Source organism: Ovis aries, chromosome 12 (genome assembly GCF_016772045.2).
Source record: "Ovis aries strain OAR_USU_Benz2616 breed Rambouillet chromosome 12, ARS-UI_Ramb_v3.0, whole genome shotgun sequence".
Classification (NCBI taxonomy): Eukaryota; Metazoa; Chordata; class Mammalia; order Artiodactyla; family Bovidae; genus Ovis; species Ovis aries.
In genome coordinates, this window is record NC_056065.1 from 38213200 (window position 1) to 38501557 (window position 288358).

The window sequence follows — 288358 nt, forward strand, 5'->3', positions numbered from 1 at the left end:
GCTCAGTTGTGTCTGACTCTTTGCGACCCCATAGACTATACAGTCCATGGAATTCTCCAGGCCAGAATACTGGAGTGAGTAGCCTTTCCCTTCTACAGGGGATCTTCCCAACCCAGGGATAGACAACATTGCAGGCGGATTCTTTACCAGCTGAGCCACAGGGAAGCCCATAAATATATATACACACATCTATTTTTAAACTTGCTTGATATTGGCATATTCTTTGAATGACATAGTGATCAAGAGTATTTATAATCTTTGGACCCTGGGCAAGTTATAAAACCTACCTGTGCCTCCATTTCTTTATCTATAAAATAGGGCAATAATAGTGCCTAAATGAGATTAAGTGCCTGAAATAGTGAAGATCATGAGATAAGGAGTACATATGTGTGTTAGCTTTCATTGTTATTGCTGAGCTTACCCGGAGGAGTCATTACTAAGATAGAGAAACATCTCCAAAAAAATAAAAAACTTCTCCCAACTACCTGTGAGCAAAATTCCCACTTTTGTCTCCACTGAAAAAGCAACAGAGTTCCAGAAAAACATCCACTTCTGCTTTATTGACTATGCCAAAGCCTTTGACTGTGTGGATCACAATAAACTGTGGAAAATTCTGAAAGAGATGTGAATACCAGACCACCTGACCTGCCTCTTGAGAAACCTATATGCAGGTCAGGAAGCAACAGTTAGAACTGGACATGGAACAACAGACTGGTTCCAAATAGGAAAAGGAGTACGTCAAGGCTGTATATTGTCACCCTGCTTATTTAACTTTTATAGAGTACATCATGAGAAACGCTGGCCTGGAAGAAACAGAAGCTGGAATCAAGATTGCCGGGAGAAATATCAATAACCTCAGATATGCAGATGACACCACCCTTATGGCAGAAAGTGAAGAGGAACTGAAAAGCCTCTTGATGAAAGTGAAAGAGGAGAGCGAAAAAGTTGGCTTAAAGCTCAACATTCAGAGAATGAAGATCATGGCATCCGGTCCCATCACTTCATGGGAAATAGATGGGGAAACAGTGGAAACAGGGTCAGACTTTATTTGGGGGGGCTCCAAAATCACTGCAGATGGTGACTGTAGCCATGAAATTAAAAGACGCTTACTGCTTGGAAGAAAAGTTATGACCAACCTGGATAGCATATTCAAAAGCAGAGACATTACTTTGCTGACTAAGGTCCATTTAGTCAAGGCTATAGTTTTTCCAGTAGTCATGTATGGATGTGAGAGTTGGACTGTGAAGAAAGCTGAGCACCGAAGAATTGATGCTTTTGAACTGTGGTGTTGGAGAAGACTCTTGAGAGTCCCTTAGACTGCAAGGAGATCCAACCAGTCCATTCTGAAGGAGATCAACCCTGGGATTTCTTTGGAAGGAATGATGCTGAAGCTGAAGCTCCAGTACTTGGGCCACCTCATGTGAAGAGTTGACTCATTGGAAAAGACTCTGATGCTGGGAGTGATTGGGGGCAGGAGGAGAAGGGGACGACAGAGGGTGAGATGGCTGCATGGCATCACAGACTTGATGGACATGAGTTTGAGTGAACTCCAGGAGTTGGTGATGGACAGGGAGGCCTGGCGTGCTGTGATTCATGGGGTCGCAAAGAGTCGGACACGACTGAGCGACTGAACTGAACTGTAGCACTTTGCACCACTTCCAGTGCACCTGTGCCCTTATTAGAATTACTGATACAGGATATTACTCAGTGATACATCATTACAAAGGCATGACTTTTCTTTGCAGGCTTCCCAGGTGGTGCTAGAGATAAAGAATCTGTGTGCCAATGCAGATGGGGGTTCAATCCCTAGGTCAGAAAGATCCCCTGGAGGAGGAAATGGCTACCCACTCCAGTATTCTTCCCTGGAGAATCTCAAGGATGGAGGAGCCTGGCAGGCTACAGGCCATGGGTCACAGACAGTCAGACATGACCGAAATGACTTAAAACACATGTACAACTTTTCTTTGCACTGATGTTTCTGGTAAGGTCCAAAGGGCCCTGATGAGGCATAGTGAAGGTAATTTGACTTGCATTCCAGGATGGGTCAGGTTAAGTTGCTGAAGTGAGCAAAAAGAGAAGCTTTCTGGGAAATCTTGGAACTTTAATGAAGGGTTGGTGGAAGGGAAGAGGTGGCGAACTCTTTCTTCCTCTCCCTCCTTACCCCTGGGTCACAGAGGATTGGAAAGCAGTTCATTACAAGAAATGTTGAGGTGCTTCTCTCTCAGCCTGCCAGAGTAATTGCTTTTAAATGTAAAAATTTAAACTCCTGCTTAAAATCCTTCAATGCCTTCCCATTTCACATAATGCCATGGACCAATATCTTGGAATGTGTATATGGGGGAAAGAATCTGACATGATGAAGGTAGAGGGTCCCTAGAGATAAATGGGTTTATAGGAACACTATTTGCAGGGAGGACAAAACACCCTTCACCAAATTACAACCTGGGGTTTTCTCATGTCCTCTCAAAATCCTCACATTTCTTCCTCCCGGCTCATTTGCCATGCCCAAGGGGACTTGGTCTTCTCAGGGCAAAGCTAACTAGAACTTGTGTTGAGTCAGTCTCAGCTCCTCTTCTTTCCCAACTCAACAAAAACTTGTGTCCCTAGCCAGAGTGCCTTCTATGAGAGCTCACCTGAGGCAGGATGTATACAGAAGCCCTTGATGTACAAGCGATAAGGAAGCCAGAGAGCCTAGTGGTTAGGAGCATGGTCTTTGGAAACCCATAGGTCAATGTTGGAGTGTTGACTTAACCACTTCCAAGCTGTTAATATTTTACTAAACCTCAGATTCTCATCTCTAAAAGGATACAGAAGTACCTATTTGAGTTCTGTAATATTAATAATTAAATGTGGCACCTGACAATAGTGATGGCTCAATAAATGTTGGATATTATTATTTTTACCTATTGCAGGTTGTCAATTATAAAGTTCAAGAACAAGCAAAGCTAATCAACAATCTGGAAATCAGAATAATGATTGCTTTTTAGATAAACTAAATGAAAAGTGCAGACAAGAATCTTTCCCAGTACAATGTTCCATACCTTAACCAGGTTATGGGTACACTGATGCATGCATTTAGCAAAATGAATTAAGATGTTCAATTATGACTACACATAACATTTTAAGTAAACTGCTTCATAAACCACTGTGTTTAAAAAATACTATGGCAGAAAAGTTCAGCCTTCTCAATATTCTAATTTTAGCATCTATGAGTAAAATAATCAACATTTTCAACTTCTTTTTTCCTCATATTTATCCTATTGCATTTCAGTAATAGTCCCTTTATACTTCTCATGAAGAAAAAGGACAAGTTGTTTGTAATGACTTGTAAGCGAATTCCTTCACTTACATAAAATTTGCAGAAAGTCTCCAGAATTATAAAAGTTTGAAGAAGAGAGCATTTTGGTCTAATGTGTGCAATCCAATATTGTACAATACCTTATGTCTAGGGAATATAGTAGCAAAAAAATTACTTTTTATCACAAAGCACTAGGCCTTCGATAAATTCTTTATGATTCACTAAAATGTTGGCTATTATTAGTATTATTAATTCTAAAAGCTAGAAGTAAACCTCCTTTCTACCCTCTCCCATACGAGAGAGCACAAACCTCATATTTTTCTATTAGCCATGATAGAATTTTAGATACAAATTAGATATAAATATAACAATAATCATAATTCTCTACTGTTCTAGTTTGTGACTGTGTAAAAATGTATTTTCCTCTGGGCCACAACAACTTGTTAATACAGTGGGGAGGACAGGGTTTCTGCTATCACTGCCACTCCTGTTCCCTACCCTTCATTTATTCACTGAATCCTCCCTCCCACACTGGGAACTTCCAACCTAGTCCAAGCCCCTTGCTCTCTCTCAGAACCTTTAGGGAATAGTGATAGCACCTACCTTGTGTTCTCCCAAGACAATCCTGCGGCTTCCTAGTCACTATAGAATGGTCTCAACCTCCTGACTCGTCTTCATACACTTGGATCACCTCCCTCCCTCAACAGTTACTGCTCCACAAAAACCTGGCACCCCTTGTTGTTCGGATGCTAAGTCATGGCCAACTCTTTGTGACCCCATGGGCTGCAGCATGCCAGGCTCCCCTGTCCTGCACCATCTCCTGGAGCTCACGTCCATTAAATCAGTGATGCCATTCAACCACCTCATCTTCTGTCGTCCCCTTCTCCTCCTGCCTTCAATCTTTCCCAGCATCACGGTCTTTTCCATGAGTCAGCTGTTCACATCAGGTGGCCAAAGTACAGCAGTTTCAGCTTCAGCATCAGTCCTTCCAATGAATATTTAGGACTGATTTCCTTTAGGATGGACTGGTTTGATCTCATTGCAGTCCAAGGGATTCTTAAGAGTCTTCTCTAGCACCACAGTTTGAAAGCATAAATCCTTCAGCTCTCAACCTTCTTTATGGTCCAACTCTCACATCTGTACATGACTACTGTAAAAACCATAGCTTTGACTACATGGGCCCTTGGCAGCAAAGTAATGTCTCAGCGTTTTAATATGCTAGGTTTGTCATAGCTTTTCTTCCAAGGAGCAAGCATCTTTTAATTTCATGGATGCAGTCACTGTCTGTAGTGATTTTGGAGCCCAAGAAAATAAAAGTCTGTCACTGTTTCCATTTTTTTCCTTATCTATTTGCCCTAAAGTGATACTCATGTAATTTATCATATGCACAATTCTTTCATGAAACCATTAATTTCAAGGCACACATCTTTACACTCTGGATTATCTTCTGTGTCTATGATTATCTTCTCTGCTACTAATATATTGGGACAATAGGCAAAATTGGATAGAATGATACACAATATATGAGTGGACCACTAAAAATTAATGATCTTCATTCTCAGCTGGGTCTCATGTGATTTTTATTATTTCCCCTTAAATGTTATTCTAAACCTTAACAAATTTTATCAATTCTCCTTCCCCCTCACTTCCAGTAATTGATGTTTATCAAACTCAACCAATTGGCACATCTACAGTTTTACTGAAATTCACTCTAATCCTCACTTCCTTCCAGTTTCAGATGAGACATCCTTCTTTCTTAACTGCATTCCCTCTTGCCTCAAGCAGGATGCTGCCCCTTCAATCAGCTACCTCTTTCCTTTATTACTAATCTCTTCATCACAATGGACTCCTGGCCAGGATGGGAGAACAAACTTTTTCTATAAAGGACTAGATAGTAAATATTCTGTTTTGCAGGCTATATGGTCTCTGTCACAACTATTCAGCTCTGCTCTTTTAGCATGAAAGGAGCCTTCAACAATTCAAAATGCATAAGCAGAGCTGTGTTTCAATAAAACTTTATTTATGGACAATGAAATCTGAATTTCGTATTTCACATGCAATATTATTCCTTGGATTTTTTTCAACCATTTATAAATGTAAAAACCACTGTTAGCTCATGAGTGATACAAAAACAGGTGATGGGCCATATTTTGCCAACCTCTGCCTTAACCTACATAGGAGTGGTTCTTGGAGTATGGGCCCAACAGAAAGAGCATCACATGGGAATTTGTTGAAAATGCAAATTTTCCTGCTCCATCCTAGACCTACTGAATCAGAAGCTGTGAGTATAATCAGCAATCTGTTTTAACAAGCCCTCCAGGTGACTCTGATACACACTCAAGAGAAACAAGCTCTCTCTGTTTATATAAACAAGTCTCTACTTTCAAAAAAAAAAAAAGTTCCCTGACTTTGCACCTCAAACTCTTCTGCTCTTTTCATTCAAAATTCCAAAGTGATCAGTCAATCCTTACTGTCTCCAGTTTCTCACAGGTTTATAAACGGATGGTAAGAATACTGCCAAGTAGTTGTAAGAACGATTTAAGATGATTGTTAGAAGGCATTCCATATTTCCATAGTGGAGGAAGGTGAAAAGGACTTCAACTTCACATCCCAGGAGAGAGAAGTGTGGAAGAAACACTCCCCTCACTCACTCCTCCCTGTGGAAGAAGAGGGCACATTGCTGGATGAGACTGAGCAGAGTCCACTCTGCTCAACGGCCAGCTGGAACCTATACATCTCCTGTCTGAAAAGTCCAAAGAGGCATCTTCAGAGGTGAACACAGCCCTGGGGAGCAAAGCATGGTGACTGGAAGGTGACCTGTGGGAATTAGAATAAGACACTTTCTCCAAGTGGATGGAGCCCAGGACGAGGTCCCCAGGCACACCCACAAGCCCTGTCTGCTCAGCTCTTGATGGATTCACTCTTTTTAAGTCTCAAGTTATCAAGATCTGTTGCTTCCCTCAAATCTCTATAAATATCTCCTCAGACTCAGTGACATCAGACAATTTTTTTGATAGAAATTTTTAAATAAAAATAGTCACAGGTGGCCTGTTGCTAATGAGGTCCTATACTTGCCCAAGATTACCAGCACAATTTTCCCTCCTCTTCCTATCTGCTGACCAACATCACAAGGGAAAAAAATGTTATGGAGTTGTTGTTCTAAAACACAGCTGCTTAAATTTCCATCTTTCCTGGCCCCTAAGACCAGAAATATAGTACTTAATGCAAACAACAATCTTGCCTCTATCTTTGCTTTTGGAAAAACTTTTGCTTTGGACTTTGATATGGAGAAGGAAATGGTAACCCACTCCAGTATTCTTGCCTGGAGAATCCCATGGACGGAGAAGCCTGGTAGGCTACAGTCCATGGGGTCGCAAAGAGTCAGACACAACTGAGCGACTTCACTTGCACTTCGATGGTGGCCCAGTGGTTAAGAATCCTCCTGCCAATGCAGGGCACATGGGTTTGATTCCTGGTCCAGGAAGATCCCACATGCCATGGGGCAACTAAGCCCGTGCACCAGAACTACTGAGCCCCTGAGCCCTAGAGCCTGTGCTCTGCAACAAGACAAGACACCGCAGTGAGAAGCCCGTGCACCACAATTAGAGGGTAGCCCCCACTCATTGCAACGAGAGAAAGCCCACATGCAGCAACAAAGACACAGTGCAGCCAAAAATAAACATATAATTTTTTAAACTTTTGCTTTAAAAAACACACAAAGAGTGTGCCAAGTCTGTGCTTTATTAAAGTGCTGGTGGAATGTTAGAGGAAGTAAGAGGATCATGGAAGTCCTTTCAGATCAGTGAGAAATTAAGTAGCATTTTTATAGGTGGACAAGGAGAGGAAAGCATCCTAAGTCAGGGAACAGTAGGAGAAAAGTGAAAAGAGTCTGGGATGCCTGGAGCAAAAAATTATGAGTTAACACAAAAGGTAGACCTGAAACTCTGGCAAATTCTTGATCTTTATATGCCATGCTAAGTCCCTTCAGGGCTAAAGCAATTTAATGCATCCCTTTTCTTCAATGGTTCTAATGGAGTGCTCTGCACATAGCAGCAGATTATTAAATATTTGCTACATGAAAAAGCAAATGTGTGAAATTACATTTACTCACACATAGCTGAGTCAGGTGGTCTGACAAAGTATGAGAAGTCCCAGCAGATGGAGCAAGCTGACAGTCGAGCTAGGAAGTTTGCATATGAGTTATCCTTTCTTACTTGATGAGCTCATCAGATGAGTCAGAAGCCATTTTCCAATGTTCCTGTATAGTCAGATGGCAAATGCAAACCTTATTTGCTTTCAACAACTTTTCAAAAGGAAAAAAAGAAAACAGTGCAAAAATAAAGCCTGTTCATTTTAGAAAATTTGGGACATACTCAGAAACACATAATAAAGACAATTTAAATCCCTATACTGTCACTTACTAATGATGTAGTATTTAGCAAGAACATTTTCTCATGTCATTAAAGATTCTTTGAAAGTATGTTTTCTTGTTTTTGCAACACAATATTTTTATTCAATTGTCAACCAGTAGTAGTTTTTAATTAATTTATTTTTATTGAAGGATAACTGCATTACAGAAAACAGCAAAATTCTGTAAAGTATGGTTTTTATTGATGTAATTTTCTATGAATGAACACATTAAACTATTTTCAATTTATTTAACCATTCCTCTATTATTGAACATGTAGTTCCCCCCCGCCACCCACTCCGCCTTGGGGCATTATTTATTTATTTATTTATTTTTAAAATTTTTATTTTTATTTTATTTTACTTTACAATACTGTATTGGTTTTGCCATACATTGACATGAATCCGCCACGAGTGTACATGAGTTCCCAAACATGAACCCCCCTCCCACCTTCCACCCCATATCATCTCTCTGGATCATCCCCATGCACCAGCCCCAAGCATCCTGTATCTTGCATCAAACATAGATTGGCAATTCGTTACTTACATGATAGTACACATGTTTCAATGCTATTCTCCCAAATCATCCCACCCTCTTCCTCTCCCTCAGAGTCCAAAAGTCCGCTCTACACATCTGTGTCTCTTTTGCTGTCTTGCATACAGGGTCATCATTACCATCTTTCTGAAGTCCATATGTATGTGTTAGTATACTGTATTGGTGTTTTTCTTTCTTGCTTACTTCACTCTGTATAATCGGCTCCAGTTTCATCCATCTCATTAGAACTGATTCAAATGTATTCTTTTTCATGGTTGAATAAATGGGCCAAAGAACTAAACAGACATTTCTCCAAAGAAGACATATGGATGGCTAACAAACACATGAAAAGATGCTCAACATCACTCATTATTAGAGAAATGCAAATCAAGACCACAATGAGGTACCACTTCACACCAGTCAGAATGGCTGTAATCCACAAGTCTGCAAGCAATAAATGCTGGAGAGGGTGTGGAGAAAAGGGAACCCTCTTACACTGTTGGTGGGAATGCAAACTAGTACAGCCACTATGGAGAACAGTGTGGAGATTCCTTAAAAAATTGCAAATAGAATATGTAGTTTTTAAATACTCAGTTCAGTTCAGTCTCTCAGTTGTGGCCAACTCTATGTGACCGCATGAATCACAGCACGCCAGGCCTCCCTGTCCATCACCAGCTCCTGGAGTTCACTCAAACTCATGTCCATTGAGTCGGTGATGCCATCCAGCCATCCCATCCTCTGTCGTCCCCTTTTCCTCCTGCCCCAAATCCCTCCCAGCATCAGAGTCTTTTCCAATGAGTCAACTCTTCGCATGAGGTGGCCAAAGTACTGGAGTTTCAGCTTTAGCATCATTCCTTCCAAAGAACATCCAGGGCTGATCTCCTTTAGAATGGACTGGTTGGATCTCCATGCAGTCCAAGGGACTCTCAAGAGTCTTCTCCAACACCACAGTTCAGAAGCATCAATTCTTCGGTGCTCAGCTTTCTTCACAGTCCAACTCTCACATCCATACATGACCATTGGAAAAACCACAGCCACACTTGTGTAAGTATCTTTAAATACATCTCTAATGAATTCCATACTCAAGAGTTCTAAAAATGTCTTACAAATCCTGTTAAAGCATAAAAGGCCAGAAAAGAAAGAATACAACGTTCATAAAGAACAGTTCACCAGTAAAAATGTGTAAGTTCTTCTAAAAATAACATACATTTCATATATTTTCAGTCAAAATTTCCAGCCCAGTTTTGAGGGGAATGTGACAAATTGATTCAAAAAAAGTACAATGAACAGCTAAGGCGCAAGTAGCTATGGCAATTTTGAAAAAGAACAAAGATGGAGGACCTCTCTTACCAGATACTGACATATTACAAAGCCACAGCAACAAAAATAATACTGGCATAAGACTAGACAAATGGATCAATGGAATAATACAGAAATACAGAAATAGACCCACATGTATATGAAATCTTTCTATATGATAGCAGTGATATCTCTAACCAACAAAGAAAAGATAAGATTATTTAGAACATCATTCTAGGAGAGCTGACTCACTATGTGGATAAAAATACAGTTGGATTCATACCTCACACCATATAGAAATGCTAACTGTAGTAGATGAGATACTTTAATCTGAAATAGAAAACAATAAAGATAGAAAATTATAGAATAATGTTTTTCTGACCTTGAAATGAGGGAGTTAGTAAGAAAAACCTAAAAACTACAAATCATCAAGGATGGGGGAGACTCTGTGGATTTCAGTATATAAAAATAGAAATTCTTTTCAAAGAAGGGCGCATTATTGACAAAGTTAACAGAAAAATGGCAACCTAGAAGAATATATTTGCCACCTCTAAAACCCAAGTAATTAGTATGTAGGAAGGCAGAGAATTTCTGTATATCAACAAGTAAGAAGCAGGAAATTCAATAGCAAATTGGACGAAGAATTAGAATAGGCAAATGGCAAAAAGAGGAATCGCAATGTCTAAAAAAAAAAAATCTATGAAAAGATGCTCAAACTCTCTATTAATTAAAAATGCAAGTTAAAATAAAAATGAGATAGCACTTTTTAATAAATTTTAAACTTAATATCATGAACTGATAGGAATTTCCTGACAGCCCAGTGGTTAGGACTCCACACTCTCTCTGCCGAGGGCTTGGGTTCAATCTTTGGTCGGGAACTGAAATCCCACAAGCAGCGCATGGTGTGGCCAAAAAAAGAAAAAGCTGGTAAGAATGCAGGGGAAGGTTACTCTCAAATGGTGTGTGTTGTGCTGTGCTAAATCACTTCAGTCGTGTCTGACTCTTTGTGACCCTATGGACTCTAGCCTGCCAGGCTCCTCTGTCCATGGGATTCTCCAGGGAAGAATACTGGAGTGGGTTGCCATGCCCTCCTCCAGGGGATCTTCCTGACCCAGGAATCAAACTTGCGTCTCCTGCATTGGCAGGCAGTTTTTTTAACCACTAGCACTACCTGGGAAGCCCCACTCTCAAAAGCTATTGCAACTATTGCTGATGCAGCCACACTGGAGAGTTTATTACCAGTAGTTACACAACGAAATACATCCCAGCAACACACTCCTGGGAATATACCTGGCAGAACATGCAAGCCGGTCTTTATGTAGGAATCTGTAAGAAGGTGTGCATCTCAGCATTGTTTGCAACAGCACAGAGCTGGAAGCCACCTGGGGGCTAGTAGACAAGGAGCTAACTCTATCAGGTGTGGTGTATTCATTCAGCAGAAAACTAGGCAGCAGTCAGAATTAATAAATCAGATATATTCAGCTGTATGGTAAGCTCTTAAGACATAGCATCTATCAAGAAACAGGTAAAAAACAGAGTAAAACTGATAGTACTGTAACCATGTAAATTTAAAACACTCTAAATAATATTTAAGTCTCAAGCCTACTGGCGGATGCCAATGAGAGACATAAAAGTAATGAGAATGGAGATCAGGAATAAAGAGGAAAAAATGAAGTCCCAGTGTAGACCTAAAATGACTGTGATTGATGCCATTCTTTCAGTTGCTTAGGGGACAAACAAACAAAGCAAACTTGGAAATGTTAAAAATAACCAAACAATAAGTCTGAGGTGAATCTAAGGCCTGGATAGCCTCTGTAAGCAAACCTAATCAAGAGTCAATCTTGTAAATGCCTCAGGGCTAAGAAGAACAACCAATCACAAACTGCCAACTAGCTGTTTCCCAAACAATACATCCCTTAAGTTAAAGTCATTCAAACCATTCCCTTGCTTTGCTTCCTTGTTTCCTCTATAAAAAACCTTGCCCCTAACCACTCCCAGTTTGGCACTGCCTGATTACAATCAGTGCTTGCTCAGATAAACATAAATATTTTAATATGTCATAGTTTTATCTTTTAACAGAAAGTGAAGTCGTTCAGTCGTGCCTGACTCTTTGTGACCCCAAGGACCGTAGCCTTGACCAAGCTCCTCCGTCCATGGGATTTTCTAGGCAAGAGTACTGGAGTGGGTTGCCGTTTATCCCTGATTTCCTTCATTCTCTCACACATCCAATCCTTTAATAAATCCCTTATTTTCCAAATTTATACAGAATCCAATAATCTGTCATTCTTTCCATCAACAGCACCCTGGGCTTAGTCACCATCACCTCCCAGCTAATTTTGGCAACAGTCTCTTAACTAGTCTCTTTGCTTTTGCATCTGATGGCCTTTGGTCTGTTTTCACCATGGCAACCAGAATGACCCAATTAAACAAGTCAGATCACATCAGTCTCTGCTCAAGATCCTCTGATTTTCCATTTCACTCAGAATGAAAAAGCAAAGTCCTAACGATGCACAAGACCACATGAGCTGGATGCCCCCCCTACACACCACTCATACATCTCTGCTTCTTTCGCCATATCTCCTAACCTCTCCCCTTGGCCACTCTCTAATGCCACACTGGCCTCCAGCTATTCTAGTACATACCAAGCACACCCTTTATTTAGGGCCCTTGTAGGTAGGTGTTTATCCTGCTTCCTGGAATGATCTTTCTTTAGAGTTACAAACAACTCATGCCCTCACCTCTTTCAGATCTTTATTTAGAAGTCTTAGTGAAACCTTCTCCAACCACACTATTTAAAACTTCAGCCCTCAAGTGAACAAAATATTTGAACAAAGTGGGCAAAAGATCTGAACAGACAACTTTCCAAAGAAGAAACACAAATGGCACACAAGAAAATGAAAAGATGCTCAACATCATATGTCAAAAAGGAAATGCAGATTAAAACAGTGAGATACTATGAGACACCTGCTAAAATCCTAAAAAACTACCACCACCAAATGCTGGTGAGGAATAAGAACTCTCATTCATTGCTGGTGGAAATGTAAGATGGTACAGCCATTTCTAAGTGAAATAAGCTAGTTTGAAAAGACTACATATGGCATGATTCTAACTGTACATCATTCTGGAAAGAGCAAATAATCTGTAGTTGTCGGAGGTTAAAGGGTATCTGACACAGCACCCCACCTCACCCACCCACTTACACACAAAGGTAAGTTCCACTAGACCAGGAAATTTAAGTTCTGTGCTGTGCTTAGTCACTTTGTTGTGTCTGACTCCTTGTGACCCCATGGACTGCAGCCCGCCAGGTTCCCTTGTCCATGGGAATTCTCTAGGCAAGAATACTAGAGTGGGCTGCCATGCCCTCCTCCAGGGGCTCTTCCCAACCCAGGGATCGAACTCAGGTCTCCCACATTGCAGGTGGGCTCTTTACTGTCTGAGCCACGAGGGAAGCCCATTATTTTGATACAACTTAAATTTATAGAAAAGTTTCAAGAATAGAATGAGAAATTCCAGTTTATTATTTAGCTAATTTCACCAGTTATTTACATTTATCCCTTTGATCCCATTGTCTTCACCTTTCTCTTGCTCTCGCTCGCATATGTGCATCTATATAAATATTTATATGCATATATACATTTAAATAATACACTCTATATGATATATAGGAAATACATGATAAATATATATTTAGCTATATATCATGTGTTCGTTATATATATTTTATATACATATATAGAACTATAATATATAGAAGTACCCAAACCTCAAAACTAAACATTTATATAATACTATTATCTAATTCTGTCTTTTCATACAGTTCATGAGGTTCTGCTGCTGCTGTAGTCGCTTCAGTGGTGTCCAACTCTGTGTGACCCCATAGACGGCAGCCCACCAGGCTCCTCCGTCCCAGGGATTCTCTAGGCAAGAACACTGGAGGGTTCAATACTGGGTTGCCATTTCCTTCTCCAATGCATGAAAGTGAAAAGTGAAAGTGAAGTTGCTCAGTCCTGTCGGACTCTTTGAGACACCATGGACTGTAGCCTACCAGGCTCCTCCATCCATGGGATTTTCCAGGCACGAGTACTGGAGTGGGTTGCCATTTCCTTCTCCATCATGAGGTTCTCGTGGCAAATATACTGGGGTGGTTTGCCATTCCCCCTCCAGCAGATCACAATTTGTCAGAACTCTCCGCTATGACCTGTCCATCTTGGGAGGCCCTACCCAGCACAGTTCATAGCTTCATTGAGTTACCCAAGTCCCTTTGTCACAATAAGGTAGTGATCCATGAAGGGGTTTATGGATCATAACAAACTGTGGAAAGCTCCTACAGAGATAGGAATACCAGACCATCTTACCTGCCTTCTGAGAAACCTGTATGTGGGTCAAGAAGCAGCAGTTAGAACCCTTTATGGAACAACTGATTGGTTCAGGATTGAGAAAGGAGAACAACAAGGCTGTCTGCCGTCACCCTGCTTGTTTAACCTATACACTGAGCAAATCATGAGAAACGCTGGGCTGGATGAGTTACAAGATGGAATCAAGATAGGCGGAACAAACATCAACCACCTCAGATATGCAGATGATAACACTCTAATGGCAGAAAACAAAGAGAAATTAAAAGAGCCTCTTGATGAGGGTGAAGGAGGAGAGTGAAAGAGCAGACTTAAAACTAAATATTAAAAAAACTAAGATCATGGCATCTGGCCCCATTACACCCACAGCAAATAGAGGGGGTAAAAGGTGGAAGTAGTGACAGATTTCCTTTTCTTGGGCTCTAAAATCACTGCAGATGGTGAATGCAGCCATGAAATCAGAAGACAACTGCTTCTTGGCAGGAAAGCTATGATAAACCTAGACAGTGTGTTGAAAAGCAGACATTACTCTGCTGACAAAGGTCCATATAGTCAAGGTTATGGTATTCCCAGTGGTCACATATGGCTGTGAGAGATGGACTGTAAACAGGCAGAGAGCCAAAGAACGGATGTCTTCAAACTGTGGTGCTGGAAAAGACTCCTGAGAGTCCCCTGGACAGGATGATCAAACCAGTCAATCCTAAGGGAAATCAATTCTGAATATTCATTGGAAGGACTGATGCTGAAGCCAAAGCTCCACTATTTTGATCACCTGAGATGAACATCAACTCATGGGGAAAAGTCCCTGATGCTGGGAAAGATTGAGGGCAGAAGGAGAATAGGGTGCCAGAGGATGAGATAGCTGAATGGCATCACCGATGCAATGGACATGAACTTGGGCAAACTCCGGGAGATGGTGAGGGACAGGGAAGACTGGCATGCTGCAGCCCATGGGACTGCAGAGAGTCAGACATGACTGGGCGACTGAACAACAATTGTCTAATTCACAGTCCATATTCAAGTAGCATCAATTATTCCAATACTGTTTTCTATAATTATTTTTTCCTAATCCAGGACTCAATCCAGGTTTATGCATTGCATTTAGTAGTCATGTAGCTTTAGTCCCCTTTAATCTGGAACTTAAAAAAAAGCTCCTCAGTCTTTTTTTTTTTTCTGCCTTTCTTTCCCTCGACATCTCCTAACAGCTCAGGCCACTTATTTTGTAGTTGTCCTGCATCTAGTTCCTCATGATCAGACTCAGATTGTGGGATTTTGGTGGGAATACTGCAGAAGCAATGTGTCCTCAGAGACAAAAGATGTTGGTCTGTCCCAAAGTTACCAATGTTATCTCCTGCTTTGTAGATTCCATTCACAGCTGTATTTCCAAAGCCTAGGATGGTGCCTGACACAGAGAGACTCAAAAAGAACATGCTGAACAAATGACTAAATGATTTCAATGCTGTGGAGTTGAGAAGACAAAGCAGGAAGCAGAAGAGAGAAGAAGGGAGGAAAAGAAGAAGGAGGTGGGAGGGAAGCTGTACACTTACGGAGTAGATCATCAGTCTGCACATTTTAGGTTCATAATTATTCCAATGATTTCCAGGACATTTGTATTAACAATCATACCACCAAAATGATGAGATTTCCATACTCATTATACTCTTCCTAGTACACCAAACATATTTTCTAATTATTTCATAATGATTGTTATAATAAGCAATCTATCTCTTATATAAATATAATTTACTATTTACCTCAAGACATCTCTAATTTGATTTGTCTTGCAATTATAAAACCAACAGTGAAAAAGCAAAGATTACATGTTCAAGCCATGTGCTAATGGTATTGAAGGACATGACACAATTTCAAAAAAGTTAATTTTATTAATTTTTATTGACTAAAGAAGCAGCAGTCAGTTTTGATCAGTTCAATGTCCACCAGCACTTACAAATAAGTGAAAAAAAAAAACTGTACGAACCATTTTTTAAAAAATCATATTTTAAAAGCTATGTTGAAAGTGAAATTTTTAAGCTTGATTTTTAACTATCAACATAATTAATAGGTTTTAGTCTGTGTAAAGGATTCTTTTACTCTTCTGATTTCTAAAAAAAATTGACTGAAAAACTTTAATCATCTCCGCTGTCAACAGCTTTTCCTAGGTCCCCTCAATGGGGGAAGAAAAAAAAAAAAAAAGTCCTTATAAACAAGTCTGTGAAGTAGTCCTAAAATAGTTTTCAGGCTAATTGCTTCAGTCCATCAAGGACAGAAATTTGTGTACAGTTATTTCCCTTATGCCTTTGGGACTTTATGATATAAACAGATAATGACACACTCACCAGACAATACTTAGCTGAATAATAGGTATGCTTTCTCTTATTTCTAAATTCTTTCATAAGAAAAATGAAATTCTTTGTTTGACATAAAATTGAACACCATAAAAGTGAAGTCTACTGGCTAATCTGGATTAAAAATTTGGATATAGTTTCCTATTTTCTAAATGTTTCTTCAGAAAGGGAGCCAACTTGGAAGTTACACTTCTATTTTTTAAAAAATTGAAATTCCAAATATTAGACATGGACATAATTTAAAAAGGAATTTCATTCATGTTCAAAAGTCATCTAGAGAAAAAAAAATCACCTATACATGAACAGTCTAGACTCAGTGGTGACATCTCACCTGATTTAATGATTTTACGCTTTGATACACACCAGTTTAATCTCTTATGCTTCTAATCTGTCGTGATGAGTCCCTTTCTAATCTTTCAGGCAGTGTTCCTGAACATTAATCATTCTTTCAACTTAAATATTTCAGAAAAGTAATTTGTGCAGAATTATCAAAAAGAAGTAAAACACATTCAGAGTCAGAATGACCAATGTTTCACTTCTGAAGGGGTTTGTCAAATCCCAGAGTAGCATTACAGTTTTCCACTAAAGGGTATAGACATCAAGGCACCCAATATCCAGGGATCTTTCCTTCTACATTTTCCTCAAAAAAAAAAAAAAAAAAATTCAACCACTGCCATCCCCAGTTAGACACAACAAGCACTACCCTAACAATTTCAGTATGCCATTTTTATATACATGCAGCCCACAGGGAGCAGTACATAATAACATCATCCACCTCCTCGCACCTCCCACTCCCTTCTGAGGAATGAAATGCTGAAGAAAGTGAACGAGTGGATAAGCCAATTTAAGAAATTGTGGGTGAAGTTAGAAACCTGCTTGAGGACGCAAAAGCTTCCAAACTGTGAGACTTCAAAACCAATTAAAACCTTGGTGCTTATATGAAATGTCATGGCACTTAGAATCTGTACTAGCCAGTTTGCACTTAACCCTATTATTAACTGATATGGTTAGTTCTCTTTACATATAAATCTTCATGTTTTCTCAGTCATTAAGAAAAAGGAAGATCTTACTTTGCAAAGTATTTTTTTTCAGGAACATTTGTTTTTAAATTAGATTCTTCCCTGGTGGCTCCGACAGTTAAGAGTCTGCCTGGAATGCGGGAGACCTGGGTTCAATCCATGGGTCTGAAAGATCCCCTGGAGAAGGAAATGGCACCCCACTGCAGTATTCTTGCCTGGAAAATCCCATGGACGGAGGAGCCTGGCAGGCTAGTCCATGGGGTCGCAAAGAGTCGGACACGACTGAGTGACTTCACTTTCTCTTTTTGTTTGTAAATTATATACATAAAACATAACTGAAATAAACTATTGAACCTACACTTTAAGGATTTTTGCAATATCTTTAATCAATCCCTATTGAGTATTTAATTAGGTCCACTGGGTGCTTTGTACTCACTGTCTGAAAACCTCTTTATATTTGTTCACTTGTTTATTATGTTTCTCACACCAGAATAAAAGCTCAGGAACATTTTTTTTTATCTTTTCCTCTGCTTTATCTACTGTACCTAGAATATAACAGGAGCTCAATAAATATTTGCTGAGTAAATACAAATGTGTCAGCAACTAGTGAAATGTTTTTTCTCCCTCTAGAAAGCCACCTGAATGTCTCCCTCCTGGCCATAAAATCCCAAATTGCTTTTACCTGAGTTGCTATCACACTGATTTATGGAGTTTGAACAGCAGTTCAGTAACAACTGCTTCAGAGATACTCCCAAGACTAGAAATTGGTTACGTCATCAAGGTTTTCCCTTGGGGGACTCATAATATTCTTTTGGTGCAAATCCGAAAGATACATAAGAGTGAGTTCAGGCTAGATGCTAACTCTTGGAAAACTTCATAAGTTTTTAAATTATGATGTTAAAACTAAGAACCAACAGTTACTCTGACATAGACTGGATTACCTCCAGTCCAAAATATAAGCGTCAGCAGATGTACAGAGGAAGTGCTGAGCTAAGCTTGGCATTCTTGAAAGCAGAGCCAAATAGGGATTTTCCGTAGGTACAGTCAGCCCGGAAATGGACTTGGGCAATTTTAATCCATCTATCTCACCCTCTCTCTGCCTGCTTAGAGACTCAGAAGCAGTAGCTGCCCTGGCAGACACTGCTTAATAGGAACAATTGGTTTCTCTGCATGTAGCCTGCTCATAAGCACCAGTCCTCTCTCTTGCCATCAATGCTTCTCCTGTTCCAAACTCACCCAAATTTCTGAGTGTTCCTTCTCTTCTCAGATTATCCCTGATACTATTTTTGTTTCATTTCATTCAGATGGAAATAGTAAAAACTTGCCTGATCATAAGAATATCTGAAATATTTTTTTTAGATTTATTTATTTTAATTGGAGGCTAATTACTTTACAATATTGTATTGGTTTTGCCATACATCAACATGAATCCACAAAAGTGTACATGGGGAGGGAGGTGGGAGAGGGGTTCAGGATTGAAATATTTATTTTTAAATGTAGCTTCCAAGTGAAATTAAAGTCACTCAGTTGTGTCTGACTCTTTGTGACCCCATGGACTATAAGTCCATGGAATTCTCCAGGCCAGAATACTGGGTGGGTAGCCTCTCCTTCTCCAGGGGATCTTCCCAATCCAGGGATCAAACCTCATTCCTCATTGCAGGCAGATTCTTTAGCAGCTGAGCCACAAGAGAAGCCCAATAGTAGCTTCCAAGAGACTGCCAGAATAATTAAAGCTGTGTAAATTAGCATCCTAAACCTCCTGGAAAGCACACCCCCAAAAAAGAAAACAATAAAAAAACATAAAAACAAATATATAATTTGTATACATAGATGTTCATAGCAGCATTATCCACAGTAGCCCCAAATTGGAAATAACCCAAATATCTGTCAAAGAATGAATGGATTAACAGAATGTGGCATAGATACACAATGAAATATTCAGCCTTAAAAAGGAATGAACTTGATATGTGCTGGATGGCTGAAACAAGCCAGACACAGAAGAACAAATACTGTATGATTTCACTTATTACCCAGGGTATTCAAATTTAGAGAGACAGGAAGTAGAACAGTAGAACATCTTCCTTTGGGGCAAGAGGAAGATGGAGAGTTAGTGTTTAATAGGTTAACAGAGATGAAGCCTAGGAGGATGAAAAAGTCCTGCAGTGGATAGCTGCACAGATCCTTATAACAGAGTTCAGAAAACAGCAGGAAAAAAAATTCACTCTCTGGACTTCCCTGGTGGTAGAGTGGGTAACAATCTGCCTGCAAATGCAGGGAACACAGGTTCTATCCCCGGTCTGGAAAAGAGTCCACAAGCTGAGAAGAAACTAAAGCCCCTGCACCGCAATTACTAAGCCCAAGTGCCAAGAGCCTGTGCTCCATAACAAAAGAAGCCACTGGAGTGAGAAGCCAGTGCAATTCAACTAGAGAATAGCCTCCTTGAGCTGCAACTAGAGAAAGCCCATGTGAGGCAACCAACAAGTAAAAAAAAAAAAAAAAAAATTCACTTTCTGAAGTTGAGGAACTCACTTTGCAGCTGAGAGGTAGTATCACTTCTTTGCAAAAAGTGTTGTGGAAATCTGGATGATCAAGGCTCTAATAGAAGCCTTCCTGGACACCGTATGGTCCAGAGAAGTAGAGGTGGAGGGACTACCCAAAATCACACAGCTAATTCAAATCTTTGGGAGCAGTATGTTTTTATACCAACAGAGGAGGAGAGAACCTTTGGTTATAAAGCATGAAAGGCCACCCTGACCTGCTTCTCTTGCTGTGCAATAGTATGCAAAAAGATGGTTTAAGAAAACCTAACTCATTCATTATTAGGCAATAAAAATTTTCTGGCCCAACACTGATACATATTTTTTAAATGTAAAACCATTACAAAGTTATCAATGGGCAAATCATACCAACTAGGAGAAAAATAGCTATCAACAAACATGAAACTGTAACCAAAATTTTCACCATTAATTTAAGAAATCTTAATGAAATAATTGCATATCTGGAAGACACTCACGAAGCAAAAAAAAAAAAAGAATTCTGGAAAGAGATGATGAAACTATAATAGGAGATAAAATATGAACTGAAAGAAGTACAGGAAAAAAGTAAACCCAAAAGAGATTAGGACAATATAGAGCAACCAAAAAGAGAGTAGACACAGAAGGAAAACTAAGGATCACAGAGTATAACAATAAGAAAAGTGAAATAAGGCGACGTCCCTGGTGGTCCAGTGGATAGGACTCTGCTCCCAATGCGGGGGACCTAGGTTTAATCCCTGGTCAGGAAACTAGATCCCACATGTCACAACTAAGACCTGGCACAGCCAAATAAATACTGAATTATTTTTTTAAAAAGTAAAATAAAGATTTTAAAGGAAGCCAAATTATATAGGAAACAAGTAAAGAAGCATCAACATACACATAATTTAAAACCTTGAAGAAGAAAATCAAAATAATGTTATAAAAAATAAAGATATCCAAGAAAACTTTATACATGGGGACATGAGTGTACATTTTGGAAGAACATACTAAATACCAGAGAAAATCAATCCAAAAAAGATGGTGACAAAAAATAAATCAGTCAATCTAAAAAATATTATTTGAGTCAAAGTTGAGGAGTGTAACCTAGGAAGAACATCTCAGAAACCTCTGAGAACTCTGCCCATTAGAAATCATGGTATAGTTATGTAAGTTTTTTTGAGATGGGGGCTGTACATCAAATGATGTATTATTGACAGTTTGCATAATCCAGATTTAAGCACCATGTAAGTAATGTTATCTTTAAGGAGATGCCTTATTTTTTACAGAAAATCTTTTATTTTGTATTGGAGTATAGCCACAATGTTTTGATAGTTTCAGGGGACAGTAAAGGGACTCAGCCATACATATACACACATATCCATTCTCCCCCAAATTCCCTCCTATCCAGTCTCCACATAACACAGAGTTCCCTGTGCTATACAGTAGGACCTTGCTGGTTAGCCATTTCAAATATAAGTCTGTTTACCTGTCTATCTCAAACCCCCTCACTATCCCTTCCCCATATTCCTCCCCTCCTCCCCCCGGCAACTGTAAGTTTGTTCTCTGAGTTTGCTTCTGTTTTGTAAGTAGCTCATTTATATCATGTCTTTTTAGATTCCACATCATACAATGTTTCTGCTTCTCTGTCTGACGTACTTCATCCAGTATGACAATTTCTGGGTCCATTCATGTTGCTGAAAATGACATTTCTTTAACAGCTGTGTAATATTCTTCTTTATTCATTTTTCAGTTGGTGGGCAATTAGGTTGCTTTCATGTATTAGCTACTGTGAACAGTGCTGCAGTCAACACTCGGATGCATATATCCTTTCAGGCCATGTTTTTCTCCATATACATGCCCAGTGGGACTGCCAGGCCCTATTGCGGCTTTATTTTTAGTTTTCTTTAAGGAAACTCCATACTATTCTTCATAATGGCTGAACCAATTCACATTCCCACCAACAATGTAGGACAGTTCCCTTCAAGGAGATGCCTTACTGATGCTAGAAGAATACTGTTCTTTATAGTTGAGCAGGTATTCCTGCCGATGGGGAAGTGAGGTTGATGTTGCTTAATACAGACATGCAGTGCACAGTGAGGGACGAGAGAAGGCCAGAGGGCAGATAAATTTTTTTTCTTGACATTTTTCTTATCTTGCTACAAAATACAGATTTTATTTCACAAGTATATCCTAGTAAAGTTATTGGGCTGAAAATATAAATTAAAAAACTCTTTGTACAGTGAGGCAAAAGATTAAACCATTTATAAAGGAGGAAAAAAGTCAGGGTAGCCCCAGATTACCCCACAGCAATATTCAATTCCAGAAGACATTAGAGGTTTGATTGGATACAGATTTCTTTTCTCAAGGTTGTGGCTGGATTTGATAACTCACTGATTACTTAATTCAACAAACATTTAGAAACTTTTCAATAAATGGTTGTATATTTGGACAACAGAAGTATCATCTGACAACCTGTAATTTTCCTGAGGATTAAAATCACATTCTATTAATTTATATGCCCTTGGGATCTTTAGAAGCTCACAGACTAACAGGAAAGACAAACATGTAAACAAATTACCATAACAGAATTTGATAAGGGTCAAATATCAAGAAATATCAATAACTTCAGATATGCAGATGACACCACCCTTATGGCAGAAAGCAAAGAACTAAAGAGCCCCTTGATGAAAGTGAAAGAGGAGACTAAAAAAGTTGGCTTAAAACTCAACATTCAGAGAATTAAGATCATGGCATCCAGTCCCATCACTTCATGGCAAATAGATGGCGAAACAGTGGAAACAGTGGCTGACTTTATTTTGGGGGGCTCCAAAATCACTATAGATGCAGCAATGAAATTAAAAGACGCTTGCTCCTTGGAAGAAAAGCTATGACCAACCTAGACAGCACATTAAAAAGCAGAGACATTACTTTGCCAACAAAGGTCCCTCTAGTCAAAACTAAGGTTTTTCCAGTAGTCATATATGGATATGAGAGTTGGACTATAAGGAAAGCCGAATGCCGAAGAAATTATGCTTTTGAACTGTGGTGTTAGAGAAGACTATTGAGAGTCCCTTGGACTGTAAGGCGATCCAATCAGTCAGTCCTAAAAAAATCAATCCTGAATATTCATTAGAAGGACTTATGCTGAAGCTGAAACTCCAATACTTCAGCCACCTGATGCAAAGAACTGACTCACTGGAAAAGACCCTGATGCTGGAAAAGACTGAAGGTAGGAGGAGAAGGGGACGACAGAGGATGAGTTTGAGTAAGCTCCGGGAGTTGGTGATGGACAGGGAAGCCTGGAGTGCTGCAGTCCATGGGGTCGCAAGGAGTCTGAGACACAACTGAGTGACTGAACTGAACTATCAAGATAGAAACAATAGGAAAGGTGTATTTAGGAATGGCAAGAATTTCAGGGAGAGGTGGAAGAGGCGGACCTTAAGACCAGATCATTATGAAATTTGACTTTCAATTATAGGTGACAGAAATTTTCAATGAAGGGTTTTGACTTTGGGAGTGATAAGGACAGTGTGTCTCTCTGTTCTATGGGTTCACATGTGTAGGGATATTAGTCTTACTAGAACTCAGACGTGCAGGGAGTTAATCATACTTGATAGGTCATGGCTTATTATCATTTTTTTTATCCTGACAAAACTCCTTTTGTTTATTCTCTTTTTATCCTAATACTCTTTCTCATTGTCCTTAATGCCTACCATATGCAATCATATTAGGTTTAATGATACACACTGCTGTTCACTGTTCAGTTGCTCAGTTGTGTCCAACTCTTTGTGACCCCATGACTGCAGCATGCCAGGCTTCCCTGTCCTTCACCAGCTCCCAGAATTTGCTCAAACTCATGTCCATCGAGTCAGTGATGCCATCCAACCATCTCATTCTCTGTCGTCTTCTTCTCCTGCCTTCAATCTTTCCCAACATCAGAGTCTTTTTCTTTTATTTAATTTTTTTAGTTTATTTTTTAAGTTTTAAAATCTTTAATTCTTACATGCGTTCCCAAACATGAACCCCCCCCCCCACCTCCCTTCTAATGAGTCAGTTCTTCGCATCATGAGGCCCAAGTATCAGAGTTTCAGCTTCAGCATCAGTCCTTCCAATGAATATCAGGGTTGATTCCCTTTAGAACTGACTGGTTTAATCTCCTTGCTTGCCAAGGAACTCTCAAGAGTCTTCAACACCAGTTCAAAAGCATCCATTCTTTGGCATTCAGCCTTCTTTATGGTGCAACTCTCATATCCATACATGACTACTGGAAAAACCATAGCTTTAACTATCCGGACCTTTGTCGCCAAAGTGACATCTCTGCTTTTTAATATGCTGTCTAGGTTTGTCACAGCTTTTCTTCCAAGGAGCAAGTGACTTTTAATTTCATGGGTGTAGTCACTGTCCACAGTGATTTTGAAGCCCAAGAAAACAGTCTGTCACTGTTTCCATTGTTTCCTCATCTATCTGCCATGAAGTGATGGGACTGGATACTATGATCTTAGTTTTTTGAATGTTGACTTTTAAGCCAGCTTTTTCACTCTCCTTTTTCACCTTCATTAAGAAGCTCTTTAGTTCCTCTTCTCTTTCTGCCATTAGAGTAGTATCATCTGCATATCTGAGGTTATTGATATTTCTCCCAGCAGTCTTGAGTTCAGCTTGAGCTTCATCCAGCCTGGCATTTCACATGATGTATTCTGCATATAAGTTAAATAAGCAGTTATATATACGTAAGATTTATGTATAACGATACATATATATTTTTAAGATTTTATTTTTGGCTGCACTGGGTCTTTTTTGCTCTGTGAGAGCTCTCTCCAGTTGTGGTGAGCAGGGTCTACTCTTCATTTTGGTGCACAGGCTTCTCATTTTAGAGGCTTCTCTTGTTGCCTAGCATGGCCGTTAGGTGTGGGAGCTTCAGTAGCTGTGGAGCACAGGCCCAGCTGCCAGGTGGCACTTCAAATCTTCCCAACCAGGGATTGAACCCAACTCCTCTGCACTGGCATTGACTTCTTAACCCGTGGACCACCAAGGAAGCTCTAACAATATTTTTTTTTGTTTTATGTGTTCTTACAAAATGTGTACACTTTTAATTTATGTAAATGATAGTTTGTCACATAGTTCATTCTTAGTGGGCTTTTTTTTTTGCTGCCATTTTTTAGCATTTTTAATTAAACATTACGGTTTTAAAATGTATCCATATGGCTCTGTGTATATCTAATCTGTTTACTGTAATTGCTATACAGTACATAAGGGTGTGCAGTCATTACATTTTACTACCCACTCTTCAGATGATAAACATCCAACTTCTTACTATCATACCAAAAAAAAGCTACAGTGAAAGTCCCCTTATGTGTCCTTCATACATCTGTATGAGAATTCCTTTGGCATATATATAGTTAAGAGCTGGGACTTCTCTGGTAGTCCAGGGGTTAAGACTCCATGCTTGCAATGCAGTGGGAAACAGTTCTATCCCTGGTTGGGGAAGATCCCACATGCTGCACACCCACCCCCCCAAAAAACCCCAAAAACATACTCAAGAGCAGAATTACTGGTCACAGGGTATGTATATACTTTTCCCCCTGAAATTAATATTTTAAAAACTTCTTTAATTGGAGTATAGCTTTTTTACAATGTTGTGTTAGTTTCTGCTGTACAACATGCATATACTTAATTTGACTATATCATGCCAGGCTGCTCTCCAAAGTAGCTACACTAGGTTACACTTTCACCAGTAATGAATGAGGGTAAATTCCCTCCCCTTGCCTACGCTTTCTAGTATTTACCAGTTTATTTGGTATAAACTGACATTTCATTCCTGTTTTTATTTGCATTTCTCTGATTACCAACCAGCTTCTCTTCATAAACTGATTGGTTTTTCAAGTTTCCTCTTCTGTAAACATCTTTGCCCCCCACCCTTTTAATTCTTAGCCATTTTTTCCCATTGGGGCTGCTGTCTTTTGTAAGAATACTTTCAAAATAGTCTACATTCTACTGTCCTCAGGTAGGTTTAGACATTACAAATACTTCTTCCTATTCTTTCCTTTGTTAACATCATTTATAGAACTACTCAGTTTTGATATAATCACATTTGTTAATTTTTTTTTCTTACAGTTGAAGCTTTTATTTAAAAAGTCCTTTCTGACCTGAAATCACAAATATATTCACCTACAAGTTCTTCTATTAACTTTGTCATTTAACCTTTCACTTTTAGATCTTTCATCCATCCATAGTCCATTCTTTTATATGGTGTTAGGTGAAAGTCGGTCTTAATTTTCCCCATATAATGGGCCAATTTCCCCCAAATTATCTTTTTAACAATCCATTCTTTCTCTTATTGACTTGGAAGCAAAACAGGTTTGGTTTTTTTTGGGTTTTTTTGGGAAATTAACTGGCAGTTCTGCAGGGAATAGAGATGAGAAGCAGGGATGTCCAGGTAAGAAATACTGCCACGGTCCAGACAGAAATTAGGATGCGACCAAGGGTTTGGGGTGAGGGTAGAGAGGAGAATCAAATCTGAGAGATGTATCGGAGATTGGAAATGTGGAGTGAAGGAGGAAAAGGAGCCAGAAACAACTTCAGTTTTGAATCTAGCACATTCTATGGCAAGAGGTGCAATTACTGAGATAAGGACAGGAGTGTGAACAGGTTTTGAAGAGATGCATACAGCTGTAGAAATGTTGAGGCTTTGGTGCCTGTAGACATATTTTGACCCTCACATTATTTTAAAATGTGTGTGTAATTAAATAACATTATTTGATAGCTGGGAGGTCTTTTTTTTTTTTTTTTTTAAAGATCTACATTCAGCTTCTTTCAAAAGATCAGGATGACTGTAACAACAAAACTACATTTTTGTCTGGCCTCAGTTGCACAGAACCCATCAACAGTTCCTACCACTTAATGTAGCAGGAGTTCCCCAACTCTGCACAGTCTGAACTGGACCCTGATTCTCACAGACATTTGGGATTGGGATCCTGGTAAAAGCAGAGTGATGATGGCAGAAAGGCATGGATGCTTGCCATCAGACTTAATTTGAATCCAAGGTTCAGCCATTTACTTTACTGTTCTAAACCTTTATTTTCTTATCACAAAGCATGGAGTACTCATCTTAATGGTTTCTTAGGAGAATTTAAAGAGAAAATGCACATAAAGCTCAATATTAATTGTTAGCAATCACTAGCTAGAAAAATATCCAAATAAAAATTGGAAATATAATTACAGAGCTGAGGAGAGAAACAGAACTATGAGCTGCTGATTGGAAAGCAGTGATACACAGCTCTGTCTTAAATTCACGGCTTTTTTTCCCCCTCTGGGCATGTAGAATCTTAGTTCCCTGATTAGAGATCAAACCTGTGCCCCCTACAGTGGAAGGGCCGAGTCTTAACCACTGGCCCACCAGGGAAGTCCTGTAATTTTCTTTATGACTGGAATGTCAGAACCTCCTCTCTACCACAACCGCATCTTCACTTCTTTAAATCCCTAAAACTTGACACACAGAAAGAATTTCATAAATGTTTGCGGGGAAAAAAAAAGAACAATGGGTAAAGGATCTATAAAAATAAACAAACAGACATTTTCTTTCATTTGTAGAACAGAAGAAAAATGACGTTACCAACTTACCTAAGTTTATTCCTGTCAGCCCAGCTGCACATTTCCTGCAAATAAAAATGTTAACCAAGGCATACAGTTGCATTCTGTACTCCTAGTTCCCAGGAAAAGGTCGCAAAAGGACACACACTTAGTCATGTAGGTTGCAAAATATATCTCTAATCCTCCCCAGTAAAATATTATTTAGACAGCATTTAGAAGAAGTATTTGTTGTATGTAATAATACCAACAAAACCCAACCAAAGAATACAAACAATTCTGATTTAGTGTGGAAAACTTCAAAGAAAAGATGGTTTGTGGGAATTGGTTTATCTTTTACTATGGTGACATATATATAGTTAACCTCTGAATTCTCCACAGAAACTTTTAACTCTTTAGAGAGCTAATTCTTAGGAAGGTTGATAATAAGTCCAGGGTCCCCGAAGATGAGAAAGGGGTCTGGGGTTCTTGAGGAGACAGGGGTCTGGAATTTGCAATGAGAAGTTAAGGACAAAGGTTGTTGGTTTTTTTTTTTTCCTCTACATTCCTAGTCACATAAAACGTTTTTTTTTGTTGTTGTTGTTTTTTAAGCCTGGAACTGATGATTACACAACAACTCACCTTAAACTCTGTCAGTTCAGTTCAGTCGCTCAGTCGTGTCTGACTCTTTGCGACCCCATGAATCGCAGCACGCCAGGCCTCCCTGTCCATCACCATCTCCCGGAGTTGATCCAAACTCATGTCCATCGAGTCCATGATGCCATGATATACTAAGGATTATATAACAACAATGTAACCTGCTTGAGGACAGTTTCTCCTTCCTGAAAACCTTCTGGCTAATCCTGCTATCTTAAAATGTAAGTTATGGGAGTGGGTCTAGTAAGAGCTTTACAACCTTGAGACAGTCTTTTGATTTATTGTAATAACTAATTTAAAAAGTATATAACTCCCTTGCTATCACTAGCAAGGGGGGCACTCTCCGTCCCCCTTCTGATGTCTATGTCAGAAGCTTTCTCTGTCCCTTTTTATACTTTAGTAAAACTCTGCTACACAAAAGCTCTTGAGTGATCAAGCCCGGTCCCTGGTCCCGAAGCTAAATCTTCCTCAAAGATCACGAATCACACATTGTCCACCGTAAGCTATCACCCTGTAAACCTCATGCTTCTGCTAAACACGTTTTCCACATTTACTTCGAATTCATTTCTTCAGGATACCCTGGTTATTTGTTCTTTTCATAGTATGTAAAATTGAAGTTGTCCCAATGTCCTAATACCAGGATGTTACTGCATCCTGATCTCACTCTTTGCAGGTAAGGAAAATAATCATATTATTTTGAGAAAGTATTCAGTTCAGTTCAGTCGCTCAGTTGTGTCTGACTCTTTGCGACCCCATGAATTGCAGCACACTAAGGCCTCCCTGTCCATCACCAACTCCCAGAGTTCACTCAAACTCACGTCCATCGAGTCGGTGATGCCATCCAGCCATCTCATCCTCTGTCGTCCCCTTCTCCTCCTGCCCCCAATCCCTCCCATCATCAGAGTCTTTTCGAATGAGTCAACTCCCCGCATGAGGTGGCCAAAGTACTGGAGTTTCAGCTTCAGCATCATTCCTTCCAATGAACACTCAGGACTGATCTCCTTTAGGATGGACTGGTTGGATCTCCTTGCAGTCCAAGGGATTCTCAAGAGTCTTCTCCAACACCACAGTTCAAAAGCATCAATTCTTCAGCGCTCAGCCTTCTTCACAGTCCAACTCTCACATCCATACATGACCACTGGAAAAACCATAGCCTTCACTAGACGGACCTTAGTCGGCAAAGTAATGTCTCTGCTTTTTAATATGCTGTCTAGGTTGCATTAGCGTAAATTAAGTGACACACCCACCACTGCCAAGACATTCCAAGTATAACCATCAGAGATCAAAAAACGGGTGATAAAAATAAAAAATGCATGGCAGCCCAATTTCTGGAAATCTCTGCCCCTTCCCCACAACAGTTGGAATAATCCTCCCATCATTAACCTATGAAATTACCCAGTCCATAAAAACTAACAAAGCCATATTTCAAGACCTCTCATTTTCTGAGATGGCCCACTCTATGGAGTGTGTTTCTCTCTAAATAAATCCATCTCTTACCTATCAGTCTCTCACTGAATTCTTTCTGCAATGAGACATCAACTGAGCTTTATTAAGTCTTGAAACCAGGTGTGTGATCTCAGTTAAAAAACCGTGGGTTCAGGTCCCAATTTGAATTGCATGGCTTCACCGTAATATTATCATACCCCTTAAAATTAACAATAAAAAAAAGGCTAACATCTAGTTCAGGAGAAATTTAGCTGTATGGAAGTTTTCAAGAATGAATCAAGATTACAAGTCTTTCAATAAGGCTTGATAAGCTTTCAATAAGGCTAAGAATTCAGAAGAAAAGAACTTCAAAACTAAAGACTGCAATCTCATTTTTTTCTTGTGCTGCTCTGCAAATATAAATCTGGACACTCAGATTCCAAAAGAAGATAAAAATAGTCTATGAATCAAAACCATTAATCATATCCTGTTATTTTTAGTTATGTTTCTTCCTGATATTTTAACTCAAAATCAGTTTAATATGTCTAATCACACTTTTTTTTTTTCAGGGAAAAAATATTTTAGGTTGAGGTGGAAAATTCTGACCAAAAGATACACTGAAAGCTAAATCAGGGTGGTTGTCAGAGTCTGTATCCATGACCTTGGATGAAGTGTTACTTAGTCACTTGGAAAGTCTTATATTAATAATCTGTCCTATGACTCAACTATCTGCCTCATAACACCCTCACAAAACACCCTCAAAAAATTCACACCTAGAAATGTAAAAAGTCACAAAAAATTAATGATAATTGGGTGACAGGTCACATTACCTTCCATACTAAAAGCAGACGCTAATAACAGAAATTTTGAGATAGCTTGTAAAAAAAAAAAAAAAAAATCTCTGAGTAAACTTTGGAGTCAAAGTACCAGCGTTTTGCTTCTGTTGGAAGACCCCGCCATACACAGAAGGTGCTCAAGAACACCTGCTGACTGGGTTTAACACTGGAACTAAACTTTTTTGACATAGTAGCTATTCAATTCCTGATTATGTAAAATGCAACGGATATGTGTTACTTCACATTCTGGAACCGAGGAGGAGAAAAGTTTTTTTCTCATACATGTTTTGCTCTGCACTCAGTGTTTTATCTGCTGTCCCCAATTTATACATTTATATTCAGGGTTCATGCTGAATTTGCATCTGTGTGAATGGAGACTGCAGCATCTCTACTTCAACCCCACTCCCAAATTTCAGGAAAGCCAGAGGACTGTCCATGGAGTAGGTGATAATGGGGGCATTTTCTGGACACTGATAGGAAGGTACTGGTCAACATTTTATTTTTACACTAATTCTTCTGGAATTACTCTACTAATTCCAGAAAGTCTACTCAGTAAGAACATCAGACCTCTGCAGACAATTCTGCTTCATCTTTTCCTGACCTAGAATTCACTAGACCTAAGTACACTTTACATTATCATGTATGCTTCTAATCACATACCAGCTTGTATATAAACACATTCCATCAGCTCACATACCAGTTTGGCAGCACAGCTTTACTCCCAACAGTAATATGAATAAAACAATAGCACTTGGCCTCTCTCTGAAGCTGTAGACTGAACTTTGCAGGAGGGATGATATGGGCAAAAAAATTTATATCCAGCTCAGTTCAGTCACCCAGTCAAGTCCAATTCTTTGCAATCCCATGAACTGCAGCATGCCAGGCCTCCCTGTCCATCACCAACTCCCAGAGTTCACTCAAACTCATGTCCATCGAGTCGGTGATGCCATCCAGCCATCTCATCCTCGGTCGTCCCCTTCTCCTCCTGCCCCCAATCCCTCCCAGCATCAGGATCTTTTCCAATGAGTCAACTTTTCACATGAGGTGGCCAAAGTATTGGAGTTTCAGCTTTACCATCAGTCTTTCCAATGAATACCCAGGACTGATCTCCTTTAGGATGGACTAGTTGGATCTCCTTGCAGTCCAAGGGACTCTCAAGCATCTTCTCCAACACCACAGTTCAAAAACATCAATTCTTCAGCGCTCAGCTTTCTTCACAGTCCAATTCTCACATCCATACATGACCACAGGAAAAACCATAGCCTTGACTAGATGGACCTTTGTTAGCAAAGTAATGTCTCTGCTTTTTAATGTGCTGTCTAGGTTGGTCATAACTTTCCTTCCAAGGAGTAAGCTTCTTTTTTTAATTTCATGGCTGCAGTCACCATCTACAGTGATTTTGGAGCCCCCCAAAATAAAGTCTGACACTGTTTCCACTCTTTCCCCATCTATTTCCCATGAAGTGATGGGACCAGATGCCATGATTTTCGTTTTCTGAATGTTGAGCTTTAAGCCAACTTTTTCACTCCCCTTTCACTTTCACCAAGAGGCTCTTTAGTTCTTCACTTTCTGCCATAAGGGTAATGTCATCTGCATATCTGAGGTTATTGATACTTCTCCTGGCAATCTTGATTCCAGCTTGTGCTTCTTCCAGCCCAGCGTTTCTCATGATGTACTCTGCATAGAAGTTAAATCAGCAGGGTGACAATATACAGCCTTGACATACTCCTTTTCCTATTTGGAACCAGTCTGTTGTTCCATGTGCAGTTCTAACTGTTGCTTCCTGACCTGCATATAGGTTTCTCCAGAGGCAGGTCAGGTGGTCTGTATTCCCATCTCTTTCAGAGTTTTCCACAGTTGATTGTGATCCACCGAGTCAAAGGCTTTGGCATAGTCAATAAAGCAGAAATAGATGTTTTTCTGGAACTCTCTTGCTTTTTCGATGATCCAGCGGATATTGGCAATTTGATCTCTGGTTCCATTTATACTACCTAGAGCCAAAATCAAACCAACCAACCAACAAAAACTGATGTGGCTTGGGCTTCCCTGGTGATCCAGTGGTTAAGAGTCAAGCCCTAGTTTGGGGAGATCTTACGCTGCAGAGCAACTAAGCCCGTGTGCCACAACTACTGAGCCTGTGCTCTAGTCCGGGAGCTGCAACTACTGAAGCCCAGGAACTCTAGAGCCTGTGTTCTGCAATAAGAGAAACCACCACAATGAAGACTAGTCCCCGCTCACTGCAACTAGAAAAAGCCTGCACACAGCAAAGAAGGTCTAGCACAGCCAAAAACAACTAACTGAATTTTTTTAAGAAATTGACGTGGCTTGACCAAGTTTTTCTTATTAGCTATACTCCTTTCTCAATCGTCTTTGTGAACAGGAATAATGCCTTCAGTATATTTGCTTTCTTAGAAAACTACATCAGAATCATAGAAAGAATTTTTTAAAAACATGAATCCCCAGGAACCCCCAACCCTTTATCACAAATACCGAAGTATGAGACTCAAGAATCTGTGATCTTAAGTTCCTCAGGTGCTTTTTCTATGGCCAGCACCAACAGTGTGTGAGAATCACTGCCCAGAATACCTAGAACATCACTCTATATAGTTACTTTATATAAATTTTTAAATGTTTATTTATTAGGCTACACTGGCATCTGGCATGTGGTATCTAGTTCCCTGACCAGGAATCAAACCCAGGTCCCAGGTCCCCTGCATTGGGAGGCTGGAGTCTTAGCCACTGGATCACCAGGGCTATAAAAACCCTACAAATGTTTTATACACACACACACAGAGACATATATTTGATGAATGAATGAATAAGTCAAGACTGGAAATCAGCAACTCTCTGAGTTCTAACCACACCCAAGATCTACTGGTCTAGTCTCTTCTTTCTTTTGTTTTTATATGTATGACTTCATTGAATTTTCCTAAAGAACCTTTGATCTCAGCCCTCTTGTACAGATAAGGTCTAGTCTCTTCTGTTTTGCAGCTTGCATTGTCTGACCTAGACAGATGCTGACTGAATTCTGATCTGTGTGACCTCACCCCATTCCACCCCAAGCAGCCACCAACAATCCTACTCAGCCAAAAAACAGTGATAAGAAAACTGCTTTATTTTTACCCCTCGACCAGTAAAGTAAATAGACTGAAATCATAAACCCTGGCCTCACAGAAATACCTCCTGATATTCAACATAACAACTTATTGGTTGTCTACTACAGACTGTATATGTGGCAGGCACAGTAGACGATACAGAATGATTACAAGACTTGATACTTAACCTTGAATATTCAAGTTGATAAGACAGAAGGACGTGTCACATCCTGTGCTGGGAGCCTTTTGATACCATCTTATTCATTCCTCAGAGCAGTTCTCCAGGGGAGAAAAGTATCATCTCTAGGTTACAGGTGAAGAAGTTGAGGCTTAAAGAGGTTAAATACCATCTCACAATTATATACTGACAGAGTTTGTATTTGAACTTCTCTTCTTTCTGACTCTAGAATTGAAGCTATAAACCCTAAACTACTATATATTGTTCAATGGAGATTATTATCCATTCAATGTTATCCACTCCAGAAGTATGTAATAAGCATTTACTATATACTAGGTCCTGGCATAGACGCAGATACACAGGGTCTCTGTCTTCATACAGTTTCAAGTTTAACTGGAAAAGGAGGTATTTAACAGTAAATGCAATGACGATTATAAGGGAAAACTACAGGATGCTATTTAGGAGCGGTAACCAGGAACTTATTTTGGTCTAAGGATTCAGGAAGTAGCCAAATCCTTCTAAAGTCAGGAACTTCACTTCCCAGCTGCAGGATCTGGGGAGAATTACACTTCCTTATTTGCAAAATAATGACAATAACACCAGTTACAGATTTTGTGAAGGTTAAGAGATACAGTGTATGTAAAGCACAGAAACTGACAAAAAGTAACCACTCAATAATCATTAATTAACAGCTATTTAAAATTTTCATTCATATTTGGAGAAGGCAATAAGAATACACAAAAGCAGGGGTAAAACAGAGAAAAGAGCAGTAGGAGAAGGAAAATGCAGGGCAAAGCCCCTAAGCCAAGAGAGGCAAAGTATCACATAACTTGCTATAAGATCCAGTCCTGGAGAAGGTCCTCAACCTTACTGACAGCAGGGACCAGTTTCATAGAAGACAATTCTTCCACAGGCCTGGGGAAGGGGGATGGTTTCAGGATGATTCAAGTGCATTACACTTATTATGCACTTTATTTCTATTATTATTACATCAGCTCTACCTCAGATCATCAGGCCTTAGATCTCAGAAGCTGGGGTCCCCTGCTGTAGAGAGCTCTGCCAGAGAAAGCTGGACAGGTAGGTGGGGACCACATCAAGCCTTCAAGTAAAGATTTGCCTTTGTACAAAGGCAAATGAACCATCTAAAGGAATTTAAGACAAGAAGAGACTTGTTGAGATTCAAATTTTAAAAGACAACCCCAAGGGAGGGTGGAGACAATTTCTGTTTCATTTTATATACATATATATATACGGTGCCATTGCCTTCTCAGATATATATATATATATGTGATTTCCCTGGTGACTCAGACGGTAAAGCGTCTGCCTACAATGCTGGAGACCTAGGTTCGATCCTTGGGTCAGGAAGATCCTCTGGAGAAGGAAATGGCAACCCACTCCAGTACTCTTGCCTGGAAAACCCCATGGACGGAAAAGTCTGGTAGGCTACAGTCCGTGGGGTCACAAAGAGTCAGACACAACTGAGAATTCACCTTCACCTTCACTATACATATATAGGCAAATTGCCAACATCCGATGGATGATTGAAAAAGCAAGGGAGTTCCAGAAAACATCTATTTCTGTTTCATTGACTATGCCAAAGCCTTTGACTCTGTGGATCACAATCAACTGTGGAAAATTCTGAAAGAGATGGGAATACAGACCACCTGACCTGCCTCTGGAGAAACCTATATGCAGGTCAGGAAGCAACAGTTAGAACTGCACATGGAACAACAGACTGGTTCCAAATAGGAAAAGGAGTATGTCAAGGCTGTATATTGTCACCCTGCTGATTTAACTTCTATGCAGAGTACATCATGAGAAACGCTGGGCTGGAAGAAGCACAAGCTGGAATCAAGATTGCCGGGAGAAATATCAATAACCTCAGATATGCAGACAACACCACCCTTATGGCAGAAAGTGAAGAAGAGCTAAAGAGCCTCTTGATGAAAGTGAAAGAGGAGAGTGAAAAAGTTGGCTTAAAGCTCAACATTCAGAAAACGAAGATCATGGCATGCGGTCCCATCACTTCATGGCAGATAGATGGGGAAGGAGTGGAAACAGTTTCAGACTTTATTTTTGGGGGCTCCAAAAGCACTGCGGATGGTGATTGCAGCAATGAAATTAAAAGATGCTTACTCCTTGGAAGGAGTTAGGACCAACCTAGACAGCATATTAAAAAGCAGAGACATTACTTTGCCAACAAAGGTCTGTCTAGTCAAGGCTATGGTTTTTCCTGTGGTCATGTATGGATGTGAGAATTGGACTATAAAGGCCGAGCGCCGAAAAATTGATGCTTTTGAACTGCGGTGTTGGAGAAGACGCTTGAGAGTCCCTTGGACTGCAAGGAGATCCAACCAGTCCATCCTAAAGGAGATCAGTCCTGGGTGTTCATTGGAAAGACTGATGCTAAAGCTGAAACTCCAATACTTCGGCCACCTGATGTGAAGAGCTGACTCATTGGAAAAGACACTGATGCTGGGAAAGATTGAGGGCCGGAGAAGGGGACGACCGAGGATGAGATGGCTGGATGGCATCACCAACTCGATGAACATGGGTTTGGTTGGACTCCGGGAATTGGTGATGGACAGGGAGGCCTGGCGTGCTGCGGTTCATGGGGTTGCAAAGAGTCGGACACAACTGAGCGGACACGACTGAGCGACTGAACTGAACTGAATTGACATGATTCCCTGGTGGCTCAGTGGTAAAGAATCTGCCTGCCAATGCAGGAGACTCAGATTCTATCCCTGGTCCAGAAAGATTCCCCTGGAGAAGGAAATGGCAACCCACTGAAGTATTCTTGCCTGGGAAATCCCATGGACAGAGGAGGCTGTCAGGTGGGCTACAGTCTGTGGGGTCACAAAGAGTGAGACAAGACCTTAGCAACTGAACAACTATATATGCATGTATGTGTGTGTAATAATTTCCAATTAGTTTGCACATGCAGCTTTAGTAATTTCAGTGATGAATGTGTTACCTTGATTGTGGTAATAGTTTCACAGATATAAGTCAGATTTGATCAACTTTTACACTTTAAATGTATGCAGTATGTGCATGCGTGCTAAGCCACTCAGCCATATCTGACTCTTTGTGACCCTATGGACTGCAGCTTGCCAGCCTCCTCTGTCCATGGGATTCTCCAGGCAAGAATACTGGAGTGGGTTGCCATGACCTTCTCCAGGGGATCTTCCCTACCCAGGAATCGAATGCATGTCTCTTATGTCTCCTGCATTGACATGTGTGTTCTTTACCACTGGCACCACCTGGGAAGCGTATGCAGTATATTTTATGTCAAATATACCTTTCACTTTGACCCAGCTTTCTGGAGCTATTAGTAATTGCCCTCCACTCCTCCTAGTAGCATATTGGACACCTTCTGACCTGGGGGGTTCATCTTCCAGTGTCATGATCTTTTTGCCCTTTCATACTGTTCATGGGGTTCTCGTGGCAAGAATACTGGAGTGGGTTGCCATGAACTTCAGCGGACCATGTTTTATCTGAACTCTCCTCTACAATCCGTCCGTTTTGGGTGGCCCTGCACATAGCTTTATTGAGTTACACAAGCCCCTTCGCCATGACAAGGTTGTGATCAATGACAGGGATTAAAAATAATAAATTATTTTCTTAAAAAATAAGCAATTTTTATCAAAGATAGGAAGACAAATCAGCAGTGGCCAAAATACTCTACTTAGATGATGGATGGTGAGGGCTTAGATCATGATGGTGGCAACTGGAATGGAGAAAAAACTTGAAGCTTCATTGGATATGGAGGGTATGAAGGATAAAGTCTAAAAGAGAAGAATCTGGGGATTTTCCAGATTACTAGTTTGAGCAAGCTAGGTAGATGGTGGTACTGCAAGTTAAGTTCCCCAGACAAGAAACAAAAACTAGCATGCAGAACTTTAATTAGATTGCTCTTGAGATCAACACCAATGAAAGGGGGAGAAGAAAGCAGAATTAGACCGAGAATTAGCTAGCCATTTGTGGAGCTCTAGAACAGAGATGGCCCTTCAAATAGCCCGCAGAGGAGGTGGAAAGGCCAGACCTTTACACCATCACACCAATGGGACAAGAGGACGGAGGAACAGCCTTGGGCAAAGCAGCTCTCTTCAGATGAGGCAATCCCCAAAGAGGACTCATATCTGCAGGCCACTGCCAGCTAGCCATCTCTCAGGAACCGCAAAAATAAGTCATTAATTTGGGCTGCAGATATCAGGGTCCTCCACTGTTGGGGACCCTCTCACTGAGAGACACAGGACACTTAGTTCTTAGACTGATAACAACTTTACATATAATGAAGGCACAAACAGCACTCAAGGAGGAGTCTATAAATAGTTTGATAACAAAGTCTAAATCTGATGGTTACAGAAGGGTTTTAGAAGCCTCACTTTCTGAAATCACACCACTGCAGGAAAAACTCTCCAATTTCTTAAGATGATAATGATGAAGTTTCTTTGGAAATAAAAATAATCTGAGGAGACTGACTCTGTCTACTCTCTGTTTCTCTCCATCCACACTGTAGGATTCAAACCCACCTCCCCACCCCAAGCCCTGACTACTCCTTTGATTATCATTCTAGCCTCCTAAAGCAGTTGCTCCTATGCTCAGCCAACCTGTTCTCTACATTTCAAATGCTAACCATTTATACTAACTACTAACCAGCAGCTAGCACAGTGCCTGGTGCATAGTACCTGCTCAATTAATACTTGTTGAAAGAAAAAAAATGACTAAGGAATAAGATACATTACACTGTATTCAATGTGTAATGCCACGAAAATTCATGAATTTCACCTAGACTAAATAATATCCCAGTGTAAATTCATCCAAAGACTCCTCTTGCCCCTGGGGCAGAATCTGACCCAATCTATAAGGTCTTGGCAGTGTAGTCTCTGATCACCTCTGCACCTTTGCTTTTCACTCCTACCTCTCCTCTCTCTCCTTAAGTCCTCAGATATGCCATGTTCCCTTTGGTTTAGGGGTGTGTTTCCACATGATGTTTCCTCTGCCTGGGCCATTCTTCACCCTTCTCCATATACAAGCCAACTGCCTCTCTTTCCCTAAACACTGTCCCACCAAATATTGCCATACCTCCCCCATCACAGACACACACTCATCTTAACATACATCCACATATGTAGCTAATTCCTATACAGTGTTAGGATTCATGCTCCCTGACCAGCCCTCTCTGCAAATCTGGTTTAGGTGCCCATTCTTTCGGCTCACATGCTACCTTTTGATTCCCTGATCAGACCATTTATCACCATTAATTAAAACTGCTTATAATTTTTTTAACCTCACCCCTTTCTCACCCCACTTGATTATACTCTCCCTGAGAGCAGGAGTTTGGACTGTCTTATTCATTTTTATCTCCTTTGTGGCTGGCACTGTGCCTAGAATATCATGCATGCTCAGTCATGTCCAACTCTTTTTGACCCCATGGACTGTAGCCCATCAGTCTCCTCTGTCCCTGGGATCTCCCAGGCAAGAATCCTGGAGGGGGTTTCCATTTCCTTCTCCAGAGTATCTTCCCAACTCAGTGATTAAACCTGCATCTCCTGCATTGGCAAGTGGATTCTGTATCACTGTGCCACCTGGTAAGTTCTTAATAAATATTTGTTGAAGGAAAAAGAAAGCATAACAAATATTAAATGTTATGTATTAAAATCAAAGCAAAAAATACAGATTCATGATACACATCATGACATTTACAAATAGACAAATAGCAAATATGCCATTTAAGTAATGTATTAAGAATTCCCATTCCATTTATTTTCTGCTATCCACTTCAAAAAGGTGAATTATCCCCATGACAGGAGGTCATCTCATTGACCTCATGAAGTTCTATGCAACACTTACTTGCAAGATTGATGTTAATTCTTTAAAGCAAAATTCCCTCAAGGCTGATTTAGGAAAACTTTCTTCTAATACAAGGTGACAATAGTTAGTTATGATTTGTTAACAATCCACTTCATCTTAATAAGCCCTTAGACCCTCAACTATTACCAGGGGTTTGCTGGCCAGCCCAGAAGTCACATTTTTTGCTAGAGAACAGGCAACAAGTTGTTGCTCCTTGTTTTTTTGCTCCACGGTACCTGGAAAAAACTTACCTTATGCAAATTTGAGTGAGCAAAAAGTAATGATAATCTTGAGCCCAAATTTTCTTTCATATTTTGACCTAAGATAAAGGTCAAGAAGCTTTCCTGGTGGCCCACTTCCCCTGCACTCCCAGAGCACTTCCACCGCAGGGGCACAGGTTCACTCCCTGGTCAGGGAATGAAGATCCTGCATGTTATGTAGTCTGGCAAAAAAAAAAAAGTCAAAATGTCAAGCAAATAACTAGAACTTATATTTGCATGGTACCAAATAAACATAAATACTTTCTCATTACCTCCTCGTTTCATAACACTGGTAAAGCTGGACAATTAATTCATTGCTGAATTGTTGATTCAACTTGAATTTTAAGGAGAATGACTGTGGATTTCACTCTCTAAATCAATAAGCTGGTTATTTCAATGTTTTTATTTGCATCAGACCAAATTACTGATGATGTATTACTTAATGATTTTAAGCAACAGTATTTCTTGCTTTTGGTGTTGACCTTATAACAATGAATAATATTTGTTCACGCTTATTCTTTCTGTGCTTTGTAAATAATCACTTTAAATCACGTCCTGTCGTTGAGTTGAGGGAGATTTCACTAGTAATGGTCATGTGGCATAATGCTCTACTGGCAAGAAAAGAGCCTAATCTAGTCAATGGCATCATCACTGTCCCTCTAGGTTAGACAGCAAGTGATGAAGAGATACAGTCCTTGAGTGAAGGGTCAGAGAAAGTATGCAAAGAGCCTTCTAGACAAGGTGGGAGAATGATATCAGCCTTGCTTGAAGCTAGACCTAAGTTCAAATACCAACTCTAGCACCAATCAGCACTGTGAGCTCAAAGTAAGCCCCAGATCCTTTTGAGCACAGTTTTATTAACTGCACTGCAATCTGCCACGTAGAATGATACATGTAAACTAGCACATAATTGCACTCATCTTACGGTAAAGCATCTGTCTACAATGCGGGAGAGCCGGGTTCAATCCCTGGGTTGGGAAGATCCCCTGGAGAAGGAAATGGCAATCCACTCCAATACTATTGCCTGGAAAATCCCATGGACAGAGGAGCCTGGTAGGCTACAGTCCATAGGGTTGCAAACAGTTGGACACGACTGAGCGACTTCACTTTCACTTTCACTTACACACTGGCAAAGTAATCCTCAGAATTCTCCAAGCCAGGCTTCAATAGTGTATGAATGGTGAACTTCCAGATATTCAAGCTGGATTTAGAAAGGGCAGAGAAACAAGAGATCAAATTGCCAACATCCATTGGATCATCAAAAAAGCAAGAGTTCCAGAAAAACATCTACTTCTGCTTTATTGACTATGCCAAAGCCTTTGACTGTGTGGATCTCAACAAACTGCGGGAAATTCTTAAAGAGATGGGAATACCAAACCACCTGACCTGCCTCCTGAGAAATCGGTATGCAGGTCAAGAAGCAACAGTTAGAACTGGACATGCAACAGACTGGTTCCAAATCAGGAAAGCAGTATGTCAAGGCTGTATATTGTCACCCTGCTTTTTAACTTATATGCAGAGTACATCATGAGAAATGCTGGACTGAATGAAGCACAAGCTGGAATCAAGATTGCCAGAAGAATATCAATAACCTCAGACATGCAGATGATACCACACTTATGGCAGAAAGCAAAGGAGAAATAAAAAGCCTCTTAATGAAAGTCAAAGAGGAAAGTGAAAAGGTTCGCTTAGAACTCAACATTCAGAAAACTAAGATTATGGCATTGGTCCCATCACTTCATGGCAAATAGATGGGGAAACAATGGAAACAGTGACAGATTTTATTTTGGGCTCCAAAATCACTGCAGATGATGACTGCAGCCATGAAATTAAAAGACACTTGCTCCTTGGAAGAAAAGCTATGACCAACCTAGACAGCACATTAAAAAGCAGAGACATTACTTTGCCAACAAAGGTCTGTCTAGTCAAAGCTATGGTTTTTCCAATAGTCATGTATGGATATGAGAGTTGGACTATAACAAAAGCTATGCCCAAGAATTGATGCTTTTGAATGGTGGTGTTGGAGAAGACTCTTGAGAGTCCCTAGGACTGCAAGGAGATCCAACCAGGCAATCCTAAAGGAAATCAGTCCTGAATATTCATTGGAGGGACTGGTGCTGAAGCTGAAACTCCAATACTTTGGCCACCTGATGCAAAGAACTGACTCACTGGAAAAGACCCTGATGCTGGTAAAGACCGAAGGCAGAAGGAGAAGAGGACAACAGAGGATGAGATGATTGGATGGCATTATTGACTTAATGGACATGAGTTTGAGTAAGCCTCAGGAGTTGATGATGGACAGGGAAGCCTGGCATGCTGCAGTCCATGGGGTTGCAAAGAGTCAGACATGACTGTGTGACTGAACTGAACTGTATTAAAAGGATTTAGAATAGTGCTGGCCCCCATTAAGCATGTGATAATTTTTTTTAAGTTTTTATTGAATTTGTTACAATATTGCTTGTATTTTATGTTTTGCTTTTTGGTCATGAGGCATGTGGGATCCTGACTAAGGATTAAATCCATACGCCCTGCATTGGAAGATGAAGTCTTAACCACTGGACCACCAGGGAAGTCCCAGCATGTAATAATCTGCAGCTATACCAGGGTTATACGCAGTAGTTAATGCAGCACCAACAGCCAAGTGAGAAACACAGCACTGATGTGTTCAGTTGCTGCCAGGGGCTCCTCAGGCCAAACTTCTTGGTTTTCTGCAATCTGGCTAACTCCTCAAGATTAAAAGAACCTTCTGTTTATCAGACAAAGCTCCCTTCCTCTTGCGTGCACACATGCTAAGTCGCTTAAGTCATGTTCGACTTTTTGAGACCCAGGGGGCTGTAGCCCGCCAGGCTCCTCTGTCCACAGGATTCTCCAAGCAAGAATACTGGAGTGGGTTGCTATGCCCCCCTCCAGGGGATCTTCCAGGCCCAGGGATCAAACCCGTGTCTCTTATGTCTTGGCAGGTGAGTTAGCGGTCTCCAGAAAGCACATCTTCTCAGCAGATCATAGAGATCAAAAAGAGACCTTAATGTGGAAGAACTTTAGAACTAAGCTCTATGTCTCTGCTTCACTGTGGCCAGCATAGGGTAACTAACTGCCCCATTCTGCCCTGGACTGTTTCCTGGATCATGGGACCTTCAGTACTAACATCATGACAATCTCAGGCAAACTGAGATGACTTATCATCCTAGCATTTTCCAAGGTTGGGCAGGTAGCCTGATAATATGTAGCCTAACAAGTGGAGGGATGGTTAGCATTACTGACTAAATGAACAGTAATTTGAGCAAACTCCAGGAGATAGTGGAGGACAGAGGAGCCTGGCATCCATGAGGTTGCAAAGAGTCAGACATGACTTAAGTGATGGAACAACAATAAATTTTATTAATCCTATAATGATTAACACTTTTCAATTAAAACTCTCATGTAGGTAATAATGAACATTGAAATGAAGAGTTTCATTTCATTGCAATTTACCCAAGCTGTTGAAAACTTTTGAGAAGCTTTTTCTCAATTCTCTTTGAATCACTATTCCTCTTTTCTTAACAAAGTTAACAATGGTCCAATCCTTCGAGTATTGTGCTATTAATTCCCATTTGAAGCAATTAACTCACTGATACTCTCAGCAACACAAAGAACTATTTCTGAAATAACTGTTTAATTAAGCCCAGCAGAAATAAGAATGGAGAATACAAAGAAACAGACTCTGAACTGGGCATGAAATTTTGTACCACATGGAATTCTCTTCTTCTATAGAAGCCTAAAGGTTATTCAAAATATCTAGTTCTACTATCATGAAACAATGCCATCTGCAGGAACTGTGGTTGGATTAGAGATTATCATACCGAGAGAAATTAAGTCAGAGAAATACAAATATCATATGCTATCACTTACATGTGGAATCTTAAAAAAGAAGCAAGTTAACTCATTTTCAAAGCAGAAATAGACTTAGACAAAACAAACATGATTACCACAGTGGAAGGGGTGGGGGAGGGATAAACTTGGAGTTTGGGATTAACAGATACATACTACTTTATATAAAATAGATAAAGGAACTATATCTTGTAATGGAACTATATCTTATAATGGAAAAGAATCTGAGAACACAGGTGTATATATATATATATATGACAATTTAAAAAGAGAAATGTATTATCAACCTTACTTCTTTTCATTACTATGTGGCAATAAATGATTTGAATTTGTGGCTTCATTTACACATTTTATATACAATTGGTTGGGCAACAAAAAAGTTAAAAGTGACTTATACTTTCAGAAATGCTACAGGTAGCAACCAAAGTTACAATTTTAGACGTAATAACTGAGTACTGTATTTATGTTTATCAGCAACATCTCAAGTTTCTCTTATCTGGCCTAAAACATTTAGAAATCACCTTTTCTGTATTTTCAATTACCACCTGCATAGCTTCTTTTGCATTCCCTAGATCTCTCCCTTTCCTTTTGGCCTCTGGATCCTTGCCCTATAACATTACTCACTTCCTGACTTCAGTGAGTAACTTCCAACCTGAGGCAAAACTGTAAACCAGTAAGTCTCTTTCCCCCATCTCCTTCCTCTTCCCCTCCTTTCTTCTCCATGATACTCTCAGTTCATTAATGACATTATACCCTCTTGACTTAAATCCACTGCTCCAAGAACTTAGTTTCTCTTCTCAGCTAAGAAAATTCTGGGGGGTGGATAGTAAATCCCAATTATTCAAATTTCTTTGACATACAACTTGCAATGAATGAACAATGCTTTTAGCCAAAAAGTACCTTTTTTTCTATTATTTAAAAAAAGGGTCTGCTAAGCAAATTAATAACAGTCTGATAAATAATGAAAATCTTTAAAGTAATATTCCATTATTTTATACATAATGGAATATTTTTATATAACATACAATATATTTAGTATATAACTTCTTAGAAGTTCACAAAAGTAATTTTTTAAAGCACTGGCAATACATTTTCTTTATTGGAAAAATTACAATATCTGTTGAGGTTTATAAAATGAGCTTACAATTTCATTCAGTATTTGGGAATTATGGTTTTCATTACATCAGACTCATACTATTTCACAATTTACTAAATATGATTTGCTGGACTATTGGTGAAAAGAAACTAAAATTGTCAGGTGCACACAAACATTTAAGAAACACCATTACTAATGAAGAATGAAACCTTCATTGGTTCTTTTTCATCTCATACCTCATAAATTTTCAGTATCTACAGGTTTACTGAGTCAATTCCAATGAGAAGGGTAGAAACTCAATGAAACCACTAGCAAATAAAGCTGGACAATCACAAACAAAGTAGGTCATATTGTTTGGAGAATCAATTTGTTTTCAGTAAAAAAACTAGACTGTCCTTATTTCATATATCAGTTGGCAATTTGATAATGTTATCTTAATGTTTAAAAAGTAGAACAGGAAATTAAATGCATGTTTTAATTCAAACTGTCATGAAAACATTTTTGTTATGACAAATTTATCTACACCAAAAGGGTGTTAGGGGAGATTTGCAAATAATCCAAAACAAAATAAAACTTTTTAAAGAGTACTATTTGGCTTTGGACATTGTACCAAAATCTAGTGATGGCAGTCAGATTTTTTCCAAGATATTTGAAATAGGGTTGGTAAGACCACTTCCTGAAAGTTAAACTTTAAGATTATACACAATGGACACGAGCAGAAGTAGGCAAAGTCACCTTTAAAATGCAAACTTGGCTGACTTGATTGTGACTTGATTTTTATCGAAGAATATTGCTAAAAGGTTTGGGTAGCCATGGAAACAGAGAAAAAAGCATACAGAGGCACTTGAGGGCTAGTGTCCATCCAAATGCTGTCAGGAGAGAAGAAGCCCAAATCAACAGACTAGCAAGATGTCCCTACTGTACTGGAGATCAATATATAAAGCTGCAACTATTGGAAACTGAGTATTTCTATCTTTGGGATGAAACTGTCCTGTCATGGAGATAGATGAATCAAGAACAGTCTATACACACAACTCAGCTTGTTCTGAATTTGTGCTCATCGAGCAACCTTCTGATAATGTCTTTGGTTTCCCGAATAAGTTTGTCTACATAGAAAATGCATTGGCTTTCCATCGTGAGTATTCAGGTATACAAATTACAGCTCTTGGAAATTAATAACTATTCTGGTTGCACGTGCCAGTCTTGTGACCTTGGTTAAGGTAAGTTCATCTGATTGCTGGAGCTGTTCCATGCTGCTAATGAAAAATATTTTTGTTCTAACAAACTCCAGACAACATTCTAGAGTATTCTGGAAAATTCACCAAAGTAATGCTTCCTGTCTCCTTGAGGGCAGCCAGCAGGCCTTTCCCTGGCTATACCAGCCAAGCACTTCCATTTCGAAAGATCATTGACATCAACGGTGTGGGGACTGAATGCCTGTGATTTACCTCTCTTTATTTCATTTGTTCCAACACTTCTACAGTGACAATTTCATAATCATAATGGTGTAGAAGACAACTAACCTGTTTGAGCTTCATTTAAAACCTAAAAAAATGCCATCTGTTAAAATCTGAAACACAATGCTCTATAGTTGCACATGCATGCACACTACATATACATACACTGTATATATGTACATACACATTTATCACTTGTTTCTCATAACAATTTTATGAGTCATGAATTTTTTTCATTACACATTAAAACTCTTCCTGGGACTTCTGTGGTTCAGAGGTTAAGACTATGCCTTCCAACGTTGGGGTAAGGGTTCAATCCCTGGTGTGGAAACTGCACGCCCGTGGGTGCAGCCAAAAATTTAAAAAAAAAAACAAAAACCATTTTTCTGACTGTAAAATCTGGGTATTATAGAAAGGTGAACATAACATTTTTTAAAAAAAATCTGATGGCTCTAAACACTATTAATGTGTTTGCCATTACAAATAGTTCAAAATACATTTTAAAGTTTTCCTATAAACATGCATATATGTGTGTTTTTAATGTGTGTTTTTATAGCATATTTATGGCATAAGCATATTATGGCTTAAGCATTTCCCTTATCTTTAGACATTACTCAAAATTTAATGGCTTCCAAATATTCCATAATATAAATATATCACAATGCATTTATCTCTATATCTTTATCAACACACAAGTATTGGTGTTATGAGTACTGAGTGTTGTGTTTGCACCTTTCTAGAAAATACCAACATATTGCCAAATATCAAGGTTAAATTTTATGCACAGCTTAATTTTAATTAAACTGTCAAACTGCTGTTTGAACCAAGTCACACAACTATCCAGCACCTACCAAGAGCGCTCACTTGTCTGAAGCATAACAACCTGTAACTGAGGTCTCTCCAAGTTTCTGGAAAGACCTCAGACAAAATCTTTACCCTGCAGCGCGAGCTCTAATCTTAGGAACTCCCCCCGTCCAGCAAGAGGCGCCGTAGCCTTCCGCCAGGGTTGGGCCGCCACGGAGTCCTCACGTGAGCAGGCCGTCTCCGCGCCGTAGGGGCGGTCTTGCGGGGATTCGCCTTACGCACGCCGCCGCATGACGTCGTACGTAGGGGCTGGCTAGCCGCCATCTTGTTTCTTTTTCTCGCTCGCTATCTCCCTCTCGGGCGGCAGCGAAAGTGCTTTGGCGGTTTATCCACCCTGTAGCTTAGGCTTTCCGGATCCCGTGGTCCTTCCAGCCGCCCCCTACCCCTGTTTCCCCCTTCCCTTTCCCCGTATCAGAACTCGGCGGAACCCCTCGAAGTGCGCAAACACACTCAGCTTGACACTCACCCTGGCGGGTAAGGAAAGCGAGGGCGTAGGAGCTGCGATCAAAGCGGGCCCCATCGGGGAGGGCTGGCGTGGGGCGGCCCGGGGCATGGGAGCGCAGCCCGACCCTGGTGCCCAGCGTCGGGGGAGCCGCGTGCAGTGGGGCCTTCGGGTCGGGCATCCCCTTTTTTCCTCGTTTACTACCGTCATCTCTGCTCCTGGGGGAGCCTCGGCCTCCTGCTCGGGGAGCGGGAAACCGGAGTCGGATCCGCCCCATGTGGTCTGCAGCGGGAGTTCCGGACCCGTCGGTCTCCTCCCACCCAGGCCTTAGCTCAGGCCCTGCAGGGGGATTACGCGTGTTGCCGGTTGAGGGAAGGGAGTTTTCCTTCCCGCAGGATAGACGGGTGCGCGTTTCCCAGACTGAAGGGCTCATGTAGGCCTTTTAATGCCTGCCTCTTCTTCGCGTTCAGTGGAGGGTGAAATTTGCAATGAGTCGTGTGCGGGAGAGACCGGGTTAAAGATCGGCTCGGTCAGGGGCTCTTGAGGGAATCAGCCTACTTCCGCTAGGGACGTGCTGCCCCCACTCCAGAGGCGGGTTCAGATAGCCTTTTCTCCCCTTAGGCCTCCATCCCCTAACCTGCAGGGTGAATCCCACCCTGCAGCTTCCTGGCTTTGAGAGAGAGCGTTAGTATTGGTTTTACGGTAAAGGCCCCACTTCAGGACTTGAAGAAAAAGGCATGGTGGGTGGGAGCGGGCAATAGGAATCCTGTTAAATTCTTCCTTTCCTCGAGGGGAATGTGTCTAATTCCTTTAAAGGGATGTATATTTGTTTTGACCCGATCTGAGATTCTTCTGAGGTTTCTGACATGCCTGATGTTTGCTGGCTTCTAAGGCTACCCGGATTTCCGCATTGACCGATCTTCAACCTAGGTCCATAGATTCATACCTCGCCAGGGTACTTTGAATTGTACAGTAGGCGGCTGTGCGGTAGGATTTTCATTTGTAATGCCCTCAGAAGAATCAGGATTCTTGATTTGAAGGCTTGATAGCTTACTCCTGCAGATAGAAATGATAGGATGATAACTTAAGCGCCCACCAAGTCCAACTCCAGCATTTGTTAAAAGTAGATTTAACCGCCCCTGTTGGTAATTAAGATGCTGCTCTGACTGGAGCCATTTTTAGGTGTGTGCCATCAGATGCACTGCAGCATCTTTTCTGGCCCCCCTCAGATGCATTGATCTCCTAAAAAGAGGAGGAATAGATTGAATTTGAGTTTCTACCATATAGTCAACTAATAATTCTCTCCTTTTCCGTAGTGGAATTTTCAGAATATAGACTTTTAATTTTACGTTTATATTTTGGTCGAGTGAGTTCTATATATGGTGGTTTTCCCACCTCCACTAGTTGACCTTTACTGAGCACAGAAATATGCTCTTTACAGACATTCTCTTTGTTAATCTTACAACAAGCCTTTGAGGAAGGTACTGTCATCATCCCCATTTTACAGATGAGGAAATGAAATTTGAGAAATTAAAGTGGTTTGACCAAGGTCACAGGGCAGTATTTGATGGTGCTGCATAGATTCAAACCCAGATTGTCTAAACAGAAAGGGGATGCTCTGAGCTATCAAGCTGTCTCCCTGTTCTTTGTAATTTTGTAAACTATAGTAACTAAATTAAGATACAGTATTATTAGCCTATTTTTTGTTTTGCTTGAGTCAGTATAGAAACATTGTTGCATGTTAAGGTTAAAGTGTTGCAAGATGTAGAAAATAGATTACAGCTATTCTGGGGATGGGGTAGAAGCTAATTTTTGTACTTTTTATGATTTAAAGGCCAATTGAGTAAAACTCTATGGTACAACATGAGTTTTAAATTCTGCTATCTGGCCTGTATTGATAAAATATTTTCTCATCTGTAAACTGGAGATGATTATAATAACTCCTTCAAAGTCTTGTTATAGGATTATCATAGATAATGTATGGAAAGGGCTTATTGCTGTGCTCATACAAAGACATCAACTAGCAGTGGAAGGAAAATGGCAGGATAATGGTAGAAGAAAACACTCTCAGCAGAAGGTAACCTGTATATTTTCAGAATAGGGTATACCTTCTTTGAGAACTTAATAAATAGTCCCCCCCTTTTTTTAAAGATATTTTTAGACCTAAATATCTTTTTTACAAAACACTTGTGTGTTAGGTTTTGTTTCTTAAAGATTTCTTCATGTTCTAGAGTCAGTACACCTGGTATCAATATATTGGGCATGACTGAAAATACAGAAGTTCTGGTTCATCCCAATTCCTGTCTCTCCTCTACACTTACCCCTCTGTCTTTACTGGTAATATATCTTTGAAGACTAAATTATGTCCTCCAAGACTATATTAAGCCTCCAAGTGGTTTCCTCCCTCTGTCATCCCCCAAACACCACTTTAGTACGTAAGTCACTTGAGTAACTTGTGTTTCAGATTCTATTTATGCCGTATTTGTGTAAGGCAAGGATTGATCACTGATAAAATGTTAACATAAATTGGTATAGAACCCTATTCTTACTATGAAGGAGAGCCAAAAGTTGTGTCTGCTTGAATTATGACTGATATACCTTCAGTAGAGCAAAACTTGTCACTTTATGAACTGGCTAACCCCATGAAAACTTCTCAGTCTGTGTTAACTGTTGTTTAGAAGTCTTGAGAATTGATATGTTAGTTTTGAGTCATAACATTTAAAAATTCTCAGTAATGCCCTTGTTGCATCAGTCAGTACATCTTTTGGGGTAAAAGTGTTCTCTGGGGAGGCTAACTTACAGTAAACTTTTTATTGTGTATCTATCCACCACACCACCCTCCCCCCAGGCTAAATATAGTCTGACCTTTTTGCCAGTTATATTTCTAGTCATTATTTTGCTCTTGATTGACAGAATGCCTATCACATTTTGGGGCCTGTGTGTGAACATATTTGCTGGTAAATCAGAAGAAAGGCTGTTACTGAGTTTCAACAGTTGTCTGGTTGGCAGACACAAACGTTTATGTGGTTAGTCTGTACCTAGAGTTGAACACAAGATAGCAATGAAATTATTTCTGTCAGTGTAATATACTGATCCATATGTGGTAGTGCCAGGTGTTCTACATTAAAGAAGAGTAGGACATCATCAGCATTTGTGGAGCACTTCAAAACATTATTGGGTATTATTTACATAACATTATCTAGTAGTAGTCTGTTTACTTGTCTGTTCTGATACTAGTCTGTTTTCCCTTACTAGACAGTTTCTGTGTTCTTATCACTTTGTACAATAGTTGGCATATGCCTAGAGTTTATTATATGCTAATGAATGAGATTAGGAAACATAAAGATTAGACCCACAACTAAGGTTCAGCTGACAAATAGTGGGGCAAAAGAATACCCCATCATCCCCCCCCCCACCTTTATTTACCTATTGGAATCAAATGCTCTCAGGTAGTTTGTGTTTCTGTACTGTACATTGTGAGATTTACTTGCATCAGATTATCCTTCCTAATTTTTAGATTTATTCAACAAACATTACAGATTCTTTTAATTTTGTAAGGCACAGTGCATCAGAGGAAAATGGCTTTTGGTTCCTACCTCCAAGATGCTCACAGTCTTTAATATTAAAAGTTACTGCGTGATCTTTGGATTCATACTGGAAAATTAAAAATATACAGGCAGACAATGAAAATTTGGGCAGGAAATTCATATATGGAAAACTATCTCTAGTACAGGTCATGTCCAGCTGATGACAGGTAAAGGCGTGATGGCCGGAAGAGACGAACTGTAGTTATTACTATTCGGTGACCACTCACCATGCCAGGTACTGAACCAAGAGCACTTTGAGGTTTCTCTCAGTCCATACAGGAAGCCTACAATGTGGACTACTTTATTAACATGACCCAAGTAGAAAACTGGGATTTAAAGAGATCTAGTAATTTGTTCAAAGTTACTTAGCTAGTAAGTGAGGTTTGAATCATTGACCCAGGGCCTCAGTGCTTAACTTGTATACTACATGAATTTCCAAATGGCCATTGTTTCCCAAACTTTGGTCATTTACAGATTTTGCTTTATCTTCAAACCATCTGTCAACATTTTTCTTTAATTTGGCTCACTGTCTTTTAATCAAATGATTTTGGAAGAAAAATTTACATGATTATTTGGTGTTAGAGTTTTCCCTCAACATTAATTGAAGTAAACATGTAATTTTAAATATCCCTCTATGGACCACTTAAAACCATATAACATACCATCAGTAGTCATTTGTATTCCACCCTTTGGAACAGAACTGCTGTAAGAAATGAATACTGCATAGAATGAGGCAGCAGTTAGAATTAATGAAAGCCAGAAGTGATGAAAGTCTAGGAATAGATTCATCAAACAGGAAATAGTAGCACTGCAGGAGTAGGGATATAAATTAGAACCTTAACTACATACTTGGGTCAGCCATGACCAGGATAAACTGCAAGGTAGAATGGGTTTATTTAGACAGAGAAATGTAATAAGATGTCTAAGACAATCTATGGCAAGAGAAGGAGAACACTGATGAGTAACTTGTCACTACAGAAATCAGAGTGGAAGAGAAAAGTCTGAAAATTAGGTTTTGTTAGAGCCAAATGTAGCCAAGTTCAGAAAAATATGTGAAAACTGGCTCTTGACTTTGGCTTGAGTGATTGGTGGTGGACCCTAAGAGAATGTAGGTCAGGTAATGAGGTTGAAAGGTTAAGCATGGAGGAATTAGTAGTGAGACTTCTTAATTTTTAGGTAGGTTGAATATTCAAATAAGCTCTGGACTAGGAGTTTTAAAACCTAGGGTTAATCCTTTTGTCACTGTGTGCCAAAAGCTGTTAAACTTTTGGGGCAAGTGAGTTGGCTTCTTCAAATTGTAGATACACTGTATTCATCTGGAAAATAAGATAATACCTGTTTTCCCTATCATAGAGGATTGTTACAAAGATCACATTAAATGTGTTTCCTATGCTTTTTGAATGTAATCTTTGATATCACATGAGTCTTCCCTGATTGCTCAGACAGTAAAGAATCCACCTACAAGGTTGGAGACCCAGGTTTGATCCAGGTTGGAAAGATTCCCTGGAGAAGGGAACGGCTACCCACTCCAGTATTCTTGCCTGGAGAATTCCATGGACAGAAGAGCTTGGTGGGCTACAGTCCATGGGATCGCAGAGTCAGACACAACTGAGTGACTAACATGAGTCTTAATGACATTTAAAACAGAAAAACATGAAAAATAGAAATTGGAAGGCTTCCATTGAGGATATTCTCAATGAGACTGGAAGATCACCCCATAGGTGTATATGTAGTTAGAGAATGGGTGTTTACAGAAGTTAAAATTGATTTTCCTTCCTCATTCTTTCCTAATGTATAATCTGAAAGTGCAGGGCTGCTGGCTATGGTTGTACCATTTGTGTACTGCACAGAGATGCCAGGCTAAGGGAGGTAGCAAGGACTGAAATCCATCCATAATCTGCTTGCAGAGTCCTGTGCCCTGGGTAGGCCTCCTAGGGGAAGTTGTGCTTCCTCTTCTCCCTCCCAAGGCATCAACCCCCTCACCAAGAGGAGTACCTGTTTGTTCCCAGAGTTTTGTTTTCCTGTTTGCACAAAGGCCCTGTGAAGGCCAGTGCTCTGAAAGGCTCCTTAAGGAGAGATGTTAAAGATGCGTTTAGAACGTCAAAAACAATTGGGAGACTGGAGAAATGGTCTCTAGGAACAGAAAGCCTAGAACTTACTACCAAGATGGGTTAAGTAGTTGCACAACAGCAAGTACAGAATTTCAGTTTATCTAGTATATTTTAAAGATGGGCACTGTCGAGTATTAAATATTTCTAGTAATTTGGGAACAGTATATTAAAATATACATAGATTATCACCTTTCAGAGAGGCAAGAGCATACGAGTAAAACTATACTTACTATTTAATCTTTTAAAAAAAACTAAATATTTTGGCTTTTCTTGACCTGTACTTTTAAGTAACTTAATGTTTGGTTCAAATTTTGTAGATCTTAACTGAAGAATATTACATGAAAAATTGCTTCTGAAATGGGACAGATAGAGGAATTTTGTTTCAAAAGCAGGGAAAGGATGTTATTGAAACAAAGCTTTTGACAGAGATATGGAAGGTTGGTTATACTGCTGTATAAGTGTTAAAATTTAGATTAAGAAAAATTGGATTTTTCAGTGTACAGTTCTGTAAGCCTAGTGGGCTGCCGTCTATGGGGTCGCACAGAGTCAGACACAACTGAAGCGACTTAGCAGCAGCAGCAGTTACATGTAGCTGCACAATACAGAATGTAGAAAGGTGAAATATCTCCCAGCTGTAGAATCAGAGTCTTCTGACATTTTGGAGACAAATTATCTCTCTTGAAGAAAGAACTGTTGACTATGGATTGAAAAGTCAAGAACAGCTTACATGTGCCGATTGCTTGAAATTCTGACCTCACCATAACCACCACCAACCCCGCCTCCACCCCCCCAATTTTTTTTCTTTGGTTGTATTTGTCACAAACCTGAAAACAGTATAAAAATGGAAATAGAAAGAGCTGGGTAAGTTAACATGTCTCAAGACAGATCATTTTAATGGTGGAGGAATAGAGCCAGTGCTTGATGGGGAGGGATGCTAACCAATTTTCTAGACTTAAAAATTTAAACTTTAAATTCCAACCCATAAAGACAGCTTTTTAGTCATGAAAAGTTTTGAATGATTAATGATGTTGGATGACTATCTTATGAGAGTGGTTCTCTTTTTCTTCCATAATACCCAATATACTTATTCTTGCAAAAAAACAAAGTTGACTAAGAAATTATTTATGTTACTTTTTATTTATTACATGTGAGTTTGAAAGTGTTAAATTATCATTTATTAAACTCATTATTAAGTACTAGACACCATTTAACAGCTCTGTACACACTTAAGACTCACAACAGGCCAGAAGATGTAGCCCACAGATGGGGAAAGAAAAATTCAGAATTACATTTAATGACAGAAAATGCTTATGCCATAATATGTGTATGCCACAATTATGCTATAAAAATATCACCCAACTACTAAATGTTAGAGCTGAGATTTTAACTGAATCAGTTTTTAAGAGAAGTAATTGTGTAAATAGGAACAATTTTAAAATATTTCAGGTTGTCCAAAGAGTGCCCTGACAATCACCTTCCAGAGGAAGTGATAGGCACACACCTTCACTTTGCTGGCTTATAGTAGTTTATAGTACAGAAGATTTGATAGCTACATTTCTTTTCTGATTATTATTAGGGCTTTCTTGGCCCCAGAGTCTTAATTTTACGTTTCAGTTACTAAGAACAGCCTGAGTGCGTCTACCATTTTGATTAGAATGCCAACAGATATTTATATTACACTTTGTTTTTTAAAACGACAATTTTTAATGCTTTTGCTGTAGTGATATTGTAGTAGAGGCATTCAACATATGGCGATATTCTTAGCTTTACTATTATAGAAGCAGATGATCTTAAGAAATATTGGCTGTCACTCTTTGCTTTATTTTTTTAAATTTATTTTCTATCGAAATGTGGTTGGTTTACAATATTAATTTCAGGTGTACAGCACAGTGACTCAGTTATACATATATATTTTATGTATCTGTTAATCCCAAACTCCTAATTTTTGCCCCACCCCACCCCCAAACCCTTTTCTCATTGGGAATCCTGTTTGTTTTCTTTGTGAATCTACTTCTGTTGGGTAAGTCAGTTCATTTGTTATTTCCGTAGATTACACATATATGCAGTATCATATCCTTGTCTTTCTTGTCAGAGTTACTTAATATGATAATCTCTAGGCCCATCCATGTTGCTGCAAATAACGTTATGTCATTCTGACTTTAGAATTACTGGTTAAGAGCCTCCCTGGTTGGCTCAGTGGTAAAGAATCTGTCCGCAGTTCAGGAGATGTGAGTTCTATCCCTGGGTCAGGAAGATCCCCTGGAGATGAAAATGGCAACCCACTCCAGTTTCTTGCCTGAGAAATCCTATGAACAGAAAGAGCCTGGTGGGCTACAGTTCATGGGGTCACAAAAGAGTTGGATACAATTTAGCGACTAAACAACAACAAAGTGATTATAACAATTAAAAATGAAAGTGACCATAGAACTTGACCAGTGCAGCTTCTCATTCAAAGCAGAAGTTACCTTTTAAAATATTTTTGATAAAGGCTTATGTTGCTTCTGCTTGAATGTATTTGGTGCCCAGGAAGATGCTGTAATTGACCTTTAACATTCATATTTTAAGATCTAAGTTTCCAAATCCCTGAACACCATAATAGTATTCAGACCTCTTCACTTTCTCTCAGCTTCCGTCATCTGCACCAGGATTTGGCTTTCCTTTCAGAGCTCTTCTTCCTCTCCCCGCCCGCGTCCCCCCCCCACCCCCCCCACAGAAACAGTTATGTATCTCTTCACAAGAGTTACTGTTTCTCTAAAAACCAAAACAAGCCATGGGCATGGAACAACAGGAGAGAGAGAGAATATCTTAGGTTTATTTCCTAGAAGCACCCTTCTCTCACATACCTCATGCTATTGGACGCACATTTTGTGCCTCAGCAAAAATACGTATCACTTCATTTCACAGCTCTTTGGGTTGCTTGGCTAATGGTGAAAGTAGAGAATGAGTTTAAGATATAACTTGTTCCACCTGTGGATAAACTGAACAGAAAATTTTTCTTTTGTATCCAGTTTAGTTTGTTTTTATTGGTTATCTTAATGAAGACAAAAATTGAGCATAATACTCTATAAACAGTGTGATAAGCATAAGATTCAGTAGAACTGTCACAGTTCCAGAGTTGTACATTAGATTTCTGTTAAAGTAGCAGTGTTTATAAAACAGTAGTATCACACTGCTCGCTGTTCACTAACTGTCCTTTTTGATATGAACAGACTAAATCTGTATTCTATATTTATGAAAGTCAGTTCTTGAAGTATGACTATATAGCTATTTATTAGATCCAGTTTAGTTCTACTCAACATTTGAAGATCTTTTTAAAATCTTAAGAGAGTCATTTTAATGCATTGTTACTTTTTCAGATGTATGTGTCGTATGTGGTGTCTACTTTCCAGGTCTTTATTGAGGTTTTTGACAAATAAGAAAGGACAGGGTCCAATATATTCATATTTCTGGTCCCATTAATTCATATTGACTGTTCAAATGTAAAATAATTTTCAGCCTCAAATATTCTGTGATTCTCATTTGTCTTGTATTTAAGGAGTACATAAAGATGAGTACTTTGATTAGTGTGTTTAAAGTCAAGCAACGAGGAGAGATTAATCAAAAGTAAGGTTTTTAGAAAGATAATATTTACAACATTGTAAATCAACTATATTCCAATGAAAGTTAATTTTAAAAAGAAAGGTAGGATTTTGTGATGGCTAGTTGACCTGGAACTCAAGAGTGGTGAATGTCTTGACTTCTTTACTTTAAATGGAAGATCAAGTTAAAATTTGAGTGATGAATGCTGTTTTCTGAAGTTATATATCAATCTTCTCTATCTTTGTTAGCTCCAGCTACCATGAGAAAAATACCATAAGGAAGGTGGCTTAAACAACAGAAATGTGTTTACCACAGTTCCGGAGGCTGGAGGTCCAAGACCAGGATGCCAGCATACCTAGGTTCTGGTGAAGTCTCCCTGGCTTGCACATGGCTGAATGCCTTCTAGCTGAGTCCTCACATGACTGAGAGAGAGCTCTAATAGTTCTTCCTCTTAGAAGAGTTCAGCTCAATCACTCAGTCGTGTCTGACTCATTTTGACCCCATGGACTGCAGCATGCCAGGCTTCCCTGTCTGTCACCCACTCCTGGAGCTTGCTGAAAGTCATGTCCATCGAGTTGATGATGCCATCCAATCATCTCATCCTCTCTCATCCCTTTCTCCTCCTGCCTTCAATTTTTCCCAGCATCAGGGTCTTTTCCAGTGAATCAGTTCTTTGCATCAGGTGGCCAGAGTATTGGAGCTTCAGCTTCAATCCTTCCAATAAATATTCAGGGTTGATTTCCTTTAGGATTGACTGGTTTGATCTCCTTGCAGTCCAAGGACTCTCAAGAGTCTCCTCCAATACCAGAGCTCAAAAACATGAATTCTTCAGTGTTCAGCCTTGTTTGTGGTCCAACTCTCACATCCATACATGACTACTGGAAAAACTATAGCTTTGACTAGACAGACCTTTGTTGGTAAAGTAACATCTCTTTATTTATGTTGTGTAGGTTTGTCATAGCTTTTCTTCCAAGAAGCAAGCATCATTTAATTTCATGGCTGCAGTGATTTTTGGAGCCCAAGAAAATAAAGTCTATCACTCTTTCCTTTGTTTCCCCATCTATAGGCCATGAAGTGATGGGACTCAATGTCAGATCTTTGTTTTTTGAATGTTGAGTTTTAAGCCAGCTTTTTCACTCTCCTCTTTCACTTTCATCAAGAGGCTCTTTAGTTCCTCTTTGCTTTCTGTCATAAGGATGGTGTCATCTGCATCCCTGAGGTTATTGATATTTCTCCAGGCAATCTTGATTCCAGCTTGTACTTCATCCAGCCCGGCATTTCGCATGATGTACTCTGCATATAAGTTAAATAAGCACGGTGACAATATACAGCCTTGATGTACTCCTTTCCCAGTTGGAAACCAGTCCATTGTTCCATGTCTGGTTCTGTCACTTCTCGACCTGCATACAGATTTCTCAGGAGGCAGGTAAGGTGGTCTGGGATTCCCTTCTCTTTAAGAATTTTCCAGTTTCTTGAGATCCACACAGTCAAAGGCTTTAGGGTAGTAGATGTTTTTCTGGAGTTCTTTTACTTTTTGTATGTTCCAACAGATGTTGGCAATTTGCTCTCTGGTTCCTCTACCTTTTCTAAATCCAGCTTGAACATCTGGAAGTTCTTGGTTCACATACTGTTGAAGCCTGGCTTGGAGAATTTTGAGCATTACTTTCTTCGCATGTGAGATGAGTGCAGTTGTGGGGTAGTTTGAACATTTGGCATTGCCTTTCTTTGGGATTGGAATGAAAACTGCCCTTTCCAGTCCTGTGGCCACTGCTGAGTTTTCCAAATTTGCTGGCATATTGAGTACAGCACTTACAGCACCATATTTCAGGATTTGAAATAGCTCTGCTGAAATTCCATCACCTTTACTAGTTTTGTTCGTAGTGATGCTTCCTAAGGTCCGCTTGACTTCACATTCCAGGATGTCTGGCTCAGGTGAGTGATCACACCTTTGTGATTATCTGGGTCATGAAGATCTTTCTTGTACAATTCTTCTGTGTATTCTTGCCACCTCTTAGTATCTTTTGCTTCTGTTAGGTCCATACCATTTCTGTCCTTAATTGTGCCCATCTTTGCATGAAATGTTCCCTTGGTATCTAATTTTCTTGAAGAGATCTCTAGTCTTTCCCATTCTACGTTTGTCCCATTCTAACCCACATATATGTATGTTCCCATTCTATAGTACTTACAAGAGTACTAATCCCATATGAGGCCCACTCTCATCACCTCAGTTAACCCTAGTTAACTCCCAAAGGTACCAGCTCCAAATACCTTATGTTAATTGGTGTTTAGGGCTTCACCATGTGAATTTTGGGGAGACACAATTCAATTAGTCACCTCTCCTTTTACAGTCTATAGTGCATTGATTCTTATGCTTTTTGCATTAATATACTTCAAAATGATGTTTCTGCAACAGTTGAAATACATTTGTTGATTGAGATATCACTGTCTTGTTGCTTTAACTTTTTATCCTTTATATTCAACTCTATTATAATACAGTGTTTTGATAATAAAAACTTGAATCTTTTAAAATCTCTTAACCTCAAATGATATTTATTATTACATGTTTGATGTTTATTTCTTCTGTAATGAAAATTGAGTTCTGATTTTCATATGGTGAGTTTCCCTTGGTTACTGGCTTTGACATCAAGTCATCACTTCCTACATTATGAGTTTTATTAAAGTTGTTTCTTTATTGATAAGTTTTGGTGACTTAGGCTTTGAGCTCTTATATCCAACCTGATATTTTTACATTCTCCATCTCTATAGCTCAGATTTAAGTAACAGCTTGGCTTCAAGAGACATTACCAAGTTAGAATGTATAGAACTTGGATCCCTCTTTATGTTGGAAATGGGAGACATAAATATCAAAGATTACTCAGGGTTTTAAACCAGAGGTTATCGGAAAAGGTTATGGTAAAATCAGGGAGAACATATTTTGGAAAGCAGATAAACATTTTTTGAAAACTTCTTTTAGGGGAGGGAGAATAATCTTAATCTCCCAAAAATGTTGTAAAAATAGTTCCAAGAGGGACTTCCCTGGCTAAGACTCCATGTTCCCAATTCAGGAGATCTGGGTTTGATTCCTGGTCAGAGAACTGGATCCTCCATGCCTCAGTTAGGAGTCTACATGCGACCTAAAGATCCTCAGTGCCACAGTGAAAATCTCAAAGGTCCCACATGCTGCAGCTAGGACCTGGCGCAGTAAAATAAATATTTTTAAAAAACAGTACAAAGGATGTCCATATCTGTTCATCCCTAGTCCCTGTTAATGGTTCATTACTGGATCTGTTTTACCGTTTTCTGTGTTGCACATGTGTATGCACTCAGTGCATATTACGTGTGCTTAACTTTTAATGTCTTGATCTAAACCCTGTCATTACCTGTAAACTTAAATTCAAATGACAAGCTCCTATGCCTCCACTTTTCTCACACAAATAGTACACTTTCTCCTGGGCTTTTGTTGTTGTTAAACGATCAAAGCAATCAGTAATAAACTTGATTCAGCAAGCATTAAATAATCACTATTGTTAAAGAGTTTTTAATTCAGTCTTGTTGAAATTTCCAGTCCCTTCTACCCTCCTTGTTTTTTCCCAACTTCTCTTCATTCTTGTGAAGTTTAGACTTTCTTGAAATGTTACTCTAATCATTCTGGCAGTATCCTTACCTCCCTTTTCTTTACACTTACCTGACACAACTCTAATTTCACATTCAGTCCAGCTGCTTACAAAGCCTCCCATTACTCCCCACTCCTAGACGTGCTGCTGAACGTTGTTGCTCAGTCGTGTCCAACTCATTGTGACCCTGTGGACTGCAGCAGCATGCCAGGCTTCCCTAGTCTTCACCATCTCCCAGAGTATCCTCAAACTCATGTCCATTGAGTTGGTGATGCCATCCAACTATCTCATTCTCTGTCGCGTCCCCTTCTCCTGCCTTCAATCTTTCCCAGTATCAGGGTCTTTTACAGCGAGTCAGCATCAGCTGGCCAAAGTATTGGAGCTTCAGCTTTAGAATCAGTCCTTCCAGTGAATATTCAAGGTTGATTTCCTTTAGGATTGACTAGTTTGATCTCCTTGTAGTCCAGGAGTCTCTCAGGACTCTTCACCGCCATTCCAAGGCATCAGTTCTTCAGCGCTCAGTCTTTTTTATTGTCCAGCTCTCACATCCATACGTGACTATTGAAAAAAACATACTTTGACTGTATGGTCCTTTATTGGCAAAGTAATGTCTCTGCTTTTAAATATGCTGTCTAGGTTTGTCATTGCTTTTCTTCCAAGGAGCAAGAGTCTTTAATTTCATGGCTGCAGTCAGTCCACAGTGATTTTGGAGCCCAAGAAAATACAGTCTCTCACTGTTTCCATTGTTTCTCCATCTGTTTGCCATGAAGTGATGCCATGATTGCAGTTTTTTGAATTTTGAGTTTTAAGCCAGGTTTTTTCATTGCTGCTAAGTCACTTCAGTCATGTCCGACTCTGTGCGACCCCATAGGTGGCAGCCCACCAGGCTCCCCCATCCCTGGGATTCTCTAAGCAAGAATACTGGAGTGGGTTGCCATTTTCTTCTCCATTTTTTCATTGTTAACAGTCTTCAAACCACAGTCTTGGGAATACTTGTGTCCCTGGTTTCCAGCTGCTTCTGCGTTTCAATGCCTCATTTTAATTGTTGATTTTCTTTCCTCCCAGTTCTTTGAACATCTTTTCCAGCCTTCTCAAACCTATACTCAGTTGGTGGAGATCAGCATGTCTCTTTCATTTGTTCCTAGTACTAATGGTAGATAATATAGTACACAAGTAAATGTTTTTGTGCTTGAGTGGGGAAATCAAACATTTTTAGTTTGTAATTCTGTCAATAAATTTAAGTGAGGATGTTTTGTTTTATACACAATTAAAAAGCTTGATGGAAGGGTTTGGTTGGGAATTATGCTTACTGAAGTAGTGAACAGTAGATAGATGGCCAAAGAGGAAAACACATAGAGAAGAGAAAGCTGACAAAACCAACTCTCCTGTATAGAGATAGGAAAAAAAATGATACAGGTGTCAGTTACAGGAACCAGTGAAAGTGGTTTACACATAAGGTCTTTATATTTGTATGTGATACATGACTATTATTAGTATATATTCTGCTTTTATTTGTTCAATAAAACATTTGTTAAATGCGTCCAGTGCGCTTCTCTGGAAATGTTTGCAGTTTCTTTTTAATGTTAAGCAAGTTAAATGAGTGGGACGTTGTGCTGTGTTTCCTAGAGAAACTAAACAATCACCATAAGAACAACGAGAGAAGAGAGGTAAACAGGTCTTGGATACCTAGGCGCTCATGGAGGCCAGAAAGATTATAATTCCGTCCTTTAATTGAATTTTGCAGGTTGGTGATTTACAAAAGTATGGTGTTTGCCCCCCTAATATACTAGATTTTAAATATTACTTAATATTTTTGGTATGGAATACTTACAAATACTTTTGTAATTACAAATCAGTCACCTGAAGAAATTTTAGAAATGGTACCTAATCTCTTGATGTGTGGATATCCCTTAAGATTTTTTTCCCACAAATATTCAGCCTGCAATACCTATTCTTTCATGAAAACCATATTCGTGTTACTATTGTTTCATTCTTTTCATTTCAAAAGGTTGATCATTATATTATGGTAAACTGCTGCCTTTCAAATTTCCCTTAAGACCCTTTGAAAACAGACTGTTTGCTTTGAAAGCACTGACCTCCTTTTTTTTCCCGCTCTCCTCCATTTCTTCCTTTCATTTTAACTTTTTTTGGTTTTTGCTCAAAAAAGGTAACATATTCACTGTTCAAAATTTAGAAAATGTAGGTGCATGTTTTGCTACATCTAATTTCAGTGGGAAAAACAACTAGTTTCTTACCAGCTTTGCTCAGAGTCATAGAACTTTGAATTTAGATGTTCACTTTTTCTTTTGTTAAACAGAGAAAGAGGATATATTATTCACACAGCTTTGTTTTTGCAGACTGACCCTCAAATCATGATGATTTAGACTTTTAAGTACATAGTAGACAGGATAGTAACATATATATATAAATTTTTAAAATCAGTTTTATGTCCAGAAAATGCAAATATTTGTGGTTTATTATGTATAAGCCATATAAGATATGTATATATTTAATATAAATATGTATGTATATTTCTATTTTGGCCTCACTGTGCAGCTTATGGGAATCTTAGTTCCCTGACCAGGGATTGAACCCTGGCCACCACGGAACTAAAAACTATTCCTTATAGTATACAAATGATAAAAAGCTTTCAAAGGGATACAAAAGGGATACAAGTAGAGGATATAGTTCTTTGGTTTCTCATAACTGTCCATGTGTTTTTTTGAAATCTGAAGATAGCAAGTTTGAAGAGAGCATTCCTCTTGAGCAGACAGCTTCAAAAGTTTTTTTTTTCTTTAATTAGTAATTTATGTAAATTGTACCTTTTTGTTACTTAAGATGTGGATCTGCTGAATGCAGCCATGCATTTACTCAGAAATTGAGATTTTTTTTAAAATTATTATTTTCTCCTCGATTGGAGAAGGAAATGGCAACCCACTCCAGTATTTTTGCCTGGAGAATCCCCATGGACAGAGGAGCCTGGTGGGCTACAGTCCATAGGGTCGCAAAGAGTTGGACATGACTGAGCGACTTCATTTTCTTTCTTTCTTTTTTCTCCTCCATTGGCTCTTCATGGCATTTAGAACAAACACATGGGCGATATTCTTTATCTTAGCCTAAAATATTCTGCAAAATTTGACCTCTGTCTACCTGACTTCCTCTCCTGCCTTGTTTTCAAGATCAGAATTGCTTTGTTTTTCTGGTGGTGGTTCTCAACCATAGCTATCCTTTAGAGCCAAAGCCTTTGACTGTGTGGATCACAATAAACTGTGGAAAATTCTGAAAGAGATGGGAATACAGACCACCTGACCTGCCTCTGGAGAAACCTATATGCAGGTCAGGAAGCAACAGTTAGAACTGGACATGAAACAACAGAGTGGTTTCAAATAGGAAAAGGAGTATGTCAAGGCTGTATATTGTCACCCTGCTTATGTAACTTCTATGCAGAGTACATCATGAGAAACGGTGGGCTGGAAGAAGCACAAGCTGGAATCAAGATTGCCGGGAGAAATATCAATAACCTCAGATATGCAGATGACACCACCCTTATGGCAGAAAGTGAAGAGGAACTAAAAGCCTCTTGATGAAAGTGAAAGAGGAGAGGGAAAAAGTTGGCTTAAAGCTCAACATTCAGAAAACTTAAGATCATGGCATCTGGTCCCATCACTTCATGGGAAATAGGTGGGGAAACACTGTCAGGCTTTATTTTTTTGGGCTCCAAAATCACTGCAGATGGTGATTGCAGCCATGAAATTAAAAGACGCTTACTCGTTGGAAGGAAAGTTATGACCAACCTAGATAGCATATTCAAAAGCAGAGATAATACTTTGCCAACAAAGGTCCGTCCTGTCAAGTCTACGGTTTTTCCAGTGGTCATGAATGGATGTGAGAGTTGGACTGTGAAGAAGGCTGAGCGCCGAAGAATTGATGCTTTTGAACTGTGGTGTTTTGAACTTTTGGGAGTCCCTTGGACTGCAAGGAGATTCAACCAGTTCATTCTAAAGGAGAACCATCCTGGGTGTTCTTTGGAAAGAATGAAGCTAAAGCTGAAACTCCAGTACTTTGGCCACCTCATGCGAAGAATTGACTCATTGGAAAAGACTCTGATGCTGGGAGGGATTGGGGGCAGGAGGAGAAAGGGACGACAGAGGATGAGATGGCTGGATGGCATCACCGACTCGATGGACGTGAGTTTGAGTGAACTCTGGGAGTTGGTAATGGACAGGGAAGCCTGGCGTGCTGGGATTCATGGGGTCACAAAGAGTCAGACAAGACTGAGCGACTGAACTGAACTGAGAGACACTTGGGGAGCTTTTTGAAGAATGCCATTGTCAGACCTAGCCCCAGAAATCCTGATTTAACTGGTCTAGCACTGAGACCTGGACATATATTACCTTTCAAAATCTTCCCGAATAAGTCTGTGCAACCTACATTGAGAACCACAGATGGATTTTCTTAACTCATATCCCCTTGTGCATAGAGGTCTTTCAAACCTTCATCATCCTGTCTAAAGTCTCTTTCCTCTCTGCTGTCTCTTTACCCAGTTTTTTCACTTCCATGTTTTCATGTGCTTATTTATTACAAGTTCCATGAACACAGGGGCATCATGAGGAGTTGCTAATGGACGGGGAAACTTGGCATACTGCAGTCTGTGGGGTTGCAAATAGTTGGACACAACTGAGCAACTGAGCATTTTAAACATTTGGCAGTTTATTAGTTCTCAGCACATTTGTTATATAAGTGTTGAATGGATATTGTCACTGCAGCAATAGGGAGGTATTTCAGAAGACTTGTTTCTGTGTAACCTGTAGAGGGTTGCTTTGCTAAATTATATTTCAAGACTATACTAATTACTACATTAGGCTTTAAGAGAACGTAGGTTTCATTATTTTAGGTTTTAGTATCCAAGGGCAAGAGCACACAAGAGAGAAGATATGTTGTCCCTTGGATTCAGTGTTGTTGATGTGGGTTAGGTTCCCATGCCAGTGCTCAGAAGGAAGAGGCATTTCTCATTACCACACTTGGAAGCACCTTTTACGATATAGGGAGAAATAATGACAGTAGTGTTGTACCTAATGAACACAAAGTATTTTCATACATGTATTTCGATACTACTACTTTCTGAGTTTTATTTGTTGTGTAAACTACAAGGCAGATCAGAAGTCAAATGAACTCACCAGCTTCTTTTGCTTTCTTCCCCTGTGCATGCATGGTAAGTCGCTTCAGTCGTGTCCACCTCTCCACCAGAGTCCTTTGTCTATGATTTCTCCAGGCAGGAATACTGGAGTGGATTGCCATGTCCTCCTCCATGGGATCTTCCCAACCCAGGGATTGAACTCTCATCTCTTAGGCAGGTTCTTTACCATTAACATCACCTGGGAAGCTTCTTTCTTCCCCCATCTTCTCTAAATCTAGGCTTTCCACCTTACTTAATGTCTAGTTTTTCACGCTCATCTTTTTCCTTCTTGTTAGTGTTAACATAAAATTTGACTCCTTGACTCCTTGTCCTTCACTCCTCTTTCCTACACTCCTGTGTCCAGTCTCCATTTTTCAGCCATGGCCTACCTCTTGTCCTAGGTTGTGACAGTCTGGTATCCTCATATTCCACATATGAGTCCCTGCAATCCATTCTCCACGTTCTTGCCAGAATGATACATATATTTTTGGCCATGCCAAGAGGCTTGTGGGGATCTCAGTTCCCCCACCAGGGATTGAACCTGGGCCACAGCAGTGACAGTGCCGAATCCTAACCCCAGGACCACCAGGGAACTCCCAGAATATCTTTAAAACAAAAAGCCTCTACTCAGAGTTCATTTGCTTCAAAGATAAAATTTTAAATCCTAATGGTCATCCAGCCAATCCTCCCTTTCTTAATAGCTTCCACTTCACGACTTTTTTTGTTTTTGAACATGATTAGCATATCAGTGTGGGAGGGCCTTTGCATTTGTGTTTTCTTAAGCCTTGAAGCTGCCTGCTTCTCTGTTAGATTCAAGTCAGAAGCTCTCTCTCTAGAGAGGCTGATAATGATCCACTCATTAAAGTACTTTCAGTTCAGTTCAGTTCAGTCACTCAGTCGACTCTTTGCGACCCCATGAATTGCAGCACGCCAGGCCTCCCTGTCCGTCACCTGCCCTTTTGTACTTTCTCCTGTTGTCCTGTTTGGTTTTATTTACAGTATTTGTCATCATGTGAAATGACTTTGATTACCTGTTATTTGAGTTATCAAACTGAAAAGATCTGTGAGAGCAGATTCTTAGCTCTTATATCTCCAGTTCAGTAATGTTTCAAAATATGGATCACTTAATGACTGACCTTACCACATACCATATCATAGTGAATATCCTTATGTGTATGTATTTTACACGTTAGACTTCAGTTTAGAACGCAGCAGCACGGCTTAAAACATTCTTAGTTCCCAAGCCTTGCAAAACAGGCCACAGACTGGATTTAGCCATAGGCCTTAGTTTGCCAAAGCCTGCATTTAGTTCACTGTAAATAGCATGTGAATTGTCTCTGTTTAATGTCAGAATTCTCTTGTGAAATCACCTGGGCCAGACACTGTTTGAGGATGGGCAGTTTTTGAACAAAGTTGTTTTTTTTTTTTTTCTCCTTTATTGTTTTTGCCTGTTTATCTTCAGCCAAATCTGGTAATTTCTGTTTTCCTAGAAAATACTTATTTCAGAGCATTCTCTTCGTGTGTGTATTTTATTGTATTTATCTCATTCTTCTTAGTGTTTAACTTAAAATTAGAGTGATTCAGCTAATTTCTATATTATTTTTTCCAAAAGAGTCAGCTCTTGAATTTATCAGTTATTATTATTCTGTTTTTTAATTTGATTTTTCTTTTCTGCTCTTTTTGAGGTAACTTAAAATGATTTGTCTGGTAACGAAAGTACTTAAGAGCATTCCTTTCAGTTATATGATGTTTGACAAGAGATGTGTTTATTTTTCATTTCCAGTTGATTTTCTTGTATGTTTCTAGTTTTGTCCTTTGGTTAACTTTATAGCCACAAGAATCTTAAACTGCTTTCTTACCAATTCCAGGAACAAAAACAGTTTGTTGATTTCTTGTTTATTATGTTCTGACATTTTCTTTTGCTCCAGTATTAGCCCTATTTTTACATTGTTCTTCATTATTCCTTATCAGGCCTACCGATTCCAATTTCATATCTTGCCTCCCTGCTGTCCCCATCTTCTTCACTTGTACAAATTAAAAACTCTATTTTATGTCTCCTATACTTGTAATACTCTGCTTCTGACATTTCTGTTTGCCTTGTGGGATGGGGGGAGATTCCCCACACCAAGCAATTAGATTCTCCAGCCGTTTTCCAGGTGTCTTAAAATCTAACACATTTCTGACCTAGGTACCTGGAGATGGCATCACATCCCAAAGATTAGTATAGATAGGCTCAGTCGCACAAGACTGTCCCTTATCCCAACACTTCAGATGCCCGTCGAAAGTCCAGATTGTTACCCATGCTTCTGACTGGCAGGCTGGCTATAAATCGGGTTTGATTAATTTGCTAGAGCAGTTCACAGAGTCCAGGAAAACAATTTACTTATTAGATCACCAGTTTATTACAAAGTATTAAAGACTCTTTGTGACCCCATGGACTGTAGCCCACCAGGCTCCTCTGTCTATGGAATGCTCCAGGCAAGAATACTGGAGTGGGTTGCCATGCCCTCCTCTAGCAGATCTCCCCAACCCAGGAATCAAACCCAGGTCTCCTACTTGCAGGTGGATTCTTTACTGTCCAAGGCACCAGGGAAGCCCTCTCTTTCTTAATTTGCCCTGGTAGATTTGCATGGTAATACTCTTGTTTGCTTTCAATCTAGAGGGCCTTGATCTTTTTAAAAATATTTTTATTGACAAGTAATAAACTGTACATACTTAAAGTGAAGTATTTGATATTTTGCATATACACATCATGAAACTTACCACAGTCAAGATAAGGAACATATCAATAAAAATTCCTTCTGTTCCTACCCATTCCCTGTACCATAGATATGTTTGCATTTTGTAGAGTCGACTACAATGTAAAAATTGAGAATTACATTTTATTTGGTGAACAAAACTGAAGACTTAAGTCTGGAAGTTAGCTTCTCAGGTGGCTCTTAGAAACCAAAGAGGTAAGGGAGGAACCAGGATAAATAGAAATTTTACAAAGAAACCCAGGTAGTTGGAACATCGAAAAATTACTTTTAATTAAAGGAAACCAGACATCTCAAGTTAATGAACTTAATGTTTTTCTATGTATGATTCAAGGGTCTGGGCCCATTGAAATCATTCCTTTTATATGCACCTTAACTCTCTTGGGCCAGTGTCCTCCTTTTCTTCATCCTGAATCCCCTCAGGGTGCACAGTTGGCGTTGGCAGCTGTAGCTGCTGGCTTGATGGCAGTAACATCCTTTGTTTACTGATAATGGAAGGCAATATTTTTCATCCAGAGTTGAATTCTGTATATAGTGCATATGTTGGAAATCTAGCTTCTCTCTGCATAATCACTTTGAGATTTATCCATGTAGTTACATTTACCAGTAATACATTCTTTTTTACTGCTTGGATATTCATTTCTTTTATGTATATACAACAATATGGTTTTCCAGTCACCTGTTGGTAAACAGTTGGGTTGTTTTCAGTGTTTGCCTGTTACAAATAAAACTATGAACCAGAGTCCAAGTCTGAGTCTTCATATGGACATATGGACAATCACATATGGAATTGTGATTGTGTGGTTGTTGGATGTTTTTTCTTCTCTAAGGACCTCCAAACTGTTTTCCCAAATGGTTATAACATTTTACACCCCCGTGAGCAGACTTTGCGAGTTCCATTTCTTCCACATCCTTATCAACAGTTGCTTTAATCTGTAGTTTTTGCCAATACAGTAGAAGTATAGAGGTATCTTACTGTGGTTTAAATTTGAATTTCCCAGATACTGAAATGCTGAGCATCTTTCCATGTGTTTATTTGCCACTTATGTATCTCTGGTGTCAAATCCTGTGCCCTTTAAAAAACAACTGGATTAGGTCTGAGAGTTCTGTACATGTTCTAGATAAAAGTCTTTCGTCAGATACATGATTTGCGGATGTTTTTTTCCCAGAGAGTAGCTTGCATTTTCATTCTCAACAGTGAGAACTTTCGAAAGGCAAAAGTCCAATTCAGAAATTCCTCCTTTTATGGATTGTGTTCCCCACCCACCATGTGGCTTGTTCCCAGACCATGGATGGAATGCATGCCCTCAGCAGTGAAAGTTTAGAGTCCTAACTACTGGACTGCCAGGGAATTCCCTATAGATTGTGCTTTTAGAGTACTAAGCAGTCTTTATATAATGTAATCCAGAGTCGCAAAGATTTTCGCCTATGTTTTTTCTAAAAGTTTTATAGTTTCAGGTTTTACATTTTGTCTGTGTCTGTAGTTCTTTTTTTTTTTAATAGTTATTCACATATGATACTGTGTAAGTTTAAGGTGAATGGTGATTATGGCTGTAGCATTAGCTAAACCCTCCACAAATCACATGCATAATTATCATTACTTTGAGTGTGGTGACAGCATTTAACATCTTAGCAGCTTTGCGATACATATACAATATTGTTGACTGTAATCATAACGCTGTACATTAGCTCTCCAGAACTTAACCCATCTTTTTTTTTTTTTTTTTTTTTAATTTTATTTGATTTTTTGCTACTCTGGGTCTTTGTTGCTGCCCATGGACTTTCTCTAGTTACGGTGAGCAGGTTCTTATTGTGATGCTTTCTCTTGTTGCGGAGCACAGGCTCTAGGGCACGAGGGCTTCAGTAGTTATGGCACGTGGTGCCCTATGGCATGTGAAATCTTCCTGGACCAGGGATCAAGCTCATGTCCCCTGCATTGACAGTTCGATTCTTGACCACTGGACCACCTGGAAAGTTCACAATTCTATATATAAGTGACATCATATAGTATATGTCTTTTTCTTTCTGACTTCACTTAGTATGACAGTCTCCAGGTCCACCCACCCATGTTTCTGCAAGTGGCATTGTTTCATTGCTTTTTATGCCTGAGTAGTGTTTCATTGTGTATATGTATATCTTATCCATTCATCTGTTGGTGGACATTTAGGTTGCTGCCGTTTCTTGGCTATTGTAAATAGGGCTGGTATGAAGTAGCGGGGGTTGGGGAGCATGTGTGTTTTCACACTAGACTTTTCTTGGCATATATGCCTAGGAATGGGATTGCTAAAAGTGCCCACACGTAACTGGCAAACCATGATGGTGCAGTTGGCTTTTCTCATGAATCCAGCATTGTTTATGGCTACAAATTCTTTGTCTTTAGAAATGCATACTCTCTTATAGAAATGGATACATTGTGATAGTTTCATCTTTGAATTATCTTTTGATAATTATCATTTGTACTAGCTTCAGTCATGTGTATTGATGATTTACTTTTTGGGAGAGTTAGTTGGTACTGTAAAGCTTTCTTGGGTTTTATATTAGAGAGACTCATATGCATATGAAAGAATAAATTCTCTGTTCTGTTGGCCCGAGAATTTGACCCTGTCCATCTTTCTTACCTCAGAATACATCCAGTATGTATTTGGTTTATCTGTTTGGTGAAAGAGCATGCACTGAAGGGAGTACCATAGAGGCAGTAGTTGGTTAATAGTGGAAGAAGAAACTCTGTACAGAAGTTTGATCTTTAAAAAAAGAACTACTTAGTATATTTTCTGGAATTTTTCTTTTTCTTTGTATTTGGAAATTCCTTATAATTTATAAGACATTTTTTATTTCATTTTACTTTTAAGTAGGAAAATTAAAGTTCATTTTGTGATTTTTTTTTTCCCCCAAGCTCTAAATGTTTTGTGATGACTGAATTGAATTAGATATTCTATTACCCTATGGTTAAATTGTGTTAATGTTACTTTGTTTTCCTTGTGTAAACATATGGACAGGCTGAACTGCCCTAACTTGTTAGTTTTGTTTATTTATAAAATTGAGCATTTCAATACATTTGCTTAGTGGTATTATTTCTCTAGTGAATTGTCTGTTAACATAGCATTAATAATTAAAATTGGGTTTCTTCAAGTTTTTTCTTCAGTTTGTGAGCTCTTGTATAACATTTGCATTTTGTCAAATGTTGAGATATTTTTCCTGTTGACTCAGCTTTGTGGGGGTTTAATTATGCTGGGTCTTCTATGTAGTACATGGGCAGTGAGTGGACTTAATTGTCCTTTGGCACGTGGGATCTTAGTTCTGCGACCAGAGATTGAACACTTGTCCCTTTCATTGGAAGGTGGATTCTTAACTACTGGACCATTAGGGAAGCCCCCCAACTTAATTTTTATTTATTTATTTATTTTTAATTGGAGGATAATTGCTTTACAATATTGTGGTTTCTGCCATGTGTTAACATGAATCAGCATATGAATCAACATACGAATAGGTATATGTTCCCTCCCTCTTAAACCTCTCCTCCACCTCCCACCCCACCCTATCCAACCCCTCTAGGTTGTCACAGAGCACCCATTTTGAGCTCCCTGCGAATTTGTGGTAATTGTACATGTTTCAGTACTACTCTCTCAATTCATATCCTCTCCTCCCCGCCTCTCCAGTTCCTCACATGCTTTGTAAACATTTGGTTGGTCTGCATCTGAAACGCTTAATGTGAAGTAGATGCCTGTGTTCCAGGTAAAGTTGAAACACTGTTCAAAACGAAGTGAAGTGAAATCGCTCAGTCGTGTCCGACTCTTTGTGACCCCATAGACTGTAGCCTACCAGGCTCCTCTGTCCATGGGATTTTCCAGGCAATAGAACTGGAGTGGATTGCCATTTCCTTCTCCAGGGGATCTTCCCAGCCCAGGGCTCGAACCTGGGTCTCCTGCATTCTAGACAGACGCTTTACCGTCTGAGCCACCAGGGAAGTCAAAACAAAGGAGAAATGTAAACAGGCAGTGGGATTCTTTAGGAACACAGAATTCTGTGCTGGAGATACAAATTTGACATACACAGTTGGTAGTTGAAGCCTTAGAAGTGGGTGGGATTTCCTGCAGACAAATTTAGAAGGAGAAAGAAAGTGGTGAGAGGATGGGTAACACAGAAGGAAGGATTGGTCTTTGATGGAATGTAAGGAAAGGTACACTTCCTTTATTGCAGTGATTCTGAAGACTGCTTAAATGTTTAGAATTGCCTGAGGAGCATTTTCAAAATAAGAATGGATAATCAGACCCCACCTCACAACTCTAGAAACTGGTATGTTTTAAAATCCCCAAGTGATTTTAATTTGCAGCAAGGATTAAGGACCACTGCTTAGCATATATATGAAGATGAAAGTCGCTCAGTCATGTCACCTGAGCCACTAGGGAAGCCCAGGAATACTGGAGTGGGTAGCCTATCCCTTCTCAAGCGGATCTTTCCGGCCCAGGAATCAAACAGGGGTCTCCTGCCTTGAAGGCAGAATCTTTTACCAGCTGAGCTACCAGGGATGCCCTAGCATATATACATGGTTATAGTAAATCATTATATCTTGAACTTTTGTGGGTTTTTGTTTTTTTTTTTCACAATCACTGGGAGGGCTTTTTAAAGCACAGTGGTCTTATCCTCAGTTTGATTCAGTAGGTATGACTTTGATCCTGAGAATTTGCATATCTAACAAGTTTCTAGATGATCCTGAGAACCACTTTCAACAACAGGTGAAGGAAAGGCAACCCTTCGGAAAGATGGATGTAGATGCAGGTGGGCTTGTAGGTTTGCCCTAAGGAAATTTAAGTTTCTTAATGTTATTGCTTTTTTTATGATGTAGGCAGGTGAGGGTCTCCATTAGTAGTTGTGGTATTAAGAGAAGTTTGGAGATTGTTAGGTGTTAAATTGCCATCAAATGAGGGTGAAAGAAGTTGACAGTTTTTATTTTACACAAGTTACCTTATTTTCACCTGAAGAAAGATACCCTTGAATCTTAATTTTGTCATCTAGTGAATATGCAGTCTCCTTTTTTGTCACTGGAGAGGAATATTCTTCCTGTATATCTTTGTCCATGTTATTGGTAAAAATATGTCAACAACAGAGATTCTCGTGAGTATAGCTGTCTTCACACTGTCATCATTAGCACCCTTGGGATAAAATTAATTATATACATGTTAAATCCCTGGTGGCTCAGATGGTAAAGCGTCCGTCTACAATGCGGGAGACCTGGGTTCGATCCCTGGGTCGGGAAGAATCCCTGGAGAAGGAAATGGCAACCCACTCCAGTACTCTTGCCTAGAAAACCCCACGGATGGAGGAGCCTGGTGTCCATGGGGTCGCAAAGAGTCAGACACGACTGAGCAACTTCACTTCACTTCCACCTATGATTGCAAGCGATCTGTATGTTAATGTAGTTCTTTTGGTTGCAGGTGAGTGGTTTACACAGTTTATTTCAAATTGTAAATGTATACTTGGAGAAGCTAAGTAATTAGTTATAGGAGACAGCATGGTATAAACCGACTGACCAGTAGCCTTGATTTCAAAGCCAGTCTCGTTTATCTATGAACATCAGTTTCGTCATCTGTAAAACCAGAATACTAACTGTATCATAACATTTTTAGTCTAAAATGAGATAATAGATGTGAAGATTACAGATAAACTTTATGGCACTACGTGAATACTGTATGTTAGTTGATATGAATGTAAAATCATCCCTCTGGATGTGATGCTTATTCTGTAATTGACAAATGTAAAACCAGTGCATGAAAGGATCTTTATGATGATAGGATCTACTCAGGCATTCCTTGACTTTGAATGCTTTTTGCATTATATCCTGTTCTGTAATCTTCAGCTCCCATGCTTATAGCTATTGTTGGTTTCTTGTTAGATTCACTACCTCCTGCCCTACTTCTACTCTCAAAACAAATAAAGCAAACATGCACAGAAAAAGAAACAATTCCTAAGATTGAAATGTATACCTTAATAAATTGAAGAGAAATAGTATGAGAGCTAATCAGTATCTCCTCCCCTGTGTATTACTAGGCTAGTTTTTAATTAGGGTATATTAATTCCAAAGATGAACATTCTCTTTGTATATGAATGTTCATTAAAGTACTCTTTACTTCTCGTATACAGAGACTTTTGACAAGTGTACACTATTTCTTTTTCTTTTTTACACTATTTCTTGAACACTTACTCTAGTGAAATAGAATACTGTGTCTTAGATTTATGAGGGAGTGTTCTACCCTTTGCAGAATGCAGAGAAAATAGAATGTTCTTTCTATTCTAGACTGTTAAACAAATAAAAGATTCTTGTTAGACACATATTGCCTGAAAACACAGGCATGCAGTTTATAAGAAGAGGATGTTATCCTTCTGTCACATTTGGATTCCATATGTGTAAGCTGATCATGCCAGTCATCTCAGTCCTATTAGGTTGAATATTTGTTTATTAGATAGAAAGACATTCTCCATCGATTAACTGTAGTTCAACTGTTCATCTCAGTATGGCTTAAAACCCTTATTCTCTGTAGAATAGTTAAGTGGTTACAAACCATAAATAATATACTCACCAAGCACACGGCAGTTTATTTTGATTAACTTTGTCACATGTTGGTTGTTGGAATTTTACAGTATTAAACAGGCTCATGAAATTATTATTAATGTGAGTTATTAAAGAATGATTTAACATCTCGTTTTTATTTTTCAGAATTTCTGTGATCATTTGAATTTACTAAGTTTTTAGTAAACTAATTCTAAAATGTTCCTCCTTATTTCTCTTTCTTCTGTTAATCTTACAGACTGATTTTAAAGGGTGTGGCAGAAGGTTCTAGACTCGATGAGTTTCCACCGAAATGTCGGAGAAGTCAGGCCAGAGCACGAAAGCAAAGGATGGGAAAAAGTATGCGACACTCAGTTTATTTAATACTTACAAGGGTAAATCATTAGAAACTCAGAAAACCACAGGTGAGTAAAATCAAGTGGCTTTTATGTTTTTTGTAATTTTCATGGTTTCATTTTATTACTCTAAGTGATAAACTAGAGCTATTGCTGTTAGGATCTAGGCAAACCTGTGTTAAAGCAGCCCTGTTTGTATTGGGCTTTTTATGTACATACATATTTTTGAGGGGATATGAAGTTTTTAAAGTTAAAAGTTTATAAATGTTTTAAAATATGTTTGTTTTTTTCCAGTTTGTTGTCAGCAGAAAATAAGTTAAACTATATGGTTCCAAAGGGGAGACTTGGTTAATGAGATTAATAGGTATAAAGCTAAAATTATTTTAATCAAGTGTAGTTGATTTACAGTGTTTGTTAATTTGTGCTGTATAGCAAAGTGATTCAGTTATACATATATATACATTTTTTATATTATTTTCCATTACAATTTATCACAGTATATTGAATACAGAAGGACTTTGTTTCTCCATTCTATATATACTAATTTGCATTTGCTGATCCCAAACTCCCATTTCACCCACTTCCCCTGGGCAACCACATGTCAGTCCTATATGTCTGTGAGATTGTTTTATATCATATTTATTGTTTCACGTATGAAGTTTTGAGTTTAAAATCAGTTCCTTGGGGAAAAGTACAAAACAGCACTTTCAGTGTTTTCTTTTTTGTAGTTTATAGAGTTAGTTCATCTGTTAGAATTTTTCAAGCATCTGTTCAGTGACTTGATAGTTAAATTTGAATACAACTTCTACCTTGGGTTATGTTGCAGGTTTGTGGCTTAGTTTTACATTTTGTTTCTTAAAATAATAGAAAATAATAGCCCAAGATTCCCATTAATTCCTATTGTCTTTTGTGTTGTTTTAAGAATAAAATAGTTACTAAGAAAGTTGATGTTACTGATCTTTAGTTGCAGCTCGCCATGGATTACAGAGTCTTGGAAAAGTTGGTATTTCTCGGCGTATGCCTCCACCTGCTAACCTCCCAAGTCTCAAAGCAGAAAACAAAGGCAATGATCCTAATGTGAACATTGTACCTAAAGACGGCACAGGATGGGCATCAAAACAAGAGCAACACGAAGAAGAAAAGTAAGTCGAAGTCTACTAAAAAATGAAATCATTCCCCATTCTTTATGTTTGAGTCCCTTCTATGTGCTAGGTGTTATGCTATGTGTATTACATATATCATGCCCTTTAAAATGTTTTATATATGGTCAGCTCTTGTGTAATTTTTACTAGGAGTGGGTTTAGTGGCAGTATTTTCAGGTGTCAGAATAGGACAGATGACAGGAATACTGATCATAAGTTTCCTTTTATCGTACACTGTGTTAGGCTCCCTCCTATTCCTTACCAAATCAGGCATTCTCTTTCTATGATTTAAGAGCTGATTCTGTTAAATAATTTCCACAAAGCTTAGAGTTCCTGTCTGCCTCATTGAAACTACCTGATGTACATCATAGGTAATCAAGTAATACTATTTGAATGAATAAAGAATTAACAAGAAAACTGGCATGGAATTAGTAATGTCCCTCTTAATCATAATTCATTCAATAAGTATACAGTATTCTGTGTCAAGAATGATGCAGGGTTCTTGGTTTATTGAACGACCAAGCCAAGTAGTGGTAATTTTTAAAAATAAGACAAGAAAATGAGTACTTGATACTTTTTGTCTATAACTGTTACTAAAGCTCTGTATTCTGGAGAGCTTTATATGATAAATGCTACTACTTGGGTGAAGCTTATCAAAGGCTTATTGTTCTCTACTTCTTAGTTAATAGAATTATTTTGTAGTAGCAAGTCAGTTTTAGGTCTGAGTATACGAGAAATATATTGCATTTCTTAAGTCTGTTAACTGTTTTATTTTTAAGCCTTAACTCATTGCAAGGATTGAATGAAACTGTGAAAGTTAAGTCGCTTAGTCATGTCCAACTCTGAGACCCCATGGATTGTAGTCTACCACACTCCTCTGTCCATGGGATTTTCCAGGCAAGGGTACTAGAGTGGGTTACCATTTCCTTCTCCAGAGGATCTTCCCGACCCAGGGGTTGAACCCAGGTCTCCCACACTGTAGGCAGATGCTTTACCATCTGAGCCACCGGGGATGTCAGTTGAAACTGTAGACCCTTGTAAAACACGTTATACTCATGGGGACACATCAGTCAGGTTGCTATGACTTCTTTTGATTAACAGTAATATGTAGCGGTGAACCTATTGACTGCTGAATGGAGAGCTTGCTTATTAGCCTTAGCTCCTGGCTAATCCCACCAATCCAGACTGTATGTATGCCTGTAATGTTATTTCTAATTATAAATGTTTACTTCTTCAAAAGTAATTTTTGGTAGCTATGTTCAATAATGAGTGCTTCTATTTTTTTCTCTCTCTCTTCCTTCCTTCTTCCCTTCCTTTCCTTCCAAAATTAAAAACAAAGCTGTCATCTCCTTGGGTTATTCAAGGGTAGAAATAAAAGGACAAAAATAGCTGTACTTCTTTTAAAGGAATGTTGCAGAGAGAATGCATGGGGGGTGCATCTGAGTAAATATGTAGCCAAAATCATTTGTATACAGAGTTAGCTTAAGTGAAATAATTATTTTGTTTAAACATACAATATCTGAAATAATGGATTCATATTTTTTTAAGAGCACCAGAAGTTCCACCAGCACAACCAAAACCTGGGGTTGCAGCTCCCCCAGAAGTAGCACCTGCTCCCAAATCATGGGCCAGTAACAAGCAAGGTGGGCAAGGAGATGGTAAGTAGACATTAGCTGGGGAAACTGGTTAGGCTTGATAGTTACTGAACAGCCATACAGAAGATAAGGGGCAAATTACACTGTTTTGGCAGGGGCAGAGAACACTGTCAAAAGAAATTATTAGACCCTTAAAAAAAAAGATCTTTAAAAAAAATCTTTTGGTCTAGTTAAGTTTCAGTATTAAGACCTATGTATGAGCCAGTAATAGGAATCAAAGAAGTAGTCTTTAAGATACCCCAAGCCCCACATTACTCTGTCTTTACCCTCTGTAACCAGACAAAATCTTGTGCCTTCAGTTCTGAGACAGAAAATACCCAGACATTAATGTTGATTGCTGTAAACCATATTAATCTCCATGCGTGCCCTTCAGCCTTTCTTGTTTCAAGCATGCTACTCCCAGTTTCCACGGTAGAGAAGATCTAGGAGAATAGCCATCAAGGACAGTAGCTGTGATACTTCCCTCCCTGCTAGGAATGATGGACTCCCCAACAAAATATGATTTCCCCACTTGCAAATATGTCTGTAAAACATATAGAGAAACCCATCTAGGCCCTCAAGCTAATAAAGTCAGTTCTTTTAGTTTATGGAAGTGTAAAATAAATAGGCAGGCAGGTAGATAGGCAAATGAGTGAATAGTGAGGTGCCATCAGTATCTCAGCAGTTAAACAAAAACATCATAGCCTCACCATATTTATAGTGTTGACTCATAAATTCTGTTTTAGTAATGTTGTTTGAACTGGTTCTTAGTGTTATTTATTAGCAAAATAATTTAACTTGTGTTGAAAATGAAAGGAGTCATAATAAAAGAGAAACAGAAGTGAAACTCTACTTGTTTGCTGCACCAATTTTAATGAGTCTGCCAGAACGATGTCTGGCAGATGCCTTTCTCAGATTTTTTTTTTCTCCTCATGGCTGTTCATTAACTTTCCAAGGGATTCTAATTCTAGATAAATTGAAAATTTTATGGATATGAACAGTTACCATTGCAGTGTGGAATAAATTACCAAAAAAAGGAGAGAGCTCTGTCCTGGGAGAGTTTTTGTATTATCTTCAGTATTGTATGTATTTTTTTTTTAATGCGTAGGAATCCAGGTGAATAGTCATTTTCAACAAGAATTTCCTAGCCTACAGGCAGCTGGGGATCAGGAAAAAAAAGAAAAAGAAGCAAATGATGACAATTATGGACCTGGACCCAGTTTACGCCCACCAAGTAAGAATATTTTCTCTTAGTAAAAGTATAGAGTGAGATTATATTTGTGTTCTGTTTTGATATAACCTCCTGCCTGCTGCTGTTGTATGTAGTTTGAAAAGGCAGACAGTAACTATAGTTGATTGCCACTCAAGTTTGGTTTTTACATGAATAGCATCAGTTTAACTTGAGAACTTGTTGGAAGTATGTGTGTTGGGCCTCACACCCAACCTACTAAATCAAAAGTTAGCTTTTTAACAAAATGACTAGGGAACTTACATCAGTATTTGGTTATTTTTACAATAGTCAAAATTTTTATCAAACCTCCCCAATATGCAATGTTCATATATAAATTATGTCCATTCACTTGCTAATATTCAAGGATCCCTTGCTTTCTGAATTAAAACTGAGGAGCTAATTAATTTGAATAGTAAGAGATACTTGTATTATGTGCATTATAAAGCATAAACTAAAAATAGAAATGTAAAATCTTTGAGAGATTTTAAAATGTCTAATTAATTTTTTTTATTTTTTGTTATTGTTATGTGGTTGATGAGTTTATATTAGGAATAATAGTGTCAGCTCCACTATTTTCTTGTTTAATTTCTTTTCACCAGTTATCTGTTGCTGTGTAATGTATTTGGCAGCTTAAGATAACAAACTGAACTGGACATTTCAGTCTCTGACGGTTAGGAATCTGGCAGCCACTTAGCTGGGGGTTCTCTCTCTTCAAAATTACAGTGAAGCCCTCATCTGATGCTGGCCTGACTGGGGCTGCTGTGTCAAGCTCTCTCGTGGCTCGTTTGTGTGTGGGCAGCTTACAACATGACTTCCTCAGAAAAAATAAGGAGGGACAGACAGACATCTCTCACTCAAGATGGAAACCCCCAGGCTTTCATAGCCTGTTTTCAGAGAAGACCGCCAACACATCTATCTTACTGTACAGGTTGCACAGGCCAATCCTGGTACACAGTTGAGTGGACTACATCAGGTGTGAATAGAAGGAGTAGAGACCACTTGAACCAAACAGGGTTTCCTTGTAAAACCAATTATCTGTTTTATCTGGTTACGTGTAGTTGAATCGGGTTACACAGACACTGAATCTGTGCACTTGGGCACATGTAATAGGCAGTGATAGACGAAAAATGAATGAGAGCATGCATCACTATCAATCCTTTTGGGGTACAGAACTCCCTTCCCTCAGGACTGCTCTGGTATAACTGATTTTAATCTCTGTATCAAAAACTGGTGAAGCTTGATTGGGAATTCTTAATATTTTCTTTCCCAACCTCAGTGTTTGCTTCTGGAGGTAGCCTCTGAGGTATATCCTCTCTACTTTGGAAGTCACTGCTCTGACTCCCTAAACACCTTCAAAGCCTAGATATCTAGTACAAACTAGATTAGACTTTTACTGTTTCTTCACTATGCTTACTTGATTTCTAGTACAGAGTAGATTAGACTTTACTGTTCCTTCACTGTGCTTACTTGCTAAAATATTCTTGAAGTATGCCTCACTTGGTTGCACTCTGTTGCATTTTGAGATTTTCTTTGTCTTCTTATTTTCCTATCTCTTTTCACACCAGATGTTGCTTGTTGGAGAGATGGTGGTAAATCTGCTAGTTCATCTTTAACATCTGACCAAGATGAAAAGCCTGGCCAGGATGAAAGCACAGCTGGAGCATCAGAGCAAAGTGATATCCTCAAAGTGGTAGAAAAGAGGATAGCTTGTGGTCCTCCACAGGCTAAACTGAATGGACAGCAGCCTGCCCTTGCTTCGCAGTACAGAGCTATGATGCCTCCTTATGTGAGTATTGTTGAATCAGCAAGGGGCTAAATAAGAGGTTTTTGATCTGGATACCAAGGAAATATTTGGAATGGGGGAAAATTTAGGTCTTTATTTTCATTGACATCTAACTAAAAATTAACATTTCCTTCGATTATGAATTTAGGAATCAATCACAGCAGTACCTGAGTTTTACCCTTAATAGGCATCATAGGTATTTTCATATAACATTACATTAAGATACTGCAAATATTTTTTATACTCAGCATAATTCAAATTAGTGTTACTTATTGAAGCATGCATGTTACCATATCACAAATTTTGTTTTTTAAATATCGTGGTGACAGAATTTTAGTATAATTAATTTCTTAGTAATCCTGTGTTTTCAATTAGGCATTTAAAAACATTTTTATGAGATGAGGTCCATAGGATTTATCAGACTGCTAAAGGGGTTGTTCGTGGCACAAAAAAGGTTAATACCTGCTCTAGTTCTAAAGTTTTTATTAATATACCTTTAAGTTTATTAATATACCTTTAAGTGTTTTTAAAATCTTTGTATAATGAAATATTTTTAACATTCAAAAATAGAAAGCATGAACTTTCTTCCACCCATATCTGCCATACATCTTCAACAGTTACCAATTTGTGGTACATATTGCTTCACTTACATTTCTCACCATCTGGGATTACTAAGCAAATCCTAGTAGATCATCTCATCCATATATATTTTAGATTAGATTTTAAAAGAGGAAGACTAGGGGGAAATTCACAGTGCCATTATCACACATATATTAAAAAAAATTCTTGAAATACTAAATCATTGTTCCAGTTTCCCTGATTATCTCTTAATTAGGATCCAGATACCATCTGTTCTTGAGATTGGTTGGTATTTTTCTTAGCAATTTTATTATCTATGATTATCTTTTCTTCCATCTCTTATTTTCTTTGGAGCATATCTATTACAGTTTGTTATCCCGTGGAGTTTCTCATAGTCTGGATTTTGCTGATTCTGTCCTTATAGTTTCATTTAATATATATTTCTGAGGGGACTTCCCTGGCAGTTCAGTGGTTCCACACTCCCAGTGCAGGGGGCACATGTTTGATCTCTAGTCAGAGAATTAGGTTCCACATGCCACACATTGCACCCCCACCTCAAAAAAAAAAGAACCTAAGAGTGGCAGGGGAAATTTAATTTTTGAAAGTATATATTACTATATATACTTCTGACCCCCGTATTTCCTATAAATTTGTTGCCCTCTTTTTGTTTGCTCTCAGTCTACTGTGAAATTATATGGTGAGTTACATGTATTCAAGTAAATAAATTTACGTTTTATTTAACCATTCTAAGAGAGAAGGAAATAAATTATTAGTACAATTGCTTGTTGAGTATTTTCTTTAATTGTTGGGGTGTATAATAAGGTCAGTCTTAGATGCTAACCTGACCTTGAGTAATGATTTGTATCCAAATACTTGTCTCCTGGTATTTTTCAAGTTGTGCTTCCAAGGACCCCTGAATTGCCAGATGTTGGGGTGGGATAAGGGAAGTTAAGAGGGAAGATCAAGTGAGCTCTGTTACCAGTTTCATCAATGAATTTATTCAAATAAAGTGTTTCACTAAACAAACATGTTTTAAAATATTATATATTGAGAAGTTGTTTCTACAATGTTTTTGAGGCAAATTCCTAAATTTTAAACATTTAACACCACATAAATTACTATCTATGCCTGAGTAATCAGAAGGATCTAATGCAACTTAACCTATGACCATTTGCCTCCAATCATCTATTTGCTAATTTCAGTGTGGAAGTGAGATGGAACCAAAAATTCTCTGGAGTATTCCCCAGACACAAAGCTTCCCCAGTTGAGTTTCAGCTGTTGCTTATCTTAATTAACTTTTGCTCCAACTCTGCTTAGAAATTTCTTCTTTACATAGCACAATCATATAAGCATAGCTTTTCTTCAAGTATGAAGTAATTTCCTCATCTAATGGTTCTTTTGTTTTTAAAGAAAAACTAATCTATTTCAGGATATAAATTATGTATTTAAGGTAATACAATTTCATTTTTTTAAAACATAATTTAACCTGGATATGAGAAGAGTAAATAACCAAGCACTGCTTGACATTTCTTCCCTTAGAAACCATAGGATAATTCCCTTGGTATTACTAGTTGTCTTCATAAACTATCATACAAATTCTCCTAAAGTCAGATTCGCAGAGCCAAGTTCCCATGGAGAGCATCATCTTTGGGCCTTTGTATGTAACTACTATCTGTGTAATAACTTGACTCAGAATCCACTTGTGCCCTACCCATAGAAAATCCCTCAATTAGCTGCCTCCCCACTTCCTCCCTCACCTTTCTCTGGTTATGGGCTATTCTTGTGTCTGAACTGAGTTCTTTACCAACAAATCTGCTCTCAGTTAATCTACCGAGACCGCATTAGGATGAGGTTTCACATTGTATCATTTCACATCTTTAAACTTGGTTAAGAAAATTGAAGTTTTCTGAGGTGCATGCATGTTGTGTTTGTTATATTTTCAGTTCCGTGCACAGTTATTTTTATGAAACTTTGTTAATGAGATAACAGAAGTTCTTAATATGATGTGTCCTAGTTCTTATCTCTTTGTAATGACTTGGTAGAGGCAGTAGTTTTATAAAAGGCTTGTTACTGACAGTGTTATCTATACCAGTAGATAAAATTCTATATTCACAGTGCTATTTAATCATTTCTATGTATTATAATTTCAGGCTTGGGTTAACTTTTTTTTTAATAACTTAGTAGCTAAATTTACCAATTTTTGTTTCCTTAATGCAGATGTTTCAGCAGTATCCTAGGATGGCCTATCCTCCTCTACATGGTCCCATGAGGTTTCCACCTTCTTTATCTGAAACAAACAAGTAAGACTATTAAATGATTAAAGTTTGCAGGGTATATGTATATATATATATGTGTATATATATATATGCTTGTTAAAATTTTCAGGAGGTTGAGTAGATTGTGGGGATTTATTATTCTGTCTTCAAGGTACATTTGTCATCAACAAGTAATTGGTTGACTTTCATCAAGATAGAACAAAACTACTTTAATCTTCTAAAACATTAAATCATTTGACATAAAATACTGAAAACTGAAAATTGTGGCCCCCGAAATGGATGGCACTTGTTTACTCTTTCTTCCTTCCATGACGTTGATAACCCCCATTCTTTTTTTTAATTGTAAACCTTGAGCATCCTCCTGAATGATGATTTTCCTTCAAGTTCTTTATTTTCAGATGAGTAGTACTCTTAGCCATATAGACTTCTAATGTATATTTGTTGTATTTTAAATGCTTGAAAATTTTGCTGTTAAATATCTGCATAAGAAATATCATTATGTATTGTCTTAAATTTGTGTGTTAATCTTACAGTCTCTTCATACACATGTCAGTGCAGAATACTTTGTATATCATCATGTAGAAAGCATTAATGTTGAATTGAAATTAACTAAATTCCAATCTTTTACTATTTTCCTAATTTAGTATCATTAATTAGTATCCTTTTTCCCTCATAACCTGTCACTGCTTAGAGGCCTTCGAGGAAGAGGCCCACCTCCTTCATGGGCCTCTGAGCCTGAACGTCCCTCCATCCTTAGTGCGTCAGAGCTAAAGGAGCTTGATAAATTTGATAACCTAGATGCTGAAGCTGACGAAGGTTGGGCAGGTAGGAGACAAGATTAGTAAAGCATTTTTAGATTTTATACACTTTGAAACAGTCAGTCTGAATTCTCCTTAATTTAATAGGTGCTCAGATGGAAGTGGATTATACAGAACAGCTGAATTTCAGTGATGATGATGAGCAAGGAAGTAGTAGTCCTAAAGAAAACAGCAGGTAAGGTGTGATATCTGTTACTAATAACAGTGTGAATTTGTTAATGTAACGTGGGCCATTTATTTAATTTTATTTTTGTCTGCTCTGGGTCTTTGTTGCTCACAGGCTTTCTCTAGTTGTGGCGAGCAGGCGCTGTTCTCTAGTCGTGCACTGACTTCTCTTTGCAGTGGCAGCTTCTGTTACAGGGCACGGGCTCTGGAGAGTTCGGGCTTCAGTAGTTACAGCCTATGGGCTTAGTTGCCCCTTGGCATGTGAAATCTTTCTGGACCAGGGAGTCCAGGAAGTGAGTCCCTGTCCCCTGCAGTGGCAGTTGGATTCTTAAGGACTGGACCACCAGGGAAATCCTGTAAGAGCCATTTATGCAAAGAGTTTTCATTAATAGGTATTTCCTCCCTGCTTATAGAATTTCTACGTTCTACTCTGAGGATTTTTACTGAGTGGGAAGGTGATTGATGAGCCAAATTTTCAAAGTATGAATAATCAAGAAATTAACAGTCTGATGTTTCTAAAGAAAATATTTATTTTTTAAAAAGAAGCTGTTTATATGGTTGAGTCCCTAACCCATTTGCCTAAAACTGTCACAACATTGTTTGTTAATTGGCTATACGCAATACAAAATAAAAAGTTAAAAACTACATAGATGCTCGTCATCTAATGGAGATACTTTGAGAGACAGTATCGGATCATTTAAAACTTTTTACTTTCTTGACCTAATCCATATTTATAAAATTGGAGAAAACTTACTTGGGTTACAATAGCTGTTTCAAGTCTTTGATTTTTTTAAACTTAGCAAGGAGCAATAAGTTCTTGGGAAATGGGAGCTTTTCCTCTTTCTTTTTTTTTTTTTTTTTTAAACGTAAGGGTGAGGTCAGGAATATATGGGTCATAAAGCATAAAAATTGGGCTCTTAAACAGGAGCTTGCATGTACATATCAGTATAGTTTTTCAGCCATAATGTTGCAATCATTGCTGTTTGATGATCAGCTGTGAGATGCCTGTGATTTGTCATTACTTTTAAATACTACAGCTTGATTGCTCTTTTTCATTAAATCAGAACAAATTAGAGTAAATGAGAATAATTAATTATCTGGAGTATTAGTTGCATTCAGATGAGAGTTTTGGGTGAGAATAATAGATTAATAGAAAATGATGGAATCATATTGTGTGTCAAGTGTGAGTGTCTGTATTTGACAAGTATTCTATTGCAGCTTATATCTTGTGATAATCTGGCCAAGCCCAGGCCCCATCACATAGTAGATAATAGCGTATATTTCTCGAGTGAATAAATTTGCACTGCTCAATTAAAAAGCCATCTCATTCCTTAATGCATTTTCCCCCAAAACTATATGAAAGTAATGTCTTTTTTATGTTGAGAAAATGCATTTACTTAACATTTATATTTTGTCCATTCTACTTATTATTTCACTTGGGTTTTGATTCTTCAGTGAGGATCAAGGTTCAAAAGCCTCTGAAAACACTGAAAACCGAAAAGAACCAGATGAAGTTTCCAGCACCAAATCATCTTCTCAGATACCTACCCAGCCATCAGTAGCAAAAGGTCCCTATGGGAAAGGACCGCCGTTCAATCAGGTTTGTGGGAATCATGAGGTTCTTGTCACTGCAGATAAGGGACAAGGATGAATTAATCTTATAATCATAGAGTTGGAAAAAGACTTAGGAAATGGAAACTATATATTTTTTCTTAAAGAGACATAAACCATAGATTTATTGCATACCAACGGGAACTATCAGTACTATAGTAGCTAAAAATACTGAGTAGAAACTAAAGTTTCACTCTTTTCCTTCTTATAGCAGCTTGGTCAGGTCAGAGTGGAAGGATAAATTGTTTTTCCAAACAAACATACCTGAAGTGCTCCTCAGTTTATTGGATGCTTTGTAAATCCTAGTTAGTATTCATGTGTGAAATTATATATTATCCCAGTAGGGAAATCACACTAGGGCGTAAAGAAATCTATGAAGTCTGAGCTATTTTGAAAAACATTTTTTTTCAAGGAAGCATATGGACGGTAGATACACTTGATCTTGCTTCTAAAATGTAGTAAGAACTACATTACAATGTGAGAATTTAAAGGGACTGTCTTCCAAAAAGCCTACTTTAGTAATTCATGATATACTCAGCATGAGTTTGTTGAATTCGTACAAAACAAATGGAGGAATGGTGCCTTCAGGGAGGTTAAAAATAAGGAGCTAACAGTGCAGTGACAGAGTGCACATAGTTCTTAGAAACTTCTGTGTAAAAGATTTCATAAAAAACATGCTACTTAAAGCAAGAAATAGCCAGTAAAAGGAAAGGAGCAATTCCAAAGGGAAGGGACCACTTCCTACCAGAGTGGAGAAGTATGAAAGCTTCATGGAGAAACAAGGCCCTGTGAAGAAGTCCCCAGCAGTGTGATATTGGAGAGGAGTAAGAGCTGTGTAAGAACTAGTAGTTGTTGAGTAGTAGATGCTGTACCAGAAGTTTGCATTTCATAAGCCATTGGTGAGTCATTGGAAAGTAAATTTGTGAATTCTGGAAAAGCAGGTTTTTTTAAGTAATTTTTAAGTAAAACCTGTATTTTGTGTGACTTTTAACTGACATAATAGGGGATGATGAATGAACGGAGAAATATAGACTATCTTTATGTGTGTGTGTGAGATACTGATATATAAAAACAAGTGACTAATCCATTCATATCTGGTTTCAGTGTTTTAGATGTTTCTTTTCTTTATATAAACTTAAAAAGTTTAGTCTGTCATTAGGAAAAAAATTCCATAAAAAGAATTGGACCTATATAAATAAAAATTTGAAATTAAAGGCATAATTCTCCACAGCCGGATTACTTGGGCTACAATTCTAGAATTTTTACACTAAGAATCTACTTTTAACAAAGTTATTTTGTGTTTGTAACCTTATTGAAATGCCTGAGTGACTCTAGAACGTAGTTATATTATAGGGACTGATGTACTTTTATTTAAAAAGGAAAAGAGTAATGATGTTTTACGTTTTGCAGTCTTTTGGTCTCACTGAAAAACATTACAGTCAGAAATATTTGAAGTAGATATTTTTTATCTTATTTTGTAAAAATTCTTTTCTTTATAATAGGAACGTGGACCATCATCACACTTGCCACCACCTCCAAAGTTGCTTGCACAGCAGGTAAATCTTAACTAAATGCTTATTAATAGTCTGTAGGTATTATTTGCCCTATTTGTTATAGTGGAAAGGTTCTGTGTTTCTTATTGATAATTTTTATGAAATAGTTACCAACTTTACATTGTAGCTGCACCTCTTTCTTTAGCCTGTCCCTCTTCCTTCTCAGCTGATTAGCATGCTCCTGATTTTTCTAAGAAAATAAGAAGCACCTGTTCTTCCTAATCAAGTACCTTTCCTGTACTGACTTTTTTTCTACTGTCCTTGTTCCTTAGGACCACCTTTCTACTTGTTCCCTGGATCCCATCTTTGTCGGTTACCAATAATATTGTCTCTCACCTTCAAGAAAAGTTTTAAACACCAACCCTTCTTCAACTTCCACTACAGTTCACACCTCCCCATCACCACCACCCGTTTCCTCCCTATATCTCTGTTCTCCATGGCAAAATTGTTTTAGTGAGTTCTTTACACTTCCTGCCATCACTTTCTCATTAACCCTCTCCAGTTATACTTTCGTCTCCCAGTATACCTTTGAAAAAGTGTTATTATCAAGGTTAGTAATGACTATTCCATCTTGCCACAGTCAGTTCTCTTATATTCATTTACTTAATCTCAGCAGCAGTTAGCATAGGTAATCTCTTCGTCCCTCCATCCTTCTAAAATTTGCTTTTGAAATATCACAGATATTAACAGTTCACAGGCCTTCCTTCCCTGATCACTCTGTTGTGATAGGTGCACGTACCATCACCATCATCTGCACTAGTCATTTTTCTTTTAACTGTTGCATGCTCTTTGTAGCATTTCTATACACATACAAACTAAAACTAAAACATTTAGCAGAAAATGTAGAAGAAAGTCTTTATGAACTTGGGCCAACAAAAATGTCTTGGATGAGACAAAAAAGACATGAATTAGAAAGAAGAGATTGATCAGTTTGATTTTTGAAAAACATCTCTAAGGCAAAGAAAAGATATCACAGGAAAAATATTAGTATTTCATCTGACAAGGAACTTATATTGGGCAGTGGGGGGGGGGGGTGCACATACGTGTATTGAAAAACTCTTGCAACTCAACAATGAGACCAAAGAGTCCAACAGAATGATTTGAACATTCGTTTCATAAAGTAAGGTATACAGATGGCTAATAAGCACATGAAAAAATGTTCAATATTTTTAGTTCCCAGCAAAATGAAAACTAAAACCACATTGAAATTTTGTTACATGTCCAGAATTTTCAAGGCTGATGGCACCAGTGGCACCAGATGTTGGCAAGGTATAGAGCAGATGACACCCTCATACATTGCTGATGGAGCCATAAAACCTGTAATCACTTTGGAAAACAGTTTGGCAGTTTCTTATAGAGTGAAACACATAGTTGTCATATGACTTGGCAGTTCCATTCCTAGGTATTCATCTAAAGGAAATGAAAACATGCATTTACACAAATACTTAAGCAGGAATAGCTGTAGCTGTCTTATTCCTAGTTAAAAAACTAGAAGCAATCCAAAAGTGTGTCTGTCCACAGACAAAACAGTATGCTTCTGATGCTGTAGTATCCAGCAATAGAATTGAGCAAACAGTTGTTGCACGCAGTGACCCCAAAACCACTACCCTGAGTACCAGAAGCCAGATACAAAACAACAAAACTTATTGTGTCCATTTTTGTGAAATTTTAGGAAAAGCAGAACTACTCTATACTACAGAAGTAGATTACTGGTTGCATGGGGTCAGGGATTCATAAAGAAGACTGGTGAAAATGCTTTATATGTTGAATGGGGCAATAGTTACATAAGTTTATCATTTGTCCAAAGTCATCAAACTATACAGTTAAAATATATACATCACATTTTATGTAAATTATACTTCAGTAAAGTTGCTTTTCAAAAAAATGCTTACCCTGTGAGTTTAGAGTGTAAATTAGGTGTGCTTATATAATTACTTTGTTTTTGCAGCTTGTCTTTGAGGTATAGATTAAGTAACAATACCAGAGAGATGGAGCAGTTTTTCTAAGATAGCACTGTTAGTAAATGGTAGAGTCTGGATTCATGGTTTGGTTGGTTGGTTGTAGTATTCAGTCCAGTGTTTTCACCATATCATTGTTTTCTCTTTTGTAGGAATTCTGAATAGTTACATGGCTTTTAAGGTTTCTTCACCCTAGTAGCTATTAAAAATCAGTATTTTAAAAGCACATTTTTAGTTCCTTGATGTTTCAGCTCTTCATGTGCTTTTTTTCATTCTGCTTGTCTTTGCATAGTTGTTGGCATTGATTTTAGACTTTGTAGTAATATGTTTCAGAGCACATCAGTTGAAAATTAAATTAGTAAAACTCAGTCTCTAAGGTGATTCCCTCTCCACCATGGGCTCCAGATATGAATCTCTCTTTAAACACAGACTTCTCAAAAAAAAAAAGGATTCTCTACCCAGGCTGCTTTCTAGGAGTTTCTTCTCCTTTGGTGTGTCAGCAGCAGCGGTGTCTCTGTGCGCTTCACTTAGTGTCTTTGACTGTCCACTCTTTGCTTGTAACTGCACCCCGGTCTTGGCTCGTGTGGTGCCATGTTGCGTCTCTATGGGCTTCCTTTCCCCCTCTTTAGCATTCCATCCCTTGCAGTTATTGCTAAAGCACTCATATTCTAAATTTCCTTTGTCTCTAGATTTAGATTTTGAAATACTTGTTGTGGCAGCTTCTAATTTTACTCAGCAAATACTGAGTGAGCATTAATGTCTGGCACAATAGACAGGTACATGCTCAGTTAATATTAGATGGCTGGATTAACTATTCTAGAAACTTATCTAGATATACTATTTTCCCCACATTTTGCATTTAATGTGTATGTTTTTCAGGGAAATTTTCTGATATTCTATGGAGAATTTTGCTCCTGCTATTTGTCTGTGATATATCCTGTGTTGTCATACTCATCTGAGAATTTATTTTAAAATTTCAGCATCCTCCTCCAGACCGACAGGCAGTACCTGGAAGACCAGGCCCTTTTCCTCCCAAGCAGCAGGTCCCAGATGAAGATGAAATATGGAAGCAAAGAAGAAGGCAACAGTCAGAACTTTCTGCAGCAGTAGAACGTGCTCGTAAACGGCGTGAAGAGGAAGAGCGAAGAATGGAAGAACAAAGGAAAGCAGCATGTGCCGAGAAACTTAAACGACTGGATGAGAAGCTTGGCATAGTGGACAAACAACCCTCTCCAGAGGAAATCAGAGAAAGGGAGCGAGAAAAGGAACGGGAAAAGGAACGGGAACGTGAGAAAGAACTTGAAAAAGAGCAAGAGCGGGAGCGAGAGAAGGAGAGGGAAAAAGAAAGGGAAAGGCAACAGGAAAAGGAAAAAGAACTGGAGCGAGAACAGGAAAAACAGAGAGAAATGGAGAAGGAAAGGAAGCAAGAAAAAGAGAAGGAGCTAGAACGGCAGCAAGAAAAGGAAAAAGAACTGCAAAAGACGAAAGAACAGGAAAAGGAATGTGAGTTGGAGAAGAGAGAGAGAGACAAAGTGGACGAAAAAATTGAACACAAAGAACCTACTTCAGAACCTATGGTAGAAAAACCAGAAAGTGAAGACAGCTGTAACAAAGGTATGATAGTCTTGTTTGTCCTTATGTAAGCTTTGCAAAAGGCTTCCTATTAACTTATATTGTGAATGTTGAATGTTTGTGTATTTTAAAATATGTAATCCAAATAAAAGTGATTGATGTTTTTTGGTTATAGGTTGAATTTTACTGGATACTTTTTTTTTATTTGAATACTTGAAAATGTGGGTTTTGTTCTGTAATTTTTTTTATTATGATAAAATTCATGTAGCATAAAATTTAGCATCTTAACCATTTTTATTAAAATGATATTAAAAGCACTCATAATGAACCATCACTGCCATCTATCTCCAGAACTCCTCTCATCTTGTGAAATCAAAATTCTATATCTATTAAACAATAACTCCCCAGCCCCTGGGTGGTGATTCCTGTGGGTGTGATTGTAACTGTTGGCAGTGCCTCATGTGGGTGGAATCATATAGTATTTGTCTTTCTGTGACTGACACTTCTGTTTATCATAATGTCCGTAAGTTTCATCAGTTGTAGCATGAGTGAAAGAAAAAAAGAAAGGATAGAATTTCCTCCATTTTTAAGTCTACTAATCCATCACATAAATGCACACACACACCATATTTTGCTTACCCAATCTGTTGATGGACGCTTGGGTCGATTCCATGTTTTACCTATTTTGAATAATATTGATGTGACTGTGAGTGTACAGAGATATCTGTTTGAGACCCTACTTTCTTTTGAGTCAGGCATACCTCAGAGATGTTGTAGGTTTGTTCCAGATCACAGCAATAAAGCAAGTCATGTGAATTTTTTGATTTCCCAGTGCGTATAAAAGTTATGTTTATACTATTCTGTAGACTATTAAGTGTACAGTAGCATTTTCTTTAGATATATATATATGTATATATATAGTATGTGCATACCTTAATAATACTTAATTGCTAAAAATGCTAACCATCACTAACCCTTCAGTGAGTCATGATCTTTTTGCTGGTGTGGGAGAGTCTTGCGTCAGTGTTAATGCTGCTGATGATCCAAGTGGTGGTTGCTGAAGGTTGGAGTGGTTGCTGTGGCAAATGTCTGTAAGATAGCAATGAAGTTTGCTGCGTCAATTGGCTCTTATTTTACAAATGATTTCTCTATAACATCAATGCTGTTTCATAACTTTATCCACAAAAAAATCTTTCAAAATTGGAGTCAGTCCTCTCAAATCCTGCTGATGCTTTACCAAGTAAGTTTATGTAATAATAATATAAATCTTTTGTTGTCTTTTTAACAGTCTTCATAGTCATCCCCAGGAGTAGATTCCATCTCATAAAACCACTTTCTTTGTTCATCCATTAGAAAGCAGCTTACTGTCTATTCAAGTTTTGTCATAAGGTTGCAGCAATTCAGTTGTACCTTGGCTCCACTTCAGATTTCTAGCTCTCTTGCTGTTTCTGCCACATCTGCAGTTACTTCCTCCACTGCAGTCTTGAACCCCTCAAAATTGTCCAGTACTAAGTTGAATAAAAGTAGCAAAAGGAGGCACCCTTGTCGTCTTCCTGATCTTGCAGAAAAACTTCTCAGACTGTCAGCATTGAGTGTGGTATTAGCTGTGGGTTTCTGATTAAGTGGATTTTATTATATTGAAGTAGTTTCCTTCTATTCCTAGTTTGAGTATTTTTATCATAAAAATGTGTTGAATTTTGTCAAAAATCCTTTTCTGTATTAATTTTGATGATCATGTTATTTTCCTTTCATTCTGTCAATGTGTAGTATATTGATCAGTTTGTATATATTGAACCATCCTTGCATCCCAGGGATATATCCCACTTGGTAATGGTAATTAGTATACTTTCAGTATGTTGCTAAATTCTATTTTCTAGTATTTTATTGAGAATTTTTGCATCAGTGTTCATAAGAGATATTTGTATTTATCTGCAGTTTTCTTGTGTCCTTGTTTGGCTTTGGTATCATGGTGTTGCTGGTCTTGTAGATTAATTAGAAAGTGTTCCCTCTTCTGTTTTTGGAAGTTTGAGAAGAATTGATGTTAGTTTTTTAAATGTTTGGTGGAATTCATCAGTGAAGCCATCAGGTCCAGGACTTGACTTTGCTGCAAGATTTTTGATTGCCAAGTCAATCTCCTAACTAGTTAAAAAAGTCTGTTCATATTTTATGTTTCTTCGTGATTTTTAGTGTTGGTAGATATTTTCGTTTTGGAGACTGTACATTTCATCTAGGTTATCCAGTTCATTGGTCATCCAGTTCATAGTTCTCTCATAATCCTTTTTATTTCTGTATAATTGGTAGTAATTTCCCATTTTCATTTCTAATTTTAGTAATTTGAGTCTTTTTTTCCCTTAGTTTACTGTCCCAGCTAAATATTAGTCAATTTTGTAGAGCTTGTCAAAGAACCAACTTTTGTTTTCATTGATTTTTCTCTATTTTTCTGTTCTCTATTTTCTTGATCTCTGCTGTGAATTTTATTTCCTTCTGGTACCTTGGGTTTGGTTCTTATTCTCATTCCTTAAGTCATAACTCTAGGTTATTGATTTTGAGAGCTTTCCTGGTCTTTAATGTAACCATTTATAGTTATAAATTCCCCCCTTTACTTTTCCTGTATCCTGTAAGTTTTTGTATGTTGTGTTTTTGTTTACATTCATCTCTTAGGTATTTTCTAACTTCCCTTGCACTTTCTTTTTTAATTTTTTGGTTGTTTAAGAGTGTTATTTAATTTCTTGGAGAAGGAAATTATTTAATTTCCACAAATTTATGAATATTCCTTATTTCTCTAGTGGTTTTGAACTTCTTTCCATCTTGGTTAGAGAAAAAACTTTCTATATCTGTCTTTTGAGCTCTTTTGAGAGTTAATTTGGGTCCTAACATCGTCTGTTCTGAAAATGTCCTTGAAAAGAATGTGCTGTTTTTGAGTAGAGTGTTCTGTATGTGTCTGTGAATCTAGTTGGTTTGGTGGTGGTTTAGTCACTAAGTCGTGTCTGACTCTTTTGACTCCATGAACTGTAGCCTCTCAGGCTCCTCTGTCCATGGGATTCTCCAGGCAAGAATACTGGAGTGGGTTGCCATTTTCTTCTCCAGGGGATCTTCCCGACCTGGGAATCAAACCTGGGTCTCCTGCATTGTAGGCAGATTCTTTACCAACTGAGCTACGAGGGAAGTCCAGAGTTGGTCTAGTTGGTTTATTAAGTCCTTTTTCCTTACTTCTGTGTGGCTGTTCTGTTCATCATTGAGATGGGGTTGTTGAAGCCTCTGAATGTACAAGTATGTATCCCCCAGGATGTACAAGTATTTTGCATCATAGTTTTCTTTAATGGTCCTGTTACTAGGTGTGTAAATGTTTATAAATGTTGTGTCTTGCTGTATTGAACCTTTTATTAGTATTTAATGACCTTCTTTGTCTCTTGTAAAACTTTGATTTAAAGTCAGTTTTATCTCAATGTAGCCACCCTGCTCTCTTTTGGTTACTATTTCCATGAAATATGTTTTCATTTTCAGTTTATTTGGATCTAAAGTGAGTTTATTATAGATATCATATAGTTAGATGACCTTCAATTCTATTTTGTCAGCAAAATAGTATTGGCTTCATACTTAGATGCTGATTCTTTTACTCTTTTATGATTCCACAGCGTTTAACTATATGAAATCTCCTTTGTTTATACACGAGTTAATACCTCTAAAATTTAAGTTGAATAGAGCTTAATGGGAATTTTGGATTGTCATAATTAAATGACTGCTCTGTTCATAATTTCATATTTGTTTTTCTACCAGCTTGGATATATAAAAGCTTTCATAGGTTATCTATATGCTTACCAGAATGCTTCCCCCCCCCCCCCCAAAAAAAAAAAAAAAAAAAACAACTTTGCTGGACTTCCCTGGTGGTCCAGTGGTTAATACTCTGCTTCCATCACAGGAGGCATGGGTTCATACCTGTTGATGTGTGGCACCACACCCCCTAAAAAGCTATTTCTTTGCTAGCTATAATCAGCTGATGTATTCTCCCCAAAATTGGATCAAAAACTCTAATTAATAGAACTGTGCTCCAAATTTAACGTTTGGTCTTAGTAGAGTTAACAGTGATTTAAAATAGAAAGAGTTTTATTTCAGTACATTTTTGTTAACAGAAATACTGAAATTTTTTTTTACCGTAAAACCCATGCTGTTTCCATAAGACAATGCTGCTTGAAGTTATAAAGCTATTTAAAGTTTTCCTTTAAGTTTTTAATCTGTATTCTAAGTTGCCTTCAAATTTGGTCCTTAATGTCACTATAAAGAGAAGTAAGAGTGTTTTATCTCAACTTTTTAAAAAAATAAGATATAGTCCGTGCAGATTGTTGAGTTACCAAATTGCACAGATTTCTTACATTAAGCAGTCTAGAGATAATTTGATATTGGTTATAGGCTTCTATTATGTATCCTAAGCACTTAGCTCAAAACACTTAAAAAAGGTAAAGCAAAATTTCTCACCACAGAAATGAAAAATATTCTTATACTTTGATGAATTCTGAAAGAACAATCTTAGAGAATTTTATTCGCAGTTAATGAGAAAAAACCATGAATTAGAAATAAGGAAATTCATTTTAGTCATAGTTTTGCAAGCAAATACATGTATTGACCCTGATTAATTTACCGTCAACAGCGACTATATATTGTACATGAACTAATTTTGGTTTTGTTTTTAGTAATCATCATTTGGTGGCACTTATATTTTCATTCACATTTTATATGTCCTCTGATGGCAATTTAACTTTAGCTGGGTTTACCAGTAACGTGTACCCATTTCATTTTTAAATGTTGCACCTTCTTGGCTGTCTTTTCCCTCTAATATTTTATCACTTTTAAAACATTTTTAATATTGAATTTAATACAAAGTGTGACTTTTGATTCTTTACTGCATGGTTTTACATTGGCTTTACATGAGCTTTCCCCTTAAAATTCACCTCTGATTCTCTGAGAAAAGAATTTATAACATAACATGGCTTTGTAGTTGTAACAAATGTCATTTTCTAGAATGAATATAACTGGTTTTCTTTGGGATGAGAACTTTTCTTGGTTGAGGGATGTGTATGGCTCTCCTTTTCGTGCATCATAACTGATACCCTTACATAGAACAATGGTTCATATATTTGAAGATACCGGTGATCATTTGGTTGTCATGACCATTCGTTTTATGATCATTAAAACAAATGATCATAGTTTAGATTCATTAGTTTTCTCTATAGATAATCCCCTAATCAAAAAAATTTTATAAACCTACATGTTCTATTTTAAGTATTTATAGGCCATTCTTGTCTTCATCTAAATGCTAGTGAACCACAAGTAAATGTTGACAGCAGTGTTAACATTTATTGAAACAGTGAAAAATAGAGTTTGAAATGGTTTATTATCGCAAAATATCAAATACAGACTTTTGCATGATAAAGCATCTGGGCATGTGAGTTCTATCTTAAGAATCCATCTTTGAGAAAATCTGAGGTTTTGTTAAACTAAGGTTACCTCATTGCATTGATGGTTACCAATATTAAAGTACAAAATGGTGTTTTGGAGTAAGGATACTTTCTTCCTCATTAACTTTTAAAATATGTCTGATTATTTCACTCCAGTATGAACAGCATGTATTAATGTTAAGTGTCAGAGATGAGTATAATTATCTTTCACCTTTTCTTTGGACAGAGGATGACCCAGTTTTCACTAGACAAGATAGCAATCGCAGTGAAAAGGAGACCACGCAGGCAGCACATGAAACAGAACCAGAGTCAGGGTCTCAGCCTCGGCCTGCTGTATTATCTGGCTATTTTAAACAGTTTCAGAAGTCTTTACCACCACGGTTCCAGCGGCAGCAGGTAACAATAAAACCATTTTATATTGTATGTGTGATTTGAAAGGTTTATTGTTCAGTAGTATGAGAAATAATTTAACATAAAATTCAAAATACCAAAACATACAAATTTCCTCTGAAAAGTTTGCCACTTTTAAATTAGTAAAAGTTTGCTGATGGGGGCTTTATACGTTCCTTTTTTTCTTATGCCTCATCTTCCTTTCTAGGAAATGGTTTCTTGCAGTGTAATTGATGAGTGATTAGTTGCTGAAGTATAAGGCAGAATGTCATAACTGAACCTTTGTTCTCTTGTCTTGCCGTCTCTCACTGTCAAATGTGTTTTGAGTTCTTTTCCCTCAGGGTTTCAAAAAAGCCTGTTTTCCAATATGATTGGTTGTATTGATTTATCACATGGAACTAAAGGCTCAAAATGTGCGATCCTGCCTATTTTTTCAGGAACAGATGAAGCAGCAGCAGTGGCAGCAGCAGCAACAGCAGGGTGTGCTTCCACAAACGGTTCCTTCTCAGCCATCCAGCAGTGCTGTCCCTCCACCACCACATAGACCTCTTTACCAGCCCATGCAACCTCACCCCCAGCATTTGGCTTCCATGGGTTTTGATCCAAGGTGGCTCATGATGCAGTCATACATGGATCCTCGGATGATATCAGGTAGACCTGCTATGGATATTCCACCCATTCATCCTGGTAAGTTGAAATTGGCATTGTCTCCTGGCTTACTTGCAGTTGTGCAAGTTTAGAGTTTTTCATTTTCCCCACAATTTTAATCTTACTTCCTTTGAGAGTTAAAATCTAGTAAGAACTTATATAGGACTTCTTAGTCATAAAATGATGTATCTTCTTTGAGCACAGAGTAGTTAAATTCCAATTACTGTACCTACAGTGTGGTAAGACCAAAATACTGTACTTTCTGTTTTGTGAATATTATTTCAAAAATTTCAGATGGAAAGTTACTGTCTTAGTTATAACATCTGTTGTTTGCTGCATTGTTTTCATTCTTTCAGGTGTTTCAGCATTTAATTTTATCCATATGTTATATATTACAGCTATTTTTTCTGTCATTCAGCCTACCACCTGAATTTCCTAATAGGTTAGCTAAAAACAAATAGCTGTGTTTATCAGAATAAACTCAGATAATCCAGTACTAAGATGGTATAGAGGAAAATTTAGAGGTGATAAAAATACGATCAAGAATTACATCTTGATTTTAAAATTTATACTGAAAATTTTTTTAATTTATTTATTTTAGTTGGAAGCTAATTACTTAACAATATTGTAGTGGTTTTTGCCATACGTTGATATGAATCAGCCATGGGTTTACATGTGTTTCCCATCCTGAACCCTTCTCCCACCTCCCTTCCCATCCTATCCCTCTGGGTCATCCCAGTACACCAGCCCTGAGCACCCTGTCTATGCATTGAGCCTGGACTGGCGATCTGTTTCATATAGAATAGCATTGAAACGTGCATATTATCATGTATGAAAACTTCAAATTTAAGAGACATAATGTATGGCATACTGATCAACTAATTAAATTAATAGAATTTTCTATGGAAAATGTTTTTCTGAAAATTCATCACTTGGTGTAATTCTCAAAATGTTTAACATGCACAGAGTCATGGTACTTGTTATCTGATTTTTATAGGCATTACCTTTTCTTTCGTTTAAAGTAAAATAGACTGTTCTTATGGTTTTGCTTGTGTTGCTTCCTGGATTTTTAAATCTATTTATTTAACAGCAACAATAAAAATCTCATTCACAGAAAAATTCAGTTTTCACTGATGATTTTTTGAGTTAATCAGTTTTGCTTGCCAAAAGTATATCTTTAAATATAGAGATGTCCAAATAGTAATTAAGTATTAACCTGGATACTGTGTCTATAATGATTCTGTTTCCTTTGTTTTCTCCCCACACCCCCATCTTTTTCTGATCTTTTGTGTAGGAATGATTCCTCCTAAGCCATTAATGAGACGAGATCAGATGGAAGGGTCACCAAACAATTCTGAGTCATTTGAGCATTTGGCTCGCTCTGCAAGAGATCATGCGATTTCGCTCTCTGAGCCTCGAATGATGTGGGGGTCAGATCCTTATCCTCATACTGAGCCTCAGCAGGCCACCACTCCCAAAGCAACAGAAGAACCTGAGGATGTAAGGTAATTATTAAAGTCATTAGCAAGCCAATAGAATGTTGTGGGGAAATGAAAACTGTGTAGTCTCCCTGGAGATCATTCTGACTTAGGACTGAGCCACAGATCTGATTTTCTCCCATTTAATATGCCTTATTTCATTCTAGGATGTATTTTCCTTTTCCCAGCATTTAGTATTGATTGATTAGGGCATTTTGTAACATAGTTCTTTCTGTACGTTTATTTAAATACTAAAATTTAGTGGTAGCTGTCAAAATTGTCAAGGTTCTCCTGTACTTGACATATAGTCTGGCTAACGTGTTGATACAATTCTTCCACTTATTTAGAGATGTTAGACATTTAATTTTCAATATCTTATGGGAATTTTCTGAGGTCAAGTTAAGGATAAACACTAATTTACAGTTACTTTGAAGTATCAGACAATTGGTGATCTTCATTAATTTATAATGATAAGTTAGAGCTTTTGCCTTTTCAAGGAATTTGTTTTATGATGTTTTAAAATTCTGATTCATTGGGAAAGATGGACCTACTCTAGTGTATTCTGGTTATAAGTGAAAATTACCAGTTTTGATAGATATAACTTTCACATAAGCATGGTCTAAACTTCTTTTTCTTAAAGACTGAGTTTCATTTCTTTTTAATTGAGGAGAGTAGAAACATAACACACTATCTACCCTCCTGTCAAAGTTTTAAGTATATAGTACAGTGTTGATAACTGTAAGCATAACATCATATAACGGATCTCTAACTTTTTCATCTTGCACAACCAAAATTTTTTACCCATTTAATCACAACTCATTTCCTCCTAGTCCCTGGTAATTACTTCTTTATGGACTAGTTTTATTATATTAATAGTTTATATAAGTGGGATCATACAGTATTTGTTCTGTGATTGGTTTATTTCACTTAGTGTAATCTTCTCATCTATGATGTAGCAGATAGCAGGATTTTCTTTCTTTAAACAACACGCTGTTTGTATGCATATGCGTGTTCTTAACCCATTCATCTCCAGTAGACATTTAGGTTGTTTCGATCTCTTGGCTCTTATGAATAATGTTGCACTGAACTTTTTGTAGAGACATAAGGTTCTTTATGATTAGGACCCATTTTTTGTTTTTAAATTCAAGGGATTATTTTGCTGTACATGTACATGTGGAAAAGATTTTTTGCTGTGATGGCTATTATTTCTTTGAATTCTCATTATCGTAGGCCTGAAGCTCCATTGGATCAGGAACAGATAACTGCTGCTTATCCTGTAGAACATGGTCAGTTAGAGGCTCATCCAAAACCAGACTTTGTCAGAGAATCAAGTGAGACAGACGTACAAAAGTTTTTAAGTAGATCGGTGGAAGACATTAGACCTCGTCATACTGACACAAATAGTCAGTCTACTTGTTTTGATGTACCTGATCAAAAGACTATAGCCACTCCTCAAGAAGAGCGAATTTCAGCTGGAGAAAGTCAGCCTGCCCGGAAAAGAAGTGTTTGCCATGGATCTAACCATACTCAGAAATCAGAGGAGCTGAGGAATGAGCCATCTGCAAGCATTCCTAAAGTAACTAGCAGAGGTATTGATTCAAAAGAACCAGCAGAAAGGCCAGAGGAAAAAACAAAAAAAGAGGGCTTTATCCGATCTTCTGATGGACCAAAACCTGAGAAATTGTATAAATCTAAATCGGAAACTCGTTGGGGCCCAAGGCCTAGTTCCAACAGAAGAGAAGAAGGTAACGACAGGCCTGTGAGAAGATCAGGTCCTATTAAAAAACCTATACTTAGAGATATGAAAGAAGAACGGGAGCAAAGAAAGGAGAAAGAAGGAGAAAAGGGAGAAAAAGGAGAAAAGGTCACTGAAAAAGTGGTGAAACCTGAAAAGACAGAAAAGAAAGAAGCTCTTCCTCCACCACCCGTACCACCTGCAGCACCAGTTCAGCCACAGTCGGTTCCACCACAACCTCAACCAGAACCAGAGAAACTTCCTTCAGTAGAAACTTCGCCTTCAACTTTGGTACAAAAGCCACCTCAAGATACTGAGAAGCCTTTGGAATCTGTAAGTAGTGTTGAGGTAGAGCCTGCAGTCAAAACCGTAAACCAACAAACTGTCACAGCACCAACAGTCAAGGAAGAAAAGCAGCCTGAGAAAGTCATCAGCAAAGACCTTGTTACAGAGAGAACTCGACCAGATTCAAGACCAGCAGCTAAAAAAGAATCCACTGTACCCCCTAGGACCTACTGGAAAGAAGCTAGAGATAGAGATTGGTTTCCAGATCAGGGATACAGAGGTCGAGGCCGAGGTGAATATTACTCCAGAGGGCGAAGCTACAGAGGCTCTTACGGAGGACGCGGCAGGGGTGGCAGAGGGCACACTCGAGATTATCCTCAGTACAGAGACAGCAAGCCACGAGCAGAGCACGTGGCCCCAGGGCCCCTCAGGCAGCGAGAAGAAAGTGAAACACGAAGTGAGAGCTCGGACTTTGAAGTTGTTCCCAAAAGAAGACGGCAGCGAGGTTCAGAGACTGACACAGACAGTGAAATTCATGAGAGCGCGAGTGACAGGGATAGCTTGAGTAAGAGTAAGCTCCCCAAAAGAGAGGAGCGGCCTGAGAGCAGAAAGCCGGGAAAGCCACAGTCTTCTTTCAAGCCCGAAAATCATGTCCGAATAGATGGTAGACCCCTAGAAAAACCTTTTATAAGGGATGATGATAAACCTAAACCAGGCTTCCTTCCTAAAGGAGAGCCTACAAGGCGAGGCAGAGGGGGAACATTCAGACGTGGTGGAAGAGATCCTGGAGGTCGCCCATCACGCCCTTCTACCTTACGAAGACCTGCTTATCGGGATAATCAGTGGAACCCAAGGCAGACAGAAGCTCCTAAACCAGACAGTGGGGAGCCACCAAGGAGACATGAGCAGTTTATCCCTATCCCAGCAGATAAACGGCCTCCAAAATTTGAACGAAAATTTGACCCAGCTAGAGAGAGGCCCCGAAGGCAGCGTCCTACGCGACCACCAAGGCAAGATAAACCTCCCCGATTTAGACGACTAAGGGAGAGGGAGGCTGCTTCAAAAACCAATGAGGTGGCAGTGCCCACAAATGGCACAGTTAATAACGTGGTTCAGGAACCAGTTAATGCTACTGGAGATATTTCTGGGAATAAGACACCAGACTTATCTAACCAGAACTCTTCAGATCAGGCAAATGAAGAATGGGAAACAGCCTCTGAAAGCAGTGATTTCAATGAGAGGCGTGAGAGGGACGAAAAAAAAAATGCTGATTTGAATGCGCAAGTGGTGGTAAAGACGGGAGAGAATGTTGTACCTCCAAAGAGGGAAATAGCAAAGAGAAGTTTTTCTAGTCAGCGACCTGGCATAGATCGCCAGAATCGGCGTGGTAACAATGGTCCACCCAAATCCGGAAGGAATTTCTCAGGTCCTAGGAATGAAAGGAGAAGTGGCCCACCATCAAAAAGTGGAAAGCGAGGGTGAGTATTTTATGTTACGTATAATTACTTTTGCATCTTTTGACGGGGGAGGATGTGGGGCGTGCTACTCAGCTTGTGGGATCTTAATTCCCCAGCCAGGAATTGAATCTAGGCACTTGGCAGTGGAAGTGCAGGGTCCACGAATGGCTACTTTTGCACCTTTAGAGAAACTTAAACTATACTTCTTGGTTGAACTGTGCAAAGGCACCACTCTTATAGAGGATCAAGACATTCTTGTCCTATAGGTTTTTTTTTTTTTTCCTATTCTAAAAGTGTAAGAGTGCTTGAGAAAGAGGTTAGTGGATCACAGAAGTTCTTGCCTGTTGTTATGTTCAGTTCAGTCGCTCAGTCATGTCCGACTCTTTGCAACCCCATGAATCACAGCACACCAGGCCTCCCTGTCCATCACCAACTCCTGGAGTTCACTCAAAGTCATGTCCATCGAGTCAGTGATGCCATCTAGCCATCTCATCCTCTGTCCCGTTTTCTTCCTTCCCTCAATCCCTCCCAGCATCAGAGTCTTTTCCAATGAGTCTACTCTTTGCACGAGGTGGCCAAAGTACTGGAGTTTCAGCTTTAGCATCATTCCTTCCAAAGAACACCCAGGACTGATCGCCTTTGGAATGCACTGGTTGGATCTCCCTGCAGTCCAAGGGACTCTCAAGAGTCTTCTCCAGCACCGCAGTTCAAAAGCATCAATTCTTTGGTGTTCAGCTTTCTTCACAGTCCAACTCTCACATCCATACATGACCACTGGAAAAACCATAGCCTTGACTAGACGGACCTTTGTTGGCAAAGTAATGTCTCTGCTTTTGAATATGCTGTCTATGTTGGTCATAACTTTCCTTCCAAGGAGTAAGCATCTTTTAATTTCATGGCTGCAATCACCATCTGCAGTGATTTTGGAGCCCCCAAAAATAAATTCTGACACTGTTTCCCCATCTTATTTCCCATGAAGTGATGGGACCAGATGCTATGATCTTTGTTTTCTGATTGTTGAGCTTTAGGCCAACTTTTTCACTCTTCTCTTTCACTTTCATCAAGAGGCTTTTTAGTTTCTCTTCACTTTCTGCCATAAGGGTGGTGTCATCTGCATATCTGAGGTTATTGATATTTCTCCCGGCAGTCTTGATTCCAGCTTGTGCTTCTTCCAGTCCAGCGTTTCTTGTGATGTACTCTGCATAGAAGTTAAATAAACAGGGTGACAATATACAGCCTTGACGCACTCCTTTTCGTATTTGGAACCAGTCTGTTGTTCCATGTCTAGTTCTAACTGTTGCTTCCTGACTTGTATATAGGTTTCTCAAGAGGCAGGTCAGGTGGTCTGGTATTCCCATCTCTTTCAGAATTTTCCAGTTTATTGTGATCCACACAGTCAAAGACTTTGGCATAGTCAGTAAAGCAGAAATAGATGTTTTTCTGGAACTCTCTTGTTTTTTTGATGATCCACTGGATGTTGGCAATTTGATCTCTGGTTCCTCTGCCTTTTCTAAAACCAGCTTGAACGTCTTTAAGTTCATGTACATTTCCTAAAAGAGTCCTGTTAAAAATTTGTAGCTTTGGGAAAATCAACACACCCGAGGACAGGACGTATGCAATGTCTTCCATTTGGTAGATCATCTTACTGATGATGAGTAGCCTGCCTTTCTTGATTTCTCTCTGGAAAACTGTGGGGCTCACAGGTGTCCTCTGGAACTTAATCATATGCAGTACCTCTGTACTGGTTTCTAGAGAGTGAATGTTGAAACTGAAGGATACATTATATTCCCCTCTCAAGTTGCAAACCTACAGTAAACCATCTAGCTTACAGAGAGGCCTAGAAAGCAAAGTCCTGCCCCACCACCAGTAACAAATAGCATGACATTGGTGTTTTTAAAAGAATTTTTCTCAACTGTTCTAAATTTGGTCTGTTCTTTTTAAATATTAAAATGTTGTTTATAGTAAATTATTTTTTGGTACTAAATTATAAAGTAGTACTATTTCTAGTTTTAAATCTAGGCTCTGGTACTTCTATTTGTATAAATTCTCTGCTTCCTCACCTGTAAAATGAGGAGAAAGCAGTAGAACTTTAAAAATGTGTGAAGATTCAGTGACATGATATTTACGAAACAGTGTAACACCTGGTATATAGTCAGCAACTATTATTATGGTGTGCCCATTTAAAAAAAAAAAAAAAAAACAAATTCCCAGATTTGCTGCCTGAGCTGATAAGAAATTTATTCAGACAAAATATTATCTTAATCTGTACTGGTTAGATACACTTAGTATGTCAGGTTACTATATCAGTCAGTAAAAAATATTTTCACTTCCTGATAATTTAGAAAAAGTTCCAGGAAAGTAATACTACCAGTTGTGTTTATTGAGTACCAGTTTATCACAGAATTTAAACCTCTCTTTAAAAGTCAAAAGAATAGGATAATATATATAGTTACATTAACAATGTAGTTGTTGACTATAACCAAGCTGTTCGAATTTCAAGTAGTAATACTCAAGGTTTCAGCCACCTTAGCAAGTCTTTTGTACCATATAGATGGTAGCAACCTGGACCTGCAGACATAGCAGTTACAGGCTATAGATTAATGTTTTCTAAGTGTCACATTTAGAAGAAATGAATTCATAGCTCACATGTTTGAGATCATGGTTTTTTTCAGGCTCTTGATAAGCTTTTATCTTGAGTAATACTATAGATTGAGCTGAAAGTGAATTGATAAGCCCATTTTTCATGGTGTATGTTCTTGAAGTTTTTATAAAATGAACCCAAGAAAAGAATTTTTTAACAGGAAGAAACCCTATAGAAATACTTTTGGTTTGTGAAGTGGATTGGTTTCCATATTAAAACTGGTTTTTAAAATGTTTTTATATATATGTATGTATATGTATAAATCTGATTGAACTTTTAAAACAAAGACTTGTAAGCATAGAATTCTTTACACTGTTTTTTTTTCATATACCGCCCTCTTGTGGAGAAGATCCACCATTGAATACTTTGGACTAGCTTAGATCACAGAAATTTTCTGCTATGAACAATGTCGATTAGCTCATTTATAAACATAATGAACACAATAAGAATAGACACAGTAAGAACCTTCAGGGAATAATTAGAATTCTAGAATTTAATTTCTGGAAAGAACTCTGAGGAGCTAGTCTTATTTCCTTTATTGGGAAACTCCATCTTAGAAAAGTTGTACCCAACAAAAATCACTGAGGCGTTTCTATCCCACTGTTATTTCTTCTTAGACTGAACTTTAGAAACTGCCACTAAGGGCATTTTTCTTTTGATCAAGGATATGGTGACAGTGGGCTTCCCAGGTTGTTCAGTGGTAAAGAATTCACCTGCCAATGCAGGAGATGCAAGAGACACAGGTTTGATCCCTGGTTTGGGAAGTAGAAAATGGCAACCCACTCCAGTATTCTTGCCTGGAAAATTCCATGGACAGGTGAGCCTGGCGGGCTACGGTCTGTGGAGTCAAAAAAGAGTCGGTTATGACTGAGCAGCTAAGCCACACGCCACACACACATGTGGAGCTAGTAATAAAATCTCAGATGATTATTTTGTAGGCCATTTGATGACCAGTCGGCAGGCACCAGTGGTGCTGATCCTGTCAATGGCAGCTCTGCACACCATCAAGAAGGAGCACCTAATGGTACAGGACAAAAGAACTCCAAAGATTCTACTGGGAAAAAAAGAGAAGACCCCAAACCAGGCCCTAAAAAACCCAAAGAGAAAGTGGATGCGCTGTCACAGTTTGATCTCAACAACTATGCAAGTGCGTTTCAGATCACCTTTGTCTGTCTGTCGTCTGTCTGTCCATCTGTTAGATTTAAGTAGATACTATAAGTAAAGGCATCAAGAAAAGAAAGTTGGACTTCAAGGTAGAGGTAGAGACTGATGATGATGATGATGATGATAGAGCTTTAACTGAAATAACAGCAACTTTTACCGTACCTATGCGTGCTTGATAAAATTCTTGTTAAAGATAATCCACAGTTTCAGTTTTCTTAGGAAAGTAAATTAACCACTCTTCCTTGCTAAACAGATGTGGGGGGACGCACAGAAAATCAAATGAAGATGCTTTGTATATATGCTGTCTTTGAAAAGAGAGAAGTGTTAACCTCAATGAATTATGACCTTGAGAAAATTGGTATCTAGGATATGGTAAACAGAGAATAAACAACAGGATGGGAGGTAGTGTTGCTGTGGATAATATACTTTCAGAAAGCCACGGAGTGATAGGATGTCAAATGTGAAGGATGAACACAGCCAGAAGGAAATATATGATGAAGACATTAACAAGGAATCTTTAAGAGTAGACACTTACACAGACGAATATTGGTATTTCCCATTCATTCAGATGAGCCTTAAGCTCGAAATACTGAATAAGATTGAGAGATTTACTAAGTTGAGACTAGATAGTAGTATGGGAAACTGGTTAGGTACTGTTGTCATTGCATATTAGAGATGTTGATAAGAGTTTTCTTTCATCTAGTTAATGGTGGCTCATATTTCCTGGTGGCTCAGATGGTAAAGCGTCTGCCTACAATGCAGGAGACCTGGGTTTGATCCCTGGGTCGGGAAGATTCCTTCTATTCCCTGGAGAAGGAAATGGCAACCCTCTCCAGTACTCTTGCCTGGAAAACCCCATGGACAGAGGAGATTGTTGCAGGCTACTGTCCATGGGGTCATAAAGAGTCGGGTACAACTGAGAGACTTCACTTTCACTTTCTATACATATTAAATTTGATTTGGGCCCAGGACCTTGACATTATTATTTATAGACCAGCTATTTTCAAAACAGGGTCTTCAGACCATCAACATCACCTGGAAGTTTGTGAGAAAAACAAAATCTTGGGCCCTACCCTAGGTCTACTGAATCAGAAACTCCTGGCATGTAAAGCAATCTGTGTTTTAACAAGTTCTCCAGGGGATTCTAATTCCATTGCACGCAAACTTGAGAGCTAGTTCTGGACTATCATTTTAGGATTCATGTGGAAAAGAAAGAATCTTAACTGTATGTTTTAAGAATCTTTAGATTCTTTAGAACTGTGGTTCTTAATAGGGATGATTCTGTACCCCAGGGGCATGTGACAATTTCTAGAGACATTTTTGGTGTTGCAGCTGGTGGCTAGATGTTAATGACATTTATATATATATATATATGTCAGCCTCAGGCCTTAGCTACAGCACGTGGGCTTCTCTCAGGTTGTGGTGCACAGTCTCTAGAGCTCGAGGTCTCAGTAGTTGGTGCACAGGCTTAGTTGCTCCTTGACATGTGGGATATTAGTTCTGTGACCAGGGATTGAACCATGTCCCCTGCACTGGAAGGTGGATTCTTAACCACTGGGCCTCCAGAAAAGTCACCTACTGACATATTCGTGGGTTTAGGCCCATAAATGCTGCTAAATGTTTTATAGTGCACAGAACAGCTAACTCACAATGTTAGTAGTGCTGAAGTTAGAAAGCTTTGATTTAAAGTGATTAAAGTAAATCCATAGGAAATTTGGATGATTGTTTGGTCCATGAGAAGAGAGACTAGCATCCATCTAGACTTCACATTTGGAAAATGACAAAAGTCCACAGAACATGGCAGATTTGTCTTCTCAAATATTTGTTTACTAGTTTTTCCAAACAACTTCTGGAGTACGTTTGCATAGTATTATTAAGACAGTATAAAAAGGTAAGTATTGTTTCTGAATTGATAATGAAAATTGAGCCATTAGTTTTAACTTGTTGAAGTTTTGTGTTTTTGGTTTTTTTTTTTTTTACAACATTAAAAAAAATATTTTTGGCTATGCTATATCTTCATTGCTGCAAACACCAGCTTCTCATTGTGAAGGCTTCTCTTATTGTGGAGCACAGCCTCTAGGCACACAGGCTTCAGTAGCTGTGAGGCACTAGTCTAGTTGCCCTACAACATGTGGAATCTTCCTGGACCAAGGATCAAACACATGTGCCCTGCCTTGGCAGGTGACCTCTCAGCCACTGGACCACCAGGGAAGTCCTTTAATTAATTTTGAGTCATCTTTAGGTTCTTTAAAATAATCTGAATTTCCTAAAATTAGTTCCAAATCTTATGTAGCACCAGACAAGAACAGAGCGTTGATCACAAAGTATTGTTCTCATGTCCATAAAGCTTTATGCAGTTGAGTGAACTATTCAAAAGGTTTCTAAAGGAGCTTTTTGGCAAGAAAATGAAAATAATTAGTGATGGTATGACTATGAAGACAAGCTTTACACATACTTTCTAGTTTAAGTGAAAAACCAAGACAAATTCAGAATTATGAAGGGGGATCTCTTGGAGTGCATAACACCCTTTGAAATATTGAACTAAAACCTTGCATTGAGATAAGCATATGCTTTGTTTTACAGTTAATTTCTTAAAGGATTTAAAACATAAATAGAAGTGCTATAGGTAAATCAGAATCAGTGTTTTTCCTTTTAAATCAGGTTTTTACTGAACAGACCAACAGTAATAGGTTTGTAAAGAGTGAAAGCCAAACTTAGTATTTTTTTTCCCTGTCAGTATTTCTATGAATGTGAATTTTTAGCTATTTAAAAAGAACTGTTTGCAGGTAGATTCCCTTTGATCTACTCTGGGTCATATTCTCTTGGCAACACCCAAAAGTTATCACTGTTCTGAATTGTGTGTATATCATTGCCAAGCAGTTTTTAATTATGTGTTCCCCAATCACAACATAGTATAGGACTTTATGGTACAGTGGATAGGAATCTGCCTGCCAATGCAGAGAACATGGGTTCGGTCCCTGGTCTGGAAAAATCCGACATGCCCTGGAGCAACTAAGCCCGTGTACAACTACTGAAGCCCTCATAGGGCCTGTGCTCCACAAGCAAAGAATAGCCCCTGTTCTCCATAGCTAGAGAAAGCCCACACACAGCAACAAAAGACCTAGTGCAACCAAAAAATCACAATAAATTAATTATATTAAAAAAGAGTCCACCTGCTTAAAAAAACCCATATATTTATATTGTTTGCAAAATTAATTTGAATTGCCTCACCCTTTTCTTACATTCATTGTGTAAGCTTTATACCTGCAACCCAAAATCACATCACCTGAACTGTTTTTATTTTTCTTTTAAGTGTTAATGGGTCTAAATTTCTTATACTCACTATAATGTATAGGATAGTTTAACAAAGTAGAATAATTGTTAGACAATGCATTGAAAGTGTATCTTGAATTATTCTTTTGCTGGGTTATTATGATATATGTACATCTATATCACTTTATATTCCCATGGAACTTTGTAACATATATTTCATGTTTTTAAATATATGATACAGCTCACATTGTAGACAATAGTCTACATAAACTAAAGTCATTAAGAATCAAAAGAGCAGCTTAGCTTGTCAGCACCATGTTGTTAGCAAATCAGCCTCTTAGAGCTTACTGCGTCCTTTGAGAAGGGGAAACTAATAATGCCCACCTCTTAGAATGGTTAGATGCAAATAAGATTAAAGTGCTAACATAGGTCTTCATAGCACGATACACGTCTTGAGACTGGGAGAGGTAAAGTGATTTGAGTATAAGATAAAAGACTTTTTTGATTTTTCTTTAAAAAAAAAAAAGGCATTGCCACTTCATTGCTTAAGGAAAAAAAAGATATGTATCATTCACAGGTAGTTTTAGGGCTTGGTTTATCTATGAAATTTTCAAATTTTAGTAATAGCTATTTTATGTTGTGGAAAATGGGTTATTTTATGAATTATAAGTATTGGATTTTTGCCTTTTTTATTTTTAAGCACTATTGGAGTAAACAGTTGTTTTTATCTTTTCAGTTGAAAAAATTTCACTTTAAATCTTATTCTATTCCTATAGGTGTTGTTATAATTGATGACCATCCTGAAGTAACAGTAGTTGAAGACCCCCAGTCAAATTTGAATGATGATGGTTTTACTGAAGTGGTATCCAAAAAACAGCAAAAGCGTTTACAGGATGAAGAACGCCGGAAGAAGGAAGAACAAATCATACAGGTTTAGTGTTTCAATTTGTTGCTGCTTTTTTGGATTATTGCTCAAAATATACTAGGAAACGGTTGAGGTTTCTTCCCACCTATAAGGTCAGGGCCTTATTTATTACTCAAGTGCTGAGAATGACCTGATTTTTCACAACTTTAAACTGTTTTTAACTGCAGTGAGATCAGTTTTAAATAAAATGTAATTACTGTATCTTACTATCTGCCTTAGAGAAGATCATCTTTATTTCAGAGCAACTTATTTGCCCCATCTTACTTCATTGCAGTGTTAAATCTTGTTAAATCAGTGTTAAATCTTGGAAATCTAGCTAACACAACTCCCATGATCTCTAATAACTTACAGATTCTTGACCTAAGCCAGTTTCTCTTAAAATCTAAATTAGTTTATTTAAATGCACAGTATGAATCACAGTAAGTTTAATTTTTCTTTTTACCGACCCAAACACCCATTTTGCTAAATGCTGGACCAGTATAAACATAAATAGAGCACGTGGGTCACAGTGATAAAGAGCCCTAATAGATTAGAAGGTTCTAAAACAGGAAGCACTGTAAAAATCCTATGTGTGTAATAATATTGAGTTTAACTGAGCGTAGTCCTTGAACTAGATATTTTCAGAAGTCATTTATTGTTACTGTGTTTTAAGAAGGTAAATCAGTGCATACATTCTATATAGCATAACACCCACCAACACTCCCAGAATTAATGTTTTTGTGGCAAACATCAGTTGAGTGGAACCAATAATTTTTTGTCAGGTAGAATCTGATTTTGCTGCCAAATGAAATTAGTGCAAATTTACTTAATTTCTTTGATTTCAGAATTGTGGAAAAGAGCTTGTGGACCTGTGTATCAAGAATATGTTTTTTCCCCTATAGCATATTGGCTTCTCATAATTTAAAATCTCATTAGCAATCTTGATGTTTTTATTTTATTGAGTAGGTATTTTGTAAAAGAACTAAATTAGTAGTAGGTGACTTTGTTGGAAGATCTGTTCATGAACTGTTACATTTCAGCTATGTTATTGACACAAACGATTCCTGCAAATTTTTTAAGGTCTGGAATAAAAAGAATGCAAATGAAAAGGGAAGAAATCAGACTTCTAAGCTCCCACCAAGATTTGCCAAAAAACAGGCTACAGGAACCCAGCAAGTACAGCCTCCAGCTTCAGCTCTAACCTCAGCTCCGGGTCCAGGGTCAACTTCAGCTCCAGTTCCAGCCACAATCCCAGCTCCAGTTCCAGCCTCAACCCCAGCTCCCCTTCTAGCATCACCCGCAGCTTCTGTTCCAGCCCCCGCTACAGTCCCAGTCTTAACCTCCACCTCAGCTCCACTCCCAGCCTTAGCCTCAGCCTCAGCTCCAGTTCCAGCCTCCACCCCAGCTACAGCCACAGCCTCTTCTCCAGCTCCGGCTCCAACCCCAATCCTTGCCTCAGCTTCCTCTCCAGCATCTGTCCCCATCCTTACCTCAGCCTCAATTCCCATCCTTGCTTCAGCCCTAGCACCAGCTTCAGCTCCACCTCCAGCCATCTCAGCCCCAACTGTCCCTGCCTCAGCCCCGACAGCCCCAACCCCAGCCCCAGCCCCAGCCCCAACCCCCACCCTAGTCCAAGTCCCAGTCCCAGCTCCCACTGCCCCAGGTCAGACGCAGGGACAGACTCACAAACCAGTCCAGAGTCCACTACAGACTACAACACAATCTTCGAAACAGCCACCTCCTTCAATTAGACTACCTTCAGCTCAGACACCTAATGGCACAGATTATGTAGCCACAGGAAAACCCATCCAGACCTCTCAGTCACATGGCACTCTTACAGCTGAATTATGGGAGAACAAGGTGGCCCCACCAGCTGTGCTGAATGACATTTCTAAGAAATGTAAGTGTGCAACAGAGAAGTGAGGGGTGGGGAATGGTGTGGGAATTGAGAGTTTGTTTTCAATTTTATTTATAAACTCACGGTTTTTTTCTAGCCATCTCTTTTTTTCTTGATAGAAAGCAGTAATAGTAATCTGTAATGTTAGCTTCCTTTCTTAAAACCTTTATTTCTAAGACAAGTGTGTTACACTTTTAACAGCCGTATTTTATGGACACAACTTTTTGTTGATAAAACAATGTAGTTTTTTGGGGGAATCATTTATTTTGGTGTGCAAGAATCTCTTTAAATAGCATGTGAAAATTCATTCTTTTATTGTCTAGCTACCATTAAAAGAAAGGGTTAAATGGATTGTGAATTATTAACCTCTAAATTTTAATGGTCGTATTTCCCGTGACTTATTCTTTTCAGTAGGTCCCATCAGTCCACCACAGCCACCTTCTGTCAGTGCGTGGAATAAGCCCCTAACGTCATTTGGATCAGCTACTTCATCAGAGGTAGGAGCAGATTTAGTAATGGCTTTTGTGGGGTTTTGTGGCAGTTTCCTTAAAACAGTTACTCAAACTTTGGCCTGTATCAGAATCACCTGGAGAGCTTAATTCCTGATCCTTAGTCTGTAAAAAACACCTTCCACTAATCTTGTATTTTAGATTCAGTTACAGTGTGACCTCTTAAGGACCTTTTTCTAAGTGATTTAACCATATTTTAATTGTTGCACCTCTTTTATCTAAACTTGTTACTTATTTTCTTTATCCATTATAATGCAGATTCTGCAAGTTAGATTGGTAGTGTCTGCCTGAATCAGTGCCTAGCACAAACAAGGTGTTACATAAATTAGAAGTTTAATTGATAAATTCCTCGGGTATGTGCACTCCATTACCAATCACGAAGTGCTTTCATGTATATTAATTTTTATTTTCAGAGCAGAAGTGGATAACACTGGGATTCCTATCTTTTTTCTGCTCCTCCATTAATTTATTCATCTATTTGTTGTTTTACATTTGTTTTAAATGATTTTTTACATTTAAGGGTGTGATTTGCCCTACAGTTCAGGGCAATTAAAGCCAGAACGTTAAAACTTAAGTCTTGCCCTACTTTTTATTTTATCAGTTGTTTTCTAATACAGATCAGTAGTGGTTAAAGGAATACTTTCTTAAAATACGACCAATGTCAGTTATGGGACTTCTCAGGTGGTGCTATAGTAAAGAACTTGCCTGCCAGTGCAGGAGATGTAAGAGACATGAGCTCAGTCTCTGAGTTGGAAGGATCCCCTGGAGAAGGCCATGGCAACCCACTCCAGTATTCTTGCTTGGAGAATCCCATGGGCAGAGGAGCCTGGTGGGCTACAGTCCATGGGGTCACAAAGAGTCGGACATGACTGAAGCGACTAGCATGCATGCGTTATCAATTAATCTGAATTAGATGAAGACTGCTTTAAACCTCCTATTGTACTTTTAAAATTTGTAGTATTACATAAATCATTCAGTCAAATTTGAACTCTACTTTGAAGCAAGTTTTTAAATGTTCTTTTACTAGGGAACAAAGAATAGTCAAGAAAGTGGAGTTGAAATTGGAATTGACACAATTCAGTTTGGTGCTCCAGCTTCAAATGGGAATGAAAATGAAATTGTTCCTGTGCTTTCGGAAAAAACTACCGACAAAATATCTGAACCTAAAGAACAACGGCAGAAGCAACCACGGGCAGGCCCTATCAAAGCCCAGAAGGTAAAACCGTTCGTGTTCCAGCCACTAACATATAAGGAGAATAAATAAGTTTTTAAATTGGATTTAGTTTTCAATGAATTGTCTTTGATCATGATGTGTTTTTGTCATAAACGTTGAATTTAGCTTCCAGATTTGAGTCCAGTTGAAAACAAAGAACATAAACCTGGTCCTATTGGAAAGGAACGTTCATTAAAAAATAGAAAAGTAAAAGATGCCCAACAGGTGGAGCCAGAAGGACAAGAGAAACCAAGTCCTGCTACAGTCAGAAGTACAGATCCTGTGACAACAAAGGAAACCAAAGCAGTTTCAGAAATGTCTACTGAAATAGGAACAATGATCTCAGTTTCATCCACAGAATATGGCACTAATGTGAAGGTAAGCAACAGGCAGTGATTACCAAGTCAGCTGATGGAAAGCCAGGTCTAACATGAATGGGGAAAACAGCAGCAATATACTTTTTGTGTGTTTTTTTGCTTGAAGCATATAATTCTATAGCTTATATGGGTTATTATTTCTACAGAGATTTTATTTCATGGTGTGCATATGTGATCTAAAATTCCTTACAGTAAATTATTTCTTTCTTTGGAAACTAACTCTTAATTCTGAACTACTGAGTAGTTTAAAGTGAAAAAATATTTATACAAGATTAGAATGCTTTTCGGAGAAGGCAATGGCACCCCACTCCAGTACTTTTGCCTGGAAAATTCTATGGACGGAGGAGCCTGGTAGGCTTCAGTCCATGGGGTCGCTAAGAGTTGGACACGACTGAGCAACTTCGCTTTCATCTTTCACTTTCATGCACTGGAGAAGGAAATGGCAACCCACTCCAGTGTTCTTGCCTGGAGAATCCCAGGGACGGGGGAGCCTGTTGGGCTGCCATCTATGGGGTCGCACAGAGTCGGACACGACTGAAGTGACGCAGCAGCAGCAGCAGCAGCAGAATGCTTTTCAGTGAGTTTATAGACTTTGAAAGAATTGCTGCATATTTCTTTTTATTTTGTTCATGGAGTTATAATGGACCCCCTCCTTACCTTGCACACTAATGAGATTCTGAGGTCAGGAAATAACATAAACTTAGTAACTCCAGGTACTGAGAGAAGGAAAAAGAAATGGCAACCCCCTCCAGTTCTCTTGTCTGGAAAATCCCGTGGACGGAGGAGCCTGGTAGGCTACAGTCTGTGGGGTCGCAAAGAGTTGGACACAGCTGAGCGACTTCACAAGCCAGAGTAACTCCAGTATAGCCAGCTTTCTTCTAGAGTTGGAACAAGTCTTGTTTCATTGGTTGAGCACCAGAGGAATGACTGACTTGCATTTAGGGTCTACATTGAATGGAAAAATGTGTGTCTTTAAAAATACTCATTAAGGCAAGATAACACTGAGTGACTGATGGGGACTGACACTTGTGGGAGTAGCAGATTTCTGTCTGCCATTTGGTGTTCGCTCTGGAACATATGCTCACTGGAAAGAAAGGTGGATGGAACCTTTCGTGTTGCTTGAATATTTTTCTCTTTTTAATTGCCATGCAACTTAGTTCATGGAGGTGAAAAGCTCGTGTGATCTAACTCTACCATGTTTAAAGGAGAGATTCATGATGATAAACACGGAGTTTATCCTAAAATCTAATTGTGGCAACTAAGATCTTGACATTCATTATCCATGTTTTATTTTGAAGAAAACAAAAAATCAATAGTTGAAAGTAAGCTATAGATTTGAGTATAAGAACCACACAGTTATTTTAGAAATCCAGAGAAATAAATATTTGGTACTGTTGACAGCCTCCTATATTGCAGTATATATTTTAAATGTATAGGACTCTAGCAATGGTTGAAATGTGGTAGGTCCATGTTTGTTTTATCCCACTGTTGGTCTCTAAGATTTGAGTGTTAAGGTTTGGTATCCTCTCCTGCTTTCTTCCAAAATAGCTTCACAACTGTTAGGCTGTCGTTAGAAAGTGACTAACTCCATTTAAAACTTTTTTTTTTCTCTTACAACTCCACAGGAGTCTGTAACAGACTATACTACACCTTCTTCCTCTCTGCCTAACACTGTGGCTACTAATAATGCAAAGATGGAGGATACTTTGGTTAATAATGTAAGTAACCAACTGGAGATATTGCAGGTTTGGATAGGAACCTGGCTGTTGTTACCTAAGAGTTGGTAGTAAGTTTGTATTTAGGAGCACTGTAAGGTAATTAGAGGAAATAGTCAAAGCTGAGTTGTTGTTTTTCCCCTGAAAATCATCACTTTAATACCCAGGCTTGTGATGCTTAGGCTTGGTTTCATATGTACTAATCCTGTTAACCTGATTTTGGTAAAAAAATTTTATTCTTAGTTTTCACATTCTACTGATTCAGCATTTAATTTTGTTGGTAATTTTGTTCTTAAATGACACCTTTTTATAATGCTGTGAAAGGTCGTTCACTTAAAAAGACAATTAGATTATTACTAAAGATTTATGTGTTTCTTTTTTAATTTGAAAAATGATACTGGACATTAACGACTTCATTCCTCTTCTGAAGACTGAAGGGTTTATCTTCATAAACCCTTGAATACTCTCTTAAAAGATGACAGTCAGTTATATAAACCTGGCTCTCACCTCCCAAAGCAACCATATTATAATTTAAGGATCTGTTAAATATTGGTACAGTCCAGTACTTGGCATAGTTCACAGACTGACGGGTGAAAAATGGGTAAGCGGAAAAAAGAAAAGAAAAGCATTTAGGAGTTACATGTGTGGCTCTTGTTTTGTAGAGCAGATATGGTGGAAATTTGGTCATCTGCTTTCTTTTTTAAATATAGTCCTTGATAAATAAAGGCTTTTCTTTAAAAAATAATAATAATAACCTTTACAAATATGTTTAGAGAGCTCTTAAAAGGCTTCAGTTCTATAACTTTGAGAATAAAAATTCTCAATTGTGTTTTATTACAATGTCTTTGCTGTGTTTTCTGTTTTTGTCTTTAGTGTCAGGTATAGAGACTTTTAGGTGAAATGCATTAGGGATCATTTAATCCAGCTTTTGTAGTCTGGCTGAAGGAAAAGGTATAGAAAGGAAGAAGTCACACATTTTGTCTTTGTGATAGGAGAGCACTTTTGGAGCTGATGAATGTAATTTGTCCAATTTCTTCTTCCCCTGACCTTTTGAGGAAAGGTTTATTTAACTTTCTGTAGGAAGCAATGGAATACTAGGGAAGGCAAAAAGGCTTGGTCAGTTTAATTCCTAGTGTCACTATGTAGATGGTCATTTGAATTGTGGTGTCTTTTCTCATTTTAGAAAAATAGAGAATAGAATATGTTACCTTTTCCAGAGTATTATGATGCCTTCTGCCAAACTACCCTTTTCTAAAAATTTAATGTATAAAATATGAATATGGAAGGAAAGATCATTAATCTTAAAACTCATTAAATATCTGCATGAACGTTTTAATGGTTTCCGTCTGATCTGCATAGTGGCTTGTATACAGAGGACTACTGAAGGGAAGATGCCCCATCTTGAGTATAAGTAAATAGTCTGTGTTTGACTTTTAGCAATGTATTCAGAATGTATTTGAAAACAAGCTCAGTTTGGGTCAGGGAGCGTTTATAAAAAGTCATGAGTGTGAAATGATTTCACAGTGTTGCTTATTTGTGCCAAGTTTGGTGGTGATTCTGAGCTTAATATAGTGTTAGAAACAAACAAATTTCCTATACGGGGAAAATTTTAGGACTTTTTGAAATGTCCTTTGTTTATTCATTAGGCTAGGGGTTCCATTTTATGCATAGAACTGTGGTCTTTTTAAAAATTAAACTGGGGAATTCCTTGATAGTCCAGTGGTTGGGACTCTGCACTTCTAGAGTGCATGAGTTTAATCTCTGGTCAGGGAGCTAGGATTCCCACAAGCCACTTGGCGTGTCTAAAAAATAAAAACTAAACTGAAAGATGGCTTATTTCCCTTGTTGAGGCTTAACACACTTTTTTTTAAAGATCTTAACGGATTTATGGGTTGTAGTACCTAATATTACAGTTGTTTTGAATCTTCAATGATTCAAATCAATTTAAATCTTGAAGATTTAAATGCAGGTGGTCTTTTAGATCATTAAAGCGCAGCTATTTTAAAGATTTATAAAATAGTCTCCATTAGATTGCCCATAGTATCACAAAGTGATTATCTTAAACCCTTCCCCAGCATTTCATTTTATTTAAACAACTGACTGAACCATCAAAATCAGTCATGTAGTAGTACATAATAAAATCTTAAGATCCAGAGAATTAGAAAAAAAGAGATAAAGGTAGCAAGTTTCCAATATCTTCAAGTTTCTATTAAATAACAGTACTTATCACAATTATGTATTGCTACCACAGTTTCTTTAGTGTAACAAGGTGGAGGTGAGGTGATAATTATAGCCTTTCCTCCCAACATTACTTTTGTTCTTGAATCTAGTTATAAGTTGACTAGGTTGCTATAGAGAGACTTTCTTATATTTACTCTATCATGTTAAATGCTTCATATAGAACCTGTGGGTTCTGTAAATGGTAAAAATTATATTCCCTAGAGCTTTGCTTTACAATGTATGGTCCAGGGACCAGCAGTATCAGCATTACCTGGGAGCTTGTTGAAAGGCAGGATTTTGTGACTTACCCAGACTAAGCGAATTTGAATCTGCGTTTCAACAAAAACCCCAAGTGTTTTGTATATACATTAAAATATAGGAGCATGGCCTTTAAGTTTATACTTTATATCTGTGACAGATTCTTTTTCTGTCAGTGATGTATAGATAAGCAGATAGTATTTCTTTTCAGACATTTGATCTAAGATGTCCGGAGTTATCAATTAGTGTAAATGCAGTGTAACTTCAGTCAAATATTCCTGTTGGTTCTAGTGAAAATAACCTTAGAATATATTAGTGTTATATTTGATGGGGCTTTTGCAGCAGACTTAGTTAGATTGTGATATGTGTTGCCTACCTTTTCAGGTGCCCCTGCCCAACACCCTCCCCCTCCCTAAGAGGGAGACTATACAACAGAGCTCCAGCCTAACTTCAGTTCCTCCCACTACTTTCAGCCTCACCTTCAAGGTATGTACAACATCCATCTCTAAAGGTCCTTGATTGTTGCATGCAAGGGGACATCAGTTAATACTCTCGGCATTCTTACTAGTTTAGTGCAATCATCAGCAATACTAAGCTGAAGAAATGGAGTGATGTCAAATCACACCTTAAAATTTTATTAGTTTTTAACACCACATAGTAGTAGGTTGATATCTTCATATTTAAAATGAGGCCTATGCTTGTAAATTTTGTCTTAAAAATACAAGAGCGCGTGTTATGTTTGGTTTGTGTTGGGTTCCTCTTAGAGACTATAATAGTTCCTGGAAACCAAGTAACCTGCTGTTGCATGTTTGTTTGTTTTTTATCGTAAGTACCAATAATGGTTAAGAATGCTAGTTTTCCGTCTTGTGTAAGTCATGTGTGAATTGAATGGATGCAAAGTGGTAGTTCTAAAGATGTAATTGATTAAAACAAGTAATTTTTTATTTAATTTTTGTTGGATAATTATTGAATAAGAGTCCAAAAGAGATTTTACACAGCACATGCTTTTTGTTGTCAAGAAGTTTCAGCTTTTTTTTTTTTTTTTTTAATCTCCTATTACACTTAAAATTTTGAACTGTGCTACATGTTACTAATACTCTTGTACAATTGAGTTATTTGAGACTATATCAGTTGTTCACCTCAAGAGTAGTCAGTGGTTAAAAAGAACAGATGTACAGATATGGAATTAAGTGAGGGTTATTTTTAGCTGCAATTTATTTATCTCTTTGGTGCTATGTATTTATAGTTTTATAACCTGGACCAGTATTTATCCTCTAATATAGCAGGACTTTCTCATGCTGCACTGGTTGCCAGTGAATCTTTTTGATGGTCAAGAGAGGAAGTAACTAAGTTGTTTTATAATGTGGTCAATGTTTGTTTCTAGACTCTTGGTGTTTGATTCTCCAGCCTCTTGACCACTTGTCCCCTTGACCCCCACCAACATCTTTTTTTTTTTTTTAATATCCCCAACTTCTTTTTAAGAAGCTGCTTAAATACAAGTTTGAGATGATAAAATTTTTACAAGACAACCACTTCTGCTTTGTGTCATCTCCATCTTTACCCAGTCCTTACTATTTACTGCCAGTTCCTCCTACTCAAAGTCAAAGCTGTGGTTTTTCCAATAGTCATGTATGGATGTGAAAGCTGGACTATAAAGAAAGCTGAGCACCGAAGAACTGATGCTTTTGAACTGTGGTGTTGGAGAAGACTCTTGAGAGTCCCTTGGACTGCAAAGAGATCCAACCAGTCCATCCTAAAGGAAATGAGTCCTAAATATTCATTGGAAGGACTGATGATGAAGCTGAAACTCCAATACTTTGGCCAACTGATGTGAAGAACCGACTCACTGGAAAAGACCCTGATGCTGGGAAAGATTTGAAGGCAGGAGGAGTAGGGGACAATACAGGAGAGATGGTTGGATGGCATCACTGACGTGATGGACATGAATTTGAGTAGGCTCTGGGAGTTGGTGATGGATAGGGAGGCCTGGCATGCTGCAGTCCATGGAGTTGCAAAAAGCAGGACAACGACTGAGCCACTGAACTGAACTGAACCTCATACTCAGCCTTTTTTGTTTTTTTTCCCCTTGAATGACTCTCAACCTGTATTTCATACTTATATCTTACATTTGATTCCTCGAATAAGCAAATATAATATCATTAGTTATTCTTTAGGCTGGGTGTTGATTCTTCACATTGCCTTTCACTGGATGTTTTTAATACCCCCCAAAATACAGTTGAATTAAACTAAATTTAAATTGTATTAGCTTAAGACTTTTTCTAGTTTATTTTTATTTTTTTAGTGTACTTTTATTTTATACTGGAATATAGTTGATTTACAATGTTTTGTTAGTTTCAGATGTATAGTGAAGTGATTCAGTTCTACATATGCATATATACATTATTTTTCAGGTATTTTTCCCTTATAGGTTATTACAGAATAGTGAGTAAAGTTCTCTGTGCTATACAGTAGGTCCTTGTTGATTATCTGTGTTTACTTTTTTTTTAATGCCTCTCTTTATTTGAGAGATGTATAAAGTATGGAAATCTCTATTAATATTATATGGGTATTACTGACAGTATATCTGTCAAAAGGAAAAATGAATATAGTTAAGTAATTATACTTTTTAGGTTCTTTGAATTTCTAAAATTAGAATCTAAATTTTCTTGCTGCCTAAGAAATGAAACCATGTGTATGGCTTAAATATTATGTAGAATTAGTAAGCTATAATTTATTTCCAGTACAACAAAACTGGTTTTCAGTCATTGTAGTCTTTAAAACTGCTCTAAGTCATAAAATCTCAATTCTAGCAAATTGCATTTTGTTGGACTTCTTAAGTGGTAGTGTGGGATTTTTTTTGCTTTTGTTTCTTACCCTCTTAAGACTTTCGTTTTAAAATAAAACACATTAGAAATCAGCAAGGTGACTGTGAAGAAAAGGAAAGAAGCAAACCTAAAAGTGTCTTATATTTTGAATTTGTAGTAATGATATTAGCCATCAAGGTTAAATTGTATATAGTGTGTGTTTTAAGAGGAAAGTAGGGAGATATGTAATATTTCTAAAATTATTAAAATCAGGTTGAAATTTTTATAAAGTTGGTACTTCAGGGACCTACAAACTTCCCAGCAGTGATATTTTAAAATCTTATTTGTGAAAAGTATTCTCATGGGGCTTACCTGGTGGCTCAGATGGTAAAGAATCTGCCTGCAATATGGGAGACCCAGGTTCGATCCCTGATTGAGAACGATCCCCTGGAGTAGGAAATGGCAACCCACTCCAGTATTCTTGCCTGGAAAATCCCATGGACAAAGGAGCCTGGTGGGCTGCAGTCTTATTTGGTTGCAAAGAGTCAGATACAACTAACACATAGTATACATATACCCACGTAAGTCATTGCTGCTGAATTTTGTAGATTATCTTAGAGTTTTCCTTTCCACTCAGTATTTTGACTAGTAGAACAAGAAACTTCAAAATTTCTGTATCTGTTCCTTTCCTGTTCATTGAGCCTCAGGATAGTTGAGGATCTGCATCTTTGCTCTCCAATCCAGTATCTACACACCACAGGTAGTTACTGAGCACTTGAATGTGGCTAATCCAAGTTGAGGTGTGTGCTGTAAGTGTAAAAGGAAATAGACACTGGATTTGAAATGTTACTTTTTAAATTAAAACATCTCAATTTTTATATTGATTATAGCTTTTAATTATTATTGTAGATATATTGGGTTGAATGAAATATGTTACCAGAATTAGTTTTACCTCTTTATTTTTTAGAGTGTGGCTACTAGAAAATATAAAATTACATGTGGCTTGCATTTATGTCTGTTGAACAGCTCTAAATAGATTAAATAAAACCCATTTCTACTTTTTAAGAAACCAAGACTACAGGTAAAATCAGTACCCACAAATACAAATGGTGGCAGTCAGACCTGAAATGCTTAATGGGGTCTGGACATGAAACAAGAAATAATAATTCTACTGAACCCGAGCCTAAAGCCTGTCTGGTTACATTGCCTTTAAAACACTGTGAACATAAAATAGCCAAACAGAAGATACATCTCACATGCCATTCAAGTGAGATTTATCTCACTTGAAGGCTTAAAGGCTTAAAAAGAAAGATTGGAGAGAATGGATTTTAATGGAGGACCTTTAATGTCTTGCTTACTAGAATCAGAGCCTTAAATCAGTCCGAAAGGACATGGTATTTCTGTTTCCTTATTCACTGGTAGGAATAGGGACTCATATTTAGATGATTAAAGCTGTCACTATATTTCATTGACCTGCTTGCCAGAGCATTCAACAAACCCTGTAGAGACAAAATTAAAACCCATTGCAATTTGAGTAAAGGAGCGGAGATAAAGAAGAAAATGAAAGGTTTAAAAGCCTTATGGTCCTAATCTGAAAGATTGTATTTGGAATACATTTATGTATATATATTTGTTTATATATGTGTATTAGTTCTGTGTTATGATAGTGATTTTTTTTTGTTTTTTGGCTTTGAAAAATGTTCTTTTTGTTCCAGATGGAGTCTGCTCGCAAGGCGTGGGAGAATTCTCCAAATGTAAGGGAAAAGGGATCCCCAGTAACTTCCACAGCACCTCCAATTGCAAGTGGGGTCAGCAGTAGTGCCAGTGGACCAAGCACTGCTAATTACAATTCGTTCTCAAGTGCATCGATGCCTCAGATTCCTGTTGCTTCAGTCACTCCCACAACTTCACTATCAGGTAGAAATCCTCGTGTACCTTTTCTGTAATGATCTTAAATTATTTAAAATTTCTTTAAGATCTTTTCCTATTTACTCTTCCCAAAAGTATATTTATAAAAGACGTAAAATTGTACATGAGATAATTATCAGCTCTTTTATAAACTTCTTACCAGTTTGCATTTTAATTTTCATTATTTAACTCATACAGCTTATTAGCCCTATTCAGAAATAACACAGATGGGACTTCCCTGCTGGTCCAGTGGTTAAGACTTCACCTTCCGATGCAAGGGGTGCAGGTTCAATCCCTGGCCAGGGAGCTAGGATCCCATATGCCTTGCGGCCGGAAAACTAAAACATAAACAGAAACAATATAGTAACAAATTCAATAAAGACTTTAAAACTGGTCCACATCAAAAAAATACTAAAAAAGAAAAGAAAGAAAGAAAGAACACAGAATCACAAAGCTTTTAAGTTTTCTGTGATCTGTATCTAATTTGAAGGAGCTCTTGGCCTAAGTCTATTGATTTAACATATTTTCTGGGGAAGAGTTACAGGGTAGAAACTTTCCAGTCTGTTACTTGAATAAATAATATCCATTGGCTTTGGTGTTTGGGGTTTTATGTTGTTTTTAAGGAGAGTCCGTCAACACCCCAAATTAGAAGATGTTTTTCTTAAATGTTTCACTAGTGTGTAATCCTTTATCTCATATGGGGCTTTATCATTCTTAAAGAACCAGAGATGGTTCTGAAGTATTTGACTCTGTGAAGGTACATCCTTTTACAATATGCATAACCATGTTTCTTCTGAAAAGAGAAGTTCATTTTAAGCTTTCCTAATACTGTCTATATTTCCAAAACAGTAAGAAACTCCTTTTCCAATACCTGTAAAATGTATACAGCACAGAATTTACTTTCTCTGGCTAGTTTTCATTTAATGATTGCAGTAATGATTCTCAGTATTCCAGCTTTCTGTGCTAGTTTTAAGCACCAAAAGGACTAGACTTTGGGTTGTACTATAGTTATTTGATATTATCTGGAATCAGACATGTGTATTAAGACAAACCCAGAGGTTCACATCAAAGACAGTATTCCAGCTGTACTTCTTCCACCACCCGTTTGCAAGACATCTTCATTATATAAATATTAACAGCTTAGGCCCCAGACTGCTTGGGGATAGGGAGTGAGGCTGTAAAGGAACCAGGAGAGTATGGTAGGAAGATTAGGAAATAAAGAGATTGAGAAGTTTCCTGCCTTTTTCTTTGGAACCCAACTACTTCCTTTCCTTGGAGTCTAGTTTCCCTACCCTTCCCTCAACTAGGATAAGTTTTTAACAAGGACCTTCTTGCCTGGTCATCCAAATGGAAGAATAGAGATACCTCAGTGTTGGTCCTCTCTTAGAACATCATTTGATGTCTGAAAATAATAATAACTACTACATCTGACTTTTGAATCAAATACCTGTATTGTTATTTACTGTAGTATTACTAATTGTTTGTCTTGTTTTTAAAGTATTACTAAATACAAGGAGAGAAAAGAATAGTCTTAAGTTTGTGTCTCTTTCTAGGAGCAGTTTACATTAAATTTTTGTATTACATTAATAATAATTACTCTTAAGGTACAGCACTTTTTCATTTGTTTATGTTTATGCCTAGCCTTTAATAGATGTTCAAATATTCATTTGACATTGTAAAGCTCCTTAAGGTATTTTGCCACAAAGAGGAAAAAAATCTAATCTTAAGTTTCTGTGACATTTGGGGGCAGTTGTGGTCTGTCAGGGCCCATTTATGTGCTTGTATTTATGTCTCACCATAAATGAATAAAGTTGTTGATTATCCTTAGTGATGATTGAAAATTATGTATTAGTTTGACATTAAGCTATGACAGTGTTGTGGGCTCTCAGTCTCCTTGTTTTGAGTTTATATTTAAATTTTCGATTTATATTTCTTCAGATTTTATAGTCCTATTTGCATCTGATAATTATTTCTTCCTATTATAAGCCCCTTCATATCCACTTTTTGTCTGAGATGCAGTATATAAGAACATAATAAGTACTTACTTGGCGTACATATTAATTTTCCAGTTTCCAGTCGGTGCTTGAATTTACTTGAATTTGGTTGAATTTACTTAAATATACACTACACTTCTCTCATTTTATTCCTCTCCACAATGTAGGAGCTGGTACATACACTACCTCTTCTTTGAGTACAAAATCTACAACCACGTCAGACCCTCCTAATATCTGTAAAGTGAAACCCCAACAATTACAAACGAGCAGCCTGCCTTCTGCAAGTCATTTTTCACAGTTAAGCTGTATGCCTTCCCTTATTGCTCAGCAACAACAGAGTCCACAAGTCTATGTGTCTCAGTCTGCAGCAGGTAAGATTTTTAAGATCTGGATAGAAGGAATTTAGAAAATGAAGATGTTTTAATGCTTCTGTTTTTTTTTTCTCTTTCCCTTACCTTTTCAAGTTTTTGTTTTTTTATTCGCATTGCAAATTTGTTTCCTCAGAGAATTGAATGCTGTCTCTCTTTGGTAAGTATTCAGGGGCTCGTGACAGTTGTTTCTTACACATGTGTTACATAGATAGTAGACAGATTAGTGTACTTATGGATTCCAAGTCTGCAGATAATCACCTGTGGATTTAAAGTGTTCAAAAAAATTTTCACAAAGTTCGAAAAAACTAAGGTTCTATTGTCTGTGTAGGGATAACTATTTATGTAGTATTTACATATTAGGTATTATAAGTAATCTAGAGATTTAAAGTATATGAAAGGATATGCTTGGGTTATATGCAAATAATGTACCCAATTTTACATAGGAGACTTGAGCATTTACAGATTTTGATATCTGGGCCGGAGACAGTGAGGGTGGTATCCTGGAACCAAGCTTCTACGGAGAGCCAAAGTTTGTTATCTGAAACCTGACAAATTGATGATAAAGTACATGAGGGAAGGATAAAACATAAGAACGACAAAGAAAGAAATTTATATATTGGGAGGGGTAACATCCTACTAAATTCCACAACATTCAGTTCAGGCGCTCACTTGTGTCCAACTCTCTGACCCTGTGGACCGCAGCGCGCCAGGCCTCCCTGTCCATCACTAACTCCCAGACTTCACTCAGACTCATGTCCATTGAGTCAGTGATGCCATCCAACCATCTCATACTCTATTGTCCCCTTTTCCTCCTGCCCTCAATCTTTCCCAGTATCAGGGTCTTTTCCAGTGAGTCAGCTCTTCGCATCAGGTGGCCAAAGTATTGGAGTTTTGGCTTCAACATCAGTCCTTCCAATGAACACCCAGAACTGATCTCCTTTAGGATGGACTGGTTGGATATCCTTACAGTCCAAGGGACTCTCAAGAGTCTTCTCTAATACCACAGTTCAAAAGCATCAATTCTTCGGCGCTCAACTTTCTTAATAGTCTAGCTCTCACATCCATACCTGACTACTGGAGAAACCATAGCCTTGACTAGACGGACCTTTGTTGACAAAGTAATGTCTCTGCTTTTGAATATGCTGTTTAGATTGGTCATAAATTTTCTCCCAAGGAGCAAGCATCTTTTAATTTCATGGCTGCAGTCACCATCTGCAGTGATTTTGGAGCCCCAAAAAATAAACTCAGCCACTGTTTCCTGTTTCCCCATCTATTTGCCATGAAGTGATGGGACCAGATGCCATGATCTTAGTTTTCTGAATGTTGAGCTTTAAGCCAACTTTTTCACTCTCTTTCACTTTCATCGAGAAGCTCTTTACTTCCTCTTCACTTTCTGCCATATGGGTGGTGTCATCTGCATATTGAGGTTATTGATATTTCTCCTGGCAATCTTGATAGCTTGTGCTTGTAGCTTGTGCTTCATCCAGCCCAGCATTTCTCATGAGGAACTCTCCATATAAGTTAAATAAGCTGGGTGACAATATACAGCCTTGACGTACTCCTTTTCCTGTTTGGAACCAGTCTGTTGTTCCATGTCCAGTTCTAACTGTTGCTTCCTGACCTGCATACAGATTTCTCAAGGGGCAGGTCAGATGGTCTGGTATTCCCATCTCTTTCAGAATTTTCCACAGTTTATTGTGATCCACACAGTCAAGGGCTTTGGCATAGTCAGTAAAGCAGAAATAGATGTCTTTCTGGAACTCTCTTGCTTTTTCGATGATCCAGCAGATGTTGGCAATTTGATCTTTGGTTCTTCTGCCTTTTCTAAATCCAGCTTGAACATCTGGAAGTTCATGGGTCACGTATTGCTGAAGCCTGGCTTGGAGAATTTTGAGCATTGCTTTACTAGCGTGTGAGATGAGTTCAATTGTGCAATTGTTTGAGCATTCTTTGGCATTGCCTTTCTTTGAAATTGGAATGGAAACTGACCTTTTCCAGTCCTGTGGCTGCTGCTGAGATTTCCAAATTTGCTGGTATATTGAGTGCAGCACTTCCACAGCATCATCTTTTAGAATTTGAAATAGCTCAGCTGGAATTCCATCACCTCCACTAGCTTTGTTCGTAGTGATGCTTTCTAAAGCCCACTTGACTTCACATTCCAGGTTGTCTGCCTCTAGGTGAGTGATCACAACATCATGGTTATCTGGGTCATGAAGATCTTTTTTGTACAGTTCTTCTGTGTATTCTTGCCACTTATTAATATCTTCTGCTTCTGTTAGGTCTGTACCATTTCTGTCCTTTATTGAGCCCATCTTTGCATGAAATGTTCCCTTGGTATCTCTAATTTTCTTGAAGAGATCTCTAGTCTTTCCCATTCTGTTGTTTTCCTCTATTTCTTTGCCCTGATCGCGAGGAAGGCTTTCTTATCTCTCCGTGCTGTTCTTTGGAACTCTGCATTCAAATGGGTATATCTTTCCTTTTCTCCTTTGCATTTCACGTATCTTCTTTTCACAGCTATTTGTAAGGCCTCCTCAGATAGCCATTTTGCTTTTTTGCATTTTTTTTTCTTGGGGATGGTCTTGATCCCTGTCTCCTGTAGAACTGTCCATAATTCATCAGATAGTTCTGTCCATAGTTCTATCAGTTCTATTCCCTTAAATCTATTTGTCACTTCCACTGTATAATCATAAGGGATTTGATTTAGGTCATACCTGAATGGTCTAGTGGTTTTCTCCACTTTCTTCAATTTAAGTCTGAATTTGGCAACAAGGAGTTCATGATCTGAGCCACAGTTAGCTCCTGATCTTGTTTTTGCTGACTGTATAGAACTTCTCCATCTTTGGCTGCAAAGAATATAATCAACCTGATTTCGGTGTTGGCCATCTGGTGATGCCCATGTGTGGAGTCTTCTCTTGTGTTGTTGGAAGAGGGTGTTTGCTATGACCAGTGCATTCTTTTGGCAAAACTCTATTAGCCTTTGCCTTGCTTCTTCCTGTACTCCAAGGCCAAATTTGCCTGTTACTCCAGATGTTTCTTGACTTCCTGCTTTTTCATTCCAGTCCCCTATAATGAAAAGGATATCTTTTGTTTGAGTGTTAGTTCTAGAAAGTCTTATAGGCCTTCATAGAACTAACTGTTCAACTTCAGCTTCTTCAGCCTTACTGGTTGGGGCATAAACTTGCATTACCATGATGTTGAATGATTTGCCTTGAAAACTGAACACGTTAATCAGAGTTAAATTGTAAATAAACGATTGAAAAATATTCAGGCTCACTCATGATTTAAATTCAACATAAAAGGACAGTAAAGCGATTTGGAAAATATTAGGACGATTGATAATACTTAGCATATTTAATGCCCAGTATCTGTAAGGATCCATAGGTATTATTACTAGGCTCTTAAAGCACATTGCTAGTGAGCGTATAAGTTGGCATAATTCTTTTAGAAAAGTGTCTCAGAATGTTCCATGTGTTCATCATCACTGTCTGTGGTTTGAGGGCTTCTCACTGCAGTGGCTGCTTTTGTTGCATAGCGCAGGCTCTGGGCACTTGGGCTCAGTAGCTGTGGCACACAGGCTTAGCTGCTCTGCAGCATGTGCGATCTTCCCAGACCAGGGATCAGACCCGTTTCTCCTGCATTGGCAGGTGGTTTCTTTACCACTGAGCCACCAGGGGAGCCAGTTTGGAGTCTTATCATATAGATAAACCTACTTGTTAATCAGAGATATATGTATGGGCGTGTTCATTCATTGCCGTACTGTTTATAATGATAATAAAAGCAATATGGAAAGTTCTCCCAAACATACTGTTACATAAAAACAACATAACACAAAGTAGTGAATATAAACATGGAGAAGAAATCTGATAAGAATCTATACCAAATTCTTTCAGTTATTATGCTCTTAAAGAACACTGCTAGTGAGCATCTAAATTGGCATAATTCTTTTGAAATATTTTGCCAAATTCTAGTTGGTTCAGTTTAGTTCAGTTGCTCAGTCATGTCCTACTCTATGCAACCCCATGGACTGCAGCATGCCAGGCTTCCCTGTCCATCACCAACTCCCAGAGCTTGCTCAAACTCATGTCCTTTGAGTCAGTGATGCCATCCAAACATCTCATCCTCTGTCGTCCCCTTCTCCTGCCTTCAGTCTTTCCAGCATCAGGGTCTTTTCCAGTGAGTAGGTTCTTTGCATCAGGTGGCCCAAGTGTTGGAGTTTCAGCTTCAGCATGAGTCCTTCCAATGAATATTCAGGATTGACTTCCTTGAGTTGAGGATTGACTGGTTCCATCTCCTTGCAGTCCAAGAGACTCTCAAGAGTCTTCTCCAACACCACAGTTCAAAAGCATCAATGCTTCAGTGCTCAGCTTTCTTTATAGTCCAACTCTCACATCCATACATGACTACTGAAAAAAACATAGCTTTGACTAGACGGACCTTTGTCAGCAATGTCTCTGCTTTTTAATATGCATCTAGGTGGATCATGGCTTTTCTTCCAAGGAGTGTATAAATTGGCATAATTCTTTTGAAATATTTTGCTAATTTCTAATTGGTAGATTTAAAATTAGGGTGGATTTGCTGGTTCGTTTTCAATTTTTGTGGATTATATAAAATTTTGCTAGTTTATACCCCAGTGGCAGTATATGAAAGTGTTTTTTTCTTCCTCCCACAAGTACAAGAGTGTCATTGTTTTAACTTGCATAACCTGTCAGGTAGAAGTGTTACATTTTTTTCCTTTTGCATCTTTTCACATTTCTAGTTTTTCCTTAGCTATTTGAATTTTCAGAAGGCTCACTTAATATGAAGTCTGCTTTAAAGTTTGGTTTGAGGTTATTGTTTGGAAGATTCTGAAGGTGAGACACTCATTGCTTCTTGTTTTTGCTGCTAATCTGTAGCTCAGATCCCGGCTTTCTACATGGACACAAGTCATCTATTCAATACCCAACATGCACGACTGGCTCCACCATCCTTGGCTCAGCAACAAGGCTTCCAGCCAGGTCTCTCTCAGGTAAATATCACAGGCTTCTTTCACCCTATCATGTTTATGGTGTAATAGTATTTCGGGGTTCAGTTTAGGACTAGTAATGGATTGAAAAGGAATTTTAGGTGTTTGCATTTTGTTTTGTTTTCTAAAGGAACTGATACATAGCATTAATGTTTTGTTTCATGTCTCACATTTTTATTTTCCAAGTGTGTCACTGTGTATATGGTGTTCACATACTGTTTTTACATTGCATTGCAGCCAACTTCAGTGCAGCAGATCCCAATCCCTATTTATGCCCCACTGCAAGGACAGCATCAGGCCCAGCTGAGTTTGGGTGCTGGGCCTGCTGTTTCCCAGGCTCAGGAACTATTCAGTTCTTCACTTCAGCCATACAGGTAAATGCTTTATAATTATGTTTGTGATGATGTTGAAAACAATGTAATTGCTGAACCTTCCTGCCATATCCTGTCTATTCCCTCCTTCCCCCCAAAAGCAAGATGACCTTCTTATAAACTGCATTATATAATTGTGTTGCATGTATGTCATGAACTTCAGCCTCTGGTAATTTCTATCAGACTTTATTGAACAAAGTGAAGCTTCAGAACTTCTTGAAGAAGAGGCTAACGGCAGTCCCATAAAAATTAGAAATCACAGAGGAAAACTGCTTAAGGACCTAAAGGTGTAAGTGCCACCTCACTGCTAACAGCTGTAAATCAGACTTGCTCTGTGTAAGAGCTAACATACGACAGATGATAGCAGTATGTAAGGAGGCAGAGGCCAGGATGGAATGTAATAAAAGCGAGAGAAGTGGAGTGTCTAAAACAGAGAACAGAAGTAGTAGTGATGAGTATGTTGTAGTATATGAGTATAATATAGAAGAAACCATTCTTTTGAAAGATTCATCCTGTTATCTTTGCAATTAAGCAAGTAATAAAAACTGATCTTTATCTAACTTTATATATATTACTCAGCCCTTGACATACACTAACTTATTTGGTTTTCCCAAAACCAGATAAAATAGATTAAGTCATCCCTATTTGACATTTGAAGAGGTTGTGGGTTTTATTTTGTTTTTAGCCTAATGTTACAGTACAAATAAATGGCAGATCCTGGACTTAACCCAGGTGTCTCTCATCTCCAACTTAATGGGACTGGCAGGGTGTGGTAAGAGTTGAATGATAGCAGTGATCATGGCATAACTCAGTCGTCATCATGGTACATCCGTCATCAGTACTCATGGTAATGGCTATGAACCATCAAAAAGAAAAAGAAATTCCGTTCAGGATATTCAATGTAAATAAGCTTGCAAAATTAGGCATTTCCTTTTAGAAACTTGCTTTTAAGTGATTCAGGTAGAATTTCCATACTTTATAGATTAAAATTGGCATCAGTTGATATAGCTCATTTCTACAGATCATGTTTCATTCCTAAAGCATGTGTTTTCAGCTAGTCATACTTTCTCAAAGGAGCAGAATTATGGGTAACTTAATAAATGTGGCTCTCACTTTTGTTTTTTATTAAAGATTATTCAGTAGCATTGAGTACATCTGTATAATTAATACTAATTATATAATTCTGATATTACTCTTGTCATTTACTTTGGTTATTCCAAAAAATTCTCAGTACAAGTAAAATTATTTACCCTAAATATAATTATAGGCAGTCTCTTTCATGTTGTTAAATTTGAGATTATATTGAAATTTGTAGTAAAACTTAAATGTTGAGTAGAGGGACTTCCAGTGGTTAAGACTCTGCACTTAAAACAACAGCAACCAAAAAACCAAACTCCGCAAATGTAAAGATCCAGAAAATGTATATTCATTAAAAACTTCAGTAGATTTAGAAATAGCAAGTAGGTTTAATCTCAAAACCAATCTCCTTTTAATTGGCTATTTGAAACACTGTTGAAATGTTTGCTACCTTTGAGCTGTGTTAAACAGTTCAGTAATTAGTAATGTCTTCAGTAGTCATGGGGGATGGATTTGCAATGCACCGACACTCTGTATTTGTAACCCCCATTTTAACAATTGCCTTGGAAGATGAACTTTTTAAGTATATATATGTGATAAGTAATATGTGTGTGTGTGTATGTAAATATCTATGTAATTGTGACAAATTGCTACCTGGAAGGCACCAGTTTTGACTTGAAAGTAGTTGTTTGTATCCCTTCCACATCATTCTGCTGTTTCATGTTCTAAACCTAATTAGCGTAGTATTTATTAACAGGGAATCGTTGGAATTAATTTCTGCCGGGATGGGGTAGTTTTAACTGTATCCTGATGTTTTCTCATTTTATGTTTGAAGCATTATAAGTAGATGTTGTAAAAGTTAGTTGTGTCCCTAGAAAGGTGTTCCTGCTTAATGGGTTTTGTTCCTGCCTCCATCCCAGAAATAATAGGGCAGTCTAGGGTTAGATTTCAGCGTTGTGTGTTTTTAAAAACCCTTCAAATATGCAATACAGTATTATTAACTATAGTCACTATGTTGTACATTACATCCCCTTTATAAGGGAGTCATATACCCTTTGACCATAATACTGTTTAGCATATTTGAACATTGCTAAGAGAATAGATCTTAAAAAGTTTCTCATCACAAGGAAAAAAAAGGTGTAACTATGTGTAGTGACTGATGTTAACTAGACTCATTGTGGTGGTTATTTTGCATATGTATGAATACCAAATCATTACACTGTACGCCTGAGACTAGCGTAATGTTGTGAGGCCGTTATGCTTCAGTTAATGGAACAGAATTTTGTGGGTGCTTCTGTTGTTAACTACTATCTGCTTTATTCCATAGAGGTCTTGAAATATATGTACTACGTGTTTATATATGTATACTATGTATATATTACTGTAATGAAATACAGATATTAAAAATCAGAACTCTTGGTGCTATAAATTCGAATAGACTGGTAATACCAAAGAGAAAAACAACAGATTTGGTTCTGAGCTTGCTAATGAACACAGGAAAATAGAATTATTCTCATTGTTAAAGAGAAGAAAATCTTTAGCATTTTCTCAGCAAGAGTAATAATAAGCCTTTTCCCAGAAGTTTAACGTGCAGAGCTTTGCTGTATATAGGGCTCAGTAAATCTTGAAACAAGTGCTTTAGACACTGTCTGTATTCTCTACCTCTTTAGTTATGCTAAGTAGAGTATTTGGTCATTTGAGATAGTCATTCTTAAGAGTCCAGATTAAAACATGCCTTTCTCTGTAACATTTCTGTAGATCTCAGCCAGCCTTTATGCAAAGCAGTCTGTCCCAGCCATCTATGGTCCTTTCTGGTACTGCCATCCACAACTTTCCAGCTGTCCAACACCAGGAACTCGCCAAAGCACAGTCAGGTCTTGCCTTCCAACAAACTTCAAATACTCAACCTATTCCCATATTGTATGAACATCAGCTGGGTCAGGCATCAGGACTAGGAGGTTCTCAACTGATCGATACGCATCTTCTCCAGGTAAGGCAAGAGCTAGAATCACGCACTGTATTTGTATTCCTATTCAGCACATTATTTAAGAAATAATTTTGAAAGGAAAAAAATGTTAAAACACACAATGAAAAAATAAGATCTTCCTTTCTGTCTAATGCTAATAAGATTCATTGAGATTACTTTGAAGTCATAACATTTTGATATCTGAATTGGAAAGTATTTCAATCTTACTTCTTACAAAATATTTTCTAGGCTAGAGCGAATCTTACCCAGGCTTCAAATCTTTATTCTGGACAAGTACAACAGCCTGGTCAGACAAATTTTTATAACACTGCCCAATCACCAAGTGCTCTCCAGCAGGTAAACTATGGCATGGTAAATTTCCTCAATTTTCTTTATTATTGTTGTCGCTATTGCTTTTGTTGTTGTTGGGGGATTAAAATAGAACCAAGATGGGGAGATGGTCCAGTGGCCTCAGGCTTTTTTTCTGAGGAATTTAGGAATTCTCTCGGGTCCACTGGTAGTGGGACATGTTTCAGTCTTACACCACCCCTCTTCTCACCCCCATTCCCCATAAAATCAGTGATGCTCTTTACCTCTTTTTAAAGGGGACTTCTTTTTATTTATTTATTAATATTTATTTTGTATCAGTTGCGGCACACAAGGTCTTTTTTGTGGCATACACGATCTGTAGTTTGGCATGTAAGATCTAGTTCCCTGACCAGGTGTCAAACCTAGGCCCCCTGCATTGGGGATGTGGAGTCTTAGCCACTGGTTCACCAGAGAAGTCCCTAAAATGGATTTTTCTATAATCAATTATTTTAACAAAAGATTCCACAAGTCTAAAGATTTGAAAACCATTGTCCAGGACATGCAGTTACATGTAAGTGTGATAAATGTGTTACCCATCCATGCTAGAGGTGAAAGAAGACCCTGAAGACCACCCACACCAGTTAATATAATACATAGGACTGTGTAGCAGAGTATGATAGAGTAAAAATAACAAAGACATTTCTTAAGTATATGAATGTAATAATAATTTTCAGTGAAATGTGTATGTTTATGAAACTGTCTTCTGACAGTCTCATAAATCACCTTACTCTTTAAAAAGCTGGTGGAGGGCTGGAGGAGAGAGGCAGACCACTAGTCATTTTCTCAGAGCTATTTTTGGTGGTATTTTAGGGGGGAAGTTGAGAAAATAATACCGTATTGACATTCAAATTCAATACTATTTGTATGACACCAGAAGGATTTTTTTTTTGTCAAAGCTCATTTGACCACACCTTAAAGTAATATAAAAAATGTCTATTGTAAAAATGAAAGTTCTAACTACTTTCTTAAAGTGTATGTTCATGATTTTATTGTATTCTGGGGTTATTAAGATGTATTGTGGATTCAAAGACAGTCATAATTATTTCATACAGAGTTTCTCTACTGCTAATCTGTTTTATTGTTGCACATTTAATAAAAGAATGGAGGTGGTCACTAATCAAGATATTTACATGTGAAATATATTAATAGATTGAAGTATTCTGTTTAAAATCTTACTCAAAAGTATTTGAAGAGTCATGTATATAGTTAAAGGGATATACATACAACAGATAAGCAAATTGCTGCAGTTTCTGTTTGCTTATTTTCTAGGTTACAGTACCTTTACCAGCATCCCAGCTTTCTTTGCCTAATTTTGGATCTACGGGGCAGCCTTTAATTGCTCTGCCTCAGACTCTTCAGCCCCCATTACAGCATACTGCCCCACAAGCACAGGCCCAGAGCATGAGTCGTACTGCACAAGTAAGCCAGCCTTTCAGGGGATTGATCCCTGCTGGAACACAGCATAGCATGATCGCAACCACAGGAAAAGTAAGTGAAGAGAAATGTATGCAGTTTCTTTGAGAATTTAAGGCCATGAGTTTAGATTTATGTATCTGTATAGTCTATAAGAATCAAGTCCATCAGCTTCTTCCACTCCTCAAAAAATGTCAGGCTCAGTATACTTATTTTTTAATCCACTCACTATTAATGTGTTTAGGCCCTGTGATTTTACCTTATAACAAAGAAATCATAAAATCTTATTCTAAGGTTCTTTGCTCTGTGCCAGATGAAATTATAGATAAAATACTAAACACAGCACTTTAATTTATGGAATTGCAAAAATGTTAAGTTTACTTTATGCTCTTCCTCAGATGTCTGAAATGGAACTAAAAGCCTTCGGAAGTGGCATTGATATAAAGCCAGGCACTCCTCCAATCAGTGGCAGAAGCACCACACCAACATCTAGTCCTTTCCGGTAAAATGGGCATTTAAATTTGCTTATAGAATTTCCAAATAACTGAGTACCATGTTTCTGTTAGATACTTAATATGTCACTTTTCCTATAATAAGCATAAGACATTCTCATAGTTTTACCCACAGTGTTAAGCTATTATTTAAGCTTAATTATAATAAGGAATGTATTTGTTATACTCTGTTTTAAGGGGGAAAAAAATTTAACCCTGGGAAAATCAAGCTAGTATGCTTTCTCACATCTGCACTCCCATTCCCAGCATAATGTTTGATAACTCCAGTAAATTTTCATCAACTACCAAGTATGATGAATCTGCCAAAAGCAATGTTTCTAAAAATCTAACAGCATTACTTACGTGGCACTACTGTTACTGACCAGTGATGGCTTCTTTCCAAGGGCTACTTCCACAAGTCCGAACAGCCAGTCCAGCAAAATGAACAGCATTGTCTATCAGAAGCAGTTCCAGTCAGCCCCTGCCACTGTGAGAATGACACAGCCATTTCCTACACAGTTTGCACCCCAGGTGGGCAGATATAAATGAGAAATGAATATTTCTTACTTGCAAGTGATTGCTAATCTGGCTAATTCTCTGACTTTATAATCCTGCCATATTATAACCAGTTTAGAAACAGTTTTTAGTAAATTTATGACATTCAAATATATTCTGTACAGTTGTTAGCTAGACACAAGTAGTAACCATATAGTTCTAAAGCAGACAATTGAAATATAGTTAGAAGATTCCCCACACAGCTCTAAAAATTTGTTTCCGTCCCAAACCTTTTATCTTTTGAAGAAGCTGACTTTTCAGAGAAGGGTCCCAGTGCTTAACATTTTCTAGTTTTAAAGTTGGGGAGGGGGGTTTGGTTTTTGTTTTCTATAGGCAACTATATGCAATTGATACAGAAATTCTAAAAGACATTCTAATGTATGTGTAAACATGTTGGCTTCTCTTCCCTTCGCTAATCATTTGGAAGGACTAACTAAAGTTGATAAGAACTCTCATATATTTGTTGATCAGTACTATTTTCATTTATCTTCAGATTATATTTGGTATATGTGCCTTTTCTGCAGTTGTATCTTTTTTAAAAGATATCCTATTTAATAGCTTTTCTATTTCCCCTTCAGAATTTGTAGCTGAAATGCTAGAACCAGCTGAAGTGCCATAGCATGCTTTGCCTAATTTTTGTCAGATTCTCCAAGCATGGAGAATGTTTCTTCTTGGTCCTGTAATAGAATGGCACAAACCCATACACTTCCTTTCGCTGGCAGAATGGGCACAGATTTACTCTGGGATAAGCCAACCTAGCCTAGTTGGCAATTTTTTTTTTGTAACAGTTCAATGTTGTATGTTTTGTTTTTTTCACTCAGATTCTCTCTCAACCTAACCTGGTCCCTCCATTGGTAAGAGCCCCACATACTAACACCTTCCCAGCGCCTGTTCAGAGGCCACCAATGGCACTGGCCAGTCAGATGCCTCCTCCGCTGACCACAGGCCTCATGAGCCATGCTCGTTTGCCACATGTAGCCAGGGGTCCTTGTGGATCACTATCTGGAGTCAGAGGTAATCAGGCCCAGGCTGCGTTGAAGGCTGAACAAGACATGAAGGTTAGTACAGTGTTAACAGCCAACAGAGCACAAATCTGTCTCTGAACCATGTCTTAAGATGCCTCTGGACCCATAACTGCATATCCAGGCATTCATTGTCTTAGCAGACTTAACCAGACTAACTACTTTTGTTCATCCCCACCTCCTTTTTTTAATTTAATTTTTTTTCTTCCTACTCCCCCCACCCCACACACACATACACACACACACACTTTTCTTTTTATGTTTTTGTTTTTTGGTTTGTTTCTTGTTTTTTGCAACTATAGTCAGCAAGCAAGTTAACATTTTAAACTCTGTGGCCAAATGAATTGTTTATAGAATAAATGTTTGAGATCTGAGTTTAGCTGCTTTATTTTTTGGGAAGAGCAAATAATTAATATGAATTATTACAGGCTTCCCCATTTTCTTTCTTTTTGTTTATTCTTCCCTTCCCACCCCCACCCCCATCCCAAGATATAAATCATTGTTATGTGAAAACTCTGGAATGGGTAAGGCATGTTATCTTGATTTTTCTTCCTTCATGAGTCATCCAAGCATTCAAGTATAGTTTTCTTCTCAAACTGGTTTCATATCTTTTTTTTTTTTTGCCTGCCGTCTGAGGCATCTGTATTCCACAACTGATTGTGTAGTTGTAGATGAAGAATTCAAAAAGCACTTTGGGATCCTTCATGATAAAAGGCACTGATAAACATGAGGTTTGCTAAACGCAGAAGGGTGCCTTGAGGAGTCTGTGTGGGGACAGTCCTTGCAGCTTAAACTTAACCTGTCTGCCAGGACAGCTAGCTGAATAATTTGTTTCTGTTTCTATATTTACTTCGACTTGACTTTTGAAGTCTTAGTACTCCTGCCAATTTTGTCACTATATATGTATCAGGCTAGATGAGAACAAAAAAAAAGCTTACTGCTTTCAAATGGGAAATGTCCATAGTCACACTTTACTCTGAATTAGAAATATGTTTAGGACAATCCTGTTAGAAAATTCAGTTGATTCAGTAAAGTTTCTTCCTGGGTTGATGTCCCTTGTTTTGTGATCCTGAATTTAAAGATTGCCCTGCAGTGAAACACTTGTTGAATGTTATCTACTTTTATTAATGGTGCATACCTAGAATCTCCATCCATTTGTAACTATTAAAAATACTATATGTGTAGAAATCTGTGGAAACCATTTGGCCTTGGTTTCCAGTTCTATTGCCTCCTTGCCACTTGATTTTCCTACATCCGCATGTTGGAAATTACATTAGAGCTTAATAATGGGGTGGAAAAGGATACAGATGTCATAAAATTGCTTCAGATCTTTGAATAGTACAGGCTACCTGTAGAACATGAAGAGCTTTTGTTATATGCAAGAAGTGTAGAAACTTTAGTCTTAATTGTGTATATTATGGTGGTATAATTTACAGATTGACGTAAGTATATTCTTTGGGGGCACAGCGTCAATAAAACTAGGAAATTATTTTACCAGCTCAGAATGTGGTAGGAGCTATCAGAACTTAGTGATCAAGTGAAGTTGTAGTTACTAATTTCTGATGCTCTTCCCCTGCAGAAGAGAGCTGTGGGAAGAGGACTCAGCCACAAGACATTTGGTCCTAGGTGTTGGTAATGCCACAATATAAGTGCTTCCTTTTCATTTTATTGTAGACCACATATTGATAAATAGAAGTTTTAAGTATTACATTTATATGTTTTCAAATTTGCAAGCAGACTCCCTAAATAAAATTTGATATCAATAAGTTTTTTACAGAAAAGATACAAACCAACAGAAATTTATATTTTATTATTTTTTTACAAGGGCAAACTTTGGAAAGATGGTGGGAGGTGGTCCTATTCTTTTCAGTTTTTGTTTTGTTTTGTTTTGTTTTGTTTTGAATCACATGGAATGTTTTCAAAAATAGGAAGAAATCTATCCATTAAAAGCTGACAGATCAATGAGGTACTTTGGGGCCAAACCAACGTGGGGAAAACTGATTTGTGATTGGTAAAAAAATTTGAACTGAGATTGATTGACAGGCTTTGGTTATACTGCAGCATTTTCAGTTGTTGTTTCTCATTTTTTAAGGCAAAGCAGAGAGCAGAGGTTCTTCAGTCCACGCAACGGTTCTTCTCTGAACAGCAACAGAACAAACAGATAGGAGGCAAAGCCCAGAAAGTGGACAGTGACTCAAGTAAACCTCCTGAAACCCTGACCGACCCTCCTGGTGTCTGTCAGGAAAAAGTAGAAGAAAAGCCACCCCCTGCACCCACCATAGCCACCAAACCTATTAGAACTGGACCAATCAAACCTCAGGCGATCAAAACCGAAGAAACAAAATCTTAAAGTCTGTGGGTTATTGCAGAGGGTAGGGGAAGGGAGAGGGGAAAGAGGGAGAATGAAGTTAGACAATGCCGTCAGCCAAAGGGGTAAAGTGGCCTCTGACATTATCCTGTCCAGAGCTTGGAGGTGCACAAGGGACATAGGAGCAATTTACACTGACACAGAGCTGCTGCACCAGTAAAATGAGGCTTTGCCAGCTTGCACCTACTGTATAACATGCACTCTGTTGACAGCCATGCATCTTCAGCCAGAATTTGTACATGAATACGTGCACACATTCCTTGAGTGCATATAATGTAGAACTAAAACCCTTATGGTTAGATGACACACCAGAAATAGGAGGGAAATAACACCGCAGAGGGATAACTCGGCCTGAACAATGTGATGGTCCCAGCTAAGACATCAGATGTGGTTTCCCTCATGTTCTTGGAATATGGTTATAGCATTTATGGGCTTGGTGGTGAAGAACAGAAGACAACTGGTGCTGGATAGAGGAGCCTTATTTTTTATTATGGCAGCTTGCTATTTTTGTAACATGGTGATTGAGTTGAACACAATCAAAGTACAGTAACTGATCTCCCCTTCTTCCTGGATGAGTGAGCAGATGATGAAATACTGATGTCACATCCTTGAACATATCCAAGTGGGCAGTGTTTGGCTACTGCTTCTGTTTGAAATGATGCTGTGTTTTGGTTGTGGCCCAAAGCTTTGAAGTGCTACTTGGCATCTCCTTTCTTCCATGAAGTTCTTAACCATTCAGACATGATGGAGTTGGTTAAATGCTACTTAGGTTGAGTCCTGCTTGCCTCTCTTCAGTCATCTTTGTATGAATCCAATGGTTGGTTTTTGTTTATTTTTTTAAACGGTTTTTAGCTGATGTTCATGAAGAGCAGTACCTAGAACTATGCCAATAAAGAAAGGAAATCCTATCTAAGAAGGTGCATTTCTGTACCAGAGCTGTGTCATAACCATCCTTTGGGCCCTCTGCTGGAAAAGTAGAATCAAGTCTCAAATAATGCCTTTTTAATTATATCCTCTAGCATTCTAGATGTAGGACAGTACTGTATCATACCTCTGTGAATGTAAAATATCTTGTACCTGCTCTATGATATGTAGTAGTGACCGTGCTTTATCAGATCTGTTTTTAATGACGTTATTCTAGAATGTTTTCTTTCCAGATGATGATTGAGAAATGTAATTAAAAAAAAAAATGGTGCCAGGTACCACAACAGTAACAGAACTTTGCTGTTTTCTGAGGTTTTGTTTTTTTACTTTTTTTTTTTTAATGGAGTGTGCTGGATGTCTCTATAATTTTGTTCAGATGACTGCAGAACTTGGAAAAGCTGTTGCTGCTATTGATGCATAACATACTGCTATTGGTCTTTTTATATAAATAAATAAATCTATATATATATACATATATATATATAATTTGAATTTTTGGAAACTTTAGCTGTGCTGTCAACTTTGGAAAAAGTATCCCAGTTGTACCGTGTTGGGTTGGCATTGTACAGAAATTAACAGCCATATTGGTCTAGAAACGTTAAACATAATTTTTTCCATTTGTACAGGGGTAACACACTGTATTAAATATGTAAGGTCTTATCTACATGGGTTTGATTACAGAAACTAATAAAGTATTCTCTAAATAATGAGTCTTGGAGCTTCCTATCAATTCCTAAAATCTGAAGTAAGAGTACATAATGCTCTAGGGGGAAAAAATACCACCCCAGAACTCGATTTCTGACTTTGAAGAACTATAAAGCTTACTCAGTCCAAATAAGACTGTCTTTTGAGGATAGTATTTATGGCCCCTGTTCTCAAGGTAGCCATGTTCATTTGAAAACAGTCTGTCAGGGAAGAGGAGAGTTGTCTTTCTTGGTGTTGTAAACCGCTGAATGTAGACAATAGAATCACCATTCTTCTGGCTAGAAATGGAAGGACCCAAAATAAATCTTAGTAAAGCTTGGGTAAGGCTCACTAATTTACTCCATGTTCCAACATAGAATTACTCCAAAGAATTATTGTCAAAAGCACACACATTTTCCTGGACAGAGAAATATCAAAGGAGAAGGATATTTTACCTGAACTAGAGTTTAAGCAAGAGATGAGGCTTTGATATAATTTAGTCAATTGAACAAGTACATATATGTGTCAGGTGCTGGGAATGAAGAAGACAGCTCTTACCTGAGTATAATACAGTGGTGGCTCGAAGTCTTGCAGGTTGCCATCACTGATACCTGACCTCTATTTCCTGGGACCATTTTCCTTCACTCTGTCTTCCCCCTGCCTAAATATGACCCTACTGCTTAACTTGATTGTATGATTAAAACCTAAAATTATTTGGGTAATACTAATTGATTTATTGACATGCTAGCTAATAAGTGGATTTATATGTAAATTTTGGTCTTAACTGGTTGCTGAGCAAAAAAAGCAAAGTCAACAATTTATTCATCTGAAATGAAAAGGGAGCTCCCAAATGCATCAGTATTCAGTGGAGAATTAAAGGAAGGAAGTTTCATTAATCAGGCTTGAGATTCCAGATGAGAAAGTCCTAGGTTCAAGGAAGATGTAGAGGGACAGAAAAAGGATGGATCAATGTATTCTTTCTCTTTTTTGCCAAGAGATGTGCTCAGTTGTGTCCAACCTCATGGGAACTGTAGCCTACTAGGATCCCCTGTCCAGGGGATTCTCAGGGCAAGAATACTGGAGTGAGTTGCCGTTTCCTACTCCAGGGGATTTTCACAGCCCAGGAATCAAAACCACTTTCCAAGTCTCCTGCATTGGCAAGCGTGTTCTTTATACCACTTAAACCACCTGGGAAGCCCTTGCCAATAGGGGGTGTTCAATTTCAAATCTCGGGGGGGAAAACAACTATTCATAGATACTACCGACTTTTCTTCCTCAGCAGCCCAGAATGACGTGGTTCAGGTGATGCTTTTTTTTTTTTTTTTTTTTTTAACCTTCCTGCCAAAGGTACATTGAGGTAAAATTAGGGAGAATAGAATGGCTAAGTAGGCCTCCCACACAAAGCAATCACTTTCTTAACCATAGGGAAAGGCACATGGGTACTCCTGTGTATTCCAGGAATATCCCAAAAAAGCACCCAAGGCAGAAGTCACAATCTTTTTATAACTTAGTCTTGGTAGTGTTGTTCAGTCAGTCAGTCATGTCCAACTCTGTGACCATATGCACCACAGCATGCTAGACTTCACTGTCCTTGGAGTTGCTCAAACTCCTATTCATTGAGTTGATGATGCCATCCAACCGTCTCATCCTCTTGTCTCCCACATCTGTCTTCAATCTTTGTCAGCTCAGGATCTTTCCCAGTGAGTTAGCTCTTCCCATCAGGTGGTGAAAGTTATTGGAGCGTCATCATCAATCCTTTCAATGAATATTCAGGACTGATCTCCTCTAGTATTGACTAGTTTGATGTCCTTGCTGTCCAAGGGACTCAAGCACCACAGTTAGAAAGCATCAATTCGGTGCTCAGCCTTCTTTATGGTCCAACTCAAGTCCATACAAGACTGCTGGAAAAACCATAGCTTTGACTATAGGATCTTTGTTGGCAAAGTGATGTCTCTGCTTTTTAATACACTATCTAGGTTTATCATAGCTTTGCTTCCAAGAAGCAAGCGTCTTTTAATTTCATGGCTGCAGTCACCATCTGCAGTGATTTTGTGAGCCCAGGAAAATAAAGTCTGCCACTGTTGCCATTTTTCCCCCATTTATTTGCCATGAAGTGATGGGACCAGATGCCATGACCTTCATTTTTTGAATGTTGAGTTTTAAGCCAGCTTTTTCACTCTTCCTCTTTCACCTTCATCCAGAGGGTCTTGAATTCCTCTTCACTTTCTGCCATTAGGATAGTATCTGCAATATTTTGGCCACCTGACGTGAAGAACTGATTAATTGGAAAAGACCCTAATGCTGGGAAAGATTAAAGGCAGTAGGAGAAGGGGACGATAGAGGATGAGATGGTTGGATGGCATCACCGACTGGATGGACATGAGTTTGAGCAAGTTCCAAGAGTTGGTGATGGACAGGGAAGACTGGTGTGCTGCAGTCCATGGGGTCGCAAAGAGAGCCATGACTGAACTGATCTGCATATCTGAGGTTGTTGATATTTCTCCCAGCAGTCTTGATTCCAGTTTGCACTTCAGCCAGCCAGACATTTTGCATGGTGACTTCCCCGGTGGCTCAGATGGTAAAGCGTCTGTCTACAATGCAGGAGACCTGGGTTCGATCCCTGGATGGGGAAGATCCGCTGGAGAAGGAAATGGCAATCCACTCCAGTACTATTGCCTGGGAAATTCCATGGACAGAGGAGCCTGGTAGGCTACAGTCCATGGGGTCGCAAAGAGTCGGACACGACTGAGCAACTTCACTTTCACTTTCTCTGCATTTAAGTTAAATAAGCAGGGTGACAATATACAGCCTTGAAGTACTCCTTTCCCAAATTTGAACCAGTCTGTTCCATGCTCAGTTCTAACTGTTGCTTCTTGACCTGCATACAATTTTCTCAGGAGGTAAGTAACGTGATCTGATATTCCCATCTCTTTAAGAACTTTCCAGTTTGTTGTGATTCACACAAAGGCTTTAGGGTAGTCAATGAAGCAGATGTTTTTCTGGAATTTTCTTGCTTTTTGTGTGATCCAACAGGTGTTGGCAATTTGATCTCTAGTTTCTCTGCCTTTTCTAAATCCAGCGTGAACATCTGGAAGGTCTCAGTTCACATACTGTTGAAGCCTAGCTTGGAGAATTTTGAGCATTACTTTGCTAGTGTGTGAGATGAGTGCGATTGTGGGGTAGTTTGAACATTCTTTCGCATTGCCTTTCTTTGGCACTGGAATGAAAACTGACCTCAGTCTTGTGGCCATTGCTGAGTTTTCCAAATTTGCTGGCATATTGAGTGAAGAACTTTAACAACATCATCTTTTAGAATTTGAAATAGCTCAGCTGGATTTTCATCACCTCTACTAGCTTTGGTCATAGTAATGTTTCCTAGGGCCTGCTTGCCTTCACACTCCAGGAAGTGTGTGTGTGGACTTCACACTCCACACGCTCTAGGTGAGTGATCACACCATCATGCTTATCCAGGTCATTAAGACCTTTTTTGTACAATTCTGTATATTCTTTCCATCTCTTCTTACTCTCTTCTGTTAGGTCCTTGCCATTTCTGTGATTTATTGCGCCCATCTTTGCAAGAAATGTTCCCTCGGTATCTAATTTTCTTGAAAAGCTCTGTAGTCTTTCCCATTCCATTGTTTTCCTCTATTTCTCTGCATTGTTCACTTGAGGCTTTCTTATTTCTCCTTACTATTCTTTGGAACTCTGCATTCCCCTTCTTTTTCACTTCTCAGCTATTTGCAAGGCTGAGAGATACCCTTGGTCTATGTTCCACACAACTAAGGGAGCCTAAGAGAAGTTTCAGTGCCCTTGTTGTAAAGTTAGTAATAATATTGATAGTTGTACATTTTTCTATTATGTTACAGAGAATACATATTCTCGTGTTCTATTTTGTGAGTGGGAAACTGTAGTCATTAAATTTATGAGGAATTTGTGAGGGTTTGTGAGAAAAAGCTTACATTCATGGTAGTACATGAGAGGCAGTATGCATATATGTTCATATTCATCCTGGGTTTTATATATATATACACACACATACACATATATACAAATATGTTTATATAGACATGCATTTAAATACTTAAGACCAAAACAGGGTTAAATTAGGGATTTTTACAAATATTTTCTCAATCCTCACAACTCCCCTGGAAGAGAGTATTGCTTCTTTATTGTAACTTGGTTTATAGTGTTAATTTCTGCAATACAGCGAAGTGATTCAATTATACACATATATATTCTTTTCCATTATGTTTTATCAGAGGATATTGAATATAGTTTCATATGCTATACAATAGGACTTCATTGTTTATCCATTCTTTATATTATACAGTGGTTTGTGTCTGCTAACCCCAAATTCCAGACCCCTCGATCTCCATCCTCCTCACCCTTGGCAACCACAGTCTGTTCCTTATGTCTGTGAGTCTGTTTTGTAGACGGGTTCATTCGTGTCATATCTGAGATTAGAGTGATATCATATGGTATTTATCTTTGTCTTTCTGACTTAGTGTGGCCATCTCTATGTCCATCCAGGTTGCTGCAAATGGCATTATTTCATTCTCTGTGGCTAAGTAGTATTCCATTGTGTGTGTGTGCGCGCCCATCTTTATCCGTCCCCTGTCGGTGGGCCTTTAGGTTGCTTCCATGTCTTGGATATTATGAATAGCGCTGCTATGAATATTACTCCCCTCTTTTACAGGTAGAAAAACCTAGCCTCATAAAAGCTAAAATTACTTGCTCAATATCATTTGGCTCAAAATTGAGAGTCATGAAATCAATCAACCCCTTTTATTTGAAAGCCAAAGCACCTACCACCTCAAAGTGCTGAGTCATCAGGAAGGAGGGGAAATCAATCATGATGCTGCTGGGAGGAGGGGAGGACATGAATTAGTTTTTTAAATGTCAATAGGTAACAGGTCGAGATGTAATGCTTGCTGGCCTCTGTGCTTCCTCACTGCACATGTGGCTGAAGTCCCTTCCCCTGTTCTGCATTCAAAACCTGTCTCCTCCCTGCAACATCTTTGGGGATTTCTCATCAAGGTCACAGGGAACACCTGTCAGCTGTTACCTTCAAAGGGCGTGAATCAATCGACTAACACAAGCTGCCGAGAAAGATTGACTACAAGAGGTTAAAAAGGTCCAGGAGGCAGTTGGCAGCAGTGAGCTGGTTTGGGCCTTTTCCTTCACAGAGGCAGTGGAGTAACTGATGTGTGGGAACAGAGTCTGTGCAGAATAAGGGTGTTTCTTTAAAGACCATGAGCTGATGTATGGAAGGGGTCATATCCTGAGCTGATCTGACATCAAAGGTGAGTCTGTTGGGCTTCCTCCTAAGAACAGACTTTTGCAGATGGAATGTCAGGCTGGTGAGTTCAGGCCTTTGCAACTCCTCTTCTGAGAACAGCCATGTCACCTCAAGAGTGTGACCGGGTGTCCAGGAATGGAGATTCACTTCTCATTCCTTTGGAAATGGCTTGGCACCGAGGCAGAACTGGAGAGTCGCCTGGCTCTGCAGTGGTGTCTTTGAAGCCAGACTGACCTCAGGTTCAGACTGTAGCTCTGTGCCCCGGGAAGGCTGCCTTACTTCTCTGTTGCTGTTTCCCCATCAATTGCTTCAGTAGGGATCACAATAACTTATATTGCAGTTACTGTGGTTATCAAATGAGGTACTGTAAAAGGATATCCCACAGTGTCTGACTTAAGAGCTCCCGCTGCTGCTGTTTCCCTTCTCAATATCAAGCCTCCAGTGCCTTTGAACAAGTAGCCTTGTCCACCCCATGTCCCTTTTTTTCTGGCTGTGCTAGGCCTTCGTTGCTGGGTGGGCTGCTCTCTAGCTGGGTGTGGGCTTCTCGTTGCAGCGGCTTCTCTTGTTGCGGAGCACCGCCTCTAGGGGTCGACTGCTTCAGTATTTGTGCACAAACTTCGTTGCACCGCAGTATGTGGAATGTTCCCAGATCAGGGATCAAACCCATGTCTCCTGCATTGGCAGGCAGATTCTTTGCCACTGAGTCACCAGAGAAGCCCCCTCTTCCTGTTCTTTAGAAGTGTTCCAGGAAGAGGGCTCTGTGTGCCTCAGTGATGCCAAACAGCCCTGTGAGGGAAAGGCTGTTGAGGGAGTGGTGCTCGCGACAGGGGAAGCAGCCAGGACAGGGCCCAGCTGTGCAACCCCGGGAAAGACAGTTTACCTCTCTGGGACTCTGTTTCCTCAGCTGTGCCCTGGGGGGGAGCCATAGCTGCCCTCGGTTTCCATATCACCAGACTGGGGTAATAATACCGGCTGTATCTAATTGTGGGGAGACCTGGCTCTTCCCCAGGGCAGGCATTGGAATGGGAAGACATCTGCCTCAGGATAGGGGTGGGGCAGGGAGTGGAAGAGGGGTGGGCTGTGGGAGAACCCACTGAGAAAACAGGCAGGGAGAGTCCTCTGCAAACCCTGCCATGCTGGACCCAGACTGAGCTATTTCGACCCCTGAAGCAGCTTTGCTGGTGCTTTCATTTTAGATTCTCAGGTGCTGGTGAATCTCAACCCTCTGAGTGCAAAGCCATGGCTGGGAAAGGCTCAACAGGCTACAGCATTAACCTCCCCTACAAAGACCTGGCCTCCGAGGTGATGAGGCGCAGGATCACCATGACCAGGAGGTACTCCTGGGATCTGTGGTGGGGGCTGGGATGGAACACACATGCCGATGCCCACCAAGGGCCAAGGACTGCCTCTAGATTCAGGTTTATGTAAAGGCACCCATCCATTGCAGCAGGGCAGACTTTATGGATGAGAAAACACTTTGTCACCATTGGTGGGAAGCAGACCTTTGTCACGTGGTCCTTCAGTAGACAATGATAAGGGTACTGGGATGGACTTCAGATCGGTGGCTCTTGACTGAGGGGTGAGGATCACTTTGACAACAACTTTGAAGTTTTGATGTGCCCTCCCAGTATAAAAATGTATGTTGCTGCAAGATTTGGGGACAGCTTGGATTCCCGGAAGCTCTTTCTCTCTCCCAAGTAGATGGTCAGCTCCCTGTAAGGCAAGAACTATTTGTCTCCTTCACCACTCTATGCCTGATGCTCAGGACTCGGCTAGCACACCTTCAGATAGGGGAGACCTCAGCAGGTTGTCTGGCCCGCAGAAGAGAGTTGGTCTGCCTTGAAGTAGCTAGCTGCCTGAGCTGCATGTTGGAATTCTCAAAAAGTCCACCATCTGATGTCTTCCCCGGATGGTATGGTCAGTGGATAAAATACAGGATGCCTAGTTAAATTTGAATTTTAGGTGAACAACAGAAGGAGTTTTTTTGGGCTAAGTTAATCTGTGTGATTTGTGATATACTTACAGTAAAAGAGGGGAACTCTCAGGTGACTCAGTGGTAAGAATCCTCCTGCCAATGGAGGAGACACAGATTCAATTCCTGGGTTAGAAAGATCCCCTGGAGGAGGAAATGGCAACCCACTCCAGTATTCTTGCCTGGGAAATCTCGTAGACAGAGGAGCCTGCTGGGCTATATAGTCCATGGGGTCACAAAGAGTTGGATTCAACTGAGCACACACATCAAATATAGTAAAAAATATTAGTTGTTTATCTGAAATTTACCTGGTCATCCTATGTTTTACTTTGCTAAATCTGGCAAGTCTACAATGTCCACAGTAGGCTGTTCTGTCTTCTCTCTGGTCCGAAATCCCCAGATCCAGTAGGATGCCCAAGACATCTCATATATAAAGATTTATAACAAAAACATTACGACTCCAATTTCTATGAAAACTGAGCTCTTTTGAAATTGATGTTTGACTTGACTTGATGCTGTACCTTCACTGTGTGTCAGGAGACTATCCCGATGGGAGATAAAAAGCTGGAGGAAGTCCAGCTCTATTGCCCTGCTTCACGCACTGGCAGCACATGCTAACAAGTTGCAGTTTGTCTGGGTGGTTTCTGTGATTTTAAAGTTATAGCATCTAGTCTCAACGAATGTAACCCTCAGTAGAGACAAGTGGCCTAACATAAATTTCTGCCAAGAAACGTGGGTTGAAATAATTCTAATAATTCAAACCTGAGTAAACAACAATCAGCAGAGCTGACACTTTTGAGTTCTATGGATATAGTATGAGCTTTAAAATGATGATTTTATAAAACCTGAAAAATTTGGCCAAAAATAAAAAATTTGAAATAGGGACCTCCATCCAGTTTGTTCACAGTGCTTCTTGACTTCAGTGTTTATTGGAATGTAAGATTTTAGTGAATTGATTTTAAAAATCATGTGCAATTTCTTAGTTATCATAGATATGGAAGTGTTAAGGGCTTCCCAGGAGACTCAGTGGTAAAGAATCCACCTGCCAAGCAGGAGATGCAGGTTCAATCTCTGGGTTGGGAAGATCCCCTGAAGAAGGAAATGGCAACCCACTCTAGTATCCTTGCTTGGGAAATCCCACGGACAGAGGAGCCTGGTGGGCTATGGTCCCTGGGGTCACAAAGAGTCAGACACAACTTAGCAATACGCCCTATCATGGAGGTGTTACATTTTACTGATGGGGTTACATGGCAAATCAGACGTGACTAATTAGACCATGAGAGTGGGCATTGTCTCCAGGGGGTTGTGGTCACTACGCTTTAACATCCACTCACGAAGAAAGAGGTTTCACAGTTCTGCAGCCTCTCCTGGCTTCCTTCCCTGTTACCCCCTCCCCCATTACCCCACACCCCCCTCAGCAACATTAGGGATCAGCTCTGACTGGGAGATGCAGCACTGAGCTTGTGGTCAAGAGAGATCTGAGTTTGGATTCCAGTCCTTTCTTTTACTGGCCACATGACCTGGGTGAATCACCTGTCTCAGCGTCCTCAACAAAAAAAGCTAGTAGGGGTGAGCTGCCACTGAGAATCTGAATGTAGTTAGTTTCTAGTTAATTTCCAAGTCCTAGACCATAGCAGGTACTCCCGGAAATGTTAAATCTGAATCTTGAATCACTTGACTGGCTAGTCCTAAACCCCTATTCAGGGTTTGCCCAGCCCTGAGTAGAATGGATTTGTATGGTACATTCCAGCAAAAGGGGAGGAGAACCCAGCAGACTGGGTGTGGGGCAGGGAAGGGGTATATACAAGGTGGGATGGGATCTAGGCAGAAAGAAGAGCTGAAGTGAGCTAGGCTGAACTGGCCAGAGAATGCAAGTGGAAGTCATTCAGTCATGTCCGACTCTTTGAGACCTCATGGACTGTAGCCTGCCAGGCTCCTCCGTCCATGGAATTCTCCAGGAGTTGGTTGACATTTCCTCCTCCAGGGGATCTTCCCAACCCAGGGACCGAACTCAGGTGGCCAGATGCAAATAAAATCTTGAGAGAGAGAGCCTACTACCCTAGAGAAACTACAGAGAGCTGGCTGGTAGGGGTGAACCCCAGCTACGTTGGTTCCGTGGGACCAGAGGAGATGGTTCAATTCTCTCTGAGAAGAAATGACACGCAAAGTGTAAATAGAGAGTATGTCATTTTAGGTAAGGCAAGATGTCATCTAAAATGCTGAATGTTCTCTTTAAGGGCTGAGATCTGGGTGTTCTTTTTTCCTTCATTTTAAAAATCCCGGTTTTATGTAAATGACATTCGGTGTGCCTTTCCTCCCAGAGAAGAAAGATTTACCAAGCAAAGTGATGACGCTGGGGAAATACCTTCAGATGCGGAATCCAGACAAGCCCTTCCGAGTGCAGCTAGCCCCAAAGTACCCCCAGCCCCACCTCCCTCTCCAGCTGAAGACTTCCTAAGCACCTAAAACATCGGTCATTTTGAACTGCACTTTGACAGAAAACAGCTTCTGCGAAATCATTGGGGTTGGCTTTGAAGAATGTCTTGGCAAATCTTGATTCTTTCCTAGTTTTCTTCAACCACCACTGAACACTGTTTACCCTTCCTCGTGCGCTTTATCTTTGGTCTCAAGCCAAGTCTCTGATGTTCATATTCACTAGTCAATTTTTGTTGTGCTAGAGAACAGTTATGGTAGTCAGTTGTGTTTGAATTTTTTAAAAAGCGATATCAGGTCTCCAATGTTTGTTAATAAATTTGGATGAGTGAAAAGTCCAGGCCTCTGTGAATTTAAAGATCTGAGTTCCAGAGAACTCTGAGGGGTTTGGGTTTTCAAAGCTCAGCCTGGGGCACAATAGTTTTATGTTCTTTTGTAGCTGTGTCCTGTCTTCTGGGCTGGGACTGGACTATATTTCATATTTATGGACAACATTTTCTAAATTTGCTTCTCAGAGGTTTAAGTGAACTTCAAACTCTAACAGAAGACACTTACCTGGAAAAGCAGCCAAGTGCAAAGTGACCTTGTTAGGGAGGAGAAGAATACTGCTCAGATCCCATGCTCAAGACACCCCAAATCACCTCTAAGGACTCCCAAGGGCTCTTGTGAAGAGTCTGAAAGCATCAAAGAGGTGATCATCCAAGTCCACATCTGAGAAATGTCCTCAGGTGCTGTTGGGGAGGAGGAAATTTCCTCCTCTATCCCTCTTGAGTTTTGGTGACTGGATTAATAATAAAATTGATGCCAGACAGATGAACAGGAAAAAGAAAAACAAATTTTGATTCATGTGCATGAAGGTGTCATGGAAATGGGACCAAAGCAGGAAGTTTTATAGTTTTTAGACCAAGAAACAATACATTTGTGAGGAGTGGACAGGACAAATAAATTTAGGCTTTGGGTGCTCAATTAAAGAATCTAAACAGAGTTTGGGCTCCGAGTAGTAAATTTAAAAAAAAAAAAAACACCAAGATTTGTTTATATAGGCTCCTCAGCTTGAATTCTGTCTCTGACCATAAGGATGTCCTTTTATACGAGAGGTTTATTTCCTGCTTTTAGGGTCAGACAGAAAGGAGGGTCAGAGTATTCCTCTTGCACTGGCCCCTTAGATAACTTTAATTCGAGATAATCCATATGCTATTGAGGCACATTTTGGGGGAAACTGCCCTGGGTCCCAACAAGGCCATCTTTTATTGCATTTACTTCTTTATAGAGCCCCTGTGGGTGTTCTGTCTCCAAGTCCACCCTTGTAAGTGTGCCCATGTCCCCCTCCCCACCTAGTCAGAGGGCTCTGCTATTGACGTGGAAGTCAGCTTCCTCCCCTTGTGTCTGCTGCTGCTGCAGCAGCATGGGGTTGGGGGAGCGTGCCTGGAGCACTCGTCCTTGCCAGCTGGGGACTCAACACACATCACCTCATCCTCAGTAAACATGAGAGAACACACGTAGACACTCCAATAGGGTAGCCTCTAGCCACACGTGGCCACTTAAACATAAATTCATCAAAATTACATAAAATAAAAAATTCAGTTCCTTGCACTAGTCATATTTTAGGCGTTCAATAGCTTCATGTGACTGGTGGCTACCATATTGGGTGTTAAGATAGCATGACTATCATTACAGAAATTTCTATTAGCTCTGGAACAAGGATTAAGTGACTTGCCTAAGGTCACACAGCCAGTTAAGAGTAGAATCAGGGAGGGGAAAGGGTGGGAAGGGATACCCTTTGTGGTAGCTTTATTTCCAGTTTATTCTGAGCAAGTTCCAGGATATTTTTTTCTGTTTATTTCTTTGTTCAAAAAATATCAAGTACCTACTATGTGAGCTGATCCCTGCTCTCAGTTCAGTCCAGTCACTCAGTCGTGTCCAACTCTTTGTAGCCCCATGAATTGCAGCACGCCAGGCCTCCCATCACCATCTCCCGGAGTTCACTCAGACTCACGTCCATCGGATCGATGATGCCATCCAGCCATCCCATCCTCTGTCATCCCCTTCTCCTCCTGCCCCCAATCCTCCCAGCATCAGAGTATTTTCCAATGAGTCAACTCTTTGCATCAGGTGGCCAAAGTACTGGAGTTTCACCTTTAGCATCATTCCTTCCAAAGAACACCCAGGACTGATCTCCTTTAGAATGCACTGGTTGGATCTCCTTGCAGTCCAAGGGACTCTCAAGAGTCTTCTCCAACACCACAGTTCAAAAGCATCAATTCTTTAGCACTCAGCCTTCTTCACAGTCCAACTCTCACATCCATGCATGACCACTGGAAAAACCATAGCCTTGACTAGATGGACCTTTGTTGGCAAAGTAATGTCTCTGCTTTTGAATATGCTACCTAGGTTGGTCATAACTTTCCTTCCAAGGAGTAAGCATCTTTTAATTTCATGGCTGCAATCACCATCTGCAGTGATTTTGGAGCCCCCAAAAATAAAGTCTGGCACTGTTTCCCCATCTATTTTCCATGAAGTGGATGCCATGATCTTCGTTTTCTGAATGTTGAGCTTTAAGCCAACTTTTCCACTCTCCTCTTTCACTTTCATCAAGAGGCTCTTTAGTTCTTCTTCACTTTCTGCCATAAAGGTAGTGTCATCTGCATATCTGAGGTTATTGATATTTCTCCTGGAAATCTTGATTCCAGCTTGTGCTTCTTCCAGCCCAGCGTTTCTCATGATGTACTCTGCATAGAAGTTACACAAGCAGGGTGACAATATACAGCCTTGACAGACTCCTTTTCCTATTTGGAACCAGTCTGTTGTTCCATGTGCAGTTCTAACTGTTGCTTCCTGACCTGCATATAGGTTTCTCCAGAGGCAGTTCAGGTGGTCTGGTATTCCCATCTCTGTCAGAATTTTCCACAGTTTATTGTGATCCACACAGTCAAAGGCTTTGGCATAGTCAATAAAGCAGAAATAGATGTTTTTCTGGAACTCTCTTGCTTTTTCCATGATCCAGCAGATGTTGGCAATTTGATCTCTGGTTCCTCTGCCTTTTCTAAAACCAGCTTGAACATCTGGAAGTTCACGGTTCATGTATTGCTGAAGCCTGGCTTGGAGAATTTTGAGCATTACTTTACTAGCATGTGAGATGAGTGCAATTGTGCGGTAGTTTGAGCATTCTCCCTCTAGAGACATATTATTGAACAAAATAATACCTGCCTCCATGGAATTTATGTTCCAGTTGGAGAAGACAGAAAAAAGTATTTAAAAATAAATGGAATTATATGTTAGGAGATGATAAATATAATAGAAGAGACATTTAAAAATAATAAGGGCAATTACTACTGGGCATATACTCTGAGACACTCATAATTCAAAAAGATGCATGTATCCCGGTGTTGATTGCAGGACTATTTACAATCACCAGAACCTGGAAGCATTTTCGATGTTCACTGATGGATGAATGGATAACAAAGTTGTGGTACATATACTCAATGGAATGTTCCTCAGCCATAAAAAGGAAAAAATTTGAGTCGGTTCTAATGAGGTGGATGAACCAGAGCCTGTTATATAGAGTGAAGTAAGTCAGCAAGAGAAAAGCAAACATCATATATTAAAGCATATATATGGAATCTAAAAAAATAGTACTGATGAACCTTTTTGCAGGGTAGGAATAGACATGCAGACGTAGAAAACAGACTTGTGGACACAGTGGAGGAAGGAGAGGGTGGGATGAATTGAGAGAGTAGGATTGAAACATAAACACTACCATGTGTAAAACAGATAGCTAGTGGGAAGCTGCTGTATAACACAGGAAGCTAAACCCAGTTCCCTGGGACAGCCTAGAGGGGTGGGATGGGGTGGGGATGGAAGGAAGGCTCCTGGATATATGTATGCCTATGGCTGATTCACATTGTTGTATGGCAGAAACCAACACAACATTGTAAAGCAATATTTCTCCAATTATAGATTTAAAAATAATAAGAGTAATAATAGAAGTGGCAGGGGAATCACCAGGTGAGTTGCAATTTTAAATATGGTGGTTTGAGTGTGTGTTAATCACTCAGTCATGTCCTACTCTTTGTGATTCCATGCACTGTAGCCCACTAGGCTCCTCTGTCCATGGAATTTCCAGGCAAGAATACTGGAGTGAGTTGCTATTCCCTTTCCCTGGGGATCTTCCCAACCCAGGGTTCAAACCTGGGTCTCCTGCATTGCAGGTAGATACTTCAAATTTATATCCTCAGCCCAGACTGCTCCTTTTCATAGAGGTGGCATTTAAAACCATGATGCTGGGTAAGATCACCAGAGGAATGAGTAGATAAACCCTAAAGAAAGCCCTGGGGAGGTTGTGACTTTATGATGGTCAATTTCATGTAACTTGACTGGACCAGGGGGTGGCCAGATTAAACCTTTCCGAGTATGTTTGTGAGTGGGTGTTTCTGGATGAGATTAGCATTTGAATTGGTGGATTCACTAAAGTAAATCTCTTTTCCCAGGGAGGGTGAGCATCATACAATCCATTTAGGGCCTGAAAAGGACAAAAAGGTGGAGGAAGGAGGAATTCACCGGTTTTGCTCCCTGCTGGCCTCCCATCAGTCTTCTGCTCTGGGACTTATCCCATTAGTTCCCCTAATTTCCAGGTTTTTGAAAGTGAAAGTGAAGTCGCTCAGTCGTGTCCGACTCTTTGCGACCTCATGGACTGTAGCCCACCAGGCTCCTCCCTCCATGGGATTCTCCAGGCAAGAATACTGGAGTGGGTTGCCATTTCCTTCTCCAGGGGATCTTCCTGACCCAGGGATCGAACCCGGGTCTCCCACATTCCAGGCAGACGCTTTAGCCTCTGAGCCACCAGGGAAGCCCTTGGACTGAATTACACCACCAACTTTCCTGGGCAGACCAGGGGACTTCTCTACAATTGCATGAGCCAGTTCCTCATAATAAATCTCTTTTTTTATATATTTATGAGTGAGTGAGTGAGTGAAGTCGCTCAGTCATGTCCGACTCTTTGCGACCCCATGGACTGTAGCCCACCAGACTCCTCTGTCCATGGGATTCTGCAGGCAAGAATACTGGAGTGGGTTGCTATTTCCTTCTCCAGGGGATCTTCCCAACCTAGAGATCTAACCTAGGTCTCCCACATTGCAGGCAGATGCTTTGACCTCTGAGCCACCAGGAAAGACCTGGCATTACATTTATACTTATATATCTCCTATTGGTTGTATGTCTTTGGAGAACCCTGACTAATACAGACTAAAAAGAGGAACCAGCAAAACAAGCAAAACCCCAGAAGGAACAGTCCACAGCGGAGGAGTATCTAACGCCCTGGAAGCTAAGCCAAGAGTTTCCTTCTCCTTTCTGTTTCTCCTTTCTTCACTCTCCTCTTCCATCCCAAAGCTGGAAGCAGTAGCTGGTGGAAGGAAAGAAACGTGGGCAGGGCTGTGCTAGCAGGGTTTGCCTCACCTGTGTGTGTGCTGTGACCACTTACTCACCACCCAAAGGTGTCTCCTCACCTTCCACTTTTTATTCAACACCTGGCAGCTAAAGCGGCTTAGAAGTGAATGGGTTCATGCACTGACTTCTGGATTTTCTAGTCTTCAAGAGTTTGCTACCAGTGGAGTAGAGTGGTAATACACAGTTGATATGGGTTCAATTGTCTTTCCCATCTATTCATATGTTAAAGTCTTAGCCCCCAGTACCTCATATTGTGATGTCTGTGAAGACAGACCTTTAAAGAGAGAATTAAATTTAGGTAAAGAGGTCATTGAATTCCTTAGGTCTGCTCACCTGATGTCTTGGCTTTTGAAAGTTATACCCATGACAGCAAATAAAAACCAAAATACAGCTAGGGTGAAGGAGGGTAAGTTGGAGAAAAGATGGAAAGATTGTTTGAGAAGGACCAAAAGCAAAAGGAGATGGTGGTGGGAAGGAGTGAAATCCGTAGTTTGCCTGGTGTCATCATGGGCAAGACTTCAAAACCAGGCACAAATCTTTCAGTTACACACACACACACGTACACACACACACTACATAACTTTAGCGTCCTGCAGTCACCGCTCCCAACCCAAAGGAATTATCTGATGATTAGAATCTGTACTCTTCTCTTCCACAAACTATCACACAAAGTTCAAGGAGAACATTGTGTAAGATTATTTTATTTCATGGGGCAAAGATTCTGTCATACACAACTGGACCCGCCTGAAGCATTAGAAGCCGACTACAGTAAACACATCTGATGCATGTTCCTGCTGCCATAAGAACCGTCCCTTTTCCTTTAGAAGCGCTGCTTGTTATTGTAGCTCATGGTAACCAGGCAACATGAAAGGGCAGGCGCTGGCTCTGAGCTCCCTGTGGGGCAACCTGTTTTTCCCACCCTCCTCTCTAAACATATTCTTTAGCTAGTGAGGCCCATTTATCAAAAGTCTTGTGGTTTTCATGAAGAACCCCCCTACACATTATAGCTTTTGCCTCAAATCACCAGAAAACTTACACTATTTTGGTTAATATCCATTTAAGAGCAGACAGAGGAAAAGAATAACTATGATAACATGGAATCGTCTCAATCCCCAGACGACTCTTCCCGCCCAGTTGGACCTGGTGACTATGCACATTCTTCTGGGTTAATGCAAGCTTGGAGAGCAGAGGAAAGCTGTGTGGGCCTTGGCTGACTGGCTCTCCCTTCGAGAGCCCTGAACATCATCTCCTGCCTTTTCTGACAGCTTGGCAGCTTTTCACATCCGGGAGAGCTTGATGTCATAGGAGACCATGTTGAAGTTGTCCCAGGCGAAGAGCTTCCTCTCCAGGGGGTTGTAGTCGATCATGCTGCTGTACTTGTAGCGGTTCTTGAACGGGACAGTCAGGGCCTTGCTGCTCCCGGTGCCCGTGTCATAGGCAAAGTTGACAGTGGCGTCGGGCGAGGAGTAGCTGCTGACCGTGTACAAGGTGCCGCAGATGATGAAGGCGTTGGCGACGGACTGCTTACGGATGTTGGTCTCCCAGGTCTGTTCGAGCTCCAGTGTCTCGGGGTTCAGCTTGGAGAGGACGATGGCGCCTTTGGCCGCCTCGGTGCTGTAGATGACCCAGAGGCCTATCTCGTCCACGGCCAGGTCGATGTCGGTGTAGCCGCCCCAGGAATAGGGGAACTGCCCGTGGTAGCCGGCTCCGGGGATCTCCTTCTCCGCCTTCAGCGCCTCGGTGCGCAGGTCATACCGGAGCACTGTCCTGGACTCGGCTGCCTGGAAGTAGAGGCTGCCCCGGTAGACCACGGCGCCCGTGCTCTCCAGCGGCCTGGGCAGCACGTGCACCTTGGACGGGTAGCCCTGCGTGAACTGCCTGATGAGGTCGTACTCAAATACCTGGCGGATGTCGGTGCCCACGGTGTCGATTCTCCAGGTGGTCTCCTGGGTATAGGGGAAGGCGGCCTGGGGGTCTCTCATCCACACGCCGTACTTGCCGGTGATTGTTTCAGCTGTTCTCAGAGTGATGGGTTCTCCTACCCAAACGAGTTCTCCGCATCCTGGTGAATGAAAACAAAACAAAAACTGTATTCACCATTGTTCCAGGATGTGGAGCATGGCAGAGTGAGAACCCCAGAGGCAAAAGGTCCAGGTTTAAACCTAAGCTTTTTTTTTTCTTTTCCTTTGTGTTTGTGTGTGTGTCAGTGGTTCTGCTGCTGCTGCTAAGTCGCTTCAGTCGTGTCCAACTCTGTGCGACCCCATAGATGGCAGCCTACCAGGCTCCTCCGTCCCTGGGATTCTCCAGGCAAGAATACTGGAGTGGGTTGCCATTTCCTTCTCCAATGAATGAAAGTGAAAAGGGAAAGTGAAGTCACTCAGTTGTGCTCCACTCAGCGACCCCATGGACTGCAGCCCCCCAGGCTCCTCGGTCCATGGGATTTTCCAGGCAAGAGTACTGGAGTGGGGTGCCTTGCCTTTGTCAGTGGTTCAGTGGTGTCCAAATCTGTGACCCCATGGACTGTAGCCTGCCACACTCCTCTGTCCAAGGGATTCTCGAGGCAAGAGTACTGGAGAGGGTTGCCATTTCCTTCTCCAGGGGATCTTCCTGGGGATCCCCAGGGATCGAACCCACATCTGCATTGCAGATGGATTCTTTACTGTCTGAGCCACCAGGGAAGCCCCCTCAATTTTCAGATATTATAAAAATTCAGTTGTTGTTGGGGAGGAAACTAAGGCACACGACCCCCTACCCCAGGCCTCTATTTGCCAGTCCAGAGAAGCACAAATGGGTGGTTTCAGATTATGAAAAATCATTTTCCACAATACTCCCAACTGTCCTCAAAAGTTCTCCTCAAACTTTATCCTGGCTAATGAATGACATTAAAAGCTAACACTAGTAAAGTGTTAGTGAAAGTGTTAGTCGCTCAGTCTTGTCTGACTCTCTGCAACCCCATGGGCTGTAGCCCTTCAGGTTCCTCTGTCCATGGAATTCTTCAGGCAAGAATACTGGAGTGGGTTGCCATTCCCTCCTCCAGGGGATCTTCCCGACCCAGGGATCAAACCTAGGTCTCCTGCACTGCAGGCAGATTCTTTACCATCTGAGCCACTAGGGAAGCCCCAATCCTAGTAAATAAAATGCCAAAAAACAAAACAACTAAAAAAAAAAAAAAAAAAACCCTGGACTTTGCCACCTGCCGCTTGTGTGACTTTCAATAAGTTACTTTACTCTCTAAGATTCAGTATTCTCATTTGTAAAGGGAGATGAGAGTAATGTTTTGGGTAGTAAGGTTGTAAGTTTTCCATGTAATTATACATGTTAAGTGCTTGGTATGGAGTGAAAATGCCCAGGAAATATTATTTGATCACCATGTAATATGAATCCAAGTACATCTGACCTTTGAACAACACAGGTTTGAATTATATGAGTCCATTTATACGTGGATTGTTTTCAATAAATACTTCAACTTGGTATTGGTTGTAAAGATAAAGGCTGCACAGAGCACTTCACACTATATTTGTATATTTTTCTAAACCTGGCCAAGTTCTCTTTATGATTTTTATGTCTGGTTTATTTCATTATTTTAAACAGTGAGATTAAAATCAAGTCATTACAATAATCTCAATAAAAAAAGTTCTTCAAGCCCTTTCCCAATGGACCACATACTTCAACCATTATTTAATACAATAAAATCTGAATATGATTTTTAAAATGAAAAGATAGTTGAGAACTATTTGAATCACAACACATCTCTGTATTATAATGGATATCTCAATCTCCTTAGAGAAAGTGGAAGCTCTTTGTTGCCCATATCTCAAGGAATCTTATTTTGAATATTTTAAAACTCCCCATCTTCCTGCATGCCTTTCTGTGCTAGCAATAACTGTCAATATTACAAATAGTCCCTGTTTCTAAAAGACACGGTCTTCATCATCTTAAAGTCAGGCTTTCAGGGAACGCCTTGGAGAGGGGCAGTGCTACTTTTCCTTAGCACCCAAAATTAAAGAAAGATACCTTTAGTTAACAATATGCTGGGATGGTACATGGTATCTGTCTGGCCCAAGATAAAGATATGAAGGATCTACTTGAAAAATGTCATTTTTCAGATGCAATCCATTCTATATGACAACCAAGTGGGAAAAACGGATACGTCTCTCATCTTCCCCTGGGGCAGTGCAGTCTCCATGATAAGTGTAAGTGACAAAATACAGAGCTTTGCCAGGAAAGACCGACTCCCTGCCAGTGTACCCTGGAAAGGGAGCAGAAAAGGGCTTCTGCTCTTTTCCCCCTTTCCTGCCTCTGCTCCCAGGGAGGTGACTTGTCCACCTGCCTCCCTCATAGTGAACTGACCAACTCTGAGCACAGAACTAGACCATGTGGGTACAGAAGAGGAGAAACTTCACTCCATACCAGTGCCTCCCTCTTCATTCCTGGGATGACCGGATGGGCTCTCCTTCAAGATTTGGGAAGCAGGAACCTCTGTTAACTCTGACTTCAGTTCCTGGAAGTCCACGTTCTCCAAATTCCATTTAGCAACTATATTAAAAGAAAGAGGCAAGATTGTACCATGAGGAAGAAGGTCTAAGGCTAGACTATATTGAGGATGGGATTTAAATAGGGTTTCAAAGATATGACCATGTTTGAGATTTGTTTTAAGATAATAAATGGGATTGGGGAGGAGGAAGGACAATGAAACAAGACTGGGCTGTGTTGACAGCTGTCCCAGCCTAGTGATGGGTATGTAGGGTTTGTGTTACTCTACTCTTGTGAATGCTTGGAAAATTCCATAATAAAATACTTGTGCATGTGTACTCAGTCGCTAAGTCATGTCCAACTTCTTGTGACCCCATGGACTGTAGCCCGCCAGGTTCTTCTGTCCATGGGATTTTCCAAAGAGAAATACTGAAGTGGGTTGCTATTTCCTTCTCCAGGGAATCTTCCTGACTCGAGATTGAACCCTCATTCCCTGCACATCCTGGGAAGCCCATAATAAAAAGCTCACCTATAATAAATTGGATAGCAACATGCCTAGCACAGAGTATAGTATTCAAAATAAAGTAAGCTTGTACACAGTTAAAATGGTTCCCACTAGAAGGTCTGACTTATGAGTAGGTGAGGTCTGATGCTGGGATGTTGGGAAGATCCTTAGCTTCTTCTGGGATGCCTGAAATTCAACAATGAATAAATTCCCTACATGACTTATTTTTTTCCCTTGTCACAATACAGATGTGTCTGTAAGAAGTAACATGTTAAGCTTTACATGCTCAGCTGCAATATTCTGTCAGATCCCTTTCCAAAGCTAGTTGTGGACAAGGAAGGATTCCTATAGGAATTTGGTGGAGGGTTTGAACCATGGAGAAGGGGAGAGGTGTGGATGACATTGGTTAGATATTAAGTTACTGCTATTACTACTTTGATTAGCATTACGGCATAGAGCAGCCCTTGAATATAACAGGAGCAGCTGTTTTAAAATGTAAGATGGATTGCAGTTCAGGTATAGTGAGGCCACCAGGCTTCCCAGGGGGCTCAGTAGTAAAGAATCCACCTGCAATACAGGAATTGAGAGTTCGATGCTTGGGTTGGGAAGATTTCCTGGAGGAGGAAATGGCAACCCACTCCAGTATTCTTGCCTGGGAAATCCCATGGACAGAGGAGCGTGGCAAATTACAGTCCATGGGGTCAGTTACAGTCCATGACTCAGACTAAACAATAGCAGTGGTGAGGCCAACAGATCAGGAGACATTGCCATTGAAAAGATAGTTGTTATACTCACTGATCTCTAGAGGAGGGGGTACGCCACTCCACAGGGGACCACCCAGGGTAGCACCAGGATGGTCAGGAGGGAGGGGGAACATGGGCAAGCGCTTTACTGTGATTTCCAGGGGAAGGAATGAATGAGGCAGGATAAGCAGGTTTAGAATTGGTTACTTTGGATAATTTCTGCAAGGTTTTGAAGTGTAGGAGCTGTCCCTAGGTGTCTGGTACCTGGCCCCCATTGATCAGGGTGGAGGAATAGTGGCCCTGAGTGTGAGTTTGAAGGAAGAGTAGGTAGGTTGTGGACTCTGGATTGGTTGGTTTGAATATGAAAGATGTGCTTACAGTTGAGTCATTTACTATCTTTAGGAATACTACCCTGTGAGGGGCAGTCCCTTCTGTAGCAGCAAGTCTGAGATGTCAAAGTATTGGAATAAAAAAGATGCTTAAATCATCGGCCTTTTCTCTTGCTGACCATCTCAGGCAGTCTGACCTGGCTCCCAGCCCAGCGTTCCCAGGTATGCAGGACAGTGGAGGAGGGTGGTCAGTGCAATGCTTGAGGCTACAGCCCAGAAAGTCAGGAAGACATTCTCTGTCCTTCATCACTTGTAGCTTAACCCTTCTAAATTGACCTCTCAGGTAATGGAACTCAACCCTCCTGGATGTGCCCACATTTTAGTCATCTTAAGCCACACATTCTTTCACATTTTCTCATGTCTGGAATCAAGGCTCCTTCTCATGGTTGCTGGTATTTAGCTTCAATGAAGCTCTTCCCTGGTGGCTCAGATGGTAAAGAATCTGCCCACAATGCAGGAGACCCAAGTTTGACAACTGGGTTGGAAAGATCTCCTGGAAAATGAAATGGAAATCTACTCTAGTGTTCTTGCCTGGAGAATTCCATGGAGAGAAGAGCCCGGTGGGCTATAGTCCATGGAGTTTAGCTTCAGTGAACTACAGTACTCGAAATGTTTCTCCCTGGAAGGAGGCAGGGAAACCACCCAGCTAAGAAGCCATGAGGCTTGGGCTGGGCCAGGGCGCTGGGGGTGGTATTTTTGTGTGGCCCCGCAGCACAGTCAGCCCTGACCCATCCTGATCCCCGATCCCAGATCCCAACGCAGTCTCCACCCTGCCTTTAGTGCAGCTGTTCAGCTGGCCTCCTGGAGACTGTGACTGCCCTGGGGGTAGGGGTGGGGGGGCACCATCCTCACACCTGGGGATGTTCCTAGACTGGGCTGCCTGAGGGGTTAAAAGCTCTCAGTCAAAATGTGTAACCAACTGAGGTCATCCTGGTTATGCACCCAAACTCCAGGGGTAACTGGGAGTAGCCCTAGGAGTGTGGAAGGTCTTCATCGTCTGCAGCCTTGGCCAGCTGTTGATCCGTCCCGTCAGCCAGCCCCTCTGGAGCACCTATGAGGAGGAAGGCTGCTGCCTCTGCCGCTGCGTCGCTTCAGTCATGTCCGGCTCTGTGCAACCCCATAGACAGCAGCTCACCAGGCTCTGCCATCCCTGGGATTCTCCAGGCAAGAATAGTGGAGTGGGTTGCCATTTCCTTCTCCAGACATGCAAGGCTAGATATGGAGAAAAAGGGTGAAGAAGATACAATTGGTTCCCTGGTTCCCTTCAGAATTCCCAGAATTCCCACAGTCTGGCAAGTCCTCTTGGCCAAGAAGTAACATGGGTTCATTTTGGGAATCAGAAACATTCAATCCAAATGGTTCCTTGGGAGTCTTGGGACATTAATTCGGTTCCCTGAATCGCCTCCCTGTCTACAGAGCTGTGGAGGTGAGGTTTCAGGTGAGCAAGAAATATCATCGCAGTGGCATCTGTGCAAAGCTAGAGAGTTCCCTCACCCCTGCCTAGCTCCCCGTTCGTCTGCTCCATGACCTACAGTTGCCATCCATTGAGGGTCACTGTGAGCCTACCCTCCCCTGCACCCAGTTCCTTCCTCTGTGCATCTGACACAAATTATTTCACTCTCTGAATGTAACTAAGATGGTCATATAATTCAGTGAGAAATTTTACTGAAAAAAAGATGTATAGTGAGAAAAATAGAGGCATATACCTGCCAGTCTGTGAGAACAAAGTTAAGAAAAATGGGGGGCTTTGCTGGTGGTCCAGTGGTTAAAACTCTTTCAATGCAGGGGGACCCAGGTTCAATCCCTGGTTGAGGAACAAAGATCTTGCAAGCTGTGTAGTTCAGCCAAAAAAGAGAGAGATAAATAAAAAAGAAAAACCCCATCTTTAGCCACAGGGAATAAAGAAATGTGAAGGGGGAGGAACCCAAAGTTACATGCATTTCCTCAGGTAACTTCCTTGAAGACAGCTAAAGTACTGGCACCGAAATACTGAAAAACAGTTTATTTGTGAAAAGAGATGATTAAGAGGTATTTATAGCTCCTTCCACATTTCAAAGCAGTTTTATATACATTATTTATGTGATCTGTTGCCTTCACAAGTTTTAGAGAAATAGAATAAGGCTTTAGAACTGCAGTCTGCACCTAATGTAACTATGGCCACTTACTCAGTGCCTCCTATGAGTCAGGTACCATGGTAGGCTCTTCTATTCCACATAGCAGTCCTAAAAGGGAATATTATGATCCTCACATTGCAGAAGAGGAAACAGGCTCAGAGAGGTTAAGTTACTTGCCCAAGGTCACACAGCTGGTAAGAGGTAGGACTGGGACTTGAACCCACATCTCTCATGGCCATGGCAGCTGTGAACCTTTCCACCCTACGCTGGGGTTGTGTGTCAGTTACACATGTGTTGCCTGTCAGTGCTGAATGCATAGATGACGTACCCTTTCATAGATGCTCTCTAAAACACAAGGCATCTCTCTTCTAAAGTGAGCACAATGCTAAGCTTTCTCAGTAGAGGGTGCTGGAGGGACACTGCAGGGGAAGTGGGTGGGTCTCCTGCAGGGGCTGGGCTGGAGGACACCTGGTGGAGCCCTGCCCAGGCAGGAGTCCAGGACCTGGTTCCTCTGTGACCTTGCCACCTCAGATTGGCCATAACCTTTCCACAGCCCTCGCTACACAGCACCCCGAGTCCCTGCACAGACACCCCCCTACTCTCTGGACCTCTGCAAGCCCCCACGCTGGTTCTGCAGGGTTCCTGCAGCCTGGCTTAGACTCAAGAGGTGGCCAGTCCAGCTGCAGCTCAGGCTAACCGGCCAGCCTCTCTGCTGTCTCATGGGTTGAAACCTGCCTTCCTCCATGAAGCCAGGACCATTCCAAGTCTGTGCTCCCTCTGGTTCCCTTCACTCAGACCTCGGGTGCCATGCAGAGTTTACTTTATCTCATAGTTGCTCCTCTTTCATCAGTTGTTCTTTATGTGACACATCCCTGACCTAGTCTGCTGTGTGGTTTCTAACTCCAGTATGAACCCAGACTTCTACCCGAAGCTCTACAACAGCCTGGAAGATGCTGCTTAGCTCTTTGGGGTGGGGGGTGACCCACGCCTGGAGCTGACTCAGATTCCAGCGGGTGACTCACACACGCACAGCTCCCAGGCGGTACACCCAAAGAGCTATCTTGCCGTCAACTCTTCTCCCCCTACACATGCCTGACTGGTTCCCAGTTCCTTTCCTGGTCCCACCAAGGCCCTCAGGGCTCTGACAAGGGGCCATTCTCCCTGCCTCCCCCACCCCCCATCCAACCCCTTTAATCACTTTTTGCAGGAACCACGCCTCATGGCCTTCTTTGGAGTAAAGAAGAATCACAATAAAATATAATGTCAGAGGATAGCTTCCAGAATGACTGCAAGGCCAGTTCTCACTTGGCAGGTGGGATGGCTGGCTGGCAAGCCTGCTGGCTGCTGCGAGGCTGTCAGCCAGCAGCACCTGGCAACGATCCAATTCCCAGAGCAGAGCCGGGCATGAGAACTGGAGCCTGTGGGAGGGGATACAGAGCCCAAAAGGCAGGGGAGCTGTTGTGTGAAGGGGCCTGGCAAGGCCAGAAGTCATACTTTCCTAATTCAGTCCAGCCATGTACCAACTGTGTGACTTTGGACAAGTTTGAGGAACTCTCTGACCCTCAGAAGTCTTAGCTCAAACTGAAAATGAAATGGTCTTCAATAAAAAATGTAACAAAAAGCTAAAGTTTCTCTGGAATGTTTCAGAATCACTCAAATTTCATTCTGAATGTGTGGGGGGAAACAAAAAGAGGTTATGAAAAGATTAAGAACTATATTGTATCAGCCAGCTAAAAAGTTTTAGGGGGTTGTTTCTGTGAAAATCCAGTCTTTGTATGGTTGAAAAGTTCATATCAGTTACAAAATTTTGGAAATATTTTCTTCATGGTCTCTCCTGACTCCCTCACCACTGCTTTATAGACACATGCTAGAGAGCTTAACCTGAGCTGATTAACTTGCTTGCATACCATGCACACACACACACACACACACACACACACAGAGGCAACATATATATAAGGTACATAAGGTTTCATAACATATATATCTATATGCAAATGACATTATAATCATTAGTGTAGCTATTTTCTATCTGCCTAAAAAGTTAGGTCAGTATTATATACATGAAGAAGATGAGGAAAAAGAAGGGTGCTGACGAAGTCACAGGTTGTCATGAATACTCTAGGAAACTGAAGATTTGCTAGCAGACTACTATCCTGAATGCTGCTCCAACACCTATTGTCTCTGGAATCAATGCACGTTACAGAAACGATACATATGTGTTGACGTTTTGATCTATAAATGACATTTTTAAACCACAGTGGAACTCAAGCAGAAGAAGCCCTTCGTAGTTAGAGTCCATCCCCTGGCTGGTCACTGTGTGCCAAACACCTCAGTGCATGCTTTCCACTTTACCTCCAGTTGGTGGTCATTCTCTGCATCCTGCAGTGCAGGAGATCGGGGTTCGATCCCTGGATCGGGAAGATCCCCTGGAGGAGGGCATGGCAACCCACTCCAGTGTTCTTGCCTGGAGAATTCCATGGACAGAGGAGCCTGGAGGGCTCTGCAAGAGCCAGCCTGGTGCCCCCATCTGCGGATCAGGGAAATGTGATACATCCCATGGGATGGTCCTTGGCCGACAGAGCACAGGGGCCAGGGGGGAGTGCTCCCCTCCTCTGCTGCATTCTGCTCCTCAGAAGTCTTGTGGCGTCGAGCCATTGCTGCCCACCATGGGGACCCGCTGGAGAGTGCCCCTCACCGCCATCCCTTGTTGGTTCTCTTTCCTTCCCTGTCACATTCCCCCATCCCTGAATCTCCTCCCTGGGATGTGGTCATACAGACACTGCCCACATGCTGGATTCTGTTCTCTGAGATGACCAGTCCAAAGCAGAGGAGAAATAAAGGGGGAAGTGGGGCTTCTCTTGTGACTCTACAAGCAACTCTAATTTTTCTCTGGTAATCTGTGTTTTCTACTTAGGGGTTATTTAAAAGATCTCCAGACATTTTTTTTTAACTTCTGGGCTGGGCTGTGAGGCATGTGGGATCTAATTTCCCCACCAGGGATCGAACCCACGCCCCCTGAAGTAGGAAGCAGGGAGTTTCAACTACTGGACCACTTGAGAAGTCCCTCCAGACATCTCACTACAAAACTATTACTACAACATTTTATACGTGTATTTTATTTCAACTCACACACACACACACACACACAAACATGCAAAAGCAAGTGTCTTCCATAATTCTATGGAGACTTTTTCCCTATGTAACAATTACCCAATAAAGTGGTGGTGACTATTTGAATTACAGGTAGAGTAAGAAAAAGTCCCCCTTCTTAGTCCCCCCTTCTTTCCTCTGCTCACTCAGTAAGCTCTCACCCCCAGCCTCCATTCCCCAGGTATTGCCTCCCCTGCATATGTACACCCACACCTGAGGCCCAGCACCCAAGCTCTTTACCCTCAAACCTAGGACCATGAAGCACATCTTTTGTTCCAAGCATTCCTTTCCCTGTCACTTCAGTGTAACCCTTTTGTCTTTCATCTTTAGGTTCTACAATCCAGAGGTCCCATCAGGGTCCTAGGAGCCACTGAACCTCTAGGTAGGGCTGAATTCTAGTCCCAGCTCTGCCACCAGTGGGCTGGCAGCTGGGGACCACTGAGTGACCTCTGTGGGCCTCAGTTTCCACGTCTGCCCAAATGAGCCAGAGATGCCAGATGCTCTCGAGGCCCCCTTTCCAGCTCTACATTCTTGTACTAATGTAATATCCTGCTCAGGAAAATCCCACTGCTAGAAAAGAGCTTCCAAGTCTGGACTTCACTCTAATAGGCTGTTGTCTTTATTTCAAAAGTAGAGCGGCTGGAAGGACAAAAAGAAATATAAAATCAGAAAACACGTAGAATAAATTTCCAAAGATTTGTTAAATGACCACAAGACAATAAAAAAAAGTTGCCTCTATTTTCATAAACACACACTGCTTTTGTTCATTCAATAAACAGCCTGAAATACATAATGCCTCATTAACACTCATAATCATTAATAATGATTCCTTCATCAGTGCTCGAAGACTTAAGTTCAACAAATCTTAGCTCTATCACTGATCAGCTCTTCAACCTGGGGTCCCTTGGCATCTTACTTTCCTTCACTGTAAAATTTAGGGGACTTCCTTGATGGTCCAGTGGCTAAGACTCCATGCTCCCAGTGCAGGGTGTCTGGGTTCGATCCCTGGTCAGGGAACTAGATCCCATATGCCACAACTAAAGATCCCGTGCACTGCAAACAAGACCCAAGGAAGCAAAATAAATATACATTTTTAAAAAGAAAATTTAGAACTGAGTCTCTCCCAACTCTAGCAATATAAAATTTTTAAAAGTCCTTTATACCTTAGAGTCATTTCACTTGAACCCCACAAAAGTCATTATTCATCATAGGAATTTTCATTGCCATGTTATAGGTGAGAAACCAAGATGCAGAGACTAGATGACTTGCCCAAGGTCATACCCAAGCATCAGCTCTTGGGTTTTCTGATCTCACACCTGCCTCTCTTTAGAAAAGTTTCCCATCATCTTATTTTGAAGATTTTCAAACCTTTAGAAAAGTTGAAAGAATAGTATTGATACAATAAATCCCCATGTGCTGTTCACTTAGATTTACCAATTGTTCAGACTTTGTCAATTTATATTCTTTTTCTTTCTCTCTTTATATATTCATAATCTTTGTCAGACTATTTTAAACTAAACTGTAGACATTCTGACACCTCACCCCTAAGTACTTGAGTAAGTATCTCCTCAGAATAGGGCTATTCTTCATAACCACACTACCATCTCTCATCCAAGAAACTGAACATTAACCCAGTAACGTAATCTGACAAGCAGTCTATATTCAAATTTCTTCAAGGATCCCAAACCTGTTCTCTGCAGCTTTGTGCCCCTGATGCAGGAGCCATTCCAGGGTCACGCACTGCACTTGGTCACTTCATCTCTACGGTCCCCTTTAATCGAAAACAAGGTCCCCCCCCACCTCCCTTTTTTCCTTTCTCGATGTCAACATCTTTGAAGACTCTGGGGTAGTTGTCCCATAACTGGATTTGCTTGTTTATTTCCTCAGGCTGGAAAACTTATTAAACAGCAAATATTTGGGAGCACAATTTCACAAAAAGTGACAACAATACTGTCTTCCCAGCTACTGGGAAGAGTGCCCCCGCCCCCAGCCCAGACACTCAGGGACTCACCTTCTGGCATGGGCAGGATGAACAGAACAGCATCTGAGGTAGCAAAAGCCACCTCAAAGTGACTGAAAAGTAGAGGTTCTCAGACTGAATCAAGAGCAGGAAAACTTCCAGCATCAATCCTGTTAAAATGGCAATACTAACCAAAGCAATCTACAGATTTAAGTCAATCCCTATCAGATTACCCAAAGGGCAGGAAAACTTCCAAAACAACATAGTGAGGGAACACACAAAAGGGTTGCTGCCTCTTTATTTTGCTAAGGAAGGACATAAAAAAACCCCTATCACCTATAATCATTTCATAAATAGAGGGCATTTTAACAACAAAAGGCAAGAATCAATAACCTCTGAACAAAGATTCACAAAAGGATACTTTTCTAAAAGGAGAGTTGGCAACTTTCTACTGATCATGTATATAGGCATCTCATCTGGTCCTTCTATTTCTTATTTTGCTGTGAATGGTGAAAACCGTCATGGGTGAGCACAAGAACCCAGAACCACTAACCTCAACAGAATTTTCAGGAGCTAATGTACTAGGAATGTGTGCAAGTGGTTGCTTTGCCCGCCTTCATTTGTCTGCCTCATGCTACATGAGTGGTCCCTGGGAGAAAGGACAAGACAGGAAGGATAGGCCTGGGCCACCTATAACAGGCCACCATGAATCCTGTCACCTTCACCCCACATCTTTACCTTCCCTGGAGCCTGATGGCACGTCCTGAGAGCTGCTGTGGGCCTGGGGACACTGGCCCCTCCTCAGGCTTGCTACCTCCTGGCTGCTGCTTTCCAGCCTCCGGGCCAGATCCTCGTTCTCCGCCTGCAGCTGCCTCTTCTCCTCCTCCAGAGCCGACTTGTCACGGACGAGGTTGCTGTAGGCTGACTCCAGCTCCCGGGTTTGGGTTTCCAGTTGTTCTCGCTCTCTCCTCAGGGCTTCCAGCTCGCTCTGCAGCCCCTGCTGGGTCTCCAAGGGCCCAGCAGGCTGGCCTGAGGTCAGGCGGTGGAGGAGGGCCTCCAGGGAGCTGAGGCGGGCCTTGGTGGACTCCAGGGTCGCACGCTGTTCGCTGCTCTCTCTCTGCAGCTCCTGGATGGCCGACATGGCCTGGCCCTGCTCAGGGCAGCTGGACTCACTGGGGCTGGCCACGCTGAAGGTGTACTGGCATCGGCCACTCCGGTCGTTGGCCTTCTGGAACTGGGCTGTCCTGGCCCCCACACCCCCTACCAGGCAGGCCAGCAGTAGCAGCTGGACTGCTGGCATCTTGGGACTGTGGTGGCAGCGATGTGTTCGGAGGCCTTCAGTGCAGAGCCTGGGCGAGGCTCCTCAGACACTCTCCCCTCGCCGAGAGGTGTCTGGATGGGTGGCCTTGCTGGTTCCTGCCCCAGCTCCACAGAGACTCATATATGCCGGGAGCCAGCCCTGCATGGGGGGAGAATGAGGTGGCCACGTGAGGCCGGGTGGGGCCATGCACAGGCCGGCGGGGGGGTGTGTTTTCACACTGCCAGCAAAATTCTTAAAAAATGACCTTCCAGAAGTCTGTTTTGAATTTCTTTTAAAAAAGAATGCCGCACTTTCCATAGCCCACACCCCCAACACAGTCCCTGTATCCCTGGCCTGTTTTCTCACACACCCTCACACGTGCCCACCTCATCCAGCACCACTACTTGTGAATCCGTTTCAACAAGGATTTACTTCTAGTTCATATTTCCATGTACTCTGCAAACTTTCTCGAGAACCCGCTCTGTGTCAGGCCGTGTCCTAGAAAATGAGGATACATCCATAGCTAAGACAAGCCCCTCTGTCCCTGTAGCAGTCACAGAGATGAAAGCAGCTGGGCAGGGTACAAGAGCAGAATGCCACCAGGTTTTGGGGAGTAGCCATCCTCTAAAAGCAGTTAGAAGCAGAATTCTTCCCCTGTCCCTCACTATAAAACAAGAGTGGGTGTGTCTCCAGAAGGACTTTCTGACTTCAGTCTTGCATCTCAGGCACCAAAGTCAATGATCACCTCTACACTAGTTCTCTTACTATGAGTGTGCACTCGTGCGTGTGCAAGTGCCATCAGTCTCACTGATGACATCTGTGGACCCCTTTCCAGGAAGATGTTTTTAAATGCATATAGGATTGTAAAGAAAACATATGATATTGAAATACTACTACTGAAAGATTTAAAAAATTGAAATACTCATGTCCTTTTCATTAACATTTAAAATAAGATCTGGGGGGTGTGTCTAATTTCAAACTAGTTTTGAGTGTAAATGCTATTGTATGCTATCGGCAACAACTGTAATTTGAAATATAAAATGTCTGTGATCTCTACTGGTGGTGACAAAGTCATAGATACTGCTGATACTGCTGATCCAAAATTTTGGATTTATGGAAGGAAACGTTAAAGTCTAATTTTAGTTTAAAAGTGGTAAAAAGAAAAGATGTAATTTTTTTCCATTTAAATTCACAGGCTTTCTGGACCCTAGGTTAATAATCCTTGCTTTATATTAATAAACCTAAAGAGAAAAATTCCCCCCCCCCAATAAAACAAACAAAATCCATCAAATATACAAATCAGAACATATGTAACAGCCTCATCAGTAACTTTTAAAATAGTGTTTGCATTGAAGCAATTGATGTTGTTTGATACTGATAACATCTCCAGTATTCGTGAAATAAATATTTCAGATGTGCCCTGGGGCAGACTCAACTCAAGATTGAAAAAATACATTTTGCTCTAAAAAGTCTATTCTTATTTGATTGATTCTAAAGTTAGTCTTGAACTTGAGATACTTACAAGTAGGTGTCTGTTTACTGCTGACTAAAGGCTACTATTCTCAGCTCCTGAATCAGAAAATAAACATTACCAAAATGACTTTTTTTTAATACCTTTTAGTCAGCAAGAACCTATTCAAATCTGTTTGGCTTTACTCTTATGTTCGTTTTCTTTCTGTTGGAAGGACTAAGATCATTCTTGGGCTGCCAGCTTCATGGAGAATAAAGAGAAATGTAAGTAATTTTACTGCCTTCAGCTTGCTCAGTATCACTGCTTGTAAACGAAGAACACAGGACTATTGTTGATGTTCAGTTGCTAAGTCATATCCAACTTTTTGTGACCCCATGGACCGCAGCACACCAGGCTTCCCTGTCCTTCAAACATAGGACTAGAAATCAGGTTTTCTGAACTTCCCTTATATTGATTTCCTTTTTGCAATACAGCTTTGCCTTGGATAATTCAGAAACACACAATCTGTATTTCTCAGGGCTTTACCAGTCGGTTCCCACTGCCCTTTAGTGAATTTTTGTATTTTTCTACCCACACTTCATCTATCTTTATCTCCCCTAAGCTGCAGGCCAGTCACTGTTGTGCTGTGTGGGTGCCAGTCAGGGGTCAAGAGTTTAACAATCCCTGGCATTTTCACTTGGACCAACCCAGTTTTTGAATGCCAGGCGAAAGCAATCATTCTCAATATTCTTCATGGTTCCTGGCAAAAGTCACTGTGCTTAAGGAAAGAAATGTGACTGTTGGGTTGTTGACCTTTTTTAGCTCTCTGTGGTTCACTGTCCTGTCTTCCCCTGGAGCCTGATGTGGTAAGAACTGACCAGGCCCCCACATCTTGCCTCCCCTGACCTGCTACCACCACCTCCACTGGAGCTCTGCTCGCTGCTTGCTTCCAGCATCTCCCTCTCAAAGCCTTCAGGGAACACTAGAGTCACAAGGGTACTTCCAGATGAGAAATTAAGGCCCAGAGAAGGAGAGGAACTTGCCCAAGGTCACACAGCCAGTGAGTAGCAGAATCAGAATGAAAACTGAGGTCTCCAGATTCCAAGGTTTTCCATCTTCTCACATAAGCCAAGTCCACTCAAGAGCACACTAATTGCCCAGAATACAGGAAAGACTCCAGACACTTCTTCCAGGAATCAATGCTCTAGGAAAATGAGCTACCTTGCTATGTGTACTAAGTCACTTCAGTCATGTCTGATACTGAGACCCTATAGACTGTAGCCTGCCAGACTCCTCTGTTCATGGATTTTTCCAGAATACTGGAGTGGGTTGCCATTTCCTCCTCTGGGAGATCTTCCCAACCCAGGGATTGAACCCGTGTCTCCTATTTCTCCTGCATTGCAGGCAGATTATTTAGCAGTTGAGCCATAGAGGAATTAGCTTCCTATAATCCCATTAAACAAAGGCCTTCAGTGAAGGCCTCATGCATACCTTGAGTTTTCACAGCTGATTTTAGAAAACTACATCCTTTCATGAAATATTTTCCTAAAAGCAGAGAAGAGGACTCACTAGAAGGCACAGCAGATGTTTGCTGCTGTTCCAGCCCCCCGAACAACAGCAAACATCTGATCGGCTGCCTCCTTCTGCCCTTTTCACCACTCTGCCTTTCACTACCCTCTGCGACCAGCACCCTGACTCTCCGAGTCCCCACCTCCGAGAACTCTGGACGTGCAGACCCCTTTCTGTCAGGAAACCCGGTCCACTCCAGATTCACTGTTAAACTGTGTGCTCCAGCTCCTAGAACCTGGATCCAGGGTGTCTCCAGCTCAGACTCTTGTAGCCAGGAAGGTGTGTGTCCGGCAGCCAATCACAGAGCTAAGCTTGTGTCTGGAGCAGGCACGGAAGGTGCTGGCCTGGGGCCTCTCGTGCAAGATGGGGCTAGCAGGGGGCGCTAGGGAGCAGCATTCTTAAGGCGTATCCATTAATGCAATTCGATTCAAGTTTGTGTTTACTTCTGTCCTTGTAGCCTGGAGTTGGGGCTTCCCTGGTGGTTCAGATGGTAAAGAATCTGCCTGCAATGCAGGAGACCTGGGTTCTGTCCCTGGATTGGAAAGATCCCCTGGAGGATGGCATGGCAACTCACTTCAGTATTCCTGCCGGGAGAATACCATGAACAGAGGAGCCTGGTGGGCTACAGTCTGTGGGGTCGCAAAGAGCGGACACGACTGAGTGACTAAGCACAACCTGGGTTTAAGCTGACTGCCTACTGGTTTTCTTCTGCGGTTCTTCCAGGATAAACTGGAACCTTCATGAGGGTAGGGCAGCGACTGTTTGGCTCAACATTTTGTCCCCAGGGTCTGGCAAATTGTTGTTGTTCAATTGCTAAGTTCTGTCAGACTCTTTGTGACTCCATGGACTGAAGCACGCCAGGCTTCCCTGTCCTTCACTATCTCACAGAGTTTGCTCAGATTCATGTCCATTGAGTTTGTAATGCGAACTATCTCGTCCTCTGTTGTCCCCTTCTCCTCCCGCCCTCAATCTTTCCCAGCATCAGGGTCTTTTCCAATGAGTCAGCACTTTGAATCAGGTGAAGTATTGGAGCTTCAGCTTCAGCATCAGTCCTTTTAGTGAATATTCAGGACTGATTCCCTTTAGGATTGACTGGTTTGATCTTGCAGTCCAAGGGACTCTCAAGGGTCTTCTCTAGCACCAAAGTGTGAAAGCATCAATTCTTTGGAGCTCAGCTTTCTTTATAGTCCAACTTTTCATCCCTACATGACTACTGGAAAAACCATAGCTTTGACTAGACAGACCTTTGTTGGCAAAGTGACATCTCTGATTTTAATACAGTGTCTAGGTTTGTCATAGCTTTTCTTCCAAGGAGCAAGAATCTTTTAATTTCATGGCTACAGTCATCATCCACAGTGATTTTGGAGCCCAAGAAAATAAAATCTGTCACTGCTTCCACTTTTTCCCCATCTGTTCACCGTGAAGTGATGGGACCAGATGCCAAGATCTTTGGTTTTTGAATGTTAAGTTTTAAGCCACCTTTTTCACTCTCCTCTTTCACACTCATCAAGAGGCTCTTTAGTTCTTCCTCACTTTCTGCCATAAGGGTAGCATCAAGTGCTCAATAAAATTTCAATGGATTCATGGATGGGTACATCATTCAAGCAGAAATAGAAAACAAGAGAGCCCTCAGAGCAAACCCACAGGTGGTGCCATCTTCTGGGCTGCTCAGGATCCTCTGGGCACAACACTGGAGTCTGCATGCAGGGCTCTCCCAGCTGGAGAAGAAGTGTTTGCTTGGGGCACACTCCTCTCCCCTTAAACGGACACACATAGCTTTAATTGAGATTATTTTTTGTATGCCTTTATTTCGCTACAGTTAAGGAGGCTTACTACAGAACACAGTGAACTAAAACTATAACTTACTAGCATGAGAAGGAGGCCCATGGAAGGGACTGAAGAGAAGCAGTCTTGACTGGCCAGCTCAAGGCACCTTTCTCCACCCAACACTTTTCTCTGTTTCCCCGGGTGTTCATCATTCAAATGACTCATTGTTAAGCACCTATTATGTATTAAAGGCTGTGTCGCACACAGAACTGTATAAGAAACAGCGCTCACCCTCAAGGATCTCTTAGGCCGTAACACTGTATGGCTAGTGGAGTAACCTAAGTGCTGGAGAAGCCTAGGGGCCGCTCATGTCCCTCATGAATGGAAGGGCTTCACAGGGGAGATACATTTGTAATGGGACTTAATTAGATGACATGTAAACAATCGCTCAGGCACTTGTGGCTTGGTTACAGGTCAGCCTTGAGTTCTTCACGTGTACATTGTGTCTAACGATGAGGCAGGCAGAATCACTTTCAGATTAAGCATGTCTATTTTCTTTGGCACTGCCTCCCACCATCCTTTGGCCCAAAGTACAAAAGAAGGGGAGGTCTTAAGCCAGTGAACCTTGCACATTCTCTTTCATCCAGTGCTTGTCCAGGGGGGGTCTAGTCCTGTCCAGGCGGGCTGGTCCTGGGCACTGGGGATGCTCTTCCTTTTAGGGGAGAGAGAGAGACTTTCAAAGGCAGGACCCAGTAGTTGCAGCCACAAAGTATAGCCCAGGAGTTTGTCCCTCGCTGCAGAGGAAGGCTTTTATGTGGGCTGAATGTGTGTGGAGACAGCCCTATTGGCAGTTCTGAGAGCTCCAGATGTCATGCCAGCATCTAATACTGTCAAATCACAGTTAAATGATTGCAATACACTGTTGGCAATTTTCAGCCTATAGATTCTAAACCACTAGTGCCATGAACATCCCATAAAGTCTTATATGGCCTGTTATGCTGATTTTCTTCCAGCAATTAATGGGTAAGATTTCCACAGGGTATTGGGTATTGAAGTGGGGGTGGAATATGGATATTTGAAAGCAAGTACAGAAAGAGCAAAATGAGACCCTTTCAAAAGACCAAACAACAGCCCAGTTTGAAAAAAGCATCCGGCTTGTGTTACAAAGGCCATGATAGATCAGGGTGGGAGAACTAGGCTTGGGAGGACAGTGATTTCTAACCAGTCAGTAGTTGGGAGACACCATTCGTGTATGCCTGACTTTACAAAACTGTTAGCCTTGTATAAATTGATTATGTATCACATATTTATATTTAAAATTACTAAAATTAGTTCTCTTTCAAGAGTTTCTTGAGATTCTTTAAGAAAACTGGACTTTTAAAAGGACTTAGGGTCCCTGCCAGCAGACCCTCGCTGATTTGAATACATCCAGCGTTGTAGGTACTTTTGAACAGTCTATGTTTTACCCTATGCTGTTTCATCTTTCCCTTAAAACCCAGTCAATTGTTTGTGTCTCCGGATACAAGGAGATATTATGAACATATTTAACCATGTTCTGCTATTAAAATCTCCTGATCCCTATTTGCTTCCTGCATTTGGAGAATGTTGGTGTTGCTTTGATGTTTATGTCCTTCACTTGCCTTACACTCCTGAGCATGCCTCCGCACTGTGACACTGTCTGTTTTTGTTTTGTTTTTAAAATAAGGATCCACTTTGGGATCTGATCAGATCATGTTTTTTATGTTTTTCTCATTTTCCTTTAAGTTTCCATGGAAGTCTCTTCCTAAGGAACAGGTACTTAATTATCAATTTGGAAATGTCTTTTTCTGAGCTGTTTTCCTTATTCACCAACCTTTGGTTCTCATCATTTTTTCCTGAAATTAAGAACAAGGGAAAAGTTTATTTTCCATTATTATTTGCTCTCCTGGAATTTTCACATGGACAAGTGCCATAAGGCAGTCATGTTTGGTTTCTTAGCTCCTCCCTGATGGGCTTACCTTATGGTCCTCATGCTTCCTGAAGGTCAGCTTTTTTCAGGAGGAGCATCAGACACTAAAAAACAGGAGCAGACACAGCCCAAGCACTTCCCTGGGGCGGACACTCCTTGTTCAATTCTTTATCATTCAGCCAAAGACATATATCTGAATAAGGGCCAAAGAGTTCGTGGGACACTTTCACATCCTCATTTTATCTAACTTCTTAAAATAACCCTGAAGTAAGTTGGGCAAAAGCCATTATTCCTCTTTTACAAATGAAGAAACTGTAGATCGGAGTTAAACTGTGCATTAACTGTATCATTCAAGATCATAGAGCTGGCAAATGAGACTAGGACCTGGATACCAGCCTTCCTACTCCAATTCAATCTTTTACATTTAATGGTGTTGCAGGGAAGCCCTCAAGAATGAACTCAACAAATGTGCTTCAGGTATTTTCCCCTCCACCCATTCTATCGAATGGCAACTTGAAGACTAGATTTGCCCAAATGTATATGGGGATGGCTGCTCTGGGCTCACTCCGTAGAGTGGGCTCATGTGTCCTACACCGTGTGGGCCGAAGCAGAAACATGAGCAGTTGTTCTGCGGCTTGTGATGTTCCTGGGGAGTCCTGGACTAACCCTGAGGGCAATCCAAGTTTCCTCCTGAGACTGTGTGGAAGCTGCAGATGTAACTCATCCTTTGGTTGAGCACAGAAATTCTCCTATTTTAGTTTCAAGGTGCAGATTCCCATTCAAGTTCCCTCGGGGGGTGGGGGTGGGGGGGTTGAAAGAAGGAAAAGGATGTGTGCACAACCAAATTCTGTAAAGCAATTATCCTTCAATTAAAAAATAAAAGTAAAAAAGAAGAATCTGAGAAAAAGAAAGGATGTGTGCGACGGGAGCAGTGGGTAGGGAAGCGGAATAGAGTGTGTTCTAAACTGAAACTGATCTTTTGAAACGTGATCAGGTGCACTGTTCTCCCTGCTTCTCCGGACCTGCAAGATCTCATTCATGGCAGCTTTGCTTCTCTTTGCGTCAGCTCTGTTCACTGCTTCACCAGCATCTTCCTGCTGACTTCAGCTTTCATCCGGGCCCCCATGGTCAGCCCAGGCCTGAGCCCACCTCCTAACATAGGGCCTTTCAGCTCTGCTTTCTGACTCAGCCTCTGCTTCCCAGACCATGTTCTTGAGAGATTTGACTGGTTGATCTGTTTCTCTCAAGCCAACCATAGTCAGAGGTTGTCCAGTAGCCTACTGAAGTTCTGTCCTTGAGACAGAAACTCAAATTTAATCCATTTAATTATGTTTTATAGAGGGGAATGAGGGGACTATTTAGAATAGAAAAGCCTACTGGCAAAAAAGATTTCCTTAGAAGGAGATGCAAGTTAGCAAGAGATAGCTAGCAGTTCTTGTTTGGTAATACCTTTCTCACTGTGTTTAGGCGATATTTATTACCATGGAAGTAATCTTGGAGAGACGTGGGGTATGTCCCCACTTAGTATGGAGGTTTTGACCCCCAAGGAGCCTCCCTGCACATGTGCAGACAGGGAAGTTTTTCTTGACCTCGGGAGTGGTTATCCTATCTCTACTGCAGCAGAGCTTGGCTTCTGCCTCTACATGTGTCCTTAGAATGTCTGGTTGAGAACAGAGCTGCAATTTTACTCAACTTGACAAACACCAGCTGGGGCCTATCTCCCTCCTACTTCAGAAGGAAAAATGGTGGGACATTCATCTAATAAATATTCTAGGGCCTTCTGTGTGCCCAGCACTGTATTAGACATGGGACAGATATTTCAAATTTAGGAGTTAAGGGGAAGACAGAGACAACTTCCTGATGATTTTGACTTTCCTTCTCACCCACAAAGAGGGGAAAAAAATCGGGTACCCAATAGCCAATAGAAAGAGCCTTGGTAAAATAGACTTTTATGAGTTTCGGGGGACTCTACTTATTATTTACATTTAATAAGGAATAGTAGGAAAATGTTGAATTCTCCTGGCTCACATCAAAGAGAAAAACATGCTTCTTTTTTGTTTTACTTTTATTTTTTATTTTATTGAAGTATAGTTGATTTACAATGTCGTCTTAGTTTTAGGTGTAAAACAGTGATTCAGTTATATATGCTAAAAGTTTATAAAATACTAATGGTGCATAATCCACTTGTGATCTTTGGGGTAGAGTGAAGGTGGTTCTTGAGTCTATTATTAATGAAATAAATGGTCAGTACTCAGTGGAGGGGGGATGAGAGTCTCAGAGAGCCCCATGCCGCAAGAGCAACACATCAGACTCAGCTTGGTGTGTAAAAATACATGAACCAAATCTGTGGGCTTTTGAGAATATTTACAAATAAATAAAATGTTGCCTTTTCTCTCTAAATAGTACCTTTGTACATAAACATATTTTCACATGTACCAGCTCATTTTTGTCATGAACCTTATGATCATCCTGATAAGTGCCGTTAACCCCATCTTACAAAGGAGGAAACTGGAAATTGACTAGTCAACCCATGAATAGGTTACAGAGTCTAGCACCACCACCCACCACCCGACTAGGGCATCTTCCGTGCTCTCCTATGTTACTGCTCACCCCCTGTTCCACTTCATCAAAATCATATAAAAATTAAACAACTTTAGCCCTGATCTATATTAAGTTTATACTGATTTTTCCTGACAGGTAATTAATAAATATAAACTTTGTTTTCACAGAAAAGCAGAATATTTTCAATAGACAATGATAAAATGTTATTAAAATATTCCTATTGTATTACTTTTAGTCTCATAGTGGAAGACTAATCATCAACCTGAACTGGTTTTAAGTGATTGTTAAGTAACTTAACATTTAGCTTCTTCCAATCTTTTTATTATTCCTTATATTTCTGCTCTTCAGGAGTCAGTGCATGCATGCTCAGTCGTGTCTGACTCTTTGTGACCCCATGGATTGTACTCCTCCAGGCTCTTCTGTTCATGGAATTTCCCAGGCAATAATACTGGAGTGGGTTGCCATTTCCCTCCCCAGGGAATCTTCCTGACCCAGAGGTCAAATCTGCATTTCCTGCATCTCTGTCACTGGCAGGGAGATTCTTTACCACTGCACCACCAGGGAAGCCTTAGGAGTCAGTATATTATAGCAAAAGGAGGATGGGACCTAGATATCTCCACACTGTCTGTTCACTCCTGTGTGCCTGGGGCCCTGGTGAACTGACGTGCCTCAGTTTCTCTGGATTTAAAACGCTTCAGAAGTTCTTGTGAAGATCATATGCCAGATTAGACTGAAAGCCTTTAAAGCATATTATTAGGATCTTTAACGCTGGCTATTACTCAGTTGTACCTCTAGTGGAGCAGGGAGACCCCATAAGGATGGAAGTTTCTCTTGAATTCTTTTCATGAGACATTGCTGGATGATACAGGAGAAAAGAATCATTTCCTACTAAAATGGCCCTGATCACACACTAAGTACAATCATCTTTCAACCACCCTATTAGATGCTTAACTTCCCCACATAACTTTTGAATAAATTCAGTTTCTGAGTTTCAAAGAAAAACACATTTGGTGCTAAAGGGAGCTGGTGTGTGCACCCAGCTCTTCCTCAGGGTCTGGGCTTCCTGAGTGGCTGGTTTATTCCTTATTTGAGTGAAGTTAAGTAAATTTACCAGTCGATAATTCGTCAGTGTACTAAATGTACTAAAGAGGGGGATTTCATTACTGGAACATTTTCAGCCATTCGTTTCCTTTCTGAATTCTTTTAGTCCACAGAGAACAGAAAATCTCTTTCCTGCCAATCAGTTAAATCCACGGAACAGATTTCAGTAATGATTCAAAGGGTTTTTAATTAAGAAATTATTGCAATCTATTTTGTTTTTAAAGAGGGAACTATGATCTCCCACCAGCAAAACTGAGAGATGAGAGAATGCCACAGAGGCAGGCACCACATTCAGTTACAGTAGGCAGTCTGGGTTTAAGTGAGAACAGTTTGTCCTTTAAAATCTCAGTGCTGGTAGGGTATATCCAAAGTTTGAGCAGAGGGGGAGGGAGCTTGAAAGAGCTATCTTCTTTGTGGCTTTTTGTCCTCTGTGAAAGTGAACAAGCATCCAGTATGGAAAATTAGGAAATGACCTTATGTTAGTGACCCCTGAACATCCTTCTGGGAATGCTGTGCCTTGCAGATTATCTGTGGATGTATTTCATATCCAACGAGCTTCCTAAACAAACTCCCATTCTCTCAGGAGTCTTTTCCACAAAATCGAGCTAGCCCATGGTCAGGGAACTCAGAATGATTTTATTGTTAGTAGCAGCAAGACTGAATAAAAAGGTAAATCTGCTAAAACAAAACTAAACAATAAAACCAAGAACATAGTACCATCCAAGTTAAATGTAACTTTGCTTTCTTTCTTTTTTTTTTTTATAATCTTTTCTATCATTGTAGCATTTGATGTTGATTCTGCAGTCTTTCTGAAATATTGCTTCACTCTTGTTGCACTAACACTGACTTTCCCTTGGTCTCTTATGACCTTCTGATTGTTCCTCCTCTGCCTTAGCTGAGTTCTTTCCTTCCTTTTGCTCCATATCTGTGGGTATAGACTGCAAGTTATAATGCACTTTACATTTTAGGTAGTAACTATATCTCACCTGCATTGAGTTTCTGCAATGTTCCAGACATTGTGCTGTGTCCCTTATGCGCATTGTCTGTTTTAACCTGATGCTGGGAGGAACTGGGGCGAGAGAAGAAGGGGATGGCAGAGGATGAGATGGCTGGATGGAATCACCAACTTGATGGACGTGAGTTTGGGTGAACTCCGGGAGTTGGTGATGGACAGGGAGGCCTGGCGTGCTGTAATTCATGGGGTTGCAAAGAGTCGGACACAACTGAGCACTGAAATGAACTGAACTGAACTGATGCTATCCAGCGAGGCAGCTCTTCTCACCCCCAGCTTATTGATGAGGAAGCTGAGGTTCAGAGATGACAAGAAATTTGCCCACGGTAAACAAAGGATTTGAAGCTGTGGAGCCAGGATTTGAAAAGATGACCCCCTGGCTCTTAACCTCCTGCTCATCCCCTGTGTCATACGCTTGCCCTGCCCCTGGGCTGTGGTCCGGTGGGTGGGATTGACTCCATAGGCCATTGACCTAGGCTCTGTGTATGCAGCTATGGGCTTCCCAGGTGGTGTAGTGGTAAAGAATCTGCCTACCAATGCAGGAGACACAGGAGACATAGGTTCAATCCCTGAGATGGGAAGAGCCCCTGGAAGAGGAAATGGCAACCCATTCCAGTATTCTTGCCTGGAGAATCCCAGGGACAGAGGAGCCTGGTGGGCTAACGTCTGTGGGGTTGCAAAGAGACTACTGGGCAACTGAGCACTGCACCCTGTGTGTGTGGCTAGGGGCAAGGTAGAGGGCATGAGCACAGACTTAACTGAACAGGCGAAAAAATTAAGAGGCAATATCTAAGGTCTATTACTTTTTTTAAGATGGAAAAAAACTTGATGTGTTTATATGCTAACGGGAAAGCGCCAACAGAGCAGAAGGGCAAGTACTGACGATAACAACAGCTGGCACTTATTAAGCACAGCCGTGTGCCAGGGCCCAGGTTAAGCGCTTTAGCAGGATTACATCTCTAATCTTTCATAACATACTTATAAAGTAGGTACTGTTATTATGATATTTTACAGATGAGAAGAGTGAGACTTTGTCCAAGATCACCCAATGAGGGTGATTTAAACAGAGGGGATCTGATCCACGAGGCTCATGAATGCAGAGGTAGATACCTTCCCTGGTACCGGAGCCAAGCTTCTGTTTAAGAAGCGCACAGTAAATGCGTTATTTACATTACTTTGACACTTAATGATATCCCTCACGGTAGGTAGATAAATACCTCCATCCCAATCCTCATATTAAAGTGAGAAAATTGAACCTCTGTGGCCAGTGACTTTTTCCAAGTCTTCATCTCTTCTCTTTAAACACAGTGTCATGAATGATGATAAATGTAGGGCTCTACATCCTCACTTCATTATCAGTATTTGTTTCCAACAGTTCTCATCCAGGGAAAGGGAATGAGAATTCCTAGCTCAGGAACTGATGTTCTTGGAGCAATAGTTTAGGATAGTTTGGCTGCACTACCCTCTTAAGAAGGTTTGACTCAACTGTTGGAATAGAGATGCTCCTGGCAATTATATCTTTGCTTTTGACAGTGGAATTCTTTATTTGAAATTTATTTTATTGAGATAACAATGTTGTGTTAATTTTTCCTATACAGCAAAGTGATTCAGTTATATATATATATATATATATATATATATATATATATATATATATTCTTTTACTATTCTTTCTATGTGGTTTATCATAGGGTGTTGAATCTGGTTCGCTGTGCTATACAGTAGGACCTTGTTGTTTATCCATTCTGTATATAACAGTTTGCTTCTGCTAATCCCAAACTCCCACTCTACCCCTCCTCCTCTCACCTCTGGCAATCAGTCTGTTCTCTATGCATTTAACTCTGTTTCTGTTTCACAGATAAGTTCGTGTCATATTTTAGATTCCACATATGAGTGATTCTAAGACATTTGTCTTTCTCTTTCTGACTTACTTCACTTACTATGATAATCTCTACATCCATCCATCTAGGTTGCTGCAAATGACATTATTTCATTCTCTTCTATGGCTGAGTAATATTCCACTGTTTATATATACCATATCTTCTTTATCTATTCATCTGTAGATGCAATTCATAATCTACATTTAATAATACAGGTATGGTACTGTTTATAGCACTCATTTCACTCAAGGAGGCAACTGATTTTATTTATTTTCTAAAAATTGCAATACACAGTATATTTCAGTTTAATCATAAAAAGTTTCTGGGAACAATCAATAAGTACTAAATAACTGAAAAAATGTTGAAAGAGTATAAGAAATATAATATAAACTTTTGATGAATGAGAAGCTTAGAGAAAGAAAAAGGATCCCGAATAAGACAGCCTGCATGCTATTAACTTTATATTTAGTTGACCAGCAACTAATATCTGAAATGTTTATATTGGTTCCCATTTTCCAAAGCACAATCCCATATATACCTCATTTGGCCTTCACGACAACTGACCTATCAGTTAGGAATACTTTCATCTACAAATAATAGGGAACAGGGAATAGATGGAGCTTGTTTTTTTTAACAAGGATCTGGGAAGTGCATTCTGGAACTGGTGTGGAGCCCAACAGTGTCATCAAGGATCCATGTTTCTTTTACTCCCACTTTACCAGCCTGAAAAAAATGTTGGCCTCTCACCCTCACAATGTGACAGTTGTTCCAGGCATCATATAGTAGTTCAAGGCTGGAAGAAGGAGGAAGGGAAGGAGCAGGTACCAAGGGAATCTTTGCTTTCATTCAGTTCAGTTCAGTTCAGTCGCTCAGTCCTGTCCGACTCTTTGCGACCCCATGAATCACACAGCACGCCAGGCTTCCCTGTTTGTCACCAACTCCCGGAGTTCACTCAGACTCACGTCCATTGAGTCAGTGATGCCATCCAGCCATCTCATCCTCTGTCGTCCCCTTCTCCTCCTGGCCCCCAATCCCTCCCAGCATCAGAGTCTTTTCCAATGAGTCAACTCTTCGCATCAGGTGGCCAAAGTACTGGAGTTTCAGCTTTAGCATCATTCCTTCCAAAGAACACCCAGGACCCATCTCCTTTAAAATGGATTGGTTGGATCTCCTTGCAGTCCAAGGGACTCTCAAGAGTCTTCTCCAACACCACAGTTCAAAAGCATCAATTCTTTGGCGCTCAGCTTTCTTCACAGTCCAATTCTCACAACCATACTTGACCACTGGAAAAACCATAGCCTTGACTAGATGGACCTTTGTTGACAAAGTAATGTCTCTGCTTTTGAATATGCTATCTAGGTTGGTCATAACTTTCCTTCCAAGGAGTAAGCGTCTTTTAATTTCATGGCTGCAGTCACCATCTGCAGTGATTTTGGAGCCCCCCAAAATAAAGTCTGACACTTTCCACTGTTTCCCCATCCATTTCCCATGAAGTGATGGGACCAGATGCCATGATCTTCGTTTTCTGAATGTTGAGCTTTAAGCCAACTTGTTCACTCTCCTCTTTCACTTTCATCAAGAGGCTTTTTAGTTCCTCTTCACTTTCTGCCATAAGGGTGGTGTCATCTGCATATCTGAGGTTATTGATATTTCTCCTGGCAATCTTGATTCCAGCTTGTGCTTCTTCCAGCCCACCGTTTCTCACGATATACTCTGCATAGAAGTTAAATAAGCAGGGTGACAATATATAGCCTTGACGTACTCCTTTTCCTATTTGGAAAGAAAAGCATAAAACTTTCCCACTGGCCTTTATTGGCCAGAACTCTGTCACTCAGCCGTCCCAGCTGCAAAGTAAAAGTGAAAGTCGCTCAGTCGTGTCTGACTCACTGCAACCCTAGTCCATGGAATTCTTCAGGCCAGAATACTGGAGTGGGTAGCTTATCCCTTCTCCACGGGATCTTCCTGACCCAGGAATTAAACCAGGGTGTCCAGCATTGCAGGTGGATTCTTTACCAACTGAGCTACTAGGGAAGACCTAGCTGCAAAGGAGAGTGGGAAATCAATTATTTAGCTTTTTCAGCTCATCTCCAGTGAAGGTGAGCAAGAGTGAAGAATTTTGACAAGAAAGTCTCTTTAGCCAACCAATAGTGTGGGCCACATAGTATTCTGTACAGATGGGAAAGCTTAGCATGCATGCTTATCACTCAAGCTGGGGCACAAACTTAGATGACCTGGTCTCAGCACCTAAAATCCACTGTTCTCCTCAGTCTCTTTAAATTTCTCTTAGGAAGAAGACAATAGTTAAAAGTGTAGAGCAACAGGGATATATTCTAAACAGATCAAATTCAAACCAGTAACTTTATATCAATATAGTATGATACATTTATCATTGTTGCTTAATGAAGTAAAGTGAAGTGAAGCGGAGTGAAGTCACTCAGTCGTGTCCGACTCTTTGTGACCCCATGGACTGTAACCTACCAGGCTCCTCTGTCCATGGGATTTTCCAGGCAATAGTCCTGGAGTGGATTGCATTTCCTTTCCCAGGGGGTCTTCCCAATCCAGGGATCGAACCCAAGTCTCCCGCATTGTAGACAGACGCTTTACTGTCTGAGCCACCAGGGAAGTCCATCATTATTATTCTCTTTTTATAAATGTGTGTAATAACTAAGGTTTAAAGATATTGATTGAAGGATTGTTTATAATGGCAAAACACTAGGGGGAATTCCTTAATTTTCTTTTTAAAATTTTTTATTTAATTATTTTTAAAAATTTTTAATTGGAGGATAATTATGTTACAATGTTGTGTTGGTTTCTGCTGTGCAACAATGCAAATGAGCCATAAGTATATACAGCCCTTCCTTCTTGAGCCTCCTTCCCACTTCCCCCATCACCCCTCTAGGCTGTCCCAGAGCGCCAGGCTGAGCTCCCCATGTTATACAGCAGCTTCCCACTAGCTATCCACTTTACACTTGGTAGTGTATATATTGTCAATGCTGTCCTTTCAATTTGTTGCACCTTCTCCTTCCCTCACAGTGTTCACAAGTCCATTCTCTATGTCTGCATCTTAATTTTCAACAAGGAGGTTGATTGAAAAAACCATATACCAGAAAGTAGAACAGTCAGGAATAAAGTTTCAAAAGAATATTAATATTAAACAATATTTTATTATATGAAAATTGAATTATAACGTTGTATATATAATGTGATGCTAAGTTTATAAACCTATGTTTTATATATAAAAGCTAGACATATACCAAAATGTTCATGGTGATTATATTTAGGTGATGAGATTATATGATACTTTGGTTTTCACTTTTATATTATTTTGCAATATAATTTAATTTTTAAAAGCCAGGCTATTTAATGTGAATCACCATGTTGTACACCTGAAACTTATATAATATTGTAAATCAAGTATTCCTCAATTCTAAAAATATTCTAGACTTAAAAAAATAAAAGCCAGCCTATTGAAGTATAATTTACACACAGAAAAATTTACCCTTTTTATGTGTGTGAGTTTTAACAAGTCAACTGGCATGAATGCTTTTGAGATCATCCATGTTGCTTCATGTATCAGAAGTTCATTCCTTTTTATTAATGAGTAATATTCCACAGTACAGATGCATTATCCTTTTACCACCTGGTAGACACTTGGGTCGGAGAAGGCAATGGCACCCAGCTCCAGTACTCTTGCCTGGAAAATCCCATGGACGGAGGAGCCTGGTAGGCTGTAGGCCATGGGATCGCTAAGAGTCAGACACGACTGAGAGACTTCACTTTCAATTTTCACTTTTCACTTTCAGGCATTGGAGAAGGAAATGGCAACCCACTCCAACGTTCTTGCCTGGAGAATCCCAGGGACAGGGGTGCCTGGTGGGCTGCTGTCTATGGGGTCGCACAGAGTCGGATACAACTGAAGCGACTTAGCAGCAGCAGCAGCAGCAGACACTTGGGTTGTTTTCAATCTTGAACTAATAGTAATGTATTAATTTACAAAGACTGCCATAACAAAAGTACCACAGACTGTGTGGCTTAAACAACAAAAGTATATTGTTTAACACTGAAAGAATGATAAAAAAAAGAAAAAGAAATTCGCCAACTCAAGGAAATGAAAGGAAGTTTGAGTTTGTTCCCTGAGAAGTCTCCCTGAGAAGACTTCTGAGGAACTGAAACTGTCTTTCACTTTGTACAGATTTGAGGGTTGAATTGATACTATCTGAGTGGTCCAGAAACCCCACAAGGTGAGAAAAAATGCAAAAATGGATTCCTCATAATATTCTTAGAATGCTTAGCAGAAATGTATAACCAGAAAGCAATTTCTATGGGGTTCCCACAAGAAAAAATATCCCTCCTAAAGATAGTTTACCAATCAGTTCTCAGTTCAGTCGCTCAGTCGTATCCAACTCTTTGCGATCCCATAGACTGCAGCATGCCAGGCTCCCCTGTCCGTCACCAACTCCCGGAGCCCACTCAAACTCATGTAGGCAGAGCCCACTAGGTCCACTGCAGATGCCTGTCAGGTTGTGTGTTGCACACAGCAGGGGCACATGCACAATGATGAGAATGAAGCTCTTGGAGCTGTGTGTTGTGGTGGCCCTAGAAATCATCTATCATCAGCAAGAACCAGCAGGCACTGCAACGGGGGAAGAACGGCCAAGAACTTCATACTAGTGTTTTAACACAATATGACTTAACTAAAAATATGTCTTAAAAAAACAGGTATTGTAAAAATAATTGAAAACTCAAAAGACTGCAGATCTTAAGAAAATACCAAGTTATTACTTTTCAGAAAAGGAGAGGCAGATTTGAAAAATAAACATAACCTCTAAAAAATTACAAATACAGTCAAACTAAAACCTGAAATATATAGGTTAAATAGCAATCAGATATAGATGAAGAGAAAGCTGATGAGCTGGAAAGCAAATTGGAAGATATTCCAAGGTGGGCACCACAGAGAAATAAAGAGATAGAAAATGAAAGTGAAAGTCTGTCAGTTGTGTCTGACTCTTTGCGACCCCATGGACTATATAGTCCATGGAATTCTCCAGGCCAGAACATTGGAGTAGGTAGTCTTTCCCTTCTCCAGGAGATCTTCCCAACCCAGGGATCAAACCCAGGTCTCCTGCATTGCATGCAGATTCTTTACCAGGAGCCACAATGGAAACCCAAAAATACTAGAGTGGACAGCCTATCCCTTCTCTACCAGATCTTCCCAACCCGGAAATCGAACTGGGATCTCCAGATGTGGCTTCTTAGCAGTTTTTTTATGATAGAACAGAGACTATTATAAGGCAATAATTTCCTTAGTTTTCTTTATTTGGGGAACTAAAAAAGAAAATAACCTAGAGAAAATGTCTCCCAAAGAAATATGGACTAGGAACATCAGATTGCAACCCCATGAAAAGGCCTTTTATTAGAGAATTAGAATTAATAGCATGGTGATTTTTCTTTACAGGTAGTTCCTGGATCTTAATTTTTTATTTATTAAACTTTTTATTTTGTATTGGAGTATAGCTGATGAATGGGCTTCCCAGGTAACTGAGCTATAAAAATCTGCCTGAAATGCAGGAGACCCGGGTTGGGAAGATCCCCTGGAGGAGGGCATGACAACCCACTCCAGTATTCTTGCCTAGAGAATCCTCATGGACAGAGGAGCCTGGAGGGCTTAAGTCCATGAGGTCACAAAGAGTTGGACATGACTGAGCAACTAAGCACAGCACATAGCTGATGAACAATGTTGTGATGATTTCAGGTGGACAGCAAAGGAACTCAGCCATACATATACAGGTGATTAAATGAAGAATATAGTTGCTGTGAATATAGTTGCTATAATTAGGACAGACAGAATTTATGTTTAGGCATTTGATACCCAAACTCTAAATGGAAAAAGTTAAAAAAAATTATATGGGAGAATGGGAAAAATGGTAGTTAAGTGATGATCTTTAATGCTTGGGTTTAATGTGAGAAGAGAGCCTAACTTGTACCTTGGTGAATAAACTTCGTCTTACTCCAAATATTTATTTATATTAAGCAAAATGGTTACAGGGAAATGGGAAAGTTATGCTCATATTTGTACTTTTTGTTATTAAATCACCCTGATTATTACAGTCACATCTGGAGCAAGTTTACGATTACGGACCTCTGCCAAACACTGGGATCCAATGTTTACTTGGCAATATCAACTATAATCACAAGCAGAATGCCAAGAAGGAAGTCATCAATCTTTTCAGAACTGACTTGTATTTTCAGTTATTACAGTACAACAAGTATCTGGTCACAATTTCCTTCATACATAATATAAACTATTGGTGGTTGGACCAAGGCAGGAGATACTTAGGATGAAGGCTTTTAGTAAGAAACAACATATTTACAGACATCGGACTGGGCTGCTTTTGGAAGTCATCAAGCAACAATGGCCTTCAACCAAGCTTTCTTGGAAACTAAGGAAGCAAGAAATCATTCCAAATCTTAAAAGTAGATTGGTAAAAATGTTAACAACGTGCTTCTGGAAAAGCTATTTTCTCTCCCCGTCACCTCCCCTCTTAAAGTAGGGCATACTGTTCAGAATTCGAATCTGCTGGCCAAGTTTCTAGGATAAACAAAACTTTGCGGTGCTAGAATGAGCCCTGTCTCGAAAGCTGACTTAGTTTGGAAACAGGGGTTAAGGGAGAGGAGTTCTTAAATGAAAAGGGATATGGAATTTAAAATTAATAATACCTGGATTTCATTCCTGGCACCAGTATTTCTCCAGGCGATTTTGGACATGCGTTATAAAATCTGAGTCAAGTTGGCTAAGCCCAGACCTGGCTGTAGATCTGAAGAAATCTCAAGTTGAAAGCCATCAAGAAGTGAGACTAGGGCTGAGGGTATAGAGAAGAGTTTTAGACAAGAACATAAGCTTTTGGGGAAAGTAACATAATATATTCTTTGGGGAAAGCAGGAAAATATATTCTTTTGGGGAAATGTAATCTCTTTAGGAAAGGCATAGGAAAACTTACACTACTTAAGATACAGAATAAGAAAAATGTTCCATTGAATAAATCAGATAGAAGAGTAGGAGGTTAAGTCCCAGCAATGAAAGAGAAGAAAGAAAACGACTGGCATTTTTCATTGTTGCTGTTGTTGGCTAATATTTGCTTGAAATAGAGGATTTTTAAACTTTTCTTTTAATTCTGCCTTTACAATGATGAAAAGGCCCCTTGATTCAATGGAAGATAAGCAATAAGCATTTCATTGTAAAAAAAATTAACAGGTTCAGTTTAGTGCTTGTCAGTAAAATTGAAGGTTAAAAGGAAAAAGTTACAAAACTGTGACATTTTCGCCAGCTTTTTAAAATAAAAGAAGGCATTGTTCATTGAGCTACTGTTTTTTAATTAACAAAATTATATTTTTTATAATGCTGAAAAATCTACTTTTTGGCAACCTCTAGGGTTAGAACTGGACGTGGAACAACAGACTGGTTCCAAATAGGAAAAGGAGCACATCAAGGCTGTATATTGTCACCCTGCTTATTTAACTTCTATGCAGAGGACGTCATGAGAAACGCTGAGCTGGAAGAAGCACAAGCTGGAATCAAGATTGCCAGGAGAAATATCAATAACCTCAGATATGCAGATGACACCACCCTTATGGCAGAAAGTGAAGAGGAACTCAAAAGCCTCTTGATGAAAGTGAAAGTGGAGAGTGAAAAAGCTGGCTTAAAGCTCAACATTCAGAAAATGAAGATCATAGCATCTGGTCCCATCACTTCATGGGAAATAGATGGGAAACAGTGGAAACAGTGTCAGACTTTGTTTTTAGGGGCTCCAAAATCACTGCAGATGGTGACTGCAGCCATGAAATTAAAAGACGCTTACTCCTTGGAAGGAAAGTTATGACCAACCTAGATAGCATATTCAAAAGCAGAGACATTACTTTGCTGCCAGGGTCCAGCCCCGGTGGATCCAGGATGATTCGAAGGTGGGGACGGAGTCGGTGTCTTTGGAAAAATATATATTTAATCACAGATATAGAGAGATTAGAAATGGATAGTGTAGTAGGAAGGTTAGTGGAGAAAAAGAAGCTGAATAACTTGGATTACATGGAATAGCATCCATGCTCCAGATGGGAATTCAGCCAGAAAAACGGGAGCAAGAAAGAAACGACATGGGGGAATCAGTCTTTCCGGAAACTGATCCGATTTCTTTATTTTTGGGTTTGCTTATATACCTTTTGTTACACATAGGGATGAATATAGAGTCACGTGGGAGTCAGCAGTCCTGACCTTTATCAAAATCAGGTGCTTCACATAAATGTAAAAAAAAAAGGTACATCATCTTCTGGCCATGAGTGAGACCTGCTGACATTTTATGATCCTTTCTTTCTGATAACCAGAAAACTTATTTCTTCCAAGGGTGTTTTTTCTTAAACCAGGCACCACCCTCCAAATAAAGTTACATTCCTATAGGGTGAGGGTGTAGTGAGTTACAATCAAGAAAGGAATTTATTTAACCCAAAGTTAACATGATTAGTCTTAAAGGTTAATACTTATTTCTCCTATATGCTTAAAGGTTAATACTTATTTCTTCCTATATGCTAGTTATATTCATTATAAGGGTAGGGAACATGGAGATTTAGCAGCAAACATCAGCCCAACAACTGAAAATCCTTTCACCAATGCTCCCCTTAAGATCTATTTAGTCTTAAGATATGATAAAGTTACATTTTTATATAGCAAGGACACAGTGATTTATAACAAAGTACAGTGATCTATTACAAAAGAGAAAATCCATTAACTCAAAAAGTCTAGTATTGCTAACATCAAAAACTACCATATTTCCTTTTCTATATTCCAAATACATTGATTAATATATTCCCAGGTGCCTAAGGATATGGAGGCCTGGCGGCAATCATTGACTCAAGAAGAAAAAGCCCTATGCTAATTAAGACTCTCAAAATACTCCAAAACTCTCTGTGCTGTTTATGGTTAAGAGGTAGTAAACAATCATGTGGCAGGAGTATGGATAATCCTGTCACACAAGCTAGTCTGTCAGCAGAGAGGTTTGACCTGAGACACCCTTGTCCCACCCAGAGCAGGGAATTAGCAGCAATTATTGACACAACAAATGAAAAACCCTTTACCAATATAATTCCTAACCAACCCATTATACTAATAATTTCTAACTCCCCAAAAGAATTTGCCTTTAGTAAGTCTAAAACATCTCATGCCTCTCAGATTGGGAGGCTGTAAACAATCACATGTGGCTGGACGAACCTATACAGGCGGGCTAGATAACCTTCAGAGGAGTCCGTAAGCTGAAACACTCTTGTCACGCCCAGGAATTTTTATTGCCTTGGAGCTGCGGGTTTACTCCTTCTCCGAGAGAAACGGTTATGGGGGAGAGCCCCCAGTAAAGTCAGAGGTGTAGGTGCGAGCATAAAACAGACTCTGGTTTTGGGGTAGATGCTCGGGAACAGGGGCTTTCCTGAGTCTTGATCACGCCTTTGCATATGCCAAGCCTGCTTCCTCATGACTTTGCCATGGGCGGAGTTCCTCACGCTGGCCCCCGGCACTTTGCCAACAAAGGTCCGTCCTGTCAAGTCTATGGTTTTTCCAGTGGTCATGTAGGGATGTGAGAGTTGGACTGTGAAGAAAGCTGAGCACCGAAGAATTGATGCTTTTGAACTGTGGTGTTGGAGAAGACTCTTGAGAGTCCCTTGGACTGCAAGGAGATCCAACCAATCCATTTTAAAGGAGATCGGTCCTGGGTGTTCTTTGGAAGGAATGATGCTAAAGCTGAAACTCCAGTACTTTGGCCACCTGATGCGAAGAGTTGACTCATTGGAAAAGACTCTGATGCTGGGAGGGATTGGGGGCAGGAGGAGAAGGGGACGACAGAGGATGAGATGGCTGGATGGCATCACCGACTCAATGGACGTGAGTTTGGGTGAACTCTGGGAGTTGGTGATGGACGGGGAGGCTGGCGTGCTGCAATTCATGGGGTCACAAAGAGTCGGACACGACTGAGCGACTGAACTGAACTGAGGTCCATCCATGATGCTGCAAATGGCATTATTTCTTTCTTTTTAATGGCTGAATAATGTTCCATTGTATATATGTACCCCAACTTCTTTATCTATTCCTCTGTGGATGAACATTTAGTTTGCTTCCATATTTTGGTTGCTGTAAATGTGCTACAATGAACATTGGGGTGCGTGTATCCTTTTGGATCATGTTTTTCTCTGGATATATGCCCAGGAATGGGATTACAAGGTCATATGGTAGCTCTGTTTTTAGTTTCTTAAGGAATTACCTCCATACTGTTCTCCATAATGACTACAAATTTAAATTCCCACCAAGAGTGTAGGAAGGTTCCAGAAGGTGAAGTCTTAACCACTGGACCATCAGGGAGGTCTTTAAGATTTGCCTTCTAATTACAGTAGAAATACAGGTAAGTTTATTTTCTTAGTTGACCCTCTCAAGAACGGAGTGTTTGTGACAAAGTGGCGAGTATTGAGATGTTGCATATAAAGCATCTGGACTGTTCCTGGCATGGCTTGAGTACTTTAAAAACATTAGTGAAGATAACGATGGCCCCGAAGATGACAGAAAGAGAGAAGGGATGGGAGGAGGGTGAGAGGGAAGGAAGGAGAAAAGAGAGAGTGAAAGGATGATTAAGACAGAGCATATGCTGTATTTCTCATGCTCAGAAATGTGTGACACTTGAGTGGCCCTGGGTCAGAACCCGTGACCAGGAAGAAGACAGCAGAAAATAGGGCAGTCAGGTGGGCATAAAATAATTTGATGGGTATTTCTTCAAAATGTTGGTGTTCTTTGTTACAATGATCTCTAAGGTTTAATCCCCTTACACACAGGGCATTTTCTGGTCCCAATTAATATTGACTTGGCTTTGTAGGGGGAAAGAAAAATACCTATCAGATATGTTGGATTTATTTCTAGGGCAGATTGAAAGTAGATCTAATTATTCACTGATTCAGTTAATGCTTTATACTTCCTATTCATATGTTTAGATTCTCTTGATGTCCACATCCATTTTGCATATAGATTCAAAAAATATTTATTGGATGTAAGGCACTCAATAAATGTTAATTGCATGTACTTTTTAAAATCCCATTTTATTGGTGAGGACACTGAGGCCCAGAGAAGTTAAATAATTTGTAAAGATCCCAAAGTTATCAAGTAATGAAGTTGAGATTTAACCCTAAGTCAGATCTGTCTGCCTACAGAGCCAGTATATTGAACCACCATGTTACAGTTTCTGCATAGGCTATCTTTCCATGTTATTATAATATTTTAGTATTCTTTATTTGAAAATGCCAGTGATCATACAAAGTTTTTGATAACTGCAAAGTAAAACCAAACTCAGTTAGTATGACACACATGACATGAATCAAATGTGGAATATATTCAGAAAATTAACTAGAGTTTGCACTGAATAGTGTGTGTGCAGTCTAGCGGACTAAAGAATGAGATTAAAAATGACGTTTTGATAGCCTTATAAAGCTATTTGTTTTACTTTGTTGCAAAGTAATAGACTTAACTGGCAACCCAGTTGATTTCATAAATATATGGAAGACACAGGGTTTAGATGGAGAAAATGAATAACTCATAACAAATCTGTTGTTTTGACTAAAAAGGAAAGCAAAGCTTATGTCTCACTGAGGAGGTAACAGTAGTTGCAGGCAGTTTATGAACTTTACTGCAGTGAAGAGTCTTCTGACGTGAATGTTGTCCTGTGCATTTAAGGAAGAGATAGGAGACTCAGAAAATGTAACCAAGTGAGTTAAGCTGTTGGGCTTTCCTGGTGGCTCAGACAGTAAAGAATCTGCCTGGAATGCAGGATGTGAAGTGAAGTCGCTCAGTCGTTCCAACTCTTTGCGACCCCATGGACTGTAGTCTATCAGGCTCCTCCATCCATGGGATTCTCCAGGCAAGAGTACTGGAGTGGGGTGCTCAGTCGCTTAGTCGTGTCCAATTCTTTGCAACCCCATGGACTGTAGCCAGCCAGGCTCCTCTGTACATGGGATTTCCCAGGCAAGAATACTGGGATGGGTTTCCATTTCCTTCTCCAGGGGATCTTCCCAACCTAGAGATTAAACCCGGGTGGAGTTCAAAAAGGAGTGGGACAAGAACCCACTCCAGTGTTCTTGCCTGGAGAATCCCAGGGACGGGGGAGCCTGGTGGGCTGCTGTTTATGGGGTCGCACAGAGTCGGACACGACTGAAGCAACTTAGCAGCAGCATCAGCAAGCGACTGAGCATGGACGCACAAGTTCAGCTAGTTAAATGAGTAGGTGAGTCTGGGATTATCCTCACATGGGAGCACAGGTCTTCCTGCCATCCCACAGCTGCTCCTCATGAACTGTGTGCTTAAAACTCAGCACAGGTGAACCACAGCTCCTGAGAGATGGCAGACAGCAAAATTTCTCCTCACTCCTCTCTGGTCTCTCTTTCCCTCTGTCCCTCCTTTTCAGTCCCTGAAGCCTCTCAGTAGCATCCTGCTGCTCGCTTGTCAGAGATCAAGAGTTCACGTGGATTTCCACTTGAGTCTCCGAGGTTCTGAGATACAACCCTTCGGAGAGGTCTAAGCAAGGTGACTCCATCTTGGTTTTGCATCATTCAAAGAGAAGAAAAGGGACTCACAGCATGGCAGCAGGACCTTACCGTCTTGCCAAGCTGTGGATGTGACTACTACTCTATTGATTTGAAATTGTTGACATATTTTCTTCTCTTTGGTGAAGAGCTGTTGCCCTAAACCTTTGAGGGTCCTGCCCTGATCCCGGGCCCAGTCCTCTCAAATATTTTAAAACATTTTGAATTTTTTGAATATATTGCTCCGGCTAGTGTGTTTAATTATTTTAGCAAGTGACCAAGTTCTAATAAAAATAAATTCAATGAGCTTTGCAGATCACACCAAGGTGAGTGAAATATTAAGACAAACTTGCCAGTCACATAGGGTAAATGGCTAGTAACTAATGGGTATTGGTTTCAGAGGAGTGGGGTAGAAACATGGCAGTAAATTCTCCGCACTTTGACTCTGATGATGATCATTGCCACTCCTCCTCTGTGCTCCAACGGGCAAGGTGAGTGGAAAGATGAGAAAGAGGAGAGTGCCTGGCTACACAGAGTAGTGTTCAATACGTATCTGTGACTGAATACCGGACTACATGACAAGTAGAAGAACCACCTCAGGATATTTGCTTTTAGGAGGGTTAAATGAGATAATTAATTGTCATGCGACAAATGTGAAGCAATTGCTCTGTCAGAACTAAAATCAAACTGTAATTTTGGTGATTCTGACTCAAGGGAAAAGTTTTTATAATTTGCATTTAAAACTTGCAATGCACATAGAGAATAGACTTGTGGAGGTAGTGGGGGAAAGAGAGGGAGGGACGAATTGAAAGGGTAACATTGAAACATAGACATTACTAAATGTAAAATGGATAGCCAGTGGTTTGTGAGCACCACTCCACTGATTTGAAATTGTTGACATATTTTCTTGGCTGTGCCAATTTACATTCCAACCAGCACTGTACAAGGATTCTTTTTCTCCACATCCTTGCCAATAGTTCTTACTTGTGGTCATTTTAACAGCCATTCTGACAGATGCAAGGTGATGTATCATTTGCTTTTGATTTATGTATCTCTGATTAGAGACGTTGAGCATCTTTTTATGTGCCTGTTGGTCCTCTGTATGTCGTCTTTGGAAAAATGTCTGTTCAGGTCTTCTGCTTATTTTTTAGTCAGGTTGTTTGGACTGCTTTGCAAAATCTTTTAAATTTGATTAGGTCCTACTTGCTTGTTTTGCTTCTGTTTCCTTGGCCTTAGCAGACAAATCTAAAAAAAATGTTGCTATAATCTATCCAAATCATTCTGCTTATATTTTCTCCTAGAAGTTATATGGTTTCTGGTATTACATTTAGGTCTTTAATCCATATTGAGTTTAGCTTTGTATACGGTGTAAGAAAATGTTCTAATTTCACTCTTTTACATATAGCTGTCCAGTTTTCCCAGCACCACTTATTGAAGAAACAGTCTTTTCTCCATTGTAAACTCTTGCCTCCTTTGTCATAGATTAATTGACCATAAGTGTATGGATTTATTTCAGGACTTTCTATTCTGTTCCACTGTTCTGTATCTGTTTTGATTACTGTAACTTTGTACTATAATCTGAAGTCAGGGAATATGATATCCCCCTCCAGCTCTGTTCTTCTTTCTCAGAATTGCTTTGGCTATTCAGAGTCTTTTGTGTTTGTGTACATATTAAAAACTTCTGAAACCAGAATTGAAAGAGACACATGTACCCCAGTGTTCATCGCAGCACTGTTTATAATAGCCAGGACATGGAAACAACCTAGATGTCCATCAGCAGATGAATGGATAAGAATGCTGTGGTACATATACACAATGGAGTATTACTCAGCCGTAAAAAAGAATTCATTTGAATCAGTTCTGATGAGATGGATGAAACTGGAGCCGATTATACAGAGTGAAGTAAGCCAGAAAGAAAAACACCAATACAGTATACTAACACATATATATGGAATTTAGGAAGATGGCAATGACGACCCTGTATGCAAGACAGGGAAAGAGACACAGATGTGTATAATGGACTTTTGGACTCAGAGGGAGAGGGAGAGGGTGGGATGATTTCGGAGAATGACATTCTAACATGTATACTATCATCTAAGAATTGAATCGCCAGTCTATGTTTGACGCAGGATGCAGCATGCTTGGGGCTGGTGCATGGGGATGACCCAGAGAGATGTTGTGGGGAGGGAGGTGGGAGGGGGGTTCATGTTTGGGAACGCATGTAAGAATTAAAGATTTTAAAATTTAAAAATAAAAACAACAACAAAAAAACTTCTGTTCTTGTTTTGTGAAAATGCCACTGGTATTTTGATAGGGATTTCATTGAATCTGTAGATTACCTTGGAAGGTATAGTTATTTTAACAATATTAATTCTTCCAATATAAGAACACAGTACATCTTTCCATCTATTTGTGTCATCTTCAATTTCTTTCATCAGTGTATTATTGTTTTCCAAGGAGGTCTTTCACCGCCTTAGACTTATTCCTAGATATTTTACTCTCTTTGATGTGATGGTAAATGCCATTGTTTCCTTACTTTCTTCTTTCTGATAGCTTTGTTGTTAGTGTATGGAAATGTGATAGATTTCTGTGCATTAATTTTGCATCCTGCAACTCTTATCAAATTCATTGAACTCTAGTAGTTTTTTGGTGGCATCTTTGGATTTTATATGTATGCAAAAAGTGACAGTTTTCCTTCTTCCTTTTGAATTCGGATTCCTTTTATTTGTTCTCTGCTGCGACTAGAATTTCCAGGACTATGTTGAGAGAGAGAGAGAGAGAGAGAGAGAGAGAGAGAGAGAGAGAGTGTGTGTGTGTGTGTGTGTGAGTGAGTGAGTGAGTGAGTGAGTGAGTGAGTGAGTACCTTTGTCCCGTTTTGGTATCAGGGTGATTCTGGCCTCATAGGGTGAGTATGGAAACGTTCCTTCCTCTGCAACTTTTTGAAGTAGTTTGAGAACGGATATTGATGCCTCTCTAAACATTTCATAGAATTCAGCTGTGAAGCTCTCTGGCCCTACACTTTGCTTTTTGGGAGAGTTTAAATTACTAATTTAGTTTTATTAATGGTAATTAGTTTGTTCATATTATCTATTTCTTCCTGGCTCAGTCTTGGGAGATTGTACCTTTCTAAGAATGTGCCCATTTCTTTCAGGTTGCTCATTTTACTGGCATATAATTGTTCATAGTAATCTTATGATCCCTTGTATTTCTGAAGTACCTGTAACTTTTTAATTTCTGATTTTATTTTTAAATCTTTTCATTTATATTTTTTGGCAGCGCTGGGTAGTTCTTCATTACTGCACACTGCTTTCTCTAATTGTGGTGAGTGGGGGCCTACTCATTGTTGCGGTGTGCAGTCTTCTCATTGCGGCGCTTCTCTCATTTAAGATCGTGGGCCCTAGGCATGTGGGCTCAGTAGTAGCGGCTCACAGGCTCTAAGCGCAGGCTCAGTGGTTGTGGCGCACAGGCTTAGCTGTTCCGCAGCATGTGAGATCTTCCGGATCAGGGATCAAACCGGGGTTTCCTACATTTCCAGGCAGATTCTTAATCACTGGACCACCAGGGAAATCTCTAGTTTCTAGTTTTATTGATTTCGGCCCTCTCACTTTTTTTCTTAATGTGTATGGTTAAAGGTTTATCAATTTTATCTTTTCAAAGAAACAGCTCTTAGTCTCATTGATCTTTTCTATTGCTTTTAAAAATTTCTAATTTATTTCTGCTCTGCTCTTTATGATTTCTTTCCTTCTACTAATTTTGGGTTTCATTTGTCCTATTCCTAGTTCACATAGGTGTAAGATTAGGTTGTTTTCTTCAGAATTTTGTTTCCTGAAGTAGGAGTATGTTATTACAAAGTTCCCTCTTACATCTGCTTTTTGCTAAGTCCCATAGTTTTGGACCATTAATTCTTTTTGTCTCCGGTATTTTTTGATTTGGTTTCTTCAGTGATCGATTGGTTGCTTAGTAGAATATTGTTTAGCCCACGTGTGTTTATGCTTTTGGCAGTCCTTTCCTTGTAGTTGATTTCTAGTCTCATTGTGTTGTGGTTGGTAAAGATGAATGATATGATTTCTTGTTTTGTGGCCTAACATTAGATTCATCCTGCAAAATGTTCCATGTGCTTTGAAAAGAATTTTCTGCTGTATTCTGCAGCTTTTGGATGCCATATTATATATATATGTGGCATGCGGGCTGCATGGATCCTTCTCTTGTGGCAAGCTGACTACTGTGGGTAATCTGGTTGGCATGGTTGGCTCCCAGACCAGTTGATTGCAGGCCCTGCCTTGTGCAGAGGGTGCAGCTACTGACTGGCAGGGCCAGGTCACAAGGTGGCTGGCTGTGGAGTCTTGGGTGAGTGCAGGGCTAGTGCTGCCCTGCTGCTGGAGAGAACTGGGTGCTGAAGTATGTAGGTGCAAGGCCAGTGTTCCTGGATCTAGTGTCTCCTGCTAATGGTTGGGGCTGGTTCCTGACATGGCTAGCTGTGGGGTTTGGGGTGTCTCAAAGCTGGTGCTGGCCCACTGATGAATAGGGCTGGATCCTGGGGCAGCTGGCTGAGGGATCCAAGTTGTCTTAGAGCTGGGTTGACCTGATGGGTGGGGCTGCAGTCTGGGAAGCCCTCAGGTGGGTGCTGACCTGCTGGTGTGAGCTGGGTCCTGCCATGCCAGGCTGCAGGGCTATGGTGGTCTTGGGGCTGGTGTTCATTTGTTGGTGAGTGGGGCTAGGGCCCAGGGTGTCTGGTTCCTGTCCACTGGTGTGTGATTTTCCTGAGGCTAGTGCTGGCTCACTGGTGGGCAGAGCCATATCCTGTGGTCTCCTGCCAATGCATTTTGGGTGGGGGACTGGGTCCTGTGCCCTCTGCCCTCTGGTGGGCAGCATTGTGTCCTAGACAGGCTGTGGGCTCAGGGAGCCTTAAGGTAGTTTCCTGCTGGTGGGTGGAGTTGTGTGTGCACCTGGCTCATTGCTTGGCTTGAGGTCTCCCACTGCTGGTGCCAGCAGGCTGGTGGGCAAGGCCAGGTCCCGGTGCCAACAGGCTAGAGGGAAGACTCTAAAATGGTGCTCACCAGCACGTGTCATGTTAGAGCCAGCTGCCAAAAATGGCTATTGCCGATGTCTGTGTCCCCAAGGGGAGCTCCAGTAGTGTCTCCCACCTCTCCAGAAGGTTCCCCCAGATAAGCAGGGAGGTCTGACCCAGGTTCCTATCAAACGATTTCTGCCCCGGATCCCAGAGCATGTGAGATTTCCGTTTATGTTCTTTAAGGGTGGAGACTTTGTTTCCCACAGCCCTCTGATTCTGCCAACTGTCAACCCTACTGGCCTTCAAAGCCAAGCATCTGGAGGCTCATCTTCCTGGTGCAGAACTCATGAACTCAGGGGCACAATATGGAGCTCAGACCCATCACTCCTTGGGGGGAACCTCTGCGGTTGTAATTATCCTCTTGTTTGTGGGTCGCCTACCCAGGGGTGTGGGTCTCAGCTTACTGCAATTCTTCCCCTCCTACCCATCTCGCTGTGGTTCCTTCTTTATAACTTTTCTTGGAGATGGTCTTTTCTGCTAGATCAATAGTTACTCTGTAAATACTTGTGGTTTTGGTGTGCCTGTGAGTGGAGGTGAGCTCAGGGTTTTCCTACTCTGCCATCTCGGCCGAGGTCCTCTAGAATATTGGATAAAGTCTGTATTCAGAAGTCAAGCAGGAGACATAAACTTGGGATTCATCAGCACATAAATGTTATCCAAATTTTGAGATAAGATAAGATTACCAAAGGGCATATATGTGGTTCAGACCAAGAGTGAACCCTGGAGCAGTCCAATGTTAAAAGTTGGGAAGAGGAGCAATCAGTGAGGTTAAGAACAAATCAAGCCCAGGTAGCAAGCATTAATGAGAAAAGAGCAATCAGCTGCATCATCAAATCCTGCTGACATTCAGGGAAGAGGGCTGAGAGTGGACCTTCGACTTCAGCAATGCAGAGGTCACTGGTGATCCTGACAAGAGCTTAAGTTAGGAGGCAAAAAGTCTACTGAAGTATTTAAAGAGAATGAGTGAAAAAGAACTAGAAATTGCAAGCATAGATGTTTCTTCAAGGACGACTGCTAGAAAGATTGCTATCTTTGGATAGGCGGTGGAGGCTAACTGGGGAGGACAGGTGTTTTTGTATGTTACAGGGGATTCCAGGAGGATGTGCTCATAGGCTCCATGCGCATCTTTTTACACATCCTTAGACAAGAAGACAAAATCCAGTCTTTTTGCTTAATACACATGGTGAGTGCACTGCGCCTGGCCCTGCTCAGTTATGCATCTGACGTCTAACTCAAACTTCTCAAAAAGTGCAAGAGAAATTTGACCCCCTTCCTCTCTTTCAAAAGCATGAGTATTCCAATTGTTCTTTCTGCAGTTGAGACTCAGTAATTTTACACTGAGACATTCTTACCAGATTCTGTCAATATATTGGGCACTGGGCATGGTTTTTGGTGACAGGACATCTTCTATTTATTTTTCCTCCATGTACCTTATTAGAAAACTGGGATGGACTAAACCAGGGTGAAAGCAAAAGTCATTCAGTCGTGTCTGACTCTTTGCGACCCCATGGACTATACAGTCCATGGAATTCTCCAGACCAGAATACTGGAGTGGGTAGCCATTCCCTTGTCCAGGGGATCTTCCCAACCCAGGGGTCGAACCCAAGCCTCCTGCATTGCAGGTAGATTATTAACCAGCTGAACCACCAGGGAAGCCCAAATCAGGTTAGCCAGATGGTATTTCAAATAAGTTACGCTATGAAGTTAAGGCAACAGGTAACATACTGAATAAGCCAAAAAGTGTTTTATTTTGTTTTCTATGAAATAGTTTATTTTACTGTTTACTATGGAGGAGCTACAAATATGTATCTGACAGGAACACCGAGGACTAAGATTTGCAGCACTGGTGAAAACAGATATGAAGACTTGAGAGTCTACAGCACAGGGTGCACACCATTTACATTGCTCATCTCCCACCACACATCTGAAACATCAAAGGCACTTATCAAAACGATTAAATAGAGGAGTGTGGAATTTAAAACAGTGACACATACCCCAGGCATAAGATCAAGTGCTTGAGTTTTCTTAGAGTCTGATTTCTGACATTTGACTGATTAATGCAATTTACTTTGTAGCCCTAAAATATTTAATAGACGGTCTGATTTCAAGACCTTTTCAAGTGAAAAGAACCTAATGAGAGCATGTAAAATCAAAATTTTTCTTTACCCATTATAAAAGAACACTACTATCTCCTGGTAAAGGCAAAAGACCCAGTTATGTCAGTCGTGTCACCTCTGCAGGGAGGGCCATGGACGTTGACGTTAAGAACAAAATCAAGCCCAGGTAGCAAGCATTAATGAGAAAAGAGCAATCAGCTGCATCATCAAATCCTGCTGACATGCAGGGAAGAGGGCTGAGAGTGGACCTTCGACTTTCGCAATGCAGAGGTCACTGGTGAACCAGCACACAAGCACACCAGCGTGTCTGTGATTTCCTAGGCACATTCATCTAGCCAGGTGCATGGCACTGGGCTGGGTGCTGTGGGACACAAGTACGATGTGATCTGTGTTTTCCCAAGCTTACGTTTATCCCCCTCAATTGAGTTGGTCATGCTTTCCCTTCAATTCCTACTGACCTGTTCTAAGCAACTTCTTAAAGCAGGAGCCAGAATAAAAAGATTGTGTCCCCTATGGTTCCATTTGTCTACAATATGGGAGAAACAGTGGATGGATTCAGAAGTAGGGCACCTTCCAGCTCCTTCTGACTCAGTATCTTCACACAGCCTTGTGGCAACTTCCCACACAAATATGAGTACTCTACTGCATTCTAAAACAAAAGTGTATAAATGCTTTTTGACTGATTTATGTTCTAACTCCTCACTCACAGAAAAATAAAATTGACTTCAAAGACTCCAATCACATATCTACATGAAAACATACAATCAGACTAAGAGGAGAGTTGCTTTTCCTAGACTTAGGAATACTGACTCAATACAGTTAGCTTCTAATGGCACTCGTTCTCAACATGAGAAAACAATTTCTAGCATATTTTTTAATCATAGTATGCATACACATAAGTGTAAAGAGTGTGGATAAAAATGCTGACAGGCTACCTAGCATGTTTAAGAGTGTACTGATAAGGAGAAATTTCAATTTTTTTCCTTCTCAGTTTGTATATGTATAATCATTTCCAGGATACCCACATGTCATACAAAATTGAAAGATGCCCAATTCTGCTATAAGAAAATGCTGAAGTTATAATTTTTTAATGCAGAGTAACTGCACATAGAGACTATATAGAAGCCATCCGGTTCCCCGGCGTGCGGAGCGCGGCGCGGACGCGCGGCTGGCGCCATGTTCCTGACTGCGCTCCTGTGCCGCGGCCGCATCCCCGGCCGGCAGTGGATCGGGAAGCACCGGCGGCCGCGGACCGTGTCGGCACTGGCGAAGCAGAACATGATCCGTCGCCTGGAGATAGAAGCGGAGAACCACTACTGGCTGAGCCGACCCTTCCTCACGGCCGAGCAGGAGCGCGGCCACGCGGCGGCCCGCAGGGCGGCCGCCTTCGAGGCGCTCAAGGCGGCGCAGGCCGCCAAGTTCCCCGCGCACCGTCGGCTGGAGGACCAACTCGACCACCTCAACGTCACCAGGAGGTGGTCCTGACCGTGAACCCCGCTGGCGCCCGGCCCCGCACGCTCCACTGCCCGCAGTCGGGTCTCGTTCGTCCCTGAGGGACGGTTGGGGCATGGCCTGCGTCACAAGCGACACAAACGTCATTTTTACGAAGCCGCAATAAAGCTACCAACTGTGCTTTTGGGGCGTCGGTGTGAGATTCTTGTTGGGGCTTGATCACGCAGCCGTACCTCTGTCAACAATAACTGACTAAACGCAAATGGAAAAAAACGAGCTTTTTCAGTTAAACAGACTCATGGAAATAACGTTTTCTACCGAGATTTACCTCTAAAAGTGGACAACTGAAAATTATGTTCAGTAAAAGCTGAATTAAAGCTTTTCTTTTTTTTTCGAATTAAAGCTTTTTTGATAAATCCATCTATATCTTTGGCCTAGGTAAGCTACAGTCTTGTCACAGTCAATACTTGTGGTTATTAGATTATTATTTAGAAAATAGTAGAAAATTAGTAGATTCTTATTTTTAACTCAACACTGTATGTTACCTGATTTTCAAGATGGCAAAAATCATAGCTATTCTTTCACTTTGTAAATACCAGTTCATAACAATAACAACAACTGTTCAAATACAGGAATTTATTTATTAATAAAGTAAATCATCATCATGAAAAAAAAAAAAAAAAAAAGAGACTATATAGAAGCCATCCACAGGAGTGCTAACAGAAGCTATTTCTGAATTTGACGTGTACTATTACCTATACGCCTCCATTTTATAATGTTCCATTCTCAATACTGAACTTTTCTTTAGTCAAGAAATAATCCCTACGTTTATAAAAACCTGAGGGTGATTTCCAGTGAGCTTTATCAGGATAGAGGAGCAAAAAGACCACAGGTAATACTGGATCATATCTGTAGGAAAAACTAATTAATCAGCATTAGCACAAAACTACTGTAGGGCAACAAGTAGTTAAACATAAATCACAAGGGTCTGTTTCTGGCATTATAAAAGGGGTGACCTGATTTCACTGGGTTATCAACTAGTATTTACAAAGCTACTTGGAATTTTCCTGTTTCTTCATTGTTGTTAAGTAATGAGAGTTTTGATGATGGGGAAACTTCATTTTTCAAGTGTAGGATGATCTGAGCTGAATGAGAAAAAGAATGATTAAGGGAGGGAAGGCAGGCAGGCCTGGCATCAATTTGAACACATTTTGCTTTTTCCTAAGGTGCCATGTCTCCACGGTTATGATAATAGAGTCATAAACATGTCCATCACTTTAAGGGTCTTAGTACTAATGAAGACTGAGAAGGATGAAATGATTAACTGAGCTACCACTAAACAGGCTACCACTAGTGCAAATCCCTAACAGAGTAACATATCCACCACTAGTATTCTCAGCAGCAATATATTTAAACACAAAAAGAACTACATATATATGATATTGTCATATAAATATTTCCTTTTATTTTTTCATTGTTAAAATTTTTTAAAATTTTGTTTTTATTTCTTTAAAAGCATACTTTATTAAAGAAACACTGGAAATGTGGATTCTTTTTGAGAAATAATCATCTTCACTGATAGATGATATGAAGAAACCAAATTTCTATACTAACCAATAGAAAATTAACCATTGGTGAGTCTAGTTCCAATCCCAAATGAAGGACACACAAACATGTTAGGACTGATTCTGTACACTCAGTTAAAACATTTCCATTCCTGAACTACATTAGCTACTGAAATTCTAAAAATGCTCATTCTCCTGGGTATCCTCTGTCAAAGGGTTTAGCATTTATTATGTTATTTACAGTAACTGACATTTACAAAGGATGGAGAAACCAGAGAACACACTCCATAGTATGTTAAGACCTTTACTTCTTTTTAAATGTTCTTAGTGGACTATAATGCTTAGACCTTCTTCACTTGCAGGTGTATTGAATATCTCTTAATATGCTTCTCCCTTCAAATGTCTTTTCATTCTAAAGAGAACAGTTTTGTATCTTAGTACTAATCCTGTAGAACTGGAAAAAAAAAAAAAAAGATCCTATGTTTCATACATTTTGAATGAAAACGACCAAAGAAATAAACCCTATATGGACTATTTTTTTTTTCCTATTTAAATACTGCTACTTTCTATTAACCCTATTTCAAATTTAGAGTTGTATATACATTGTGAAGACGTCCATGTACACAAGTCTCTACAGAACCTCCAGTTTTATTCTAAAACTTCCTCACACACACACTAGAGAACTGTATTTTCACTTTCACACGTTTAAACAACCCAAGAAAGTTGGCACACTTTAAAGTTGACACTTTTTATCATTATAAAAACAGGCTGAGATTAAATGGTGACCCTAGCATTTGGTTACTGACTGATTAGCTAGGCTCCTGACTTCTAATACTCATTATTATTGGCTAATTTCACATTTGACTGTATGTATAACATGCATTTCCCAGGAGATAATCAGGGAATGCAAAAATAAAAAATCCTAAGCAGGTGATTTTGCTACTTTAAGCATTTCTGATAAAATAGCTAGTTGAAGTTAAAGAAGAAAGCTACTAATAAAATTATGGGGACAAGTTACCTGTGGATTTCATTTACTCACATTAGGACTGGTCCTCCTTATTGGAAGCGAACTGAAAACAGACTGGACCATGACTTTCAGGTGTATGTTTGGCATTTTCAAATACTCCAATGATGCTCTCCAATAACTTTATTACCTTCAGTTTATGATGCCATACTATGCTTTTCACACTTTAAATTTCCCATTTCCATAATCCAAATGTCAAAAAATCACTACACATTCCCTTATACAATCAAAAATAGGTTTACTGGAATGTTTTTAGTTATAGCTGAAGGCAGCAACATTTACAACATTTAACTTTTGTTACATCTATAAACATGTGAACATTGCTTACAAAGCAATTGTTAATTGAGAAGAATCTTGCAAATCTCGATGGAATGGTTATACTCATCTTTCAGCATGATGATTTGGTACTCTGCAGAGGCTCCCTGACCACCAGCCTGATCCCCACCTCGATGCAATAAATACAAGTCCTCATGCCATTAAAATAACAGTATGAAATATCCTTATCAGTGTTTAACTATATATACAATAGTGAATTGGCAAGTATCTAGTTTCAAATTAGACCCTTGGAATATGGCAAAATCAAGGCTGGTTATCTTTGCCTCAAACATAATTATTAAAAGCAACATTTTGTTGGAAGGGAGGGAGATAATTGGACATTCTCAGTGCTCCAATTTGAAGTGATACTTGCCTCTTAATTTCTTGAAAAAGAAGCTGTGAAAGTTTTATATACATGGGTTTCATTTAAATTATGCAGCAACCTTTTATTATTATTGTCCCAGATTTTGTTTAATGAAGATCTGTCATCAAATCAAGTACGGTATTTCACAACTATAAGAACTGCAAGAGAAAAAAATGGAAAAGAAACATCAAAATCAGATTCATATGTTATGTGAGAAACAATATTCCTAAACGTAGTTTCCATTGTGAAAAGAGGTAATGGGGACAATTTTAATCTGAAATGATAGATAACACATGGGAATGGAGAAGCAAAAATGAGACAACCTAAATGTCTAATATTAGCATTTTGATCAAATAGATTAATACAAAATCATAGTATAAAGAGGCTAAAATATTTAATAACGGGAAAATATTTAGAAAATATTGATTAAAAAGTATACATATGATCTTAGTTTTTGAAAAACATGTTTATATATTATTAATAGGAAAAGACTTGAAGTATATACAATAGTTATATTAATAGTAGCTATCTCTGTGTGCTAACAGAATAGCTGGATTTTATTTTCTTCTTTATGCCATTCAACATACCACTGGTTGATTCTTGGTACTGGCAGTAGTTATATTCTATAAAGTCACCACAAACACTGAAAGAGTGGATACTGAACCACTGCTCTGAGGGCAAACATAGGCTTAAATTCCTGCCAGCCTCTGGCTACAATGTTTTTGACAAAAAACAGTACATAACCTTGTTTTATAAGTTTCTGGGTAGAGACACCTTATTTACTATACAGTGTTGACTCATTAGCCCTGAACTCACGGCCAACAGGACTGTCACTTATGCCTGAACGAAGCTTATCTAACACACATATTTCCTCCACAAGGCACATTACAGCCTTGTACTCAGCAACACTAGACAGCACTGGAGCACCTGTACACCTGGGGGCCATTTGAAACAGCAAAACCATTAACAAGATTGATAGAAATGTGAGCAATGTGGCACTGAACAGTCTCTGAAGGACACCTGTTTACTTCATGAGGTGGGACTGAGGCAGAGCATGACATTAGACATCAGCTGGGATATGCACATCAAGAGATCCAAAGTTTCCACCTTTCTGACTGCATCTGCCCATGATTCCAAAGCACTGGGGTAAATGATCAATGCTAACTAGTAGATGAATTCACAAACACAGAATCCACAAATGGGGATAATGGGAATTGACTCTGTCTTTGAAACAAAACTTTTTTTTTTCTGTTTAAAAGTAGTATCACCATGGAATTTTTCAAATGGTTATTCTGAGATACTGTCCAGATCTTTATAAAATCCCTGTAAACAAAGAGCAAGAATTTTGGGAGAAAAGCAGATATTAAAAATGATCTGACCAGAAAAGGACAAATATATGATATAACTTATATGTGGAAACTAAAAAGTAATACAAATGAATCTACATACAAAACAGAACCAGACTTACAGTCATAGAAAACAAACTTCTGGTTACCAAAGGGGGAAGAGAGGGGGAAAGGATAGATTAGGAAATGAGATTAACAGATACAAACTACTATAAAATAGATAAGCAACAAGGACCTACTATACAGCATAGGGAACTATGTTTAATATTTTGTAATAACCTACAGTGGAAAATAATCTGAAAAAACAAACTGAATCACTTTGTCATACACCCAAAATTAACACAACAATATAAACCAACTATACTAAAAAAATTTTTTTAATGATCTGACTTTAAAAAGGGAAAAAAGGAAGGGCAAGAGTTATGCTTCAATGATGGAAATGAAACTCAAATCCAAAACAAAAATTATCATCTAGAGAATCTATCTGGATTTTCTTCAAACACAAAAATTATCTAGAGAATTTATCTGGATTTTCTTCAAACATGGTATTATGAAATGAAGCGGCCATACCTAAAAGTTAATAATAAATAGAAAATAAGTGTTATGGTCTTGAGTGTAACAATAGCCATATATAGCCTCAAACAAATCACGCAGCCCTGTCATTCTTGTTGAGAATCTGATGAAAGATAGTCTCACTATAAAAACGTACATATGGGGACTTCCCTGATGGTCCAGCGGCTAAGACTCTGTGCTCCCAATGCAGGGGACCCAGGTTCATTCCCTGCTCAGGGAACTAGATCCCACATGCTGAAACTAAGAGTTTCCATGCTGCAACTAAGACCTGGTACAACCAAAATAAATAAATATTTATTAAAAAAAAAAACTGTACATATGCATACTCATGTAAAATTTTATATACAATTTATATGCATTTTCAGAGTTACAGATTCTAGGTTAAGAGCTCCTGTCTGGAGCCATAAATCATTACTCAACCCTGGCATCAATCATACTAGGTCAACTGAAAATAAAAAGGAAAGTTTTAAAAACTTCAAATGATACGCCACTAAATAAATAATCCAGTAAATACTTACTGATAATCACTAACAAAAGGATAACAGCAACCAAAGCCATGATGGCTTTTATCTACAACACACAAAAAACAGAAAAGATTAATGTTTCACGTCTTTATTCTGTCATTCTATTTACCACATTACACTAACTCATCAACAGACAATCTCCTTCTATGAAAGGTTTCCAATTTTTTTTTCATATAAACTTGACTATTTGCATCTTTCTGTAATAATCAGAGTTCCCCAAATTTGAAGAGTTATGCTTGTGTAGATTTTACTGTTCAAGGCTACAGAGTAAACAGTAATAATCAAAGCCTTCACAGGCCTGGTCTTTATGTCTCTGATTTCACACATATTTCTAATGTAAGGCTAGGAAAAGAATAATCTTTTAGCAACTCTGTCCAAAAATGACAGGATATTATGAATACCATTGGCATCCAACATAGATGGTTCAATATACATAGTATAAAGCAGCATTTCTTATAGAAATTATTCTCAAAGTATTAATATATTGGAATTCTGTTAGTTTGTGCTCCCCTTGTTTTCTTAGAATTTTTATCTCCATTTTGAGGAATATAATTTAAACTTTTCATGAATAAACCTCATTTAATAAATAACTTGCCTAAGAGCATTCTGTGTGTCAGTTTCACAGATAGGAGAAATCTTAAGATTAGTCCTTAGCTACTTAATATTTTAGGTCCACATCATCTCTCTCTATAAAATTGTCACATTCCTCATCTAATCATAAAATGCATTAATTACAAATTGATTTAAATTTAAATGAAAGTGTTATCATCAACAATTTTCACAGATAACTGATTAAAGATGGTTCATTCAGAAGAAAGGTATCCAGTTGTTATAAACACATGAAACATTCTGGTGGATATCACAAATAGCAACTAGAAGTAGCTAATGAAATGTTTCTAAGATAAAAATACTGCTGACATTTTAGTAGCATTATATTCATGACAAGAACAAAGTGACCAAGAGAATACATGGAAGCTTTGCAATTTGAATTGCAGGGACCTATCATATGATAACCAAAAAATATAGACACAGACTCAGATCAAATGAATATAGGCACATTTTCAATAGGTGTCTGGGTCCACAGTACACTATGAAGTACTTTAGTGACAAAAGTGATCCAGAGAATATATGGAAGCTTTGCATTTTTTTTTAAACCTGAAAACATTTCTAAAGTAATTTTGAATTTTACAATAGCTTTTCAAATTTACCAAAAATACATATTAATTTGCCCTATTAATTTGTGCTAGGGCTTAATATTTACAAGATTTTAATGGAAATATTAATAACAATTTAAAAACACCAAAATAAACAGTTTCTAACACTGGCCAGGAAATGTTTACAACCAAAAATGGCAGTATTCACACGTGTCCAAAGTGCACTTCTTCCAAACGACATGGACAAAAATCTGTTTCTCATTAAACATGTTCACTTATTTATGTTAGAAGTCAGGTTTATTGAGATATACTTTACATACAATAAAACTCACCCTTTTAGAGTTCATTTTGATGCATTTTGACATCTAGTTGTCAATCGCAGTTGAACATAAGACACTTTATCACTCAGAAAGTGCCCTCATACCCTGCTGTAGTCAATCTCTACTCCTCGACCCTTAGCCAGTGGCAACTTCTAATCTCTTTTCCATTTCTATAGCCCTTTTCTTAGTCCTTCCTAAATAATAACTCTGAAGTTAAACCAGAAAATGGCAGTGATGTAGAGACTATTAAAAATATAAATTAAAAATATACTCTAATTTTTCCCCTTAAAAGCATGCTATTTCTTTGATCTGGACCCCATAAAGTACAAAATGAAAATCTATAGCTATGGTTAAAAAAAGCTACACAAAATGTACATTATCATTTTATTAATGGCCATGTGAATGAGTCATGTGTATGTATGGGGAGAGGAGGTTAATGGCTCATTGACTTTTTGTTCCACCAAACTAATTTCCAGAACAGAACATTTGTATAGAGATAGAAAATTTACTCATTTAAAAAACCCAGAAAATTTAAATTCTAGACAAGAGGAGCAATGAAACTTGTATCTTCCCCTAAGTTCTATTTCTGAAAATAAGAGGATTCAACAGGTACACAGACAAAAAGAAGTAAATCTAATGAAACTCTTGGAAGAAATCCTCAGCATATGTCAACATCATGTTTTGAAAGTTATTCCTAAACTGGAAAATGAGAGACTTTAAAATGATACAAAGTATCAGGAGGAAAAAGATGAGATATGCTCATATGACATGAAATTTTCTATAAAATCTTGAGAGAAACATTTTTCTGCTTGATAAGCAGTAGCCATACTTGATTTAAGAAGTAAATTCATTTCCATAAGATGTTTTGCAGGAATATATCAGCATATAATGATTCCTAATTTTTTCCTTGTTAAAATGTTTTACTTCTTATTCCTCTTATCCAAGTACAACCAGGCCCCTGACCTTGCCCAGCTTCTGAGATCAGGCAGATGGGTTCAGGGTCGTATGGCAGAAGACTCTAGAATAATGAGGGACAGTGGGATTTTTTTTAGCCCCCCCATTTGCCATATGAATTCTGACACATTCAATTGCTTTTATTTTTGTCCTCCTTTCCAACAGGAAAATTGTATTTTTCTCTAGCTTGCATTCTACTTTCTAAACATCTGTATATAATGGTATAGGTTGCTCCAAAAAGGTACTAATAATAAATTATAAGTTAATATTTCTTATAAGTCTAGAGGAAGCTAAATTATTAATAAAATGTGGTTTATTCTCTACGAAGAAACCCATGAAAACATCCTTTCAGGCACTGCTTGATTCCTTTAGTTATTTCTAGCCCAAAAGATAATAATTCTACAAATATTCAGAGTTCCACCATGTCTCAGGCTCAGAATATGTAATAATGAGCAAGAGAGTTGTAGCCCCTGTCCTTACAGAGCTGATAATCTAGAGGCCCTTTTTCCTTTATGCCTTTGATCACCACTGGATATGCTGGCCAACCTATCCAGCATTTTCTGATTTACTTACTTTGCATCCACGCCACCACATTTGCCTTCGAAGCTGTTTGGATCTGTTGCTAAAAGCAGTTGCATTATCCGATAAGCTTTCTATATCACATAGAGGATGGAGAGAAGGATTAAACGACATAACAGGATTCTTTTATCTAGTCACACAAAGACAAGAAAATATTAATTTCTACTTCTGCAAATTTATTCCCCTTTAAGCATGAAAACAACATCTTTCCTTTCCTCCACCCACAAACTCTGGTATTCTGTATTCTTAAAAAAAAAAAAAAAGGAAAAAGTGGCTGCAGGTCAGTTTGCTCAATCCACTTTTATGATAAGAGTAAGAGAGGTCTTCTAGGGTCTCAGTGCTTTCAATAAACTTATGAATTCTGTTAGAAAATACTCTTTAGAAACTCAAATACCTGGCACAACTATAGAAAAAATCTACAAGTGGAGAAAGCAGATTCTTAGATGATATCAAAAGTGATTCTGAAGCAAAACAGTATGAATTTTAAAAGTGGTTGAATAATTTTTTTTGTTAAACAAGTCTGTGAAGGACTAATCAGACAGTCATTCAGCCATTCATCATTTAAACAATATGTGAGTACCTAATAAGTGCCAGGAACAGTTAAAAGAATAGAGACTAACATCTGTCAGTACAGAAAGGTTACTAAGTCACCAGGCAAAGCATGAGATAAATACCCTGGATAAGTTTGAAATAAGTTTGAATAGAAGTGATTAGGCCTATTTTTCATGAGATCAGGAGAGATACAAAGTACATCAACATAACAGGACAAAAGAAAAAAATACTCTAATTCTTCAATAATGAATTTTTAATTTTTCCATTCTCAACCAATCAATTAAAGCAATAATACAACAATAAGATGTTTCAAACTGAAGGGAGCTAATATATACAACTTAACAATGAAGTTTCAAACAACCCAATTGGAAAATGGAGGGAAGACCTAAGTAGAAATCTGACTTGTGGTTGCCTACGGTGGGCAGTGGGTGGGAGGCAGTGGGAAAGGATGGATTGGGAGTTTGGGATTAGCAGATACAAAACATTATATATAAGATGAATAAACAACAAGGTCCTAGTGTGTAGCACAGCAAGCTATAATCAATATCCTGGAATAAACCATAATGGAAAAGAATATGAAAATGTATATATATGTGTGTATATATAAATGCTGTATAGTAGAAATTAACACATAAATCAACTATACTTGAATAAAATAATTTTTTAAAAAAGTAAAGGAAGCTAAAGTTAAAACACTAAAACCATAAATACCATTTTTCCTAAGACAAGATTTCTAAACTTTGGCTAAAAAAATGGGAGAAGTACACTATCAAAATACAGATTAAGAATTTCAAGAAATATATGAGGTATCTGTACCTGATTTGTCCTGTAGTTCATCTAGTCTCTCCCCTCTTTCTATTACCTTTGTAATATTTTCTTGCATGACATCAATGACTTCATCCACCTGATTCTGAACACTAGTTTAAAAAAAAAGATTTAAAAATAATGTATTCTTGAGAATTTTACAATTTTTGAAAATTTCATTAGACACTGTAGAAAATAACAAGTTCTCAGAATCATTCAAGTCTAAAGTTTTTAAGTTTAAGGCTTGTAGCAACATTCCTTCCATTTGTGGGCTTGAGTACTCACAAAATTAGAAGACAACATAATATAAATAAAAGTAATATTTAACTTAAAAATAGTTTATTCTTAGTCCGGTTTCTGCAAATTAAATGCATTGTCAGAAAGCTCAGTAACTGCCTATTTGGTTCATTTTTGTAGCCCCAGTACCTGTTACACTGCTTGGGACAGAGTATGCGCTTAAGACTTATCAGTTCAATAAGTGAACAATTTGGGTATAAGTCCTGCCAAGCACATCCAGCTACTTGAGAAAGAGATATAAGGCAGTGAATGTAGAGATCTGCATTTAACTATAATGGAAGCACAGCTATTGTTCATCAAGGACCAATCTTGAAATTTCTAGGTAGTTATCTTCCATGAGATGCCAGAGACAATAGCCTAAATAAGGTGCAGCAAGGTGGAAATGGAGAAAATGTACGGCAGCTCCTACACATGATCAGATATTCTTTATATCAATATACCTACACTACATGTGATTTTAAAACAAAACCAACATAACTGAAGCAATCATTATGATCCTAGAATCCCTATAAGCAAAAAACTCCATGGATATAAACAGATAATTGGAATAGAACTCGTAAAATTCCAGATTAATTCTTACTAGATGATCATAAACCTAGGGGTATTATCTCAACAGTATGACATACATGTAATCTCTATGGCTAATGGAAACTACCCAACATTTAATTTTTCTATCAAGTGACAAACAAATTACTGTTATGCTCTCCTTCAGATAATACTTTCCACTGGTATAACCTTCTTAATCCAGCTATTGTGTAACTCTCATCCAATACATTCAATACAATACACTTTCAATTAGGATAATGGAAAATCTCATGACTGTGCTTCTATATTTCAAGATATTTTCATTCCCAGAACACAACTTTTATAGAAAAAAACTTATATACTTATTTACTTTAATAAAAAGGATTAAAAAAGTAAAAACATATTTTCCCATGATCTTTTACATTTCATAGCAATTATAATACTTTGATTTCTATTTGTATTTTATGTTGGTCCTATCTTCACTATTATACCATAAATGCAGTAAAAAAAGAAATTGTCACACTCACTCATCTGTTTCCCAGGTCATGTGAAATGGGCCTGGTAGAAAACAGGCATTCAACAAATATTTTCTGATCTGAATTATATATTTCATTTATTCAAAACTCCTTACTAAGGAGTTATTATTATGCTGTTCATTGTGGACACCCATGTGAATGTTTTGAGCCTGATCCTCAGCAAGATCACAGTCTAGTGGGGAACACTGGCAGCTACGATTATACTACCATATGTTAAGTGCTATAATGGAAGGAAGTCCATGGTATCTGTCATGCAGCCTAAATCAATCCAGCCTGGACCAGAGATGCCATCAACATTCTGGTGCTAAGTTTTAAGGTGTAAGAGTGAATTGGGCATAGTTAAAAGAAGAAAAAGGTGATGGATGGTGGGAAATTTCTAGGCTAAAGGAATAAGAGGAGGGGATATTTCAGGAACCAATGATTAGCTGGATATGGGTGAAGGAGTTAGGGCAAGAAAAGGGTAGAGAACTTCTAGATTTATAAACTGAGCAACTGAGTAGATATAGATGATGGTCATTAACTCGAAAAGAAAATTAAGGACTCAAAGGAAAAGCAAGTTTTTGAAAGAAGGGGTGGAGATTTATCTCATTTCCAGTTAAAAAGTCATGTGGTAGAAGAAAGGACACAAGAGAGAACCTACCCTGGAAAATATAAAGGCACACAGAGAAAAGACATTTTAACATTGTTTTTAATCCTCCTTGGAGTTTGACAGCACTTGAGCTCCTGAAATGTCTCTAAATATCACCACTATAGGGAAGCTGCATGGTATAGTATAGACAGACCAAGCTCTGGATGCAGACAGATCTGGGTTTGCAATTCAGTGTCATCACTTACCATGTATGTGGCTTTGCAAGTCATTTTGCAAGCCTCTTTGAGCCTCATATTTTCTCACCTTTAAAATGAAGATGATAATTTTTCCCTTATGAGAATTATATGTGACAGTGTTTTTTAAACACTTAGCATGGTTCCTAATGTTTGGTGTGTGTTTAATGTCAGTGTTCTTCCATTAAGAAAGCAAAAATGTTCATGCTCTGCTACATACACTCATCCCTTATTTTATAAAGAAAATATTTATTTGCATAGTTAACACCCCATCTTGTGGCCTCTTAAGGTACTGTTGACAAAAAAAGTTTAAAAGGTCTGTTGTATTGCAGTTTTATATTTTTGCTGTTCATCATGGGACATTCTTTGGGGACCTTATAAAATTAAAAGTTTAAACCAAGGCTATATATAGTTAGGAGATTTCCTACCCATGGAAGAGAATGTCTACAATTCACTAAAGTGGCATTTATAAGGCTATTATTTAATTTAAAAGCAAAGGAAACATTCTAAAGAGAATCATAAATCTTTATATAGGCATGTGAATATTTAAGATCTTTCCCAAAAATCTTCCCTAAAAAGTAACAATGGAAGACTAATAAACCCATTAAAAGGACCTACTGTATAGCACAAGGAACTATATGCAATATCTTATAATAATCTACAGTGGAAAAGAATATGAAAAATATACATACTTCAAAGAATCTGAAAAAGTATATATATATAACTGAGTCACTCCACTGTACACCTGAAACTAAACCCTGTAAAACAACTATACTTCAGTAAAGGAGAAAAAGGGACACTGGGCATGTTTTGTGGAATTAATGTTATCGGTATGTCAATTAAATTTGAACAAAGCAACAATGCTGCGGACCCACACTTGTATGGAAATGTCACATATTAAGTGGTAATAACACACCTTAAAGAAACTCACCAGTGCTAGCAATTTTAGTTACTATTCATAAACAAATGCCAGGTATTTGTCCTTGGGCAAGTGGTGTGGCATGTTATGCTCCACCATTTTGGACACACGTTTGAGTCATGCCTTGGTTAGATAGGTACTCATGGGGTTGTGCCAATAAGGTTTAAATTGTGTGGTTTGATGACTGATCACCTTCTAAGTAAATCTGATAAGTCTTCAGCTCTAGAGTAAGAACTCAACCGTCCCTTACTGTTCTAAAATTCTGTGATCAAAGTTATTGTGATAATTTACTATGCACATATCCATATTCACATGTATGTGTGCTTGGCACTTACTAATACAGACATAGTCTGCAATGCCCACTATGTACAACCAACACTGGTTTAGGAGTTCAGCCGGGAAGTCATACTGAGAAGAGTCACTGGGCCATACTCAGTACCAGGCTCAGTCTGGGGAAAGATGTCAGACAGGAAATGAAGCATATTGGCAGGGGAAAAACGGATGTGTCATCAGTGGAGTCCTCTTCTCCAATGGCAGGTGAGGTATGTATGTGGGTGGACAGAGGAGTCACTTTGGCTCAAAGAAGGAGAACCTCTTTGCCATGGCATCCTTGCAACCTTGAACGTGTTGTGGTACTTTCAGAACACGAGAGGGTGAGTGACTTATGAGGTGGTTTTACTCACCTCTCCATCTCCCTCTGAAGACTGTCATGAAACAGTCTGATGACACATGAATCTTTCTGCAGGATATATCTGCAGACTATAAACCCCTATAAACCTGGGCTAGAACTGGCTCCTTTGTAACAGGGTATCTCACAACTCAGACTGCAGCTTCCTATAATCATTTTTGGTGTATAGGACAAGAACCTAGGGAACTGGCATCTTTGGCTACTCTTCCTTTGACAACCTATGTGAGTAATAAACTGTCTGGATCTAAGTGGCTCATTGTATCTTGACTGTCGAAACAGACCCTTGAAGCAGCAGAGACTCTCTTCTGCTGGCCTCGAAGGAGCAAGCACTGTGGGTTCTACGGCTGTAAGGAAGTGAATCCTATCAACAACTACCTGAACTTGGTCAGGAGCTTCAGATGAGATCAAAGGCCGGGCGACGCCCTCATTTCAGCCTTGTGAGACCTTGCACAGAGGGCCCACCTAAGCAGTGACTGAACCCCTGACCCATGGAAAATGTGGGTTGATGAAAGTGTGCTGTTTCAGGCTGCTAGGTTCAGGGTAACCTGTTACGCAGCAAGAAAAGATGAAAACATCCCATTTAGTGTACTAATTTGTTGGTACCTTGATTCTGTACTTCAGAATCCATTAACTAGGATTTGGCTAAGTGTGGGCCTATTTCTTCATTCCAACGGCTATGTGACTAAAACCCAAGTATCTCATCAATAACTTGACATCATATTATAGCACCCTTCTCACTATGTGCCATCTACATCCAGACTTAGGGGAGCAACTACCCCTCCTTAGATCTTGAACCTGGGCCATTCCGTTTATTTTCCAGTTTATCTTTTATAGCGTGGTAATTTTCTAGGGCTATTTCACTTCTCCAGTTATTCCTTCTCCCTTCTTGTCTGGACTCATATACTTCTTACATTAAATACATTCACTATAGCATTACCCACCATCTACCACCAATAATATACACAGAAAAGCTTTAAACTGAAAATTAATGAGCCATAAAACTTAGATCAGGGCTTCCCTGGTGTCTTACTGGTAAAGAATTCACCTGCCAGTGCAGGAGACATGGGTTTTATCCCTGATCTGGGAAGATCCCACATGCCTCGGAGCAACTAAACCCATGCACCTCGAGAGAAGCCACCATGATGAGAAACCTGCATATCAAACTAGAGTAGCCCCCGCTCACCACAGCTACAGAAAAGTCCACGGAGCAACAAAGACCCAGCACAAGCAAAAATAAATGAAATTATTAAAAAAAACAAACCCTTAGATCAATAAATGGGTTGCTGCCGCTGCTAAGTCATTAGGATAAGCAATAGATATGAATAAATTCTGGAAGTATATAAAGATACTTTAATTCAGAAAACTAAATCTATTATGTTGCTTTTATTGTCATGCTGAAAATGGGAATCATGTTATAAGATTTAAAAGCAAAATAGACCTTGAGATTATACTAAATAAATGAATTTGATATATAGTAATCAAAATCAACAGCCAGGAACTGCATTTCCTTAGCTATAATTAAGAGGTTGCTCTGTGGAAAAAAAAAAAAATGACTGGGTTTTTACAACCTAGAATATCAGTTTACATCAAGGCTCAGCAAATTTTTTTCTGTAAAAGATAAGACAGAATAGAGTTTTTAGATTTTGTGGATCATAAAGTCTCTTGTCACTACTACTGAAATCTGTCATTATAGTTTGAAAGCAACTAAGATAACAGGAATGGCTGTTTCAATAAAACTTTATAAAAACTAGATTTGGCCCATAGGTTATAGTCTGCCAACCCCTGGTCCAGGTACAAATATGATAATCATTTAAACAAATAAGTATCTCACAAACTTACTGCTTAATTTTATCATTTCTAGGTCCAAATCTTGGTCCAGATGGTCCTCTTCTGAAAAAAACCCAAAAAACACCAAATACAATTAATAAGGAGAGCATTAAAACAAACACCAAAGCAGAAAATACACACATATTGAATTCTAAACATGGATCATTCATCATAAGGAACCAGATTTTACTAGTATTGATAGAACTTAACAATACATAATCATATCTGTACTTCATTGGTACTTAGTACAGGCTGTCACAACCCAATTCTTCTGAATGTTATCAGTTTCAATATAATTCTTAGTTACACACAGATATTCTAATCATTAAACTTTGAAATACCACAACCAAAGTGCTAGGGATTATGAATAACTTTATGATCAATTATAAAATCCTCCTGCAATGCAGGAGACCCCAGTTTCATTCTTGGATCAGGAAGATCCCCTGGGAAAGGGACAGGCTACCCACTCCAGTATTCTTGGGTTTCCCTGGTGACTCAGACAGTAAAGAATCCACCTGCAATGTGGGAGACTTGGGTTCGATTCCTGGGTGGGGAGGATCCCCTGGAGGAGGGCATGGCAACCCACTCCAGTATTTTTGCCTGGAGAATCTCCATGGACAGAGGAGCCTGGGGGGCTACAGTCCATAAGCCTGCACAGAGTTGGACATGACTGAGCAACTAAGCACATAGAACACTGTAAGTCCAATTACCTTGAATTTAGGCTCTAATGAAATGCTAATTTTCAGGGATGAATATAGAGAAAAATCCATTCAAAACACTAAGTTCTTTAAAGTTATGTTTTTTGATTACTTATCTTAAACTTATTAACAAAACTAAAGGGAAATGGAGTCTATGAAAATATTAACATTTCTCAAATTCTCTCTCCATTATAATCAAGTGTTGTATCATTTAAACCAATCCATTTTAATACACTGGAAATAAAAATTTTTGGATATTTTAAGTAATTTTCCTTCTTCTGATGATAGAAAACAAGGTATAAACCACAAAACTCAAAGAATAGGTTCTGACCAATTAAACATTAATTTACCATTTCCCCCTACTCCCAGCCCTTGGCAACCTCCATCCTACCTTGTGTCTCTTATGAATCTGACTACTCTAGGTGTCTCAGGTAAGAAGAATCATGTGAAATGTATCCTTATGACCAGCTTCCTTCACTTAGCATAATGTCTTCAAGGTTCATTCATTTGTAGCGTGTTTCAGAATTTCCTTTTTAAGACTGAGCACTGAACTATTCCATTGTATGTACATACAATATTTTATCCATCTATCCATTGACAGACACTTGGGTTACTTATACCTTTTGGCAATTATGAATAATCCTGCTATGAATGTAGTGTTGAATAATCTTTAAAAATTATTTTGGAATTTTATTTGTCTCCCTTTCAATACACAGACAGAACCACAGTGTACAGGCGTTGATTCTGAATAAGTGTGCCGGTTTTGTCATCAGGCCCTTTGGAAGTTGTACAGCATTATTTGGGAGTAAATCTCCAGTGTACAGAGTTGGCCTGAAAAGTTTGTTTCTTGCTTATATTCAGGTAATCACTTATGTGGCCAAAGCATCTGACCTTCTTTTCAATAATGAGTCCTTTGTTCACAGGTAGCTATTGCTGTAGTCTAAGGCTTCTCACTGTAATTGGCACTGTTAGCAATTAGCTTTTCGACTCTGGAAATTTTGTTACCTATAGGAAATATTCTTCCCACTTCATCTGACCTTCCTGCCAAAAATGGTACTATCTCCTCTTATTGGATTTGCCTTCCATCCTATAGGCTCTTTTTGTCCATTGCCTCATGACTGTCAATTACTTTTATAAAGTGTTTTTTATTGGGGGTGGGAGGAAAGTCTTTACAAAAATCTCCACAACATTACAGCAGAGGGAGGTAAATGCTTCCTCCCAGACTTACCGTGCTACATCAACCTTCAGAGAAAACTCCTGCAACAGTATGTCATCCTTCCTGTCTGTGCAATTAAAACTTAGGCCCTTTCTAATTATAACTGCAAAGGATGGATCAAGTTAATTAATTGTGACAGAGCATCAGGGCAATTCAATGGGGAAAAGATAATCTTTTCATCAAATGGTGGTGGCACAAATGGCCATATGCCCCCTGGTCCCTTTACTTCAACCATATATAAAAAATTAATGTACAACAGATTATAGACCTAAATGTAAAAGCCAAAATGTTAAAACTTCTGAAAGAAATCAAAGAAAAAAAATCTTAGAATCTTTGGGTTTGGAATAAGCAAAAACAATAAAAGAAAAATTTAATAAACTGATTAAAACTCTGCTCTTCAAAAGATAGTTAGGAAAATGAAAAGATTAAATTATAGACTAGGGGTAAATATTTGTAAAAACATTTATCTGATGAAGAACTTGTAAAACATATGTAAAAAAAAGCTCCTACAACTTAATAAGACAAACTTAGAATTGGGCAAAAGATTTTAACACATACATCATGAAAGAAAACATGAGAATGGTAAACACGCACAAAAGAAGTTGTTTAGCATAATCTGTAGTTAGGGAAATGCAAATAAAAACCATAACGGGATACCACTATACACCAACAAGAGTGGCTAAAATTAAAAGACTGACCATACACAGTGGTGATGAGGATTTGGAACAACCAGAACTTCCATACAATGCTGGTGGGAACATAAAGTGGTACACACCACTTTGGGAAACAGCTGTAAACATATACCAGCCATTTAAACATAAATTTAATGTATGTTAAGTAAACATACTTACCATCCTAAGTATTTACCCAAGAGAAATGAAAGCATAAGTCCACATAAAACCTGTACACAAATGTTTACAGCAATTTTATTTATAATAGCTAAAAACTAGAAACACCCCAAATATCCATCAAGAAGTGAATGGGTAAATGTTCATACAATGGACAACTACCCAAAATTAAAAGAGACTAACTATTGACACATAGGACAGCATGGGTCAAACTACTAATACATGTGACCTCAAGGGTGAATCTCAAAATAATTGTGCAGAGTGAATGAAGTCAGTAAAAAGAAAAATAAATAAAGACGCATACTGTATGATTCGACTTACCAAAAAAATATAGACAATACAAAGAACAGTGATAGCAAGCAGACTACTGGCTGTCGGCGGACTGGAAAAGTGACAGATTACCAAGAGGTTTGAGGAAACTTTTGAGGTGATGGCAATGTTCATTATTTGATTTTTCTGATGATTTCACAGGCATACAATGGATATGTCAAAATGCATATTGTACACTTTATATGTATTTTACTGTATGTCAGTTACACCTCAATAAAGCTGTAAAACAAACAAAAATAACTTACAGAAAAAAGTCCTCTTCTTCGTCTGAATCATCTTCTAAAAGATTTCTCTGTCAAAAATAGAAAAAGACTTGAGTTTTCAGATTCCCAGGGGCTTACAAACTGTTAGGGACAGAGCAGTGAAACAAGTTCTATCCTGGTGAAATTTCTTAACTCCAAGCTTCCAGACAGAGGGAAGGATAATTACATGTGCTTCACCAGAAGCTAAAAGATATGGAACCGCAGTGCAGACTTTCTAAGAAAATGCTTATAACACAGAATCCTCTGACTGACTGACCACAAGGTAGAGAGAGGTCACTGAAGCTGGCGTGGGAGTAAGGAATGCAGGCAATCAGGAAGGAGCAAGTCCTTTCTCCTCCCTCTGCCTTCCAGTTTCTATCTATTTACAGAACCTAAGAAGGAGTCAGGAGGCAAAGGAGAAATGTACTGCAGTTGCAGAGTCCAACTCCAGCATCAGAGAGAGGAGTATATAAGGTAGGTTTTGGAGCTCAGAGACAAGGCTTAACAACTGGCACCTAATAGTGACTCAGCCCACGAATGGCCCTCGACACATATTTGAACTTCCAAACAAAAACAACTTCATATTTTTACCTTATAAGATACAATCATTTTTCTTAAAATGAGGAATTTCTTACCTCCTCCCCCAAAGGCGAAGATATAAAATTTCAAGAGGAGGCTAAAGAAGAGCAAAAACGAAAACTTTTCGGCATACAAGACCTCCAACAGTATATACCTTGTAGGTAGAATATTGCCTCCCCACAGATGTCTACATGCTAATCACGGAAACCTTAACTATGTTCCCTTCATGATAAAAGGGACTTTGCAGAAGCAATGAAACCAAGGATCCTGAGGTGGGAAGGTCAATATGGATTAATCATGTGAGCCCAGTCATCAAAGAGTTCTTAAAAAAAGAGAGAGGCAGGGACTTCCCTGGTGGCTCAGTGGCCAATGCAGGAGACAAGGATTGGATCCCTGGTCTGGGAGGATTCCACATGCCCCTGAGTAAACTAAGCCCATGTGTCACAATTACTGAACCCATGCTCTAGAGCCCATGAGCTCCAACTACTGAGCCCACATGCTGCAGCTACTGAAGCCCGTGCGTTCTAGGGCCTGTGCTCCTCAAAAAGAGAAGTCCCACTAGAGAAAGCTCACATGCAGCAACAAAGACTCAGCACAGCTAAAAACAAATAAACAGATAAAAGCAAACAAACTTTCCAAAAAAGAGACAAGGAGGCAGAAGTGAAAGAGGCGGGGGGCACTGGAAGATGCTACACAGCTGGATTTTAAGATATAGGAAGGGGCATGAGCCACACAGGGCAGACAGCCTCTAAAAGCTGGGGAAAAGAAAGAAAACCGCCTCTTTCCTAGACTCCTGAAGGAACACGGTTGTCAGTGCCTTGATTGTAGCCCAGTAAGATCCACTTTGGACTTCTGGTCACTAAAACTATAAGATAATAAGTTTGTGTTGTTTTAAATTTGTGATAATTTGTTACAGCACCCATAGGAAGCAAATACACCACCCATGTACCTTTTCTGAGGAAGTTACCCAAGGAATTACACTGGCTAAGAAGAAAATTCAATCACAACAAAGATCTTAAAATGGAGATTGATATACTCAGCAGGTCTAATAAAATGTGTGGTCAAATCTAAAGGGAAGATGATAATGTGATTATGAATTATAATGCACAGCTATTGAAAAAGAAAACATGTAATATAAAGAAAAACTTTAAAGGATCTCAAACTTTTCTAACAAAACCCAAAAGCAGGAAGAGGAGAGTAAAGTGAGGAAGTAACAGCAAAGTGACATGCTCATCTTGGTGGAGAGAGAAGTGGAGGAAAGGGGAAGAGGCCTGGAATGAAAAGTAGTCCAGAGGGGCATAGTTCTCAGCATGTTGACAGAAAACACAAATTTAAACATTATTGCTAACATGTATGGGTTTCCCATGTGGTGCTATTGGTAAAGAGCCTGCCAATGCAGGAGAGATGGGTTCAATCCCTGGGATGGGAAGATCCCCTAGAGAAGGAAATGGCAGCCCACTCTAGTATTCTTGCCTGGAAAATTCCATGGACAGAGGAGCCTGGTGGGCTACAGTCCATGGGGTTGCAAAGAGTCAGATACAACTGAAGCAACTTAGCACGCACACGTTAACATGCAAAGTTAGTAAAAGAGAGAGAAGGAAAAAGGGAGAAAGGGAAGAAATTTTTTAACTGTCTAGTGGTCCTGCGGGTAGGGGAAAAGTAAGGAAAAATAATCAGCTTAGCAAAAGAAGTTAGGGAAACTTGGGAAAACCTAAGAAATATAATGCAGGACTTCCCTGGTGGTCCAGTGGTTAACAATCTGCCTGCTAATGCAGGGGACGCAGGTTTGCTCTCTGGTCCAAGTTAGATCCCACACACTGTGGGGCAACTAAGTCCATGCATCTCAAGGTGAAGCCCTTGCTTCTTGAAGAGAAAGCCCACGTGCCACAACAAAGAGACCATGAGCTTCAACAAAGACCCAGTACAGCCAAAAAATAAATAAAAATAACATCATGAATATCATTATCTCTCTATATCATTATAAATAATACACAATGAGCAAGAAAAATGAAAAGAGGATTGCTCAATATTTATTTAACAAATATGTTTGAGCATCTTCTGTGTACCAGGCACTGTTCTAAGGACCAAGCACCAGCTTTGAACAAGACAGATAAGGTCTGAGCTCTTATAGAAAAATATCTGATGGTGATAAAAGTTATGCAGAGAATTAAAACAGTGATGGGATAAAAAGTGACAGGGTGACTAAATGAGATTAGGCTGTCAAAGAAAATCATTCTCAAAAAGTGAAATTTAGGCTCAGATCCAAACAATATCAAAGAGCCAACCAGAGATTAAGGTGAAGCACATTCACTGCCAGCAGAGGGACCAGCTAGTGCAGAAAATATCCAAGTAAATTAGTTATCACAATAAATATGAATGGTCTGAATGCTCCTATTAAAAGTAAAAACTATATGTGAAGTTCAAAAAAATTCCAGCCATTATCTATTTATAAGAAACTGACCTAAAATAAATGTCAAATAAAGAATGGAAAAAAGAGAGAGATGGAGAAGATATACTAGCAAATTCTAACAAAAAGTAACAGGCTGGGAAAGAAATCTGCAATATACTTTCAGACTAAAGGGTCTGATTATCTCTATTAAATAAAGATCTCTGACAAACCAGTAAGAAAAAGACACAAGACAGAAAAATCATCAAAGGAGAGAAATAGATAATTCCTAACAGAAAAGAAATGGCCAATGACCACATAAAAAGATGTTCAAAGTTAATAATATTTAGGAAGATACATTAGTGACTTCTTTCAACAAATATTTCTAGAATGCTATTGTAGCTAATAAGTAACAGACAATCATTACATTCATAACACAGCTTATTTGCCCTGTATATTAAAGATACAGTGTTTATTATAGTTGCCGAATGAGAAACACAATGAAAACCAATGTTTTTACACTTATCCACTGAACAAACACAAGTGCTAAGTATACATTATCACAAAAAGGGTTACATAATACAATAAGATAGCATTTCACACCCACTAGGCAGATAATGACAAGTGTTGGTGAGGAGAGATTGGTGGTGAGGAGAAATGTGGAGAAATCGGAACTCTTACGTATTCCTGGGTGGGAATGTAAAAACTGTGCAGCCATTCTGAAAAACAGTTTGGCAGTTCTTCAAAAGGCTGCACACAGTTACTATAGTACCAAGTAATTCTACTCCTAGATATTTACCCCAGAGAAATGAAAATATGTGTAATGAAATGAAAACAAAACTTGTATGTTAATGTTCATAGCAGTAGTATTCTTCATAATGGCCAAAAAAATGTAAATGAGCCCCAATGCTCATTAACTGATGAATGAATAAAGTGTGGGACATTCATATATTGGAATATTATTCAGCAATAAAAAAGAATGAAGTACTGATACATACTACAACATGGATGAACTTAGACAATATCATGCTAGGAAGCCATTTACAAAAGACAACATAGTGTATGCTCCCATCTATATAAAATATCCAGAACAGACAAAGCTATAGATCTATGGTTGCCTAAGGTTGCAGGGATGAGGAGAACAGGGGTTGATTGCTAAAAAGTACAGTTTCTTTCTGGAATGATGAAAGTTGACTGTGGTGATGATTACATAATTCTGTACTAAATATTAATTACTAAAATCCACTGAATTGTATACTTTTAATGAGTGAATTGTATGGCATGTGAATTATGTCTCAATAAAGCTATTATCAAAAAAGTGTAATAGAAAAGAGAAACAAAAGTTAAAAAGTTTTATAAAAGTGATTTATAAATTCTTAGAACCAGTTATCAAATGTCATGATTTGATAAACATTCAAAAGGAGGACTCCATTTAAACAGCCAATTTTGTTCAATTCTGGTATCTAATATTCTATTTTTATAGCAAATTGTGGTAGTAGTCAACCAACAATGTAGAAAGGAAGTGCCATTCTGTGAAGCAGAACTGAGTGAGACTGCGTATCTTATATTGTTGAGTATATACATAAAGTTGATTTTAAAAGTTTACTAAGCGATTTGTCTATTGGTGGATTCTATCCTGCTTCAAGAAAAACAAAAACAAAAACTGCAGAAAGAGAATAAAGGGATGACAAATGATTCCTATACTATACTTCAAGATACCTCTATATCATAACATGCTGGACAGAAGCTCTGTGCGAAAAAGGAGTGTGTAATATGAAGTCAAGTAGAGGAGGGACCATGCCCTCCAGTTTTTAGCATGATGCCTAGCATATAATGGGTAGCAATATTTATCTGTTGCATGAATCAGCAAATAAAGGAATGATAGGAAGACAGGAAGCGAGGGAGGGCTTCAGGTGGATGAATGAAAAACAACAGCTCTAATTTCTTCCCTCAATAAATCCTTATTGATTACTTATTCTAAAAGAAAGCTATCTACAATATTCAGATCAATGTTGTCTTCCAAAATGCTGCATAATTTCTAGATTTATACAACTCTACATAGAATATTCCAAAATAAACAAGAAATTGAACATTATATAAAAGCTATTCTGGCTCTGAGGCAACTGCAGGACCAGAATTCTTTATCTGCAATTCCAAAACCTAAAAAGTTTTGAAAACCAAGAGATTTTGTAAGTTTTGCAGTCAAAACTCACTTGGAGGAAAAGCTGACCTGAATTGATGTTAGCTAATTTGTGTATATACTTAGTTAGAATAACCAGACATTTCACTGAGAAACATTAGTATGTTCGGAGGTGCTGCTCTAGACTCCCCCAAAAGACTCTTTTAAAATGTGCACTAACTACCTCTGTAAAATCTGAAAAATTCTGAGGAATTCCAACCACATTTGGCTCCAGAGTCCGAAAGAAGATATTGTGTATTTATACGAAATTCCCCTTGAAAGACTAGAAAGAAACTGGGAACAAAATGTGGTCACTAATAGAAACAGAATTTGGCTGAGTCCCAATCTAAGTAACATATATTTTTTAATGTTTTCTGTGAAGAAAACATATAGGATTCAAATATAGCCATAAACATTAGATTTTTCTAAAATTATTTACAAAGTAAAACAAATTTTTAATCTTTCCTTTTTCAAGATTAAGATTCTGAACTTACCCTTTCACTTTTCACAGAACCTGTGACATCATCATCATTTAGGTGGCGCTTGAACTTGGGAGGCATCTTTTTTAATGAGGTACTCTTCTACTTCCCAGCAGGATAAATCTTTACCACCTTAAAGAGAAAATAAATTTCATCAGATTTGAAACTTAGGGGTGCAAGCTAAAGTAGTAAAAACAGCACACAAGGCCTGATGTGATGGGGCCCCCTCCACTTCTCTGACTTTCACTGCTCTCTCTCACACGGTCTCCACACAAGTGACCCTGGCCTCCCTCCATGCGAGGACTCAGTACACAAAAAATAGTTAAAACCCTGAGAAAAATGGAGGCAACTTTTAGAGAACATGTGGAGAAAATCAGTGACAACATTTTTATAAAATGAAACAGAAGACTCCACAGGAGAGGAGGGTAAAACAGGAGGTTGTCCCCTTGCAAGTGAGACATCAAATGCTTAAAGATTTTAATTTGGAGTCAGAAGACAGAAAACACTTCAAATTCTCTCACTCACTTTTAGTGAGTTGCATCAACAATGATTCCATTTCCTCATCTGTATAATAGTGATTTCTAGGCTTCTGCATGGAGTTGGGATGGTCATATCAGATTAATACATACATGCAAAAACATTCTGTAAATTATAATGCCCTGTTCCAATGCATAACACCAGGTGCTCCAAGGAAAGGGATATGTTTGCTAAGTGCTGGGTTAAACAAAGTCAGGTTTTCTGTTTGCTACAGAAAGTCTGTTTTTAAACTGCTTATTTGCATTGAGTTTTTCCAGGAACATGCTTGAATATGCATCATATTCAAAATTTTCTTGAGAAAAAGCTGACATATGCAAACAGAAGTTGTCAGTATCTTGGACAAGAAGATGGATGAATAATGAGAACAGCTAAGGTGTACTGACTATTTTACTATGTGTTAGGCACTGTGCTCAGTAACTTACACACATTTTTTTTTAATTCTTTACAACACTTCTTTGAAGTAAGCACCAAGAAACCAAGAGAAAACTAAGGCTTGGTAAAAGATAAGTAACAGCATTAATCACTCTACTGATTGAAATAGCAGAAACATAGGCCTAAATTATTAATGACTGTGCATGATCAATTTTAGTATTTACTCAATAAGCTGTCTATCAGGTTACACAATTCTGTTCTATAAAGACCATTTCCCTGTAACAACCGAGCAGCCCTTTCCCTTTGCACAAAACCACCTCTAAGATCTTTAAGCATAATTAGGCATCAATTTGGTGGTTAATCATTCACTTAAAAAAGAAAAAAACAAGCCCAGAGTCCAGTTTCATAAAAGATAAAGTAAAATTTTAAGTTGACTTCCCATCCAAACAAATTGATATAAACACTCTTCTTTGATAAGAAATAATTTTCCAAACCAGAAACTTAATCACTTGTAACAAAAACCAAGTACTTGCTACCTAAGTAACAGCTCTACAGTTCTTCATTCTACAATATTTCTGTCACGCACATCCAGCATCTGACCCATTTTATTCCTCATACTTCGATTTCTGAATAATTCATTCATGCAGAATGTTACAGAAAGTATGGAGAAACAGATGACAAAAGAAGCAACCAAAGGACGCGAGCTTTTAATTATACCTGTATTTTATTTATATTTTAAACTTTACAAAAGGGCTGCTTCAACATCCAAAAACAAATAGCAGGCAGACTTACATAACATCTTTGTGAAATGTACAGTAAAACTACAAGCTTAACGATGAGCAAACCCAAATTCAGGGTCCATAATCCAAGAATCAGCTTCATGAAGGCAAGAAATCACTGACAAACATAAAAGGCATCAACAAAGCAGCAGGCAGATTATTAACTGCAGTTGATGAACGACAGGGCAAATGATATTTGCACCAGACGACTAGCAGAAATAAACCATGCTCAGAAATTAGACTTATATATATTCTCCCTAGATCTCTCCTGCCCAAAATACATATAAATTCAGGTGTTTGTGTCTAGGTATGTATGTAAACAACAGAACCTTCAGTGATGTATTTCAACATCACCAATACATTTTTCTGTCACATCACCATAAGCTTCTTATGCCATCATCATACGTTCACAATTTCCTGTATTTTTTGAAGAGGCAGTAAGTAATATACTTCTAACCTGTTGTTTAGTAAATGCTGGCTTCTTTTTTGCTTTACGCAAACAACAAGCACACCAAAACCCCTAGTATTTCATTTTAGAAAAAGCTTGAAATCTGTATAGAGGGCTCCCTTTTCCCAGCCTCCGTTCCCTTTCTGACTCCTCTTCCTCAACTCTCATCAGCAATCTTGGTTGGTGCAGTTTCACGGAAATAAGTGACTTGGATGGACACCGCCTGAAGATGCTCTTCACAAAAGCTGTCAAAGTGTTAATGATTCACCTTACCCTTCCGGTCATTATAAATGCAACGGGACTGGCGCGCTCTCTCCCCAGTCTTTGAATAAAGAAACAAATTCATCCCTCCAGCAAGCAGCCCCATTCACCCGCCCCCCGCATCAGTCGCACCGGGTCACGTCCCCCGCCATCTGCTCCAGACTCTAGTCCTTTTTACCCCAAGATACGCACTCACATTCCGGGCTGCCTCCCACTCTTCTCGTCTTCCCTATCCCCGCCGCTGTTGTCCTCCCATCTCCCCAGAGCACCCTACAATTCCTGTTCTTCTCCCCCTTAACAGCCCCTTTTTGCACACCCAGGTCTTGATCATTCTTCCTCAGGGTAACCCGCCCCTCCGACCCCAGCCTTTCCCCACTCGGCGACCCCCGAGGCCAGCCCCTCAGCCCGACGCGGACGTTGGGGGCGGCGAGGCACGGACGCCGTCTCCGTTTCCTTCCTCCGCACATCCGCCCCTCCCGTCGGGCCCAGGAGGACGGCCGTACCTGAGTCTCCCGGGGAGCGCCCGTCAACTCTCCCGGGCGGACGGCGCTGGACGGGCGGGGGAAGGAGTGGGAATCGGAAGAAGAGAGCAGGGAGGGGGAGACAGTGGGCGCGGACCCGGCGTCGGCCGCTCAGCCGCAGCTGCGCCCCCGCTCATCGAGCCGATCGGCCCTCCGCAGCCTGGCTCCAGGCTGAGGGGGCGGGTCCAGGCCACGGAGATCGTCGAGGGAGTCGATTATCCCCCTCAGCTCTCCTCTTGGAGGCCGCCGCGGACGCGAAGCTTAGGCCTGGATGCCCCAGGTGATTTTGTCTGTTCAGGGAGGAAACACAGTCGCGGGTTCCCGGGTCCCAGCCGAGGTCGGGCGTCCCGGGGAGGTGGAGGAAGGACTGAGAAGTCACTCAGCGCTGGGCGCTGAAGGCCTGCTCGAGGCTGGGGTTGATGAGGCGTTAATGAGGCGGCGCTTTGTGCGGGGTCCATCCCCCGAGCTAATGCAGATTTGCCGAAAAACCGGGACGGCTCGAAGCCTGAGGACTGGCCTTTTCTGAAGGAAGGAGATCTGTGTGATCCCTTGTTTATAACATCAGAGTTAGACGTATAGATCGTCAGGGTTACTAATCTCGTCTCCCTATTTTAGACTTTAGGAATCTCTCTTACAAAGAGATTTCCTTAAGGTTGCCCGGCTCGGTGGACAGATTTTTGAGTCTAGGTAGGACTCAGTGTTCTCTCCCCAGTAAGCATGCTGTAGAGTTCTAACCTAAAATGCCTGGGTCCAGACACCACGCAGGCACCGGAGCCTTATCGTGGGAAATCAACCTTGCACATCCATTCTCCTGTTCTCTTGACTCTGCCCACCTCCTCTCCCCCCGGGTTAGTGGTTTATTTAAGCCGATAGTGCCTGGGCATAGTAATCCATAACGGTTCCAGCATTGTTTTTGTTATGTCTTGTTTATTATCCATTCCTCCCAGATACTCCCCAGCTGGATTGTTCTTAATGGTTTTTTTCTATCAATTTTTTTCTACATGTCATTTTTACGAAATATTTTTAGGTTCTTTGTTGAATAGTGTTTTGATTTAGTGCATATTTAAGCCAAACAAACACTAAGTGAAAGATACCTTGGTTGTCACTGAGCACTGGGGGCTGGGCTCCCTGTGTTATGTATAGCAGTTTCCCACTAGCTATGTTTTTACAGATGGTAGTATGTATATGTTACTGCTACTCTCTCAGTTCATCCCACCCGCTCCTTCCGCTCTGTGAAGAGTTGTTTTTGTTTTTGTTTCCTTCTTGTGTGCACAAACCCTTTGAGTCTGCACTAGATTTTAGGATTCCAGCACTGAGACCGAGCTCCAGAGATGCAACTGAGTCACGTCCTGAGCCAATGTCAGTATCTGTGTGCACAGACGTAGTTCTACCTGCCCTTGATTTCCCAGACTGCTCTCGATTTCAGTGATTGTATTTTTTGGTTCCAGAATTTCCATTAAAAATAAATTCTGATCCCCTTTTATCTTTTTGTCATTTTGGGGTAAATTTTTTAGGGGAGTGGCTCTACTGTGCAGCATGTGGGATCTTAGTTCTCCAACCATGGATTGAGCCCATACCCACCTGCATTACAAACATGGAGTCTTAACCCCTGGACCACCAGGGAAGTTCTATTTTTGAATATTTGAATCAAAGTCCTTGTCTGTTAATCTAATACATGAATTACCTGTGGGCCGGTTTCTATTGTGTATTTTTTTTCTTGGATTTTGGTGCTGTGACTCTCATCTCTGCTGGGTAGGTAAAGAGGCTAAGCAGAAAACTGAAAAACAGTGATTTTCTCATCCTAACTTCCTGTACCAAGTATTACAGCTTCCTAATTCAGCAAAATTTTGAGGGGAAACCATCAGGGTCCCTCAGTTCTTCCTTCCTTCCTTCTTTCTGAAATCCTGGCTCTCCAAGATTTCAGTTTTGTCTCTTCAGTCCTGTGAGAACCCAAAATATAACTTTTTTTTCTTTTGCCCCCCCCCCCCATTGATGACCCTTGACCCAGGCAAAGCCCAGGTGCTCAGCCTTCTACCGAGAATCAGTAAGTACCTCCACCTGGCCAAGGAAAAAGCTCTCCATTTTGCAGATCCCCCTCGGAATCTTGGCTCCTCCAGCCTCAATGCTCTAGCAGCTCTTGGATTGCTTTATAGAGATGCTGTTTGTATTTATCTGGCTTTTCCATTTATTTTTAGAGAATTGGTGTGTCTCAGTTTACTCCATCAGGCCTGAAAGTAGAATTATATCCAAACCACTCTTACACTACTATAAAGAGATAAGTTTACTTGCCATGACTACACAAGAAAATGGGAAGGAGGGGTTTCCAAAAGGAAGAATTTCTTATGCCTCTCACATATAGGCAGGTACTTAAAACTCACTACTTACAGACTCTGACGAGGGGAGATGGGAGAGGGGGGTGAAGGGGGGTGAGCCAGAATGAGAAGATTCTGGTTTCTTTAGGCAGTGAAGGCACATTCAGTCAGCATTGTTTAGTCAGAAATTCTTGGGTCAGCTCCCCTTCTGCCACATATTACAGAGTTGGTAGAAAGACAAGTAGGGTATCTTTTTACCCTACATTTTTCTCTCTATATATACATGTATAGGCTGTATCTAAACCTTTTTGTGCATAATATATACACATTTATCATTCCTATTTTCCTTTATTAGACTTCTGAATGGTTTTATGTTTTTAATTTTTAATCTTTTTTTCAGCAAAGAAAATATCACATACTCTGCTCACGCTCATTTCAAAGCCTGTAACAATCCATGAAGTTGGTCTCAGTCACAGTCACACTTCACTGACATCAGAAATCACGAGGGTTCCTTTATCATAGTTCCTTGCTTTAGGTGCTATGTCACAAGTGGCATCTGAGCAGTTATTTAGAAGGAATGAAATTATACCATCAAAATACCTCAAATAGATACATTTCAAACTTTCTTCAGAGGATGAAAAGTTAAAGTGAAAGAAATCTTTCCATACCAATTTTTAAAAATAGTCAAGTTTTCTCTAGAGATCAAGTTGGCCTCTGGTTTATTTATGTTATTATAGATTTAAGGCAGTGCCAGAAGGAAAAATTCTCATGACCATGAAGAATCATTCAAAGACCTATTAAATGAAAGGCACTGTATATACACATAAGCCAAAAACCTTGGCAATCTTGTGAATAGGGACCCCTTATTATTAATAAAATCATATTTATAAATGCCTCAGAATAAAATATACAGAATTACAAAGGAAGGAAATTTATAATGTTACAAAACATTTTAAAAGCAAAATTTGTGATATGCAAAGATACATACTTATTAACTCAAATTTTAAAAAATCTAGTGTCAGGACTAACATCTACCATTGTTTTGAATTAGTAATGAGCATAAACAGTATTTCAGGATATCTGATTGTAATGTGATATGAAAATCTTAGTGATTTCTATTGGTGAAACAGTCACTAGGACTACTGAGTGGTTTTAAGGGGCTCCATTTATAGTTGAAAGTGAAAGTCACTCAGTCATGTCCAACTCTTTGCAACCCCATGGACTATACAGTCCATGAAATTCTCCAGGCCAGAATGCTGGAGTGAATAGCCTATCGCTTCTCCAGAGGATCTTCCCGACCCAGGAATTGAACCGGGATTTCCTGCATTGCAGGTGGATTCTTTACCAACTGAGCTATATAGTTGAAGAAATTAATTTCTGTTAAGAGGTTACTGAAAATAAAAATGTAATTTCTTTCCTATCCAAATTCACACACCCCTGAATTCTATCCATGGGTCATCAAGGGTCCCCCAGTTTGGAACTTATGCTTTAAGTATTTCATCTTCTCCTGCAGAGTGGATGGCACTGGGTACAGAAAAGTTTCTGAGCAAAGAATAAACAATTGTTTCTGCTCTTATACACCTAGGCACAGAATATTGCCCCTCCTAATTAGAATACTTCTTACTAACATGCTCATAGATCTGCCTTGCCCAAAGTCCTTGCACCATTCCTGAGAATCTTGGAGTCTAGTACAATAAAAATATCCTTCCCTGAAAATACAGGCTGAATTCTTATTAAGTATCAGGCCCTATGCCATATACATTATGCACCCAATTATCATGCAACCCCATGAGGCAAATGTTATTATTCCCAGTTTACATAGACTCATTTGTAACTCATTTTTCATTCCGAAAAAGTATAGTGAACATCTGTTGTCTCTGTTGCTAAACTAGGTGCAGTGGTTTAAATACAGACACAGTTGCTGTCTTCAGACTTTATAATATAGCAGGAAAGACAAGCAGAAATAAATTACATAATTACATAACGTAATGTAAAAGAACACTTGTTTTGAAAAGAATAAACAAGTGGCTGAGAATGAAGGAGACCTATTTTAAAAGTTAGGGTTGTCAAGAGAGTGGGTAACATTTAAACTGAAACCACAAGTATGAGAGAAACCAGTCATGCATAAAGCAAGAGAAAGAGTATTCCAGGCTGAGAGAATAGCAGGAGCAAAGATTATTAGGCAGGAAAATTTGGCATTTTTAAAAACAATTTTTAATTTGTGGTAGAAAATGCATGATATAAAATTCATCATCTTAACTATTTTATACTGTATAGTTCTGTAGTGTTAACTACATTTACTTTATTGTACAACAGATCTCTAGAAATATTTCATGTAAAACTCAAACTGCACCCATTGAACAACTCCCCAGTTTCCCCTCTCCCAAACCCCTGGCAGTGAAAACTTGACTTTATTTCTGTGCATTTTGACTACTTTAGATAACTCATATAAGTGTAATAATAACGATGTTTGTCTTTTTGTGACTGGCTTATTTCAGTTAATACAATATCCTGAAAGTTCATCCATGTTGTAGCACATATTAGAGTACCTTTTTCTAAAAACTCTAATACTTTTTAAAAAAGTGTATATAATATACCACATTTTCTTTATCCATTCATCCATCTGGATGTTTGGGTTTCTCCACCTCTTGGCTACTGTGAATAGTGCAGCTGTGAACATGCGTGTGCAAAGATCATTTGGAGATCTTGCTCTCAGTTATTTAAACCAGAAGTGGGATACCTGGATCATATGGTAATTCTATAATTTTTTTTTTCTTTTTTGAGGAACCTCCATACTGTTATCCATAGTGGCTGCACCAATTTACATTCCCACCAACAGTGCACAGGGTTCCAAATTCTCCACCTCCTCAGCAATACTTGTGAGGGCCCAGGCTGCCCAATCCCTGATGAAAAGGTGCCTGTTGCACAGTTACATGAGGGGAAGCTCAAGGTGGCCAGGGATCTGGAAGAGGGCAAGGGTCTGGAGAGACAGGTCAATGTGAGCAGCATTTTAGGAATCAAGGCATATACCTAATCCCAAGCCCTAATCTACCCAATTGGGATATTCTCTCAGAAGACAGATTTCCAGGTGACTGCTGCCTTGGGAGGGAAGGACTGGGCGGACTGGCTAGAGTATCATTCAATCAAGAGACACCTGGGAGCTCTGGTTGCTAGAGAAGCCTGAAACCCATCAGGTACCAAGTCCAAATGGGGGCTGATTCACCAGTTTAAGGCTGCCACCTCATAATGATCTTTAGGGCGTGGGCTTCTTCCACCTTGGAGGCTATTCAGGTGGTGGGGATGATACTGAGCAGGGCCCTGTGGGGCTCTTGGGCAGAAGGCCTTTATGTGTCCCCTGTTTTTTGGATTACAGGAAACAGCCTTTGTTTAGCCTTCCGGACCTTCCCTGAGTTCCAGTGGGGGCAGATTCAAGCAGTTGTTAATTAGGGAAGGGAGGGGATGAGAGACCTTGGACAAACTGTCAAGAACATCCCTGGGGCAAGTCCTCTTTCCCTGTCAAGGGATATACACAATATCTTTGAACTATACTGCAGATACTGAAAACCCCTCCCGGTGGGAGAAGTTTACAATTAATGATGGTATGCTGTCCACAAGCATGTAGACCCCAGGCCAGTTGGACCTGAAGGCTGATGATGCTCCTACTTAACTCACCACCAACCCACCGGAGAAGGCAATGGCACCCCGCTCCAGTACTCTTGCCTGGAAAATCCCATGGATGGAGGAGCCTGGTAGGCTACAGTCCATGGGGTTGCTAAGAGTTGGGCATGACTGAGCGACTTCCCTTTCACTTTTCACTTTTATGCATTGGAGAAGGAAATGGCAACCCACTCCAGTGTTCTTGCCTGGAGAATCCCAGGGACGGGGGAGCCTGGTAGGCAGGCATCTATCGGGTCACACAGAGTCAAACACGACTAAAGTGACTTAGCAGCAACCCATCAGAAGAATGTCCCTGAGCTGACCACGTCCTCTTTGAGCAGTTACTATAAAACTTCTCACCGTTTTCTCCAAGTTTGGACTCAGAGTTTTGAGGGCGGTAGTCTGCTGTGGCTCCCTTTCCCTGGCAAAGTAATAAAGCTATCCTTTTCTACTTCACTCATAACCCTGTCTCAGAGATTTAATTCGATACTGGCGTACAGAGAAGCTGAACTTTCAGCATCCAGGACTGGCCAGATAGAGCACCACAGACCTGGAAGCCCTGGAAGAATCCACACAAGGACTAGAATGGAATGTTGTTCCAATTCTGAGCAAACCACACTCCTGTTCTCAGATGAGTCATAAATAGTCTTCCCTCTCTCTCTCTTTTTTTTTTTTTTTTTGACAAGTCCTCCCTCTCTTTACTCAATTCCATCTCTTTTACTTTGACCCACCATAAATGTGGTGTCTCAACCCAAGTTGAGCTGAGAAGTTGATTTCTGATTTAGCTTCCTGCCTCTCCATTATCTGGTCACTGATTAAAGCTGTGCTGTTTCACTCTCACCATAGGTTTTGTTATTGGCTGTTCAAATCTGCATGGGAATAGAACCTTTCAGGCAAGGTGCTTTGACTGAGCTAGGGGCCAGGTGGAGTTCCATACAACCAACTCAGTGACAGCCAGGAATCTGGAACAAGGCAGGTGTTAGAAGATGCAGGTCAATGGAGTGGGCTCTTAAGGATACAAGTCATCTGCCTAATTCCAAACCCTAACCTACACAAATATGCATATTCCCCTTGAAGGTAGAGCTAGAGGAATCTGGTCTTAGCAGGTGTGGCTGGGCAGGCTAGCCAGAGTATCCTCCAATAGGACACACTGGGAACTATGTTTGCTGGACTCCATCAGGCAGCACGTCCAAATGAGGACTGAGTGTCACTAGTTTAAATCTGCCACATCAGAAGGGTTTTCAGGTGGTGGGCCCCCTTTACCCTTGGGATTATGCAGGTGGTTGGGAACTGGCCTGAGCTTTATGGGCCTGGAGGGCTCTGGCTGCCTGAGGCCAGGTGAAAGGGTATGTACTGGGCATGATCATTCAGCAAGGTCAGCATGGCTGGGAACCCGGAACAGAGCAAGTGTTAGGAGTGGCCAGCATATTAATCCTCTTATCAGACATATGACTTGCAAGTCCTTGTCCCCCCAATAGGTTGCCTTTTCACTCTTGTTTCCTTTGATGCACAGGAGTCTGATGTAGTCCATTTTGTATATATTTGCTTTTGTTGCCTGTGTTTTTGGTGTCATATCCAAGAAGTCATTGCCAAATCCAATGTCATGAAATTTTCCTCCTATGTCTTCCTCCAGGAGCTTTGTAGTTTTAGGTCTTAACTCAAAATGGATTAAAGATGTAAATGTTATTTTTGTATATGGTGAGAATAGGGTCTGATTTCATTCTTTTGCTTGTGTATATCCAGTTTTCCCAATACCAAGGAGTTTGGCATTTTTGTGGATGATGGAGCAGGCCAGTGTGTCTGAGCAAGTGAGTGAAAGTCACTCAGTCAAGTCTGACTCTTTGCGAACCCATGGACTGTAGCCTGCCAGGCCCTTCTGTCCGTGGAAGTCTCCAGGCAAGAATACTGGAGTGTGTTGCCGTTCCCTTCAGAGCTTGGTAGACAGAGAGAGTGGTAGAAGAGGAGATTGGAGATGTAGGCAGGGTCTGGGCCATGAAAGAACTTTATAGAACATTCAAAGAGTTTAGATTTCACTCTCAATGCATTGTGAATCTACTGGAGAGTAACATGAACAGATTTATACTTTTAAATGATCATTGTTTTCCTCAAAAAGTTAAACATAGAGTTATCATATGACCCAGCAATTCTACTCTTAGATATATATCCAAGATAACTGAAAACATACATCCATACAAAAACTTGTACAGAATAGCCAAGATGTGTCAACAACCCAAATATTCATCTATGGATAAGTAGAAATACCACATTTTGTTTATCCATACAATGAAATAGCATTCAACCAATAAATGGAAGTACTGTTACATGCTACAACATGGATGAACCTTGAAAACATTATACTAAGTTAAAGAAGCCAGTCACAAAAGACCACACACTATATGATTTCTATTTAATGAAATATCCAGAATAGGAAATCTATAGAAAGATTAGATTAATGATTGCAAGATGGTAGAAATATTTTGGAATTAGATGGTGATGGCTGCATAGCATTGTGAGTATACTAAAACAAACGTATACATTTTAAAATGGTGAATTTTATTATGTGAAATATATCTCAGTGGGAAAATTGCTACATATTTTAAAAAAAATCACTGTGGCTGCTGTGTGGTAAATGGATTGAGGTCGGACAAGGGCAAAGGAAGCAAAGGGGGCCATTAGGCAAAGGATCAGAAGGCTTGAGGTTTGAATTTACATACTGAGAGACTGCTAGATCTTTCTGATTCTAAATCAAATGTTCTTAACCTCTGTACTACAGAGTTTCCTATAACATGACAGGGGTTAAATTTAGCCAAGAGTCCCCTTTCTGCCATCTCTCTCCAAAAATGCCCACACCATATTTCCTAAGAACATTTCTCTGTTGAGTTTTCAAAACTAGAACAGCTGCTTGGCTGAAATTTCCACATACTGGGGAAAAATTTTCCCTTCGTATTATCAGAACAATGAGCATAAAGGTATACTGCTCAAAGATGAGATGGATTAAAGACAGTAAAAAGTTTTGGCACCATTGTTTGAGATGATTTTTAGGGGCAGAACTTCCTTGCATTCTCATGGTAAGAAAAGTATTTTAGTTTTAGAAAAAGATTATATATAACTTCTTTGTTGCACTAGAGGGAATTCTGTTCTGGTGTTTGGGAAGTTCTCTGGATCTGAATGTTTTTTAAAATAACTTTAGGTGGAGCACTTAAGCAATCTTTATTTATTAGATGTTGTTTTAAAATCCTTTTCTTTGGTGGTAGAAACATATTTTGTTATGCGCTGAGAACAGAGAGCATCCAATAAAATGGGATACATGAGTTGCTCATGGTAGGTGTGCTGAGTGCTAGTTTGATACAAAAATAACTTATTTTCCAAGGTTTTTTTCATTTCCTGCAAAATAACTGAAATTTAGGAATAAAATTATGGAGAAAACATTAAAAAAGTTTTATTGGAGTATAGTTGATTTACAATGTGTTAGTTTCAGGTATACAGCATAGTGACTCTATACATACACATATATTCATTATTTTACCATATAGGTTACTACAGAATATTGAGTCAAGTTCCTTGTACAATATAGTAAGTCCTTGTTGGTTATCTATTTTATATATATTAGTACTCGCTTGTTAGTCACTCAGACATGTTCGACTCTTTGCAACCCCATGGACTATAGCCCTTTAGCCTCCACTGTCCATGGCATTCTCCAGGCAAGAACACTGGAGTGGGTAGCCACTGCCTTCTCTGATATATATTAGTGTGTGTATGTTAACCCCAAACTCTTTAATTTATCCACCCTCCCCTCCCCACCAGCCTGACACAAACTTTCTGTTTGGTTACCACAGGTTTGTTTTCGAAATCTGTGAGTCTGTATGGAGAAAACATTTTCATGATTTAACCTTGTAATCTTTCCCAGTATCCAGATTGCAAAATACAAAGGCAGGATCCAAAAGGACGGCGTTATGAGCCTTCTCATGTAGGGGTCCAATGCACAGAGACAGGCCATTGTCTTTGGCATCATTTCCTCATCTTTCCTGGCTTTTTAGTTTTCAAAATGTTATAGCCTGCTGGTCCTGAAGGTAAACAACTTGCCTTGTACACTATGCCCTTTGCTTTCCCCCCATAAAAGTGGATACAAATACTTTGTAGTCCATGCATATCAGAAAATTAGAACACAATGGATGTCTACAGTGACAGAGCAGGAAACTGCCAAACAAATAAAATCCTGGGAATCAAGTATTGTACCCAGAGGCAGGCATGGCTGAATTCACTTAGTCACATATAACTTTTTCATTTATTTTTAAACAATTGGAGTTTTGCCTTAGTTATGTATGTGTGTCTGCATGTATGTGTGTGTCCATCACATGAATTCAAAGTAATAGATGAGAAAATTCTTGGTAAACTGCAAGTGATATATACAACCTAAAAAAATACTGTTATTCCCAATCTTAGGAATCCAATGTCAGCTAAAGAATGACTTCTCAGGTCAACAGTACCTTCAAAAATGGTTGATGCCAGCTAATAAAATGGTACCACGTTATCCTAAGATATCATGTGTGCCTTTAATTGTTCAAAGACATAGGAAACCATTTATTTCTTAACTTCTCAAATGTGGAAACAAACCCATTCGCGAAGGAGATTTCCAGTGTAAAATAGTTTCCAGCATTATATGAGACACTCCCTGTACACCAAGGAGAAATTCCCTTTAAACAGTTTTATATCCCACTCATGAAGCCTTTTCATGTTTGGACCGCTAACTCCAATTGGATAACACTGACAGAATTTGAAAAGGGTATGAGCCCTGGGATAGGCATGCAGGATGGGGAGACTGGCTTTTAGCTCTGGCTCTGGGTTTTACTAGTGTGCTGCTACTGCTGCTAAGTCGCTTCAGTTGTGTCCGACTCTGTGCGACCCCATAGACGGCAGCCCACCAGGCTCCCCTGTCCCTTGGATTCTCCAGGCAAGAACGCTGGAGTGGGTTGCCATTTCCTCCTCAATGCATGAAAGTGAAAAGTGAAAGTGAAGTTGCCCAGTCATGTCCGACTCGTAGCGACCCCATGGACTGCAGCCTACCAGGCTCCTCTGTCCATGGGATTTTCTAGGCAGGAGTACTGGAGTGGCTTGCCATTTACTAGTGTAGTGACCTCTAAATTCCTTGTAACAACAGTTCTACACATAGAAACATGCCGTTTCTATAGATGACTTCCCCAGTTATCCAGAGGCCTAGGTGGAAGCCACTTTGAATCCCTCAGTCTTTTATCAGTTCAGTTCAGTCGCTCAGTCATGTCCAACTCTTTGCGACCCCATGGGTCACCAATTCCAGGAGTTTACTCAAACTCATGTCCATTGAGTTGGTGATGCCATTCAACCATCTCATCCTCTGTCATCCCCTTCTCCTCCTGCCTTCAATCTTTCCCAGCATCAGGGTCTTTTCAAATGAGTCAGTTCTTCACATCAGGTGGCCAAAGTATTGGAATTTCAGCTACAACATCAGTCCTTCCAATGAATATTCAGGACAGATTTCCTTTAGGATGGACTAGCTAGATCTCCTTGCAGTCCAAGGGACTCTCAAGAGTCTTCTCCAACACCACAGTTCAAAAACATCAATTCTTTGGCACTCAGCTTTCTTTATAGTCCAACTCTCACATCCATACATGACTACTGGAAAAACCATAGCCTTGACTAGACAGAACTTTGTTGGCAAAGTAATGTCTCTAATTTTTAATATGCTGTGTAGGTTGGTCATAGCTTTTCTTCCAAGGAGCAAGCATCTTTTAATTTCATGGCTGCAGTCATCATCTGCAGTGATTCTGGAGCCCCCCCAAAATAAAGTCTGTCACTGTTTCCACAGTCTTTTATACCTTATATAGATAATTAGTCATCAAAATGCTTTCGTTCTTCCTAAGAACATCTCTCATATTATCACTTCTTTTCAACTGTAACAAACCTGGTTCTCCGTTGGCTTCTTGCAGCCAGACAAGTTTAGTCCAAATGCTTGGAACAGAAGAATTCTATTCTTCTCAAAACCTGACCTTCACTTTAGTTTCTAGCTTTATCTTCTGCTGCTCCCCTTCCACTGTAACCTGCCCAACCACACACTTCCTCTCATGTTTATGCTCTGTTCTTTTCCTGTTGCTACTGTAGCAAATTAACAAAAACTTGGTAACTTAAACAATACAAATGTATTACCTTATAGTTCTGGAGGTCAGCAGCCTGAAAGTATTGACTAAAATCAAGGTGTCCACAGGGCTGTGCTCCTGCAAAGACTCTAGAAAAGAATCCTTTTCCTTGACTTCTGCAGCTTCTAGAGGCACTTACTTTGACTCATGGTCCTCCTCCCCCATCATCAAAGCTAGCCACACTAAGCCAGTCCTTCTCATGCTACCACCTATCTGGTTCTGCCTCCCTCTTCCACTTCTTCCACTTTTAAAGACTCTTGTGATTACACTGGGCTCATCTGCATAAACTAGACTAGTCTCTCTACTTTAATGTGAGCTGATTATCTTACGCTTTGCTATGTAACCTCCCATATTCACATGTGGGGAATTAGAAGATGAACACCTTTCAGTTCAGTTCAGTTTCTCAGTCGTGTCCAACTCTTTGCGACCCCATGAATCACAGCACACCAGTCCTCCCTGTCCATCACCAACACCCAGAGTTCACTCAGACTCACGACCATCGAGTCAGTGATGCCATCCAGCCATCTCATCCTCGGTCGTCCCCTTCTCCTCTTGCCCCCAATCCCTCCCAGCATCAGAGTCTTTTCCAATGAGTCAACTCTTCGCATGAGGTAGCCAAAGCACTGGAGTTTCAGCTTCAGCATCATTTCTTCCAAAGAAATCCCAGGGCTGATCTCCTTCAGAATGAACTGGTTGGATCTCCTTGCAGTCCAAGGGACTCTCAAGAGTCTTCTCCAACACCACAATTCAAAAGCATCAATTCTTCGGCGCTCAGCCTTCTTCACAGTCCAACTCTGACATCCATACATGACTACTGGAAAAACCATAGCCTTGACTAGACGGACCTTAGTCGGTAAAGTAATGTCTCTGTTTTTGAATATGCTATCTAGGTTGGTCATAACTTTTCTTCCAAGGAGTAAGCATCTTTTAATTTCATGGCTGCAGTCACCATCTGCAGTGATTTTTGGAGGGACATTATTCTGCCTAACACAAACTCTCTCCCATCCTCTGCCCCCTAAATTGTCAGAAGTGATTTTAATTATCTAGTCCTCATTTTGCAACAATCAATTAATTGAATATTATTACCGAAAAACCCTTCTGTGTCAATTAAGTAAGACTAACTGCTCTTGAGAGTCCCTTGGACTGCAAGGAGATCCAACCAGTCCATTCTGAAGGAGATCAACCCTGGGATTTCTTTGGAAGGAATGATGCTGAAGCTGAAGCTCCAGTACTTTGGCCACCTCATGCAAAGAGTTGACTCACTGAAAAAGACTCTGATGCTGGGAGGGATTGGGGGCAGGAGGAGAAGGGGACAACTGAGGATGAGATGGCTGGGTGGCATCATGGACTCGATGGACGTGAGTCTGAGTGAACTCCAGGAGATGGTGATGGACAGGGAGGCCTGGCGTGCTGCGGTTCATGGGGTCGCAAAGTAGGACATGACTGAGTGACTGAAATGAACTGAACTGCAAATTACACATTCAGAGGTCTGGATTCATATTTTTAGGGAAAAAACTCACAATATTGAATGTCTCTATCTAAGCTCAGTTTACATTTTAAATCATACTGGTTTGAAAAGATAAATGCACCCCAATGTTCATAGCAACATTATTTACAATTGCCAAGATATGGAAGCAACCTAAGTATCTATTAACAGATGAATGGATAAAGAAGATGTAGTAGACACACACACACACACACACACACACACACACACACACAGGATGGAATACTACTCAGTCATAAAAAATGGCAGTGAAATACTGCCATTTGAAGCAATGTAGATGGACTTGGAGGGCATTATGCTAACTGAAATAAATCAGTGAAAGACAAATGCTATATGGTATAACTTATATGTGAAATCTAAAAGGTACAACAAACTAAAGACTATAATAAAAAAGTAGTTTCAGAGATGTAGAAAACTAGTGGTTACCAGTGGGGAGAGGGAGGAGAGAGGGGCAAAATAGCAGTACCGGATTAAAAGGTACAAACTACTAGGTATAAAATAAGGTACCACGGATTTGCCTGGTAGTCCAGTGGTTAAGAATCTGCCTGCTAATGCAGGAGACACAGGTTCAATCCCTGCTCTGGGATGATGCCACATGCCAAGGGGAATTAAGTCTGTGCACCACAACTATGGAGCCTGTGCCCTAGAGCCTACAAGCTGCAACTGCCGAAGCCCGAAGCCCACAGGCCTTAGAGCCCATGCCCTGCAACAAGAGAAGCCACCACGAAAGGAAATTCATGCATCACAACTAGAGCATAGCCCCCACTCCCTGCAACTAGAGAAAGCCCGTGCACATCAATGAATATTCAGTGCAGCCCAAATTAAAAACTGACTAAATAAATAAGCTACAAGGATATATTATACAATATAGCCAATATTTTACACTAACTATAAATGGAATATAACTTTAAAAAGTTGGGAATCACTGTATTTTATACCTGTAACATATAATGTTGTACATCTATACTTCAATTAAAAAAATCATACATACTGGTAACCACTCAGAGGATCCTAATAAAACACAAAATATTTTAATATCTAATTGGTTTAAATTAAATAATGATACTAATAACAACATACCTACTAATTACATTTCATTGGCAAAACTTGAAAGAAAAGTTTTACTTATGGGTATTTAAAAAGACAGAGTCTAGTGTTATATCTAAAATATTTCTGCATTAGTCATTCAAACACTTTTAGGAAACTTCCCTACATGTTTTAGTTTAAAGTGCTTTGGTTGTTACTGCTTTCCTAAGCTTAAAGAAGGGAGCAAGCACACAGATGGAGACAGGTGAGTTACTTCCCCTCTTGGTCTTAGACACAGTGCAAACATTAATTGTATTTTTAGGGCATTAAATAAGGGGCTGGAGCTTGGGCTGTGATCAAAATCACTTCTTACAACCTTTTCCAATATCGTTTGCTTATAAGAAAGGACAATAGAGACAGAGGGAAAAGCAGCAGCCAAATGTTCCTGCAAAGACCCAGCAGTTGAGAATACTTCTTGGTTCTTTCTGATGTCATCCTGATACTACTGGAACAAGTTTAGGTGTGCAATATTTACCGAAGCAGTAAGATTACAAAATCTTTTAAAATCTTTTTGTCCCTTCCTTAGGAAAGCCTTCTCTAGTCACCCCCTAAATTAAGACATTTCGAAAGAGATCTCCTTTCGTGGACGCTTATACTTCTCCTTCACAGCACTTATTCTCAGATCCTCATTACAGACTCTTTTTTATAACTGTTTGATGTGTTCTTCCATACCGTTGTCTTCCTTACTACTGTGTCCTTAGCCTTCACCACAGTGATGGGCTCAAATTTACACCCTTAAAATGGCGAATCAATACTTGAGGGGAGAAGGCAGAGGCTATGTTATTTTGTTAGTTTGGTATTGGGGAACAATTCAAGCACAGTGTCCTCTGCTCTCAATAAGTGCTCTTTGAAAGACCAGATGTCACACCCCTTAGGAACCCTGCATGCTGCCATAGCTGAAGCCTCTGAGGTTCACCTTATCTTAAGTAGAGAGGAAATAATGTGAACTCAGCAAGTGGTACATGAAAATACATGTTTTTTCAGGTTCTCGTAGAGGGCTTTTAGATAGTCTCTTAAAATTGTGGAGTTGGAAACATCCATTTTGCCTTATCTTTTAACAGCTGTTCTCAAAGTGTGGTCCCTGGGTAGCACATCGTTGGTATCACCAAGGAACTGGTTAGAAATGCAAATTCTTGGGAAACAGACCTGGTGAATCGGCACAGGCCCCTTCCTTCTAATCTACAGGTTTTTCCTTTCGGAGGTCCCCTCCTCCAGTGTGCGCACTGGCAGCGGCGCTCAGCCCTTGGGTGGCTCTTGATTAGAAAGTTCAGAGACGAAACACCGAGGTCAGGAGCACCGAGCTCGGGCGGAGCTCTCTCCCAAGGCTGGAACGTCCAGAGCTGAGAAGGCTGCCCACGTTGGGGGTTCACTGGGACAGCCGGGCTTTCGCCCCGCCTCCAGCCCGCGGCCCCGCCCCGTTCCGGCTCACGTAAATAAACGCGAGGAGCCGGCGACGGAGTCGCGGGTGTGAGGCGAGGTCGTTGTAACCACTTAGGTGTCAGGAACGAAAATCACTGACCAATGAGCTGCTTGGATGGTCTGGGCAACCGACCAATCGCGAAGCCTCGCACCCGGATATGATAGCCGGTTCTGAAACCGAACTCTGAAAAAGTGTGAGGGGCTCCCCACGTGGGTCGGGGCACTGGGGCGTGGATCAAGGGATGAACGTTTAGTAGGGTCGGTGTCTCGCGGGTGCGGTGAGCGTGTAAGGATCATCCCTTTGGATTTTGAGTTGGAAACAAATAAATGAGGCTGTTTGTCCGTGGAAAGAATTCCCGCATTGGTGTCCCAGAGCCAACGTGTGGGGAAGCCCCTCTGATGGTACCACACAGAGAGCAGGAATCTTGAAGACGCAGCTCGGGTAGTGGGACTATGAATCTCTTACCTAAAAGCTCGAAGGAGTTTGGCTCCGTTGACTATTGGGAGAAGTTCTTCCAGCAGCGAGGAAAGAAAGCTTTCGAGTGGTATGGAACCTACCTGGAACTGTGCGGGGTGCTGCACAAATACATCAAGCCCAGGGAAAAGGTAAGCGCGGCCTGGCAGCCCGGTGTGTACTCTGGAAAGTAGGAACTGAAAACAGAAATCCTGCATTTGGTAGACCGTGACCGGCGTGGGGGCCGGTCAAAATATCCTTATACAGTTTTCAGATAACAGCTTCCACCCCCAGATCATTCTTGAATTAGTAACCTCACAGGAAGAATGACTTATTAAGTAGTGCAAACTAGGTAGCTCCTCCTAGTGAAGAAAGTGTGGTTTTCTGTCACTGTGAATGCCCAGGGAACTGGTAGAATCCGTGGCTTTACTGATAAATTAATCTGTTACCAAATAGTTGTTGTGAGCCCACATTTTAAGGCGCTGTGCTCGTCCCTTTAGCGGCAAATGCGTTGATACATAAACCCTGGGCACATTACAGAAGTGATAAGTACAGTAATAGGTTGGACAGAGATGGGGTTGTACTGGAAGTAGAGAAGGAAGAGGGTAGAAAATGAACATTCAAGGAAGAAACTCTAAGAGCCAGACTTTATGTTGGTGCTGCATGTGTGTGTGTGTGTTCAGTCATTGAGTTCTCATAATACATTTCAAGGTAAGTGATAGTACAAGAATTCTACAGATGCGGAAACTGAGGCTCTGAGAGCCAGTTTCTTGCCCAAGATCATAAATGTGGTACATGGTCATGTGGGGATTTAGACTTAGGGCTACCTAGCTTAAACGCTTATGCAATTGTCACAGTACCGTGCTTTTCCAGAGATGGGGCAGAATTTTAAAGGATCAGTGGGAGATAGCTCAGTAGAGAGGGAGCCAACAACTTGTGTTTTAAGTTTCGCTTCATGAAATAGCAGAATATCATGAGTTGGAACCCAAGGCATGAGTGGAATAGGATTATGCCAGACCTAGATTTTTTTTTTTAATCTTAACTTTTTGTATTGGGGTTCAGTTCAGTTCAGTCCAGTCACTCAGTTGTGTCCAACTTTTTGCAACCGCTAGGACTGCAGCATGCCAGGCTTCCCTGTTCATCACCAACTCCCAGAGCTTGCTCAAATTCATGTTCAACAAGTCAGTGATGCCATCCATCCATTTCATCCTCTGTTGTCCCCTTCTCCTGCCTTCGATCTTTCCCAGCATCAGGGTCTTTTCCGATGAGTCATTTCTTCACATCAGGTGGCCAAAGTATTGGAGTTTCAGCTTCAACATCAGTCCTTCTAATGAATATTCAGGACTGATTTCCTTTAGGATTGACATGTTTGATCTCCTTGCAGTCTAAGGGACTCTCAAGAGGCTTCTCCGACACCACAGTTCAAAAGCATCAATTCTTCGGCACTCAACTTTCTTTATAGTCCAACTTTCACATCCATACATGACTCCTGGAAAAACCATAGATTTGACTAGACAGACCTTTGTTGGTAATGTAATATCTCTGCTTTTTAATGTGCTGTCTAGGTTGGTCATAGCTTTTCTTCCAAGGAGCAAGCGTCTTTTAATTTCATGGTGCAGTCACCATCTGCAGTGATTTTGGAGCCCAAAATAAAGTCTGTCATTGTCTCCATTGTTTCCCCATCTATTTACCATGAAGTGATGGGACTGGATGCCATGATCTTAGTTTTCTGAATGTTGAGTTTTAAGCCAACTTTTTCACTCTCCTCTTTCACTTTCATCAAGAGGCTCTTCAGTTCCTCTTCACTTTCTGCCATAAGGGTGGTGTCATCTGCACATCTGAGGTCACTGATATTTCTCCCAGCAGTCTTGATTCCAGCTTGTGCTTCATCCAGCCTGGCATTTCTCATAATGTATTCTGCATAGAAGTTAAATAAGCAGGGTGATAATATACAACTTTGACATACTCCTTTCCCAATTTGGAACCAGCCTGTTGTTCCATGTCCGGTTCTAACTGTTGTTTCTTGACCTGCATACAGATTTCTCACGAGGTAGGTAAGATGGTCTAGTATTCCCATCTTTTGAAGAATTTTCCATAGTTTGTTGTGATCTACACTGTCAAACGCTTTGGTGTAGTCAATAAGACCCAAGTAGATTTCTGGAATGCTCTTGTTTTTTTCTATGATCCAACAGATATTGGGAATTTGATCTCTGGTTCCTCTGCTTTTTCTAAATCCAGCTTGATCATCTGAAAGTTCATGGTTCATATACTGTTGAAGCTTGGCTTGGAGGATTTTGAGCATTACTTTGCTAGCGTGTAAGATGAGTGCAGTTGTGTGGTAGTCTGAACATTCTTTGGCATTGCCCTTCTTTGGGATTGGAATGAAAACTGACTTTTTCCAGTCCCGTGGCCACTGCTGAGTTTTCCAAATTTGCTGGCATATTGAGTGCAGCACTTTCACAGCATCATCTTTCAGGATTTGAAATAGCTCAACTGGAATTCCATCACCTCCACTAGCTTTGTTCATAGTGATGCTTCCTAAGGCCCACTTGACTTCACATTCCAGTATGTCTGGCTCTAGGTGAGTGATCACACCATCGTGGTTACCCGGGTCATGAAGATCTTTTTTGTATAGTTCTTCTGTGTATTCTTGCCTCCTAGGCAAGTAACAGTTTTGCAGTAGTTTCAGGTAAATAGCAAAGAGGACTCAGCCATACATATACATTATCCATTCTCCAAACTCCCCTGTCATCCAGGCAACATTGAGAGGAGGTCTGTGTGCTATACAGTAGTTTCTTGTTGGTTATCCATTTTAAATATAGCAGTGTATACATGTTCATTGCAAACTCTCAAATTATTCCTTGCCCCCGTCCTTCCCCTTTGCAACCATAAGTACCTTCTCTAAGTCTGTGAGTCTCTTTCTGTTTTGTAAGTTACATTTTCAAAGGTAAAACAAATAGGAGATTTCAGTTGCAACTACTGTATTTGAATTCTGTGACTTTCTATCAGTTCTTGAGTAGTAAATGTTTGATTCAGAGAAAAGAACAACCATGGTTAGTTTGTTCCTATACTTGATTAATAAAGGCTTGTTTCAGAGAAAAGAACAACCCTGGTTAGTCAGCTTCTGTGTAACTTGCATTGTTATAGCTAAATGTGATTTGTTACTAGTGAGTTCCGGTAGAGCCTAGAATCAATTCTGTAATGGTGTTCTCATTCCTTTGCCTTGATCACCTCCATCTCGTTTTTTTTTCTCCCTAGGTGCTAGTGGTTGGGTGTGGTAACTCAGAGCTAAGCGAGCAGCTGTATGATGTGGGCTATCAGGATATAGTGAATATTGACATTAGTGAGGTCGTCATCAAGCAAATGAAGGAGCGCAATGCCAGTAGACGGCCCAGGATGAGCTTCTTGAAGATGGACATGACACAGATGGAGTTCCCCGACGCCTCGTTCCAGGTGGTGTTGGACAAGGGCACCCTGGACGCTGTCCTGACAGATGAGGAGGAGAAGACCCTGCAGCAGGTGGACAGGATGCTGGCTGAGGTTGGCCGTGTCCTGCAGGTGGGCGGTCGCTACCTCTGCATCTCCCTGGCTCAGGCTCACGTCCTGAAGAAAGCAGTGGGTCACTTCTCTCGGGAGGGGTGGATGGTGAGGGTGCACCAGGTGGCCAGCAGCCAGGACCAGCTGTTGGAAGCAGAGCCTCGGTTCTCCCTGCCTGTCTTTGCCTTCATCATGACCAAGTTCAGGCCGGTCACTGGCTCTGCCCTTCAGATCTTTGAGCTGTGTGCTCAGGAGCAGGGCAAGCCTGTGCGGCTGGAGAGTGCCGAGCGGCTGGCCGAGGCGGTGCGGGAGCGGCAGCAATATGCCTGGCTGTGCAGCCAGCTGTACCGCAAGGCCGGGCTGGGGAGTGTGTCCCTGGACTTGTGCAATGGGGACACGGGGGAGCCACGCTACACCCTCCACGTGGTGGACAGCCCCACTGTGAAACCATCGCGGGACAATCATTTTGCCATTTTCATCAGTGAGTTGGGATTGCTCCCTCTCTTTCCTGAAGGGGGCTGGCTTACAGGGGCTGGATCTGGGATTTGGTGGATGGGTATGCCTTGGCTGGCTTGATCTTGCAGAGGGGTGGTACTTTGAGAGGTTAGGCTGGCCACAGCAAAAGGAAGGGGGAGCTGCCTGCTTGAATCTGAAGTTTATGTCTTCCCATCTTCCATGGCAAAGGCCTGATGAAGTGTGAGAATGGGGTTGGCCTGAAGTAGGGAGAAGTAATACAGATAAGTTTAGGCAGGTCAAGCTGTTGTAGAGATGTTACTTTGTATCAGAGTAGTAGAAGCAAGGAGCCTTGTAGCCTGTGAGCAGCATGACCTGGGGAAGTCTCTGTGCTTTGCTGAATTTATGCAAACAGGACAGAGTAGCTGCTGAAAAAGGCAGCTCTGGGACCAGGCTGGTTTCCCTTCCTGGCTTAATCCCTTCGGGATGCTACTAGATGAGTTAGTGTTCTTTCTGTGCCTCAGTTTTCTCCTCTATAAAGTGACTGTCTTCTGTAGTTGTGAAAAGCATAAAAACTCTTAGAATAGTGCCTGGCGCATGATAAGTTTTACAAATGTTAGTGTTTTTATTGAAAGGGGTAAATGATACCAGATTTACCTTAGTAATAATCAACAGAGATAGTATGAGGAAATGCTTTCAAAAGTAGAATATTCTAGACAAATGTGAAGTATTGATACGTCGTGCTGGTAATTGGTTTCCCAACATGGAATCCATTTTTCCAAGTATTCTCTTATCCTGACTGTCCACCTGTGGGAACAAATAGCACAGTGGATGTGAGCATGGATTCTGGGGCTGGACTGCCTGGGTTTGAGTCCTAGCTTAGCCAGTTACTAGCTGCGTGAACTTGGGCAAATACAGTAACTTTTGTGTCTTAATTTTCTCATTTATAAAATGGAAATAGTAATAATGCTTCCTGTATCTTGGGCTGTTGTGAAGATTTGATTAGTTTCTGTTCGTAAACTGTTTGGAATCATGCCTGGCATATAAGAAATGTTAGCACTATTACTATTTTTCTTACACTTGGTACTCACCTCCCTCCCCTTACACGCCCACACTTTTTTCCACACTAGGTCCTGCCATGGGTCTGCTGGCAGTGGGCCTTGTGCACTAGGGAATTGATAGCCCCTTAGTAGGTCACAGTTGGAAGGGATGGCCTGGCTCTCTGCCACGTGGGTCATGTTTATTGTGGGCTTGAACATTTCCCAGGACTCCCTGTCAAAAAATGCCTCTTTCCAGTCCCCCAGGGTCGGGAGACAGAGTGGCTGTTTGGCATGGAGGAGGGCCGGAAGCAGCTGGCAGCCAGTGCAGGCTTCAGGAGGCTGATCACAGTGGCCCTTCACCGAGGTCAGCAGTATGAAGGCATGGACAGCATCCAGGCTGAGCTGTCGGCCAGAGTCATGGAGCTGGCCCCGGCCGGGATGCCCGCCCAGCTGCAGGTAAGAAGGCTTGGGTAGCAGCTTTCAGGGTCTCTGGAGAAGTCGTATCAAGAGTCAGGAAGGCAGAGGTTGTCTTGGAAGAGGCTAGGACTAGGGTCTGTGACCCTAGACTGTTCCTGGAGGGCATATTGGCAGCTAAGACCTAAGTGGGTAGAAATTATGTCCCAGGCAGTGAGCGGAAGGTGAGTGATTGCCTTTATTGAGACCCATAGTAGTATCTGTCTGCAGGGCCTCTTGGACAGCATGAAGGAAGTCCTCCAGCTCCTCACAATGTGGATTACTGAGACAGTTCTCCTAATGCACTTTGCACAGGATTTCCTTGGCTGTTTTGTTCCTTAGAACTGTCATTGTGTGAGGTAGAATGGGAAGGGGCCAAAAGAGCTCACCTTAATTTTCAGAACATTAACTCCGTGGGTTTGATGTTTTTCTAGGAAGGGAACTGAAGTTTTTGCCAAAATGGTGATATGGTATTATCAGTTGACACTGTCTTGTGCTATCCTGGTCATAAGACAGGGTGATTGACTTTACTGCAAGGACTTTATAGAAAAAGTTTCTGTTTCTTGATAGATGGGAAAGACAACCTACCTGGAGTCTTGGTGCTATAGTAACAGACCTGGAAGGAAGAAGCCAGTCTCCTGGGTTCTCAGCCTGTGGTTCTGCCCACAAGGCTGACTTGTGCTTACAGATTAGTAAGTCTGTGATGCTTCCTGAAGACTGGGGTTAGTGTCATTAGAGAGACCCAGAGCTTGTGGGAAGGTTATTTTGTGAATTTTCTCTCAAAGTTTGGAGTCCCTCATGATGATTAAATATTCCTGCAAGTCTTTAAAAAGAATTAAGTGTAAAGATTGGGAAAGGAATGGAAAAGTTTGAGGGAAATGTATTTTTTTCCTCATTTTCTTTTTTTCCTTTTTAGTAAAATGCAGGAAAAAGATGAGAATCACTGGGAGAAGGGAGAAATTTCTCCAAATTTGGAAAGGTTGCTTTGCACATAGATTTTGGTACCTTTATCCCAGCTCACATTCCTTCTCTCATGGTTCTGGTCCCTCTTCAGGGTTGCTTCTCACTTTCATTGTCTTGGACTGTTAAAAGTCCTTTTAGGAATTACTCTTGAGAAACTCCTGTTTTTCTTGTGGAGAACCAACTGATTTCACTAATGGTTTGGGGAATCTTTATTCAGTTGGTTTTCAAAAAGATGGATTAAGCTTTTTGAGATCTAGTCAAATGCCCCAGAAAAGTACTTTGACGGAATGGCGAATCTTTGGAGTCGTTGCTACACAGGACCTTGGTGTGGGGATTCCTCAGAGACACAAAGGCAAGGGATTAGACTTTCTCATCTTTCTCGATGGAGCTGGCATTTCGGCCACAGATCTGCTGTTCTTTCAGGTGCCCTTCCTGTCTGTGGGTGGGGACATTGGGGTCCGCATCGTTCAGCACCAAGACTGCAGCCCCTTGAGTGGTGACTACGTCATCGAGGACGTGCAAGGAGATGACAAGCGCTACTTCCGGCGGCTCATCTTCCTCAGCAACAGGAATGTGGTGCAGTCAGAAGCCAGGCTGCTGCAGGACGTGTCTCACAGAGGTGAGGCAGCGTGGACGTAGTGGCGGTGTCCCTGTGAATATATGGACAAGGTGGGGTGGCCAGAAAGACTTAGGAGCTTGGCGGAGTTGTAGGACAGACCTGGATATCTGTGACCAGAGGCACATGGCTCCGTGGGTCATCCTCTTATCTTCTGGGCTGTTAGAGTGTGAGTGGTGATGAACAGAAGGGGGGTCGATATTCTCTTCTTGAGCAAAGCCTGGCTGTAAAATGATAAAGAGGGGGGTGCGATGGTTTACCAAATAAATGTGATCATCGCCTTAATGCCTGAAGTTCAGAGACCACCTATTTTATGTTACTCCATATGTGTCTGTATATTAACTCAGTAGGCCTGCTCTCCTCCTTACAGGCACCTCCTAGCACTTGGTTTAGAGGATTGCAGAGTTGGTGGGTGCCCTAGATGTTACCTAGTCCACTGCTGTCCAGTAGAACTTTCTGCAGTGGGAAATGTTTAATACCCAGTGAGCTATCCAGTGTGGATGCTGAGCATTAGAAACATGGCTGGTATGACTGTTAAAGAGCTGCATCTTTAATCTTATTTATTTCCAATGAACTTATAATTAAATGTAAATAGACACAGGTAGCCAGGGTTACAGGCTTGGACAGGGTAGATCCAGACCATGTTCTCTAGGATCCCTTTTAAGTGATCTCTCATGTGCTCCTCAGAAACACCCCCTAAGGGGGAAAGCAATCGTTTGTTTCGCCTGCTGTTTTCTCCCATGTATATATCTATACTTCAAAAGCAATACTTGCTTATTGTAATCAGTTCACAAATCAGATGCATAGAGTAGAAGTGAACGCTCCTCCCCTCCACCTCTCCAGTATAACTTTCCTTTTGAGGCCCAGAGACTCAGGCTTGGAATTTGAAATTGGCTTTTCTGATTCTTGGAAGTTTCTTTTGCCTGATGACCATGCTGTTGTGTTGGCAAGGCCATCTGGAAGGAAAGTGAAAAGAGAGAGTTCAGAACCTCATGAGGTCCTGGGTGTGCCCAGAGCTCAGGGTCAGGTGACTGTCTGCAGGACAGTTTTCTGTTGAGGGGTGTCCCCTGGTCAAGTGCACCTGTGTTTGCTGGGTTCCCGAGCTGTCATTGGGTCACTTGAGGTACAGGTTGGTTCAGCTTCGTCTCACCAAAAAATCAGTAAAATTGCTTCAAAGAAGATATTCCCCTCCAATTTGGGTTTCAAGTTTTTTTTCCCCATTGTTGTCAAGATCCTAGTCTTCTTACCATCCTTAATTTTCATGGGAATGATTTTCCTAAGGGAGTATTGGTGAGAAGAAGGAGAATGTGTTAAAAAGTGATTTAACCTTTCTGATTGTTATGTTAAATCAGGCTGCCCCTCACACATCGCTGCCCAATGCTGCTGTGGAGTGCAGCTGGTCCCTAGGAAAACGGCAAAACCAGCTGTTCACTCTGTCCTGGTGCAGTTGAGAGAGTAAGGAGAGGAAATGTAAAGGGACCTTCCGTAGGATTTTCCCCTTCTGTGAACATTTGTGATGTCCTTGTCCACTGGGGTGGTGTGCATTACCATCTGTGTAATGCAATTGAAAGATGGTAGGTGTTGGAGACAGGCAGTCCCACATTCAAATCCTAGCTGCACTGCCAGATTTTCTATCTGCTGAGAATTGGAATAAGAGGGTTGTTATAAAAGCTACAGGAGTAAGAGTCCTGGTACAACAATTGGCACAGAGGCAGTAATTAGTAACTTTAAGTTCTTTTCTGCTTAAAAAAACTCATGAATAAACTCTGTGAGCGGCTTTATGTTTCCTAAAGAAGTACTAGCACCCCTCACTCAAGTATTCCCAGCGTTATCAGTTTTTTGGTGTTTTCTTTGCCACTTCCCTTTTCTGACACCCTGGCACATGTTAAATGTTGGACCACCAGCTCTTTGGGGAGAAAAAGCCATGAATTGTACTGTTCCCTAATTTCTGTACATGAAAATGGCCACCACGGACAGATTTCAAGCTACCAGCATGTCAGCCAGTTCACAGAATGCCTGCATATTTCACCATTGACTCCCGAGTCTCAATCAGCCAGCTACAGCACACCGCTGCTCGTGTGCCTTACTTTCCAAGGAGTGACGTACCTCACACAACCTCATTCGTCTGTGTCTCTGATCTAGCCCAGAAGAAACGGAAAAAGGACAGGAAGAAGCATCGGCCTGCTGATACCCCAGAGGACCTGCCTGCAGCCCCGGGGCAGTCCATTGATAAGAGTTACCTGTGCTGTGAACACCACAAAGCCATGATCGCCGGCCTTGCGCTGCTGAAAAACCCGGAGCGGCTCCTAGGTGAGGAGGTCGCCACAGCCTTCCACAGTAGGAAATGTGTAAGATTACAGATGTCATCAGAGTTGGCTGCCTTGCAGCTTAAGAACCATGATTACAGACCAACAGATGCGCACATATTCATGTCTTTCTTATTCCCAACTGTCTTTCTGCATCATTCATGAACATCCAAGTAACTTTTCCCACAAACTCAAATTGTAATCTTGAAATAGACATACATGCTGATATCTATATTTTTTTCTTCTATGCATTTATTTAAAAATTAGTGTAAAATTTACAGTTTTAAAAATTAATGTATAAAATATCTTCAGTGAAATCTATAAAGTGAATGGATCTTAAATTGTTCAGCTTGATGAATTTTTGCATATCCATATACCCTGTATCCAGATGGAACATTTAAAAATCATATCTCCAGAGAAATACCTGTGTGCTTTAGGAAAATTTCTGGCTTTTCAGTGATGCATTCTTTGAGTGCCAGATGTAATTCTTTCTTGAATTTCTGCTTTTAAAAAAATCCATAGTATAGGTAGTACAGTCATAGCCTTATCGCTGATAATAGGTTGGGATCTAACCACAGGAGCAAAAATATTTGTTTCTGTCCACTCCTGTAGCTGTCTTCTCCCCGAAGTCCCTGAGTATGTCCTGCTGAAATACCCTATACTTGTGGTCTATCTTGGTGCTGATGTGTGTCAGTGGATTCTCAGTTGTTACATTTAATCCTCAGGGTTTCTCTCTTTGGCGATTCTTTCTGGTTTCACATTTTCTTTCATCCCCTGTTTCTCTGAACTTGAGTGTAGGATCTGGGCCTTTGTTTTCCTGTGACTTCTGGAACTTGGATGGACTTCCTTCACTTGTTGGGTGTGTCTTATTAAAGGTAGCTGTGGCCTTTGAGTTGGAAGCTGGGCAGAGGGCATCACATCTACATGCCCTGTGATCATGGACAAGATGTTGCCCATTGTCCCTTCTGTTTCCTAGAGGGGTTTAATGATGCTGATGGTGGGGATTATTGCTGTAATGTCCGCTGAGGGCTTTGCGATGTTTAAGGAACCATAATAATAATATACTGATTGCTCTTCTGGAACTAGTAAAGGAAGGATCATGAGGCCAGGGTTGAATTTACATATATTAAATTGACTCCTGAATTTCTAGAAAGAGACAAGGGAGGCCAAGTCTCTAAATCTTGTATCTTCTGGCTAGAGTGAACAATCCGACTGTCTCTTTTGTCCTCTCTAAGGCTGGTGCAGAACTTTACAGTGAGCAGATGGTAACATAATGCTTTTATTCTTTATTACAGAGACCCCACTGGCACTGTTGGTGGTAGGCCTGGGCGGGGGCAGCCTCCCTCTCTTTATCCACGATCATTTCCCAAAGTCCTGCATCCATGCTGTGGAGATCGACCCCTCTATGTTGGAAGTGGCCACCCAGTGGTTCGGCTTTTCCCAGAGTGACCGGATGAAGGTCCACATTGCAGATGGTCTGGACTTTATAACCCGCCTGGCAGAAGAAGAAGGTACTGCTTTTGGAGAATTTGGAGGGGTGTTGAGGAAAGATTGATCCAAGGTTGTCAGGCCTGCAAGGGGCTGTAGAATTCATCTCTAAGAGATATGAGCATCATCCCAGTCTTTCACCTGTTCATTTGTTCCCTCATTTATTGACATATTTATTCAGTAAATATAGAGTGTCTTAGAGAAGGAAATGGCAACCCACTCCAGTGTTCTTGCCTGGAGAATCCCAGGGACAAGGGAGCCTGGTGGGCTGCTGTCTCTGGGGTCGCACAGAGTCAGACACGACTGAAGTGACTTAGCAGCATAGAGTGTCTATCACATGCTCAGTGCTGTTAGGGGTTAGGCTACGGCAACAAGTAAAACATACTGTTTTCTGCCCTCATCGTGCTGAAAAATCAGTGGGCTCCTCTTCTGAATTTCTTCTGACCCTGTGATCTTGCCACCACCTCATCATCCCAAGAGTCAGTGTCTGGAGCTGAGTGAGGTAAAGGGGAAGAAATGTTGGGGGTGTGTGTTGGGAGATGTGTTCTGTAAATCTTTCAGCTTTAGGTGAAGCCAGAAATGGAGTAAAACATCATTCATGTAGATGAGTAGTTCTAAGCCCCAGAGATGTTTGGCAATGTTGGCAGGCAATTTTTGGTTGTAAAAGCACAGCCTACCATTAGGTAGGGGTGCTTCCAGCATAATAGTGGGTGGAGGCACATGGAGGCCAAGGGTGCTGCTAAACATCCTGCAATGCACAGGATGGCTGCTGATGATAAAGAATGATCTGGTCCAAATGTCAACAGTGCTGAGATTAAACCCTGATGCAGGTGTTAGTGGGAATTCCAATAGCCCTGCTGCTGCTGGGATTAAGGCTCCATTTTTCTCTAATAATTTGTATCCCAGACTTGGACAAAAGGCATGTTAATGTGTTCTAATAGCTCTGCTGATGCTTCTGCAACTTAATGTATAGGCTCCTGGTGACTGATGTTTTACAGAGCGTGAGCCCCTTAAGGAGAAGTTAGGTTGATTCAGTCCTGCCTGAAACTGGGGAGTCCAGGCCACCCACCCTTCCTAGTCTGCTCATTCTGCCATAGTTGCTCTGGTTCTGGGTTAGAGCATTTTCTAGGAAGGGTGTGGCAAAACGGGATGCCGGGGTAAGTATTTTGGTGGTCCTGCTGCTGCTAAGTTGCTTTAGTCGTGTCCGACTCTGTGCAACCCCATAGATGGCAGCCCACCAGGCTCCCCTGTCCCTAGGATTCTCCAGGCAAGAACACTGGAGTGGGTTGCCATTTCCTTCTCCAATGCATGAAAATGAAAAGTGAAAGTGAAGTCGCTCAGTCGTGCCCGACTCTTAGTGACCCCGTGGACTGCAGCCTACCAAGCTCCGCCATCCATGGGAATTTCCAGGCAAGAGTACTGGAGTGGGGTGCCATTGCCTTCTCCGAAGTATTTTGGTGCAGGGATAGACAGATGCTGCCTTAATTGCAAAGTGAGCTGAACTCTTATCAGAGTTTCCCAGATATGCTCTCTGTAGCTGGGGCCAAAGTAGGGGCCCAGACCCAGGATAGCTAATACATGTGAAAGCACTTAAAACAGTGCCAGGCATGTGGTAGGTACTCAGTCCAGGATGTGCTGCTATTGTTAGGACCTCTAAACCAGATCTGAACAGCCCTGGCCTTTGTCGCTAACAACAACCTTTCAGGTTGTTGGAGGACTCAGTGCCACAGGTGGGGGCCATGGTTGTCCTTGAACTTTGATGAGCCAACATGTTCTGCTCTTGAAAAACCAAAATCAAATCTGTGCTATGAACAGTGATGGACATGCTGTAGTCCTAAGTAAATATATATTGATTATTGAATAATCATTAGCACCATCTCAGTTTGCTAAAAACCAGTCGTTCATATTGTAGGCCTACCCCTTAAAAAAAGTAACATTCCAGTAAGGAGTGGATCAGATTCATCATCAGTTCTTTCTCACCCATTGAACAAATGCCTTCTTTCTTGAGCCAATAATTGTTCAAGTAACTAGAAAAGATTTGCTGACTTTAATTTGAGAACATTTTTCTCCAGAGTTAAGTTCAAGATACCATGTGCTGGGTCAGCCCTTACAGGCAGAGGCCGCTGTTTTGTCTAAATCAGTGGTTCTCATCTCTGTCTTTTGAATCACCCGAGGAGCTTAAGAAAAGTACCAGAGGCGTCTCACTTCCCATCCCATTTGTTCTTCTCCACCCCAGGAGTTTTTAACTCTGTTATTCAGGAGTGGAGCCCAGGTTCTCTTGAGTATTAAGAATTTTCCCATTTGGCTCTAGTGTCCTGCCAGTGTTGAAAATCACTGGTATAGATGGACTCTGAGTAATGATCCTGCTGGAGTGGACCCCAGAAATGTGTGTCTGTAGAAGGGGCTTTAAAATGTAGAGGAAGATGAGATGATGGTGCCAACTTAGATGTGGGCACTCCCAGCAGAGCCCTGATGACGTAACTGCTTTGGACAGTGACTTTGGTGCCCTTAGGCACCACATCCTCCTTGTCATTCCTGTTGACTTAGCCACCTGTGCCAACCACAGGTCGCAGAGGAAATGTGGAGGAATGTGAATGGTGTTATTTTATCCAGCAAAAAACAGAGACTTGTCTGCTTCTCTTTCCCAGCACGGCCTCACTACGACGTCATAATGTTCGATGTGGACAGTAAGGACCCAACCCTGGGAATGAGCTGTCCACCCCCAGCATTTGTGGCCCAGCTTTTCCTGCAGAAGGTCAAAAGCATCTTGACTTCTGAAGGTATAAAGAACAGAAGGTGGCGAGGGAGAAGGGATGGGCCCTTTAGGAAGATTTTCTTTTTAATGAAAAATGCTCATAAGTGTGTAGCATGATTGGTTTCCCCAGATTGAACATACTCGTTTACCAGTACCCCTACAAGTCCTCTTACCTCCTTTCAGGTAAGGAAAGGAGGTGAGAGGACTTACCTGCACTGGGTCTTCGTTGCTGCGCTTGGGCTTTCTCTAGTTGCAGAGAGTGGGGTGTGCTCTATTTTGTGGTACGTGGGCTTCTCACTGTGGTGGCTTCTCGTGTTGTAGAGCACGGGCTCTAGAGCACAAGCTCAATAGTTGTGGCGCATGGGCTTAGTTGCTCCACAGCGTGTGGGATCTTCACAGACCAGGGATCAAACCCATGTCCCTTGCATTGGCAGGCAGATTCTTAATCCATTGAGCCACCAGGGAAGCCCACCATCCTCACTTCTATCAGCACAGCTTAGTTTTGTCCATATGGAATGTTCTCTCTTTACTTTCCCTCAACATGATGTTTGTGAGGTTCACTCATGGTGTTGTGTTGACATTGTTCCTTTTTATTGCTCTGACATATCACTGGGTGACTACCATGATTAATTTATCCGTTCCGCTGTTGGCATTGGGCTTTTTTCTTTTTCGAGGATTTACTAGGAAGTACTGCCATTACCTGCCTCTTGAGAAATCTGTATGCAGGTCAGGAAGCAACAGTTAGAACTGGACATGGAACAACAGACTGGTTCCAAATAGGAAAAGGAGTACGTCAAGGCTGTATATTGTCACCCTGCTTATTTAACTTCTATGCAGAGGACATTATGAGTAACGCTGGACTGGAAGAAACACAAGCTGGAATCTAGATTGCCAGGAGAAATATCAGTAACCTCAGATATGCAGATGACACCACCCTTATGGCAGAAAGTGAAGAGGAACTAAAAAGCCTCTTGATTAAAGTGAAAGAGGAGAGTGAAAAAGTTGGCTTAAAGCCCAACATTCAAAAAACAAAGATCATGGCATCCAGTCCCATCACTTCATGGGAAATAGATGGGGAAACAGTGGAAACAGTGTCAGACTTTATTTTTGGGGGCTCCAAAATCACTGCAGATGGTGACTGCAGCCATGAAATTAAAAGACGCTTACTCCTTGGAAGGAAAGTTATGACCAACCTAGATAGCATATTCAAAAGCAGAAACATTACTTTGCCGACTAAGGTCCGTCTAGTCAAGGCTATGGTTTTTCCAGTAGTCATATATGGATGTGAGAGTTGGACTGTGAAGAGAACTGAGCATCGAAGAATTGATGCTTTTGAACTGTGGTGTTGGAGAAGACTCTTGAGAGTCCCTTGGACTGCAAGGAGATCCAACCAGTCCATCCCAAAGGAGACCAGTCCTGGGTGTTCATTGGAAGGACTGATGCTGAAGCTGAAACTCCAATACTTTGGCCACCTCATGCGAAGAGGTGACTCATTGGAAAAGACTTTGATGCTGGGAGGGATTGGGGGCAGGAGGAGAAGGGGATGACAGAGGATGAGATGGTTGGATGGCATCACCGGCTCCATGGATGTGAATCTGAGTGAACTCCGGGAGTTGGTGATGGACAGGGAGGCCTGGCGTGCTGCGATTCATGGGGTTGCAAAGAGTCGGACACGACTGAGTGACTGAACTAGAACTAGAACTGCCGTTAACATTCTGGTAGATGCCTTATGGTGACGTGTGTGTACCGGTCTATTGGGCATAGATGTGGGGTTGTAATTGGTGGATCACAAATTATAAATTTATTCAGTTTGTAGATGCAGTCACACACAGTGTCACAAAGCAATTGTATTAATAGCAGTTCACATCCCTGCCAGCATGTGATGCTAGCAACCCCACATGTCCTGGACTGGGCAGTATGCTTTTTCATCTTCAGAGCCGCCTATTTTCAGATTAGGAAACTGAGGTAGAGACTTGCCAAAGTGACACACGATTAGACTTAGGGCTCCAACCCAGGTCCTTATGACTTAAAAAAGCTGGAGCTGTTAATCTGTATGTTCACCACCTCCCAGGTGTTTTGATTTGGTTTGCAAACAGTTGATTTAGAACCTTTATTGTTACAAATAAAGGTATGTATTATATATGTCAGGAATATAATTTTTCTCTGAAATTGATATTAATTACTTGGGGGTATTAATTTCTTCTTTCTCAAAGCAATTCTTTGTGAAACAGAGGCATGGAGAATGGTCATATTTGTTAGCAGCACAAGAGAGCAAGAAATGAGCCTGAAGCCTTCTTATGGTTCACGCACCCCCTACCTCTCTCCCTTCATATGCTGTGTGTTCCTGGCAGTCACTGCTGCCGCGGATGTGTCCCTTGCTCCACCTGCCTCCTGGGATCAGGAATGGCCATATTTCTCAGAGCAGAACCTTGTCTCCTGTGTTCCCTGAACCACGGTCATTCTCTTCCTTTCTCACCCTGCAGGTGTCTTTATCCTCAACCTTGTGTGCCGAGACTTGGGGCTAAAGGACTCGGTGCTGGCTGGGCTTAAGGCGGTGTTCCCCCTCCTGTACGTCCGGCGAATCGAGGGTGAAGTCAACGAGATCCTGTTCTGTCAGCTGCACTCTGAGTCCAAACTCGCTACACCAGAGCTCCTGGAAATGGCCCGGGCCTTGGAGCAGACCCTGAGGAAGCCCGGAAAGGGCTGGGATGACACGTATGTCCTGTCAGACATGCTCAACACTGTGAAGATCGTGTGAGTGTCCGGACCAGGCAGTCCTCTCAGCTTCCTGCCAGACTGACCTCAGGCTGCTGGCCTGCCAGGGACTGAAGAAATACAATGTGTATTAAGCCTCGTATTTTTCTTAGTTTCATACTCACCTATGTGCGCCCTCCTGCTCGTGAGATTGCCTGAAGGTCTGGGAGAATAAAAAAGTCTTTGCTGCGCTGTCTTCTTCAGTACTGCTTGGGTTGATCGCCTTTGCTTCCTGTGCCGTGTCCTTGAGTAGGTTCCCTGCTGGAGCTCCAGCAGGTGTGATGCCTTAACAAGTGTGTCCCAAGCTCCTTAGGACTGGAGACATCACGCGTGATTACCGGTTGGCTTTGCTTTTTCCCTCTCTTTGTCCTATAGGAACCATCTCAAGTGAGATAGACAGTAGAGCATTTTGTGCCAAAAGACTGTAAATAGGGTAGCCTCCCTATAGATGTGAGACAGATTTAAGAGAGTGTCTACTTTGTCTTCCTGGAGATGAAACTACTGCTGATGTGCTCCTACATTTAAAAAATCTGCTAACACACTCCTCTATTTTTTTCAATTTTTTATTAAATTTTTTATTTTACATTGGAGTATAGCCAGTTAACAACGTTGTGATAGTTCAGGTGGACAGCAAAGGGACTCAGCCATATACATATAGGTATCCATTCTCCTGTAAACTTGCCTCCCCTCTAGGCTGCCACATAACATGGAGTAGAGTTCCCTGTGCCATACAGTAGGTCCTTGTTGGTTATCCATTTTAAATATAGCAGTGGGTACCTGTCCATCCCAGACTTCCTAACCCTTCCCTCATCCTTCCCCCTGCAACCATAAGTTCGACCCATTCTAACAACTTTTCTCATAGCCCAAGCCGTCTATTCTGTTCCTCCAAAAGGAGTGAATGTATCTGGCCCCATGATCTCGTGTGTCAGAGTCTTAGCAGTCTGAAGCCTCTGGTATTGGTTTACTCACATTTACTGAGTGGCAGCTACATGCCAGACTCACTGTAAAAAGTTGTAGTGGAAGTAAAGATGCTTAAGAATGGCCAGAAAGCACAAATTAGTAATAAAAATGAACATGTTCCAGAAACACTTCTAAGTGAGTGATTCAATACACTGTCTCATGTAATTTCAGATAAAGGATAGTTAAACCAAAACTGCATCTAACCCAAATCTCACTTGAGCCAATTGAAACTATTATGCCAATTTATCTCTTCTAATAGTAAGTAAGCCAAGACTGACTTAATAGCAGTGCTATGGGAAATCCACCAGCCCAGCTCCTCTCCCCACAGGCCCTTTAAATGGACTCTACCCTCTTGAGGCAAAGCATATTTCAAACTGTGTTGTCATCCTTACACAGTTTGTAGCCCATGGAGAAGAAGTCCATATGTGCAGAATAATGTTTTTAGATCACATCCATTAGAAATACTAGGTCTTCTTCAGGAGAGGGTCTTCCCTGGCACCATGTAAAAGGAAGGTTATCTCTTGGCTTGCCTTCTACCCCAAGGGACTCAGCTTTGGCATCCTCCATCATTGTCTAGTTTGTAAACTCATCCGGTATTGGGATAGGTTATAGAGGGTCTGAGTTGGAGGGTCACCCTCTAGTGCTGTGCAGACTTTCAACAGCACAATTCTCTAGCTTGGTGGCATAGCCACCAGAATTACCAGAATGATAACAAAGTCTCAACTATGTCTTAGGAAGAGTAGTCCAAGGAATTAGCCTCACTGGAAAGAAGCATTTGGAGGTGGGAAGAGGCACTCAGGGGCGATGATAATCATTTTAAATTTTTGAAAGACTGGGTATGTAAGATGAGTAAGGTTGGTTACATGTGTCTCTCAAGGCTGAAGTCTTCCCTGGTGGCTCAGATGGTAAAAAGTCTGCCTGCAAAGAGGGGGACTTGCATTCAGTCCCCTGGAGAAGGAAATGGCAATCCACTCCAGTATTCTTGCCTGAAAAATCCCATGGATGGAGGAGCCTGGCAGGCTATAGTGCATGGGGTTGCAAAGAGTTGGACACGACTGAGCGACTAACACTTTAAAGGCTGAAGAAAGACCAATGTGCAGAAATTATAGTTGGGCATCTTTCAGCTTAATTTCCTAGAAGATTTGTGCCAATAGAGACCACTGTGTTCACCAGGACATGTGATTCAGACTTTTCTCAAACTGTAGACTAACTCTGCTCAGTGTGGCTCGCTAAGTTGTGAGGAAAGGGTTTTGTGTGTACAAGGCAATGCCATTGGCTGTATGCTATCTTTCTCTTTGGAGAGCTATTCACTTCTGTGTGGGTATATGTGTTTGTGGAGTATGTGAGAGTGGTGTTTCATTTTATTACATTTTTTTTTTTTTTCATTTTATTACATATTTTTAAAAACTGAAGTGTAACTGACAACATTATACTACTTTCAGGTGTACAGCACAATGATTCAATATTTGTATATATTGTGAAATGATCACAGTATGCTATTCACTTTTGCATTGATGCAAATGGGTCTTTATAAGAATTTTGCCTAACTTAGGCATATGAAGCACTTCCCAGGTGGTTCAGTAGTAAAGAATCCATCTGCCAAACAGGAGATAGGTTTGATCCCTGGGTCAGGAAGATCCCCTGGAGAAGGGAATGGCAACCCATCCCAGTATTCTTGCCTGGACAATCCCATAGACAGAGGAGCCTGGAAGGCTACAGTCCATGGGGTCACAAAGAGTGGGACACGACTGAGCGACTAAACAGCAACAAAGGCATATGAACTCTGGAGGATAGGGAAGTTTGTAAAGTCAGATTCCTTCCAGATCAGGCAGGTAACAAACGTGTGAAGTGAGCCAGGTGTAAAACAGAAAGGCTCGGATAAAGCCTACTGTGAACTAGAGAATAAATGCCCCATCGAAAGGCGGCAGCTGTTCTTCCAGCTGAGTGTTGTCTTGCATGAGTGTTAGATCTTTTAAGAGACCCCAGAAATCCTGAGTGGATATGTATGTGTGACTATTAAAGTGTTGGCCAATCAGAACCTGTCTTCAAGCCACATTCATCCAGTTGGCCAGTCACTTTCCACTGCATAGGATGGCCTACGGAGCACTTGAGAATCTGGTATACATACAGTGAGCATAAAACAAAGAACAAGCTGATAGCTACCGGTCTCAAAAGTCTGGAAAAGTTGCATCCTGTGTTATGACCTACATTTTCTGTAACAGCTGTTCTTCAGTGAGGCTGGTGTCCGTCACCTCTGGGATAGTGTACAATTAAAGTTCCCAGTTAAAACCAGTAGATCCTAAAGGAAATAAGTCCTGAATATTCATTGGAAGGACTGATGCTGAAGCTCCAATACTTTGGCCACCTGATGCAAAGAGCTAACTAATTGGAAAAGACCTTGATGCTGGGCAAGATTGAAGACAGGAATAGAAGGGGATGACAGAGGATGAGATGGTTGGATGGCATCACCGATTCAGTGGACGTGAGTATGAGCAAGTTCCAGGAGTTGGTGATGGACAGGGAAGCCTGGTGTGCTGCAGACCATTGGGTCACAAAATGACTGAGCGACTGAACTGAACTGAAACTTCCTAGGACTATCAGAGAAGTGAATGTGAGTATATCACATGACAACACCACCAGCTCCCCCACCAAGACACATTCTGCAACAATGTAAAGTTGCTGAGGCTGGCTGTAGCTACCCCCACTCTAACCCCAACATCAAGTTTTCAATGTGTGTCTCCAATCTGCCTTCATGGCTCAGCTTGGTGACAGCTACTTCTTGAGTCCTCTTCTTACAGATAAACCAGTAGTTCTCAGCTTCATGTTGATAGCAGAACGCATGGTCAGTTGCAAGTTCGTGTCTAGCTTTTTGCGACCCTCATAGCCTGAAGCCCACCAGGCTCCTGTCCATGGGATTTTTCAGGCAAGAATACTGGAGTGGGTTGCCTTTCTCTCCAAGGGATCTTCTCAATCCAGGGATAGAACCTGCATTTCCTGTGTCTCCTGCATTGCAGATGGATTCTTTACCGCTGAGCCGTCAGGGAAGCCCAGATAGGCAGGAAAATGGTCCCCAAAGAAGTCCTTGTCCTGCAACCCAGGAATATGTTACATTACTTGGCTAGGGGAATTAAGGCAGCGGAAAGACTTGACCTTACTAACCAGCTGACTCTAATATAAGGAGATTATCCTAGATTATCCAGGTGGGCCTAACATAATCACAAGAGTCTTTAAATGTGGTTGAGCGAGGCAGTAAAGCCTAATCAGTGTGATATGAGAAATGCTTGGCTGGCTTTGAAGATGGAAGGAACTCGAAAGCCTAGAGAAGCTGGAAAAGGTAAGAAAGCCATTTCTCCTCTAGAGCCCCCAGTAAGGAATGCAAATCAGCCAATAATTTAGTCAGAGAAATTTCTGACTTCTGCACTGTAGACCTATAAGGTAATAAGTTTGGGTTGTTTGAGCCACTAAGTTTGTGGTAGATTGTTATAGCAACAATAGGAAACTAAGAGAGCTGTGTGTGATACGAACTTTTAAAATCTACTCGGCCACTTTCCGATATGCAATACAGTATTATTCCTGGAGGAGGAAATGGCAACCCACTCCAGTATTCTTGCCTGGAGAACTCCATGGACAGAGGAGCCTGGCAGGCTACAGTCCATGGGGTCACAAAGAGTTGGACACGACTGAGCAACTAACACTAATACAGTATGATTAACTATGTTGTATATTACATGCCCATGACTTGCCTTTTTTTTTTTTTTTTCTGACTTGCTTACTTTTTAACTGGAAGTTTATGTCTTTTGACCCCCATTTTGCTACCACTGCCGCCTCTTTGTCCCTGCCCCTCTACCTCTGGCAGCCACCAGTCTATCCCCTGCATCTATGAGCTTGTTTTCCTGTTTTTAGATTGCACCTCTAAGTGAGACTACGTGATAATTTATCTTTCTTTGCCTGACTTATTTCACTGAGCATAATGCCCTCAATTTCCATCCTTGTTGCAAATGGCACTACTTCATTTTTTTTTATGACTGAATGATATTCCATTGTGTGTGTGCGTGTATCTCGTGTCTATGCTTTCATTCATCAGTGGACACTTAGGTTGTTTCCATGTGTGGGTTACTGTTAAACAGTGCTGCAGTGGACATGGGAGTGCAGCATCAGAATTTTAAAAAAGCTTTCTAGATGATAATGTTGTGCAGCCAAAGTTGAAGCCCACTGAGGAGTAGGTTCTATGAGTGGCTGTGTTCTGAGGTAAGGGGAAGTGTTAGTTGCTCAGTCGTGTCTGACTTTGTGACCCCATGGACTATAGCCCACAAGGCTCCTCTGTCCATGGGGATTCTCCAGGCAAGAAAACTGGAGTGGGTTGCCATTCCCTTTTCCAGGGGATCTTCCCAACCCAGGATTGAACCCAGGTTCCTGTATTGCAGGTAGATTCTTTACCATCTGAGCCACCAGGGAAGCCCTAACTGATGGGATGTTATTCTCATCACTGACTATAGCTTAGCTCTGAGATGCAAGCAGCAACTGTTACTTGGTACCTGGACTGTGGTCTCCCACCTTGTCTAGGAAAAACACCTTGTGGTTTGCCTCTATTCACATTCACAATACTCTGATATCATGTGTGGGTCCCCTCCCCTTCCCCCCCACCACCATACTTGACAGTTCCCCAACTCTGACACCAACTCTCATACAATTCAATTCAAACCTGACACTGTCTTTCTGGGGTTAGTGCAGACCACACAAGACTGTCCCCCGACTCTGCTTCAGATCCTGTCTCCACATTGCAAGCCCAGGTTGTTACCTGTGCTTCTGATCAACTAATGGGCTTCCCCGATGGCTCAGTAGGAAACACAGGAGACGCAGTTTCAGTCTCTGGATTGGGAAGATCCCCTGGAGGGGAAATAGCCACCCGCTCCAGTATTCTTGCCTGGAAAACCCCATGGACAAAGGAGCCTGGCAGGCTATAGCCCAAAGGGTCACAAAGAGTTGGACATGACTAAGCACGCAGGCATGGCAGTCTAATCAACTGGCTGTACACTGAGGTTCTTATGACCCTCTCCTCAGGTTTGATCATTGGTTAGAGTGCCTCACAGAACCCGGGAAAACAGTTTGCTTAGATAACCAGTTTATTATCAAAGAATACTACTCAGAACAGCCGGATAGAAACACTACAGAGGGCAAGGTTTGTGGGAAGGGGTGTGGGGCTCCATGCCCTCTCTGGGCAGCCTCCCTCCTTGTATCTGTGTGTTCACCCACCTAAAGGCACTCAGAGCCCTGTGCTCATGGGAGTTTTTGGAGTCCTCATGTTGGAGGCACCAGCGATTACTAACCCTCCATTCCCCAGTGGATGGGAGTGGGGCTGGGGGTGGAAGTTCCTAGCTTCTGTCATATCAAGGCTTTATTACCGGCCCAGGTTGTTGGAGTCTTTAATCAACAGAAATGAGTAGGAGGCCTGACAAGAATGGCAGGCAAGTCTTAACTGGAATTTGTGTCGCAGCAGGAGGGAGCGAGGACAAGTAACAGGTGCCTGGCTCACTCTCCAACAGGGCAAGCTGGTCTCTTGAAGAGGGTGAAGGTTGGGGCTGATTGCGGGTCAAGCTGGAGGGTGGCTTAGGTGGTCTGCCTACCCCTTGGTGGCGCTGTGTGCAGGAATCATGCCCAGTTCCCTGCTTCTGTTCCTGGCTCATCAGAAGCGGAGGTTGGGTTCTGGTCTTTTTGTATCTTGTTAATAATTTGCCCCAGCTGCACATGCAGGCAGTTATTTTTAGTTCCTTATAGTTTCTTTGTATTCTGTTGCTCCAGGAGATGTGTGTCCAGGTACAAGCACTGCAGTTAAGGATCCTGGGTCCCCCCAACCTGCCTCAGCCTGATCTTTCTGATGTCTAGCTCTCATCCAGGCACCTACCAAGAGTCACCCCTTAGAATGAAAACTTATCCTATCATCCAGGAAATGGTAGAAGTTTTAGGAACTCTATGGCAAGTACCAATGGCAACTCTCTATGGCAGGTCAGAGACCAATATGAGTCTGTGTGTTCTCAGTCCTGTCTTAACTCTTTGAGGTCCCATGAACTGTAGCCCACCAGGCTCCTCTGTCCTTGGAATTTTCCAGTAAGAATACTGGAGTGGCTTGCTATTTTCTTCTCCAGGGAATCTCCCCAACCCAGGGTTCAAACTCGAATCTGTAGCGTCTCCTGCATTGGCAGGCGGATTCTTTATTACTGCACTACTTGGAAAGAGACTTATATTAGTATTTCACACACCTGTACACTGGTGCACACCTCAGCTCTTTGCCCTTTGAGTGGGGGACAGTAGGGTGAGGTCAGCTGCGCTAAGGGGTGATTTCCTCCATGGAGCACAGTGGCCACTCTTTCCACTGTAACTGGGCCTCAGTGAGCCTCCTATGGACTGCTTAATAAAATCCAAAGACTTGAGTAAGTCATAGGTAGTCCAGTTTTCTCTTGTGGGTTGGCTTGCCATTTGGTTTTTTATAAATTTGTCCACAAGTAATGGTCAACAAGAAGTAGAATTCTTTAAAAAAAAAAAAGATTTGTTTTTGGCTGTGCTGGGTCTCTGTTGGTGCATTTGGGCTACTCTCTAATGGCAGGTGTGCGGGCCTCTCATTGCAGTGGCTCGGCTTGTGGAGCATGGGCTTAGCTGCCATGCAGCATGTGGAATCTTCCCAGATCTGGGATCCACCCTGTGTCTCCTGCATTTGCAGGAACCACTGGACTACCAGGGAAATCTGAAAGTAGAATTCTTTTTGTTACATTTATTTTTAATTGAAGTCTAATTGCATTACAGTATTGCGTTAGTTTCTGCCAAACATCATCATGAATCAGTCATAGGTACACATATGTCCTTGAATCTCCCTCCCTCTTCCCTCCCCATCCCACCTTGCTAAGAAGTAGAATTCTTAAGTTGGGATTTTCCTTTTTATACTTAATAGGCTTTTTGTTTGTTTGTTTTGAGAGGCTTCTCTGTGGCAACCCACTCCAGTACTTTTGCCTGGAAAGTCCCATGGATGGAGGAGCCTGGTAGGCTACAGTCCATAGGGTCGAAAAGAGTCGGACACGACTGGGCTACTTCACTTTCACTTTCTGTGTCAGACACCATGCTCTTGGTAAGGATCCGTGGAGGAAAGAGACACAAACCCTGTTGTTACAAGCCTCACTAACACCTGGATGAATTCTGGAACCCTGGATGAATTCTGGAACCCAGGCCCTGCCTCCCGCTCCCCCATGTACTTAAAGAGTAAAGAATGTACAGAAGACGGCCAGGTGTTTGGTTAGTCCTCTTAGATCCTTATTAGGACGGACAGGAAAGAGTCAAGTCTCGATAAACGCGGCCCCCTTAAAATGACTGAAGGTGTGGCCAACTGTTTTTTTTCTGGCTCCAGTCTGAGCTGGTTCCTATACGTCCCAGCAGATGGCGCGAGAAATCACAGTTAAGTTCTGGGGTGGCTACAAAATTTCCTTGGAAGAGGCAGATAGATCTCTTTCAAGGACTTGTTCTACCCAAATCACATTTCCTGCTTTTTTTCTCTCGTGTCTGAGGACAGACTCCTCCATTGCCTATTTTTCTCTCTCTACCCAATACTCTCACCACTCTGCTCTTTCATCATTTTTTTTTCCCTTCCTATGGACACAGACTGATTTTTCTCCAGTCAAGGAGGTCTGCAGTGGTGGAGCACTGCATACAGGGAGGAACCCCTTTGCCCAGCAACCCTGATTTTAGGAACAATGGTTGAAAGTGGAGCAATGGGATAATTCTAACAGCTTAAAGCTAGGAAACATATAAGAAATAAAACTTGTAACAATACTCACCTGGGCATGTCACATTTTCTGCCAGATGTCCTTTCTATTATAGTAGTAAATTACTAGATAAGAAAAAGATTGGTTTAAAAAAATCAAATTTGATTGAAATAATGGTTTGGATATTTTTTAATGTAAACCTGTCTGTAGTGGGTTGAACAGTGGCTCCCCGGAAGAAACATCCAAGCCTTAACCCCTGGAACCTACACACGTGACTTTATTCAGAAAAGGGTCTCTGCAGATGTAATTAAGAATCTGGACATGAGATCATCCTGGATTGGGGCCATTCTAAATCCTATGACAAGGCCTTAGAATAGATGGGGAAACAGACCGAGAGAGGGGAGACACACAGGACTGAGGGCCGTGTGAGAACAGAGGCAGTTTGGAGAAATGTATCTACAAGTCAAGGATTATAAACAGCCACCAGAAGTGAAGAAAGAGGCCTAAAGCCATTTCCCTCAGCCTCCAGGAGGAACCAGCTGTGCCAGCACCTTGACTGAGCACGTCTGGTTCATAGTTGGAGAGCACAAACTTCTGTAGCTTTAAGCCACCTGGTTGTGCTAATTTGTTTTGGCAGCCTCAGGAAATGAACGTTGTTGTTGTTCAGTCACTAAGTTGTGTCTGACTCTTTTTGACCCTATAAACTGTAGCCTGCCAGGCTCCTCTGTCCATGGGATTTTCCAGGCAAGAAGTACTGGAGTGGGAAGCCATTCCCTTCTCCAGAGGATCATCCCGACCCAGGGATCAAACCTGGGTCTTCCACAGTGGCAGGCTGCTGCTTTCCTGCTGAGCCACCAGTAAATGAATACAATGGTCTAACAGGGTTTTATCCCAGCCACTCTTCAGAACCAGAGATTGTTTGGTCTCTGGGCCATGTGTTACCCACAGATGTGTTTAGTTTAGCCTTCACAGGACATTTTATGTGAAATGGATTTCTTTGGAAAATGTAGAAACTCTGGCAATGCTATGCTCACATTGACCTTTGGCTAGAAGTGGTAAGTATCTGTCCCTTTTAGATCAGTCATATTTGTTGCCATCCCACTGCGCTCTATCTCTCCCTCATGTATTTATGCTACACATCTGATCTTGCAGGGATGTGACATTGTAGCTCTTATATATGCGTCAGGCTTGGTGTGTTTAAAAGATCCAGTCCTCTCTTTTAGAAGAAGAGGAAAGAAGCCCTTGATTTTGCAGTCAAGGTTTTTATAAAGCAACACAATGTAAAAAATGGTTCTGAAATCTGGTTACTCAATAAAACTACCTGGAGACCGTTTTCCATATGCAGATTGTGGACTGAATCCCAGACCACCTACATCAGAATCGTGGCTATGTGTAAGATGATAGAGTAGGACAGGAGTAGAGACCAGGAATCTGCATTTTTCAAAGCTCTCAGGTGATTGTTACAGTATGAATTTCCTATCCCACTGGAGATCTTTGAAGCTTGTTTTTTGAAAAGGCTTTTCAATAAAATTAGAATGATTTGCAACATTTTGCAGAACTAAGGGTTTGAACTGTGTTAAATTCGTTATATTTAAGTATCTATAAGTGAAGAGTGGCCAAACAAGGTAATTCCTTTTAATAAGAGCAGAGAAATAACCAATTAATGTTAGTGATAAATTTTATTTATCTAGACAGTATATTCATAAAACCTTTTTTCTCTGTTTTGATGGTGAGTGGGAACAAGCTGAGATCCCTACTGAACTGCTGATCGGGCCTGCACAATACCATATTCCAGGGATAATACTGGTTAAGTTGAGATGTAATCTACAATTCTGAAACAACTATTTCTAGCTTTTCTTCTTTGCAATAAGGTCTATATCTCTACCAGTCTCCTGGGGATGCTAGTAGACCCCCCTGAAGGAATGAATAAGGAAATGGGAGGGTATTTAAATAAAGTTGTTATCACAATTTTGATCAAGGAAATTTACATAACTTTGGCAGTTCTTCAAACATTGCATACAAATTCAATTGACAAATACCTTGTTAAATGATTCTTTCATTCAATAAACATTTATTGAGTGTCTACTATGTGCCAGGTACTGTTCTAGTTCCTGTTCTCATGAACCTTATATGTCTGATGAAAAACAAGCATAGGTTCATTAATACGTGGCAGGTGCTTTTCACAGGAAGCATGCTTACTATATGGATTATATTAACTTTTTTTTTTACATTTAAAAGTTTTATCTTTAGATATTTTTATTGACATATAATTGACTTACAATATTGTATTAGTTTCAGGTGTACAATATAGTGATTTGCTGTCCTTTTACATTACAAAATGATCACCATAATAAGTTTAGTTACCATCTATTACTTTCAGTTCAGTTCAGTTGCTCAGTCATGTCTGACTTGCGACCCCATGGACTTCAGCACGCCAGGCTTCCCTGTCCATCACCAACTCCTGGAGCCTACTCAAACTCTTGTCCATCACCTTGGTGATGCCATTCAACCATCACATCCTCTGTCGTCCCCTTCTCCTACCACTTTCAATCTTTCCCAGCATCAGGGTCTTTTCCAATGAGTCAGTTCTTTACATCAGGTGGCCAAGGTATTGGAGTTTCAGCTTCAGCATCAGTCCTTCCAATGGATATTCAGGACTAATTTCCTTTAGGATGGACTGATTAGATCTCCTCGTAGTCCAAGGGACTCTTAAGAATCTTCTCCAACACCACAGTTCAAGAGCATCAATTCTTTGGCACTCAGCTTTCTTTATAGTCCAACTCTCACATCCATACATAACTGCTGGAAAAACCATAGCTTTGACTAGATGGACCTTTGTTGGCAAAGTAATCTGCTTTTGAATATGCTGTCTAGGTTGGTCATAACTTTTCTTCCAAGGAGCAAGCGTCTTTTAATTTCATGGCTGCAGTCATCATCTGCAGTGATTTTGGAGCCCAAGAAATAAAGTCTGTCACTGTTTCCATTGTTTCCCCATCTATTTGTCATGAAGTGATGAGATCAGATGCCATGATCTTAGTTTTCTGAATGTTGCGTTTTAAGCCAACTTTTTCACTCTCCTCTTTCACTTTCATCAAGAGGCTCTTTAGTTCTTCGCTTTGTGCCGTAAGGTGGTATCATCTGCATATCTGAGGTTATTGATATTTCTCCTGGCAGTCTTGATTCCAGTTTGTGCTTCATCTAGCCCAGCGTTTCTCATGATGTATTCTGAATATAAGTTAAATAAGCAGGGTGACAATATACAGCCTTGACGTACTCCTTTGCCTATTTGGAACCAGTCTATTACCATACAAAATTATTGAAATATTAATAAACATATTCCCTGTGTTGTACATTATATCCCCCTTACTTATTTATTCTATAATTGGACGTTTGTGTGTCTTAATCCACCTATTTTGTCCTTCACCATGCTATCCCCCCTCTGGTGACCATATTTGTTCTTTGTATGAGTCTGTTCTTGTCATGTTTATCAGCTTTAGTTTTTAGATTTTGCGTATAAGTGAAATCTTACAGTATTTGTTCTTTTTTTTTAATTAAAAAAAATTTCTTGACCATACCACATGGCAAGTGGACTCTTAGTTCCCTGAGCAGGATTGAACCCATGCCCCCTGCACTGGAGATGTGGTGTCCAAACCACTTGACCACCAGGGAAGTCCCAGTATTTGTCCTGAAACCACTGCTGTAAGTATGATTGACTATTGGTTATTTTTAGATACCTTTCAGTAAGTTGAAGACTATTTCTAGTTTCCAGATGTTTTCAAAACTAATAGATATTGAATTTTATAAAATTCTTTTCTTATATCTGAAAGTGAAAAGTATTAGCCACTCAGTCATGTCCGACTCTTTGCAAACCCATGCACTATAGCATACCAGGCTCCTCTGTCCCGTGGGATTCTCCAGGCAAGAATACTGGAGTGGGCTGCCATGCCCTTCTCCGTGTATTAATTTAATTTTAAAGGCACCTATGTCAACATGTCCAGCAGAAAACCCAACTTGACCTCTCACTGAAAATTTAAAAAAGCTTCACAAAATCATGAAGTACAATTTTCAAGTTTAATTTCTGTCAGCCATTTTATAACTTAGAATGCACAAGTATTGTACAGATTTCTCTCTAAAGACTTTATATTTTTAATGCCATTGTAAATGGATCCTGTGTAGAAATGGGAAGGATTCTCTCTCCTGTACTAAGCGGTATTTCTTCATCTTCTGAAATAGTGCTGCCGGGGGCCAGGTCAGGCCTTTCAGAAGCTCATCAGCTTCTGCCTGGAATGCCCTCAGGTGGCACCAACTTCTCTGCATCAACTTTGCCCTCATAAACCTACTCTCCCCTCACAAGCAAAGCCATGGCTGCAGCCTGGAGCGCTCCTCACCCTTATCAGATTTACCTGGGCTTCTCAGTCTCCTCTTTACTGAGGTTCTGCTGGGACCTATATTAGACGGAGGACCAGAGGTCACCATGCAGGCACACAGGAACAGGAATAGAAACTGTGATCTTTAATATCTTCTCTCAGCATTTATCAAGCACCAGCTAAATACCAGACACCATTCTGGGGCAGTAGGATATGTAATCAAGACCCTTGCATTTTGATAAGTCACCAAATTGGGTTAGGTTGTCAAAGACAACGGCTTTGGGAGGTGAGGGTGGCGAGAAGTGAAGCTGGGCTGGCCTCTCTTATTGCCTGGCCTCTCTTATTGCCTGGCTCTCTAGGGCATTGCTGATACAGAGCTGCCAGCTTAGGAAAATTGAAAGGAAAGATGACAGAGCAGTTTAGCTTTTCAGAAACTGTTTCTGCCCTTTTTCTGGTGAAAAAAGAGCTCCCCTAGCCAGGAATTAAGATCATATTTGTCCATAGTTGCAAAACATAATTGTTAAAGAAAACTAACATTTATTTATGGCCCACTATGTGGGGGGTTCCATACAAATATGTAATTTTTAAGAAGCAGCCTTTTGGAGGTATAATTGACAAGCCACAAGCTGCACATGTTTAAATCATACAATTTAATCTTTTATAACTTGCATATGCCCATGAAACCATCACCAAAATCAAGATAATGACCGTAGCCATCACCCTCAAAATTATTTTTCTGTCTCTTTGTAATACCTTGGTCTTATTTCTTCCCACCCTGTCTTCAACTAACCAAAGATCTGTTTTTTGTCACTATTGATTAATTTACATTTTCTGGAATTTTATATTAACAGAATCATATAGTATATACTCTTTATTTGACTTTCACTCAGCATAATTCAAGATTCAATATATTGTTGTGTGTGTCAATAGTTAATTCACTTTCATTGCTGAGGAGTATTCCATTGCTTGGATACACCACAAGTTGTTTATATCCTTTCATCTCTTGTTTACGTCATTTACAGTTTTAACGGTTAAAAATAAACCTGCTATGTTTTTGAATGGACACATGCTGTCATCTCTCTTGGATAAATGCCTGACAGTGGAATGGCCTGTGTCCTCTGGTCAGTGAATATTTCACTTTCTAAGAAACTACTAAACTGTTGCTCCAATTGCTCCATGTCTTTGCCAACACTTAAGTTTGGTCAGTCTTTTTTATTTCAGACACTGTTAGTAGGTATGTAGGGGTAATAGCTAATGTTGGTGAGGATCTGGTGAGTGTCTGTCTACTGTGTGTGTATCTTCTTTGGTGAAGTATCTCTTTACATCTTTGGCCTGTTCAAAAAATTAAATTATTTTCTTATTATTCAGTTTTGAGAGTTCTTTAAGTATTCCATACTTCTGTCTTTTCTCGGATAAGAGATTTGCAAATTTTCTGTCTGTACCTTATCTTTTCATTTTCTTAACAGTATCTTTTAAAGAGCATAGATTCTTTATTTTGATGAAGTCCAATTTATCAATTTACTCTTTTGTGGATTGTGTTTTTGACTCATATCTAAGGAATCTTTGGGCTTCCCTGGTGACTCAGTAGGTAAAGAATCTGCCTGCAGTGCAGGAGAGCTGGATTCAATCCCTGGGTCAGGAAGATCCCAGGTCAGTTTTATATATAGGTCTAGGATTTATTTTGAGTTAATATGATGTATGGTATGAAGTATAGATCCAATGTGAAAAAAAAATCCTATTATTCCAGCACCATTTGCTGAAGACTGTCTTTTTCTTTCTAAATTGCCTTTGCACTTTTGTCAAAATCAATTGTTCAGATATGTGTGGGTCTATTTCTGGTCTCTGTTCCATCAAACTATTTGTCTATCTCTGTGCCAATATCACTCAGTTTTGATGAATATAATTTTATACTGTCATGAAGTCAAATAGTATAAGTTCTCCAAAGCTTTCTTTTATAAAGTAGCTTTGGCTTTTGGAGGCCTTTTGCATGTCCAAATGAATTTTAGAATCAGATTGTCAATGTTCATACACACAGGAAAGTCTGCTGGGATTGTGACTGGGTTTGCATTGAATCTATAGATCAACCTGAGGAGAATTTATATAATTAAAAGTATTGAATTTTCTAATCCATGAACACTATGTATCTTTCCATTATTCAGGTATGTTTAAATTCTTCTTAGCAATGTTTTGTAAATTGTAATGTACAAGCATTATATACCTTTGTCATATTTCTCTCTAAATACTTTATATTTTCATACTATTATAAAAAGCATTTTAAAATGTCAATTTCTGATTATTTGTCATCAGCATAGGGGAATACATTGATTTTTGTATATTGGTCTTACATTCTAAAACTTTGCTAAACTCATTTAGTCTAGTAGCTTCCCCCTACCAAATTCCATAGGATTTTCTCTGTAGACAGTCATGTGACTGGTGAGTAAAGAGCTTTACTTCTTCCTTTCCAATTTTAAACTTTTTGTGTTTTTATAGCCTTATTGGACTGACTAGAATCTCCAGTACAATATTGAACAGAAATGGTGAGAGCAGACCCCCTCACCTTGTTTCTGCTGAAGGGAAAGCATTCAGTCTTCCATCAAAAAATGCCATTGGCTGTACATTTTTCATAGATTTTCAGGTTGAAGAGTTTTCCTTCTACACAAGTTTACTGAGATTTTTAAAAAATCAGAAATGGATGTTGAATTTTGTCAAATATTTCTTTAGATTTCTTGTCGTTTTGTCTGTTAATATGGTCAATTATACTAGTTGATTAAAAATATCAGCCTTGCATTTCTGGGTTAAAGCTCACTTGATTGTGATGCATTATCCTCTTAAAATATTGCTTGATTAGTCAGTGAAAATCATTCATTTGTGTCCAACTCGTTGTGACCCCGTGGACCACATAGTCCATGGAATTCTCCAGGCCAGAATACTGAAGGGGTAGCCTTTCCCTTCTCCAGAGGATCTTCCCAACCCAGGGATTGAAGCCAGGAACTCCCGCATTGCAGGCGGATTCTTTACCATCTGAGCAGCCGGGGAAGCCCAAGAATACTGGCATGGGTAGCCTATTCCTTCTCCAGCGGATCTTCCAGACGCAGAAATTGAACTGGGGTCGCCTGCATTGCAGGCTAATTCTTTACCAGCTGAGCCACCAGGGAAGCTCCTTGCTAAAGTTAATTTTTATATCAATGTTCATGAAAAATAGTCAATAATTTTATTTTCTTGAAATGTTTTCACTGCTTTTGGTATCAGTGTAAGGCTCACTTTGTAGAATGAATTGGGAAATATTCCCTTATTTCTGGGCTTCCCTGGTGACTCATATGGTAAAGAATCTGCTTGCAAGGCAGGAGACCTGAGTTTGATCCCTGGATTAGGAAGATCCGCTAGAGAAGGGAATGGCTACCCACTTCAGTATTCTTGCCTGGAAAATTCCATGGACAGAGGATTCTTGCAGGCTGCAGTCTGTGGGGTCACAAAGAGTCAGACAAGACTTAGCTACTCACACTGTACTTTTTCACTCTCACTTGTTTCTAACTATGTGGAAGCATTTCTGCAGAACTGGAATTGTTTCTTCCTTTAGTGCAACTCATTGGTGGATCTTCTGTGTCTGGAATATCCTCTATGGAACCGTTTTAATATACATGAATTCCATTTCTTTGGTAGATATAGGGATATTCGGGCTTCACAAATTTTTTGAGTGAGCTTTGGTAATTTCTGTCTTTAAAGAAATTTCTCTCCCCTATTTTGATGTCTCCAATTATGTATATGTCAGGATTCTTGAGGTTATTCTACAGCTCAATGATGCTTTGTTTTTTTCATTTTTACTTCTGATAATTTCTATTGTTCAGTCTTCAAATTCACTTATTTTTTCCTATAATTTTCAATCTGCCATTGATCCCATCCACTGTATTTTTTATCCCAGATATTATGGTTTTTCACCACTAGAAGTTTGGGTCTTTTTATATCCTACAAGTCTCAAACATATTTAATCTTCCTGTAAGTTCTTAGTTGTGTGAAACACAATTATAATAATTGTTTTAATGTCCTTGTCCACTAATTGTATCAGTTGTGCTATTTTGCGGCTGATTTTTTCCCTTCTCATTATGGGTTGCATTTTTCTGCTTCTTTAAATGCTTGTTGATATTTGATTGGATGCTTCACAGTGTGAATTTTGTGTTTTTGAGTGTTGGATATATATATATACCTGTAAATATTCTTGAGCTTTTTTTCAGGGCAAAGTTAAATTACTTGGGAACAATTTGATATTTGGGTTATGTTTTAAGCTTTGTTAGAAACACAGAAGTGTTTCAGTGTAAGGTTGATTTTTGTCTTACTATTGAGGCAAAATCCTTCTGAATACTCTAATGCCCTTGGAATTATGGAGTTCTCTACTCAGGATGAAAGAATTATTCCTGATTCTGTGTATTATTCCTGATTCTGGGTATTATTTTCCCTGATCTTTAAGTCCTTTACTACATACTTAAAGTGACCCTCAGCCTTGAAATTGCTAGTCAATTGATCTCTGGAGTCTAATCTCTGTGTCTTTAGAGTTGAGCAGGCTTCATGTTGACTCCATGGCCTGGGAACTCTCTGAAAACAGTAAGCTGGCTCAGCTGTGGGACTCACATCATTTATTTACCATCAGTCTTGATCAGGTGCATCCCTGGGCAGGCTGGCCCTGGCTGCAGCTGGAGTATTCCTTTGTCTTTAATTGCTTGATGTCCAATGTCTTAGAAACCATTTAATTATATATTAATATGTTGTCTTGTATTTCAGTTGTTTCAAGTAGGAGGGAAAATTTGGCCCCTGTTACTCCATTTAATTGGAAATGTAAATCACAGTATATCACTTAATCCCAACAACCTCATTTTACAATGAGTTTCTATTCTATTTTCACACAAGAATATTTTGGTTCAGACAGGTTTAGCTAAGCTAATTAAAGGCAATCCCAGGGCTTAAATCCAGGTGTTTCTTTCCAAAACCTGAATTCCTCTCACTGTGTTAGGCTCATGGTGTTGTCAGAACGGCATTCAGGGCTTGAATTTAGGTCAGTCTCTGACTTCAATGATATCTATGATCTTAGTCAAGTCATGAATATTTTCTGTGTCGGGAACCCAAGGGAAACTTTCAATTGCTCTGTTCCAAGGCTACGCTTTAGGCCATGACTGACTTCTCTTCCTATAGGCCACAGTTTTCGACCTGATTTTCTGTCCCCTTTAACCCTACCAGTAAAGTTCGTTTCCTTTATGACTCCTTTCTCTCTCAAATGCTTAGCGCAGAGCCTGGCACACAAAAAAGTCCTCAATACGTGTTTATTGAGTGAATAAATAAATGGATGCATGTATGATTGACTGAAGGGAAGAGTACTGTCCACTTCCTTGTCTTCTCCCAGCAAGCACAGCAGGAGGGTCCCTGGACACCAGTGGAATCACATTAGTATCAGCGACCCCCAGAGTCTGGCTCCACTCAGTCAAGCAGGCCCCTTAGTGCTCTTGAAACTCTTCCCCCATCCAGTAACAGTATTTCTGAATTTTTAAGAGTTCAGAAAGGAATACTATTCAGTATTTTGAACTGTTGGGAAAAAAGGGCACTAATTATAGTTACATAAATAGAAGGTGGTCATTTTTTGTTCCATCAATTCATGAACCAAAGCCTGAAATTCTGATTGTACTAGGTTTGGACTGTAAATGTCACCAGTCAGCAAGAAAGTCATGAAATTGGCTAGTTCTGTAAATTATGGGAGTAGACCTGCTCTTTACAAGGATTATATAACAACAATATATTCTGCCTGAGGACAGTCTCTGGATTAAACTTTCTGGCTAATTCTGTTATCTTAAAATGTAAATTATGGGAGTAGGTCTGGTGAGGTCTTTACAACCTCCAGACATTCTTTGGATTCATTGGAGAGTATATAACTTCATTGCTAATACTAACAAGCGGGTACTCTTTCTACCCTCTTCTGATGCCTATGTCAGAAGCTTTCTCTATCTCCTTTATACTTTAATAAAACTTTATTACACACACATACAAAGAAAGTCATGAAATTCATAAAAGGATTTTTTTCCCCTAAGATCCCTCTGGCTTACATAGTTCCTGCTGACCAAGTGATGGGATGAGTCAAGGCCCCTGTCTGGCACACTCGGCCATCACCAGGAGCACTCACTTCCTTGGAGACAGCTCAGTGGGTTGTGGGATGAAGAGGAGGGGCCAGAATAGAAAGTTCTGCTCAATGCCCTGCACACCTCTCTGTCCTTCAGGCAAGGAACATCCCCATCTATTGCTGAATTCCACAAAACGGTTAGTCTTAGAGGCTGGCTTTTAGGATCCTTGAGAATCCAGTTAAGTTTGACCACTGTCTATGACCATATGCTGTGTGCTCAGCTTGGTGCTCTTCTCGAGGTGGTCTTTGGCTCTCTGTTTGGGAGATGGCTCACTCCTTAGTTCTTCTTTCCGAGGAGAGAACACTGAGAGGAAACACACTGGGGCCTGGGAGGATCAGTTGTGCAAAGGGACTGGTAGCTCCAATAACATAAGGGCCTCTGATAGTTTGAGAAATGCCCAGAAGGTTCTCTGCCCTTTCTGATCCCACCCTGCTCCCTACTCCCATCTCTTGAAAGGCCTGAAAATGATACAGTGTTTGGAAATTAGTTGAAGTAAGTCCAATGAAACACATACTTTAAGGGCTTCAATTTGTATCTTAATTGCTTATTAAAATTCATACTTAAAAGTGGATATTTTATATGTGTTAGTCATATCTACATGTTTTTCATTTCATACTTACAGTGGTTATTTGAGATAGCTGCCAGAATTTTCTCCATTTTCTTTAAATGAGGAAATTGAAAAGGGTTAAGGCATTTACCAAATAGGTTAGAGACAGAAATGTATTAAAATTCGGTCTGCTGATTCTAGCTCCAGTGTTCTTCTCACTATACCCTTTCCTCTCAGAGGGACCTCTTGATGGGCCAGTAACATTTGCTTTAGTTCTTGGATTTACCTGTCAATAGTGAGCAGCATAGGTAGAGAAAAACCCCACTAACATTAGCATTATATAAACCTTATTTTAAATCTTGGATCTATCACTTAAAAGCTTTGTGACTTTGGACAAACTGTTTAACTTCTCTGACTCTGTTTCTTTAGAATAAAAGCTTTTGCCTTCCAGGGTGATTATTTTGAATACTCTGAGACATTATGTATACAAATGCCTGGCGCACGAAATACACTTGGAGTAACTATTACTAGACATACAGTTCCCATTTCTTTCACAGTGTATCCTCTCATTCCACTTGAAACTTCATTCCATCAAACCATCCCTTATTATTTCAGACCTCGTGAATCTGTCTTTTCTGAGTTATTTCAGCATTTACAACCCCTGCTGTTCAATTTAACAGTTAATTACTACTTTATATTCTTAGTCTCTGTCCCTGACTAGTGTGGAAGCTCAGGGGAGCCACTGGACTAGGTCTGACCTCTGTTTGTTCTATGGTATTGAATACATTCTAGGTGTGCAATAAATACTTGATGGAGTGCAATGGCTTAGATTCTTTTGGTGGTGTACCTTAATAGTCACAGTAGAAGGAAGAAGACAGATTATCCCAATGCCACTGGCTTGTGCTAACATGTCCAGCTCGTATCATAGAGACTGAGAGGGTAAAGGCAGCATTTATAGGTGCCAGTTTACCGGTCTGATAAGTGATTTTGGTTATGTATCATCTGTCCAGGTTGCCCAGCCCACAGTGACCTTTGCACTGAGTCAAACCGGCTGTGAGACCAAACCATGAGTTTCAGAGCATCAGACATTTCATCTTACATCCATTCTGACAATCTTTGGGTCCTTGGGCAAGTTTGATCAGCCCTCTGAATCTGTTTGCTCATTTAAAAAATGGGGATAATGGTTCTTTGCCAGGCTGTTATAAAGACAAGTGAAGAGAAGTCGCTCAGTCATGTCTGGCTCTTTGTGACCCCCATGGACTGTAGCCTGCCAGGCTCCTCTGTCCATGGGATTCTTCAGGCAAGAATACTGGAGTGGGTTTCCATTTCCTATGAGCTTTATTAAGTGCAAGTGTTGAGTAAATGGTAATGTGCTATAAAATCTTTTAAAAATTATT

At 40.1% G+C, this 288358-nt stretch overlaps 5 protein-coding genes, 2 long non-coding RNA genes and 1 other non-coding gene across 36 annotated transcripts; 4 read left to right on the top strand and 4 right to left on the bottom strand.

The window, feature by feature from the left end:
* Positions 1 to 23712: 23712 nt before the first annotated feature.
* On the bottom strand, positions 23713 to 47085 carry LOC105606472 (uncharacterized). 2 transcript variants are annotated; one of them, XR_009595688.1, is made up of 5 exons: positions 46910 to 47085; positions 39630 to 39820; positions 27977 to 28125; positions 27389 to 27423; positions 23713 to 24465 (listed from the first exon to the last, which is right to left on the bottom strand). It is a non-coding gene; the product is annotated as an uncharacterized LOC105606472 (long non-coding RNA). The 2 variants fall into 2 exon arrangements; XR_001043989.5 differs by lacking the exon at positions 27389 to 27423.
* Positions 47086 to 47202: 117 nt separating this feature from the next.
* On the top strand, positions 47203 to 142371 carry PRRC2C (proline rich coiled-coil 2C). Of its 23 annotated transcripts, none has more exons than XM_027975606.3 (36): positions 47203 to 47396; positions 74991 to 75156; positions 76052 to 76229; positions 77778 to 77887; positions 78972 to 79097; positions 80660 to 80880; positions 83674 to 83756; positions 84424 to 84557; positions 84638 to 84725; positions 86171 to 86315; positions 87829 to 87882; positions 90818 to 91451; positions 97089 to 97258; positions 97690 to 97939; positions 99195 to 99405; positions 100609 to 102876; positions 106435 to 106643; positions 110710 to 110864; positions 111918 to 112737; positions 113146 to 113231; positions 114271 to 114459; positions 114583 to 114834; positions 116459 to 116551; positions 119411 to 119512; positions 123546 to 123747; positions 125900 to 126103; positions 130996 to 131108; positions 131343 to 131479; positions 134312 to 134543; positions 134769 to 134891; positions 136158 to 136376; positions 136700 to 136803; positions 137197 to 137323; positions 138169 to 138405; positions 139949 to 140001; positions 140462 to 142371. In XM_027975606.3, exons 2-36 carry the CDS (start codon positions 75045 to 75047, stop codon positions 140532 to 140534), a joined length of 8514 nt encoding a protein of 2837 aa, XP_027831407.1. In that variant the 5' UTR covers positions 47203 to 47396; positions 74991 to 75044; the 3' UTR covers positions 140535 to 142371. The 23 variants fall into 23 exon arrangements, with proteins under 23 accessions (XP_027831407.1, XP_060252069.1, XP_027831399.1 ...); XM_060396086.1 differs by having other exon boundaries at positions 134769 to 134876; XM_027975598.3 differs by lacking the exon at positions 139949 to 140001.
* Positions 72080 to 72151, bottom strand: TRNAS-AGA (transfer RNA serine (anticodon AGA)). The gene has a single exon. It is a non-coding gene; the product is annotated as a tRNA-Ser (tRNA).
* Positions 142372 to 145002: 2631 nt separating the features above from the next.
* On the top strand, positions 145003 to 152384 carry LOC132657466 (uncharacterized). Its single transcript, XR_009595689.1, has 2 exons — positions 145003 to 145245; positions 147532 to 152384. It is a non-coding gene; the product is annotated as an uncharacterized LOC132657466 (long non-coding RNA).
* A 5788-nt stretch (positions 152385 to 158172) lies between these two features.
* MYOC (myocilin) lies at positions 158173 to 172273 on the bottom strand. Of its 3 annotated transcripts, none has more exons than XM_060396094.1 (3): positions 171567 to 172273; positions 161905 to 162027; positions 158173 to 159556 (listed from the first exon to the last, which is right to left on the bottom strand). In XM_060396094.1, exons 1-3 carry the CDS (start codon positions 172126 to 172128, stop codon positions 158769 to 158771), a joined length of 1473 nt encoding a protein of 490 aa, XP_060252077.1. In that variant the 5' UTR covers positions 172129 to 172273; the 3' UTR covers positions 158173 to 158768. The 3 variants fall into 3 exon arrangements, with proteins under 3 accessions (XP_060252077.1, XP_004013742.4, XP_027831411.1); XM_004013693.6 differs by having other exon boundaries at positions 158173 to 159553; positions 161902 to 162027; XM_027975610.3 differs by lacking the exon at positions 161905 to 162027 and having other exon boundaries at positions 158173 to 159553.
* A 34054-nt stretch (positions 172274 to 206327) lies between these two features.
* On the top strand, positions 206328 to 206828 carry LOC114117223 (large ribosomal subunit protein mL63). Its single transcript, XM_027975612.3, has one exon. It carries the CDS (start codon positions 206373 to 206375, stop codon positions 206679 to 206681), a length of 309 nt encoding a protein of 102 aa, XP_027831413.1. The 5' UTR covers positions 206328 to 206372; the 3' UTR covers positions 206682 to 206828.
* Positions 206829 to 208085: 1257 nt separating this feature from the next.
* On the bottom strand, positions 208086 to 234349 carry VAMP4 (vesicle associated membrane protein 4). Of its 4 annotated transcripts, none has more exons than XM_004013694.6 (8): positions 234194 to 234349; positions 231309 to 231425; positions 225674 to 225720; positions 222349 to 222399; positions 216735 to 216835; positions 215361 to 215440; positions 212354 to 212405; positions 208086 to 210074 (listed from the first exon to the last, which is right to left on the bottom strand). In XM_004013694.6, the coding sequence occupies exons 2-8, from the start codon at positions 231372 to 231374 to the stop codon at positions 210046 to 210048; spliced, it is 426 nt and encodes a 141-aa protein (XP_004013743.1). In that variant the 5' UTR covers positions 231375 to 231425; positions 234194 to 234349; the 3' UTR covers positions 208086 to 210045. The 4 variants fall into 4 exon arrangements, with proteins under 4 accessions (XP_004013743.1, XP_042113159.1, XP_060252078.1 ...); XM_042257225.2 differs by lacking the exon at positions 234194 to 234349 and adding an exon at positions 233887 to 234115; XM_060396095.1 differs by having other exon boundaries at positions 208086 to 212405.
* A 75-nt stretch (positions 234350 to 234424) lies between these two features.
* Positions 234425 to 267387, top strand: METTL13 (methyltransferase 13, eEF1A N-terminus and K55). Its single transcript, XM_004013696.6, has 8 exons — positions 234425 to 250968; positions 254075 to 254834; positions 256103 to 256302; positions 257686 to 257881; positions 260021 to 260188; positions 261480 to 261695; positions 264321 to 264452; positions 266911 to 267387. Exons 1-8 carry the CDS (start codon positions 250816 to 250818, stop codon positions 267183 to 267185), a joined length of 2100 nt encoding a protein of 699 aa, XP_004013745.2. The 5' UTR covers positions 234425 to 250815; the 3' UTR covers positions 267186 to 267387.
* Positions 267388 to 288358: the final 20971 nt, after the last annotated feature.

Excerpts from the sequence above, each read along its gene's own strand:
- VAMP4 (XM_060396095.1), bottom strand. The coding sequence starts at position 231,374 with ATGCCTCCCAAGTTCAAGCGCCACCTAAATGATGATGATGTCACAGGT. Across the intron at positions 216,836-222,348 it reads AGAAATGATAAAATTAAGCA|TGTTCAGAATCAGGTGGATG; the intron begins GTAAGTTTGTGA and ends TTTTTAAACTAG. Across the intron at positions 215,441-216,734 it reads TGAACTACAGGACAAATCAG|AAAGCTTATCGGATAATGCA; the intron begins GTACAGATACCT and ends TATGTGATATAG.
- MYOC (XM_060396094.1), bottom strand. The coding sequence starts at position 172,128 with ATGCCAGCAGTCCAGCTGCTACTGCTGGCCTGCCTGGTAGGGGGTGTG. Across the intron at positions 162,028-171,566 it reads GCCATCAGGCTCCAGGGAAG|TTGCTAAATGGAATTTGGAG; the intron begins GTAAAGATGTGG and ends CTTTTAATATAG. Across the intron at positions 159,557-161,904 it reads CAGGAATGAAGAGGGAGGCA|CAGGATGCGGAGAACTCGTT; the intron begins CTGGTATGGAGT and ends GTTTTCATTCAC.
- LOC114117223 (XM_027975612.3), top strand. The coding sequence starts at position 206,373 with ATGTTCCTGACTGCGCTCCTGTGCCGCGGCCGCATCCCCGGCCGGCAG.
- METTL13 (XM_004013696.6), top strand. The coding sequence starts at position 250,816 with ATGAATCTCTTACCTAAAAGCTCGAAGGAGTTTGGCTCCGTTGACTAT. Across the intron at positions 250,969-254,074 it reads ACATCAAGCCCAGGGAAAAG|GTGCTAGTGGTTGGGTGTGG; the intron begins GTAAGCGCGGCC and ends TTTTCTCCCTAG. Across the intron at positions 264,453-266,910 it reads AAGCATCTTGACTTCTGAAG|GTGTCTTTATCCTCAACCTT; the intron begins GTATAAAGAACA and ends CTCACCCTGCAG.
- PRRC2C (XM_027975598.3), top strand. The coding sequence starts at position 75,045 with ATGTCGGAGAAGTCAGGCCAGAGCACGAAAGCAAAGGATGGGAAAAAG. Across the intron at positions 110,865-111,917 it reads AGGAAGAACAAATCATACAG|GTCTGGAATAAAAAGAATGC; the intron begins GTTTAGTGTTTC and ends AAATTTTTTAAG. Across the intron at positions 112,738-113,145 it reads GAATGACATTTCTAAGAAAT|TAGGTCCCATCAGTCCACCA; the intron begins GTAAGTGTGCAA and ends TATTCTTTTCAG.